The 278,337-nt window shown below is 34.0% G+C and overlaps 37 protein-coding genes and 4 long non-coding RNA genes across 68 annotated transcripts in view; 16 read left to right on the forward strand and 25 right to left on the reverse strand.

Moving 5' to 3' along the window:
- Nucleotides 1-21,169, forward strand: part of LOC658133 (sperm-associated antigen 6) — a 21,675-nt gene extending 506 nt beyond the window's left edge. The window contains exons 3-6 of the mRNA XM_964543.4: nt 1-347; nt 4,432-5,045; nt 20,775-20,981; nt 21,033-21,169. The exon at nt 1-347 is cut by the window's left edge and continues 65 nt beyond it. Coding sequence (XP_969636.1) covers nt 1-347; nt 4,432-5,045; nt 20,775-20,981; nt 21,033-21,134 — 1,270 coding nt within the window. The 3' untranslated portion in view covers nt 21,135-21,169. The remainder of the gene's footprint in view (nt 348-4,431; nt 5,046-20,774; nt 20,982-21,032) is intronic.
- Nucleotides 21,170-24,035: 2,866 nt separating this feature from the next.
- LOC103313468 (uncharacterized) lies at nt 24,036-27,408 on the reverse strand. The gene is made up of 2 exons (XM_008196799.3): nt 25,315-27,408; nt 24,036-24,339 (listed from the first exon to the last, which is right to left on the reverse strand). Exons 1-2 carry the CDS (start codon nt 26,908-26,910, stop codon nt 24,337-24,339), a joined length of 1,599 nt encoding a protein of 532 aa, XP_008195021.2. The 5' UTR covers nt 26,911-27,408; the 3' UTR covers nt 24,036-24,336.
- Nucleotides 27,409-31,314: 3,906 nt separating this feature from the next.
- Nucleotides 31,315-36,266, forward strand: Tango5 (Transport and Golgi organization 5). 2 transcript variants are annotated; one of them, XM_064358313.1, is made up of 7 exons: nt 31,511-31,527; nt 31,581-31,795; nt 31,932-32,158; nt 32,206-32,351; nt 35,053-35,338; nt 35,386-35,545; nt 35,596-36,266. In XM_064358313.1, exons 2-7 carry the CDS (start codon nt 31,592-31,594, stop codon nt 36,019-36,021), a joined length of 1,449 nt encoding a protein of 482 aa, XP_064214383.1. In that variant the 5' UTR covers nt 31,511-31,527; nt 31,581-31,591; the 3' UTR covers nt 36,022-36,266. The 2 variants fall into 2 exon arrangements, with proteins under 2 accessions (XP_008195020.1, XP_064214383.1); XM_008196798.3 differs by lacking the exons at nt 31,511-31,527; nt 31,581-31,795 and adding an exon at nt 31,315-31,450.
- On the reverse strand, nt 36,023-40,054 carry FAM21 (Family with sequence similarity 21). Of its 2 annotated transcripts, XM_064358312.1 has the most exons (9): nt 39,842-40,054; nt 39,471-39,790; nt 39,231-39,423; nt 38,892-39,087; nt 37,896-38,846; nt 37,772-37,856; nt 37,545-37,722; nt 36,433-37,492; nt 36,023-36,380 (listed from the first exon to the last, which is right to left on the reverse strand). In XM_064358312.1, exons 1-9 carry the CDS (start codon nt 39,959-39,961, stop codon nt 36,271-36,273), a joined length of 3,213 nt encoding a protein of 1,070 aa, XP_064214382.1. In that variant the 5' UTR covers nt 39,962-40,054; the 3' UTR covers nt 36,023-36,270. The 2 variants fall into 2 exon arrangements, with proteins under 2 accessions (XP_064214382.1, XP_969485.1); XM_964392.4 differs by having other exon boundaries at nt 37,772-38,846.
- A 167-nt stretch (nt 40,055-40,221) lies between these two features.
- MED21 (Mediator complex subunit 21) lies at nt 40,222-41,048 on the forward strand. The gene is made up of 3 exons (XM_964320.4): nt 40,222-40,451; nt 40,500-40,715; nt 40,766-41,048. Exons 1-3 carry the CDS (start codon nt 40,410-40,412, stop codon nt 40,937-40,939), a joined length of 432 nt encoding a protein of 143 aa, XP_969413.1. The 5' UTR covers nt 40,222-40,409; the 3' UTR covers nt 40,940-41,048.
- Nucleotides 40,941-55,717, reverse strand: Set1 (SET domain containing 1). Its single transcript, XM_964246.5, has 6 exons — nt 55,496-55,717; nt 55,215-55,445; nt 52,197-53,200; nt 51,984-52,147; nt 45,003-47,249; nt 40,941-41,262 (listed from the first exon to the last, which is right to left on the reverse strand). Exons 2-6 carry the CDS (start codon nt 55,442-55,444, stop codon nt 41,089-41,091), a joined length of 3,819 nt encoding a protein of 1,272 aa, XP_969339.3. The 5' UTR covers nt 55,445; nt 55,496-55,717; the 3' UTR covers nt 40,941-41,088.
- Nucleotides 55,718-55,776: 59 nt separating this feature from the next.
- Nucleotides 55,777-56,251, forward strand: LOC657657 (cytochrome b-c1 complex subunit 6, mitochondrial). The gene is made up of 2 exons (XM_964104.5): nt 55,777-55,967; nt 56,016-56,251. The coding sequence occupies exons 1-2, from the start codon at nt 55,875-55,877 to the stop codon at nt 56,187-56,189; spliced, it is 267 nt and encodes an 88-aa protein (XP_969197.1). The 5' UTR covers nt 55,777-55,874; the 3' UTR covers nt 56,190-56,251.
- Nucleotides 56,252-57,629: 1,378 nt separating this feature from the next.
- On the reverse strand, nt 57,630-88,007 carry LOC657578 (uncharacterized protein). The gene is made up of 10 exons (XM_008196796.3): nt 87,877-88,007; nt 87,124-87,830; nt 76,347-76,696; nt 69,651-70,361; nt 69,196-69,435; nt 68,977-69,145; nt 65,305-65,541; nt 65,034-65,251; nt 58,142-58,454; nt 57,630-58,090 (listed from the first exon to the last, which is right to left on the reverse strand). The coding sequence occupies exons 1-10, from the start codon at nt 87,878-87,880 to the stop codon at nt 57,716-57,718; spliced, it is 3,324 nt and encodes a 1,107-aa protein (XP_008195018.3). The 5' UTR covers nt 87,881-88,007; the 3' UTR covers nt 57,630-57,715.
- On the forward strand, nt 61,369-61,885 carry LOC107398107 (uncharacterized). Its single transcript, XR_001575055.2, has 2 exons — nt 61,369-61,625; nt 61,679-61,885. It is a non-coding gene; the product is annotated as an uncharacterized LOC107398107 (long non-coding RNA).
- Nucleotides 74,006-76,340, reverse strand: LOC135266884 (uncharacterized). The gene is made up of 2 exons (XR_010335097.1): nt 74,353-76,340; nt 74,006-74,249 (listed from the first exon to the last, which is right to left on the reverse strand). It is a non-coding gene; the product is annotated as an uncharacterized LOC135266884 (long non-coding RNA).
- A 28-nt stretch (nt 88,008-88,035) lies between the features above and the next one.
- Nucleotides 88,036-96,527, reverse strand: Wee1 (Wee1 kinase). The gene is made up of 2 exons (XM_963957.5): nt 96,061-96,527; nt 88,036-89,629 (listed from the first exon to the last, which is right to left on the reverse strand). Exons 1-2 carry the CDS (start codon nt 96,401-96,403, stop codon nt 88,443-88,445), a joined length of 1,530 nt encoding a protein of 509 aa, XP_969050.1. The 5' UTR covers nt 96,404-96,527; the 3' UTR covers nt 88,036-88,442.
- A 36-nt stretch (nt 96,528-96,563) lies between these two features.
- On the forward strand, nt 96,564-97,493 carry LOC657422 (uncharacterized protein). Of its 2 annotated transcripts, none has more exons than XM_064358315.1 (4): nt 96,564-96,719; nt 96,766-96,856; nt 96,903-97,112; nt 97,161-97,493. In XM_064358315.1, the coding sequence occupies exons 2-4, from the start codon at nt 96,783-96,785 to the stop codon at nt 97,459-97,461; spliced, it is 585 nt and encodes a 194-aa protein (XP_064214385.1). In that variant the 5' UTR covers nt 96,564-96,719; nt 96,766-96,782; the 3' UTR covers nt 97,462-97,493. The 2 variants fall into 2 exon arrangements, with proteins under 2 accessions (XP_064214385.1, XP_968976.1); XM_963883.5 differs by having other exon boundaries at nt 96,773-96,856.
- Nucleotides 97,494-98,015: 522 nt separating this feature from the next.
- MED26 (Mediator complex subunit 26) lies at nt 98,016-100,594 on the reverse strand. Its single transcript, XM_008196794.3, has 3 exons — nt 100,195-100,594; nt 99,850-99,924; nt 98,016-99,805 (listed from the first exon to the last, which is right to left on the reverse strand). Exons 1-3 carry the CDS (start codon nt 100,255-100,257, stop codon nt 98,498-98,500), a joined length of 1,446 nt encoding a protein of 481 aa, XP_008195016.1. The 5' UTR covers nt 100,258-100,594; the 3' UTR covers nt 98,016-98,497.
- A 108-nt stretch (nt 100,595-100,702) lies between these two features.
- LOC657273 (protein zyg-11 homolog) lies at nt 100,703-110,334 on the reverse strand. 2 transcript variants are annotated; one of them, XM_015981058.2, is made up of 4 exons: nt 110,170-110,334; nt 109,457-110,121; nt 104,252-105,684; nt 100,703-101,061 (listed from the first exon to the last, which is right to left on the reverse strand). In XM_015981058.2, the coding sequence occupies exons 2-4, from the start codon at nt 110,087-110,089 to the stop codon at nt 100,971-100,973; spliced, it is 2,157 nt and encodes a 718-aa protein (XP_015836544.1). In that variant the 5' UTR covers nt 110,090-110,121; nt 110,170-110,334; the 3' UTR covers nt 100,703-100,970. The 2 variants fall into 2 exon arrangements, with proteins under 2 accessions (XP_015836544.1, XP_968834.1); XM_963741.4 differs by having other exon boundaries at nt 104,280-105,684; nt 110,170-110,331.
- Nucleotides 110,335-110,468: 134 nt separating this feature from the next.
- Nucleotides 110,469-116,497, reverse strand: ImpL2 (Ecdysone-inducible gene L2). Of its 3 annotated transcripts, none has more exons than XM_008196751.3 (5): nt 116,338-116,497; nt 112,172-112,432; nt 111,560-111,740; nt 110,752-111,083; nt 110,469-110,696 (listed from the first exon to the last, which is right to left on the reverse strand). In XM_008196751.3, exons 1-5 carry the CDS (start codon nt 116,338-116,340, stop codon nt 110,685-110,687), a joined length of 789 nt encoding a protein of 262 aa, XP_008194973.1. In that variant the 5' UTR covers nt 116,341-116,497; the 3' UTR covers nt 110,469-110,684. The 3 variants fall into 3 exon arrangements, with proteins under 3 accessions (XP_008194973.1, XP_008194972.1, NP_001164129.1); XM_008196750.3 differs by having other exon boundaries at nt 110,469-110,705; NM_001170658.1 differs by lacking the exon at nt 116,338-116,497 and having other exon boundaries at nt 110,480-110,696; nt 112,172-113,238.
- Nucleotides 116,498-120,638: 4,141 nt separating this feature from the next.
- Nucleotides 120,639-130,119, reverse strand: LOC103313464 (BRD4-interacting chromatin-remodeling complex-associated protein). Of its 3 annotated transcripts, none has more exons than XM_008196790.3 (6): nt 129,963-130,119; nt 128,344-129,166; nt 126,208-128,299; nt 122,237-122,478; nt 121,941-122,184; nt 120,639-121,884 (listed from the first exon to the last, which is right to left on the reverse strand). In XM_008196790.3, the coding sequence occupies exons 2-6, from the start codon at nt 128,781-128,783 to the stop codon at nt 121,285-121,287; spliced, it is 3,618 nt and encodes a 1,205-aa protein (XP_008195012.2). In that variant the 5' UTR covers nt 128,784-129,166; nt 129,963-130,119; the 3' UTR covers nt 120,639-121,284. The 3 variants fall into 3 exon arrangements, with proteins under 3 accessions (XP_008195012.2, XP_008195011.2, XP_008195013.2); XM_008196789.3 differs by lacking the exon at nt 129,963-130,119 and adding an exon at nt 129,264-129,952; XM_008196791.3 differs by lacking the exon at nt 129,963-130,119 and adding an exon at nt 129,264-129,952 and having other exon boundaries at nt 128,344-129,186.
- Nucleotides 130,120-130,267: 148 nt separating this feature from the next.
- Nucleotides 130,268-131,224, reverse strand: asf1 (anti-silencing factor 1). The gene is made up of 2 exons (XM_963442.4): nt 130,881-131,224; nt 130,268-130,833 (listed from the first exon to the last, which is right to left on the reverse strand). The coding sequence occupies exons 1-2, from the start codon at nt 130,987-130,989 to the stop codon at nt 130,349-130,351; spliced, it is 594 nt and encodes a 197-aa protein (XP_968535.1). The 5' UTR covers nt 130,990-131,224; the 3' UTR covers nt 130,268-130,348.
- Nucleotides 131,225-131,554: 330 nt separating this feature from the next.
- On the reverse strand, nt 131,555-146,265 carry ATP7. 7 transcript variants are annotated; one of them, XM_064358532.1, is made up of 7 exons: nt 146,125-146,265; nt 145,934-146,072; nt 135,474-137,190; nt 132,933-134,019; nt 132,180-132,882; nt 132,002-132,058; nt 131,555-131,829 (listed from the first exon to the last, which is right to left on the reverse strand). In XM_064358532.1, the coding sequence occupies exons 1-6, from the start codon at nt 146,156-146,158 to the stop codon at nt 132,043-132,045; spliced, it is 3,696 nt and encodes a 1,231-aa protein (XP_064214602.1). In that variant the 5' UTR covers nt 146,159-146,265; the 3' UTR covers nt 131,555-131,829; nt 132,002-132,042. The 7 variants fall into 7 exon arrangements, with proteins under 7 accessions (XP_064214602.1, XP_008195005.1, XP_968455.2 ...); XM_008196783.3 differs by lacking the exon at nt 132,002-132,058; XM_963362.5 differs by lacking the exons at nt 132,002-132,058; nt 145,934-146,072; nt 146,125-146,265 and adding an exon at nt 145,812-145,933.
- Nucleotides 146,266-146,382: 117 nt separating this feature from the next.
- Dpm3 (Dolichyl-phosphate mannosyltransferase subunit 3) lies at nt 146,383-146,838 on the forward strand. Its single transcript, XM_008196782.3, has 3 exons — nt 146,383-146,532; nt 146,578-146,655; nt 146,704-146,838. The coding sequence occupies exons 1-3, from the start codon at nt 146,383-146,385 to the stop codon at nt 146,755-146,757; spliced, it is 282 nt and encodes a 93-aa protein (XP_008195004.1). The 3' UTR covers nt 146,758-146,838.
- On the reverse strand, nt 146,742-151,014 carry LOC656609 (uncharacterized). The gene is made up of 6 exons (XM_971110.5): nt 150,743-151,014; nt 150,432-150,696; nt 150,093-150,387; nt 149,693-150,043; nt 149,369-149,645; nt 146,742-147,318 (listed from the first exon to the last, which is right to left on the reverse strand). Exons 1-6 carry the CDS (start codon nt 150,835-150,837, stop codon nt 146,814-146,816), a joined length of 1,788 nt encoding a protein of 595 aa, XP_976203.1. The 5' UTR covers nt 150,838-151,014; the 3' UTR covers nt 146,742-146,813.
- Nucleotides 151,015-151,043: 29 nt separating this feature from the next.
- LOC656525 (zinc finger protein OZF) lies at nt 151,044-152,637 on the forward strand. Its single transcript, XM_963051.4, has 2 exons — nt 151,044-151,348; nt 151,394-152,637. Exons 1-2 carry the CDS (start codon nt 151,226-151,228, stop codon nt 152,606-152,608), a joined length of 1,338 nt encoding a protein of 445 aa, XP_968144.1. The 5' UTR covers nt 151,044-151,225; the 3' UTR covers nt 152,609-152,637.
- Nucleotides 152,638-152,706: 69 nt separating this feature from the next.
- On the forward strand, nt 152,707-154,580 carry LOC103313463 (gastrula zinc finger protein XlCGF52.1). Its single transcript, XM_008196779.3, has 2 exons — nt 152,707-153,158; nt 153,208-154,580. Exons 1-2 carry the CDS (start codon nt 153,045-153,047, stop codon nt 154,354-154,356), a joined length of 1,263 nt encoding a protein of 420 aa, XP_008195001.1. The 5' UTR covers nt 152,707-153,044; the 3' UTR covers nt 154,357-154,580.
- Nucleotides 154,581-156,187: 1,607 nt separating this feature from the next.
- On the reverse strand, nt 156,188-157,276 carry LOC103313461 (DNA polymerase beta-like). The gene is given in 3 exon segments (NM_001293579.1): nt 156,188-156,913; nt 156,967-157,166; nt 157,210-157,276. Coding segments are annotated over 3 exon segments (993 nt in total).
- A 2,341-nt stretch (nt 157,277-159,617) lies between these two features.
- On the reverse strand, nt 159,618-160,733 carry LOC103313460 (antigen 5 like allergen Cul n 1). The gene is made up of 2 exons (XM_008196777.3): nt 160,177-160,733; nt 159,618-160,121 (listed from the first exon to the last, which is right to left on the reverse strand). Exons 1-2 carry the CDS (start codon nt 160,647-160,649, stop codon nt 159,683-159,685), a joined length of 912 nt encoding a protein of 303 aa, XP_008194999.3. The 5' UTR covers nt 160,650-160,733; the 3' UTR covers nt 159,618-159,682.
- A 1,386-nt stretch (nt 160,734-162,119) lies between these two features.
- LOC135266942 (uncharacterized) lies at nt 162,120-162,485 on the reverse strand. Its single transcript, XR_010335163.1, has 2 exons — nt 162,344-162,485; nt 162,120-162,267 (listed from the first exon to the last, which is right to left on the reverse strand). It is a non-coding gene; the product is annotated as an uncharacterized LOC135266942 (long non-coding RNA).
- Nucleotides 162,486-171,757: 9,272 nt separating this feature from the next.
- Nucleotides 171,758-175,904, reverse strand: LOC656359 (scoloptoxin SSD552). Its single transcript, XM_008196775.3, has 2 exons — nt 175,363-175,904; nt 171,758-172,273 (listed from the first exon to the last, which is right to left on the reverse strand). Exons 1-2 carry the CDS (start codon nt 175,821-175,823, stop codon nt 171,793-171,795), a joined length of 942 nt encoding a protein of 313 aa, XP_008194997.1. The 5' UTR covers nt 175,824-175,904; the 3' UTR covers nt 171,758-171,792.
- Nucleotides 175,905-180,815: 4,911 nt separating this feature from the next.
- LOC656277 (venom allergen 5) lies at nt 180,816-183,869 on the reverse strand. Its single transcript, XM_962818.4, has 2 exons — nt 183,304-183,869; nt 180,816-181,297 (listed from the first exon to the last, which is right to left on the reverse strand). Exons 1-2 carry the CDS (start codon nt 183,789-183,791, stop codon nt 180,835-180,837), a joined length of 951 nt encoding a protein of 316 aa, XP_967911.1. The 5' UTR covers nt 183,792-183,869; the 3' UTR covers nt 180,816-180,834.
- A 1,185-nt stretch (nt 183,870-185,054) lies between these two features.
- On the reverse strand, nt 185,055-185,935 carry LOC135266969 (uncharacterized). The gene is made up of 2 exons (XR_010335187.1): nt 185,468-185,935; nt 185,055-185,414 (listed from the first exon to the last, which is right to left on the reverse strand). It is a non-coding gene; the product is annotated as an uncharacterized LOC135266969 (long non-coding RNA).
- Nucleotides 185,936-191,961: 6,026 nt separating this feature from the next.
- On the reverse strand, nt 191,962-193,208 carry LOC100141823 (cysteine-rich venom protein). Its single transcript, XM_001808613.4, has one exon. The coding sequence runs from the start codon at nt 192,914-192,916 to the stop codon at nt 192,020-192,022; it is 897 nt and encodes a 298-aa protein (XP_001808665.1). The 5' UTR covers nt 192,917-193,208; the 3' UTR covers nt 191,962-192,019.
- Nucleotides 193,209-195,177: 1,969 nt separating this feature from the next.
- On the forward strand, nt 195,178-201,534 carry LOC103313453 (venom allergen 5). Of its 3 annotated transcripts, XM_015981127.2 has the most exons (3): nt 197,180-197,293; nt 197,338-197,460; nt 201,051-201,534. In XM_015981127.2, exons 2-3 carry the CDS (start codon nt 197,348-197,350, stop codon nt 201,505-201,507), a joined length of 570 nt encoding a protein of 189 aa, XP_015836613.1. In that variant the 5' UTR covers nt 197,180-197,293; nt 197,338-197,347; the 3' UTR covers nt 201,508-201,534. The 3 variants fall into 3 exon arrangements, with proteins under 3 accessions (XP_015836612.1, XP_008194974.1, XP_015836613.1); XM_015981126.2 differs by having other exon boundaries at nt 195,178-197,460; XM_008196752.3 differs by having other exon boundaries at nt 195,666-197,439.
- Nucleotides 201,535-201,536: 2 nt separating this feature from the next.
- Chpf (Chondroitin polymerizing factor) lies at nt 201,537-208,743 on the forward strand. The gene is made up of 6 exons (XM_008196772.3): nt 201,537-202,332; nt 202,377-202,681; nt 202,733-202,939; nt 207,532-208,085; nt 208,135-208,367; nt 208,423-208,743. Exons 1-6 carry the CDS (start codon nt 201,714-201,716, stop codon nt 208,671-208,673), a joined length of 2,169 nt encoding a protein of 722 aa, XP_008194994.1. The 5' UTR covers nt 201,537-201,713; the 3' UTR covers nt 208,674-208,743.
- Eaf (ELL-associated factor) lies at nt 208,685-210,188 on the reverse strand. Of its 4 annotated transcripts, none has more exons than XM_008196774.3 (5): nt 210,009-210,188; nt 209,698-209,841; nt 209,559-209,651; nt 209,144-209,501; nt 208,685-209,095 (listed from the first exon to the last, which is right to left on the reverse strand). In XM_008196774.3, the coding sequence occupies exons 2-5, from the start codon at nt 209,792-209,794 to the stop codon at nt 208,774-208,776; spliced, it is 870 nt and encodes a 289-aa protein (XP_008194996.1). In that variant the 5' UTR covers nt 209,795-209,841; nt 210,009-210,188; the 3' UTR covers nt 208,685-208,773. The 4 variants fall into 4 exon arrangements, with proteins under 4 accessions (XP_008194996.1, XP_064214533.1, XP_015836614.1 ...); XM_064358463.1 differs by having other exon boundaries at nt 209,698-209,919; XM_015981128.2 differs by having other exon boundaries at nt 209,698-209,854; nt 209,924-210,188.
- A 1,546-nt stretch (nt 210,189-211,734) lies between these two features.
- On the forward strand, nt 211,735-221,401 carry dsh (dishevelled). Of its 3 annotated transcripts, XM_008196771.3 has the most exons (11): nt 211,735-212,129; nt 212,188-212,257; nt 212,306-212,496; nt 212,549-212,881; nt 212,936-213,064; nt 213,112-213,206; nt 215,948-216,058; nt 216,111-216,599; nt 220,108-220,299; nt 220,689-220,754; nt 220,937-221,401. In XM_008196771.3, the coding sequence occupies exons 1-10, from the start codon at nt 211,969-211,971 to the stop codon at nt 220,703-220,705; spliced, it is 1,788 nt and encodes a 595-aa protein (XP_008194993.1). In that variant the 5' UTR covers nt 211,735-211,968; the 3' UTR covers nt 220,706-220,754; nt 220,937-221,401. The 3 variants fall into 3 exon arrangements, with proteins under 3 accessions (XP_008194993.1, XP_008194992.1, XP_967594.1); XM_008196770.3 differs by lacking the exon at nt 220,689-220,754; XM_962501.5 differs by lacking the exons at nt 220,689-220,754; nt 220,937-221,401 and having other exon boundaries at nt 211,736-212,129; nt 220,108-220,670.
- A 39-nt stretch (nt 221,402-221,440) lies between these two features.
- LOC655866 (protein Malvolio) lies at nt 221,441-226,912 on the forward strand. 5 transcript variants are annotated; one of them, XR_001575060.2, is made up of 8 exons: nt 221,441-221,698; nt 221,744-222,093; nt 222,144-222,388; nt 222,439-222,966; nt 226,092-226,479; nt 226,550-226,595; nt 226,666-226,711; nt 226,768-226,912. XR_001575060.2 is itself a non-coding variant. In XM_008196769.3 (7 exons), the coding sequence occupies exons 1-6, from the start codon at nt 221,570-221,572 to the stop codon at nt 226,572-226,574; spliced, it is 1,665 nt and encodes a 554-aa protein (XP_008194991.1). In that variant the 5' UTR covers nt 221,441-221,569; the 3' UTR covers nt 226,575-226,591; nt 226,768-226,912. The 5 variants fall into 5 exon arrangements, 3 of the variants coding, with proteins under 3 accessions (XP_008194991.1, XP_008194990.1, XP_967521.1); XR_511511.3 differs by having other exon boundaries at nt 226,550-226,591; XM_008196769.3 differs by lacking the exon at nt 226,666-226,711 and having other exon boundaries at nt 226,550-226,591.
- Nucleotides 226,913-226,977: 65 nt separating this feature from the next.
- Nucleotides 226,978-229,373, reverse strand: LOC655779 (prostatic acid phosphatase). Its single transcript, XM_962341.4, has 3 exons — nt 229,233-229,373; nt 229,095-229,193; nt 226,978-229,053 (listed from the first exon to the last, which is right to left on the reverse strand). The coding sequence occupies exons 1-3, from the start codon at nt 229,302-229,304 to the stop codon at nt 228,004-228,006; spliced, it is 1,221 nt and encodes a 406-aa protein (XP_967434.1). The 5' UTR covers nt 229,305-229,373; the 3' UTR covers nt 226,978-228,003.
- Nucleotides 229,374-229,558: 185 nt separating this feature from the next.
- On the forward strand, nt 229,559-230,775 carry Pex12 (Peroxin 12). The gene is made up of 5 exons (XM_962251.4): nt 229,559-229,693; nt 229,734-229,842; nt 229,885-230,066; nt 230,107-230,466; nt 230,514-230,775. The coding sequence occupies exons 1-5, from the start codon at nt 229,574-229,576 to the stop codon at nt 230,712-230,714; spliced, it is 972 nt and encodes a 323-aa protein (XP_967344.1). The 5' UTR covers nt 229,559-229,573; the 3' UTR covers nt 230,715-230,775.
- On the reverse strand, nt 230,721-236,298 carry SF2 (Splicing factor 2). Of its 2 annotated transcripts, XR_010335188.1 has the most exons (5): nt 236,043-236,298; nt 235,815-235,996; nt 231,910-232,082; nt 231,177-231,860; nt 230,721-231,062 (listed from the first exon to the last, which is right to left on the reverse strand). XR_010335188.1 is itself a non-coding variant. In XM_962170.5 (4 exons), the coding sequence occupies exons 1-4, from the start codon at nt 236,207-236,209 to the stop codon at nt 231,702-231,704; spliced, it is 681 nt and encodes a 226-aa protein (XP_967263.1). In that variant the 5' UTR covers nt 236,210-236,298; the 3' UTR covers nt 230,721-231,701. The 2 variants fall into 2 exon arrangements, 1 of the variants encoding a protein (XP_967263.1); XM_962170.5 differs by having other exon boundaries at nt 230,721-231,860.
- A 3,573-nt stretch (nt 236,299-239,871) lies between these two features.
- Nucleotides 239,872-245,248, forward strand: LOC655533 (prophenoloxidase 3). Its single transcript, XM_008196766.3, has 3 exons — nt 239,872-240,910; nt 244,082-244,703; nt 244,757-245,248. Exons 1-3 carry the CDS (start codon nt 239,933-239,935, stop codon nt 245,206-245,208), a joined length of 2,052 nt encoding a protein of 683 aa, XP_008194988.1. The 5' UTR covers nt 239,872-239,932; the 3' UTR covers nt 245,209-245,248.
- Nucleotides 245,249-245,681: 433 nt separating this feature from the next.
- LOC103313457 (uncharacterized) lies at nt 245,682-246,489 on the forward strand. Its single transcript, XM_008196765.3, has 3 exons — nt 245,682-246,057; nt 246,104-246,188; nt 246,237-246,489. The coding sequence occupies exons 1-3, from the start codon at nt 245,757-245,759 to the stop codon at nt 246,412-246,414; spliced, it is 564 nt and encodes a 187-aa protein (XP_008194987.1). The 5' UTR covers nt 245,682-245,756; the 3' UTR covers nt 246,415-246,489.
- Nucleotides 246,402-260,030, reverse strand: LOC655373 (facilitated trehalose transporter Tret1). 2 transcript variants are annotated; one of them, XM_008196763.3, is made up of 10 exons: nt 259,870-260,030; nt 253,776-253,818; nt 253,701-253,721; nt 249,518-249,644; nt 248,527-248,656; nt 248,292-248,477; nt 248,141-248,239; nt 247,890-248,092; nt 247,621-247,839; nt 246,402-247,166 (listed from the first exon to the last, which is right to left on the reverse strand). In XM_008196763.3, the coding sequence occupies exons 2-10, from the start codon at nt 253,787-253,789 to the stop codon at nt 246,552-246,554; spliced, it is 1,614 nt and encodes a 537-aa protein (XP_008194985.1). In that variant the 5' UTR covers nt 253,790-253,818; nt 259,870-260,030; the 3' UTR covers nt 246,402-246,551. The 2 variants fall into 2 exon arrangements, with proteins under 2 accessions (XP_008194985.1, XP_008194986.1); XM_008196764.3 differs by having other exon boundaries at nt 259,896-259,945.
- Nucleotides 260,031-273,456: 13,426 nt separating this feature from the next.
- Nucleotides 273,457-278,337, reverse strand: part of Actbeta (Activin-beta) — a 59,767-nt gene continuing 54,886 nt past the window's right edge. The window contains exon 3 of the mRNA XM_008196762.3: nt 273,457-278,337. This exon is cut by the window's right edge and continues 888 nt beyond it. The gene's annotated coding sequence lies outside the window, so the exon portion shown is untranslated.

Consider the following 278,337-nt stretch of genomic DNA (forward strand, 5'->3'; position numbering starts at 1 on the left):
GAATTTCATCGTTGAAACGGGAGCCCTCAACGCGGTTATAACCTGTATGGAGGATTTTGAACCGTCGGTTCAGGAGTCGGCTGCGTGGGTTATCGGTTACATCGCACGTCATAATCAAAATTTGGCCAAGAAATGCATAGAAGCCGGCGCTGTGCCTTTGCTGATTATGTGTCTTCAAGGGCCACACTTGACTCTGAAGCAGATTTCGGCAAGTGCCTTGTGTGATATTGCGAAACATTCGATAGAACAGGCGCAGAATATTGTGGATGCTGGCGCAATTCCGTACTTGGCCAAGAATTTGAGTAATTTAGACGAGAAATTGAAACGGCAAGTTTTGGCCGCTTTGAGTAAGTTATCGGGCGTCCAGTCGAATAAATTTTTAATTCAAAATGCTGGGAATAAGCAAGCTTACATTTTTTTAACTATACAGGATGGTCCAGCCCGTCTTCTGTAGCTCAGTTATTATTAAAGTTGGAGTTTTTATATTTTGTAGATGTTATTTATACTCTAGGACACATCATCAGGAAAATATTTTTGATTATACTGACTGCCTCAAAAAGGTATAACGTCATAATAAGCAAGTTTTTGAATGGCATGCTATTATTTTCTTGTGCTTATTATAATACCTTCTTACGTGTCCCTATTTTTTTAATTCGGTTTAGGGATTACTGTTAAAAAAATTAAAAAATCGGTTTTACACCTTTAGTTAAAAAATTATAAAAAACAGAAACTGTGCTTTTTTGACGACGTTATTACTACGTAATTGTTAAACAAGGTTTAACAGATTTATTAAGTAAGTTTGATTGATTTGAATTACTACAGGGAGTTTACAGCTTATTTCCAAACTTTTAAACTTTATAGAGCTTTTTATTTTGCTTATTTTAAATGGTAACCCCTGTGTATTTTTATCTCAATCGATGCAAAACTGAAAAACGAACATTTTTTCTTATTACAACTCTAACGTAAATTCTAACACATTCGGAGTTATTTACAAAAAAAAACTTGTTTTGTCTGCAATTTTATTAACAAATTTAATTTTAATAAAAGTCGAAGATGGCTCCCACCCTGTTTATTTTTATATCATTCGATGTGGAATTAAAAAAGGAACATTTTTTGTTATGACAACCATATTGCAAATCCTAACACTTTCGGAGTTATTTCCCAAAGACATTAACCATGTTCGACTTTTTATCATTAAAGTCATTTGTCATTGACAGAATGGTTTTTAGCAAATAAGTCCGAATGTGTTAGGATTTACATGGTTGTAATAACAAAAAAAATGTTTTTAATTCTGCATCGATTGACATAAAAAATAACGGTGTTAAAACCATATTCGAACTTCGATACGTATTCATTAAAATTGTCATTAAAATACTTGAAAAAACAAGTTTTTATCAAATAACTTCGAATCTATTAGGATTTTGGGTTGTAATATAAAAAGTTGATCGTTTTTTAATTTTGCATCGAACGATATAAAAATAAATAGGGGTTGCCGTTTAAAATAAGCAAATTAAAGAGCTCTAAAATTTTAAAAGTTTGGAAATAAAATGTAAGCACCCTGTAATAATTCAAATCAATCAAACGTAATTAATAAGTTTGTTAGACCTTGTTCAATACGTACCTAGTAATAATATCATCAAAAAATTACCGTTTCTAATTTTTAGTAATTTTTAAAATTAATAATGTTTGGTTTTTATTTTCTTTTAACAGTTATTCCTGAAAAGACATGTAAGAAGACATGTAAGAAGGTAAAAACAGAACATAATGAGCACACGTCGTGCTTTTTTTGGGACACTCTGTATAGTCAAAAATATTCTTGAAATGTGTCTTAAAGAAACTTTAATAGTAACTGAGCTGCAGAAGACAGGAGCTAGGGTGGACCATCCTGTATAAAAACGTATAGTTGAAGAATTATTTGTTTGAAACCCCGAGAAGTGTTTTTTAAAAATTATTCAGAATCGGTAAGAGTTAGAAAAATGTTTAAAAGAAAAATTATAAAGCATCAAAGTTTTCGTAGGTAGATATGTACAGAAAAATTATAAAGCATCAAAGTTTTCGTAGATATGTTCTATGTGGTTAATAAAATAAAGGGAAATAATTTTCGAGGTTTTTTTATTTACTAAGAAATGAATTAACTTTCATTTTTTGCAATAACAAAGTTATGGACAATCTTGACTGTTGTAGAAGAGAAAAAAAGTTTACTTCCTGTAAATTTGACTTTTTAGAAATAAGGCCGATTTCATAATTAAATTTAATTATCCATTGTATCTCAATGTCAACTTTAAAATGTGTAAAAATGTGTAAAATAACCTGTGTATTGTAAGGACTACTCGCCCATTTATTATATTGTCCACTACAGACTAATTAGAAGCCTGTTGAAAATTTTATTATTATTATTATTATTATTATTATTATTAATTATTATTATTTACTTTCAATACTATAAAAATGTCGACGTTGCATTTTTTCTCAAAATTACTTGTTACAAATTATTCATAAATTAATACTCGTAAAGTTTGCGCAAAACGTTTTTTATGTTTATACCGTACGTTATAACCTTTTTTTCTTAGCAACGTGTTAATCTAGCCAATACAAAATCAAGTTTTGAAAACTTTCACTCTGACAGATGTATAGATACAAAAACATATCCAGAGATGATTTAATTTTATCAGTCGTCTTACGTTTGATAAAATTTTTCTTTAAGCAATAAAAGCTCTTTTTCTTAAAAAAAAATGTTATCGTTTCCTTATTTTTAACCGCCCTAACTCTCTTTTAATTTTAATGATATCAAAAAAGTCAAAACACCATTTCTAGGTAAAATTTTGTTTTTCAATTTTTCTTTACAATTTTTTTCTAGCTCATATCAATTTTGAATAATCTTAAAAAAAACCACTTTATTTTCATTTTTTCAACCCCTCTTTACGGATCTGAACAAACAATTTTTTGACTAATAAAATAAATGATTTTAAATACAGCCTGTTCCCACATTAGAAGTATTGAAAGTTCTAATAAAGATATTTGCAAGTTGGTACTCAGCCATAATCCGTTGAGTTTTGCTCAATGAAAATTTTTTGAAGATGGCGGCACTTCCGGTTATACCGGAAGTTGCTATCAACTTTCTTATTTTAAATAGAAATCTGAGTTTTTCACTGCGTTTTTGAATTAGTTGAGTTATTTTAAGGACGTTTTCATCTGCATTCCCTATTCCTAAGTTTAACCGTTTTCGAGATATTTTAAGATTTTTTTTAATTTTTGGATTTGCACCTGCACTTAAAAAATCGGTCACTTTCTCAGTTTTAGAGATTTCGAATTCATATTTGGAAAATTAAAAGAGAAAGCTTATATCTGTTCTCCAGTGTGTTTAAAACTGGAAAAGAAGTAAATAAACGTAAAAATTTTAAGGTTCAAGTTCCCATAACTTAATTTTTTCAAATTAGATGTCCCAATTTTAATTTTTTAAGATGGAAAATTGTTTTCTGCATCGATCTGTGTTAGCATTCCCTTTACCTATCTGTAATAATATTCAAGTTATTTTGTTTTTTTTTAGGTTGGCAAGAAGCAAATTCCGGACCGTATTTTTGCTAATTTCACAAATTTCAAGAGGCGTTCTTGCTTGATTACCTTCATTATCATCAATACTCGTGTTTTTTGCCAAAATTTGGATAAAACAAAAATTTTAAATTAATATTTCGCTTAAAAAGTTGAGACATTACCAACCGTCACAAAAATCCCTAAATCGACTAAAATAACAGTTTTTGTTTAAAAACAGCAAAAAGGGTGCAAATTACAAAAAATAGTATAAAAACTGGTTTCATAAGACGTTGAAGCCTGATCTTGTGAAACTTATTTTTTGGTATACTATTTTATAATTTGCGTTTAGTTTATAATATCAGTAGGAGTTGAATGAGTCTATGAATTTAGGGATATTTAATTAGTTTACAAGAGTTTCATCAATAATGCGTGAAATACACCGTACGATCAATTTAATCATCATTTCTTCTTTATTTATTATTTATTACCGTTACCAACTGACACCAAATTCCCTAGACGACAAAAAAAGTTTTTTTAATAATAATAAGAAAAAAAAAGGGCGCAATGTATAAAAAATACCATAAAATACTCGTTTTCTGAAGGTTTTTAAAACTTGTAAAACTTATAAAACTTGTTTTTTAATATTAATATACTATTCTAATTAAACAGATGACAACTCTGTTCAAAATTGTGTTGTCCGTCCTGTGAAAACAAAATAAATTCATTGGTTTAAAAAACCCTCTTAAACAAATTTTCAGATGACTATCATTATTAGAACTACCAATACTTTTAAAGTCGGGTTTAGACGGAAAACCTGTAGATATATTGCACAGTTATAATAAAAATACAAGCTTTCCCCAAAATTTAAAGGCACATTTGAGTGAACTAAACTGGTTGCAGGCGCCTGTGCCAAACATTCAGCTGAACTGGCCGAAGTCGTAATCGAAGCTGAAGTCTTCCCTTGTGTTTTCCTCCACATGGCACACGCGTGCCCCCACGTCCGGAAAAACGCAGCCGGTTTAACCCGCGACGTTGTCAAACACACTCTCGAGCTCACACAACTTATCGTCAACACTGGCGGAATCGGCGCTTTGATGGAGCTCCTCACCGAAGACCCGGGGGAAGCCCGTATCCCCTGCATCACCGCCTTGGGATACATTGCAGGTCATTCCGATCAATTGGCAATGTCTGTGCTCGGTTGTAAGGCGATAGTTTTACTCGGAGCGATTTTGAACGAATCGAAAGACGAAAATGTGTTAGCGGTGACGGCGTGGACTATTGGCCAAATCGGCAAACATAGTCCAGAGCATGCCAAAGCTGTGGCAGCGGCGAACTTGTTCCCTAGGTTGGTACAACTGTATGCAAGCGAAGAGACGTCGGAAGATCTCAAATTTAAGTGTAAATTGGCGTTGAAGTTGTGTTTGCAGAAGTGTCTCCTGGTGGCGGCGCTTGAACCGCTGTTGTATGATGCGCCCCCAAATATACTCAAGTATGTGCTGGGGCAGTATAGTAAGGTAAGTGCCAAAGTAATGGCAAGATGTTTTTAAATTTTTTATATTCTCACTGGTAAAACTATTTGAAAGAATGGCTTCACACGCATGTCCACAACTATTTTGAAACGCAGAAAAATAAAGCAAAACTTTAGTAACAACTAAAAGTAGGGTAGGAACACATAATTTTATTGTGAACTTTAAAACCGTGGCTCAATACAAACCCAAGTTACTTTTGGTTGTTTTTGTAATTGCAAACAAACTTCTATTTCCTATTATACAAGGTGTTTCAGCTAAGACTTTCGAGCTTAATGTCTCAGTTATTTATCAACGGATTGTTATGAAATCTAGTATGCACATATTTTAGGAGGTGGTCTTTCAATTAGGGGCAAAAAATTACCTCAAGTTAAAAAATGAAATTTTAAAACACATTTCTTTTATTTAAAATTAAGCCAAATTACCGTTGGATCATTAAACCCCAAAAATAAATGGCCACACAAAAAATTAACCAAATCGTTCGGCTGATTCAAGAAAAAAATTAAATTTCGTTGTTAAAAACTTAATCCAAATTTTGATGGTAATTTGGGCAGAAACCTTTTGAAACAATTGATGAAGAATTTCTATGCGGCATTTTCTGTACCACTGAAAAAAACTGTCAAAAGTGTGCGCGCTGTCAGAAAAGTAAAATTGTGTTAATTTGGTGAAATTACTTTAAAAACCAACAACAGTGGCTGAAATTTCCGTGTTGTTGAAAAAGGAATCAATATTCGCCTATGGAAAGTGTCGTTGGACTTTTTGTGAAATGTTATTTATAAAATTTAAAGTTCAAAGAATCGGCAATAATTTGAAGACACAGGAAGAGTACCTGAACTAAATCGAGTGAGGACAAAACACGTCACTGGAAACAAAGCAATAGTTGGGGCTGTAATTCATGCTTTTGAAGAGAATCCAATCAGCAGTGTACGAAACATTTCCAAAGTTCTGAATGTTCAAGTGTTTAAAATTTTTCAGTTGTTGTTCAGTCTTTTAGTCCTTTTTGAAAGAATTAAAGCATCCAGTACCAAAAGTAAGTCAAAAATATTGTTTTTTAACTTTGTATGGGTGAGAGCAGGGTTAGTCAAGCGGCATAGGAGAAACGGTTTATTAAATCATACTATCAACATGCGGCGCCACGTGCGTTATCTATGCAGATTTCTGTAAATTTGGGGTACGTGGCACGGTCGTTAATAGAAACTACTTATGCCATCTTTTGGTAGTGTGATTTTAAATTAAATGCACGAATTTATCCAAAAATCCAAAATATTAAGCAACCTTTGGCGCGCAATGTCACACTACATTCAACAGTGTCAAAAAGTTTTTTCAATTTTAAATGTTTCAATTTCCAATTTGAATTATTCTGCTAAGTGTTATGTTCGTGGTTTTCTCTTTTTATTCTTATTTGAATTCGTTTGTTGGTGTTATCTACTCCTAAAGTAATCTCAAAAACATTTAAGTTTTGAACTTTCGAAGGCTAAAATTTGGTAAGTCGGGATTTTTTTGCCACCAAAAATACTATGTAATACATATCTCCAGCTCTGGTGTGGACCTATTATACACTTAAAAGACTACCTACAACGTTGATTAAACAACTTCTGGCTGGCTGGAACACATGATTCTGGAAATAGTGCATCTCTTTACTTGTGAGAGCTGTCCAGAAACAAATCGACTTGGGCACCAAAAATAACTTCGAGAATTTAAACCAAATTGCATTTTTTGAGTGGACATCTATGATGGACACCGTTTAAGACTTCTACCTTGCACATAGTGTTTTTTATTTAATACACGCGTTCATTCATCCATTTGTTCAAAAGCCACAAAAACGTATCTTAAACTCCCTCCTTTTTACCGTTAAGTTTCAAGACTGGTGAATCCAACAAAGAGGAGTCCTTACATTAAAATCAGAAAAACCTCTTACTCATAATAAGTTCATATAAGTAAATTTGTTGTAAAGTCATCTACGTGAGTCTACAACCAACACGAAAACATACAAGAAATGTTTGCACAAACTATTAAAAGCACTATTTTTCTGTGAAAATTGAATTGGGCACATGTCTAAAACTCCAATGGTACCTTATTAGAGTCCGTATTTACTTATTTAGTTCTTTAATTTTTTTCCAAGTTTCAAAATAATGTTAAATAACCGGTTTTTGAGGGTGAGGAAGTCGCCAAATTAATATGTGGAATTATAATTGATGTTTTCATAATTTGTGAAACGTTAATTCATTAATAAATTATTTTCATTCGTTGTATTTATTTTTTCTTTATATTTATAATACTAACAAAATTTTGCAATTAAACACATTTAACCGTTTTCAATAAAATCGGTTATGTGTGTTTAAATTGTAAAAAAATAAAAAAAATAAATTGTATAAATAATAAAATATTTAAATTTGTAGCTAATTTTAGTTCCTCATACTACCAAGATATGGCGCTATTATCGAAATTTTGACGACCAGTGAATTACGTGTTACTTGATTTTCTATAACTACTATATTCTATGGGTGAGAGATAATTGTGAAATGTCCGTTGCGTGACAGTTACGTTTCTGCGAGTAGGAATGACCAAAATTCAATGGTAGTGCTCATTTGTCTCATAGAGACCTACGCTTTTGCATCTGTACCCACGTTTAACAGTTTGTTTCTCATTTTTTTCGCGAAACAGACGTCTTCCACGAAGGAGTTTTTTCTGACAGCATTTTTCACTGACGATAATTTTTTAATATAAGTCTTAAAAGGCCTAACATTTAAAAAAGGCATGTAAAAATTACGTTTTTAAGACTTGAGTTGTCGCATTAATTGGATTTTAATCTTTATCTTCTAAAATATCTGCATTTTAAATTTAACAAAAATCCGTTGACAAATATCTATGATATCAGGCTCGAAAGTCTTAGCTGAAACACCCTGTACGTACACATATTTTATATTATTCAAATTTTTTGTAGGTATTTTTTTTTTGTTTTTCGTTGTAGCAATTTTTAACTATGCACCTTTCAGGGCCCCTGGCGGCCGCCAGGTTTGCCAGGCGCTTAATCCGCCTCTGACTGGTTTAATAATTTGGCGCAAAAATCAAAACCCATTTCCTGATCAAATTTTATTATACATGTCAGCAATAAGGTTTACAACTACGTTCGGCATTTTTTTAATATTTAAAGCCTTTTACTTTGTTTATTTTAAATGGCAACCCCTGTTTATTTTTATACTATTCGATGGGGAATTAAAAAGTGAACATTTTTTCTTATTACAACTCTAAACTAAACAAGTTTTTATCAAATAACTCCGAATGTGTTAGGATTTACGTTATGGTTGTATTATAATAAGTTGATCGTTTTTTATTTCTGCATTGAATGATATAAAAATAAATGGAGGTTGCCATTTAAAATAAGCAAAATAAAAGGCTCCAAAGATTAAAAAGTCTGAAAATAAATTGTGAACAGTAGTAATTCAAATCAATCAAATTCACTTAATAAGTGTTTTAGACCTTGTTTAACACTTACGCAGTAAAAATGTCTTCAAACAAACACTATTTCAGTTTTTTATTAATTATTAAAACTAAAGAAGTAAAACCGATTTTTTTTGGTTTTTATTTTTTTAACAATAATCCCCGAACCGATTTGAATAAGTTTTTAGGAACATGTGAGAAGCTAAAAAGGTATCATAATGACCACAAAAAAATAATAGCTTGCTATTAAAAAAATTGATGACTATGACGTCATGCTTTTTTAGGGCCACTCTGTATAGTCAAAAATATTTTACTAAAATGTGTCCTACAGTATAAATACCATCTACAAAATATCAAAACTCCAACTTCAATAATAACTGAGCAATAAAAGACGGGAGCTAAGCTGGATCACCTTGTATAATTTAAAAAATGACGTATTTTTGTATCTAACTCCTTTAGAGGTGGAATTTCCTAAAATCCTAAATTACACCTTTACTCTTTTTTAACCAAATGTTCAAATATCAATTTTCATGGTTAGAACTTGAAGAATTACGTTTTGATAATTAACCTTATTGGGGGGTGAAACTTCCGAAAATCCAGAAATACGTGTTTCTTCATTTTTAACGGAAAGCTCAAGTATTAATTTATTTAATTTAAATATCAGCAATGTTTTTTAACCTTTCCTTTAGCTGTAATAACATAAAGTTGTATTTTTTTAAATAGGCACCAAAGGCGGCTGTTATATATTTAGAAAGCTTATTTTTTCTGATATGTCTATTTGTGTAATATATTCTTTTAAAATATTTAAAAAAATATATAACATTTCGCGTTTTCTTTATAGTAGGCCATGAAAATAATAATAAGCTTAATAGATAATTTCACATTTTTTACTTTAATAACCGTTCACAAAATTTCTAGATTATTCACACCTTTTATGTGAAATAATTTTTCCATGGCCAACTACTTTCAAATATTTTAAATATACATAATTTTATCAAAAGTATATAAAAATATCAAACTGTATTTATATTGTTTTCAGTTCAGAAAAAAATAAGCTTTTCGAAAATGTCATAGCCACCTATGATTCCTGTTTTAAAAATTACAACTTTATGTTATTACAGCTAAAAGAATGGTTAAAAAAATCGCTGAAAACATTATTAAATTATCTGTAAAAAAGTGCTTGTATAATGTCTTTGTTTTAAATGTATGTCTTTTATAATTAGAAAGATATGAATTTTTAAGATTTTGCAAAAACGTCATCTTTTTATTATAAGTCGAAAACAAAAGATGTTTGTTATATTTTTTTACAAATATAATTAAAATATAATATAATTAAAAATATATTTTTTTTGTAAAGGCCTATTAGTAGAGCTTACAATCATAAAAGAGTAGAATCGTTCCATTTAAAAAATTGTATGATGACGTAATGACGCCGTCATGACTGATCCAGTTAGGTTAAATTTGGACTCAATTAAAATGCCAAGTTATTTGTTTTTACATTTTTACGAATTTTATGCGTTACTTTAAACTCACTCTGTATTAGATGATATAGGGCGTCAATTGGCGTCGAAAAATCGCCAAATTCACAATAGTTTTCAAGTTGGTTTTTTATTTTATCTATTTTTGCTTCTGTTTGCTAAAATTGTTAGTCGGAGAACAAAGATCTTTCTTTTTTAAAAAAGATAGATAATTAAAAGAGCTTTGCAATGGTAGTAAATTTTATGGGATTATGTCCAATAGTTCCGGAGTTATTACCCGATAAATGTTCCAGGTATCGACAATCGACAAAAATTAAGAAAAATCAAACATTTGAAAATGCTATAAATGGTAGTAACAGTGATACGTGGAATGAACCGTTGAATTCACTGGAATAAACCATCTTGCTCTACAATTTTTAGTTCTTGAGTTATAAGTTTTAAAAATAATTTTATAATTTTTAATTTTAAAAAACTATTATTTTTAAAATAAATTTTCGAGTAAGCTGGTGTTTTACAAAAACTGATGTGATACTCAAAATCAACCGCAAAACTCACTGGAACAAACCCTTTTTGCTCTATAACTGTTAGTTTATAGTTTATGAACATTTAATGAAATAACCCGGCGCATCCACCATTTTTCAAACAAACATTATATTTTTTTAACTAGTCCTCGAATAAGCTGGTATTGTAACAAGGCTGGTATGTTACGCAAAATAAAGCGCAGAATTCAATGGTACAAACCGTTTTTTTTTTAACGACTTTTAGTTTTTAAGTTACGATTTTTAACTATTTTTAAATGTAAGACTTTGAATTATTCTATAGCCGTAACCGTTTTATAGTTTTATAGTTTTCGAGAAAAACGCAAAAATAATTACTTTGATAAATCTTTCATTTTTCTTATTTTTTCAATTATGACAAAACTATGTGAAAAAGTGAAATTCTTGTGATGCAGACCTATGTGAAATGATCCGGGAAATCGATTGGTGTCGAGAAAATTGATAAATTTACAACGCTGTTTAAGTTATGATTTTTTTATTCTTTATACCTATTTTTGTTTTAACGAGGAATTTTCTTGAAAGGTATTAATCGGAAAACAATTGTCTTTTCTTAAAGAGATGGATAATTAAAAGAGCTATTGCTTGATAAATGTTCCGGGTATAAAAAATCAACAAAAACCTGCACGAAAAGTGGATAAACTAAAATTAAATACATCGAACCTATTGATTTTTTTTTATAATTTTGACAACTTGAAGGCGTTATAAAAGCATAGAAAAATTGCCTTGACTATTAAAATTTTAGGCAAAAAAATTCAAAATTTTAAATCGAGTGAAACGCTGCTATAATACAGAAAATGAGCCGCCAAATTCACTGGAACAAATCGTTTTACTCATCGGCTTTTAGTTTTCGAATTATGATTTTTTTGTTGAAGAATTAAGTCATTTTCTTTGAAATGGTTATTCTAATTTTACGTAAATAAATTCAAAATTTTAATTCTTGTAAAAAGCTAACGTAAAACAAGCTGCAAAATCCACTGGAATAAACCGCTTTGCTCTAGGACTTTTAATTTTTGAGATATGTATTTTTAATGAATTGTCCGGCGCATCCACCATTTTTCAATTTAAAATAAAAAATAAGGTTTCGAGTAGGCTAATGTCGTAAAAAAATCGGCATGATACACAAAATGAGTCGTAGAATTCAATGAAACAAACCGTTTTGTTCCACGACTTTTAGTTTTTCAGTTATGATTTTTGTTAATATAAAACTTTGAATGCTTCTGTAGCTGGAACCGTTGTCCTGATACCTGATATTGTTTCGATTTTTGCTCTTAGTTTTATAGTTTCATAATTCTTATTTTCTTAATTCTTAATTTTAAGTTATATATGCATTTTGTTTTCATTTTACCAGTTTTTATTTACTTTCTCAAAAACTATAAGTTGGAGAACAATTATCTTTTTTTTTCTAGATGTATAATTTTTATTTCTAGATATATAATTAAAAGAGCTTTCCAACGCTAATAAACTTCAATGAGTTATCTTTAATAGTTCCGGAGTTATTGCTTGATAAATGTTCCGGGTATCGAAAATCAACAAAAACCTGAACGAAAAGTGGATAAACTAAAATTCAATAAATCAAACCTATTGATTTTTTTTTATACTTTTGACAACTTGAGAGCGTTGTAAAAAAATTTAGAAAAATTGACTTGACTATTAAAATTTTAGGCAAAAAAATCAATATTTTAAATCGAATGAAGAGCTGGTATAATACGTAGAATCAGCCGTAGGATCCACTAAAACAAAACGTTTTGCTCTACGACTTTAACTTTTCGAGATATAATTTTTTTTGTTTATATATTAAATAATTTTCTATTAGGCATTTAGGCAATCGTAATTTTAGGCAAAAAAATTCAATATTTTAAATCGTGTGAAACGCTAATAATACAGAAAATGAGTCATTTTCTTTGAAATGGTTATTCTAATTTTACGTAAATAAATTCAAAATTTTAAATCTTTTAAAAATCTGACACAATACGTAAAACGAGCTGCAAAATTCACTGGAACAAACCGTTTTGATCTAGGACTTTTAATTTTTGAGATATATATTGTAATAAATTGCCCGGCGCATCCACCATATTTCAATTTAAATTTAAAAAATAAGGTTTCGAGTACGCAATGTTGTAAAAAAAAATCGGCATAATACACAAAATGAGCCGCAGAACTGAATGAACCAAACCGTTTTGTTCCACGACTTTTAGTTTTTCAGTTATGATTTTTATTAATGTAAAACTTTGAATGCTTCTGTAGCTGAAACCGTTGCCCGACGGCTCCAGGTTTTGACAACAAAATAGACAATTTAAGGCGCTACCTGACATTGTTTCGATGTTTGCTCTTAGTTTTGTAGTTTCATATTTCTTATTTTCTTAATTACGGCAAAATTATTTAAAATAGCGAAATTATTATGATGTAAGCCTATGGAAATAATCCGAGGAATCGACTGGCGTCAAGAAAATCCCCAAATTCCCAATAGTTATACATATATGCATTTTTCTTTATTTTACCAATTATTATTTGCTTTCTCAAAAACTATAAATTGGAGAACAATTATCTTTTTTTAGAAAGATATATAATTAAAAGAGCTTTTTAACGATAATAACCTTCATATAGTTACCTCTAACAGTTCTTGAGTTATTGCACGATAATTGGTATGGGTACCAGAAATCAACAAAAATTTGGCAAAAAATAGCAAAAAAATCGAAGCAATTGACTTTGTTTGCACAGAGATGTCAAGGATTTTAATAGTTTATACAAATTGTGCAAAAATATATAGGGTGTTCCATTTAAAAAAAATCTAACTTTGGTTCACCACCCTATATAATACTCTGTGTGCATTAAAAATATTTTTAGTTTGTGGACTTTACTTTGGTCTATCGGATAATAAAAATCAAGTGGCAAAAAAGTTATAGACCGATTACGCAACCTTGGGTCACCCTGTATGTTCCGTTATGTTATTAGTTATATTACCCCCTATTTGCTAATATGATAAAGAAAAATGAATAATTTAATTTAAATAATTTAAATGAAGTTAAAAAAAAAATTATGTTTTTTTAGAAAAAAGGTTTTATTTAAAAGATGCACTAAAAAGTAAAAAATAATGTTTTTCTATCAGAGGGGAATATTTTTGCTTACAAATTAGGATTTTAAAATGCTTTGAGAACATTGCTTAATTTAAGAAAGTAATTCTGTAATGCGTTTTGTTGTGATTTATGACTTATGACCGTTCGAAAAGCAAATATTTTCCTCTGATAAAAAGACATTATTTTTTACATTTTAGTGCATCTTTTTTTCTAAAAAAAACTTTTTTTTTATTTTTTGCTTTTTAGTCTTTACTAAAAATGCTTAGGTATTAATATATTTCCCAATGAGCAACATACCATTAAGGTTGATCGAAAACCCATTTTTAAACATAACCTAAAACTTCAAAACCCCATTTAACCACTTTATGGGATATCCACTGTAACGAATTTATGTGAATTTACTCAATTTGTGTCCACAGCGTTAGATAATCGTTTACACGTAGATGCGATTTATACAGATCTGACGAATGCGTTTGATAGAGTGAACCATTGTATATTATTGAGGAAATTGAAGCATACTGGCTTTTGTGATCAAATGCTAATGTTAATGCAGTCAATGATTATCGGTAGGGAACAATTTGTTGAGTATGAAAGTTTCAAATCGGAGTTATTTTGTGCTAAAAGTAGAGTTGCGCAAGGTTCTAATCTAAGTCCGCTTTAATTTATTATTTTTTATAATGATGTTATCAGGGATATGAAGAATTGTAAAATATTTATATATGCAGATGATCTAAAAATTACACACACTATTCAATCTTATGAAAATTGTCTAGAATTACAAAATAATATTGATGTCTTAAACTCGATTAGAGTTGAACATTAAAAAATGTAAAAAGATCACATTTCCTAGAAAATCTAATTTGATTAACTTTAATTATAATATAAATGGTACCGTACTTGAAACGTGCAATAAAATTACGGACGTCGGTATAGTTATGGATAGTGGTTTGACCTTTACACCTCATATTATTCAGCTAACTAGTAGTGCATTAAAGACCCTGGGCTTTATATGTAGAAATACGAACGAATTTACTAATCGGAAGTAAAGTTACCGTTGGGGGCGCCACTGAGCTAGGTCGAAAACAGTTACCATAAATGGCGGGAAAATGTTTATTCGGATATTTTGAGCCTTGTACGAATTTTGGAGCTTCACAATTATTACATTGCCTATGCGGAATGATTATTTCATCTTTGATTCAAGAAACTTATGTTGACAAATTAGAGATGACGAGGAAAACAGGAATAACGAATGACTGTTTGGTTCACTTTCTTTATTGGAAAATTATTACAAAGACATTGAAAAGCCTACCTTTTGGCATAATTTACGTTTAAGTGTATTACCAGTTGTTAATCTTAATTGTAGTTTTGTTGATTTATCGAAGTATTTCATGATCTTATCAGTGGAAAAATTCTAACCTAAAATTCACAAACTTCACAAATATATTGGTTTCTTGAGCCAAACTTTGTGTTCGCTGTGATCCATTACTTATAATCTTTAATTAGACAACTGTTTGATAACACTTTGTAATGAAAATTCAAATCTTTTTCACTTTTAATCCACTTTCAAATTCCAACAATAAACACTTTATACCACGAAAAACCGCAGAACCAAAGTGAACGCTAGTATTTACCACCACGTACTTTTAAAGTGATTCTCTCTAATGTAAGCAATTAACACTATACACGCAAAATTGTTAAAGAATTCATTAAATGTCAATTAAATGTGGAATTACGAAAATTTCGTTACTGTTTTCGACACAGTTCAAAAGTCATCACCAGAGGGCGTCTAGTTAATTTTATTTCCGAAATGTATCTTGCATTAAAACTTTATTTTATGCTCTTGTTAAGTCTAAGCTTGAATATTGTTGTGTTGTTTGGTGTGCGTTCTACCAGTTTAATGTAAATGTTTTGGAAAATATTTTAAGAAAATTTTGTAAACACTTATATTTTAAAATTTATAATAGATATCCTGTAAGGCACTGTGATCAAAGTGATCTTTTAAGAAATGTAAATGAAAGCACTGTATTAAGTAGGAGAAATGTTCTATGTATTATTTTTCTTCAAAAACTTTTATGTGGTGAATTTATCAGCTCTGATCTTCTGGATCAAGTGAACATTGTAGTACCTAGAGTTAACAACCGAAATCCTCTTAAATTTTTTCCACTCCTAATACCATTCATCATCTGAATTCTCCACTTTTTAAATGTTTTAAATTATATAATAATATTACAATAGATTTAAATATTTTCTTCAATAATTTCAAAACTAAAACTGTAAAGGTCAAGCTTCTAGAATTTTTTCTTCGTAGTTTATAATATTTTGTATAACTTAACTGTTTCAATTTTGTCCTTTTTTTTGGTACATTGTATTGTTACTTGTCCACTTTAGACTAATAAGTCTGTTGGAAATAAATAAATTATATTATTATTTAACCAAATAGGATTGCATTGTCACGCAGATTAAGTAAGATGCAAAATTTCAATTCATTGGGACAACGGGAACACTTTCAAATTTGGCTCCAAAAATATGAAACAGACATACAGACAACAAAGCAAGTTAAATAAAAGCTTTTAAAAAGACGAACATTAGGTAAATTAGGTAGACTCTGGGGTCATAAAAAAGTGCAAAAAATTCCTTGGGTTAGGAGGTAGAAGAGTGAGAAAATTTTTAAATCAGCCAAAAGGCAATTCTTTGTGTTATTTTTTTCTTTAGTTTTATTTGAAATAAATGCTCAAAAGAGAGCCAAAGTAGTCGCAAAATCACCTTTGGAATCTTTATTTAGCGTAAATAATAAATATCGACGCGTGTGAAGTGAATCCGAAAGAGCGCCTCGTGTCGTCGTCGTTCGGTATCGATTGTTTCCAGTTGCGCGACGCCACTTTGAAAATGTCGCGACGATGTTGCGAAAACCAGCCTCTGAAAAGCTCTACTTAAACACCAGCAACCTCTCCGTCGTCGGCATCCAAGTCCACCGTCCTCGCCGTCTCCGCACCCATCACCACCAGCAGCGCATTCTCCTGGACACCAGTCCGGTGAGTTCAGCCAGCGTTGTCCCACCTCCACGTCCCAGTGTCGTCCTCGGCGAGGACGTCGTCAGTCGCCAGGTGCGCAAAATTCGCGAAACCGTTCAAGTGGAGGACTTTGAAAGGCTTCTGATCGGCTTAGGCGGACGTAGAGACGTCGCGACGGAGACGGCGTTCGGTGACGTCTACCACGACTTCTTCGAGGTGTATTACGACGTGCTGAAGGCCAGGATGGCGGCGGCCTCCATCACTTAAGCCTTTACAACACGTGGAAACTTCTGTGATATATACAGGGTGGCGAAATGGATTGCAAAGTGCCAGTCAATGTCAATAAAACGCGCGAGCTGGACAGGAAGGTTTTAAGGGACACGCTGTATTCGGAGATTTTCCAAAGACACAGACGGTCGATTTTCGCGCTCGGCTCGTTTTTACGAATGTTAAAGACGAAAAAGTCGAACTATAATGTTATCAAACAAGACGGTGAAAGTGAGTGATGATTTGTAGTGCTTTAAACCGTCCCTTTTCGTTTTCTTGCACTTTCGGCTTAAATGTGAATGTGTGTGTCAAAAAAGTGCCTTCACCGATCACCAGTTAGAGCCTCTAGTGTTGTTATTAACGCCTTCAATTATGTACTTAATCACCGGATATGTCTGAATTTTATACGAGTGATAACTGATACTATACACCAAATTCGTTTAGTTGACAATTTTATACTGCCGAACGTAGTTGTAAACCTTATTGCTGACATGTATAATAAAATTTGATCAGGAAATGGGTTTTGATTTTTGCGCCAAATTATTGAACCAGTTAGAGGCGGATTAAGCAAACCTGGCGGCTGCCAGGGGCCCCAAAAGGTGCATAGTTAAAAATTGCTACAACGAAAAACAAAATAAAAATACCTACAAAAAATTTGAATAATATAAAATATGTGCACGTACAGATATTTGTCAACGGATTTTTATGAAATTTAAAATGCAGGTATTTTAGAAGATAAAGATTAAAATCCAATTAAGGCAACAAATCAAGTCTTAAAAACGTAATTTTTACATGCCTTTTTAAAATGTTAAGCCTTTTGAGACTTATATTAAAAAAATTATCGTCAGTGGAAAATGCTGTCAGACAAAAATCGTTCGTGGAAGACGTCTGTTTCGCGAGAAAAATGAGAAACAAACTGTTAAACGTGGGTAGAGATGCAAAAGCGTAGATCTCTATGAGACAAATGAACACTACCATTGAATTTTGGTCACTCCTACTCGCAGAAACGTAACTGTCACGCAAGGGACATTTCACAATTATCTCTCACCCATACAAAGTTAAAAAACAATATTTTTGACTTACTTTTGGTACTGGATGCTTTAATTCTTTCAAAAAGGACTAAAATACTGAACAACAACTGAAATATTCTAGACACTTGAACATTCAGGACTTTGTAAATGGTTCGTACAATGCTGATTGGATTCTCTTCAAAAGCTTGAATTACAGACCCAACTATTGCTTTGTTTTGTGTCTTCAAGTTATTGACGATTCTTTAAACTTTAAATTTCATAAATAACATTTCACAAAAAGTCCAACGACACTTTCCATAACGAATATTGATTCCTTTTTCAACGACACAGAAATTTCAGCTACTGTTGTTGGTTTTTAAAGTAATTTCACCAAATTAAAACAATTTTAATTTTCTGACAGCGCGCACACTTTTGACAGTTTTTTTCAGTGGTACACAAAATGCCGCATAGAAATGCTTTATCAATTGTTTCAAAAGGTGACTGCCCAAATTACTATCAAAATTTGGATAAAGTTTTTAACAACAAAATTTAATTTTTTTCTTGGATCAGCCGAGCGATTTGGTTAATTTTTTGTGTGGCCATTTATTTTTCGGAGTTTAATGATCCAACGGTAATTTGGCTTAATTTTAAATAAAAGAAATGTATTTCAAAATTTCATTTTTTAACTTGAGGTCATTTTTTTGTCTCTAATTGAAAGACCACGTCCTAAAATATGTGCATTCTAAATTTTATAACAATCCGTTGACAAGTAACTGAGATATTAAGCTCGAAAGTCTTAGCTGAGACACCCTGTATAACGAAAAGCACTAATTTTCAAATATTGTGAGAAGTTGCACCGGAATTAGTATTTTAAACAAATAAATTGTGACAAAAATTTGAAAAAGTACCAAATGAATTACAAGACTATCGTTTGATGCAGAAGAGAAGTCAGGCATGCATTTACCAGAAGAGAAAATTTTATTATCAGTTCATTTTATGTTATATTATGCAATAACATCAAGGCAGAACGAAGTTGAAGATCCCAAACATCAACCAAACATATGAAACAGCAATAAAACTTTTCAGAATATTTTTTGATTTAAAATTACCAAAAGATACAACAAAGAATGCTTTAACCAAAATAAAAGAGACAATAATGTTAGTAATTTTGAGGATGAGAAATGTGTCAAGTTGTCAGTGAAATGTCGTCAACGTTTCCAAACGTCGAAATCATTTTAAAAATCTTTTGACAATTCCGATGTCAAATGTTTGAAACATTTTTTTTCAAGCTTTTTTGTGTTAAGACGAGTCAAAAACTATTTGAGAAGAATGATGGGGGAAGAAAGACTAAACAGTTAGGCAACTTTACACATAAAATAAGAAAACTTTAGATGAATTAAATACTAGAAAAGCTTTGTATAAAAACTTTTTTTGAAAGATATTCTCATTTTTATGATTTATTTTAACTTTCATTTTGTTTTCAAATAAGTGTTTTTGAACATGTCAATATTTTAATATTTGTTAATTTTTTTAATGTAAATTTTTTTGAAACATTAAGGACCGACTCCCAAAACATTTTACACTCGGTTTCATAACTATAAAAACGCCAACGTCGCATTTTACCGAATTATTTTTTTAAATAAGATTGCTAAAATTGTGAAATGATTAGATCTCTCATTGAATTACATTAGCTATCATATTTTTAAAGTGCATGAAGAATTTATAACAGCTAATTTTGAGAGAAAATGCGACGTTGGCGTTTTTATAGTTTAGAAACAGCTAATAATCACAATTTAAATTTAATTCGTGATTAACTTGACGTTTGTCAATACAAAATAAATGGAAACTTAATTCGAATTGTTTAATCTTGAATTAAATTTTAATTTTGCTTTCTATGAACCGACTCTTAATTTAATTCGCAATTAAATGCGTGATTAACTGATCACATGACCAAATTGAACAAGTGTGAAAGGTTCATTCGCGTTGTTAACTTTTAACAACGAATTAAATTTCAACAAAGCTTTCTATAAACCGGCCCTTATTAGTTTTATTATTAATTATATAAAATCAGAACCTTTTTGGAACAGTCTTTTTCTTTTTTAAGAGGGGCCCCAAAACTTTTTACCGCCAGGAACCCCCGATCTGTTTAATCCGCCTCTGGAACCAATAGCCGGCCAGTTAATAGTTTAGGTATTATAAACGGGTTCTATAGAACGTTTTGTTGTGGTGCGAATTGTTTTGAAGCACGACGAAGGAGTGCTCCAATAGAATTAAGTATTTTAAAACGAGTGTAATATACTATTTTTTCTACTTTCTGTTTTTATTATTTGTTTTTGTTTAGTTTAACTTATCAAAATTCGTTTAAGGGGGAGAATACCCACGCTAAAAAGCGTCGAATTTCAGCAATTTTTCTCGGTGTTTTACGGTCGTTTTGAGTAACGTTGTTGAAAGTTATTTAAAGGATACATTCTTCTGCTAGTACAAAAGTACAAAAGTGTTTTAAAATGCTGTAAGTGCTTTATTTAATTCAGAAAAAAATCATGAAAACTGAAAAAAATTGGTGTACTTTGAACAGTATTTCCCATCAACATTGTGTGTTAAAGAGAAAATAAATTACTTTTGCACCTATAGTGGACTCTTGGAAATAAAGCTGCTTTTGTTTTAACTTGAAATTGCCTATCGTTAACTGGTAAAAATCTTAAAACGAACTTGCGGTAGTGGCCTATGATATCAGCGATCCTTCTACTGCGCGTTCGCTTCAATTCAGTGTCGTAATTACTAAAAAGAGTTGCATAAAAATTCTCTTTGTGATACTACTTTCAGTTTCACAATGAACAGGTGTTAGAAAGTTTATTAAAAGAAATTGATTTGTACGATAGATTTTGCCTCACGACCCCAAAGCTCGGCGCCTTTTTGTCACAACTGGCGGTTTGAAGAGAATGCAGCACATTGAAGCCCAGCCGGGAACTACGCTCATGGAATACATATCAATTATTAATTCCTGTTTCCCGGAAGAAATCGTTCGATACTACTCGCCCGGATATCCGGAAACATTGCTAGATAAAGTGGAGCAATACTCCCCACAAGTGATAGACCTAATTGATTGTTTTATTACATTATTAATTTTTGGATTTTAGATGATGACGGTGCTGCAAGAAGTGTCGAGTAAAAACGAAGAAGCGCAAGTTATGCTACCGCATGCTTCCCCAAGTGAAGAATTGGAGAATCTGTTGATTTGATAAATTATGGTGCGAAAATAAATTAATAAATAAAATGATTGATTTTTATTGTTACGCCACTGTACGGACTACGGAGGACTATAAACTAGGAGACGAAACGAGATACAAAATCGCAGGATTTTCTGAACCCAAAAAAATCGTACGGCGGAGAAATTATGAGGGCGCTTCGAGCGATATACTGTCTAGGCGACAAGTCATTTTAAATTCGAATTAGACTCCACAAGGCTTAAAATTGCTTTAAATCTGTTACAAAACTGTCTTAAACAGGAGAAAAATCGGGGAATCTGGCAGTGTCGAAGAATAAAATAATTTAAGTCCCACCAATTCACTAATTACTTGGAAAAAATGCAGAAATGTTGAGCTTTGCACTCTTAACAAAATGAGAACAACTGACGACTAAAATTTATAGGAAGAAATTTGTAGAGAATTAAATATGCTTTAAAAAAGCATGGCTAACTTACATCAAATGTCGCTGCGCTGTAACAAAACTTCCATTTCGCTTGTTGGATATTCTCCTAACCTAAAAAAATCTCCTTACGTGACACCATCTGTTTATACATTGACGGACCAATCACGAAATTGATTTTCATAAATCATTCTGCTATTTTTTTTAAACAAACAATTTTTCGCATGGTTCTAATTAAGGTACTGGATGCTGTCATGACTGAATCACTGAATGGGTTAAATTCATTGTAAATCCATAAAACATTTCTTCCAAAAAGTGTTCACAGTTGAATTTAAGTTGTACTTCTAATGTCAAGTGACAAATAAAATTGTCAAAATTTCAAATCCAGATTTAAAACTTGCCATGAAAACACGTTTGAAATTGGATACCAAAACAGTTTTCAAATCAAATGAGAAACCTTCATGAGAAGACAGGCTGCAGGAATAGTTTTAACTCAGAAGAAAAATCAAATGCGATCTTTCACTAATATAAACTGGTTTTTATTACAAAATACAAAAACAAATCAAAAATAGGCTAAACCATAGTTAAACTTTGTTGTAGATGACTTTCTTGTAAATACAGTTGTCTTTAAATTAAAAAATGCAAATCAACATTTCACCACATGCAGTACTTCGATTTGTATCAACAGGACGGCCGAAAGAAAAACGTTAGTAAGTTTTCTGGTCGCTTCAAATTATGTCAGATTTCTGCAAAGGCCTAAAGTTTGGTCTAAAATTAAAAAACTCTCTTTCTTATTATTTATATATTTTTTGTAAGCCTTGTAACTCCTTCAAAGTTGTAATTTATAGACTTTTGCCTTAATGTAAGAAAACATGAACATTCAACCAATGATATTTACTTTTGTTCAAATTTAGGGTTTGGAAATTGTTGTTTTCAATAGTGTTTCATCACATCCCTGGTTTCATTACTAAAAGCCACGTTCCAAGTTTCAAGTGAAGTGCTCAATTAATTCGAAAATTATATTAAAATAACGTTCCACATAAGTGCAAATCTTCACAATTCATTTTTGAGAAGATGAAAATTAGGCCAAAACAATTTTCATTCTGGTAATTAACGGTCAAGTGAATCAAAATCCATTTAAGAAAAATATTTTCCAACAAGGTATTATCTCAAAGCAATGTGCATCTTAAAACACGGAATAATTATTTGCCCTCTCCATGTTTTTTCGATTTTTGTGTTCCTACCTTAAACACTTCTTGTTTTTTCATATTCAGATAGGTATTCACTCTAATAAATTGTGAAATTGTACTGCCTATTCACTTCTGTTTGTAATTTTCTGACAAAATTTGATTGTCATTGTAAAATGTCACTTAAAAATTAAATTTTTTGTGGATTGTAATTGGTCACATATTTTCTGGGTTTTGTCTTAGTTTGCATTTTCCTCAACAGATAAAGTTGGCTAAGGAAAAAAAAATTTTTTTTGTAGTGCATAAATAATTTATAACAGCTAAGTTTGAGAGAAAATGCGAGTTAGCGTTTTTACAGTTTTGAAACAGCTAATATCTGCATGTATATCCCATTTCTTTTAATAGTAGAAATTTTTGACAGCACGTTTGAATTTTGTGGAGTGAAATAAAGCACACATTGAGGGTTTTTGTATAAGCAAAGAAATGCTAAAAAACCCTCCAGAAACTCCAAAAAATGCAAATGCGTTGTTGCAAAATTCTACATTGAACTGAAATGTAATATATCTTGTTGATTGCTGTGTGGTATTCGTTATACAAATACAGAAATTTTTTTAAATTCATTACTTTAAAAACTCAGACGGCAATGAAACAAGGGCGACATCTAGGGCCGACGTTAACGGAACTATCAACTATGGGAACATTTTATTTCCTAACCTTTTGACATCCGTTGTCTATCGTTCGAAATGCTGTATATTTGGTTGCCTATACCACAATCTTATTATTATTGGAGTTCAAGGGGTTAGTTTCATTATTAGTATATGATTTTAATTAAATATATTGATAACCGGTCAACGGAAAAATAAGTAATTTAAATTAAGACTATTGTTTTATTTTTTATGTGTTGTACACACCAAAGTCCAGAAATCACGCTATAAGCCGATAAGAAATCTCAAATCCTATAATTGTTCCACGTGCACACGTTCCACGTAAACGGTTGTTTGCACAAACCCGATAATTAAATTTACACAACACAGAATACAGGTTTTACAATGGGCTTGCAAATCAACTAAATTAGATTTACGACTACTAAATAGTTTAGCGTTTTACACATTTTGCCCAAATTTTACGATTAGAATAGTTTTTCTTCTTAATAAAAGTTTTAAAAAGAAGTGAAATTTCTCTAAAGACCCTGCACCCCAAAATTAGGTTTTGAAAAAAACAATACCAAACATGATTAGACCGTCAGAAACGTCACGTTTTTGGTACCTATATTTTCCAAAATATTAGTAAAACAAATAAAAAAAAATCTTCCATCAAAGTTATATATTCATCATTAATAAAAACATTTCTGAAATACAGGAAAAAAATTACCCTAACAAAGTTTTAAAAAAACAAAACTAGGGAATTAATGTTATATCATCAAAGTTCTCGCTATTCTGTAAGTAACCAATTGACACCTGTCCATTTTCATCCATGTTAGTCCCCATTAGAACCCAACGTGTTGCGGGACTTCTGATTATATTTTTATTTTTAAGTACTTTTAAGTTCCCTCTGTCCTTTATGCTAAGCACGGCTTTTTTGTTGCTTTCCTTATACTTAATTTCCCAAATCACTACAAAATCATCTTTAATAAAAACAAAATCCAACATTACGAGGATAAATTGAAAAGTCTCCGGCCTAGCCTAGATAGGATGCAAATTTGGCAGATTTTATTATGGCATTATATTCTTTCATATTTTATTAGTCGTGCCTTGGAATATCAAAAACATCGGTCAAATAATAATTATTTGCCAGTTGTTTGAATTCGATGTAGTTTGGTGTTTGTGCGCAATGGAGCAAACTGAGATTCGTGCAGTGATCAAATATTTTTTTATTAAAGGGCTATCCTCAAAGGATATAAAATCTGAACTGGACAATACATTGGGCGACTCTTCTCCTTCTTACACGACAATTAAAACTTGGGTCGCGGACTTTAAACGTGGTCGTAAAAGCACGGAAGATGCACCACGTTCAGGACGACCAAAAACCGCTACGTGCAAAGAAATTGTAGAAAAAGTCCATAAAATTGTCTTGAATGATCGCCGGTCAAAATTGGTAGAGATAGCAGAAGCTGTGGGCATTTCAACGGAGCGGGTACATTACATCCTAACTGAAGTGTTGGATATGAGAAAGTTATCTGCGCGATGGGTGCCGCGACTGCTCACACCAGAGCAAAAATTGATTAGAAAAATGATTTCTGAGGAGTGTTTGGCCCGCTTACAACACAATCCGGTGGATTTTTTACGAAGATTTATAACTGTAGATGAGACGTGGATTCACCATTATTCACCCGAAACCAAACAGCAGTCTAAACAATGGACTGCAAAGGGGGAACCCGTTCCGAAGAAAGCGAAAACACTTCGGTCGGCCGGAAAAGTCAGTATTGGGATGCTAAGGGTATTCTTTTCATAGATTATTTGGAAAAAGGAAAAACAATCAACGGCCCATATTATGCTTCCCTGCTGGACCAGCTAAAACAAAAAATCCAAGAAAAACGCCCTAGCTAGGCCGGAGACTTTTCAATTTATCCTCGTATTTTAACTTCTACCCTAAGACTTTCGAAATCAAACAAAAGTTCAGCACAGTCTTTAAATCTCAAATTATCGACCAGAATTTTTATTATGCAACGTATGTTCGCTTCGTTTTTTTTACTCCATCCTGCTGCATATTTTTGGTGAACAACTTCAAGATTCACATGAAATTCTTTGAAATCGTCATAATCACAGTTCATCTTAAAGATTTTCAGAAGGAATTCTTTGCACTTGTCAATATATGTAGTATCACCATCAAATATTTGAATGGTAAAGTCTGTTAACTTATCCTTGATTTGCTTTTTGATTTGGTCGTTGGGTATTACCAGCAGTCCAGGCTTCTTCTTTACAAATGACAAATAGCCTTGCTCGAGAATAAATGAGAACAAGAGTTCAGGACGTGCATAATCGACATTCTGAGGATCAGTTCCTCCTATTATGTTTACCAAATCCAGAACATCTTCTAGTGTTAAGCACTTGACTGTTTTAATTTCTATGGGACAATCCAACAGTAATTTTGTTTGAAATATCTTCATAATTTCAGGGAATCTAAAAGCCTCTTTGAGACCTACTATATATCCGGTGTCTTGCCATTCATAAGTGAAATCATCGCTATTAGTTTTGCTAGCATATTCCAGCACAGACCATATGTTGTATATCTTTACTCCACGAACTGTACAATAACCGTTGAATTTTTTTTCTGCTTCAGCAATTCGCTGATCATCAAATTGATATGTCCTCCTTAACAAGTTCCGAATTTCCCTAGTTGTCAGGCCATAGTAAGGAACAAAGGAGTGATTTTCCAGAAATCTGAAAGGCTTTACGTTCGAACCCGAAAGGCCTATTCCGGCGATGTGGGAAATTCCGGTGATAAATGCGTACTCTACCCAATTTTCCCCAATATTCTCTTTAACAGTAGCTTGGATTATACCTAAACAAAACTGTATGACCGTCGCTAGTTCATCTTTTGCCTTTATATTCAATATTGCTTGCATGATAACCGAATCGTACTCGTCGATAAGTAGTACTACTTTTTTGTTAAAGTTCTCAAAGACATAACGGACTAAAGTTTTCAAACCGTCAGATATCGACTTTCCATCCTTTGCTCTCCTTTCATCCCAGTCGTCGTTCAACCATTTGGCATATATATTTTTGTCCCATTGACTTAATGCTTCTTCCGATATTAAATAGTTATGGCTCTTGAAGGCTTCACTTAAAATCCCACTACAGAATGCAACTGCGTTAGAAAAACTTTCGATTGGCAGGTCACATTTGAATGAAATGTGTAATGTGGGATATTTTTCAAAATGTTTGTTCATCAAATCTGGATTCCTGGTTATTTCTAACTGATGCTCTTCAAACCGCTTATAATTAGCTGTTTCTTTTACTTTTATTTGGAATGTTTCCTCTGATGGCGTCTTATAGTCTTCTGTTAGCACTTGCAACTCAAAAAAAGCCTTCATCATTACAGTTTTTCCGAAACGGCGTGGAGCTGTCAGCAGCACTCGGCTGCGACCACATTTAAAGAAAACTTCTAACAGAGTGGTTTTATCGATGTAATACGACTCATCCCTTGTCCCCAGAAGACTACAGAAGTCCGATGTACCGAGCATCTTGTCTGGTTTTCCAGACGGTGGCTGTGAATTGAAAAAGGTTAATGAACAATAGTAACAAGTGATTAATAATTGTTCTGGTCAGATCGTCTATGTGTGGCAATTGTCACAAAAAATATATCTCTCAAATAACATTACAAAACAATGACAGATGACAGCTGTCAGTGTTAGGGCCAAAAATTCACACGTTAAACTGAGCTTGCAAAGTAAATTAATTCTTGAACGTTTGCATACAATTATCATGATTTGCAATGTCATTTTTATCAAAAACTCTTAAATGCAAAAATAAGACAACATTTAGACAGTTGACAGCAAACCATATGAACTTATCACGCAACCTACGTTCATGCTAGAAAGAGAAAACCACAGCATACCACGACCAGAACAATTATTGAACACTTGATATTTGTGAAAGAATAAATAGAATATTTCACTTATGTCGCTATCGGTAGATATACTGAGAAGATCTCCATCGTAGTCAGAATCTGCTAGTGCTGGATCCATTGATTCTGCACAGATAAAATAAATTTCATTATCCCAGAAACTCATAAACTGATCCATTCTTATTATATTCTTAGTTATGTAAATCAAGAGCAAATAAATATATCTCTTACATTTTTCTCGCAAACGATTGATACTGAAGAATTTATTATTGTAATGTTATTGATATACAGGGTTGTCTCAGTTAAGACTTTCGAGCCTGATATTTGTCCACGGATTTTTATGAAATTTAAAATGCACACATTTTAGAAGATAAAGATTAAAATCCAATTCATGCAACAACAACTCAAATCTTGAAAACGTAATTTTTACTTGCCTTTTGAAAATGTTAAGCCTTTTAAGACTTATATTAAAAAAATTATCGTCAGTGAAAAATGCTGTCAGAAAAAACTCGTTCGTGGAAGACGTTTGTTTTGCGAGAAAAATGAGAAATAAACTGTTAAAAACGTGGGTACAGATGCAAAAGCGTAGATCTCTATGAGACAAATGAGTACTACCATTGAATTTTGGTCAATCCTACTCGCAGAAACGTAACTGTCACGCAAGGGACATTTCACAATTATCTCTCACCCATACAAAGTTAAAAAACAATATTTTTGACTTACTTTTGGTACCGGATGCTTTAATTCTTTCAAAAAGAACTAAAAGACTGAACAACAACTGAAAAATTCTAGACACTTGAACATTCAGGACTTTGGAAATGTTTCGTACACTTCTGATTGGATTCTCTTCAAAAGCTTGAATTACAGCTCCAACCATTGCTTCGTTTCCAGTGACGTGTTTTGTCCTCACTTGATTTAGTTCAGGTACGCTTCCTGTATCTTCAAATTATTGACGATTCTTTGAACTTTAAATTTCATAAATAACATTTCACAAAAAGTCCAACGACACTATCCATAGGCGAATATTGATCCCTTTTTCAACAACACAGAAATTTCAGCCACTGTTGCTGGCTTTTAAGGTAATTTCGCAAAATTAAAACAATTTTACTTTTCTAACATTTTCAACAGTTTTTTCAGTGGTACACAAAATGCCGCATAGAAATGCTTCATCAATTGTTTCAAAAGGTGACTGCCCAAATTACTCTCAAAATTTGGATTAAGTTTTTAACAACAAAATTTAATTTTTTTTCTTGGATCAGCCGAGCGATTTGGTTAATTTATTGTGTAGCCATTTATTTTTCGAGGTTTAATTATCCAACGGTAATTTGGTTTAATTTTAAATAAAAGAAATGTATTAAAATTTCATTTTTAAACTTAAGGTAATTTTTTGCTCCTAATTGAAATACCATCTCCTGAAATATGTGCATTCTAAATTTCATAACAATCCGTTGACAAATAACTGAGATATTAAGCTCGAAAGTCTTAGCTGAGACACCCTGTATGTAAAAATAGAAAACATTTTTTGCCTTTTTGAAATTCATTTTCTAGATTTCAGTTTCAATAAATAGTAGATTATTGTTTTTTTTTACTTTTATAACTAAGCAGAAAGCATTTTCTTTAATGCATTTATCTTTTTAACTATTTTCCAAGGATAGGTACACCAGCAACATTCTAGCAACCAAATTGTCCATTAAATCACCCTTACATTTAAGAATTCTGTAAAATTTTTGTTATAAATAATAAACATGACCAATATCAAAGACAATAAAATTGTCGCAGAATATTACACACCATTAAGAACAAGACAACAATCTGACCTCCAGCAATTTAAAAATAGTTACAAATCTTTTACTTAAGATAAAAAACTAAATATTCCAAGAAATATCAATGAAGTAATGCAAATGAGAAATCGTAATTTTGCCACTGAATATCTCAGTTCTACCGTAAATAAAAAAGTAACAAAGACAGATTTTTGAAATCTAAAAGTATTTCCAGAAATTCCCTAAATATGGGACTAAATTCAGTTGGAATTAAGAGAAAAAGTAAAATAAAAAATAAGACAATATTCGATAATGTAGAACATAAAGCAGGTAGTAGTAAAAATATAAGTTTAGATAAAGTAGCAAACGAATTAATTAGTGAATCTTTAGAAACATTTAAGTCATAAGAAAAATGGAAAAAAGATTTAAAACCTATTATTACTGAAATAGACAAATTAGAAGATGGAACAAAAATAGTTGGTTTCAAACAAGAAGTTGTAGATAAATATATTGCAAGAAAAGCAGCAAATTTATTCCTTGAACAATTAATTATGACAGACTGTGAACTAGAATCCGCTAATAATAAAATAGATGAATTGGAACTACAATAATTATGATCCCAAGAAACTAGCAGAATTAAGAAACAAAACAGTAGTAATACCATCAAACATCGATGATGTAAAGAAAAGAACTCTGAAAATATTTGAAAGATATGCTAAAAATATGAGAGCAATAAATGAAAAAACTCAAAAATTGTAAAGTACTGTATTCAAAAATTTAAATAGATATATTCAATGAAGAATATCCAAATTTCCGAAAAAAGTCTCATTCAGCAAGTTAATAAATTAAAAATTATAATTTTCGTTCATATGTTTATTACCGTAATTGTAATTATTGTTTTCTTAATTTATTACTTCAACACTAATAAAAAAAGCGATTTATTTAACAATGTCCATGAATGTACCTATGATGATACTACTAATACGTGTCCATAAGATAATGTATCTGTAGAATTAGGTAAAAGGTATCTTTTATCATCTTTCCAACTTAGAGACTTTTTCGTTACTTCTTCAGTAAACATATCATACTTATGACTCCTGATCACTTTCTGTCTATGGAAGTATTCTTTTTAATTAAATAAGCAATTTTTGTAATCTTCAAAACTTATTTATATTTCCTTTCTTCCGATAAATGAGATTATTCACTTATTTCCTTCCAAGTATAAAAAAATAGCTACAGTCAAATACCTATTGTGTCGTTTGGACAACCTTTCTGGATTACATTATAAAACAACTTACATTACGAGTCAGCTTTAAGCAGATATTTTCTCGGCGATATTTAAAAACCTTTACAAAAACACAAATTCAGATAAGCAATTGCCTACCTGTGCCTAATTTTAGGTTAAGTACAAGTAATACAACACGTTTTACAACTTCCCAGTGATAACAGTATAATAAATATAATTATTCTAGTTATTAATTACTACCATGTTTTGGACGCGAACACAATGTTTTCCGTTTATGACATTGAAAAACGATACCAAATTTAAAAAAAACACGTTCGTGGGTCAGTATTCAGTTATTTGATTTACTTTAATTTTAGGCACAACCGTTGAAAATGGACAGAATGTCAGACAAATTACACTTTGCTTATAATATTTGGGACCGGTATATAGAAGTGTCATTAATTTAATACGCAATGAAATGCCTGATTAACTGATCACGTGACCAAATTGAAACAGTTTGGTTGGTTAATTTGCGTTGTTAACTTTTAACTACGGAATTAGCTTTAATCGAATTAACTTTGTTAGAATTTAATTCGTTGTTAAAAGTTAACAACGCAAATAGACCAATCACATTTGTTCAATTTGGTCACGTGATCAGTTAATCACGCATTTAATTACGAATTAAATTAATGACGCTTCTGTAAACCGGTTCTTAATCAGGCAATTAAATGCGTGATTAACTGGTCACGTGACCAAATTGAGACGATTTGATTGGTCTATTCGCATTGTTAACTTTTAACACCGAATTAAAATTTGATGTAGCTTTCTATAAACCGACCTTAAGGGCCGGTGTATAGAAAGCTTTGTTAAAATCTAATTCGTTGTTAAAAGTTAACAACAGGAATGGATCAATCAAATTGTTCAGTTTGGTCACGTGATCAGATAATCACGAATTTAATTGCGAATTAAATTAATAAGGCTTCTATAAACCGGTCATTAATAAATATCAAGACATTGACTTACCTGTTAAAAACAAATTTGAACTGTCAACTGTCTACCACAGAATACACACTCACTCCAGCGCCCCCCTGTCATACGTCACTCATCAACTTTTACTCTTGAGTTTGTGTGATGTGTGCTTTTCTTTCCAATTTTCTTCACAACTAACACAAGTAAGTGCCTTTCAGCCTCGATTCACTTTTAATTTGCTTCTCGCTTCTCATCACGATCCGTTTCGATGTAATTTGAGGTTAGGTCCACGTTCCTTCTGGGCTAATAATACGTTTGGGGGGCTTTTTTTAGCCGGGAGCTGCATGGCAGGGAAAAAAATCCGCTCGAGAACGTCACAAAATTCGATTTCTGTCAGTTCTCTCAGTAATCGAACACTGAATGTGGCCACGAGCAGCAACCCCGTGAGGGGCAAACCCGCCGATGAACTCCTTGCTATGACCAAGGAACAGCTCAAGAACGAGTGCAGGAAAAAGGGACAAAAGACTACCGGCAATAAGATAGAGCTGGTAGGGCCTGAGTGTGAGTCTGTAGGCGGGGGGGCCCCCGAGAGACGCTTTTTTCGTTTTGTTTTTGCTCGTTTTTTCGTTGCGTTTTTGGTTTCTTTCCGTCGAAGAGTGATCGTAATTTATTTTATTGTTTTAGCTCCAAAGACTCGGCTACAAAATGACGAAACGTCGCGAAAACTCCACCAATGGGGCGGCGGTGACCCCAGACGAGACCCCAACCGGGGGCGGCGACTTAACCGAACGAACAAGGAAAGAGAAAGAACGAAAAGAGAGGGAAAGTCTAGTGTTATGGAAACGACCACTAACTACGCTCGAATATTCGACAAAAGAAGTCATAGTTTTACTAACAACGTATGGTAGAAAGTAAGTAGGCCACGACTTTTTGCCTTGTGTTGGCACACCTGTTTCAGAATACTAGAACATAAGAAAATCGTCCTATTTGTCACACTAACGCTACTCTCATCGTATCTATTGGTGAAAACGGCCGGTCCTCACCAATCATACATCCAAATCGTTTATAAGCAACTCCTCTGGTGTTCGTATTGGATAGGTTTAGGTAGGCCCGCCCCCAGCCACACCTCTTGGCGATACACCGTGTGTTTCACTCTGGTATTTGGTATAAATATAACACATATATTTTTAAATAAATTGACAAAATCTTTTGACATAATTATTAATTTGCTTTTACTATGACATATGTCAAAACGGTGATGTCAACTTTTTTTTCAAATGGCACCCTGTATATTTTTTGCATAAAAATGCATAAATGTATCACACCTCATAGTTACGATGGCGTAACAATAATTAATCATCAAAAATTGGGTGTTGTAGATAGTTAATTTCAAGAAAAATTGTTACATATGAAAAAATTAAAGTGTGAAAAAACATCCCGACTTGTCATTCATTTGAAATTTGATTTAAAAATGGCTAGTTATTCGAATCAAGAGTACTTAGAAATGTTGATAAGATAAGTTTATAATAATTGGTTTCGTTGTTGTTTTTAGATAAAATGATCGGTTTTTAATTTTTTTTCTGATTGTTTACTACATATTATTTTGTCATATTGTGACATGTTTAAAATTAGAAGTAAAATTATCTATCAAATGGTACAAAAAATTATACAGGGTGTTGATAATCTTATCCAATAGATTTTGTCATTTCATTAAAAAATATAGGTATATGGTTTGTGTTTCTTGTTTGCAAAAATAAAAAAGTTACAAGGGTGCGAATACCAATTTGACACACCCGGTGCAATAGAGGATGATTCTTTTAGGACAACATTAGAAGTATTTTAATTTTAAATGGTAACTACCCATTTTGATGCATTTTTGAAATCACATTTTCAAATTGAGTAAAACGTAACCTAGTTGTTAATACTTATCTATCAGTTTTTGACAAAGTCAATTTTTTTTATGCAAATTTGCATATGCAAGGGTTAAAGTGAACTGTCAATTGGCAAGGCTACTAAGATTTTTTAAAAGTGATGATCAAAAAATGATAAGTTTTTTCAAATGGAATGATCCTGTTTTTTCAGTGGCAATCAAAAAGCATGAATTTTTATGGAGACTTATCAGTATTTTCTATATCTATCTCTTACAGTTTTTTAAATAATCGTAAAAACGTATTTTAGTTCATTATTTTCATTTTTAATCGATAAAAATACGATAAAGTTGTGCAATTAAATACAAGAAATTTTCGATTTGTCCCCCATTTTCATTGAAGAAGTGCAGAATTTGATGGCAGACTGAGTTACTTTACATACAGGGTGACCCAGGAGTCTATAACTTTTTTGATATTTATAATGTTGCCATGCCCTTTTCATTATACGACTTAAAGTATACAAACTAAAAATATTTTTATTATACACAAGCTGTTCTATACAGGCTGGTAAACCAAAGTTATATTTTTTTATATGGAAGACCCTATATATTTTTGCATAATTGGATTCTACACAAAAAATAATGTAACTTTATATAAATTATTTTAGATCTATTTTTTTTCGTTTTGGAATTATTCAACTTTGCGTTAGCAAATAGTCGACTTTTACTTGAGACACGCAAATAGTATACCGGGTGTATCAGAAATACGTTCTTAATTTTAACAGGTAACAGAGCTCAACAAATAAAACTTCTTTTTTATTTGTAACTTTTCAATAAAAAATCCGTTAAGATAATGCAAAAAAGCTTCGAATCTATAAACAAAAGGATACACAAGAAAAATCTTGGAAATATAAAAACAAAGAATTAATAATAAAATAAATAAAAAAGATTTTCTTTAAAGAATCGTTTCTAATTTGCTATACAAATCGCATATCGTTAGAAACCTTATAAAATGCTAACATGGTGTTCCATTAAAAAAATTAGTTTTTCTGTACATTACCTCATATTTCAAGTAAAAGTCGACTGTTGCTAAAACTATAGGTTATTTTGAGTTTTTCTGATGGAAATTTATCGGAAAATATTCAATTCATAGGCGGCTACGCAGTGAATTTTCAAAAATTGGTCTTTTTATAACGAAAAGTTGAATAACTCGGAAACGAAAAATTATAGACCCATAACAGTTTATATGAAATTACATTATTTTTTTACGTAAAATCTAATAATGCAAAAATATATAGGGTGTTTCTTTTAAAAAATATAGCTTTAGTTCACCACCTAGTGTACAACACCCTGTGTATAATAAAAATATTTTTAGTTTGTGGACTTTTAAGTCAATCTATCGGATAATTAAAACGACATGGCAATATTTCAAGTAACAAAAAAGTTATAGACCGATTACGCAGCCCTGGGTCACCTTGTGTTTCACTAAGAGATAGGTATAGGACGTGCTTATAAAAGTTACTATAAATCTTGATGTTCTTCTATCGATTGCCGTTAAGAAAATACGGTCATTCTACTTGAAAAAACTGAGTTACAGCAGTTTTTTGATAATTATTTTGAAAAAATCTTACCAGCCTTGAAATTTGACAGTTGATAATTTTGAAAATTCTGGTCGGCTTTTCGAACATTTGATTATTGAATGCAAAAAGAATTATTCACTTATGGCAAAAGGTTCGAGAGCTGTGATATTTTAAATAAAGCCTTGCAAAAAATTTTTGAAAAAAAATTGATATGAAAGATAAGGCTAAGAACTTGTGTAAAGTTTACTCAATTTGAGAAGGCGTGTGTTGGTAACGGAAATTCAAACATTTTGAGAATAATTTAATTCAAAGTTAAAATGTTTCTAATGGCAGTCGCCAAATGATTGTTTTTTCTTAGGTATTTTGTCATCGGTGGGCTTGGGGACAGGTTTACACACTTTCCTACTTTACTTGGGCCCCCATATAGCGGCCGTGACGCTCGCTGCGTACGAATGCGAGTCGTTAAATTTTCCAGAGCCGCCTTATCCCGATGAAATAATATGTCCAGATGAACGAAATCCATTGGCTGTGTCTATTTTAAGTATCATGTCGAAAGTACGATTGGAGGCGATGTGCTGGGGGGCGGGGACTGCCTTGGGAGAGTTGCCCCCTTATTTCATGGCCCGCGCGGCGCGACTCTCCGGGTAAGTGTACATTATTAATTTAAGTTGGCAACACTGATTTGTATTAGTATCGATCCCGATGACGAAGACGACGATTTGAAAGAGTTTGAAGAGTTGAAACGGAAACAAAACAACAAAACCGAGCTCACTTTGATCGAAAAGGGAAAACTGTTTGTCGAGGAGCTGGTCCAGAGGGTTGGGTTTTTAGGGATTTTGGCGTGTGCAAGTGTTGGTATCCCCTCATGTTTAATTGTTTTTATTAATTTTTTTGTGTACAGATACCGAATCCATTGTTTGACTTGGCCGGGATCACGTGTGGTCATTTTTTGGTCCCGTTTTGGACATTTTTTGGGGCTACTCTTATCGGTAAAGCCATCATCAAGATGCACATCCAGAAATTGTTTGTTATAATTGCATTCAATGAAACACTTATTGTTACGGCCCTGCAATGGCTCAAGTACATACCTGTCGTGGGCGAGAAGCTACAAGTACCTTTCAAAGCCTTCTTAGATGGCCAAAAATCGAAGTTGCATCAAAGTGGCGGGGGAGCAAAGGTCGAAAGTGGGAATGTTTTAAGTTCGATTTTTGAGAAATTCGTTGTTGCCATGATTTTGTATTTTATCGTGTCGATAGTCAATTCGTTTGCTCAGAGTTACTATAAGCGGATACACAAGAAGAAAACTACTAAGGTAGCAAAAGACTAGGTCAGGGTTATCACTTTAGTTTGTTGTTGTTTTTATTGGAGGTTATTTTTTTGTTGAACCCGCAGCTTCCTTGGTTAATGGAGGGAGTTTCCCGACTTGCTTCATTAGTCAAGGAAGGCTGTGGTTGAACCATTCCGATTTGTATACAAGTATTATTTACGGTTTATTCACTTTTTAGTCAATTTTTAGCGTGATTATGACCTTCATGTGTGATTTCATTACAAAAAATAAATGTTTGAGATGAACCCATTATTGTAAAAGTGCTGATAAGGGGTCATCGTCTGGCTTCGTATTCTCTAATTTTTTTATGGTACTCACTTTAGGAACTTTTTTCTCCGTCGCAACTTTAGTCTCCGGTTCTGAAACAAGGGTAAATTAAAACAACTGTTTGGAAATAACACAAGTACCTACTTTTAACACTCGCACTAGAAAAACTTTTGAAAATATCATCATCATCCTCGTCGTCAAATAGCGACTTTTTAGCTTTATTTGATTGAATTGGCATTTTTTTCACGTTAAATAAATCATCATCGTCGTCTTCATCACCGAAAATGTCGCTTTTGACTTGACTTGACTGTATTTTTGGAATGTCACGTGACTCAACAGGCTTAACCTCACTTTCGACTTTAGTACCGAACAAATCATCGTCTGAAACTTCATCAAACAATCCTAAGTCCGCTTTGGGTTCACTTTTAACACCCTTTTCGGTCGTAGACTCAAATAAATCTGGAGGTTCCTCAAAAATATCATGTGACGATGTCTCACTTTTAGCTTCAAAAATATCACGTGACTGTTTAGTTTCACTCTTGACCTCAAAAATGTCGTCACGTGACGGTTTAGTCTCACTTTTAACCTCAAAAATGTCGTCACGTGACAGTTTAGTATCACTTTTGTCCTCAAAAATTTCACGTGACGATGTAGTCTCACTTTTGAACCCAAAAATGTCGTCACGTGTCCGTTTACTCTCACTTTTAACCTCAAAAATGTCATCACGTGATGGTTTAGTCTCACTTTTGACCTTAAAAATGTCGTCACGTGACTCAAATAAGTCGTCGGGGGGCTCCTCAAACAAGCCAAGACTTCGATTTAAGTCTTTTTCGGGTGAGTTACGCTTTATATCAAATAGATCGTCGCTTGTCTCATCAAAAAGACCAGGATTTTCTTTGGTGTCATTTTTTTCGAAAAAATCATCGTCGGGAGGTTCGTCAAACAAAGCCAAATTCGGTTGGGTTTTAACCGCGAAAGTGTCACGTGACTCATCAAAAATACCGGTTTTTTGTGACCCAGTTTCGAATAAATCATCAGGGGGCTCTTCAAGCCGATTTTGAGCCGAATTTGAGTCATTTTTGTCCGACTTGACCTCAAGTATGGGGTCACGTGACGTGCTATTTGCTTGCTCAAATTTTTTTAAGGCTTCTTTTCGACCTTTTCGTGTTGACGGGCGCCTATTTAGGGGTCGTCTGGCCCTATCCTAGTTAAAAAAAAAGATAAATTGCCAAAAAAACAAGTGATGTCTTAGTTACTTTAGTGACACTTGGTAACACTGTAACGTTGTCAGCCTCATCAAATGACGTGTGATGGTCACGTGGTGGCGCTTCAGTGGCGTTCGCTGCGCCATCTGTCTGTTTTGGCGGAAATGAGCCCGGCCTTAAGGCCCCAACGTTGATATTCAAATTGTGTTTGAGTTTTCCTGGTTTGTTACTAGAAAGCGAAAAAAAAATAAAAAGATGGTTAAATTTGTTGTACTAACGTCTTGTTTGCGTCAAGCGGGGGCGGTTTCTCCACGCTTTCCTCCTCTTGAACCTGATTGGGGGTTTCGTGGTCAGGGGGCGGGCCTTCACCCTGATTGGTTGTTTCGTGGTCAGGGGGCGGGCCTTCACCCTGATTGGTTGTTTCGTGGTCAGGGGGTGGGCTAGGATCAAAAAGTGCTTTAGCCGACGTTGACGCGAACAAATCATCAGGTTCAAATAGCGAAAGGCGTGGTTTAGGTTTTGGAGACTCCGCCTCTTTTTGCGTTTCACGCCTATCGACATTAATGGAATTTTTATCGTCTGGAATTGCCATTAAATCGGCGAATAAATCGGTGGAATTTTTCGTTTCTGGTTTTGTTGGTGCAAATAAATCGTCATCGAAAAGACCAGAAGTGAACTTTCTTGTCGCATTTGACGAGAAAAGATCGTCTTTAAATAAGTCATCGTCGTCATCAAACAATGTCACTTTTTTCGGTTTGACACTTGGCTCCTCCTCAAATAAATTGACGCTCCGCCCTTTTTGTGGTGATTTTTCGTTTTGCTCATCGTCACTGGAGCTTGGCTGTCGCCTCAACAATTTTTTATCGAACAAGTTGCCACCGCCGAAAATTGAAACTCCGCCCACTGGTTTAACAAACTTATGGTCGTCGGGAACTAGAGGCTCATCACTTGGCTCCTCCTCAAACAAATTGACGCCCCGCCCCTTGGGTGACGATTTTTCGTTTTCCTCCTCGTCGGAGCTTGGCTGCCGCCTTAATAATTTTTTATCGAACAAGTCGCCGCCCCCAAAAATTGAAACCCCGCCCACTGGTTTAGCCACCTTCTTGTCGTCTAGGGCCGGCGGCTCGTCGCTAAACAAGGGCATTTTGACAGGATTTTGTAAATAAGAGGTGGTTTTTTTCGTAAAAATATCATCATCATCGCTATCGAACAAGTCCTGTTTTGGGGGTTGTCTCAATTCGGGTTTGGGGGTTGGGGGCGTGGCTTCATCATCGTCATCAAACAAGCCCTTACCCCCTGAAAACAACCCCTTAGGTTCGTCCAAAGGCGGCGGTTCATCGAAAAATAGGTTATCTGGAATTAGCGTTTAGTCTGCGGTCCGCTTCCAAAAACAATTACCGTATTGTGGCGTTTTCTGGATTGGCCGTCGATTGACGTACTCTTGATCAATCACGTTCCCCAATTTCGCCGCCAACTCTTCGGCAAAGTTGGTAGTTGGTTGCACCGGAACTGAGTTTTCACTATCACTCGAATTGACGAAATTTTTCGGTTCAGTTCGCAAGTCCTCAGAACTGGTATCAGAGGTGCCCTTGATCTGGAAAAAGAACCAGATATTGCCCATGGCGACTGGATCGCGACTAAACAAAAAATTCGGTTGGCCGGTTAATAGACCAATAAAATTATGATAATGAATGGATCAAGTGCAACTCAACCAGTGGAAAAACATGTGTAAAGTACCTGTGTTCTGTCGGGAATAATTGGCAACTCTGATTCTGAGTCGCTTTCACTGAAATTATCTGAGACTTTCTCAGTTTCGCTATCGCTGGACGAGTCCTCCAGGCCCACGTGCCACGTCTTTTGCCACTCTTCTGAGCCGATTACGTACGGAAGGGGGCGCTCCAGGTACAAGTCTTTGGGTCTGAGGACAAAACTGGAAAAGACAAACTAGTTTTTGTAAATTATTTAGAAAAAAATTACTTGGGCAAGTCGATATCGTCGTCTTCACTGTCACTGACCGACACCTCAACCTTCTCAAAATACGTCTCCAAGACCTCCAAACCCTTCAAAGCCGCCAACCTGATTTCCTCAGTCTTATCAACCTCTTTCTCCTCGGCTTTCGCCTCAACCGGCTCCTCCAAAGTCTCATCGTCCTCATAAACCCGACTTTCAATAAACTGGCTGTTTCGCAAACTTTGAAACTCGTTTTGGGCTATATTCAACTGGAGACTTGTCTCAGACAGGGAGCTTGTCAAATTTTGCAAGTTATTGTTGATTTCGGTTGTTCGAGTCAGGAGATTCTAAAAATTGAACGCTGAAACGGTTCAATGTGGGCCAAAAATGCGAAATACGTCTGCAAAAGCCTTGAGAGTGTTCAAAAGGGCCACATCTCCGGCTAAATTCCAATTGTCCGAATTTTGGATTATTTCGTCCATGGACCATGGTCGCTCCCACGGCTTGGCCCCGGACATTTCTAAAGCGCTGAACAGGCCTGTAATTGCTATTTTTCATTAATAATAATAATAATTTGACATCTGTCAAAAACTGACTTGGGGACTTTCAACTCGTGGGTTGGCTATTACTCCCCGGTTTTGCGTTATTATTTGATTAAATAAAACCAATTAATTTGTAAATAAAACCGTTCTACTATATTTGAAATCAGGCGTGATAACTAAAATGTAACTTCGGCCCGGTGGGATTAATTTACGCAGACTTTACCCAACCAGATTTGGGTTGGCAATCATGTGTGTTTGTTTTTGCAAGATGTCATTCACCTTCTAGTATTATTCTAGTTATTTCGTACGAATTAATATATTTTGTCGCATATTAAACCTCGGGAGATAACAAATTATCATCAGTGTTGGTTTTTATGTGATTTCGGGTCTTATCACTTGTCGGTGATTGGGTAACATAACCTCAATGGCCGATCGTTTGACCCAGCTCCAGGATTGCATAAATCAGGTAATTCCCCCTAAGACTGTACCACTAATTGCATTCGTGTTGTCGCAGCAAGCCGAGCATTTCTGCAACAGCATTGGGATTTTGCAACAGTTCGCCCCTCCTAGCAAATTCCCAAACTTCGACAGGAGTGGCTCCCAAACCCCCCAGCAACAGAACCAAGAAGACTACGTCCAGTTATTCACAACGTTGATTGCGCGCTGTGCCAAAGACATAGATACTTTGATTGAATCGCTCCCGAGCGAGGAAAATTCAACCGAATTACAGGTACCTATCTACAATGACTTGGTCCGACCGCGGACTAAACACTGTTTCAGTTGCAAAGCTTGCGAATTTTGGAATCAGACAATCAAGAGTCTGCTGAGCGTCTCGAGGCTATAGTTCGTAAAGGTCAGGATCTCTTGGAGCAAATCCAGGCGGCGTTGAGCGACATCGCCCAATCACAGCTGGACATGCAGCATTTGACAAAAGCGGGGAGTAAGGATAGTTAAGTGAGCTGTTAATGAATTTTATTTGCGGTTGTGATGAAAAACAAACACAAATAACCATGTACTATTTACAGAAACATATATACAAATAAAAAAGATAATTTAAATTTTATATAGTAACTAACTCGGTTTAAAGTCTGTCTTGTTTCCCTTTAATTAAGTGTTCCTCGACACGTGGCCGCGCCACACAGACACGGGATTTTCTCGTCCTCGATCGGGAATTTGTAATCGTAAGTAATTTCCTCGTTCACACCTATGCTCTGTTTCGAGTAGATCACTATTTTCTTTTGCGACTCGATTGTGATGACTTTGGCGTAGCAATTCGGCTGTAAAAATCATTTTTTCGGGTTATGGAAGACTGTCGCTTAGGAAACGAAACGAGATACAAAATCGTACCCAAAATGTAAAAATGAGGGCGCTTTGAGCATTATACTGTCTCGGCGCCAAGTCGTTTTAAATTAATTTAAAAACAAATGGACAAATCAAGAACACAAGAAAAATCCTACGAAGAAATTTATGGAGAATAAAATTTTCTATTACACGTACACCAAGAATCATTTAAAAACACATTGTACCTACACCGTTGAAAATGGAAATATGTTGTCGCAAACTGTTTTATAGGAAATTTAATTCTCTACAACTTTGTTCCTTACACTTTTTTCAACAAGCGATTTATTCTTTAAAATATTAAAACATTATTAAATTGTTCTATGTTGTGTATAATATTTTGTGGTTCCAAGATATTAACACGAAACTAGACTCACCACAAAATTATCGCATCACTTAAATTGCAAGATTTTGAGTGTTAAGAGATTGAAAATAGAACTGAAATTGATGATATAAGATAATAGAATTCTCAAGTAACTTTCACTTTTTTTAAAACATTTGGTTAAAAACATGGCTAGCTAATTAAATGTCAAATTATTAAAATTACAGCAGGTCGCGTAAAACGGAGGCAGTTATCAAAGCTCGAGGAGGTAATATCTCCGAATGCTAAACTTGCCTCAGTGCCCTTAGTAGACCTTATGCAAGCCAAAAAAAAAAAACCACTGATCCGAATGAAATTGACTTTTTGACTTTTTTATAATCATGTTGTTGACGTTTAGTTAATTTATCGTTAAGTAGTTAATTAATTTATTTTTTAAATTTGATTAGTAAAAAAGAGACTTTCTCAAGTGATGCGATAATTTTGCCGGTGAGTGTATAATTAATATACAGGGTTAGGCTGCAAAAATATCTTTTACTATGGACAGGTTTATACATAGAAGCGATTAACTGATCACGTGACCAAATTGAAACAATTTGGATCATCCGAATGCATTGTTAAGTTTTAACTTGTTCAATTTTAATGGATCTTTCTATAAATAGGTCTTATACCTCAAAAACTAACTAATAGCGTCGCTCTGAAATCAGCGTTTTGTTTTAAATAAGTATTACTTTCTTTTTTTGTCTATTCATATATTTTTTTATATTTTTTTACATTATATTAATTGTAGCTATTAAAATGTACATAGCGATAGTATGATATATAGTAATTTGGAAGAGATACATATTATTATATACAGGGTGTCTCAAAATTGACGCCCATGCTTTGGGAATTTGATTCAGGGGGCTAATACAAATCGAAAGTTAAGAGTAAAAAAATTTCCAATTATTCTTTGTTATCGAGTTATTGATAAAAATGGAAATAATAAGCTTTATGTTGTCTTTCCAATTATTTATGCAACATAATTCATTAGTTGATGTTAGCGATGTTAAAATTTTTTGAATCGCTTTCTCTAGTGACAAGTATTATTAATTTCCTTCGGTTTTGTATGTTTAAAATGATACAATATTCCTGCATTAGTGCATTCGAAATTTTGTCGTTATGTTAAAAGCTTGGCTATAAGTTAGGTGTGTGTATGATGGCAGTGCCACTGCTGAGGCTAGTGCATATGTGGAAAAGTTTCCAAATCGCATTGTAGCATATTTTGGGACTACAATTATGGTAAATTCGCTTTAAATAAAATTTAATATTTACATTTTAAATTTTAGTTTTTTACCAATAGCTCGATAACGAAGTTCAATCGGACAATTTTTCACTCTTTACTTTCGATTTGTTTTAATCTCCTGAAACTCCTAAAAGCACGGGCGTCAATTTTGAAACACTCTGTACGATAATATATAATATAATATAAAATATTATAATATAATAACTCTTACGACGGGCTGTTACCTCTGAAATTAGATGTACAAATTGTTTTTGGAAGTATCTGAGACTATTTAGAAACCTACCGTATTGCTGACGCAATTATTTTCGAATAAGGAAGTTTCCCATAATAACATAGTAGTACTCAAATCAAGAAATTAAATGAAAAAAAAATAATAATTCGATATCTTTAAAAATAACAAAAATATAAGTGTTATTGTCTGTTTAACAGCGGTCCCGCTTTAAGCCTGATGACGTCACGCGGCATAAACTGTTCACAAGATAGCGACAAATTTACACACTACTGTTCCTTTCGGCATTGAGTTGAGATCTCTGGAGGATAATTTTATTGACTTAAAAAAATAAATATTGAAAGAAAGTGTTGTTTGTGATGATTGAAGTAATTTTTTTAAATAGATACTGTAGTAAGTCACTAAAAATTAATAATAATCCATTTTAATAATCACACAAAGATTAGTGTTTGCTATTAAATACTTTATTTCTTTCTGTATGCCTTGGAATTTTTTCAGAATTTTTCTACAGTTTCTTAGAAGTAATAAATATTAATTAATAAGAATTATTTATATTAATAAAATATGATTTCATAAAAAAAAATAAAATATTAGTTAATGGAAATTTTTATTATTTCTAGAACAAGCGATGCTTGCAAAATGTTTTGTGCAAAAAATATGTAGAAAAATAAGTGTTCTACAAATGACTTTTAATAAAAGATATCGACATTTGCATAAACAGAAATAGAATTTCTTTATTTGTCGATAAGTAGTTGTGGTTTATAAATTATAAACCTAGAGTTTACAAAGATATGAAATTACGATTTTCTAAGTTTTTTAAAGTTGTAATGTTCTCGTTTTTTCGATACAAACGGTTTTATAGTGTGAGATTTCAAAATTTTATTTATTTCATTTAGGGTTAATAGTTCATTAAACATTCATTAAAGACCTAGGAGTGCAACAGATAAATGGAAAAAATTGAAGAACAGCGACGGAATTTTAGAAACCTGTTAATTTTAACCAGATACAGCCTCTCAAAGAATCCAGTGGGCAGCTGAGATAATTGTACCGCGTGACGTCACACCTAGCGAGACCAGTAAAGCGCGCGATCTGTCAAATTTGAAACATTGAGGTCATAACTTTTTTATTTTTGCGAATATAAAAAAATTAAAAGTTCCACTAGTTTTACAATTATGAAGACTATCAATGGTATTACGTTACGAAGTTGGAATTATAAGAATTAATTTGCATCTCTGGAATTAATGCAATTATTACCTACAAGAATTTCGGTGGTTTTTTGTAGTTGATTGTAACGTTTAAGTTTAATTTTCTTGTTTTTAAAATACTGAAATTTTTGAAATAAAGTTTACGATAAAATTTTTCCATAATGTTTATATCTTACTATTGGAAATTTAATGCTCTATTTGTTAATTGTTATGTTTTAACCGTTATACAAATATAACCATTTACTCAAATTCATTGCTCTAAAAACTTAAACGGTAATAGAACTGCAAACGCGGTAACGTTTTTTGGTTGTTCACTGTGAAAGTAGTTTCACAAAGAGAACTTTTAGTAAATTTTTAAAAGTTGTATTGGATGTGCTGGGCTGAGTGTCATCAGTCATCACTGTAATTTAGTATGTTATCACTGATCTGTCAACAGCGTTGATAGAGCCCGAATAATTCACAAAATTAAAAGGAAATAGTTTGAACAGATTTTGCTAAGTTAAACTAAACAACTGTTACAGTCCTTTTATAAGACTTAATTGTGGCACTCTTTCGTCGTGCTCCAAAACCATAAAACTCGTATAATAATATACAATTTTGTACGTCGTTTCGTTTGGGTTTTTACAACAATTATTACTTACATTACAACTGTGATTGATGAACCTGGCCAAGTTGCCACACTTGGTCGCATCAATGATATTCTCAAGATCGATTCGAAACAAATACGAACTTCCAATCCCTGTAGCTTCATACTTCCTCTCCCTTAAATCAGCCACACTATGTCTCACCATCTGCCCCACATACTCAATCACCATCTCATCGGCTGCGATCGGCTCCATTGCAAACAAACCCCAATCGTGAATCGCCGATTTGGCAAACTTCAAATGTTTCTTCCTGAACTTGAGTTGATTAAACTTAAGTAGATCCGAATCAGTATCACCACCAAACGCCGCCAAAAGCCGCCTCTGATTCGACCTCGCCTCCCGCGACAACCCCTGCATTTTACTAACGGGGGCGTTTTGCGAAACAATCGCATGCGACTTGGCATGATGGTACTTATATTTGGCTTTTTCGTGCGCTGCGATTTTGTAGTAGCCCTCAGTTCGGGCACAACCAGTCGAATGCACCCTCACATCGTCACGTTTTCGCCGCTTCGGCGGACTTGAGTACAGATCGGTGACGCAATGGTCCACCCAATGGGTGTCGTTCAACCAATAACCCATCGAATCGTCGGCCAACATAAACTCGTAACTCTGCTTCATGTACTGGATGTCCTCAAAGTCGATCCCTTTGGTCAAAAACTCGTAAAGTATCGACATTTGACTCATGACATCGCGCTCTTTATGCTTGACGTTGTGGATAGTGTAGGGCGAGACGCGAACTTCGCTCTCATAGTTTTGGATCTTCTTGTGTTCGGGGCGTTTGCGTGGCCTTGGAGGTTTCTCCTTCACTGGTTTTTTCTCCTTGGTTGTGTAACCGTGGTCATGTACCAGATTTTCTTGCGTCGCTTCGGCCGAAATCTCAATCGGTTGCATGCAGTACGAGTGCTCCAGTGTGACCTGCGACGAGGGGCTGCTATCTGATGACTCGCACACTTTCGGGGGCTCCACCAAGGCCCCATTGTGCTCCTCCACTTCCTCTTTCTTCCTGACGCGTGCTTCCAGATTCTCGTCGTCGCTACTACTGACCGGAGCCTCCGGGGGCGGAGGCTCCGGGTTACGCACCTGTCGCAACAACTCCTCACGTTCACTCTCCAGTTTCTCCAAACTTTTCTCCTCCATTTCCACGTCCTCTATCACTTTTTTAGGCGGTGGAGGAACGGTTGTTGTTTCCTCCTTGGCTTGTTTCTCCCGTTCGATTTGCTCCATCCATTCGGTGTTTTTCCGCCTACGTTCCATAAACTCCAATTCGCCCTCGTCACTGTCACTAACGTAGATTTTCGAGTAGCGATTTGTTGCAACTTTTGGGGGTTTTACCGGTTCGGGGGTTTTTTCCTTGGGTTCGGAACTTTCGTCCGAACTGTCGTCGCTTTCCGAACTCAAGCTCGAACTTTCCGAACTACTTGACGAACTTATACGAACGCGACGCAACGGTCTAGTGACTTCGGGGTCCGAATCGTGGACGATTTCCTCGTTATCGCTTAGTTTTCGTTCAGGTGAGGGGATTTTTTTGCGCCGGAAACTGGGCATTTTCGGGAGCGATGCTTTAAGACCTAGACTTACATTTGAATACAAATTTTCACGGTTTGCTTCCAGTAAAACATTGATGTTGTCACGACTTTGGATAGGTTTTTCGACAACTTCCTCCCGGTTTTTGTTCTCTTTACTGCTCTCCTCCTCCCACCAGGCTTCGAATTTTTTAAACGCCGTGTTTTCGACCATTTTCTTGTTAAAATCTTTCTTGAGAATCGCTTTTAGTTCTTGCGTGATTTGTTCAATCACCGCGTTTATGGTAGGGGAGTGCGGGTCATCTTTGGAGTTTTCGCAACGTTTCGGAGCTATTTGATAATTCATGTATGATTGTACGGAAGGATGCATTGAGGCGTAAGACGATGTTAAATACATTGGATGTGTGTAAGGGTACGATTGTCTCCAATCGTATTGGTTGTAGGGATACGAGTAGGGGAGACCCGGGTAACCGGGATATTGTTGGTAAGGGTAAGTCGGCATGACCAACTTTGATTCTTCGATTTTCTGTTCGTTATCACTCAATGGTGATAAACTCATTCGGTCGTCGTCCTTATCACATTTACGCTCAAGTGGGCTGTAATTGTCACCTGTTAAAAGTTCGTCCTCACTTGACGAGATGTCGCTGCCGATTTTCGTCACATCGATTTGTTTCAAGAGGGCGCTGGTCTCAAGGGCTTCTTTCTGGCGCGCGACCACTTCCTATTCGGGAATAAAATCAAGGCAAAAAATTAAACGGTAACTACAATTCCTAAGTATAATACGTGTACAGGGTGTCTCAGCTAAGACTTTCGAGCCTGATATCTCAGATATTTGTCAACGGATTTTTATAAAATTTAAAATGTAGATATTTTAGAAGATAAAGATTAAAATCCAATTAATGCAACAACTCAAGTCTTGAAAACGTAATTTTTACATGCTTTTTTAAAATGTTAAGCTTTTTAAGACTTATATTAAAAAAATTATCGTCGGTGAAAAATGCTGTCAGAAAAAACTTGTTCGTGGAAGACGTGTGTTTCGTGAGAAAAATGAGAAACAAACTGTTAAACGTGGGTACAGATGCAAAAGCATCTCTATGAAACAAATGAGCACTACCATTGAATTTTGGTCACTCCTACTCGCAGAAACGTAACTGTCACGCAAGGGACATTTCACAATTATCTCTCACCCATACAAAGTTGAAAACAATATTTTTGACGTACTTTTAGTACCGGATGCTTTAATTCTTTAAAAAAGGACTAAAAGACTGAACAACAACTGAAAAATTCTAGACACTTGAACATTAAAGACTTTGGAAATGTTTCGTACACTGCTGATTGGATTCTTTTCAAAAGCTTGAATTACAGCCCCAACTATTGCTTCGTTTCCAGTGACGTGTTTTGTCCTCACTCGATTTAGTTCACGTACGCTTCCTGTGTCTTCAAAGTATTGACGATTCTTTGAACTTTAAATTTCATAAATAACATTTCACAAAAAGTCCAACGACACTTTCGATAGTCAAATATTGATTCCTTTTTCAACAACACAGAAATTTCAGCCACTGTTGTTGGTTTTTAAAGTAATTTCACAATTAAAACAATTTTACTTTCCTGACAGAGCGCACACTTTTGACAGTTTATTTCAGTGGTACACAAAATGCCGCATAGAAATGCTTCATCAATTGTTTCAAAAGGTGACTGCCAAAATTACTATCAAAATTTGGATTAAGTTTTTAACAACAAAATTTAATTTTTTTTGGATCAGCCGAGCGATTTGGTTAACTTTTTGTATGGCTATTTATTTTTCGGGGTTTAGTGATCCAACGGTAATTTGACTTAATTTTAAATAAAAGAAATGTGTTAAAATTTCATTTTTTAACTTAAGGTCATTTTTTTGTCCCTTATTGAAAGACCACCTTCTAAAATATGTGCATTCTAAATTTCATAACAATCCGTTGACAAATAAGTGAGAATATTAAGCTCGAAAGTCTTAGCGGAGACAACTTGTATAATAAACTCTAAATGAAAATAATAATTGTTTGGTAAAAATTATAACCGCCATCTGAAAACAATAAGTACTACTAAAGAGTTGTTTATATAGGGTGATTCTTTTAGGGCCTACATAAGAAACTCTTTAACTTCGAATAAAACTAGAGCTTTAAAATTTTGTATACAATCTAACTCGATCATTCTGAGTTTAACTAAGGTAGGTGAATAAAATATCGCCAAGCTGGCAATTACGCCAAGGGCCAAAATCTAGGAACTTTTGGCTTTTAAAAGACATGACGCTTTGGGTATTTTTCCAATCGTAAAACACTGTATTTCAAAAACCATTAGGTTCGCGGAAAATTTGTCGAATAGCGAATAATTTGTAAAAAAACAGTTGCTTTTAGTAAAGAATATGTTATCACCTAGTGATAGAAATTTTAAAATTTGGTGTTTTTTTGCAAAGCAAACAAACAAAAGGTTTGAAAGTACGAGTGTCTGTAATACCGGCATAACAATTGCGTAGCAATACCGCCAATGACGATATTGCCAACTACGTGTATTTTTCTTGATATTTTGCATTACTACTAAAAGTTCATAGATTTTTTTTTACATAATCCTCATGAATAAAGTCAGGAACCGCAACCGAGGTATCAGAGGAACATGGTCTGAAGAAAATATACAGCATGCTCTAGCAGCTGTTAGAAACGGTATGCCCGATAATACAGCAAGTTCTTTCTTACTTTTATGTTTAGTTGTTTGTTTATTTAGAGTTTTATTTATGTTTCCTTTTTTTCAAAAAGCATTACTTTTGAAAAGTTGAGTTTCTTTGAAAATTTTTGGATAAAAATAATGTTTTGTAGGAATAGTATTATGTGGCGTTATTGAGACAATAACGCCAATGTGCAATGTTTTAAAAAAAATATTCATAGAATGTACAAATATGCCAGGAACATCTTTTAACTGTTTGAACTTTTTTTTTTAATTTGACTATTTAAGAGAAAATATCCATCGAAGCTTAGCATGACGATATTGTATTCACTTACCTTAAATTATTTTCAAAATTGCTGATTTTCTGGAACTACGAGAAATTGGTACCAACTTTGAAATTTTTAATAGTAACCACCTATTTTTATTGCATTTTTGAATTCGCCTCTTGAAATTGAGTAAAATGTACTCTAGTTGTTAGTACTTATCTGCCATAGTTTTTGACGTATGTCAATTTTTTATACAAATTTTCACTTACAGGGGTTCATTTAAAATATTACAGCTCCTGAACCCTTTACAATAAGTAAATATTTCTCTTTGCCAAATGTTTAGAGGGTCTTCTCAAGCCTTTAGGATTGTCAACTGTCAAATTGCAAGGCTACTATGATTTTTTTAAAATGATGATTAAAAAATGATAACAAAACAGTTTTTTCAAATGGAATAACTGTTTTTTTCAATGACAATCAAAAGAACGTCAATTTTTATGCAGACTTTTGTTAACATCTTCTATATTTATCCATTACAGTATTTGAAATAATCGCAAAAAACAGAATTTTGGCTCATTATTTTCATTTTTAAAAACGTAAACTTTTGAAAACTACGATAAAATTATGCTATTAATTAAAAGAAATGTCCTATTTGTTAACCATTTTCATTTGAGAAGTTCAAAATTCGAAAGCAGACTGAGTTACTTTACATAATTCACTAAGTTGTAATAAATAAATTATTATAATTAAATTCGCTTATTCGATAATGAACCAGCTAAAAGCTAAATAAAATATTGAAGTTTGACAATTGTTGAATTTTACAAGGTCTACTAAAAGCCGTTTTTTGTGATTTTTTTCAAAAACTGTAAGAGATAGGTATAAAACGTATTGATAAAAGTCACCACAAGTATATATATTCTTTCGATTACTGTTAAGAAAATCGGGTCGTTCCATTTGAAAAAATTGAGTTACAGCAGTTTTTTGAAAACCATTTTGAAAAAATCACCCTAGCCATAAATTTTGATAGTTGACAATTTCGGAAATTCTAAAAAACTCTTCAAACCTTGGGTTATCCAATTCAAAAAAATTATTCGCTTATTGCAAAGGGTTCAAGGGCTGTGATATCTTAGATAAACCCTTGTAAATGAAAATTTTAACAAAAAAATTGACATAATTATGTTAAAAACTAACAGACAAGTACCAACAACTTAGGTAAATTTTACTCAGTTTGAGAAGGTAAATTCAAAAATGCAATAAAAATGTTCGGTTACTATTTAAAATTTCAAACTTGGCGTCATTTTTTTATAGTTCCGTAAGCTGAGCCATTTTAAATATAATTTAGTTGAATTTAGAATGGTCGATTTGGATCATATATACAAAATTTTAAAGCTTTAGTTCTATTAAAATTTCAACAGTATCTATTGTAGGCCTTAAAAGAATCACCCTGTATATTTCAGAAAAAATCTATCATTGTAAATTCCTTTGTTTAATAAGAAGGGCAACTGGGTTATGTCATTCTTTAATCTCTTTAAGAAAAAACAATTTTTTTAAACATGTGTAAATGAATCGAATTTTCACGTAAAAAACTGTTTTTGGTCAATGGGTAGTATTTATAAAGTGGAAGTAAACCAGCGTGTACCAAAAGTAAAGTGCGACGTAGGCGTTTTTATAGTTTTGAAACAGCTAATATTTGTAATAATTAAGGATAGTCGATTATATTTCATTAGAAAGAAAGAGATAGAATTATAGTAAAAGCTTTTGCTACATTTTATAAATACTACCTATAATCTAGCATATTATCAAACATTTAGCTTAGCAAGTAAGTGTTAAATACCTACGTACAATACAATATTATTTTTTCTTAGCAAATCTTATTTAAAAATACTATAGTACCAAGTAGCAATTAAATTATTTACCAAGTTTTGCCTATCAAATTTTATTTAGGACCTAGCATTTAGAGTATTTTACTTTGCATTTACAATATTTTACTTAGAAAATGACTATTATTTACTTAGAAGTTCATTAGTATCCTAAAATTAACTAGATGCCCCCTGGTGATGATAATTTGTACTATGTCGAAAACAGTAATTGTTTAGCAATTTTGCGTGTTTAATAACCATTTCTTGCATAGAGAGTCAGTTTAAAAGTATGTGGTGGTAAATACTAGCTTTGACTTTGTTTATGCAGTTTTTTGTGTTTATAGTGTTTTGTGTTGGAATTTAAAAGTGAATAAAAAGTGAAAAAAAATCATTTTTCATTACAAAGTATTATGAAAACAATTACACCATCAAAAAATATAAGCAATGATCATCGGGAACAGAAATTGGGCTCAAAAAAAAAATAATAAGCGAAGTGTGTGAATTTTAGGTTAGAATTTTTCAACTGAAAAAACCGCAATTAGGATTAACAACTGCTGATAATACATTTAAACATATTTTTTAAATATTTCCGCCATTTACGGTTACTGTTTATTAAAAAAATAGAAAATGGCTACTCACTTGTTCCAGCGCCACCTTGTGACACTCCAGGTAAACTTCTTTGGACAAAAACGGCGACGGTGGCGTTGACAAGGGGGCTGTATCGTCACACTTGACCGAATTTGAGTCAAACTCGGGGGCCGGGGGGTTGATGGGCATGTCACTTAGTGAGATACTTGACCGGTCTGCAATACCAACTTTACAAAATTGAAACACTAACACACCACCAAATACCATCATCACTGTCAATAGATGTTGGGATTGGGACCGATTTGGGCATTCTGTCAAAGGAAGACTTTGATTCGTCGTCCGAATCCCCGCCTAGTAGTAAAAAAGGCGGGGCTTTATCACCCGTGCCACGCCCCTTTAACAGAAGGGCAATTCTCGTGTCTAAGTCCAGTGTTTTGCTCTCTTCTTCCTCCTTTTCTTTCTTGTTTTTAGTGGGGGGTGCAATGTTATTACGTTTTTTCTCCTCTTTGTATTCCTTAACTGTGTGTTCTTTTTCGGGCCATTTGGGGGGAATGGGGGTGCGGTCCCACATGTCTGAAGGCCATTGGGGCGTGGCCATTGGCCACACTGTGGGTGGGCAGTGATAAGTGGGCGTGGCGTACGGGTATTGATGCGCCATGTGTGAATAATCGTAAGCCAATGGCGTGGTACCTGCCGATCCGTAACTGGCCGAAAATTCACTAGAGGCGGTGCCATAACCCATATCCGAACTACTGGGCGTGGCAAATTCACGATACCTATACCTATCTCTCTCCCGGTCTCTGTCTCTATCCCTATCTCTGTCTTTCTTCTTCACATCATCGGCGCTCTCCTTCAGGTCTTTTTCTTCCTTCTTTTTGATTTCTTCATCGATTTTGTGTTTTTCAGGTTCGACTTTCGGCGTGTTTTCGATGACTGGTGGCGGACGTTTTTCGACTGTACAATCTTCGAATTTCTTTTTGCATTTTTCGCCGAATGGATCGAGGAAGACTTCGAGAATTTGACCCATGACACTGGTGTCGTTCAGTTTTTCGACGCATGTTTTTGCACCGGCCACCGTTTCGAAAACGACGCGTCCGATACCGAGGTGTTTGTTGGTTTGAGGGTGGTAGTAAATGAACAGCTCCTCAATTACGCCAAATTTTTGTACCATGTCTTTGAGGAACTGCTTGTCGATGTTGTCGTTCAAGTGGAAAATTGTTACTTCGATCGACGGGGGCTCCCCCACGTAGTTTGTGTCGATCTTAAACCTGGAAATTTTTTTATTACTGTGTAAATCAAGCTTTCAATATCAGTTTCCGCTATTTTAGTTGTACGTTATTTGTGCAATAACCTAAATAAAACAAAAGTTTAACATTTTTGGATGACTTTATTTCGATTTTTAACACTTTAAAGAAGATTATTCGAGAAGAAAATTAATTAGACGCCCTCTGGTGACGACATATCGTACTTGCCGAAAACAGTAACGAAATTTTTGTAATTGAATTATTTAGCTATTCTGCGTGTAGGTATACTGTTAATTTTTTACATTAGAAAAAGTCAGTCTAAAAGTAAACATTAGCGTTGCCTTTGGTTTTTCGTGGTTATAAAGTGTTTTTTGTTGGAATTTTAAAGTGAATAAAAAGCGAAAAAGACATAATTGTAAAGCCCCAAAATTCATACAACGTTCTAAACATCCGAATAAAAATTTTCCCGCCATTTATGGCTACTGTTTTCAGCCTTGCTCAGTGGCGCCCCCAACGGTAATTTTACTTCCGAATAAAAAATTGTCTTATTCTACGGTGTAAGTCACTCACGGGCTGAAACACTACAAATTGCTCAAATCAGTTGTGACGTCCTTATAACGTTTTATTTTGAGCTTATCGTTATCAAAAGGCGTTTTTTATGAACAGAAAAAAAGTGAGGTTATGTCACAATACTTTTTTTCTTCACAAGCTAGAGGACGTAGTTATTCTCAATAAAATTTAAACCCGAAGTAACTCAATCAGAGGCAACAAGTGTAAAAATGAGCATTTTTAGGAAAAATTTCAACTTCAAAGTCCCACATTATTACTTTATTCCTTTTCACTTGCTACTCAGTGTTTATTTTTACAATGGTATCTGCCTCTAATTTAATACTTTGAATTTTTAAATAATTTAATCGAAGTTTCCTGAAAAATATTAAATTACCTGGAGGAAAAAAGTGAGGTTATGCCAACTTTTATTTGTCCACTCTATAAGAAACAAGCAATGTTAGTGTTATTTTTATTTACACTAACGACACAAGTGACTCAATAACCGAGATATAACAAGCCCGAGAACCTTTTTGGACAAAAAATAGTTTTTCAGAGGTTCGACTTTTTTTACAAATTTTTGCCCTTTGCGTAAAATTATGAGTGAAATTTGAGAGAATGTCTAATTACTCTAATTTCCATTCTAGCGATTTGCCCCTAGACCACAGTTTTGCCCAATATTAGTTTCCCAAAATTTAATTCAGACAAACAAACCTCAAAAATAATCCAAAAAATTAGACAAAAAACGTGTAAACGAGTGGCCTTAAGCCCTTATTATCTAATTGAGACGCATTTTTAAGTGCAGTCTTTCCCGTTTGCCCCAAAAATCCCAACAAAGAATCGTTAAAAAAGTGAGGTTATGTAGCCAAAACTTGAAATGCGCCAAAAGGCCTTAATCCGGCCCTGGGCGCAAACCTAATAATAAATGAACACTTTTTTAGTTGCAAAATTAAAAGTCTTGCCCATTATTCGGTTGATGTAAAAATGAAAAATACAAACAAAAAAGTTAGGTTATGTAGGAAAACCTAGTTTCTCTTATGATTCTAATAACAAGCTCATAACACCACTACTGCCTGAATATTGGATAATTTTCAAAATGCAACAATTAAGCCAATTGTAGTAATCCGTTATATCGAAACTTTTTTAGTGAGAAAAGTGAGGTTATGTCATTTGCAATTTACGCAAATAATTTGTTCAAAATCGAGTAATAAGCCTTCAAACTGTCAAAAACTGTGTAATTTGACAATGCTCAACTTTGCAGAATCAATTTTTACGCAAATAATGGAAAAATTCGCTTCACAAATTCCAAACATATTGTGTTGGGTTATTGTGTAAATAAACAAACAAATAGCCAAACTGAGAGAAACTTTCCGTCTGAAAATGCGCTTTGTGCCACACAACTCGCACTTGGCTGGTTTTAAACATAAATAAAAAAGTGAGGTTATGTCGGAATTATGGCAGCGAGGGGGCTAAAAGTTTGGGGCTTTCAGACCTTGGTACTGGCAGGTCGAGCGTCTCCAGCCTCGTCCAGATCCTGGTGAGATGCGACCTGGGGTCCCTCGGAACCGGCGGCCGGTACGAGGCGTCATTGGGGACAACCCCGTCGTACCGATACAATTTCGCAGCCCCTTTAACCAAGAAAGGGTCGACGAGTAATTTGTAATTTTTAGGTCCCTTAGCGCCGTGAGAGTCGCTCTTTCGTGGTTCCATTGTGCCATTCATTCTTTCGTACAAACGAGTTAGTTTTGGGCGACCTAAGGGGGCCTCACTCACCTTAGTTACAAAATTCAATAATAAACAATCACAAATCAGCTTGGATCAAATATAAAAAATGCGTGCATGGTAAATTGGGGATGTAATGGTGGAAGTGCGTCGAGGTTTCCCCTAATTAACGAGTTGTCATTCACCAATTTATTATTTTCCAGTAAAAGGCGCGATTTAACGTAAATAACACACAACGAAAGACACTCAACCTTCTAACCTACCCTCACGTCAAATACTAGTTCCCACTGCCGCCAACCCAAACCCAGTAACTCGCTAATTACTCCAATTAATTTAGTGCCGTGATTCGATTGGCATCACTGCAAGGGCAATCGGCCAGTTGTTACGCAAGTCGAAGCGAATTTTCACGAAAAATCTGCAATTTTCAATAATGTGGTTCGAAAAATTCATCCCAAAACTCCCGAAAGTCAAGGCTCAAGACGAGGAAGATGAGGAATTAGTCGATCCGCAGCAGGTTCTACGGGTAAGTTGACATAACCTCAAAAAAGTCGATCGAAAATCTGGCCGATAGGATAAATGCAACGAGACGGAACATTGCCAAAAACTGCACGAAAAATACCAAGCTTGCAACGACAGGGTCAATTCACGCTCCAAAACCACCGAAAACTGCTCCGAGGAGTTGTTCGACTGGCTCCACGCTGTCGACCACTGCGTCACCAAAGATTTGTTCAGCAAATTGAAGTGAAAAGGCCCGAATTGTAGAAAGTTTGTTATTTAATGTTACCTTAATAAATTCTAGTGGGATTATGGCAGGTTCTTGACACACAACCCTTGACATTTAATCGTTTATTCTTAGCTCCCTTGAAAAATACAAGTCCGTCTTACGGATATGTAAAGGAGGAAAATAGTGAAAATTCGTATTTTCAAGTTTAAGTTTAATGGGTATTATGGTCTTTACAACGCGCGCGATTTTTGGAGCATGACGGCGTAGCCGGAGTGCTCGAAATAGAGCAAGTGTTTTAAAGACCAGTTATCCACGAATACTTTACTTATTTTTTTTTTTATTGGTACACTGATCATAAATACTGATATCTGTGCTGATATTAATATTACAAACGTTGGAAGTAATATAATGCAAGATCAGTATACCTTTCGTTGTCATGAGATTGATTACCATTATAATAAAAAATCATTAAAAAGTTGCCATTTATCTTCTTGGGTTATTGATGTTCCCATGGGTCCTTTAAAAAACGTGCGTTTTTAAAAGTTGTATTTAGACACGCTGCTGCGTAATAGATTATCAGTAAAAAAAATAAATAAGAATTGTAGAAAATGTTTTTACAGTAAAGTTGTACTGTACAAGTTTTATTACGTGGTAAACTAACACACGTATTTTTCATACAACCTGTATAACGCACTTTTTTATCAAAATGTTTGTCACGGAAAGTTCATTTTTGCCCCTATCTTCATTTCTATACATAGCACTTAAGTACAGTTTATGTCGGTTTTGTCTCGACTTAGATTTATCTACCCTTAGCTGTTTCAAAACTATAAAACCGCCAACGTCGCATTTTTTCTCAAAATTAGCTGTTATAAATTATCCATGCACTTTTAAAAAATAATACCTAATTTAATTTATACTTTCAATGAGAGAGTAATAACTATTTTACCAATCTTATTTTCTGAAAGGGCAGAAACGGACTCAAAATCCATAAAAGTGAAAATTTTGACATCCAGATGATAATAGATATAATCCTACTTTTAAAACCGAATTTTATGAGACAAAACAAATACAATTTGTGGCGATATGCATTGCACTACCATTAATTTTCGCACCAAAATTTCACATTGCTAGTTTCTGTTTAAATAAAAACATGCGTTTTTATTCATGCACTCAAACAGTGGGGCCGATTTTAAATTATTTATTTTTGAGAAAACCATTCATGTAAGGAAAAAATGGTATAAAGGTTTTCGTTCCCATTTTGCCTCATAGACTCACCCTAAAATTCTTGCGAGACCATTCCCTAACACCCTGTATTGCGGAGAGCATACGAAATGTAGATTTGTCGAAGGTGTAACAATTTATTTGATATTTAAAAGTCATAGCGTTTCGTCTCTGTTTATTAATTAAACCAAATTTGTTTTAAAAATCTGTCAACTGAAGGGTAACTTCAAGAAAGCTGTGTTCGATAATACAAGCCTTTTAATAAAATTTGATAACATAAACAACTATAATATATAAAAATAAAGCGGAATGTGTAAATTATTGCGTTATCCTCCGGTTTTCAAAACATCGAAGCAAACATTACAAACTCTGACTGGTTTATTCTCCCCAAATTTAATAATCGGAACCTCCTGATCGGAACATTTGTTACACAGCGCCCTTCCACAATGCCTACAATGATGCGTCCTGACCGTAATCGAAAAATTTTTCCCACACTCCTGACACAGATCCGTACTAGTCCAACCGGCAGGTTGGGCCAACTGATCCAACAACCGATTCAGAAGTTGCTTACTAGGCACCTGATAATTGAAAATGGTGACTCTCTCGTTATTTTCCGTAGCGAGGCAGGCCTTAGCCTTGACCAGCACCCGGCAAAGGGGGCCATTCCCCTTCATGTACGCCAGTAAAAGAGGCGAGTTGCCCTAAACCACCCAAAAATAGTCACCCCCTTGCTACAAGCCCCCCATACTCACCATAATATCAGTCTTATTGATTGGATACTCCGGCATGCACTCCAGAAACAGCTCGCAAATAGCCGCCGCATTGTCCTTGCCATACTTACAAAGCTCATGCAACGGGTTTCGACCTTTTAGGTTGACAGCTTCAGCGTCGATACTTGACTCGGTTAACAAAACACGGACCACATTCAAATGCCCTTCTCTCACAGCCACATGCAGGGCGTTATTATTCTCAATATCAAGGGCGTCGTAATCGGAGTTGTTTTGCAGGAGGGCGGAGACAGCGGGGGCGTTGCCAGCCTCTGCGGCCACGTGTAGGGCGGTACGTCTGAAACACGCCCATTTTATTTATTTATTTATTTATTTATTATTATTATTATTATTATAATTATAATTATTATTATTATTATTATTGGATTAAGTTGGCTAACAAGGGAGTTCAATGACAAGCCAACTAAAACACCAAAGATTGATTGCAAATAGAGGAGCTGAATGTTACTCCCTTCTCACTAGAGAAAAGTCCATAAATTAACATTAAATACAAAGTGTCTCAGCTAAGACTTTCGAGCCTGATATCTCAGACATTTGTCAAGGGAATTTTATCAAATTTAAAATGCAGATATTTTAGAAGATATAGATTAAAATCCAATTAATGCAACAACTCAAATCTTAAAAACGTAATTTTTACATGCTTTTTTTAAATGTTAAGCCTTTTGAGACTTATATTAAAAAAATTATCGTCAGTGAAAAATGCTCTCAGAAAAAACTCGTTCGTGGAAGACGTTTGTTTCGCGAGAAAAATGAGAAACAAACTGTTAAAAACGTGGGTACAGATGCAAAAGCGTAGATCTCTATGAGACAAATGAGCACTACCATTGAATTTTGGTCACTCCTACTCGCAGAAACGTAACTGTCACGCAAGGGACATTTCACAATTATCTCTCACCCATACAAAGTTAAAAAACAATATTTTTGTGTTACTTTTGGTACTGGATGCTTTAATTCTTTCAAAAAAGACTAAAAGACTGAACAACAACTGACAAATTCTAGACACTTGAACATTCAGGACTTTGGAAATGTTTCGTACACTGCTGATTAGATTCTCTTCAAAAGCTTGAATTACAGCCCCAACTATTGCTTCGTTTCCAGTGACGTGTTTTGTCCTCACTAGATTTAGTTCAGATACGCTTCCTGTGTCTTCAAATTATTGACAATTCTTTGAACTTTTCACAAATAACATTTCACAAAAAGTCCAACGACACTTTCCATAGGCGAATATTGATTCCTTTTTCAACAATACAGAAATTTCAGCCACTGTTGTTGGTTTTTAAAGTTATTTCATCAAATGAAAACAATTTTACTTTTCTGACAGCGCACACACTTTTCACAGTTTTTTTCAGTGGTACACAAAATGCCGCATAGAAATGCTTCATCCATTGTTTCAAAAGGCGACTGCCCAAATTACTATCACAATTTGGATTAAGTTTTTAACAACAAAATTTAATTTTTTTTTGGATCAGCCGAGCGATTTGTGTAATTTTTTGTGTGGTCATTTATTTTTCGGGGTTTAATGATCCAACGGTAATTTGGCTTTATTTTAAATAAAAGAAATGTTTTAAAATTTCATTTTATAACTTGAGGTCATTTTTTTTGCCCCTAATTGAAAGACCACCTCCTAAAATATGTGCATTCTAAATTTCATAACAATCCGTTGACAAATAACAAAGATATTAAACTCGAAAGTCTTAGCTGAGACACGTTGTATATCAACCTGGTCCACTATGTTATTAAACAAACTGCACATTTTAATAACGGGACTACACTGTAAGATGTTCGTGCTAGCTATAGGGACATGAAAAATCTGTAATTTCTTAAGTTGGATTGTGGAACGTTAAAGTTGATTTGAGCAAGCAAATAGATAGAATCCACCATCTCATGGAGAATTTTAAACAAAAACGTAAAAATGTTCTCATTTTTTGATATCAAACGGTTTTAAAACGTAAGATTTCTAAATTTTATTTATTTTATTTAGGGCTAATAGTCCATTAAACATTCATAAAAGATATAGGAGTGCAATAGCTAAATGGAAAAAATTGAGGAACAGCGAAGTAATTTTGGAAACATGTTAATTTTAACCAGATACGGCCCCTCAAAAAATCGAATTTTCCACACGGGGCAGTGGGCAGCTGAGTCAATTGTGCCGCGTGACGTCACACCTAGGTCTCATAACTTTTTTATTTTTGCGAATATAAAAAACGAAAAGTACCATTAGTTCTACAATTATGAAGACTATTAATGGTATTAATTTCAAAAAAATGGAAACTTCCTCATTGGAAAGACAGCATAATGGTTATTATTTACATTTTTACTAATAACTCGATAACGAAGGCCAATTAGAATTTTTTTTACTCTTAACTTTCGATTTATATTAGCCCCCTGAATCAAATTCTTCAAGCACGGGCATCAATTTTGAGACACCTGTATTTGACATTTCCAATTCGGAAGTAAAATTACCGTTGGGGGCGCCACTGAGCTAGGTCGAAAACAGTAACCATAAATGGCGGGAAAATGTTTATTCAGATATTTTGAGCGTCGTATGAATTTTGGGGCTTCACAATTATTACATTGCCTATGCAGAATGATTATTGCATCTTTGATGCAAGAAACTTATGTTGACAAATGAGAGATGACGAGGAAAACACGAATAACGAATGACTGTTTGGTTCACTTTCTTTATTGGAAAATTATTACAAAGACATTGAAAAGCCTACCTTTTGGCATAATTTACGTTTAAATGTATCAGCAGTTGTTAATCTTTATTGTAGTTTTGTAGATTTACCGCAGCATTTCATGATTTTTTCAGTGGAAAATTCTAACCTAAAATTCATAACACTTCACTAATTTATTGGTTTCTTGAGTCAAACTTTGTGTTCGCTGTGATCCATTACTTATAATCTTTAATTAGACAACTGTTTGATAACACTTTGTAATCAAAATTTAAATATTTTTCACTTTTTATCCACTTTCAAGTTCCAACAATAAACACTTTATACCACGAAAAACTACAGAACCAAAGTCAACGCTAGTATTTACCACCACGTACTTTTAAAGTAATTCTTTCTATTGTAAGTAATTAACACTATACACACAAAATTGTTAAACAATTTATTAAATGTCAGTTAAATGTGGCATTACGAAAATTTCTTTACTGTTTTCGACATAGTTCAAAAGTCATTACCAGAGGGCGTCTAGGTAATTTTATTTCCGAATTGCACGGCAGATCACGACCTCTACCGTCGTTTGAGTTTAAAATTTTAGCTGCCAAGCGTTGTCATTTCGCCGTCACACCAAATGTTATCAGTTAAAAAAATAATAATTTGCTCATATATGCGTTAAGACCAAGATGGTGAGTTAAAATAGCTTCCAAAGAAGTTTTTCAGCGATGGAAGTTAAATTTGTTCTTTTGGAAATGTCTAATTAAATCCCAATACGATTAAAAGTACGGAGAATCACACCCTGAGACGCTATAATAATAATAATGAGCTTTTCCAGTGACTGATGTGATGGCCTAAGATTTGGAAGAGTAAATACTAAGTATGTACAACACTTACTGCAATGAGTAAAGCAGAAAAAGGACAAGTAGTCAATAAATTTGCTGTGAAAATGGTTTACGCAAAGTTTAGTATTATACGTTATTTTTTAACCCTTTGATAAAAAGAAAAAATACATTGAAAAATACCAAAGGAGTTCAAATATAAACTGGAATTTTAATTTCAAACAACTTTTTCACGTATTCTTCCTCTACCTCCATGCACATACGCCATTCCTTTGGTAGTTTTATACCTTTTTTATAGAAGTTTTTTGGCTTCGTGCGTTGCCAGTTATGTAGAAGAAGTTCTACCGAGGTTCTTAGGTTCTCAGTAGATTTAAAGGGAACTTTTTCAATTCAATATTACGTACGATAAAACTAAATTCGTTATTTTACTTCATAATTCAAATAAATCTAATCCGATTCAAAAAGGTGACAAGCAATATTTTTCTAAAGCCGATAAATCAAAGTTATGGTTTCAGATGGAAAAAACATGGTTTCTTAATTTTGGAAGACCTATGGCGTTAAATACACGGATTTTTTGGAAACCAAACGTCCAAATGAATGTTCCTTATTACTTTTAATCGATAAATTACGCGCTGTAACGAACCATTTCATCGATAAATATGAACATCGCGAGAGCGCTACGACGAGTCAGCTGATCGGTTGTGGCCTCATGGCCACCCCATCGAATTTCCTTACATTGGTACTTATCCACATGATTTCTATCACTAGACTTAAATATAGGACAGATTTTACCAACTTTCTATAAACATGGGAACTCCGAAGTAGTTAATATTAGAGTTCCTTTATTGGAATATAGGAACTCTAGTTAATATTAAGTTAAACAAAACTTGTAAAGAATTAGAAAACGCCTGAGCACAATCCTTTAACAAAAAGCCTCTTAACTTATTAATTGCTTCTATGACGTCAGATAAAACGAATATGAACATAAGATGAATTTACTCTGCTGCTTGAGAGATGACCAGTGTGAGGAAATTTTATGGGCGAAGGTTAGTGCATGGGCGCGCGTTTGCAGTCAGATAAACCTTTAAATCGAAATGTTGTGGAACAGCTTGCATTGTTGATATAAGTTAGGAAAGAGTATTAAAAAATGTTTAGACAAAGAATTTTTTGTTTCAACCCTCGCGAAGGGAATGAAAAGACGTTTTAGCTAAAAATTTGCAAACACCTAAAATTGGACACATTTTGCGTTTACATACTCATATCGTCCTTCTGGATAAAGCTAGAAACTCCGTTTTTTTGCAAACAAATTTTTCAATAAATGCAGATTTATACGTAGTTTAACAAGGTTGAGTTTTGATAAAGGGAAACCAAAAAAAAATACATTTTCTTGTAACGTTGCATAATTGTGTAGTGAAATTTTCGAGATACGAGAAAGTTTTTTAATTTAAAAGATAGACTCCCACATAATCGAGACGAAATAAAGCTAATACTTGAAATAAATTTTTGGAGCAAGAATCATTTCGTTATCTGTAAGACTCACCAAGTTATTGCAATTTAAAATTACTGCAAAATGCGCCTGAGGTGAAACCGAACCGTATTTCCCTCTGAAGCGTGTTCATCGCCTTTGATAACATTTCGAGAGCTAAAAATCGTAATTCGTAAATAATTAAAAAATAATTAATGTCACTTATCTATTAATATTATACCTTTACTTTTAACCGCCCTAGCTCTCTGTTAATTTTAATAATATCCAAAAAGTCAAAAAAACATTTTTATCTCATGTACTTATTTAAAAAGCATAAAAGTGACCCAGTAGAACTAAATTACGAAATTGTAATTCATTTCAAAGTATTCTTTGGTGTGACATTAATATTTTTTTAATTAATTACCATTTTTAGCCCTTGAAATGTTTTCAACCACACCACGTTTCAAAGGGAAATACGCTGCGATTTCACCCCGAACACATTTTGTAGGTAACTAAATAATCGTTCTCTAAAGTCCTTTTTAAAAAAATATACAAATCGTAACGTTTCTGACGAATCAACAATTGTAGTTACACGCTGGGGTACTTGGTTAGAAGCAAATGTCTAAAAATTTTAATCAATTAAAATCATTTGTTCATTGCTTTAAACGACGATGCACAAAGCATTAAATAATGTAAAACTTTAGTTTTAACCACAAATTTAGTTTCTCAACTTAACTTTATTGAAAACAATTTTTCAAATATTCCAACTACGATCAAATTTCTAGAAACGTAAAATTTAAAATTATCCATTACAGTTGAGAAATTTGAGTCTACGTTGATAGAGTTAAATTCTGTAGAATGGTCATTACAAAATAAGTTAAATGCAAAAATTGACGCAGTTACTAGAAATCCCGATTTTCTAGTTTTAAAACAAATAGCGAATAATGTACCACCTTCGACATATTTTGCATTAGCACCAAACTTTTTATTTACTCCTGTAACCAGCTGTGATGTAGAAAGATCTTTTTCGAAATTCAAAGATATTTTAACCGCAAAACGGAATCAGTTTTCGAGAATTTAGAAAGAATCACAGTTATTCAAGCGTATTTCTCAGAGAAAATGATTAAAATATTTTTATTTAGTTTTTAATTTTAATTTCCACTGAATTAAAACGCAACATTTTCAAAATGTAATAGTGACTTACGCTCCCCTGTATTAAACATCTTTATTGGTGTCCATGTAAGATTGAGGAAATGATGAAGTTATTTTTTAACGATTATGTCAAACTAGGTGCCTTGTCAGGGTTTGAACTAGCCAATCAGAAGCTGATATTAGCGACTATTTTAAAATTGGTTCAGAAAATAATCTCAACAAATATACCGCAGCCTTAATAAATTAGCGACTATTTTATTGCCACAATTTTTCTTGGGTACTCCGTAATTATAATAAAACAATAATATTTATGTTTTGTATAAATTGTATAAATCCCAAGTAAACTACGCCAATGCACGCGCTGTAACGGACCATTTCATCGATAAATATGAACATCGCGAGAGCGCTACGACGAGTCAACTGATCGGTTGTAAAATCCCATAAAATTTCCTCACACTGGAGATGACTGGTAATAGTCTGAGATGTGTTGTTAATAGTAAAAGACTTTTTAAAATGTGCTAAAAAACCATTAGCAATGCATTGTAGCGACGGTAATTCTTCATTCTCAAAAAACATTACAGAGGGAACGGCACCAGTTTTACGTTTATTATTTATTTATTTTATTTAGGACCAAAATAGCTTGGGGTCATGCGTTAGAGAGTGTTGGATTTCATTCATGTAAATATTATAAACAATTTGTATGTTTCTTTGTGCCACGATTGGTCGAAACTTACTTTTGGGCGTCACGATCGTCCACTCGCGCCCCCGCAAGGATTAAACTACGGACAAGTGTCTCATTGCCGTGGCGGGCCGCCAGGTGAAGGGGCGGAGTCAACATGGGGTCCTGCACACGTGAGTTCACATCCACGCGCACGGTTAGTAGGAAAAGGGCGCTTTCAATGTCGCCCTTTTTGATCGCAATGTGGAGGAAATTCTGGCCCTTGGCGTCAAACTGTAATTCATTTCAAAATAAATGAATTGACACTGATACTAAACTAAACTTACTTGTTCAGCAGCCGATGGTAACTTGTCCAAAATCGCTTGCGCGGCTTTGTTGTTTCGAAACGTTAAAGCCGTGGCAAAAGGGCTCAAACCTGACTTGTCTCGGAGGCTTAAATCGATTTCAGGTACGCTCAAAAGTAACGAAATTATTTCCGGGTGTTGGTTTTCGATTGCAATGTGAAGGGGGGTCTTGTTGTCAGCGTCTCGGCTGTTTACGTTTGCGCGATGTTCGATAAGAGTCTAAAAAAATTCAGTATGCTTCTCAAACTTCGAAATAAATTCGGTTCGGTTAAATGAGCAGAAATCACGTTCGTCCCTTCAATAATAAACGCAGTGATATGTGAACACCCAGTATAGTTTTTTTTAATTAAACACAGTTGATTGAAAATAAAATAAATGTTTAAGCAAAGCCACATTAAGAAGTTTTCCAAAATTTTGTATTCAATAAATACAGGGTGACCCACGGGGTGTAATCGGTCTATAACTCTTTTGATAATTGAAATATTGCTATGCTATTTTTATTATCCGATAGATCGACTTAAAATCCACAAACTAAAGATATTTTTATTATGCACAGGGTGGTGAGCCAAAGTTATATATTTTTTTAAATGGAACACCCTATATATTTTTGCATAATTAAATTCTACGCGAAAACAATTATGTTACGTTATACAAACTATTATGGGTCTTTTTTTTTCTTTTTTCGTTTTGGAATTATTTAACTTTTCGTTATAAAAAAGACCAATTTTTGAAAAATCACTGCAAAGTCGCCTATGAATATTTTCCGGTAAATTTGCAACAGAAAAATTCAGAATACCTTGTAGTTTTAGCAAATGGACGACTTTTAGTTAAAGCACGCAGATAATATACAGAGTGCGCCAAAACGGAAAAGGAACAGCCTGTATTTCTTTTGATGTATCGATAGCATTTTTGATAAGCTTTCTAACAGTATGGGGTTTGTACAACAAATTTAAAATATTTTTCAGGATTTTTCAAAATAAAAAATTATGACAAGAAAATGTGTTATCCTAGAAATTGTAATTTATTTTTTGATATGTACTAATGTGACTAATTAAATTAGTAATCTAAATATTACTTAATACATAAATGAATTTTGCTCATCAAGAATTAATAATAAAATAAATAAAAAGTAAATGTCGACCATTTGCCAAAACTACAAGGCATTCTGAGTTTTTCTGTTGCACATTTTTCGAAAAATATTCAGACGACTTCGCAGTGATTTTTAAAAAACTGGTGTTTTTTATAACGAAAAGTTGAATAATTCCTAAACAAAAAAAATAGACCCATAATAGTTTATACAAAATTACATTATTTTTTGCATATAATCCAACTATGCAAAAATATATAGGGTGTTCCATTTAAAAACATGTAACTTTAGTTCACCACCCTGTATACAACACCCTGTGTACAATAAAAATATTTTTAGGTCGTGGACATGGCAATACTTCAAATAATAAAAAAGTTATAGACCGATTACATACCCCTGGGTCACCCTGTATGAAACTATTTTTAGAAAAAAAAAATTGTGGCACTCTGTATACAAAGTGAGTCAATAAAAGTATTTTCTGATGTATTTCAAAAGTTAATAATTCCACAAAAGTCACCGTAGGCTATGAAATACAATATATTTTCTTCTTGTAAACATGTGATTTTTTTCAGATTTTTGTCTTTTACAATACAAGTAATTTGTTCATGGAATAAATGTAACATTTGACTCAAATGAGAATTATTGTGACAGTTACTTTTTAACTAAAAAATGCAAGAAGTTAACGTATTTGAACCAGACGGCGATGGCAAATGATTGATTATCTGGATAAGTTAAGAGTACCTATCTAAACAATGTTGCCCAAGAAAAATGCCCATACAGTTTCTCAAAAAGCAAACAACCAATAAGAGCAGAGTATAAATTTATCCACGTCCTTTCAGTTATCAGTTATCCTATCGAGAGTTAATCGGACAATTGTAGAACTGATTTTTTTAATTTATCCTGGGAATAAAGTTATCAAGAGTTTATCTGACGATTGTAAAAGCGGCCCTTAATAACAATACGAGTATCTAGTGACTCATCAAAAAGCTGTATCTCGTGAATGCAGGCTCGAACAATTTTTTGTCATAGGAACTATTAATTCAGTTTGATGTCCTTTATTAGCTCCCGAGAGACAGTACAATATTTTTGATCCACCCTGTATTTTTTATAATTATTATTTCTAGTTTCTTAATTATATAATTTTTAATTGGTAATCAATTTGGTTATTTAAAGATTTTTATTATAATGACCATCAATTCCATGGCAAGGACAGGAATCGTGCGTGTTTTAAGATCTCAATATCCACTTACAAGTATACTTTAATACAGAGATGTTTTATTTATTAGTATACTATTATTCTATTAATTTTTCTTTAAAGTTAAGTTCAAGCTAGACTTCGTCTCCTTATCTGTCTATTATTGTGTAATTTAATTTAATAAAAATCCTTTATTATAATTATTAAATAATGTTAAAATACGTAAAACACTTGTTGCTAGCCCCAAAATTATGTTTGTTTTTTTTTATTTTATGTTTATTTTATGAGAATTAGCGACATTTAATTTACACACTTTTTTGCACTAAACAATATTAAAGCATTGTCTGTTTTAGAATAACCAAAGAATTAATTAATTAGAAGTTTTCTAAAAAAGTTCTCATACATAGTGACAAATATAAAGTATTTAACAACAAACAGTAAATACAAAAAAAATATACAAAGTGTGTTAAAATAATTACTCTTTAGTTAACTTTGAGACTGATTTACTAGTAAAAAATTTGTGCCGCTCTACTCAAATGAATCTGCTATCAATAAATGTCAAAACTGCCAATTGTGAAATAAAAAAATTGTCAACTAATTACATTTATGTTTCTTTAAAAAGTAACTATATCTCTTTTCTTGTTTGAAGGTTCTTTGTAAGTAGTGCAAATGGCGTGTTTTTAGCATTAACTTGTACATAATAATAATAATAAGTTGTCATGGTAACAGGATAATTATTGCACCACAATGGAATTTTAAATGGAAAAACAACTATAAAATGTTTTACTGGGAAAGAAAAGACTTTTATTGGAGAGTTAATAAATGGACAATCGCAATATTCGATGTCTGAAGGCCTGCCATTTTCTCAAGCGGCATTTCTGATTTTACATGAGAAATTCATAGACTATTAGATGAAAATGATTATAACACACCTTGTACAATGTGTGAAAAAATGTGGCGCGTTGATCAAATGACTATGTAGTTTTTCTCTTTTTTTTATTGAATTGTTTTATATTTTCGTGATTTTTTGTGTTTATTGTTTCGTTTTTGGATTCAAAGCCTTTTTTCCATTGTCTGACGGATCTGTCACTTTGACGGCATTCACAATTTAAATTGAGCGGCAACTTACGTTCACATTTCGTAGGTGACTTGATGAACAATCATTTTTGAACATATTGTATTTTTAGTACTCACCTTGTATACATAGTACTAGGAGTAATAATCATTAATAATTATTAAAAAAATTCATTAAAACGTGCTAGATTTTTGGCAAGGCTTAAAACATGATTCTAAACAAAAAAATGGTAATTAATAATTTTTAAAACATTTAAAATTTCTCTTTATGAGATAAATAAATAAAAGGGGGCCTCACCCTGACCACCGTTTCGAGCCCCCACTGACAGCACAGATGCAAAGGCGCCGCCCTATCCCTGGCCTCTTCCCCGCCCTCTCCATTGGGACCAGGCATTCTCGGCGAGTCCAAATCGCAGCCTGATTGGATCAAAAAGATCGCAGCCGCCTCCTTATTCTCATCAATGGCCCTAAACCACGCCTTTACCACACTATAACCAATCAAAACCAATCCACCTACCTGTGTAACAACGTCTGGCGACACCCATCCGGTCCCGCCCCCCAACAATCCGTATCTGCCCCATGTCGCACCAAAATACTGGCAATATCATCCTGACCAGAATCAAGCGCCGCCCACAATGGACAATTACCCAATCGGTCAGGCGCCGACATATCCACGCCCCTTATACATAAAGCGTCGACGACTTCGCCCAATCGGCAATGAATGGCGAGCTGGAGGGGCGTCTCCGAGTCGGCCGTCCTTGAACAAGCCAACCAATAGTAGGGTCACTACCAACTATTAAAAACTATAAAAAGGCCAACGTCGCATTTTCTCTCAAAATTAGCAAAATAATAGCTAATGTAATTTATACTTTAAATGAGAAATTAAATCATTTATAACTACTTTACAATTTTATCAACCTTATTTAAAAAAAATAATACCCGGTAGTTGGCTGTGGAAATTTCATGACTTACTTTGCGTTGATATCAGCGCCGTTATCAAGGAGGAAAAGGGCCGTTTTTGCATCTTCTTTCAAGATGGCTTGGTGCAAAAGCGTGAAGTCCTTCCCGTTCCGCACATTGACATCAGCATTGCCCTTTATCAGGACCGGCACTAGCCCATTAAACCCTTCATTAAGGGCCAAACTAATCGGCGTTTCGCCATTGATATCACGTGCGTTAAAATTCGCCCCACAATCCCTCACAATAAACACTTCAATACAATCAAGTGCGTTGTTTTTGACAGCATAATGCAACGCCGACTGTCTCAATTCATTCGTTAGCAAATTCGGATTCGCACCCATCTCTAATAACTTATCCACAACAAGTGTCAAATTCTTCAAACAGGCGATATGTAACGCTGATTCGCCCTCGCTATTCACGTGATTTAAATTCGACACGTGATTGGTGAGAAATATAGCTGCATTTGCAGCGCCCTCTTCGATCAATTTTTGAAGGAGACTATCACAATTTGAGGAGTAGAGTACACCAGTTTGGGCGTTTTTCGCGATGAGACTTGAGGCGTACGAATCGGAGGAATCGTCACCCGATTCGTGTTTGAGGAGGGCGTAGTAGAGGGGGACGTGCTCGTCGATTGTTTTGAGGTTAAGATCGAGCGTCGGTTGAGACAAGAGAAGTTCGAAAAGGGGCCGATTGTCGGCCTGGATTGCGATATGCAACGCCGTACTGTAAATGTAATTTTAAATGTCAACGTCCTTTATACAGGGTGAGCCATTGATACGGGCGTGTTCGATTGCACCTACACAGTCAAAGATATCGAAATGAATCAAATGGCACTGCAAGTGGGAAGTCAAAGTGCACGTTCCAAAATTATTTTGCCCTACACAGGGTGATTCATTTCTACAGTGCAGCCTTTAACATAGTATTTTTAAATGGCACCCCCTGTATATTTGTACTTAATTAAATGTGCACTTTTTTAGGCTTTATAAATCAGTTTAGTTTTTGCAAATTGCTTTAACCATTCAGAAGATATTTAATTGTTTCTACAATTTTGTGCGTCTGCAGGCACATTTTGTGCGTGTGTAAACAACTGTCGAGGATATCTTTCGGCGACAAAACTATCCATTTGCATTGCAGCATTACCATGCTGTGACACATTCATTTTGGTAAACTCTGAAGGATCATAACTTAATTTTTTCAAATAGCACCCTCTGTATTTTATTAAGAGTATTATTCAGCATCTCATTTTACATCTTTTTCACCTTTTAAATTCGTTTCCAAAAGTTGATAGTTTCGGTGATAACTCGGTTTTTCTGAAAAACGTAAATAAAATCCCTTGGATACCAACGTAGTGTGCCATGTAAAACAATACATTCTGACATAACAACATCAGACTGGCGTTTTTTGTACGTGACGTTATGATTTTGTTGTGAAAAAGAATTTTTCATGTAAATTGTATACACATCTCATCGAGATATAAACTTTAATTTTGATAAGAAATCAATAAATAAAAATTAAAAAAAAAGGACGACACTACTAGAGAAAATATGCAAGAAAGAATTAAAAAAGCTTTTCGTAGAATTGATCATGCCACATTAGAAACGGTGAATTTTTAAAAAGAATTGGCCAATATATTATTTTATTGCTTAAAAATGCCGTTATTTCTCCATTGTAAATTTCTGTCATTTTTATTTAATAATTTCTTGTCAAAATTTTATTAAAATTTATGTTTTTACACGAAAAATTCATTTTCACAATAAAATCAAAACATGACTTACCATAAATGCCATTTTGACATTCGTTTGTCAAAATGTATTGTCTTTCATAGCACGCTATATTAGTATCCAAGAGATTTTGTGTGAATTTTTCAGAAAAAACAAATTATCTCCTTAACTATCAACTTTTGGAAAAAAACTAAAGAGGTAAAAAAGAAAGAAATAAGACGCTGAATAATTAGTAATAAAATACAGGGGTGCTATTTGAAAACTTTGACAGTGCAGGAGCAATCGAGCACGCCCATATCAATGATTCACCCTGATACAGAGTCGTCCAGCTCAGTTCCCGTCTTCTAGGGCTCATTTATTAGTAAAGTTGGATTTTGATATTTTCTAGACGCTATTTGTACTCTAGAACGTATTATAAGAAAATATTTTTGATTAAAAAAAAGTATGTCATAATAATATATTTTTTAATGGTAATCTATTATTTTTTTGTTGTAAACACCCTGTAGTATCTCAGATCAATCAAACGTAATTAATAAGTCTGTTAGACCTTGTTCAAGACAACACTGTTCCTATTTTTTATTAAATTTTAAAACTGAAGGTGGAAAAACGATTTTTTTTGGTTTTTGTTCTTCTTAACTGTAATTCCTAAAGCGATTAAAAAAACTTTAGAAACATGTAAAAAGCTAGAAAGACATCCAAATAACACAAAAAAATAATAGCATGACGTTAAAAACATTATTATGTTTTGGGACACTGTATAAGCAAAAAAATTTTCGTAAATTGTGTCCTACAATATAAATAACGTCTACAAAATATCAAAACTACAACTTAAATAATAACTGAGCTTCAGAAGATAGGAGCTGGGCTAGACCACCCTGTACTGCATTCTGGATGTCCGAATCTCCGAAACTAAGAGATTTAGAGAAAAACGAGTGACACATTCTGGAGTCCGCTTTTTGAGAAAATAATTTTGGTCAAAACCGCATCTCGCTGTCGTCTTTTGTTTTCGACTTATAAACAAAAGTTGACATGTTAGCGAAATCTTAAAAAATTCATATCTTCCTTATTATAAAAGATACACATTTGAAACAAAGACATTGTACAGACTCTTTTGTACATAGAATTTAATAATATTATCACGTATCAATAGTTTTTTTAATCATTCGCTTAGCTGTAATAACATAAAGTTGTATTTTATTAAATAGGAATCATAGTTGACTATGACATTTTCGAAAAGCTTATTTTTTTCTGAACTGAAAACAATATAAATACAGTTTGATATTTTTATATGCTTTTTAAAAAATATATTTCAAATATTTGAATGTAGTTGGTCATGGAAAAATTGTTTCACATTAAAGGTGTGAATAATCTAGAAATTTTGTGAACGGTTATTAAAGTAAAAAATGTTAAATTATCAAAATAAGCTGTGTTAAAGTTATTTTCAATTGAGCAAAAATACGATCGTCGTAGATTTTAATTGATAAAAAATGTGCAGAAAATTGAAAATGATGTGTCACTACTATTTGATGCCACTTTCTTATGATTTAGTGAAGTGCAATGGAGGTGACGTTGATAATGTTATGTATTTTTTTACAACAGATGAGATTTGATCTTGTTTGGATTGACATTTTTTGGTAAATAAAATTTTATTGACATACAGTCATACAATTAATAAGATTTTTCTTTTTCCGACATTTCATGTTTAATTAGAAAATAGAATGACAATGTAAACTAGTCATTTTAAATCTAAAAACAAATAATTGTTATTAATCGCAAAAATTTTATCCAATAATAATTTTTATGCTGTTTTTGAATTAATTAGTGAATAAAAAAAATCATAAAATTATGATTACTTGTAGGATAATACATTTTTCATGGTTTTAATTGAAAATCTAAAATTTTTCATGGCCTACTATAAAAAAGCGAAATGTTGTTTTTTTAATATTTAAAAATAATGTATTACACAAAGAGACATATCAAATCAGAAAAAATAAGCTTTTCAAAAATATCACAGCCGCCTATGATTCCAATTAAATATGTCATAAATATGTTATAAATATGTATGTTATTACAGCTATGTATGGTTAAAAAAATCGCTGATAACATTATTAAATACTCTGTAAAATGTGCGTATATAACGTCTTCGTTTCAAATGTGTATGTTTTGTGCCAAGGAAAATATGATTTTTTTAAGATTTTGCTAAAATGTCAACTTTTGTTTATAAGTGGAAAACAAATGACGATATCTCAAAAAACGGACCCGAGAATGTGTTACTCGTTTTTCTCTAAACCTCTTAGCTTCGGAGATCCCTTCTTCATGCCCCAAAAGGGCGAAACCGGATGCAGCTGTTCGATAAATGATGTTGTGCTTCTATTATATACAGGGTGAGTTAATAATGGATTATTTCTGAATTTTTGTTAATATGCAACCAATAATACTGATTCTAGCAGACCAGAACCTTAATCATTAAAACCATGGCCTCCTTGATGTATGGAGACAACTTCGTTGTTCAGGCCTGGCGCATCGATAAGCTTCAGCGGTTTTTTCGAAACCGCAGATGGCGCCCTATTTAGCGCACTGACGTTTATGTGAGGTTAAATCCGAAAAAAATTTGAATTTAACAAGTACAATCAGCATAAGAAAAGGTGAAAAAGAGCCCACAATGTAATTGATAATTTCTAAATACAAAAACTCAAAAAAATTTATAAAGTAGTAGATTTTTTTCGGGAGTTTGGTGATCCACGAGCGGTGCTTGAGAGTGAGCAGAGGTCCAGACAGGGACTTTGGAACGGACGGTTCAGAGACACTCTAGCAGAAGAACGTTGGATCGAGCTTTTTTAAACCATTTCATTTGAAAAAAAAACGACTTTCTTTGTACATTTTACTAAAACTAAATTAACAATAGCAGGTTTTGAAAATACGTGTGTGCAAAATAGTTTCATTTGCCTACACAATGTATTGCAAATATCTGCTGGTTAAAAGGTTGCAAATACCTTTCAGAAAACTTAAGCCATGTCTTAAAAATCACAGATTTGTAACGCATTCAACCTTAACCATTGGTAAAACCATAGAGTATGCATAATAAATGGAAGGTTCTTTGAAACATCGTTTTCTCTGCATCTGTGTCTGCGTACTAGTGCCGTAGGTTATGCTTAAAATACTTATAAACGATGAACAATCAATTCACCTTAAAATAATTTGTATATCTTCTGAAGCTGAAAATAAAAAATCCTAATGATCGTAAAATGATTTCCTGCAAAAGTTACACTATCCAAACGTTCATTCAGGGCATAACTTTAGAATTATCCTCACATTTTCAACGTATTTCACAATGCACACTTACATCTTTCAAATTTATTAGTCTTTAACCTCAAAAATGGTATTTGTCAAATAAACGTCAGTCCGCTAAATGCAGCGCCAGTGGAGAATCAGCCGAACTTAACGATGCGCCAGGCCTGAACAACGAAGTTGTCTCCATACATCAAGGAGGCCATGATGAAAACATTTCAAAATTAATCCACGATTACATTGTTCTGGGTATTGTCAAGATTGTTTGTTTTAACAGTCTTACTAAAAGTTTATTACGAAATATTACTGTTTAACAGATAAACAACCAATGCTGTTGCATCTTAGACACGTCACAAATAACCCACTATTGACTATTAATATATTAATTGATATGTATAAATTCAACAATAAAGAATTTTTTATACAGAGTGTCTCAGCTAAAACTTTCGAGCTTAATGTCTCAGTTATTTGTCAACGGATTGTTATGAAATTTAAAATGCACATATTTTAGGAGGTGGTCTTTCAAAAAAATAACCTGAAGTTAAAAAATGAAATTTTAAAACACATTTCTTTTATTTAAAATTAAGCCAAATTACCGGTGGATTATTAAACTCCGAAAAATAAATGGCCACACAAAAAATTAACCAAATCGCTCGGCTGATCCAAGAAAAAAAATTAAATTTTGTTGTTAAAAACTTAATCCAAATTTTGATAGTAATTTGGACAGTCACGTTTTGAAACAATTGATGAAGCATTTCTGTGCGGCATTTTGTGTACCACTGAAAAAAACTGTCGAAGTCTGCGCGCTGTCAGAAAAGTAAAATTGTTTTAAGTTGGTGAAATTACTTTAAAAACCAACAACAGTGGCTGAAATTTTTGTATTGTTGAAAAAGGAATCAATATTCGCCTATGGAAAGTGTCGTGTGACTTTTTGTGAAATGTTATTTATGAAATTTAAAGTTCAAAGAATCGTCAATAATTTGAAGACGCAGGAAGCGTACATGAACTAAATCTAGTGAGGACAAAACACGTCACTGGAAACGATGCAATAGTTGGGGCTGTAATTCAAGCTTTTGAAAAGAATCCAATCAGCAGTGTACGAAACATTTCCAAAGTCCTGAATATTCAAGTGTCTAGAATTTTTCAGTTGTTGTTCAGTCTTTTAGTCCTTTTTGAAAGAATTAAAGCATCCAGTACCAAAAGTAAGTCAAAAATATTTGTTTTTAACTTTGTATGGGTGAGAGATAATTGTGAAATGTCCCTTACGTGACAGTTACGTTTCTGCGAGTAGGAGTGACCAAAATTCAATGGTAGTGCTCATTTGTCTCATAGAGATCTACGCTTTTGCATCTGTACCCACGTTTAACAGTTTGTTTCTCATTGTTCTCGCGAAACAGACGTCTTCCACGAAGGAGTTTTTTCTGACAGCATTTTTCACTGACGATAATTTTTTTAATATGTCTTAAAAAGCTTAACATTTTAAAAAGGCATGTAAAAATTACGTTTTTAAGACTTTAGTTGTTGCATTAATTGGATTTTAATCTATATTTTCTAAAATATATGCATTTTAAATTTCATAAAAATCCGTTGACAAATATCTGAGATATCAGGCTCGAAAGTTTTAGCTGAGACACCCTGTATAAAAACACGTATTAAAATACACACGGCGTTCGGAGTATAGAGGTTCGATTGTACTTACTATCCGAGCCTGTTTTGCGCGTTGACGTTGACATTTTTGTTGATCAATTTCTCGGCTATCTTCGATCCGTCTGCGATATTGGGGGCACCGGCGACTAGATGCAACGCCGAGTCATTTTCTGTCCTTGTTGACAGCGAAACGTTGCAATTATTCTCGAGTAGAAAAATAGCCGAAAAGGAATCCTCCTGTTTGATCGCCCTATGTAGTAAAGTGTCGCCTTGGACATCCCTTATATTAATATCAGCGTTGTGTTGAACCAGTGTTGCCGCAATGCTGCCATTATGACTCCGCAATGCCAAATCGAGCGGTAATTCCCCGTTAGGACTCCAAACATTGACGATATCTGACAACTGTGGACGAAATGAAAAAATTTGCAAAATGTCAAAGACCTTGCCGAAACAAAATCGAATCGCGCCGCTGTGACTCAATCCCCTCTCCCATCTCTCTCCAATTTACGAATTCGAGAGAGAGAAGGGACGCGAGTTTGGATCGTCGACTGTCATTTGTTGAAAAACAGTCGACGTGCGCGTGGTGTTTTGTTTCCGTGGCCAACACGATGTTGGCCATTTTATGAATTAAAACGTGCCATTTTTGGGTCGCTATGGCTCGCAAGGATTTGCTAGTTTTCCTATTAACATGTAAGAATTTTCAACGTCCTTGAAAATTATAATCAAGCGATTTTTTTACACGACCTTGCTATTGTCGCCCCTTATTGCATCAATTCCGTTTTAATTAATTAAAAATACTGAAAGTTAAATGGGAGCGCCTCTTGACACGCGCAAAAATCATTTCACAATATTGCTGAAAGACGAAAAAATTAATTGGTGCGAAATGAAAAATATTGGAACCAATCATGTGCATCCACTTCTTCCAACAATTTTATTTTTATAATAAGTCGTTATTGTGACAGAAAATGACTCAAATGAGCTTCCGGACTTGACGATAACCCGTATCAGTCTTCAGAATTACTTAGAAATCTAAATGATGACCTTTAATTAAATCATTTTACAAACTATGTGAAAAAAAATTGGATGGAAATTAAAATTGGCGTGCGTGACTTTAAATTTTCACACAGAGTGAGTCACGCTCCTTTCCCATATAATTATGGTCGTTAAAAGCCAAAAATTGCCCGTTCGGTCAAGTCTTTTAGCTGTATCTTTTTTTCGTCGTTTTACTTTTACTTTTGCTAATTACTTAATTAGAAATTATGAAACTAGATTTTTGCAGTGTGATTATGTGTATTATGCTCAGTCTCAAGGTCCTCGCCGAGATATTATTAGATCAATTTATTTTTTTAGTTAATTTTTCTGTTTTCATTATAAACCGATAACTGATCAAAGTGGCCTGTGGCCGAAATTACACAGGCCACTTTGATCACATTAGTAATACGTTAAGTATTTAAGTATTTATTAATTGGTTCATTTGCAAAAATGTAAAACTTGTAAAATTTGTTTTCTTTGAATCTGCGACATTCCAGTCCAACAGGTTTTATTGTATAAGAGGAAAAAGTTGCGTCAATCAAAAGTGAGTCGGGCATAAAAAACCATTACAAGGCAAGTGCAGTTATATACCAACACTAAAAATGTGAAACAATGGGCCATTTTACGATTATGAGCTACTCAAAATAATTATCGCATCATTAACCATTTTTAAAACAAATAATAATTAAGCGACCCACTTTTCTGTTTTCTTTATCTGACCACAACACAATATACGTAGGTTTCTTCGACACGTGTTAGTGAAGAAAAAATTGATGAATCTATTCGTAGTGTATAATAAACAACATTTAAACGAATTAATTGGAAAATTATGTTTTGAATGGGTCACATGACTTGTATATTTTAACCGAGTTGAACTTTTATGACCCGTCTTATCACAACATGAAAAATCGCCGAAAATAATTTTTTCAACCTTGCGGACTGTTACAATAATATCGGTCAAAGCCACGATTATTGCATTATACCGGCGATTGCAACTGTTTTATTTATTATTAATTATGCGCAATTATCGACTCGGTTTAATCACGTTCTCGGGAATCTCGCTCCGACTCATAAATAATTTATTAAAATGCTGTAAATAAAATAATTAGTTCGTTTAAAATGGCATAAAGTCGGTAAAAATATTTCAAAGTGGCGATTTTTGGCTGTGACCTATTTTGGTATCTTTAGAATTCCATTGCGATGATAAATAAAGCGTTTCCGCTCAAATTCGCCGAAAGTTGAACACATGTCTTGAGTTTTCGATTGAATGGATACAGACGCGATTGTTTGTTTCCCTCTCAATTTTTTAAACAATTATTTTGTCAAAATAGATTGGCCCAATGCCAAATTGCTGTAACAAAAATACATTCAAGTTTTTTTTGTTTTTGAGCGAAATTAATTTATTAATTTGGCTTTTGTCACAAACTACGGAGGACTATAAGTTAGGACACGAACCCAAAAAATAGTACAGCAGAGTAAAAATGAGGGCGCCTAACTAATTCACTAATTATTTGGGAAAAAATGCAAAAAGATTGAGCATTCCACTCAGTGGACAGTTTGAGAAAAACTGACGAATCAAATTTTCGTAAGAAACATAAGAAAAAAAATTGCGCTTCCGTCCTATATTTTTCAAAACGCTGCGAATACGGTTAAAGGTACAAGAAAAATGTTGGGAAGAAATTTGTAGAGAATTAAATTTTCTTTAAAAAAGTCATCGAGATCATATTTATATTGCCAACGGTTTAGGCCCCAAAAACGTTCAAAAACGCAGAAGCGACGATTCGTTTCATTTTACCGGTGGTCAAGTTAATTTATATCTAAATTGTAGAAGATAGAAATGTGGTGTCGCGGACTTTTTTATAGAAAATTAAATTCTCTACAACTTTGTTCCTTACACTTTTTTTGTATCTTCAACCGTATTCTCAGCGTTTTGATAAATATGCGACGGTGCGCAAAGAATTGTAATTTGTGTTCCACCTTATATTTTTGCGAACGCTGCGATTACGGTTGAAGATACAAAAAAAGTGTAAGGAACAAAGTTGTAGAGAATTAAATTTTCTATCAAAAAGGTCGGAGACACCATATTTCTATCTTCAACGGTTTGGGTATAAATTCACTTTCCCATACTTGACCACCGGAAAATGAAGCAAATCCGACGCTTGAGCGCCTTTGAATGACTTTAGGGCCGAAATGGTCGAAGACAGGGATATGGTCTCGCTGACTTTTTTGTAGGAAATTTAATTCTCTATAACTTTCTTCCCGACATTTTTCTTGCATCTGTAACCGTATTGGCAGCGTTTTTAAAAATATGGGACAGACTGCAAATTGGTAAAGGTTTAATGTTTTTTTAACACAGGGTGTCTATAACTTTTTTGGGAATTGAATATTGCTATGCTGTTTTTATTATCCAATAGATCGACTTCCACAAACTAAAAACTAAAAATACTTATTATTATGCACAGGGTGTATACAGGGTGGTAAACCAAAGTTATATACTTTTTAATGGAACACCCGATATATATCTCCATAATTGGAATCTACGTAAAAAATAATGTAACTTTATATAAACTATTATGGGTCTATCTTTTTTCGTTTTGGAATTTTTTAACTTTTCGTTGTAAAAAAGACCAATTTTTGAAAAATCACTGCAAAGTCGCCTATGAATATTTTCCAGCAAATTTGCAACAGAAAAATTCAGAATACCTTGCAATTTTGTCAAATAAACGACTTTTAGTTAAAGAGCGCAGATAATATACAGAGTGTGCAAAAACGCAAAAAGTTGAATAACTCATTTTGCAAATGGAACAGCCTGTATTTTTTTCATGTATCGATAGCATTTTTGATAAGCTTTCTAACAATATGGGGTTTGCATAGCAAATTTAAAATATTTTCGAAATTTTAAAAAAAAAAAGATTTTATTACAAGAAAATTTGATACCCTAGAATATGATAAGTCAAATGGTAATTTATTTTTTGATATGTACTACTGTGACTAATTACGTTAGTAATCTAATTATTACTTGATACATAAATGAATTTTGCTCATCAAGAATTAATAATAAAATAAATAAAAAAATTTTTTTGGACACTAAGAAATACTTCAAATTTGCTATACAAACCGCTTATCATTAGAAACAAAGCTTATGAAAAATGCTATCGATGTGTCAAGAAATACATGGTGTTCCATTAAAAAAAAAACGATTTATTCAACTTTATGCGTTTTGGCACACCTGTACATTATCTGCGTGTTTCAAGTAAAAATCGACCATTTGCTAAAACTGCCAGGCATTCTGAGTTTCTCTCGGAACATATTCATAGACGACTTCGCAGTGATTTTTCAAAAATTGGTCTTTTTTATAACGAAAAGTTGAATAATTCCGAAGCGAAAAGAAATAAACTTATAATAGTTTATATAAAGTTACATTATTTTTTTGCGTATAATCCAATTATACAAAAATATAGGATGTTCCATTTAAAAAAATGTAACTTTAGTTCAACACCCTGTGTACAAGAAAAATATTTTTAGTTTGTGGTTCTAACAGATAAAGAAAACGGTATAGCAATATTTCAAATAACAAAAAAGTTATGCACTCCTGGGTCACCCTGTATAGTTTACGATAAAATTTCCACATTATGTTCATGTTTTACTATTGAGAACTATTGAGAAATACAATCATTTTTTCTGAAAACTTAAAGGGTAATGGAACAAGTGCGCCCTCTGGCGACATTACCGGAACGTTTTATCTTTGCACGCGGTTTCGTATCCTAACCTTTAGATATCCGTTGTTCAGACTTTACTGTTTAATTTAATTTGTCATAATTGAATTTGATTCCGTATCACGCCGACCGGAAACGTCAAGTGGGCGCCCCTGATGTCCCTCAAAAAAATAGTACAATGACCCTAACAATTTTTTAATTTCTGACTTAGTGATTTCCTGCACGGACGCCGCCATCCAATGCTACAAATGCACAACAACCCGACCGCCCCTTTACACCAACGAAACAGTCCGTCTCTGTTCGGAATTCGACTATTCGGACAAATTCATCGTGGATTGTCCTTATTCCACCTTTTGCATGAAGCGATATTTTTCGGCGAAAATTCCATCACCGATTAATGCAACAGAACGTGATTGTGCCCACCAGAAGTTGATGACACAAAATTTCAAAAACGGTTTCTGGCAACCGGAAGTGGTGGTGGAAGAACCCTACACAGAGGGATGTTCAGTGGTTGATGATAAGGGTGTGAGGACGTCCACTACCGTGGATTGTTACTGTAAAAGTTACTTGTGCAACGGTGCTGACATTTACGGATTCAAGGCTCTACCGGCTGTGATAATATCAGTTATGACCTATTTTTTATGACGCTTTTTATTTTATTTAAATTGTACGAAATGTTACCTCACGTGATTCCAATAAACATTTAAAAATTATTAAGAAGTTGGCATAGCAACGCCTCTGTCATTGGTCATTTTCCCACAGAGCACTCTAACTTAAGAGTGTAATGGGACTATTCTCCAAAAATCTGCTACAGTCTATGACTCCTTACATTCTGTAGCTTATAGAGCTCTGTAAATACCTTAAAGTCCTTCTAAAGTCGTAACAAAATTCATATTCTGTAAGCACTCGCTTTATAATTTCACATAGCTGATGACGCTCTATACTATACAGGCTGTTCCGTCTAAACCCCAAATTAGAAATATTTGGAGTTCTAATAATTATAATCAATAATCATTTAAAAATTTAAAAATATATCCATAATCTTTTAGGTCCTGCTCAATGAAAATATTTTCAAGATGGCAGCACTTCCGGTTACACCGGAAGTCGCTATCAACTTTCTTATTTTAAATGGAAAGCTATATTTTTACTAGAGTTATTTTAAGGTAGTTTTTATAAGCTTTCCCTATACCAAAATTTAGTCGTTTACAAAATATTTATGATTTTAACTTTTTTTTGGATTTGCACCTTCCAGTTCAAAAATCGATAACTCTACCATTTTTAAAAATGTGGAAATATTATTCAGCTCATTTGAAAGAGGAAGTCTAGATCTTTCCACTGGTGTTTTCACATTTCTAAAAAAGAATAACAAACTTCAAATTTTTAAAGTTAAGTTTACAGAACTTTAAGCACCCATAAAGCATTTTTTTCAAATGAAATGCCAAAAGTTTTATTTCACTAAATAGTAGAGAATTTAATTCTGCGTCGATCTGTATTAACATTCCCTATACTTATGTTTAATAGTTTTTAGGTTATAATAACATTTTGTTGAAACCGAGAAATTCATTAGCCATAAGTCTATTCTTATACTTTGCCATGGAGACGAATGAAAAAATGTGAGACATTAAAGTTTTTTAAGCCAACATTCAATGAATTTATTCTGTTTTTAGGAGATGGATAACACAATTTTAAACAGAGTTTATCGTTTAAGTCTAATCAGAAACATGTTTATGACAAACTATGCAAAAATAGCTGTGATTAGTAAAAAATTTCCTACAATGACAAAAAAAAAACAATATTACTTGAAAATTATCACAGATAGGTATAGGGAATACTAATACAAATCGATGCAGAACAAAATTCTCCTCCATCTAGTAAAATAAAAATTGAGATATCACATTTGAAAAAATCAAGTTATGGGTACTTGAAGTTGTCCAAACGTAACCTTAAAATTTTTGGGTTTATTAACTTCATTTTCAATTTTGAACACACTGAAGAACAGATGTAGACCTTCTTTTTTAATTCTCCAAATATGATTTCGAAATCTCTAAAACTAAGCGAGTTTCCGATTTTTTAAGTGACAGGTGCAAATCCAAAAATTTTCAAAAATCCTAAATATCTCAGGTATAGGGAAAGCTGATAAAAAAGTCCCTTAAAATAACTCAACTAATCCAAAAACGCAGTGAAAAACATAGCTTTCCATTTAAAATAAGAAAGTTAATAGCGACTTCTGGTATAACCGGAAGTGCCGCCATTATAAAAAATATTTTCATTATGTAGAACTCACCGGATTATGACTGAGTACCAACTTTCAGATAAATATATTTATTTGAACTTTTAATACTTCTAATGTGGGGTTTAGACGAGACAGTCTGTATAAAAACGAGTGTTTTCAGTGTAGTTTTTTTATTTAATAAATTTAAAATAAGTAAAGAACGGTAAAGATGAATTATTTTACGACATTTCGCTAAAAACAAGCCAAGGAACTATTAAGCTTGGCCAAAAATTGTGCTGCAATATTTTTGCTTTTTTTCAAACGTTCTAAAACTAAAAAAAACTTCCTCATAGGGTGTTACTAAACCTGACCAAAAATCTTAAAATTGGGTTAAAGCCGACATACATTCATTTTTAACCGATTTTTATAAAAAATATTTTTTCGAAAATAAGGCTAAAATCAATTTTTTAAAACACTTCAGTTTTTTTTTGCAAAAATCTTATCAATTTTCTTCTTAACTCTAAAACTAAGCGAATTTCCGATTTTTTAAGTGACAGGTGCAAATCCAAAAATTTTCAAAAAATCCTTAATATCTCGAAAACGGTTAAACTTAGGTATAGGGAAAGCTGATAAAAACTCCCTTAAAATAACTCAACTAATCCAAAAACGCAGTAAAAAACATAGCTTCACATTTAAAATAAGAAAGTTAATTCAATATAGCCGGAAGTGCTGCCATCTTGAAAATATTTTCATTAAGCAGAACTCAATGGATTATGACTGAGCACCAACTTTCAGAAAAATGTCTTTATTACAATTTTCAATACTTCTAATGTGGGGTTTAGACTGAACACTCTGTAGATGCTCCGCTATTAATATCTTATGGCTCTGAACCAGTTTTGTCCACAAAGGAATGGTCGCAAGTATGGATGAACAATGTATTTTCTATGAACTTTCGTAATAAATAATTTGTAAACTCAACAAATACATCAAATTTTCTGTATAACATTTTGCAAAATTCTTAATAATTATTTTCACTGTTTTCCTCCCTTTTTTGTGCAAACGAGCCGGTCATTGTTTAATAATTAGCTTGTATTTATAGCAACAATTTTCATTGTTGTTTTAAATTATCTTATCTTTTTCTAAATTTTAAGTAAATTTACGAATTTTTTTATTGAAAAATTACAAATAGAAAATGTTTTATTTGTTGAGCTCTGTTATCTGTTAAAATTAAGATTTTCCGACACACCCTGTATTTGGACAATTTATATTTGCAAATAAAGAGAGACCTATCTCAAAAGCACTAAAAACAGCATAACTGCTGTATTTTGGTTTTTCCTTAACTAATTATCATCAGATGGGCGTAAATATGTATCAAAAAATACATTTTCTTTATTCTCATTTAGCTTTCTTTCCGAAAAACCTAGGTAACATGAGTGATGAACAGACCGAACGTTTTCATCAAGATGTGAAAGTTTTCAAAGATTGGCACAAATGTTTCTAAGATTAAAACATGGTAGTAGATTAAAAAATGTACAAAAGACAGACTAAAGGAATTAATTTTTAATTTTTTGTTTGGCTATTTAAGAATTAGTCGTGCTTCTTAATTAATTATATAAATCTGACGTGGATAAAAACGTTATAATCTCTATCGTCAACTGTTTAGACCCCAAAGACATTTAAAGACGCTGAAGCGACGGATTCGTTTCATTTTATCGGTAGTCAAGTAACGTTAATTTATACTTCAACTGTAGGAAATTTAATTCTCTACAACTTTGTTCCTTACAATCTTCAACCGTATTCCCAGCGTTTTGATAAATATGCGACTGTGCGCAAAGAATTATAATTTGTGTGCCACCTTATATTTTTGCAAACGCTGCGATTACGGTTGAAGATACAAAAAAAGTGTAAGGAACAAAGTTGTAGAGAATTAAATTTTCTATAAAAAGGTCCGAGACACCATATTTCTATCTTCAACGGTTTGGGTATAAATTCACTTTCCCATACTTGACCACCGGAAAATGAATCAAATCCGACGCTTGAGCGCCTTTGAACGACTTTAGGGCCGAAATGGTCGAAGATAGGGATATGGTCTCGCTGACTTTTTTGTAGGAAATTTAATTCTCTATAACTTTCTCCCTAACATTTTTCTTGCATCTGTAACCGTATTGGCAGCGTTTTTAAAAATATGGGACAGACTGCAAATTGGTAACGGTTTAATGTTTTTTTAACACAGGGTGTCTATAAATTTTTTGGGAATTGAAAATTGCTATGCTGTTTTTATTATCCAGTAGATCGACTTAAAGTCCACAAACTAAAAATAGTTTCATTATGCACAGGGTGTATACAGGATGGTAAACCAAAGTTATATTTATTTAAATGGAACACCCGATATATGTCTCCATAATTGGAATCTACGTAAAAAATAATGTAACTTTATATAAACTATTATGGGTCTTTCTTTTTTCGTTTTGGAATTATTCAGTTTCTCGTTATAAAAAAAGCCAGTTTTTGAAAAATTACTGCAAAGTCGCCTATGAATATTTTCCAGCAAATTTACATCAGAAAAATTCAGAATACCTTGTAGTTTTGTCAAATAGACGACTTCTAATTAAAAGACGCAGATAATATACAGAGTGTGCGAAAACGCAAAAAGTTGAATAACTCATTTTTTCAAATGGAACAGCCTGTATTTTTTTCATGTATCGATAGCATTTTTGATAAGCTTTCTAAAGGTAAGGGGTTTGGATAGCAAATTAAAAAAAAAATTTCGAGATTCAAAAAAAAAATTTAATTACAAGCAAATTTGATATCCTAGAATATAAGTCAAATGGTTATTTTTTTTGATATGTACTAATGTGACTAATTACATTAGTAATCTAATTATTACTTGATACATAAATGAATTTTGCTCATCAAGAATTAATAATAAAATAAATAAATAAAAAAATTTGAACACTAAGAAATATTTCAAATTTGCTATACAAACCGCACATCATTAGAAAGCTTATGAAAAATGCCATCGATACGTGCATAGAAATACATGCTGTTCCATTTGAAAAAAATGAGTTATTCAACTTTTTGGGTTTTGGCACACCCTGTACATTATCTGCGTGTTTCAAGTAGAAATCGACCATTTGCTAAAACTGCCAGGCATTCTGAGTTTTTCTCGGAACATATTCATAGACGACTTCGCAGTGATTTTTAAAAAATTGGTCTTTTTTATAACGAAAAGTTGAATAATTCCGAAGCGAAAAGAGATAATCTTATAATAGATTATATAAAGTTACATTATTTTTTTGCGTATAATCCAATTATACAAAAATATAGGGTGTCCCATTTAAAAAATGTAACTTTAGTTCACCACCTCTACAACACCCTGTGTACAAGAAAAATATTTTAATTTGTGGTTCTAGCAGATAAAGAAAACGGTATAGCAATATTTCAAATAACAAAAAAGTTATAGACCGATGACGCACCCCTGGGTCACCCTGTATAGTTTACGATAAAATTTCCACATTATGTTCATGTTTTACTATTGAGAACCGTTTTGTACAATCATGGCTTAGAATTTTTAATTGGCGTTCCACCTTTTAACGACTTTAGGACCTAAAAGGTTAAAGATAAGGATATGATCTCGCAGACTCTTTTGTAGGAAATTTAATTCTCTACAACTTTGCTCCCAACATTTTTCTTGCATCTGTAACCGTATTCGCAGTATTCGAGTCAAAATTAGTAAAAGTTTGAATTTTTTTTTAATTATAATTTACGATAAAATTTTTGCGAATGTTTATCTCTTACTATTAATAATTTAATGCTCCATCTGCCTGTATTTTGTTGACCATTATACAAATACAAACATTTCCCCCTACCTTTGAGGAGTTCTCCACCAGACACAAGAACACCACATCCTCCCTCTGGAGCCTCACAGCTGAATGCAGCGGCAGTTGCGTCTTGCTCTTCAACATTTGGTACAGCAGAGGCCCTGACATGTGCTCAAAATCGCTCGAATTCAAGTCATCCCAATGCGTTGAAATCAACCCCGAGCAATACTCCCTCAAATTCTGGGCCTCGATTTCCTCCGCCACCGAATACAGCTTCACACAGGTCCTGATTGTCACCGCAGAGATTAGGAATTGTTCGCAACTCTGCACCAAATTATCCAACTTGAACTCATGCGCTTTCCGAATCACTTTCAAAGTGAAATCCTCATCCTTAAACTCAATTTTATTTGTATACATCCAGACCAGAATAGCCTCAGCCACATCCGCGTCCAGTTCGCTCCAATCCAGCTCGCTTTGGAGACTCGTCTCCGTCCAGAGGTCCGACCTTGCCGCCAAAACCAACTTATGCGCGTTTATAACACGGTCGCAAAGCCTGATTTTCAAGTCGCTGTAACTCTTCGAATTGTACAAAGTGGCAATTGTGTGAAGCAGCCGTGAGGCGAACGTGGCTTCGGTGGTGTCAGCGGTGGCTGAAATCGCGTCGTATTTCTCCTCAATTTCGTGGTACTTGCTCTGGAGCTTCGAGTACTCCTCCTTGAGGAGGGCCAAGTGTTGCTGCAGTTTCTTCACCTCGGCTGCAATATCTATAGAGAAAAGGGGCCAAAACGAGGGGAGCCTCACCCATGGTTGGTTGCTTGCATCCAAATGGGGCTAAATCATCGCAGGGAAAGTAAAACTGCAACCACTACACCTCCCGTAATTTGACACATAACCTCAACTTTACAGCGACCTGCCGTACCGGCATGGGAAAATATTGGGGGAAAAGTCGAGAAAAAAGTGTTGGAAGCGACCAATCGTTTATTTGGTATAATTTCTTACAAATCAAGAGAATGCACTAACAAATCGCTGCAATAAATTGATGCGACAAAGGCACAAGTTAAAGGAATGTAGAGTTACACTGTTCATCTATACCTACTCTATCATTTAAAAATAATTATCACATAAATATAACAAATACCTTTAATAAATCTAAGCTATAAGTATAAAATATGTAAAATAAAAAAGTATGAAACCTAGTACCTGGAGGAATTTTGATTAGTGTACAAACGACAAACAAGCTCGAAAAATTAACAATTTAATTAAAACGGTTACAGCCTTGCTATCAATATCAGTCTACACGTCTAACGCCTAAATTCCATTTCGTGCGAAACGAAACTAGATCACTAGTGTTGGTAATAAATAAATCCCTAGAACGTAGTAGTGCTGCTGCTCCTATTCACCTTCTTCCCGATCAACCTATTACTAATCCTCGTCACGCTCTTCAACTGTTTGCTATCGGGGGCTATCGACTTGATACAAATCGCTGCTTCCTTCAACTGCTTCGCCAAAATCTCATTCTTCAATTTTTCAGCATTCAATTCCCTGTGTAACTGAGCCCTTGTTTTCTTCCCAACGGGGCAAAGGGCCGGGTGGTGCAAAACCTGGGAAGCCCCGGGCCTCATAGTCGGGTCGGGATGTATCATCAAACCAATCAAATTGATCATATCCCTACTCAAATTCTGAGACAGCTTTGGCACCTCCCCTTCGCGTAGTTTATGCCAATCGGGGCCGTTTTTCGGCAGTGGCCCCGCCCCCGCACTCTCAATCACCGTCAAACCCAGCGCGAAAATATCAGCTTTGGTCAAATGACTGTAATCTTCATGAAGTATTTCATTCGGGAGATAACGACAGTCGCCTTCTTCCACCTGGGGGTTACTCAAGCTGGTCACGTGTCCCAAATCGCCGATTTTGTACGTCAGCTCCTCCTCGTAGTGGCTCTCCTCCAAGTCTTCGAAACCATCATCGGCGGAGTCGTAATTCGTGAATTGGATTTTCTTCTCTCTTGATATGAAAATGTTCCCGGGTTTGATGTCAAGGTGGACGAGGCCTTCGGAATGGATGTAGCGGAGCCCCTCAGCCACGTGCATCAGCATCTGGCGCAGCTCCACCGGGCTGAGGGGGCCCTCTTGTAGTCGGTCGGCCAACGAGCCCCCATTGCAGTACTCGTTCTGGATCACCATGTGGTTGTCTTCGGCCCAGGCCGAGTAGTAGCGCACCACGTGCTGGTGTTTGCCCAAGACAGCGTGGGCGTAGACCTCGTTCAAAGCCGTTTTCTCAAAGACACTTCCAGCTACGGGTTTCGTTGATTTTTTTATCGCATAAATGCAACCATCCAAACGGTTTACACACTTGTAAACCGAACCGAACTGACCCGAACCGATCAGTTCGAGCTCGAGGAACTCCTGGTGATAACGTGAGATATTGTTCTCTTGGAGCGGCACTCGTTTAGCTGGGGGCTCGTTCTCGATGTCTGACACGTCTGAATCGTTTAAATCAAACTTGGGGATTTGTAACGAACTCGTCGACCTCAAGCGCTTCTTATTCTGATAAAAGCCTAAAAATGAGAGACAAAAAATTAACCAACTTGATAAAAAAACGGGGAGGTGTTAAGGTTGGCCTTCCCTGTAGCATTATGGCAAATACAGGCGTTTAGACAAACATATTTTACATTGCTAAAAAGGTTTTCCAAATGCAAAATAAACCGAATTAAAAAAGACCGAAAAATTCACTTTGTAAAGATGAAATTTTGATTTTTTTTTAATTCTTGTATACAATCAATTTTAAATTTATGTCAACCCGGGGTCCAAAGATTAAACAAGTTACAAATAAAATTTGAAGTCGGTCAACACACGCGTTTTCTCTTCTCATTGGATTTTTTGAAGACATGTCGTTTCATTGATTACCATAATTAAAATAAAAAAGGTTCGAAAATTTTTCGGATTATATCATTAATTACCGAATGTCACAATACCTCCAATGTGGGGTTTAGACCAAACAGCTTTTAATTTATTTGAAAACAGTACTAACTCTTAGAGCCGGTTTACAGAAAATTTTAATTGCAATTAAATTTTAATCGCGATTAACTTGACATTTGTCAATGCATTTTAAATGGCAACTTAATTCGAATTAGTTTAATTTCGAATTAAATCTTAATTTCGCTTTCTGTAAACCGATCCTTAAAGTTATAATTTTTTTCCACTTCCATATCTTAACTGATTCATTTAAAATGTTTGTGACCTGTACTTTAATGGCATTCATTAAAATATAGGCTCGTGACCAATGAGAACGCATCGTAGCGACCACGAGGCCAACTTGTGACCAATGAGAATGTAACATAGCTGAAACTACTAGATTGCCTTAAACCTAACATTTTAAAATAAATTTGATATTTTGAAAATAGTTCATTATATAAGTGAGTGATGTGTTTCAGAAAGGAATCGCGAACATATAATGCCACTTTTTCTTTACGTGTATAATGCCACTTTTTCCCTTATAAGTACATTGAGAATTTTTTTAAATTTTTCACCCATAGGATAAAGAAATCATCAAATAGAAAAAAATATATCAAATGGCCACTTTATTCTATTGACTAAGATAAAAAAATAACTAAATCAAGTAACCGCTTGTAGAATATCTATGGAATAAGCAACAACATTATTAATACCTATAAGCAGTGGCGGAACTAGCTCCCAATTTTTGGGTGGGCACATAGGTGGGCCAACAAAATTTTTGTTGGGCACATAACACTTAATACCAGTAATAAATAATCTAATATTTTTCCCTTAACGACACTGTCCAGATTTCAGTTAATTTTGCATGTTGCCAGACTAATAAACTGAAAAAAAACATACTAAATTAAAAAAAAAATCTGCAGCCGCATGAAAAATAATATCAAATGCGTTTTCTATGAAACTTTTTATTTTATTGTTTAGAGTTGTACCAGTTTTGTATCTTCCAGCAAAAATTTTCTCGCTTAGACACGATTAATCTCACAATGCGCACTTACATGTCCAACTTTTTTTGAGCAGTTTAGTTTTTGACTCAATATTTTAATATATCGGGTGATTCAAAAATATGTGGCATAATTTTAACTACGAATACCCCTCTAAAAATGAAAATAGATAGGATAGTATTTACTGACCCACCTCAAAAAATTGAAAAATTACAATTTTTCAGAAATTGGTATGGAAAAATGGTTTTTTGAAAATATTTTTGTTACCGTTCATGCGATTATTATGAAATTTTGCATGCCAAGAGACACAAAGACGCTCTTTGATATGGTGTAAATGGAAATCTTGTAAAAGCTATACATTTCCGGTGACAAGGGGGCCCTTCCAGTTTTTAGGTGATAACTCAATTTTTCGGCCTATAAACACGTATTTTTGATACCAAAAATCAAAAGCCCAATTATTTTTTAATAAAAAAGGTACTCTTGCTTCATGTCGTCAAACTGTACCGTTCTCTAGTTATTTGGGATTAAACTAAACTCTACACTGCTCTGCAGAATAGAAAAGTATAAATTTTGAGCGTACCATTACCTTGGAAACAGTTCACTACGAATGACACAGATGTCATTGCTGTCACATTTGATGTCAATTTCATTTAATCCAAAGTAAATTTTGATTATTTCTTGATGATAATAGTAAAAGACATGATTATGTGTTGGAAGAAATAATGCATGAGCTAGCGATAGCCATCCCGGCATCACAACTTGGTCTGAGACTACACCACAAGGTTTTCACACCGTAAAACGATTTTCCCTCCAAATTGCTGGTTTTATCAATACTTCACTACTTGCATTATAAAACTATAATCCAAATGAAGAATTAAAACGATCAGAGACCAAGAACACAATCTCAACTGTAACAAATCACAAAATAAAATCTTATCAACTATTTGTAATGCCAATGTTGCAATTTTTCTTTAATAGGAAGTTGATTTGATCCACAAAAGAATAACGCACGGCTTAATGTTAATTTACATTTTTGAAAATTACAAGAGCTTCGACAACAATGAGCACAAAAGCAACAAATGCCGCCAGCGTGCTAATTGGCGCCAGTGCTATTTTTCATAAGCGCGAATATCAAAAAAAATATGAATGATGAAGTCAATGTTTTTTTATTAAACAACAATAATAACCTGGATCATTTTTTTTTCTTGACTTACCAGTATGGGGTGATCAGGGCATCATTTCCAAATACTAAAATAATTTTTTAATCGTTATGACTGTATGATTTTTTTTTCGCGCTTACGAAAAATAGCACTGGCGCCAATTAGCACGCTGGCGGCATTTGTTGCTTTTGTGCTCATTGTTGTCGAAGTTCTTGTAATTTTAAAAAATGTAAATAAACATTAAACCGTGCGTTATTCTTTGCAGGTTTCAACTACCTGTGGATTAAATTAACTTCCTATTAAAGAAAAATTGCAATAATGGTACTATAAATGGTTGATAAGATTTTATTTTGTGATTTGTTACAGTTGAGGTTGTGTTCTTGGTTTCTGATCGTTTTAATTCTTCATTTGGATTATAGTTTTATAATGCAAGTATTGAAATATCGATAAAAATAGCGATTTGGAGGGAAAATCGTTTTCTGGTGGTGTGCCATCAGATCAAGTTGTGATGCCGGGGTGGCTATCGCTAGCTCATGCATTATTTCTTCCAACACATAATCGTGTCTTTAACTATTATCATCAAGAAATAATCAAATTTTACTTTAGATTAAATGAAATTGACATCAAATGTGACAGCAATGACAGCTGTGTCATTCTTAGTCGACAGTTTCCAAGGTAATGGTATGCTCAAAATTTATACTTTTTTATTCTGCACTGCGGTGTAGAGTTTAGTTTAATCCCAAATAACTCGAGAACGGTACATTTTGGCGATATGAAGCAAGAGTTCCTTTTTTATTAAAAAATAATTGAGCTTTTGATTTTTGGTATCAAAAATACGTGTTTATAGGCCGAAAAATTGAGTTATCACCTAAAAACTAGAAGGGCCCCCTTGTCACCGGAAATGTATAGCTTTTACAAAATTTCCATTTACACCATATCAAAGAGCGTGTTTGTGTCTCTTGACATGCAAAATTTCATAATAATCGCATGAACGGTAAGAAAAATATTTTCAAAAAACCATTTTTCCATACCAATTTTTGAAAAATTGTAATTTTCCAATTTTTTGTGGTAGGTCAGTAAACACTATCCTATCTATTCTTAATTGTAGAGGGGTATTCGTGGTTAAAATTATGCCACATATTTTTGAATCACCCGATATTTGTACCCATAGATTCAATATAGATGTGAATCAGTTTGTAGTAGATGTATTTAAAACTAGTAAATTGTTAATAAATATCAAATAATAAGTTAAATTAGATTATAATTGCTCACAATGTAACAAAATTCCTCTATTTTGATTAGAAGAATTAAATTAAAACTTCTCAGAGTTTATAAAGTCTTTCGTTTCTCAGTGAGTTACAAAAAAAATGTGGATGATCTTCGTAATTTAATTCGAATCTAAATCTGATTCAAAATCCTTTTTATTGGTTTCTATAGAAACCAATCAGTTTTCTAAATCAGAGGGCTTTATTTCAAAAATCAAAGAAAACGAAACTTACGTTTTTTTAACTTAATTTTTTTAACCTTTTTTACAAAAAAATCATGAACCAATCTTTTAACGGTTACTAATTTTTACGTAATTTATGTTTCTGCAAAGTTGTAAAAATTCAAAATATCGTAAGTTTTTTTAGGTGGGCAAATTTTGTTCTAATTAATAATTGTTCTGAAATTGATCCCAAATCTATTTGCCTAATTTGCTTTTTAAATTTTAGTTTTTAGCAAGTAAACATTTCAGTATCAGTGAGTACTTTGTGAAAGCAAAAACTGGTTTAAACAGAAGCATCTCGAAATAAAAAAAAAATAAAAACAACGGCATTGCCTATTTTTCTTAACGACAGTACACTGCATACAGTCGGCTGTCCCAAGCAAAAACACAGCAACCAACAATTTTTTAACACTTTTTGCTTTATTTTCACGCTTAAATTCATTTTTTTTTTTAAACAGTAACTGCAATAGAACATTCCTTTTCCAAAGTAAATTCCACAAAATATCTTAGAGACGATCGATTGTACTCCATATGTTTAAGTAAAAATAACTCATATACACGGTGAGTTAATAGTGGGTTATTTCTGACATGTGCTAAAATGCAACCAAAAATACTATGGTAGCGCTCAGCTCCATTTGCGTGTGCGTCATCTGACATTTCTGTCACTACGTTTACATAGCAGGGCCATAGCGGTGACAAACTATCAAATATTTTTTGAGGTTACGAAGTGTTTAAATTAAAAAAATACAAAAAATACAGATTCACAAAACAAGAACTAATAAACGCAGAATCAAAAACCTAACGAAACGCAAATCCCAAAACACAATAAACGAACGAAAAATACTTGCGATTAACACCGATAACACTTTCGACAACCATGCGACGACGTCTATGATTTACTGTCAATGTCAGGTTGACAAATTCGTGACACTTAACGGTGTTGTCGAAGTGCACATGTATATTAATGTTCAAGGATACCACCCTTAGATACCCCTTAGTTGTTTAAATTTGCATTGTTTTTGACAATTTTTTTACAGCTTTGTGTTGGTAATGAAAAAATGAAATTGATGACGCACACGCAAATCGAGCTGACCGCCACTATAATTGCACTTACCACTTGGAACTTTGAGTTTTAAAAACATTAATTGAATCATCATTGGATTTTTATCTTTTAAATAATAATATTCCATAATGAAATTTTAACAAAACTGTCAAGACAATCTTGACAATATCCAGAACAATGTAATCTTGGATTATTTTTTTTAACGATTACCGATCTCGTTAGCTGGAATCGGTATTATCGGTTGCATATTTATGAAAATTCAGACACAACCCACTATTGACTCACCCTGTAGATGTAAAAAAGCTATATTTTATAATTTAATTATCAGGAAATACAATTTACATAATAATATCACTTTTAATTGAACTTTTAGTTAGTTAGATTGGCCACATCTCTCTATCTTGGGTTATTACATAAATTTATCTCGTAAATGTTAATATTTGTAATATTATTATTAATTACTTACTGTTGTACTAAAAACTGCTTGAAATTGTAACAAGTGTTCATTAAAAAAACACTCTAGAGTGAATTGAAATTAAAAATCAATTATTTTGTATGTCTATGATATTTCGTTCTCTCATAACCTTACTTTATGACAATTAAAAAGACAACGGATTTTCATAAAAATATTTATTATTTATCAAAACTGTTGGGAATGTATTTCTTGTTGTTCAATACACATAACAGATCGACTATTTATCAATTTTGGTTACAAATTCTAATGAGCTGGTTTCGTAGGCAACCAACAATACAATGATAAAAATTGCTCCAAGACATCCGTAAAAATATCAGGCAATGCTGGGAGTTTTTTTTAATAATGAACATCTGATATTTGCTTTAAGTAGTAGCATTGAGTATTGAAGTAGTAGTATTAAGTAGTATTTGTAAAAAGTGAGCCAATGAAAACACAGTATATGGCAATATAAATTTTTTACGTTATTTTAGATAGTATAGTACTCACGTCATAAATTGCCCTTAAAAAACGATATTTTTAAGTTAAACAATTTGGGTAAAGAGACATTCTAAAAGACTGGTTAAATAAACTACTTTTTGAAAAGTTGTAAACATAAAAAATATGTATAAATGCGGCTAAACATTGAATTAACAACCACATAACTTTCTCTAAAAGTTATTTTTTTTTAATTTGCCACTATTATAGCAGGACGGCAGATGATTTATCAAACTTTACATTATTGCCCTTAAAATAGGAGCAAGTTTTTGCCATAATTTCTTTGGTGAAATAAATTCATTGAAGTTCCTGTTACGACTTGCCATGGTGCTAAAAAACAGGAGGCGCCCCTCAATGAAATAATGAAATCGTTACCGTTTGGTGTGAAGGGGTTGACGTTGGCCACCGGCTTCTGCTTGGTGTTGGTGACACTGCGCGGCTTCTCCGTGAAGAGCCGACACCTGGGGGCCGGCGTCGTGGCCGACTTCTGTATGATAGTCTTGGGGGTGAGAGGGCTGTCGAACAGTCGCAGCGCTCGCACCCGCTTGTACGGGGGGCTGTATGTCGGGTTGGACGAAGCTGAACGCCTCGGTGAGGGGCTGCGTACATAGTCACTCGAAAGTTCGAAAGACAGCTCACAACCTGACGACGAGTCCAGATCGTTGGGGGGCTCCGAGTCAAACGTGATCTCGGGAGTCTTCCGGCGCACTTCAGACATTTCTCACGCACAAAAAACGCCCAAAATTCGCAAAAAAACAAACACACGCTCTATTTTCGACACGGAAACGGTTACGAAAATCGACGCATCTGGGGTTTGAGTCGACCAATCACAACGCGCGAAGCTACGCGCTGATTGGCCGCGGGCGGACGCCATTTTAGTGTCAATTTGACGACGGCGCGAGGTTTGAAAAGTGACACGTCGGTGGTGTTTGAATCACCACAACTGGGGCTCATTTACTTATCCACTGTGTCAAAGACGCTCAGAGGGGTGACTGATTTGTTATTGCAAGGGTGGGCGACAAATTTGGTGATAGGTAAGCCACAAGTGGGCAAGTGACAGGACTGGTGACCTAATTACAGAAAACAGCCCCCTTGTCATGGCAGACGTGTCCGTGGATGTGTCGGGGGTGATGTCGCCCCCTGAAAATTCACCACGGACCCCGTTTTCAAGGTATGAGATTTTTAAGCGACCTAACCTCAATTCTAGAATTTTCTAGTTTTCTGCAAGTTCCGACCCAAATACCGGACCCGAAAGAATGGTTTAGTAAACAAAGACAAAACGTGCGTCCCTGGCTATTATTCATACAAACTTCCAACTTCAAGACGCCCCCTTCAGTCCCAAGACTCAGCAAACGAATTATGAGAAACATCGAGTACTTCCAGAGCAATTATTTATTTGTTTTCCTCGGTTTGGTTGTTTATTGCTTGTAAGGAGCCCCTCAGTGTGAGCACCAACCCCAAAATTCTACTTTCAGAATAACCTCGCCTTTGATTCTATTCGCCCTTGCTGGGACTTTTTACGCAGGCTACAAGCTTAACAAAAGGCACCAAGAGAAGAAAATCGTGCTTTTTAAAAAAGAATTGACTTTGGCACAAGTTTATGGAGTGGTAGCACTATGTTCCATGCCAGTTTATTACATGGTGGGGGCCCACGGGGCCATGTTTTGGGTCCTAGGAGCCTCATTTTTCCTTATTACTTTACATGCCTCGTTCTACAACATCGACGCTGTGATCGCGCAAGGAGAAGACGGTTTTCCGCTCTTAGAACAAGTCTAATTTTGTACAATTTTATTAAATGTTTTACCCGCCCTGTGTCAATTCAGTCACGTGACCCGACTCACACTGCTCATTGGCGGAGGCCATGGCAACGCCACCACGTGATGAGTGTGTCAAAAAAGCCGTGTAAAATTTATAGAAAATACGTTTATTTTTCGTAAAAGCCAAATTATATTATGTACTGATATTCTTGAAGAAGAAGAAATTTATCTCTTAAGATTTGAACTACTTTTATACCCGATAAAACGGATAATATACAATAATTATATATAACAAACTCGTAACTAACTAATTAATTAATGCGAATTGAAACAACATCCGAATTAATTAGAGCCAGTGTGTGAATCGATGTTTTTTTTAATATATAACTATAGCTTGTTATTTTATGAAATATTTTCCCCGCCTTGTGTCAAATTCAGTCACGTGACCCGACTTATGCCGCCCTATTGGCGGAGGCCATGGCAACGCGACCACGTGACGAGTGTCAAGGACGCGATTGGCGGTGTGCATGGCAACGCGACCACGTGGATGGGTGTGTCAAATCCAAAGCCGTGTCAAATTTATAGAAAATATGTTTATTTTTCGTAAAAGGCAATTAATATCATGTACTGATATTTTCCAACTAGAGAAATTAACTGTTTGTACAATAACTATTTTGATAAAGGGGTGGAACAACCTAAATTTATGTACAATAAACTGAAAAATTAATTAATTACCTGACAACAAAACGGAAGAAATGCGCCCCGTTTGGCAAACTCATAACTAATTAATGCGAATTGAAACAACAAATTAATAAATTAACAATAGCCAATGTGTGAATTGACATTTTTTTAAATATATAACCATAGCTCGTAACACTTTGAAAACATTGCCTAGCTAATAAAATATACACAATTATAAAAGCGGTGTGCAATAATAATTAAAAAAAGCGACCCCGACGTTCAGTTTCTAGGTCTCAAATAAAATAATATGACACCTCGTCTTTCAGTGGAAAAAAAACTTAATTCTTAGGTGTAATTAATACAAGACTAGTATTTTAATCTATAATAACGTAAGGCAAAATTTTGAAAATTTCGCCGTTGTAGGAAGGTGTCTCGACGACCTCGTGCCACTCCCGAAACACTCTATCACCTGTCCTGTCACTCTCTGAAATGCTATATTTCTTATAATTCTCACAATCAAAGTCCGCTTTGACATCCTTCGGTATACTCTCCGTATTTACATTAGGCACTACGTTCACAAAGAGACCTCTATCGTCAACTTCAGGCCCCATTTTGGCCACTCCAACCCCCCAATTCCCATTCACATTATCAATAAACTTGCTATGTAGCTCCTCTGGAGTAACCTCTTCAGTTTTTTTCCTACCCTCAAAGTGTAACCTGGCTGCGCACTCCTCATCCTCAACAAACTCAAACGGTTGCCCCAACTCTTCCGTATCATCAACGGAAAAATCCTTGTGCTCCTTCAGAATACAGGTGCACACAGGCTGGGGCTCCTCCTCCTCGTCGACGACAAGCGGTGGCAGCTGCGCTAGCGCCTCCTCGACACTCAACGACGTGATTTTGGCCTCTTCGGGGGGCTCAGGGGGCGGCGTCTCCGGCGGCTTGTCTTCAACCGTCGGCTCGACATCGTCCACAACAATAACCTCCTCTTCAGGCGGTATCAGCGACTTGTCATTAATCACCGACCCCGACTCGATCACATTCTTGCCCCCCAAGTTAATTTTCCTCGAATTCTTGAACCGGTTAGCATTTGTATTAAGCTTCTGGTCAATTATTGACACCCTCTCCGTTAACTTAGCTGCACGCAAACTCAGATCTTCCTTCGGTTTAACAGGCGACGCCCCCAAGACCGTGTTATTCTTATTCTGGAGCCCCGCAATCAACTCTTGCGTGGTCTTCACCTTGGAGTTGCCCCTCGACACGGCCAACTTATTCGTGAACGACGTCTCAGCCTCATCGAGAAGATTCTTGTGGTTTTTGGAGCCTTTTTTGCGTCCGCGCTTCTTGGGTTGTTGTTGCTCGAGTTGTGGTTCTTGCTGACTCGAATTCGAGTCGGAATTAATGAGGATCACATCACGCTTCAATTTCGTACTTATCACATCTTTGAAACTCGAATTCGAGTTATCGGACAGTTCGAGTTCGGCCGTTTGGCCGTTCAGCTTGGGCCGCTTGGGGGAGGGGGACCGGTTGAGGGGGCGCTTCTCGAGGGGCTTCAGCTGGCCGTTGGAGTCGGGCAGCACCATATTGCGCCATTTCTTCACCAGCTCCTTGGCGCGCTTCGACAGCGAGTCGTTGTCGGTCTTGCGGCGCAGCTCGTTCACGTGCTTGCCCAGTCGGGTGGTCTGAAACGCACGATGAGGGGGCGCAACACTCGGGAGACACTTACCTCGAGCAGTTCTTTGGTAATTGTGACTTTTTCGAGGAGCGAGACGATTTCGATGACTGCAGGCATGTCAATGACCTGGAAAAAACGGGGTTAGTTGAGACAGTTGGGGCGCAAAGCGCCCCAACTGTCAAATTATTCGACTGTTTGGGTCAAGTGGCCAACCACGATTGGGCCGATTTGACAAAAGGCGATCGCGTTTTTGGCGTTATTTCGCCCGATTTCGGTGGGTTTTCGCGGTATTTGGCGGTCTCGGGCATGCAGCCGTGTGCTGGATGGTCGGGATAATGGTGTACGCTTTTCGGGCGAGTGTCGGTGTGATTTGGTAAAAAACAGGCAAATTCTTACATTGTAATTAGTGTCGAGGGCTCGTAGTAATCTGTGCGTCAATTCCGTTACGTTATTCTGCATTTAAAGTCGTCCTAAAGCGAGAAAAACGGGTATACTTTGACAGAACTGTTCGTAGTTCCTCTCCACAGTAATGGCGCAGGTACATTGCGCTTTGTGCAGTCCTCAGTCCGCACTGTGAAACACGGAACATGGTGCACCCGAACATACTGAGAGGGGATCGGTTCGGCGAACTCTAACGATCATTGCGCGTGTCCGCCAACCGCAAACCTCACCGCAGCAAAATCCCCCAGAAACGGGGCCACAAAAGCGACCGCGGAACGGCGCCCCCAGCCACGCCGCGACACTCGCGCGTCCCCCGACTCGCCTCTGGCGCGGTGCGGCGCCATCGGGGCCAAATGGGGCCCCGGAACCGCGCCAGGCCCCACGAGCGTCCGACGCCGTCACGTGACAGGTCGCTGGCAGGTTGGCACCACCGCCCGCGAAATTCAAACCAGAAACAGGGGTGTTGTCTTAACGCGTGATATATTTGACTAGGTAAACATTTATACATCTTTTGTACAGGACATTATACATATTGGCACGTCTTAAAACACAACCAATCGACAACGTAATAAAAATATACAACGGGGGGAGTTGGGCGCAACTTAATTATCTCACAGTGGTAACAATCCTAAGTAAAAAGTAACTGAGAATTATGGGTAAATCACAATAATGCTGCTGGAGATCTTCAAACGTGGCCAGCCACCGTTTCGAGGATCTGAGACGAGATTGATTTAATATCGGGATGGGAGTCGGTGTAATTGATCAAGTCGCTGAGGAGGAGATGGCCGTTTTCGTCTTGTAACATGACGCAGTACCGTTTTGCTGGAAATAAATTCTATTAGAAAGCGCCATCTAGCTAAACCAGATCATTTCGTAACACACTATTGTTGTACAAGCGTCACTAAAAATTTACAATTTAAAGTTGAAAAAAATTATCATACGGCAAGGTCAAAGTGAGATTTATTTTTATTACCATTTAACTTAACGCTAAATGTAATTTTTGGTCACTGTAATAACAAGCGCACAATATTCGCCAAACACTTGGTTTTAAATTGAAATAAAAACTCGCAATTGAACTGTTATATCAAGTATTGATTTTACGTCAGTTACATAATATTTTGCAATATTTCGCCCCGACTGACGGTTTTGTACACATTTCAACTGATTCACTCGAATATATTAATTTGCGATTATTTCGACAAATTATAGAAATAAAAAAATTACAATAAATAGTTAAAGAGGGCCATGTCTACGGATATCTAAATACTAGGATACGAAACGACCTACAAATAAAACGTTCCCGGTTCCCGTCTTTGATAGTTCTGTTAAGGTCGCCAGAGAGCGCAGTTGTTCCATTACATTACTGTCTGAGTTTTCAGAAATAGAAGTTTATTATACAGACTGATTCAGAAATACTGAGTCTGTTGGCAACACTGGACTTAAATTTTTAAGGATACCAATGAAGTAGGCTTCCAGTTAAGAATAATCGGTTCACTTTCATAAAACCATTGTGGTGGAAATTGGGTACTCTTGGCATTAACTTTTATATGAGTTGTTATGGTAACAGGTTAATCAATTCCACCACAATGGTTTTTATGAAAGTAAACCGAAAGTATATTGAGAAAATTTTGTCAAATTTTTTCACCGGTTGACTAAAAAAAATCACCAAATGGCCACTTCATTCTATTGAGTAAGATAAAAAAATGACCAAATCAAATAATGTGGCGTAACAACTTGTAGAATAAAGGTGTACCACTTTTTATTATGTCGTACTATTTTCTTGGGCTCAGAATTTCCTGCAATTTTTTATCTCGTTTCGTCTCCTAAGTTATAGTCCTCCGTAGTCTGTGGCCATGCCTTTTCGTCAAAATTTGATATACAATCAGAACAGTTTTGGGAAAAAAGTGCTATCCCCTGGAAAATAAAAACATAATAAAACAACAACAAGGCAAACAAAGTAAAATAAAGCCATTTGTATAATGGACGATAACTTTCTTATTTTCTATATTATTTATTGTATATCCTTTATTTCAATTTATTTATGCAAGGTTTGTGTGCAAAGTCATTTATATTTATACTTTATCGCAAAAACTATCAATTACACCAAACGCAGCCTTTACTTTATTTATATTATCAAATATTTTTCTTTATGGCTATGAATTTTTTCAGTCATTTTCTAGTTTTTTTAAAATAACCTAATATTAAGTTGCTTCAAAAATTATTTATTATTTGTTGTTTTGTGGAAAAATCCGTAAAAAAATGTCACTAGCCATTCAGAAAATAGTTCATTAGGAAAAAACTAAAACTTCAATCTCGAAATTGTGAACACAAAAAATTCACGGCTGTTCATATTATCGAGAACATATACACATACTTATCGAATCTGCTTTGAAATACTGTTTAATAAAATAACAAGATTCTTAAATTTTGTAATTACTACACAATAACTTTTGTTTTTCATTTGCAGAGAAATATTAAAGTAATTCTTGTCTGAATTAGTTTTACAGAAGCATTTATGGTAATATGTCTTTTTCATACATATTTTCTAAAGCACAAATAGTATATATGTACAAGATGTGTTAAAATGATTTTCATCCTGACGCCTAAGGCGACTTGACTTACTTAGAAAACAAGTCGACGCGAGTTTCCACTAATACAAAAGAAAAAAGAAAGTGTTTCCTAGAATCATTTAAAGAAGGTACCTGCTAAATTGTTCACACTATACAGCCTGTTCCTCTAAACCCCAGATTAGAATATTGAAGGTTCTAATAAAGATACTTATCTCAAAGTTGGTACTCAGCCATAATCCGTTGAGTTCTACTCAACGAAAATATTTTCAAGATGGCGGTACTTCCGCTTACACCGGAAGTCGCTATCAACTTTCTTATCTTAAAGAGAAATCTATGTTATTATTGCGTTTTTTGGATTAGTTATTTTTATCAGCTTTCCCTATACCTAAGTTTAACCGTTTTTAAGAAAATTTGGATTTTTCGAAAATTTTTGGATTTGTGCAGAATTAAATACTCTACTATTTAGTGGAATAAAAGTTGGGCATGTGAAAAAAAATGAGTTATGGGTGCTTGAAGATCTACAAACATAACTTTAGAAATTAGAGGTTTGTTATTCTTTTTTTAGAGACCTGAATGCACCAAGGGAAAGATCTAGGCTTCCTCTTTTAAATGAGCTGAAAAATATTTTCAAATTTTTAAAAATGGTAGAGTAATAGATCTTTGAACTGGAAGGTGCAAACCCAAAAAAAAAAAATATTAAAAACCTTCAATAACAAGTGTTCAATAATTGTTCTGGTCGTGGTTTGCTGTGGTTTTTTCTTTCTAGCATAAACGTAGGTTGCGTGATAAGTTCATATGGTGTGCTGTCAACTGTTTAAATGTTGTTTGATTTTTGCATTTAGGAGTTTTTGATAAAAATCACATTGCAAATCATGATAACTGTATGCAGACGTTCAAGAATTTACTCTGCAAGCTCAGTTGAACCTGTGAATTTTTGGCTGCTGTCATCTGTCATTGTTTTGTAATGTTAACCGAGACATACGAGACAATTGCCACGCTAGGCGATCTGACCAGAACAATTATTGAACACTTGTTATTTTATAAACGGCTAAATTTAGGTATAGGGAAAACTTATGCAAACTTTCTTAAAATAACTCCAGTAATCCAAAAAAATATATAGAAAATAGCTTTATAGCTTTCCATTTAAACCAAGGAAGTTGATAGCGACTTTTCCGTGTAACCGAAAATGCCATGTTGAAAATCTTTTCATTGAGCAAAACCTAAAAAATTATGGTGCAATAAAAACTTTCAGATAACTATCATTACTAGAACTCCCAATACTTCTAATGTGGGGTTTAGACGGAACATCCTGTAGAGTACACAATGTTAAAAAATTGTTTCACATAAACGCATGTTCACTGCATGTAAATGTAATTTTGGTGCAAGCAACAATTTTATTATTATGTTATACAAATATAATTATAGAAAAAAAATAATATTACCCCATGTGCCAGGAGTAGGTGCACTTACGATTTTTGGTACAGACGTGATGTATGGCCCACACCGCCCACAGCTGCACCTGATAGTCCATCTCGATCCTCAACAGTGAAAAAAACGGCCTAAAGCTGCGATAGGCCACCATTTCACTATCTGGCACTTTCCATTGCGAGACCGCATTTTTCAACTCCCCCAACATCTCCTCCCTTGTATGACTCCCCACCGTCCATTGCTCAGCCCCATCTGAAGCTAAATGTGCCACAATCCCGGCCGCAAAATAACTAACATCAATATTTTCCGATTTTAACAAAACAAACAACTCATTCATCAACGGATCCATCATCAAACTATGCCTCAGCTTCACAACTTCGGCTATATTATTCAACAAACCTAAAACTTTCGTCTCAATTGCACTATCGTCTTTAAACGTTTTCAAAACTTTCAAAAACAAGTAGGCGCCACCTTGCTCCAGAAAAACCGTACAGGTGGCGGCACTTTCATCGGTAAGGTTCCAGAGGGCGCTGAGTGTGAACTTAAGAGTGATGTCGGAAACGCCCGACTCGACCCGATTCTGAACCATTGCGAGTAGTTTACGCATGTAAACGGGGCGTGCCCCCAATTCGGACGTTTCTTCGGTGCTAACTTTCGCCGCCAAAATACTACAAATTGCAACCGCCATCCGATTCATATTCACGTCTTCGAACGTACAAAGGGCGTCCAAAACTAACTTTGCGCACCGAAAACGATCAAAATTTATCTCCTGCAATATGGTGTCGCTGCAAAGCGTCAAAAGTGAATTTTTCTGCAACTGAAACTCATCGGGGAAACACTCCATCGCATACAGGGTGAGATTCACCCCTCGACTCAACGACTTTGGATGGATTTTCTTACTCAAATCACCCCGTGTTAGATTATACAGACACGCAGTGGCGGCCATTTGCACGCCAAACTTATTCGAATGTGCCGCCATGACCGGAAGTACCAAATTAAACATGTCGGGACGCGCATCCGGCGATAAATTCGTCAATTGAAACAGGTGATAGAGCGCTTTTTGTACATAATTCGACCGTTCTCTATACTTCTTTAACGTGACTTTAATCTGATTTTCGTTTCCCAAACCGGCGATTGTCAAATTTGGCCACTGGTTGGTAGAACTGAACAGCGAATCGAACGTACAGTCGGTAAGGACGATACCTAGAAATTCTAACTTGGGGTGAGTTTCAACGTATTTAAGGAGGGTTTCAGTCGGGATAAAGTCACGCCAGCCGCTTACATCGAGCGAGACTAAATGGGGGAGCGTTGTGACGTCGTCGAGGAGTTTGACGACGTTGGAGGTGGTCAAGTGGTCGAGTTTTTCGTTGAAAACGCTCACGTCGAGGTGCCGTAAGGTGGACAGGTGGGTGAGCGTCGAGACGTAGTTAGCTGACTGCGACAAGTCCTGGAAAATTATTAAAATTTTAAATTAATGAATGCGTCCTGCAATTAGGCGATGTTAGTGTGGTCAGGTTGGTATTTAATAAATTACTAACGTAAAAATCCGGGAGGTTACTATAAAGGTAATGAATAATTTAATCGTACTTTAAGCGTAAAATTGTTACCAAACTTGCCGGTAAAATATTTTTTTTAACTTCGCATAAGGGAATTTTATGCGTAATCTGTGGCAGCTCTGCTGTCAACCACCTCGATTTCAGTTTGCAATTTGTGAATGTGTGATGTGTTTTCGTAGTGAAATTTGTTGAAAAATGGCATAATTAGAAGCAATTAAAAGGTAATTTATACTGTGGTGATTTTTACAAAGTTTTGTACAATCTTGGCGACTCTGTCGACTGTCACTAACAATTTTTAAATTTTTGCACGGAAATCGTTTAAAATTACAAATTTACGGCAAATTAGACTTCGAGACACTGCTATAGAAATAATTGGCACAACTATTCATTTAAATACTTTAAAAATTTGTGATTAAGTAATATAGTGGCAGTCCTGTTGCTGGCCATCTCGATTTTAGTTTACAAATTATAAATTACACTGAATTTGTGTTTGAATTTTCATTGGGAAATTTGTTGAAAGATGGCAAAATTAGGACTAATTAACGGCCGGAAAAACCACTTCAATGGTAATTAATATTTTTCTGGTAGTTTTACTACAAGAAACTAGTGGTTTGTCAATCCCATCTTTATGCCATTTTTGTGCAATCTCGGTGGCTCTGTCTACTGTAACTATTTGCTGTTTCAAAACTATAAAAACGCCAACATCGCATTTTTGCAACTTATTTTTTTAAATAAGATTGATAATATTGTAAAATAGTTATTAATGCTTAGATCTATCATTGAAAGTATAAATTACATTAGCTATTATTATTTTTTGAAGTGTATGAAAAATTTATAACATCTAATTTTATCGAACGAATAAAATTTTGAAAAATGTAAAATTTTGTTAGCCTTGGGAATGTTGTCTGTATCTAGCGTTAGCTCTTTGCCGCTTAAACTTTGATCAAAAAATAAGTAAAAGTTAATAATGATTATTAAAATAACACTTATTTTAACTGAAAAAAAAAAACGCATTCTAATAAGAAAAAGCTTAAACACGAAATACACAAGTTTTATGCTAAAAAGGAAATCCAAAATGTTATCCATTGACTTCCTGGCTTTCTGTCGCCATAGCTAACGATCATAAGAATTTTTATACAGTTAATTTTTTGCTAAAATATACAAGTGACAGATAGATAATGACAGTATTTTCAAAGCCAACTTAGTTTTACTTTCCCAGAAATCCAGAATTACATTTTTGAATTTTATTTTTTACCTTTTAATAAATACTAAAGGTGGGTTTATCTTACAACACTGAATTCAGAAAAAATGTTTCTTTTAAAAAGTCATTAAATTTGACCCCATGTTTCATAAAAAAATTAAGTCATTCTTGTTTTTTCAAAATAAATGATGATAGAAAATTAAAAAAGATCTCAGGTGATAGAATTTAAACATTTTTAACTGTTTCCCAAATTCTAAGGTGTTGTGTTAAAACGTTCTGAAAATATTCAGCTGTATCCATATTTTTAGCGACCCCTGTATACAGGGTGACTCAATAGTGGATTACTTCTGATATATTCTAAAATGCAACCAAAAATACTAACTGCACTTATCACTTGGATACTGATTTTTAAAAACATTAATTGAATAAACTCTGTTTTTTACCTTTTAAATAATAATAATCCATAATGAAATTTTAGCAGAACTATCTCAACTACCTCAAAATACTATTCTAGTTCCTTTTTTATTTATTTAATCAAAATCGTCTTTTTACATTGTATTAGCTGTTTCAAAACTACATATAAAAACGCCAACGTCGCATTTTACCATATTATTTTTTTTAATAAGATTAATAAAATTGTAAAATAGTTATTAATGATTGAGAATGCAAATTATCTTAGCTATTATTTTATTGAATAGCATAAACAATGTATAACAGCTAATTTTGAGAGAAAATAGGATGTTGGCGTTTTTACATAATTTATTATAATTGACTAATTAATCTTTTTTGATATTTTTAACAAATTAACAACTTTTAATAAAGTGCTATCACTGACAATTTCTAAATTTTATTAAAAGTTCGGGAAACTATTTCAAAGGTATTCAGTTATTCATTCTGTTACATTACAAAGTACAAACTTGCGAATTTTGGAATTTATCACAAGAGAATTTTATGCGTAATGTGTGAAGCAGCCTTGTTGTGTGTCCCCTACTATTTTTTGAGTTTTTGTTTTCAGCGTAATAATTGTTGAAAAATTCCAACTGTTGCGGAACGTTGATACATTTGTCTAGACATTGTCATCACTCATCATTATCTTATTCAGTGTTTTTTGTTAATACGTTACCTACTTTATATAATTTCCTTTGTCTGCGTCTTCACACCCATTATTATTAGTCATAAAAGCTGATAATTTTTTGTTAATGATTTATCGATGTTCTAACGCAATTTATTCAGTTGCTCACTAAAACGGACGTGTATTAAAACTGTGTCTGATTTAACAATTTTTTTTTGGAACCCTTAACACTTAATAACATCTGGAAAAGCAACTAAAAAGGTAATTAGGTAATCCTTTAATACACTAGAAACCTCTACTGATTCACCACAGTTTTGCATAATAAATAATAATAATAACATAAAAAATTTACTAATTTTTTTGAATATGTTTCAAAATTGAAAAATTATTACAAAGAACTTACGATTTTTAAAAATTTTAAATACTAATTATACGTAAGGCGTGGCAGGCTTGTTGTCTGTCCTCTGTTTTATTATTTTTCAAATTGTGATTTCGTCACGATGTTTTTTTAAAGCAAAATAATTATTTTCAACTTTGGTCTACGGAGTATAAGGGAGGACTTTAAACTATAACTTAGGAGACGAAACGAGATACAAAATCGCAGAATTTCCTGAACCTACAAAAGTAGTACGGCAGAGTAAAAATGAGGGCGCTTCGAGGGTCTCAGCGCCAAATCGTTTTAAATTAATTTAAACTCAACCCATGCACTAATTACTTGGACAAAAATGCAGAAATGTTGAGCTTTGTACTCTTAACAGACTGGGAAAAACTGACGACTAACTTTTTCATAAGCAACATAAGAAAAAAATCATTTAAAATAAAAAATTTGCGCTTCGTCACATATTTTTCAAGACGCTGCGAATACGGTTGAAGATACGAACAAAGTTGTCGAGAATTAAATTTTCTACAAAAAATTTTTAAGTATAAATTAACTTTGCAATACTTGACCATCGGCAAAAAGAAGCAAATTCGTCGCTTGAGCGTCTTTGAACCACTTTGTGGCCTAAATGGTTGAAGATGGGCATATGGCCTGGCAGACTTTTTTGTAGGAAATTTTATTCTCTGCAACTTTGTTTCTAACATTTTTCTTGCATCTGTAACCGTATTCGCAGCGTTATGAAAGATATGGGGCAGAGTGCAACTTGGTAAATGTTTGAATTTCTTTAAATAAAGCGTACGATTCATTTTTTGCATTATGTTTGTGTCTTACTATTGTATTTGTCTGTATTTTTTTGTTTCCTGTATGTTAACTAATGGAACAACTGCGCTCTCTGGCGATATTAACGGAATTATCGAGGGCGGTAACGTTTTATTTGTACGTCGTTTCATATCCTAAGCTTTAGATTTCCGTACTTTGGACTTTAAATTACCCAATTTTCAAATTACTTACGCTGATTGCGAGACTCGTCAAGTTGAGGAGTTGCCTCAGAGGGCTAAGGTCCTTGATCCCCGTGCCAGTTCCCGAAATGTCGAGTTTTTCCAGTAGTTTCAGGTCCTCACAAATCATATTTAAGCAGTGTTGGTTGAGTTCAGTGTACGCCAAATTGAGAGAGCGTAGATTTTTGAATTGTGTAATTTTCACCATCAAACTGTGCCTCTGCACGTCGATAAACGAGCATTTAGCGAAATTCACATTCGTCATGTTTCTAATTGAGTGTTCATTGAGACAATCAATAATATTTCCTATACACACATTTTTCAAATTGACACATTCTAAATCTAAAATCTTGTGCTGTTTAAGTATCTCAAGTCCGTTCTGTGTCACTTTGCAATTTTTTAATTTAACAGTGCTCAGTTTCGTGTTCTTCTCACTAAATATAAACATTAAGGCGTCACAAAGGATATTCTTCTCGAGGAATTTCCCTAAAAGTTTCTCTGACAGTTCCTTGAAGAGGAACAAATCAGGATCGGCGAATTTATAACGTTTTCCCGCATTTGTATGATCGAGTTTCACGTAAATGAGAATATTGTCACAAATCGTGTCCAAACACAAATCTTCCAAAGAATTCGGACTTTCGTACATTTTCACCTAACCTCACTTTTTCTTCGATTGGGCTGCAAACCTCAAAGGTTATTGCGACGCGAAAAATGCTAATTACCTACCTTTTATTTTCTTTATGAGGTGATCATTGCCGCAATCGAACCGTTACACGGAATATCAAGAATTTATCGTCAAACTCATTTTCATTTCGAACTGTCAAAGTTGTGACACCTGACATTTCAAAACTATCACAATTTAAAGACGGCCATGCACGAAAGGCATATGGTAAAGGCGAACATACGCGGCGTATTGCTGGTTGCCTACAACAATATGACGTCCAATGACGTCTGCCGACTTGATTAAGATTTCAGGAAATTTTATTGAGTTTATACAGTTAGGAAACAATAAATAAACGCTCGGGTGGGTTTAATGCTTGATATTTTCTTTATTTACTTACAAACCTTACAATAATATAAATAAGTACAGCGGTCTTGTAATTATTACACATATAAATACCTAACTCATAAATACTAGATGGAATTTCCATAAATAACGGCCACACTATCCTAGGAGTATTTTCAAATTGAACATTGACTAGATTGACATAAAGTGCGTTCGTTGCGCCCCCTGTGTTTCGTTATTTGGACTCCTGCAATCCCTAGTCAAATAATCACCAAAACCAAAAAAAAAAATCAAAATTGTACCTTCATGGGGTAAAGGAAGGTCTCAACGGAGTCTTGCCCAACCATGTTACGTGCCACACAAGTATAGACCCCCATATCAGCCCAACTGAGCGACCGAATGCTCAACGAGCCGTCAGGAAGGGCGCTCACACGAAGGTCATTTTCGCCAATTATCTGCCCTTGAGGGTCAATCCACATTTGGCTCGGCTTAGGATTGCCTAAAGTGCGACAAGGCAAAATCACATTCGTTCCAATCACGTCCATGTAGGTGGGGGCCCAAAGGGATATCCGGGGCACGTGGTGCGCCCCCAGGATTTTCGTAGTGAGCACTTGAGTAAAGTTGTGCTCGAAACCTAAAGCAGGCAACCAACGTTACACCATTTCCAGACTAAACTACGATTTAAACTTAGTTTAAATTTAAACCGAGTTTACGTAAGCTAAAGCTTAAGCTCGAACTAAGCAATTGCAAGTGTTGGGACCAAATTCCATGTCAACTGGCTGACTAAATTCTAGTAAAAAATATTTTAGAAAAATTGAAGCAGGCAACCAACATTGCACCTGATATTTTTTTAAATTTTTTTTCCAAAAAATGGATTCATAACTAACTAAAAAATTTATAAATGAGGCAAAGATGTGACTAAAGCCCCAGGATTAAATTTCATGACAATTCCACGATTATTTTTAATAATAAAAAATTAAATTACAAAAAAACGAAAAATTTATTTTCTCGCAAACTATCCGTCCGAGTATATTGAAATTTGCACACGGTAATGGCGAAGGCGTCCATAAGCTTATCTATTTTTTTTATAATTTTTTTATCTGTTTTTACCTTCTTTTTTGATCACGTAGATGGTGCTGTCTGCAGTTACTATTTTGGAGCCGCTTTCAGCGACACAAGTGAATCGGCCACTGTGGACGGGTAGGAGGTAGTTGATGACGAGACGAGCTTTGATTTTGCCGAGTCCTTCAGAAGGGGTTTCCGAAATCATGTTGCTTTCAAAGCTCTGGTGCTAGAAGGTAGGCAACCAATTATACACGTGCGAGGGTGGTTTTCAGTTAATTATTGATAGAGAGTAAACAATTATAATCCGGTTAATTCGCCCACGACATAATGTTTCGTGTTTGCGCTTTTGAATAATGAGGACTTTAAGTCAATAATAATACGCTGAATGTTTGGTTTTATCAATAAATAAATTAATGACGTTTATTTGAAGGTGACGCTTTGAAATTGTGTTTAATTTTAATTATCGTTTTAATAAAAAATGTCTGATAAGAGTTTAAACACAAACACTGAGATCAGAATTAAAGTGAGAAAAAAACAGTGGTGCCAACCGTAACATTAATTTTTCTCCGAAAAAATAATATTTACATTAAAAAATTTTTTCGCGTTTTTGGATTTTTTGTACAGTGTGCGTCAAAAGCAGCGCGATTTTTTGCATACCTCTGTAAGGGGGGTTTTTCCTCTTAGCCATTGTAGGGTGGGGGGCGGCGAGCCCATCGCCTCGCACTCGAGCTCGACGTAGGAGCCCACCGTTTTGCTGATAACGGGTTTAGGTGGAGCGCTTATCTTAATCCACTCGTCTTGGTCCCGATAAGCCATAGATCCGGACGCCACCGAAATCTCATTATCCATATCATCCGTCAGTCTTCTACAATTGGCCACTTGGAAAGCGACCAATAATACTGATAACAACACCTGGAACTGTCGGTCAAGTCAGAATCGAGCGTTCTGATTGGCTGGCAATGCGTCACGTGCGATTCCGGGAATGATCTATATGTATATACGTGCGCGGTTCTGGGAAGTACACGATTAATTAAACGCGTTGGCACGTGTGTAGACGCGGCATTTGTGAAAGAAGCTTTCCGAGAAAACGCCAGTTTTGATTAAAATAGGGGACGGAAAAACCGTCAAATCATCAAATTTTTACAATCGAAGGTGGCACTGGTGATTGATGACAACGCGGCCAAAAGTTATCACGTTTCACAACCTCAAAATGATAAAAAATTGTGAAAATTGTACAATGACACAAAAAACAACCACTGATACACTTTGACCCTCCTAATATTTATGCTATAAAAAAAAATCTAAACCAAACCATGCATTTTGGCATTTTTTTAAGATAATTGACGAAAATTTCCCAAGTCACATGCCACGATTAATTACTAATTAAGTAATTACGCTGCTTAGATTTCCAGAATTATGTGATGAATTGATGATTAATCACAACACGTGTTTCGCTTTATAATATGGAGGAGAAATTTCTGTGAAAAATTGCTACAAATATTTATTTTTACTACATAGTAAGAGATATCATTCGTTGACCTTACTTGTAGCAGTTGGCCATGAAAGTACTTTGATTACTCAAATTTTATGAGAATTATAGTAATGCTTGTTAATGAAAAAATCTTTGTGTTCCACACAGAAGGTCATGAAAATGTAAAGAGGTGAATAGTTTGTAGAGATTTTATCTAATCACCTAAACAAACATTTTCAAATTTTGATAAAACTATTACGGGGAAAAATTTGGACGAATATTTGTAGATTTCATTCATTTTTTCTCGTTCATTCAATATAATTTATAGATAATAGTTGGCCATGAAAACGTAAATCTTTAGATAAGAACAATTTTGTGAATGGGTTCTAGTTCCAACATTTATGTAATTTCACACATTTGTTTGCGCTTTTTTTCTCATTTTTGTGTGTTGGTAACTTACCAACTGCACAGCAGATGAAATAATATTTATTATTAATGAGTGCGCTTTATTACTGTGCCAAAAATTAAATGTTTCATATTTTGGGCATGAAAAAATTAAACGGTCTGTCTGTTTTTAAATAGGCGACAAGAGTAATTACGCCTTAATTTTGTTTCTCAAAAAATCTAATTTCTTAATTAAAAACATTTTAAAACAGAACTTTAGAGAAAATGGCAACAGCGTATTAGCGTTTTTGAAGTGAAATAGGGCACTGATTTGGACTTTATGACTTTATGACATTGACAAATTTCCTACGAAAAAATTCCAACAATTAAAAGAGAAAATGAATTGACTCAAATGAAGGTACAATGTGTTGTTAAATGATTGTCATCTAGTTAACTTTGAAATTGGTTTACATGTAAAAAAATTGTGCCGCTCTGTCAACAAATGTCAAATCTGTAAGTTGTGAGATTCAATTAATTTCCTTCAACAATTCTGTTAAAATACAACTAAATTGTTACACTGTCCAAGAAAACACTTTCAATATCGAAGCTTATTTCCGAATTCGAGATTTAATAAATGAAGAATGGTAATATTCAATGTCTAAATGATTTTACATGAGAAATTCACAGACGACTAGATGGGAATCATTTAAAAACACATTGTACTTTAAAATGGGAATCTGGCAACACTGCTTTTAGCCAAATGGAAAATAAGAAATATGAGTGTTTCCATAAAAACCAAAACACCAACCGACGGTTGGTATAATAAATATAATTTCATAATGCACTACTTTTAATCAAAAAACTAGAGTACACCTTGTATATTTTTTTTGAAATCTTGATTGAACTTAATGACATACTCTGTAGAAAAATTCGAGCTAAATGAAGTAATAATAATTAGAAATTACCTCCTTCAAGTGATATAAAGTTAAATAAATATCGAAAGTACGTAAGTATACCTGAAAAAGTTGAAAATGTCATTAATCGAGCTTTCTTCTCCTACTTAGCAATAAAAATACATTTGCCTTCAGTTCCAACATTTCTTTTAGATAAATCTTATCTTGAGATTTTACTTTATCATATTTCAATATTTAATATATAATTCAATCATATTTCAAAAAAACAAATGCATTTTTGCGTGGGCTCGTTGGTTTGTCGACACATTTTCAAAATTTTCAAATGTACTCAGTAAAAAGAAAATGGAAAATGTTGAAAATTGAGGAAAACTAGCCACATACATGTTTTTACTAAACTTTTTACAATAATTCATTTTTGTGTGGGCTTGAAATTATTGACACGACATTTTCAAATTTTTCAAGTGTACATAAGTAAAAAGAAAATGGAAATGTTGGAAATAGGGGAAAACTAGCCACATATCGTAGATTTACTAGACTTTATAAACAATAATGGATTTTAATCTTCCACAATGTGAAAATTTACGATTTTTCTCCTGTGTACTGAAGTTTTGACAAGTGTTTGGCATTTCTCAATACAAAACTTCAGATTATTTTATTGTTGAAATGTTGTTAACTGAAAGAGTATTCTAGTGGTATCCTTTAAAATTTAAATTTAGTATTCAGTATTTCAGGATCAGTCTGTACATTTCCAAAATTTTCATTAAAAAAAAATTTAGATATTAAAAATTGGGTAAATTAGCCACAATCTTATGGATTTTTCTGTGAGCACATCGGTTTGTTGGCACGACATTTTCAACTTATTCAAGTGTAGATGAGTAAAAAAATTGAAAGTGTTGAAAATTGGGGAAAAATAGCCACATATCTTAGATCAACTAGATTTTATACAATAATGCAATTTTGTGTGGGCTCATCGGTTTATCGATACATTTTCAAATTTTTCAAGTATACATCAGTAAAAAGAAAATTGGAAATTTTGGAAATTGGGGTAAACTAGCCACAATCTTAGATTTACTAGACTTTATACAATCAAGGATTTTTGTGTGGGCGCATCGGTTTGTCGACACGACATTTTCAAAATTTTCAAGTGTACATGAGTAAAAAAATTGAAAATGTTGAAAATTGAGGATTAATATCCACATATCTTATATTTACTAGACTATATAACAATAATGCATTTTTGTGTGGGCTCGTCGGTTTATCGATACATTTTCAAAGTTTTCAAGTGTACATCAGTAAACAGAAAATTGGAAATTTTGGAAATTGCGTTAAACTAGCCACAATCTTAGATTTACTAGACTTTATACAATCAAGGATTTTTGTGTGAGCACATCGGTTTGTTGGCACGACATTTTCAAATTATTCAAGTGTACATGAGTAAAAAAATGAAAATTTTAAAAATTAGGGAAAAATATCTTACATTTACTAGACTATATAATAATAATGCATTTTTGTGTGTGATCGTCGGCTTATTGATACATTTTCAAATTTTTCAAGTGTACATCAGAAAATTGTAAATATTGAAAATTGTGAAAAACTATCCACATATCTTAGATTTACTAGACTTTAATGATTCACGAGTTGAATTTATTAAAATACTTGCAATAAAAAATGTATAATGTGCGAGAGTACCAAAAGCCGCATTTTTCCGCGCAATAAAAAAGAAAAACGTAATAAATCTTCACGTCTCGTATTTGGGCCACCTTTCTATCAAATCAATCATCGAAACGCTGCGGTTTCCGTCGAATTAGCCCGGAATTCGTGCTCAAAGTACCGTTTCGCGTTGCTTTTTCGTCCCGCGGCTGCAAATTAGCGATAATTCAGCGTCCGTTCAATCGAAAAATTTCCAAATTACCCGTCCGGAAAACTGTGATGAGTCAAGCCGGAGTTATGCAGGTCAGTCCTACAGGGCAACCGTGCTCAAGATTGCATCAGCCTTCTTGGCGCCAAAGACCTGTTGCACCCAAAACCCAAAAAAAAAATTTTTTTTGACTTACCATTTTCGCAGTCGGCGTGGACACGAATGCAGGGCTTTTGCCACCCCGGGCCTTATATAGAGAGACCCTATCGCCGACTCGCTCCCCCCCTAGGCCGGGCCCCGATTGGCTCGAGCGCGCTCAAAGCGTGTGTTCATTCACGTAGAGTATTTATACCAAGAAATTGAGGGAATTAAGATGTTAACTCATTAGACGTAATCAAGCGGTATTGTGCGGGGTGGCCAATTGGGCGCCCGGGGCGGCCCAGGGCCGGACTCGAAAAACTATTTTTAACGAGTTTGACGTCAACACGCTTATCACTTTTATCACCATTTTTCACGCAATTGACCCATTTTTTTACTACTTCATACAGGGTGGTCTCGAAGGGTTGAACGTGATCATTTGCACGTAGCTAGGCAACCAGATAAACAAAGGGTTGCCCACCTGTTGCGTCGTGGTGCCATGTGGTTCGGAAAAATTCACAAAAATGTGACGCAGTTGGCATAGATGAGTCACGTTGTATATTTTGGACAACACAATTGCATTCTTCTTACAATAAAAGTGATTCAATTAAAGGTATCCGACAATTTATTATTTCCAGTCCAGGCGGTAGTTAGCAGTTCAAACGGGAAATTTTAGGCATGTGCAAGATGGTTTTGGCGGCAATGGTAATTTGATTAATTCCGTAGTCAAAATTTTTAAGTTGTAGTGTTGGGAAATTAACATAAAAGTGCAAAAAAGTGTAAAAATGTTACATCATGTCAGCGCATGCACAATTTGAATACAAAACCTATTATTTTTAAATTTGAAAATTCATTGTTGTTTAAACAATTCTAATTAGTTATAATAAATGTCAATTAATTGAAAATTCTTGTCTAGCGAAAAGAAACAAAATATGTACAGTGGGTCAAAAATATAGTGAGTTATTGACGTGTGTTTCAATTTTTAAGCTTAGAAAAATATGATATAGGGATTTGAGAGTTTATATCTACCTGCTTACATATTTAAAACTCTGTATTTTGGGTTGCGGTCTTTATTCCGAGAAACGTGACATTAAATTTTTGATCAACTGTACATTTTTTTTAATAATCAACTGTCAGTGTCAACATTTTGATAAAGACCAGATTGTATTACCTTAAAAGTTTATGTCCAACTACTTTTGAAACTGGCTATATTCTGTATTTGACATTTTGAACACCAGATTTGACATTTTTGAAAATTGGACATTAGTGTTAATCGTTAATTTGTTAGACTAAAGGTGGTCTAAAAAACTAGATGTGTTGTTATACGTGTTTTAAACTGGGACAACTTGAAAAATTTGGAAATAGAATTTTCTAGGTAAAAAATTACACCAACCTTAATTCAAAAAATTACTATTTATGATAATGCCAACCTGAGGGCTCTTAGACAGTTGATTATAAAAAAAATCGACTATAAATGAAAAAATTAACTCATTTATTTTCCTGAATTTTTTATTCATGTATTACCGGTTTCAATAGTATAAAAACGCCAACGTCGCATTTTCTCTCAAAATTAGATATTGTAAATTATTCATGCTATTCAATAAAATAATAGCTAATATAATTTGCACTCCCAATCATTAATAACTATTTTACAATTTTATTAATCTTATTTAAAAAAATTGTTTGGTAAAATGCGACGTTGGCGTTTTATATGCAGTTTTGAAACAGCTAATACAATACAAAAAGACGATTTTGATTAAATAAATAAAAACAAGAATTAGAATAGTATTCTGAGATATACCGGGTGAGTCAATACTGGGTTATTTCTCAATTTGTATAAATATGCAACCAATAATACTAAAATAATACTGATTTCAGCTGACTAGATTGGTATTAAAAAAAATTAAATTTAATTCACAATTACATTGTTTTGGGTAGTGTCAAGTTTGTCGTGACAGTTTTGCTAAAATTTCATTATGGATTACTATTTAAAAAGTAAGAAAACAGTGTTGATTCAATTAAGTACAATTAGTATTTTTGGTTGCATCTTAGGATGTGTCAGAAAAAAACTACTATTGACTCACTCTATACACAAGGGTCGCTAAAAAGTATGGATACAGCTGAATATTCTCAGAACGTTTTAACACACCTTGAAATTTGGGAAACAGTTAACAATGTTTAAATTCTATCATCTAAGATTTTTTTAAATTTTCTATCATCATTCATTTTGAAAATACAAGGCTAACTTGATTTTTTTATAGAACATGGAGTCAAATTTATTAATTTTTAAAAAGAATATTTTTTCTGGCTTCAGTGTTGTAACATAAACCCACCTTTGATATTTATTAAAAAGTAAAAAAAAATAAAATTCAAAAATGTAGTTTTGGATTTCTGGGAAAGTAAGACTAAGCTGGCTTTGAAAATACTGTTATTATCTATCTGTCACTTGTATATTTTAGCAGAAAATTAAACTTGTGTGCAATAATTAGTTTAACAGTTGTACATTTATGGGAAATTAAGCATATAATATGATGGTTAGTTATGGCGACAGAAAGCCAAGAAGTCAATGGATATCATTTTGAACTTCTTTTTTTAGAATAAAACTCATGTATTTCGTGTTTAAGTTTTTTTTTGAATGCGTTTTTTTTTTCATTTAAAATAAGTATTATTTTAATAATAATTATTAATTTTTATTTATTTTTTGGTCAAAAATCAAACGGCAAAGAGCTAACGCTAGATCCAGACAACATTTCCAAGGCTAACAAAATTTTACAATTTTAAAAATTTTATTCGTTCCATAATTTTTTTATTAAAATAAGGTATTTAATGCTTTCAACGAGAAATCTAATCATTATTAACTATTTCACAATTTTATCAATATTCATTAAAAAAATAATAAGATAAAATGCGACATTGGCGCTTTTATAGTTTTGAAACAGCTAATGTGCATGTGTTATACCAAAGAATTCAAAAAAAAATTCTCTTCTTAAAAATATTAAATTTTACCCTTCTTGCCATTAAATGAAAATCAAGTTAGCCTTGTATTCTGAGAACAAATGGAGAGAGAAATTTGATAAACATCTGAAACGATAACATTTAAACACTCTTAATGTTAATAAATTTTGACAAATAGTTTTTATAATATTTAACTGTATACACACTGTTTAGCGACCCTGTATAATTGTTTCAAAAGGGAATTTATTCTGGCACTGTTTTTTCTGTTGCCGCCTTTTTATATCTACTATTGAATTTTGTATTTTTAAAAATAATTCTAAATTTTTCAAAGGAACCACATATTTTCTAATTAAATAAATAATTTTTTCTACTTTGCTTTTACAAACTTTTTTCTCTTTTTCGGAGTTCTATTGGCAGTGCTGGGCTGTTTGTCATCAGCATCACTAGTCTGCAATTTGTCAACAGTGTCAAATCATTTATTGATAAAATCCGAATAATTAACAAAATTAAGAGGAAATACTTTGAACTGTTTTTGATAAGATAAACTAGACAAAAATAGAAAGTAGAAAAAATAGTATATTAGACTCGTTTTATAAGACTTAATTGTGGCACTCCTTCGTCGTGCTCCAAAACCATTTGTGTAATACTAGAACGTCTTATAAAACTCGAACAATAATATAGTATTTTGACTGTGAAAATTAACTGTGTCAGAAGGAATTTTTCAGTTTTAATTTATTATTTAATGGCAACATATCTCAAAAAGTGACCGAAATTAAAGCAGAAAGAAAAACTGAAAAACCGTCACTTGCTCCACACCAATATTTCAGTTTTTTTGCATTTTTTCGTCGATTTAAAAAATCCTTTTGACCTTGTTTGGCGCAATCCGTTTTCGGGTAAATGTATCACCGGAACAAAGCCTGATCCCGATTTAATCAAACTTGGACGTGTGTTATAAAAGAAAACGTTCGGAAGCTCAATCCTGTTGCATATCGAAATGCAGCGATCGCATCCAATTTATTTGATGGTGGCTTATCTCAACTTCCAAATTATAAAATCCGGCGAAAAACGACAAACATTCGTGGTGTTTATCGTAACGTTGGGTACTTTATTGGCTTTCATTTGTTGATAATTGGCACAATAGAAAAATAAAATGAGCTGCTCTCCCGTCGACGGCCGGATCGATCCCAGCCCCCGCTCTTTGTTTTCCTCAAGGCATGGACCGTGTGAACCGGCCTTTACCAGCACACCAACGATTTTTTGTGCAACAATACGTATGCAAATCGGGTTTTTATCAACGGAGCCCCCAGATGGAATTACAATTAGCCGCAAAAACGCCACGAAAACAGGGGATTTCCGGGTTTTCGCCGAAATTTCTCGACGTTATTAAATAAAACGTCCAAGGCGTATGAAACAATTCAATTTTATTTGAAATACTTCTTCCGTTTAGGAACCAAAATTTCTTAAAGTCAGTCTTAATAATAATAAAACCTTAGAAAATAAAAAATAAACTAAGTACACATAAATTAAATTATTTACAATATAATAAAAAATATCCAAGTTTTTACAGTGTGCTACAATCATGTGGAAACATTTGAGGAATAATTAAAATCAAAGTTAAAACGTTTATTGCTCGACATCTAATCTGGGTTCCATAGCTGCCTCAATTAAAACAAAACAATATTATTGCAACAGTGATATGACACAATTGTGGTACACTGTGAAAAATCGCACCGTCACAACGATCGGGCCCAGGGACGTCACATGACCCTCGCTAATCAACCAAAAAATGGGAAAAATGTCATACAGGGTGTTTGCACAAATTTTGTAATTTAGCCTATGTTTTGTTTCTTTTTTCAGTGGTAACCATGGTAACCAATAATGCGCCACGTGACGTCCGCGGGCTCTAGATGCCGTATTGAGCTGTGTATATAATTTATCGCTTCGTTTTAAAATCTGTAAAAATAAATGACTTTTAAAAAGTAATGATCACAATGGAGAGAAAACGTGTGTGTATTACAGTGCAGCCTGGCCATATCCACTAGACATACCGTCATGAAAGAATACTATCAAGGTCCAGGGCCGTATTCTGTTGTAGATTCAAAATCGAATCGATGGCACTCTGGACCTGTTCATCGATACTATTATTTTCGACTTCGTTTTCGTACGAGTCGTTCTGGCCTTGCTGTTCGTAACCGTGATGAGTATTTATCCCACTACTGACACTTTGTACACTACTATTGTTATTATTTAAAACACTATTGTTATGTACACTTTCTGTACTGGTTTTCTTGTTGTGTTTGTCGACGCGAAACCTTTTCAAAGTCTCGAGGCGCGAATCGCTGCTCGCCGTGCGTTTGGGTGGCTGGAGGTGCGCATGCGCGTTGGCGACGACCGGCGCCGCCGTCGAATGTGGGGGCCGTGGGGCGGCCGGCGGCGGCTCTTCGTGCGGGAGGCAACCGAGCTCGCGTTGAATGCACGCCCATTCGTCGTAGTCCTCGGGGGGCTGCGGGGGCGAAGGCTCGGGCAGAACGGGCAAGTCGATTATTTGCGCCGCCTCTTCGGCCTCCTGCCGCAGACGCAGCAACGACTGCCGCTCCTCGCTGAGGAACATTCGGTCGAGCATCATTAGTTCGGATGTTTGCACCGGTCGCTGCAAAAAAAAAACAATATAGTTTGAGGCACTCGCGACGTTCGTTCGTGTGCTACCATGCTCTCCTTCATTAGTAAATATTTGTACTTGTCGACCATTTTCGCATACTTGGCGATGAAATGTTCGGCGGTTAGTTCGAAAATCTCATCGGCCTTGTCCAGATCCTTCTGCGATAAGACGGGCTGATCCATACAGTGATACCTTATCAGGCGAATACATGCGTCCTTCTTATCGCGAAATGGCGTATGGATGTCCGGTTTGACGGCACCTGATTGGTCCAGATTTAACTGTGCTTCAATTCTACGAAAATTTTTTTGATAATAATGATAATTGAAAATTGATGATCACTTACAAGTGTGCTTTTTTCGTAATTGAATGACTGTGCTGTTGTAGCGTTGGAGGTGGCGCCACCACTTGTTGTTGTGGTTGTTGTTGTTGTTGAGGTGGTTGCGGTTGTTGTTGTTGTTGTGGTTGAGGTTGTTTGTGTTGCTGTTGTTGTACTTGAGGTACAGCGAGACGTGGACCTACGGCCATTTGACTAGTCGTGTTCGGTTGTACCGAGTGTTCTGACCGATGCGGTTGCGATGTTATCACCTAATCACAAAACAATCGATTTTTTATTAAATTGGCAACATTGCTTCTGATATTTAATTTAAAAATTAATTCCATTTACAACTTTTAAAAAAGTTAGGTGTTCTGTTAAAAAAAAGATTAAAAAAAAGCAAACTTGCCAAATACAGGCTGGTTCCAAATTGTTGGACCAACTCTTAGGTAGTGATTAAAGACATCCAGATGAGTTAAAAGTCTCTATGATAAAAACATTGTCTTTTTGTCATTGTATCAAAGATTATTCACATACAGGGTGATTTTTATAAACAAGCCACCCTGAATATCTCCGAAAATAAGCAAAAAATAAAAAAATAACGAGACAGGTCAATTTTTATTTAAAACGGGACCAATTATTAATAGTGGATTATCAAGTAATTTAGAACCATGTAACATTATGAAATATGATTGAAACTCAAAAAAAATCACACAGCCGAATTTTTAACATTTAAAAAATAGTTTTTTTTAGAAAAAAGCTTTTATTTAAAAGATGCACTAAAAGTAAAAAATAATGTTTTTCTATCACAGGAGAATATTTTTGCTTACAAATTAGGATTAAAATTTATAAAAGCTTTGGAAACAGTGCTCAATTTAAGAAAGTAATTCTGTAATGCCATATTGTTATGGCTATGGCTTATGATATGACCGTTCCCAAAGCTTTTATGAATAAGTTGTAAGCAAAAATATTCTCCTCTGATAGAAAAACATTATTTTTTACTTTTTAGTGCATCTCTTAAATAAAAGCTTTTTTCTAAAAAAACATTTTTTAATTTTTTTTAATTATTGCTTTTTAGTCTTTACTTATTCTAAACGTCTTTTTCTCTGAGATTTATTTTCGCCGTATTATTGTAACACCATTATTTTGCTGATTTGTGCAACTTGTTTAGTGGTATGTGATAGAAAACAGCTGTTAGCATTGAAAGCACATCCTAACCTTTGTTCAGTGTCTATACTATATCGTCCAAGATAAATGAATTAAAAAAAAAGCAAAATTTGTTTGTAATGAAACGTTATAAAAATGATTAGGTATTAATATATTTCCCAATAACTAACATATTTTTATATTTTTGTTGTTTTTAAAGATATCGAATTAATCTTTTTGTATCTAATTTCTTGAGTTAAGTACTATTATGTTGATAATAAATAATAACTTTTTGAAATATTGGAAACTCCCTCATAAGTTGGATTTAAATTAATTTAACATGATTTGGTACCGAGACGGTATAACGCTCAAAGCGCCCTTTTTTTACTCTGTCGTACTGTTTTTAGTTTTATGTTTATTTTCTGAGATACTTAGAGTAGCATTTTTTTAAGAAATCACCCTGTATAACATTATTAAAACATGCAGAGTGTCTCAAAATTGGCGAATTCCGAGTTCAGAGCATTGAAAAGAATCACTTCAGTAGTCCAAATATGGAAACAAAATAAAGAATCGGGGCTTCCCCACAAAGATACTGTCACCAACGGGAACAACGTGACAATACATTGCACTTAAGAGCTGCGTTTTATTGTTATTTATGGTGAAGATGAGTGGAAAATAATAATGTAAAACAATTTCTCCAAAAAATATCTTTATTTTCGAGTAAAAAATCGTAAACTTTTGCAATTTTTCTTTGAAATTACAAAAATTCAATATTTATTTTACTCCCAAAAATGAATTTTTGGGAAAGTGTTTTACATTATTATTCTTCACAATAAAAACACTGAAACTTTTAGCCTGAATTTGAAGAAAACGCAATTCAAAAAATGTACTTCAAACCAGTGTAACTTTGTGAGGAAGTCCCGAATTTTTTTTTCTATATTTGGACTATTGAAGTGATTCTCTACAATGCTCTGAACTCGGATCTGGCCAATTTTGAGACACCCTGTAGAAACAAATTAAAGATTCTGGACTTCCCCACAAAGATTCATTGGTTTGAAGGAGCACTTGGGATTTAAAATCCAGGCTAAAAATTTCAGGGTTTATGGTTATTCATGGTGTAGATGATTGTGGAAAATACAAAACTTTTTGTATTTTTTGTAATTCTCCAAATTTTTTTATTTGAAAATAAAGCTAATTTTCTTTATATTACTATTCTCCATAAACCATAAACAATAAACACTGTAGTGTATCTTTGTAGGAAAGCCCGGAATCATACTTCTCTTATTTACTTCTCTAGTTGTTTTATTTGCGCATTTTTGGCTCGGCTACCACGAAATTTTGTTCAGTAACAGATGGTGAACTACTTAAAAGCGCTACGAGTCGTTTTAGATCAATTTCTGTTTATTTTAGATTTTTTAAATTTTTTTGTTGATTGCAAAAATTAAAATCAACTATATTTCCTTGATTATCTTCAAAACTACTAATCGTACAGTATAAATGAAAACAGATTTGGAATCCTCAGACAATTTTACGCCCAAAAACCATACTATTAACATACATTTTTGGTTATTGTAATTTTGACGAATTTTTTATTGTTGGTAGGTAAGTAAGAATTTTGACCAAATTGTTTTATTTGTATATTATTTGCACATTTTTCGCTCGATTATCACAAAATTTTGTTCAGTAACAGATAATGAACTGCTTAAAAGCGCTACGAGTCGTTTTAGACCAATTTCTGTTTATTTAATTTTTTTGTTGATTTTAAAAATTAAAACCATATTTCGTTGATTATCTTCAAAACTACGATCCGTACAGCAAAAATAAAAACAGATTTAGAATCCTCAGACAATTTTACGTCCAAAAACCATACTATTAACATACATTTTTGGTTATCGTAATTTTGACGAATTTTTTATTGTTGGTAGGTAAGTAAGAATTTTGACCAAGTTGTTTTATTCGACTATTATTTGCACAATTTTGGCTCAAATATCACAAAATTTTGTTCAAAAACAGATAATGTACTGCTTAAAAGCGCTGCGAAGTGATTCTGTACAAAGCTCTGAACTCGGAATTCGCCAATTTTGAGACACCCTGTATTTAAGAAATACATTGAAATTTTTTATTCTGGCAATTCAGTGTTTACATTCAAGAATAACGAAGAGTAAGAGAAATTTGCTCTTCAATAATTAACTTTCAATTTTTCAATAATAAATGCAAAAGAATTTTTTCTGTCCAATTTTTTCTTTTTTTCTTGAAGAATTCTTTATTGTTTCTTGAAAGAGTGGCACTGGTTTTTCTCTTTAGTTTCTAGTTACATAATTTTAAATTTATTTTTATTTCTATATTGTTTATAATTTCATTTTTAGTTTTATTGAATAGCTTCAAGCTAGACTTCGCCTCCATATCTGTTTATTATTGTTTAATTGTATCAGTGAAGGCCCTTTATTATTATTATTACTTCACTTTTTCATGAGAAATAGCTCAATGGTTAGATATTTGGGTTAAAATTTTGGCATTTCAGATCATGTTTGAAAATACCAATTTGTGTCTTATCTTATATGTTACACAAACATTTAACAAACTAATATCTGCTTTAAAGCTATAAAAACAACTGTCACTTTTCACAATTCATTGTTGCCATTTTTTTGACAATAAATTAAATCCCACATTGAAAACAAAAGAACAATAAGACAGTTAAAGAAATTTTTTTTTAATGATATCACCGTTCGAAAGTTGGCCCAGTAGCTTAAACATAATCATAAATTTAAGCATTTTTTAACGTTCAGTAAAATGTCTGAACAATAATAAACTCTTCTATTTCGGTTCTATTAATAAATAAAGAAAAAAAATCATACCTGATTAACCGCTGTCGCTTCACAGCGCGTGCCCACCGGTTGCGGTTGTGGCTCCTTTTGTTGTTGCTGTTGTTGTTGTCCCAAATTCAAACTGGACGGATTAATAATCGTCAAATGATTATTATGATAATAGACTTTATCAGGTGGTAGTAATTTCCCAGTCGCTAGAATTTTTTGCTGTTCGGCAAATAACATTTTCAAAGCGGCCTGTATCTCGGAATTACCGGGTGTTAAACTAGCCGATAAAGTCTGAATCTGTAATTGGATATTTTTCAAATGTTCCTGTTTCTGTGGTGTGAGTTGAATCGTATGTATCCTTTGGTTTTTCGATGTGACATTTGGCGCCCCCGATGTTATTATATTAATATTTCCCGACTCTTCCAACAACTGACCGAGCAATTTCTCGACGTCTTGATTCGTTCCATTCGAATCGGTGGGTTTAGGCGATGGCTGTGGTGGCAATTTTGGGGGACTTTTCTCCTTAATTGAAGGCTGTACGATTGCTTGTTTTTGTGGCGGGGCTACAAGTTTCGATGGCGTTTGCAAAGCGTTAATCAGACTAGGTTTTGCCTCTTTTTCCTTGACCGGTTCTTCGAAATTTTTTACGATTTGTTGTTTCGGTGTTTGTTGTGGCGGTTGTTGCACTACTTTCTTGACCGGCTTGATTTTCGGTGATAGTTTTTTACATTCGTCTTGTTTTGAGTTGTTTGGCCTTTGCATAAAGATCGTCTGACCGTTGACCGTCAACTGTCCGTTGCGTTTCAATTGTTCGAGTTGTTCCGGTGTTAGGTTGACAACGTACGAAGTTGGAGGTGGTTGTTGTTGTTGTTGTTGTTGATTTTCTTGTTGTGGTTGCGGTTGTGGATGAACGGTTTGAACCGGTGGTTGGGTTTTTTGAAACGGTTGGACTTTAAGTACCGGTTGGTGTTGTTGTTGTTGCTGTTGGAAGGTTGGTGATGGTGGCGGTACTTGGTGCGTCTGTACGGCTTGGTTTTGTTGTTGTTGTTGTTGCTGTTGTTGTTGTAGGAGATTTTGCAACTGTCCTTGAATTTGTGACTGTAAACTGTGCAACGAATGCGGTTGTACAATTTGCATCGGTTGTTGCATCAACGGTTGCGATTGCACCGTTTGATGTTGTATGGTTTGTTGTACTGTTTGTTGTTGTATTTGAGGTTGTAGGGTGTGTTGTTGTTGTTGCACCGTTTGTATGGTTTGTGACTGCACGGTTTGTTGTTGTATCGTTTGCACACTTTGTTGTTGGATGGTTTGAACGGTTTGTTGCACCGTTTGTTGATCGATGGACGGTTGTAGAACCAGACCGCCGTTCAAACCGAAAATACTTTGTAAAATCAACTGTGACTGGAGATCTTGGTTGAGTGTTGGGTCGTGTTGGAGCACCAACCGCCCATCTTCACCCATTGTTAATTTAAAACCACCGCTCCGTTGTACCATTAAACCATTATTAATGGTAAAATTCGGAGTGAGAAACGGATTGAATGGAATGCTAGCTTGTGGTTGCGTGTTACTATTCGAAATCATTCCGCTTTGAAAATTCTGATTCAAGACTTGAACGACAGGTGTCGTTGGTTGAGGCATCGCACTTAATTGTATATTTCCGATTTTTTTCGTCTCTTGCGGCGTGTTTGGTACCGAATTCGGTTCACTTTCACTCTGCGAAGCGTCACTTTCAAACTGTATATCATCCTCGTCACCAATGCCCGATATTTTCATTAAATTCGCCAAATCTAGCTTTTTCTTGACTTTATTTTTGGGTTTTTTCTTCACTTGATTGTTTGGCGGCTGCGGATTGGTCATTTGCGTCGTGACGTAGGCTGTGGTGGTGGTAGAGGGGGCAAGTTGTACGCCATTGGTTAAAACACGAACCATGGGCTGAGATCTGGGTATTTGTAGGAGGGGCTGTCCGCTCGGTTGCAGGATCAGTCCTTGGGGGGCCGCCGCCGGGATTTTGGCCGTCTGGGGGCGCAATATGAACTGGACCCCTGGTGTGGTCAGTAGAGGCATTTGGTTGAGAAGCACCGGTTGAGCAGTTGGCATTATCGTTGGCTGATTGGTCGGAATGACGATCTGTGGGCTGTACTAGTGTTAGTCAAGGGGCGTGGTTAGTGTATGACTTACCTGACGCTCGGTTTAGGGCTTGGTTGCGGGCTGGCGCTGGGTTTGGGTAGGATATTAAGGTGTGGCTTGAGTTTAATAATGTTCTGTGATTGGTTGGTTTGGATTGGGCGTGCCAGAAGGGAGTGGCTGTTGATGATTTGCATTACTGGGAAGTTTGGTTGAGGAGTTGGAGGTTTGAGGTTGGGTGAAGGTGATTTGAGACTAGCTGGGGACGAGTATGGTGAGGGTGGGTAGCCTGGACTGGGGTTCGAGTAGGCTGGAGACATGTTGGTTACGATTTGGGGTTTTTTCACCAAGTTGAGATTGTTGGAGCCGACGACAGTGCAGTTGGTACTGAGGTTCTCATAGTCGATCTTTTCCGGCTTGATTTGGTAGCTGTTTGTTGAATTTTTCGGTGATTTGCACATTTTTTGACCGAGTTTTTGGGGCGTTTGAGACATTTTTCTACACGTTGCGAAAAACGAGAACACTAAACCCCCGGTACGATTCACAGTATCTTTAAGTACGACATTTTTGATTGGATTTTTTTCGAATTATTTTACACCGGAATGTCGCGGAACTTAAACTAACTCATTTTGTTGCAATGTTTATGCGAGTCCGAGTTGCGAGTCTTAATAGAAGCACTTATCACTTTTAGCCAAACTCGAATAGGGCCATTTTATCGTTGTAGACAACAAGAGGGAACTCCGCAAGCCAAGGCATTATTTCGAGGGGGTTTCTTCCATGGAGCCAGGTTTTGGGTCAATTTCGGCCGAATTTTCGTTGAGGACAATGTTGATTTTACCGATTCTTGCCTGATTTTAGTCAGAAATCGCCGCAAAACCTGAAACAGCAAAACAAAAACTTCAATCCAAACATAACCTCTACATTTACGTCAAATTTCACGGAAACAATGGCACCGCAGCCTACTAGACACTCACGTTTTTTACGTTTAGGGTTTTGTTTCGATTTTGGCGGTGTTTTCGCGCGTTTTACGCGCAAATTCGATTTGTTTATAAACAAATTTGCAAATTTGCAACCACAAATAACTAATCACTCTACCGCCATCTTTTACGATGATGCCCCTTTTTTCGTCTTCTTCTTGTCGCATTCCCCCCACCCCAGCGGCGAAAAATGGACCAGTCCGTCAACATTTCAAGGTTGTTCCACGTGGAAAAATCGACGGATTTTTCGCTTTTCCATCGTCGATTTTTCCATCTGAGCCACGAAACGGCCCCCTTTACCCCACGCTGCTTAATTCCGGCGTTAATGCAATAAAAAAATCATTTATCACCCGTTTATAGTTGGTGGTGGTGGGGGTGGAACTAGGAACAAACGAAAGTCGCAGTAGTGGGGGATGTCAAAAACTGGAAAAGGAGGCGAAAACAACAACAAAAGGCCGTAAACACTTGCAAAAATCCAAGAAAGAAACAATCACCCAAAAAAATCGATAAGAAAGTTAGGTTAGATGAGGTAGCGCCTGCAAAAAGCATGTGTGGCACCACGACACGTCCGCGGCCTTTTTTCCGACGTTTCCGGAAAAAATCCGGCTTTTTTCCGGGCCGTTTCACGTCGGGTTAAGGCCGCGCTAGTGCTGCTCGCACGATTTCCGTGATAAAATGAATAAAATTTCTACGTACCTCAAACAATTTTCACTTCATTGGCAAAAACGGGGTCCACTACTACGCTAGCAGGGAATACTCGCTCGTGATTGGTCGACGAGTCGCGTCATTTGATACACAAAAAAAAACAACATCCACAAGCCAGCACACGTGTGACAAGCGACTGTCGACCTTAACACCTCCCCTACAACGGCCATTATCCCCAGCTTTTGTTCCCATAGCCCGCTGCGTCGAAAATGCTCTTCCCCTCCATCGGCCATGCCCGCGGCCCAAAATCCCTAATTATCCCATCCCCACCCCAAATAATCGATTAAAAAACCATCTCACAAATGCCAAATACAAAATTTATTCGCAGAATAATAAATACAAAAATACCCTAGACTTAATATTTACACGAAAAATAACTAGGAGCACTCCATGGCGGCCCACGAGTTGGAATTCTCATTGAAAGCGGGCATTTCGACGCGGGGCTCCGCCTCGGCGGGGGCTGTCTGGGGCTCGGGTGCCTGAGCCCCATTCTCCTGGGTGTTTGGCTCCTCCCAGTTGATTTTAAATCGGGTCACTCGGGGCTCCGATGCTAGGATATTTCGGACGACTTTATCGAATTGTGGGGGGCTCGGGGGGTTCTCTCTTAATTCCTGATCCGTGTATTCGTTATTTATGAAATAACCGACACGGATGAACTCCTGAGAGCGGTAAGAGCAAGTAAGGAGGACCACAGTGACCCCAATAGCATCGTTTTCGGGGATTCGGGCAACGTTAGGGGGGTCCGCTTGGAACACGAACATGTGTTTACCCTCAGGAATGGGGCCGACCATCACCGAATCGAGGATTTGATCGTATTCCTCGCTTTCGGCAGAGCCGACGTAGATCATCTTCCATTCTAGATCTGGGAACAAGGGGGTTATCACACGAGACTCAATTCGCGGATTTTACCTTCTTTGAGCTCCTCGATGCACTCGAAAGTGATTTCAAATTGAAAAGGGTTCGAAAAGGGGCTGGGGTTGTCCATTACTGTGATATTACAGAGTTGTACTTTTGCCATTTTTTCAAGCAACGAATTTAAGGTTAGGGCGGATTTTCACACAAAAATTTATCGCGACTGGCAGTGCTACCAAAATTGAGCTATTTCAGTATTATCACGGGCGCTTAAAGTTAAAATAATATCGAAAAAAATCACATTTAGTGCAAACAATCGAGAATTTACCCGCGACAAATTGACAGCCACATAGCCAACGTTGAAACGCAAAAAGTGAAAGTTACTAACACGTTACCAATTTTGTCAATAAAAAATTTATTTGGGACGTTATTACCAGTTAATTCGGCCAAAGTGATCAGAAAATTATTAAACCTTTTTTTAATTAAAAAAACACGTTTTACGCACACGATTTGAAATTTATTATCGCGTCAATTGCCAACCTTGAAACGTCAGAAATGAAAGTGCTGAAAGTTACTAAAAACTCTTATCAATAAAAAATTCGCCTTACATTATCAAAAATTTATTCGGCTCAAGAAAGTGTTTACCTCCTTTTACCTGTACCCAAATTACGTCTCGGTGCTGTGAGGGTGAAATATACAGGGTGTGCCCAAATGGTATAGTATACAAGGTGTGTCATAAAAGTTTTATTTACACATTTGAGATTACAAGTCGGTTAGCACCGTAAAAACTGTATAATAAAAAAATATTAAATGCTCGACTAAAAACATACGTCATTTTGGTTCAATTACAGTAAAATGATGCTTTATATCACATTGGTAAGTAAGTTATTAAGTCATAAGTGGCTCACGTACGCCCCCTTTTCTTCTGTCAAACGTGACTGACGTTTCATCGTCTAAATCACTGGAAAGTAACAACTGACGTCCATTTTTATTACGTCCAAGGAACCTATAACGTCACTTTGATAAGAATTCTGACATTACTCATGCATGAGGATTAGTAATTGTGAAAATGTGGGGAGAAACAAACACAAACAAAATAAAAAAAGACCAAAAATACTTGTTATAATTAGTAATAATAAGTATAAAAAATCACAGAATCATGCATTAAATAAACTTACATTTAATCAGTTTGAATAATTTGAGCTATGCGCAAATTCCGCTACGCTCCTTTCCAACTGCAACAAAAATTAACATGGTCAATTTTTGAGGTTGGTTGAGCGTCACGAAATGAGACATAGCCGCCCCTATATGGCACATGTGTTTTATAAAATGTATTCGTTACATTGCCTCATATACCTTGATATAGATGGCGCTCCATTCTGTTCGATATCATCCAACCCCCGATGAATCGAAATCGAATCGAGTTCTCCCGAATTTCGTTCGGCTAAATACTCCTCAGTTTGCAAATCCCTAACTGTCGGTTTTTTCCACAATTTCAATAAAAGACTCGATCCAACCACCGAGACACTACTCAAAGCCATCGCGGCACTCGCCATCCACGGTGCCAACGTAAACCCTATAAAACTAAAAGCACCAGCCGCCAGGGGAATCCCCAACAAATTATAAACGGACGCGAAGAGGAAATTCAATCGGATGCGATTGACAGTCTTTCGGGACAGTTCGAGACAGGCGACCACGTCCAAGAGATCGTTCCTCATAAGTACGACATGAGCGGCTTCAACGGCAACATCCGTGCCAGCGGCGATCGCCATCCCTACGTCAGCTTGCGCCAAGGCGGGGCTATCATTAACCCCATCGCCCACCATTGCCACTTTAATACCGCGAGACTGGAGTCTTTGGACACGTGCGACTTTATGTGACGGAAGCACTTCAGCGTAGACTTTCTTGATACCGACTTGTCTTGCGATACTGGCGGCGGTTTGGCGGTTATCACCGGTCAAAAGTATAACCTCGAGACCCATTTTTTTGAGCGAGTAAACGGCCAAGTGGGCTTCGGGCTTCACCATGTCGGCCACGCTAACCATGGCAACGATTTCGCCTGAAAAATGTTTCGTAAATTGTTGCCCACCCAACAATATCAAAACTTACCATCAATGACGCAGAGCACCGCCGACCTGCCTTGCTCCTCCTCCCCGATCATTTTCTTATCAACTTCCTCCGTCACGACCAGCCCATTCCGATTCATCCACTCCCGGTTGCCTATAACAACCTCGTAGCGCCCCTCCCCTTCGCCAGACCCCGCCTCCATGCCAATCAACTGTCCCAGTTTCATACTCTGACTGTTGCTAACCTCGACTTCGACCCCATTCAACGTAAACACGCCCGAACTCCCCGCCCCCACCAACGTCATAAAATTACTCATCTCTTGGCAATTTTTCGCATTTTTGACCACTTGACCCAACGACGAGACCGTACATTTCAAGCCACACCCTGGCACCGCCTGGAACGCACTACTAGTCCCCGTTAGCTCCGCCCCAATCGCCTCCCTCACGTATTTGATAATCGCAGAAGCGATCGGATGTTCGGAATTTGTTTCGGCACAACCGACCGCTGCCAAAATCAAGGCGGGGCTTAAAGAGTCACCTTTGAGCCAAACACGTGTTACTTCCGGTACGCCTTTTGTAATAGTTCCGGTTTTATCAAACATGATTGCTTTAACTTTGTGGGCGTTTTCTAACGGTTCCGCCCCTTTGATTAAAATACCATTCACAGCACCGATGCCAGTCCCCACCATGACGGCAGTGGGCGTGGCCAAACCTAACGCACACGGACACGCAATCGCGAGCACACTTAACGCGCACCGGAAAACGAATTGGAGAATAATCCCAGTTTTGGTAAAATCGTGTTTTTCACTTTCGGTCACCGGAAGTGCGTTTATATCGATTGAGCCGATAATAGACCAGACAATAAGTGTCAAAAGTGACAGGAAGACGACAGTTGGGACGAAATAACCAGCGATTTTATCGGCCAATTGTTGGATGGGTGCTTTTGACGTTTGTGCTTCTTCGACCAATTTGACAATTTGTGATAGGGTTGTTGCCTCTCCTGTATGTGTGGCTTCGATTATAAGTAGGCCGTGCTGATTGATTGATCCACCAATCACACTACTTGTGATTTTCTTCGGTACCGGCATGCTTTCCCCAGTTATGAGGCTCTCGTCGCACATTGATTGGCCCTGTGGGTGGAGTTTGATTAGACACTCCCTTAACCACGCCCACTAACTACAGAGAATATTGAAAGTTCTAATAAAGATATTTATTTGAATGTTGGTACTTAACCATAATCCGTTAAGTTCTTTTCAATGAAAATATTTTCAAGATGGCAACTCGGTTATACCGGAAGTCGCTATCAACTTTTTTATTTTAAATGGAAAGCTATGTTTTTCACTGCGTTTTTGATTTAGTTGAGTTATTTTAAGGACGTTTTTATCAGCTTTTCCTATACCTAAGTTAAATCGTTTTCGAGATATTTAACATTTTTTGAAAATTTTTGGATTTACACTTGTCACTTAAAAAATCAGTAACTCGCTTAATTTTAGAGATTTCGAAATCATATTTAGGGAATGAAACAAGAAGGCCTATATCTGTTCTTCAGTGGGTTGAAAACTGAAAATAAAGTTAATAAACCCAAAAATTTTAAGGTAATTTTGGACAATTTTAAGTACCAATAACTTAATTTTTTCAAATTTGATATCCCAATTTTTATTTTACTAGATGGAAGTGAATTTTTTTCTGCATCGATCTGTATTAGTATTCCCTATACCTATCTGTGATAATTCAAGTTATGTTGGTTTTTTTGACATTGTAAAAAAATTTTTACTAACCACAGCTATTTTTGCATAGTTTGCCATAAAACATTTCTGATTAAACAAAAGACAAAGTTTTTTCAAAATTGTGTTGTTTGTGCTATGAAAACAAAACAAATTTATTTAAAAAACTTTAATTTCTCACATTTTTTCTTTCGTTTCCATGGCAACCTATGAAAAAAGGCCTATGGCTAATGAATTTCTCAATCTCAACAAAAAGTTATTGTAACTTGAAAATTATTAAATATAAGTATAGGGAATGCTTATACAGATCGATGCAGAAAAAATTTTTCTACAATTTAATGAAATAAAACTTGTGGCATTTCATTTGAAAAAAATTGAGTTATGGGTGCTTAAAGTTCTGAAAACTTAACTTTACACAGTTGGGGTTTGTTATACTTTTTTAGAAATTTGAAAACACCAAAGGAAAAATTTAAGCTTCCTTTATCAAATCAGCTAAATAATATTTTCAAATTTTTAAAAATGGCAGAGTTACCGATTTTTGAACTGGAAGGTGCAAGTCCAAAAAAAAAATTAAAAACTCTAAATATTATGTAAACGGCTAAATTTTGGTATAAGGAAAACTTATGAAAACTACTTTAAAATAACTCTCGTAATCCAAAAACGCATTAAAAATATAGCTTCCCATTTAAAATAAGTAAGTTAATAGCAACTTCCGGTATAACCGGAAATGTCACCATCTTGAAAATATTTCATTGAGCAGGACCTACGAGATTATGGTTGTATGCAAATTTTCAAATGACTATAATTATTAGAACTCCCAATACTTCTAATGTGGGGTTTAGACGGAACACCCTGTATACCTGTAAAACTTTGCCGTCGACTGGTACTTTGGCCCCCGGTACCACTTTTAAAACATCCCCACGTTGCACCAAATCGACGTGAACAAGTGTCTCATTTGAAATTTCGCCCTTGGGCCCCAATTTTACTAAAACCGCATCTGTGGCTTTGAGTGATAATAATTTCGATAAAGCTTCGGATGTTTTGCCTTTAGCGACATGTTCCAACCATCGGCCTAAACTAATAAAGACCAGTAGCATAGGAGGCGTGTCAAAAAAAGTCTGAGGTGAAGTTTTTTGTCTCATAATCATGGCGGCTATGACCACGATGACACTATAAGTGTACGAAATCGAAGTAGCCATTGCGATCAAAACGTCCATGTTGGTCGTCCGATGTTTTAGTGCTTTGTAAGCTTGGACGAAAAAATGCCGCCCCCCGAGTAATAAAACAGGAGTTGATAATACCCACATTATCAAATTCTCGAGCGAAAGTCCGGGAATCACACAACACATATCCTCGTGCGACATATGCCCACTTGACATCAGCGTCATGAAATACATCATTGCGATCATAGAGGGCCCACCGAACGCCAACGAAAACAAAAACGCATGTTTCCACCTCCTAATCTCCTCCTTCTGTTCCAAATAATCATTACCATGATCACGATCGAAAAGTCGAGCCTCGAACCCCAATTTAGCGATCGCTTCGATTATATCACGCGCTCCTGTCACCTCAGGATCATATTTGAATTTGCCGCGCTTCGTCGTGAGAGCAACTTTCGCACTCAAAACGCCCTGTAATCGAGCGATATTTGTCTCGATTTTGTGCACACAACTCGCACACGTCATCCCCGTTATCTCCAAATCAACTTCCGAAGCTCCAGCACCCGATTCTTGAACAACACTAGCCGGAAACCCCAGGTCGGTAATACAGGTCGCTAATTCAAACGGCGACACTAGCGACGGATCATAATGGATTTCTGCCCTAGCGGCGAGTAACGAAACTAGAATTTTGTGGCACCCGGCGATCTTTTTCACGTGTTTTTCAATCGCTGCCACACAACTACCACAAGTCATGCCTTTGACTTGCAACTGACATTTTTCAAGGTTGAGGTCGCTTGGGATTGGCTGGGTTTGACGGTGGTCAGGGGCGGCTTTAGCTACTGGTTTCCCATCAACTGATTTAAGGGAAGCCTCAAAGCCCATATCATCGATCTGTTCGGCAATTTCCTCGGCTTTGACTAATCCAGGGTCGTACTCAAACCGCCCTTCTTTTGTTTCCAAGTCAACGCTTGCTGTTTTAATGCCTGGTTTGGCCGATATCATGCCTTCAATGCTTTGCACGCATGATTTGCACGTCATGCCGTCGATATGGACGAGGCATTGACGCATTTTCGCACCTGGAAGTGTTGCTTCGAAACCCATATCGTCGATAAAATCGCATATTTGTTGCGGTGTCAGTTGGCGTGTGTCATAATGGACTAGAGCGGCTTTTTCCTGAAGGCTGACTTTGATGTTGTAAATGCCGGGTTTACGACTCAGGGTCTCTTCGATGTTTTTGACACAGCTTTGGCACGTCATGCCCAAGACGGTGATTTTAATCGTGTCATCTTCTGACACTGTGATTATTGTTGGTTGGTCGGAGGTGTAGTCGCCTGTGGGGGCCAGCAGTGAGACCGATTCACTTTCGGTCGATTTTTCGTTGATAAGGGGCTCGAAACCGAGGGATTCGGTGGCGTCCCTGCAACAATTAAGTCGCATGACTTAAGTACTAGGTGTCTTAAAATGATTCTCATCTAGTTAAGGTTGAACTATACTCAGAACACAAAAGTTGAAATTGGATTTTTAAGAAAAGTAATAAACAAAATGCTTTCTTTACAATTGTATGTTGTTCCTAAAGTCAGTCACTACCTCACAGATCAGTTTGTATTTCATTTAGGTATTTGTAACCGAGTTTAAACGGGTTAAAAAGCCGATTTAATTTGTTGTTCTATTAAAAAACTGCAAGTTCAAATTATTTGAAAAAAATATGGTAATTTTCTTGAGACCTTAGCAACAATATACATAAATTTGAAAAAAAATTAGTGTCATTTAAAAATAAAATGAAAAAAACCTCAATTTTTAGCCATTTTATTTTTCTATTAAAAAATGGTACTATGTTTTTTGATAATTTTTTGTATATGACTTACTTGTAATACTATATTTTTTTCATGCCATTTGAACTCTAGGTTTTTCCATAAAAACATTAAGATTATTACGGTGTTTACCTCATTATAACTTGGTTACAAATATTTAAATCAAGACAAGAACTGATCTGTGAGGTAATAAGTGAACCTAGGATCACCCAATTGTAAAAAAACGGTTTTGTGTATTATTTATATTAAAAATTGAGTTTCAAATTAGTGCATTCGCACGCCTGTCTGGTGAGCCTAGTATAGTTCAACCTTAACATTGAAACTGAACCGTGCCGCTCTACTCTATTTATTTCCAAAATTGAATGGCTGTCAGTAGTTCTGTAAAGAATAGAAAAATTCACAGGCAACTAGGCAGATGAAAATCATTTCAACACACCTTGTATTTGTTTTGGCTAAATGCTCGAAACAAGTGACAATAAATACGTGTCTTAATTTTGACAGGTAACAGAGCTCAACAAATAAAACATCTTTTCTATTTGTAATTTTTCAATAAAAAATTCGCAACTTTACTTAAAATTTGGATAAAGATAACATACTAAAATGTGTACCCGCCTATGGGTACAAAAATAAAAGAGCCGAACTATTTTCGTTGTGATAGAAACACACAATTTAAACAATTTGAAACAACAATGAAAATTGTTGCTATGTTTGCACAAACGAAAGGAGGAAAACAGTGAAAATTATAAATAATAATTTTGCAAAACGTTATATAGAAAAGTTGTTGTATTTGATGAGTTTTATTACGTGGTAAAATTAACACACGTATTTCTGATACACCCGGTATACTCATTGTCATAAAAATTGCAACACCAAGGAGGAATTAGAATTTTTTGACGAAACTTGGCATAAATGGTTGACTATTAGCGACTAATAAATGATTAAAATTTGAAGAATTTTAATCAAGTGTTAAGGGAGTTTTTAACATCTAAATTCTTTTACCAGCAAGTGTTATTCTTCCAATTTTTTCTTTTCTGACTATCTTTTTGTGTGTTTTTTTTAAAATTCGTTTAGGTTTCAGTGTTCTTAAAGCGCAGTTAGATTTGAAGACGTCAAAACCAAAATTACTAACAATTTAAGCAGTTTTGAAAGAGGCATGATTTTTGGACTACAAATAGGGGTTTTTCATTTAGAGAAATTGATAGTCGTTTGGATAGAAATCGAAGTATTATTAAGCAATGTTTTCAGTCATAGACTAAAGAAGGCCCAGGACAGCGCGAAAGACAAAGCATACCTTAAAAAAACAAATGAAGTCCAAAATGGTCGTCTTCGGAGTATGGCTATAATTTAATTACAAGACAAATTTTTGCCCAATGGGTGGGTTTAAAGGTCGTCTTTTATCACTTCGGCCAGTTTACCATCAAAATTGGTCATTTGGACTGTTTCCTGTTGGATTTACTTGGTATGGGAGGAATGGGCAAAAACGCATATCTAAGACTGACCCATCAAACCTTTATTTCGAAACATAACGCGTTTCGACCATAATGTGGACAATGTATACAGTGTATATTCTCACCTGAGGATGACCACTTTGTGGCTAAAACACGTTGTCTGTCTAAATAAAAGTTTTGGTGTGTCAGGTTTAAGCTGTGTTTTTGCTCATATCTCCCATACTTAGGAAACCAAGAAGAAGCAGTCCAAATGACCTAATTCGATGGTAAACAGTCAGAAGTGAAGTACGACGACCTTCAAACTCAACCATTGGTCAGAAATTTTTCTTGTACTTGAATTATTGCCATAATCCGAAGATTATGAATGCTATTAAACATACTAAGTCGTCATTTGTATCCGGTGTTGATGAAATTCCGTCTTTCTTGATTAAGGACTGTCGACATATTTTGGTTAAATCTCTTAAAATCATGTTTAATTTATCTTTACAATGTTGTAGGAAATTTTCTAAAATTCAACCAATTCACACACTAATCTGGGAATAAGGCAGAAATATCAATTTATCGACCAATTTCAATTTTAAATAATTTTGTCTAAATATTTGGAGCAACAATTTACAATATAATTTACCCGAAAATAAAACATTTATTAACAGAAAGTCAACATGGTTTTATGAGTGGTCGTTGTACAACTACAAATTTAATTGCTTAACTGAAGTTATCTCAGAAACTCTTGAGGAAAATGGACAGTTAGATGTGATATACACAAATCTTACCAAAGCATTTGACATCATAATATTTTACTGCACAAATTAGGAAAACTTGGTTTCTCTAATAATTTAGTCGAATGGTTTGGTAACTATCTGAGCGATCGCAAACAACTCATTACACTTAATGGGTTCACTTCTTCCACTTTAACTCCAACTTCGGGAGTCCCACAAGGTTCGAACCTTGGGCCACTGTTATTTCTAATATTTATTAATGATGTAACATGTGTATTTAATAATTCTAATGTTCTCTTATACGCCGACGACTTAAAATTATACAGAAAAATTATATGTCAGAACGATACACTTTTGCTTCAAGAAGACCTTGCAAATTTCTCAAATTGGTGTGAACTAAATCAACTTGAATTAAATGTCACTAAGTGTAAAATAGTAAGTTATACTAAACGTGTAAATTATTACCAGTTTGATTATTCTATACATGATTGTACACTTGAGAGAACTAATACAATAAAAGATTTAGGAATCGTTTTTGACTCAGTTTTTAGTTTTAGTGAACACACATTACAGATTGTTAATAGCGCCTTTAAGGTTCTAGGATTTGTTGTAAGAACAACTAAAGATTTTAAAGATATTGAAGCAGTTAAAAAATATATTTTAGTTTGGTCAGAATATGCGGTAATAGCATGGTCGCCATACTACACATTTTACACTATCAAACTGGAAAGAGTTCAACGTAGGTTCTTAAGGTTTCTTTGCTTTAAAACAGATAATTCCTATCCTAAAGGATATGTAGATTTTAATACAATTCAAATTAAATATAAAATAGATTCTTTAAAAAACCGTAGGATGATTTCTTTTATGATATTCCTGTACAAACTAACGCACAATGCAATTGACTGTTCATTTCTACTAAGTAAATTAAATATACACATCCCAGGCTGTATGACACGAAATCAACAATATTTTGTTATAAAAAAATGTCGAACAAATAGTGCAAAAAAGTCTCCAATACATGTAATGTCAAGTTATTTTAATTTAATTTCAACGGCAGTTGATGAAAATAACTGTACTTGTAAAGAGTTAGTAGAGAAAATAAGAAATGTTTTGTAAAATTATCACACATATTTTTATTTATTAAAATAACATTGTCCTCTAATTGGATTGTACATCTGTTGGACAATAAACATTATTATTATTATTATTATGACCATTTTTTTTTAAGTCTGCTTCCTCTTCTGCTTTGTCCTGAACCTTCTCTAATCAATGGCATAATGGTACTTGGATTACAATTTCTCTAAATAAAAAAACACCTATTCGTTTCCCAAAAATTGTGCTTCTTTAAAGTTTGTTTAATTTTTAGTAATTTCTTTTTTTTGTCCAATTCTAGGTATATTTTTGATTTCATAACACTTAAAACTAAACGAATTAAAAAAAAAATCACTTTAAAAACTGTCAGGAACGCAAAAAATTGAAAGAACAAACAACACTTACTGGTAAAGGAGTTTAAGTGTTAAAAACTCCTTTCCCACTTGATTAAAAACGTTCAAATTTTAATCATTTAATACCTGCTCATAGTCTAACATTTGTGCCAAGTTTCATCAAAAAATTCCAATTCCTTCTTGGTGTTGCAATTTTTCTGACACTGAGTATATTTACTGCACCACAGTATGTAAACTCAATGAATCTTATCTGTGGTATTTGAAAAAATCTACACCTTTGGGTCAAGTTACGCGTTCGAGCACCTTTACCACTTTAGCAAACACACTGTATAGGTAAGAAAATGTATTTTTTCGCACCAGGAGCGTCTGCGAGCGATCCGTTCGAACAGCACCCGGAACGACATCGTAAAATAGACGAAAAACTTTCCGAAGAAGGCAAAACCGACAACGAAACGTCGCATTCGGCCGCTTGAATACATCTAGACTTGCACCACGACAATTATTTAACTCACCATTCGTTATTGTCGGCCGATAAAAGTAACACCTTATCGTCCATAATTGCACTTTTGTTCCACGACAACGGGAAACAATTAAAATTTTACGCGAGAAGAGAAGAAAAACAACGATTTTTTAATTATTATTCACATTGAATGCGGACAATGGCGAGCATGACGATGGACATGTAGGTAAGGACAGGATGAATCAACTCAGAAATGAAGCGTTGTGATAATACGGTGATAAGGCTTCGACGTATTGAAAATCGAGTTCCAGACTGATATCTCTGGATGGAATGATAACGCGACGACACCGTTCTGTATTATGGACGATTGTACTTGAAATGAGGACGGGGATTTTATTAAAATCGGAAAACGCGTTACGGGAATTCCTAATTGTTTTCGAATCGGCGGAAAATTAATTGAAATCAGTCAATCAATCAAATGCATTATTTCCGGCGTCCAGATATGCGTTAAAGCTTAAAATGATCAGCCCTAAGTTACTTTGTTTTCGAGAAAATTTAATAATCGCATAAAGAATTTTCATTAGAGTCATCCTCTACAATAATAATTATTAATTATATTACGTATTTCAATAAGTAACTTTTTTGATTTTGCTCGAAATTTTAGAAGACCATGACTTTTGTCGTCCCTTTATTTAAATTTTTAATCAATAATTCACTTTCAATAATAATTATGTAAAAATATCCGATATTTCGAAACAATGGACGAGTGATGCAAGAAAATAACAATTTTTTGCGTTTTAGAAAAGTTCGTCCAAATGAGAAATATTGCGTAGATTAAATCATTCAATTCGTAAATTACTTAAAAATAATATTTAATTCTTTCACATGAATATACAGGCTGTTCCGTCTAAACCCCACAGGGAGTTCTAGTAATGATAGTTATCTGAAAATTTGTATGCAAACATAATTTTTTAGATTCTGCTCAATGAAAAAATTTTCAAGTTGGCAGCACTTCCGGTTATACCGGAAGTCCCTATCAACTTCCTTATTTTAAATGGAAAGCTATATTTTTTAATGCGTTTTTGAATTACTAGAGTTATTTAAGGTAGTTTTCATAAGCTGTCCCGGTACCTAAATTTAACCGTTTACGAAATATTTGTTTTTTTTTGTATTTGCACCTTCAAGTTCAAAAATCGATAACTCCGCCGTTTTTTAAAATTTGGAAATATTTTTAAGCTCATTTGAAAGATGAAGCCTAGATTTTTCCTTTGGCGTTTTTAAATTTCTAAAAAAGAATAACAAACTCAGAATTTTTAAAGTTAAGTTTGCAGAACTTTAAGCAGCCATAACTAATTTTTTTCAAATGAAATGCCAAAAGTTTTATTTCACTAAATGGTAGAGAATTTAATTCTGTATTAGCATGCCCTATACTTATGTTTAATAGTTTTAAAGTTACAATAACTTTTTGTTAGGATTGAGAAATTCACTAGCCATAGATCTATTCTCATACGTTGCCATGGAAACGAATGAAAAAATGTGAGAAACTAAAGTTTTTTAAACCAACATTCAATGAATTTATTTTATTTTTACAGGGCGGACAACACAATTTTGAACAAAAAAAATGTTTTTGTAGCAAATTATGAAAAAATAGCTGTGGTTAGTAAGAAATTTTCCATAATGTCAAAAAACCAACATAACTTGAAAATTATCACATACAGGTATAGGGAATGCTAATACAGATCGATGCAGAAAAAAATTCTCCTCCATCTAGTAAAATAAAAATTGGGGCATCCCATTTGAAAAAATTAAGTTATTGGTACTTAAAATTGTCCAAAATTAACCTTAAAATTTTTGGGTTTATTAACTTCATTTTCAATTTTGAACACACTGAAGAACAGATATAGGCCTTCTTTTTTAATTCTCCAAATATGATTTCGAAATCTCTGCAATTAAGCGAGTTATCGATTTTTTAAGCGAGATGTGCAAATCCATAAATTTTCAAAAAATCCTAAATATCTTAAAAACGGTTAAACTTAGGTATAGGGAAAGCTTATAAAAACTCCCTTAAAATAACCCAACTAATCTAAAAACGCAGTGAAAAACATAGCTTTCCATTTAAAATAAGAAAGTTAATAGTGACTTCCGGTATAACCGGAAGTGCCGTCATCCTAAAAATATTTTCATTGAGGGGAATTCAACGAATTATGACTGAGTGCCTAGTTTCAGATAAATATCCTTATTAGAGCATTCAATACTTGTAATGTGGGGTTTAGACGGAACATTCTGTATAAAAACGAGTCTTTTCAGTGTATTTATTTTTTTTATTTAATAAATTTAAAATATGTAAAGAACAGTAAAAAAGAATTATTATTTGACATTTTGCTAAAAATAAGCCAAAGAACTATTAAGTTTGGCCAAATATTTTTGCTTTTTTTTTCAAACGTTCTAAAGCTAAAAATTAACTTTCTCAAAAGGTTTTACTAAACTTGACCAAAAATCCTAAAATTGGGTTAAAGTCGACATACATTCATTTTTAACCGATTTTATAAAAAATATTATTTCGAAACTAAGGTTAAAATCAATTTTTAAAAACACATCAGTTTTTTTGCAAAAATCTCATTAATTTTCTTCTTAACTCACCAAGATTGGTCGATAATTAAATTATTCTTTTCCTTTTAGAAGGTTCTTGAATATTTTTCAGTAGGAAATGTGTTTTTTTTTACAAAATTTCATAAAAAAATGAATCAAAATTTTGTTGTTGTTGATATAATAGTGTTAAGATTGCCTTTTCCAAACTATTAAGCTTGCTTTTGTGTTAAAAATTTAACAAAACTCGCCAAAAATGATATTTTTTGCATTTTTTGAATGTTTTAAAACGTTTTGCGTGTTAAAGCCTCAGATGTTTTTTGGAGATTTTGGTAAAGTAAGCAAAATAAAGCACCAAATTAATTCTTAAATTATCTTTATTTTTTCACCAAAAAAAAACAAGGAGTTATTAAGGTTTATTTCATAAAAAAGTGCAACTTTTTTTTTCAGGAAAAGCTAAAAAGAGGCAAGTATTCCTTAAATTTTGATCTTAATCAACTTAAATTATAAAACGAAATAATAAGTTTTTCACTCTATTTTTAATAATTTCGTGTAAAATTTAAGTGTCCTTCTTAACATTTTTTGATTTCAATCAATACATAAAAAGAAACTTCCACACTATTTTTTATGTAATTTTTTCGTACTTTGTTAATTCAAAATCAAAATCAGTTTACATTTAAACTTATATTTGAACTTCATCACCAATATTGATTCTGGTTGATATTTTATCATTTCTTATCAAAAATAGCCGCTTTATTATTACATTAAGGATCATTGTAGACTTTGATTTTATCTGATTGAAAAAACAGAGTGATATTTATAATAAAACGGAAAAGAAAAAACAACAAGAATTTAAAGCATCAGACAACCAAAAATTTATTCACATTGTCACCAACTGTCTTATTGTTAGAACAGAATTTATTTGCAAATTTCTCCAAGTCATATAATTTAGTTTTAGAGAGATTGAGGCCACGTGATTATAATCACGTTTTGTTGCACATTTATTTGCATAATATTGACATTGAATAGAAAGTAAATTTTACCAAGCATTAAATTTAGAGTTGGATTGGAACCAAAGAAAGAAAAAATAATTTTCACTTTTGTTTAAAAACACGAGCCTGAGAATAAAGGAAATAATTTGGTAAATAAATCACCAATGGCGCAACAAGAATTTTAACAGTGAAATGTTTTTTGTATTCAAAAGAACGATTAGATAAGCAGCTAATACTTGCGTCGCTTACCTACAATTATTTATAACTTATCAGTTATATTAGCTAACGCACAATTCAAGGCTTTACTCTATTATTCGCAACAAAAAACTCATTGAATCACGTGCACGACTTGAGTGAAAATGGGCAAAAATCAAACTTGTTGACTGAAAAATGAAACAAACAGATAAAAATCGAACCACATACTTCCGGTTGTACCCAAACATGGCACAAAATCACAACAACCACCGACCCAACATTGTGAAAAATCGCACTGAAGTGTCGGTGAAAGTAAATCCGCTCTTTGCTCTCATTATTTGAGTGAAAAGCGACCTCGAATTGATTCAAGGTTCGGACTTACGCTTCAAGCCTGACGTACTGGGGCTTCGCCCCTCTGAGCGCCTTGAACATGTTGCCACCACTTGCCAACACTTATTGAACCACTGCATATCTAATCTTAAAAAACGTAATCTTGTCACTTACCGGATCAAGTAATAATTCCCTTCGGGTATTGTAACGTCTACAAATGACTGGTCTGGAGGGATTTTCACCGTGGTCCCGTCAATCCTCTGGATCTGCGCCCTGAGCGTGTCCAAATCCCTGGCGCTGCGCTTGCCCCCATCTGGAACCCCAAACTGTCTCAAAACCGCCAAATCGCGCCCCTGGAAGCTCACCTTTGGGCACAAAGCGCACTGTACTCAGTTCCATTGTAATTATTTCAAAATTTCTATTGTTTACTCAAGTCTTTGTTGTCAGAGGCATTGTTTATCGAGTCGTGCGAATTCGAGTCGTCCCGTGCTCTTATCATCAACGAGTGATTTTTTTTAATTATCGACAATTTTGGGAAATTCTTTCAAATTTTGACAAAAATAGCCAAACTTTTGGCAGATGTTTCCTGGGGACTTTTCATTTTTGCACCAACATAACCTAACATGACGAAATTACTTGAGTGGGTGGCCGTTTTGGGGGCTTTGGGGGCCGTGTGGCTGTCTCTAGTGACGAACACGGTCGAGTTTGGTTTCGTGAGGCAATACCCCACTGCCGTGTTTTATTCCCCGGTTATTTTTGTCGGTTTATTTGGGGTGAGTCAAAGTGAGGTTATGTGAAACATTTTCACTTTTTTGTAGATTTACGCAATAATTGTTGTTTTGTATCGTGTTTTTACGTTCAATGATTGTGAGAAAGCCGCCGCGGAGTTGCAAGAGGTAAATGTGTGGCCTTACTTTGTGTGTTTACCAAATTTTGTCTTTTAGGAGATAGTGGAGGCACGGGCGGATTTGGCCAAGTTAGGTTTCCGATTTAAATAAATTTATTACAAAAAACGGTAGTTATTCCATTCCCTATCACAATATTTACACGAAAACTAAAAATGCAAATTCGGGGGGCACGTACAAAACTGTTCATGGAGCACCCGACACGAAGGGTGCTCCACTAAATAATTTTCGATTGCGTCCTTTGTAATACTCGTATAGGTCACGTCTAACAATTCGAGTTCCAAATCCTTGATGTAATGTAGCGCCGTATTGGTAATCTTCTTGTACCCCCTTAAAGACAGTCGTTTCAACGGTACGGAAAAGTCCTTCTTGACTTCATCAAGATTCTCGATTTGTATGACGGGACAACCGCGGAAAAAAACCCTACGATAGTAGGGGGGCTCTTGCGGCGGTGAGGGGGCCCTCTCATTATCAGACTCATTTACCTCTTCTGGAATCGGCTGGAGGCCGCTAGGTCCGGGCAAAGCCTCATCAGCCTTTGGCTTCTTTTGCTGGGGCCCCTCCGATGTCTCCGTAAAACGTTTACGAATTTCGCGGGGCACCTCCTGGACGCGAAACTGTCTCACATTGACTTGTCGAGGATTGAGCCGAATACTACAAACCCAAATTATATTTTAATATAATATACAGGGTGACCCAGGGACGTGTAATCGGTCTATAACTTTTTTGGTAATTGAAATATTGTTATGCTGTTTTTATTACCCTACAGATCGACTTAAAATCCACAAACTAAAAATATTTTTATTATGCACAGGGTGGTGAACCAAAGTTATATTTTTAAAATAGAACATCCTATATATTTTTGCATAATTAGATTCTACGCAAAAAATTTTTTAACTTTGTATAAATTATTACAGGTCTATCTTTTTCGTTTTGGAATTATTCTACTTTTCGTTATAAAAAAGACCAATTTTTGAAAAATCACTACAAAGTCGCCTATGAAAATTTTAGGCATATTTGCACAGAAAAATTTAGAATACCTTGTAGTTTTAGCAAATAGACGACTTTTAGTTACAGCACGCACATAATATACAGAGTGTACCAAAACGCAAAAAGTTGAATAACTCATTTTTTTCAAATAGAACAGCCTGTATTTTTTTAATGTGATAAGCTTTCTAACGGTATGGTGTTTGCATAGCAAATTTAAAATATTTGAGATTTTTCAAAAAAAAATATTTTATTACAAAAAATATGTACTAATGTGACTAATTACATTAATAATTTAATTATTACTTGATACATAAATGAATTTTGCTCATCAAAAATTAATAATAAAATAAATAAAGAAAGAAAAAAAATTTGAACACTAAGAAATATTTCAAATTTGCTATACAAGCCGCATATCATTAGAAAGCTTATGAAAAATGATATCGATACGTGTAAAGAAATACATGGTGTTCCATTTGAAAAAAAATAGTTATTCAACTTTTTGCGTTTTGGCACAGCCTGTACAGTAGGATGATTTGAAAATGTCATGCCAATAAACCCCGATTTGGTATCGGTAGGTACTCGAACCGCAGACATCTGTGGCAATAAACTAAACTTGGGTACACGAAATAATTTTACTTTTTAATTTGAATCCAACTGCTTAAAATAAGATTTTGTTTTATAATGTTCTTAGTAATTTTAAAAATCACTATGTTAATAAACCCGTTAATCCAATAATTCTATTCCCTTTTCCGATTCTAATGAAGGTGTCGTTTAATTCTCAATGTGAAATAAAATTGATTTCGAAATAAAAAAAAATAATGAAATAAAAAAAAATATTGCCTCTAAAGGCCTCTTTGTGAATTATGCGTTTTAAGAATTTTACCTATTTTGATACTTGTTCAATGATTACTACTATTTCTTTAACAAGAAATAGAATATATTAAAAGAAAAGATGGCTCCAGTTAAAAACAAAACTATGTTTTTTTATTTGCAAATTTTTTCAGAAATTTGTTTACAGTTTGTCACTTTGGTAATCGTGTTTGGATTTTTGTTACAAAAAGGGATGCAATTAGTTTTCGCTGAATATCATAGGGAGAACAAATTTATTTAGCAACGCGAATTAAACATCTTTATTGAAATTAGTTTCATTGGCCAAAGGTTTCGACGGTTAAATTTACTAGAAACATAAAATTTTTTAAGGCAATTGTATTCGAGTCAACTGTTGGAATCAACAAATAATAAAATTTCCATTTTTGATTAATTTGATTTTCAATACGAATTTAATGACAATTGTAATTGGAATCAGCTTTATTATTAGTTGCATTGATTACGAATTTCGTCAACATAATGACTTTGAAATTTACTAAAAACATCACATGAAATCTTATTTTAAGTAATTCAAGTATTCAAGTTGAAAACTAAAATTATTTCGTGTCCTCAAGTTTACGACTAAATATAGTTTATTGCCACCGATGGTTGCGGTTGGAGTACCTACCGATCCCAAGTGCTGGGGTTTATTGGCATGACATTTTCAAATCACCCGGCCGTACATTATCTGCATGTTTCAAGTAAAAGTCGACTATTGCTAAAACTGCAGGGTATTCTGAGTTGTTCCGTTGCAACTGTTGCAATCGGCATGGCGATATTTCAAATAATAATAAAGTTATAGACTGATTACGCACCCCTGGGTCACCCTGTACAGTTTCTGTATTACTCAATAATGGGTTGGAGGTCTTCTCTGCCCTCACTGTTGGGGTACCCCAACACCAGACACCGTTGTCTCAACACATCGTCAATGTAGGGGCCAATGAAGGGCCAAGGGGGGTCGTGATTGACCCTCTGACCGTAGGAAACATTATTTCGATTGCGACGAATCAAGCGTGCCAAGCGTGCGATTTTAGCCGAAATCTCCCGAATGGAGAGATCGGGATCATCGCTGTCTTGATCGTCGTCATCATCATCATCACCTGAATCTGAGTCACTGGTGACTTCTACGAGAAACAAATGAACGATTGGAGGTATAAACGACTTGATTTACTTTTTTGTGTTTTTTTGTCGTCTTGCTGACAAGTACAGTCGTTGTATGGGTCCAAATAGAGGAGGGAAACAGGGAATTGAATTGAGGTTTGCCCACTGATTGTTGTTAAGTAGTCCAGGAGCCCCCTGTCATCAAGTGTTGCCGATTGTTCGTAATTTAAACCATTTTCTTCGGTTAAATAATCGGCTAAGTCAACCGTTTTGGGGGCGTCTGTTCGGGTGGGGGCCCCTTTTTTGATCGCCAGTTCCCTCTTGTAGTGATCTAGAGCGTACGAGATGTCGTCATTTTGTAAATAAATGGCGAGCAAACACGGCGATTTGTAGATTGAACGGATTAATGTGTTACCCAAGGCTGCAAATTATTTTTAATGTGTGAATGTTTTTTTTAATAAACTATTTACGTGATAAACGGGCATCAAAAATTCTCAATTGCTTAAAACCGTGCCCCGAGAGACTCAGATAGGGGATGGAATTGTCTATATTTTTACACTTATAGAGTGATAATATTTCCAATGCCGGGTATTTTGAAATCGACATCAGGGCAATACTTGTGACCCAAGCGCATTCATCAAGGATCAAAACTCGCAATTTTTGGAAATGGTCTCCTGACGCTTTGAAAAATTCCAACGACTTTGCAACCACAGTCCCCCTCAAACTCAGCTCCTCCAATCGAGGTGGAAACTCCAAAATTGAGTACTGAAAACCCCAATCATTATACAAAGACGGCCAGGTCCCCTTACTTGTCTCTCGTGAATCGTCTGATTTTCTAGCGCTAGCACAACGATGTTTTTCATTTTGGGCACCATATTAAGTCCCGAGTAGAACAAATCAGGGACTAGAGTCTCACCTTGATTATCACCCCGTACCAGGAAAGTGTGCGTCTCTCTGTTGCATCGTTCGAGACAATACACCACCTTGGCACGGTCATTAGGCGAACGCCGAGCATCAATTCGCTTCCATAAAAACCTCGAATTGCGGATTATTTCGTCCAAACGGACGCAAGTCCTGGAAAAAACACTTACGTTCAAATTTAAACCATCAAAATAATCACCTTCCCAGCAAATACAACGTGGTAGCGTCCAAGTATTGCAAAAGTTGCAAAATAACACAATTAGGCAAATCGAGGAGGCTCGGGGCGAAAGACATTGTGACATAACCTCAAAAGACAGGGCACAGGGGCGGGTCAGGAGGATTACATTTTAACAGTTGGGCGCTTTTAGAGGGGCAAATGTGTGTTTATAAGGGCTATCGGCGATTTTTTAGCGAAAAAATACAAAATTGACAAGTTGGGTAGTACACGGCTTGTGAGGGCGCCACTGGTGTTTTTGTCAATTTTTGAAATTTAATCGAATTCAGGGGGCCCAAGAGCTTGATAAAACGCCCAGTTTGAAATAGTTGTGTCTTTAAACCAGTCGGTGTTGCTTTTTTTGTACATTATTACAAGAAAATCGAAATTGGGGAATAATTTTGTGCGCTAGGTGGCGCGGCGGTTTGACATGAGTAAGTGAGGTTATGTCGTTACAGGAGCCCCAAAATGAGTCTCACTTTCACCTGCAACATTTGCGTAAAATTCGTTGCCAGCGTAGCCCCTGTCTGCGGTGTTGGCTGCAACGGTACAACCTATCTCACGAAACTGCAGGCTGTGGTCCCCGAAGTGGTAATGCGCCCCTTGCCCCCATTTCCGCTTGAAATGTAATTGCAGGAGTGGTCGCCGAACTACCGTATATGTCGGTCGTGTGAGTCCGAATTGGACGCAGCTTACGAGTTCCGGGAACGTAGCATTCGGCTTGATTTCGAGCGCCAGGTTATGGGCCCCCCTGAGACAACACGTCCAATTTACCCGTGTTACACTTGCGGTGAATTATTCGTGGATGGCCAACAGTTGTCCGAACACGTTGATGGCCACCATCCTGCAGTCGAAGATGTTGAAATTATTTCAAATCAAGCTCAGATTTGGTCCGAGCATATGTACGCCAAACAGCGCATTGGAGGCGAAGATATCGCTTGCGAGAATTGCCCTCAGAAATTCATGACTCGGAAAGAACTGGAAAAACATGTTCCAATTTGTGCCGAATTGAAGCTTAAAGTGGGGTCCTGTCAAGTGTGTGGTGCAACTGGCGAGACGACGAACGATGTTGTCGAGCATTGTATTAACGTGCACAACCTCGATAAGCAGGAAATCAAACCGTTCCTGTGCGATAAATGCCCCAAACGTTTCGCGCGCTGGTATCTTTTACAAGGACACCAAAGACAGCATTCGGAAAAAAGAGACTTCGTTTGTATGCATTGTGGGCGCGCTTTTAAAACGAAAATCGCGGTCGTACACCACGAAGAAGGTCACGTGAGTGTACGAAACTACAAATGCGAGTTGTGTAATAAAACCTTTAAAACAAAATTGAGTCTCTGCGCTCACGTGAGAGTGGTCCATTTCGGCCGTGAGAAGGATTTCGCGTGTCATTTGTGCAAGAAGCGACTTTTAACGAAACATTCTCTTGGCAGACACATCAGGAGACACAAGGGCGAAAAAACTTTCAACTGTCACCTGTGCAGCAGCTCGTTTTTTTCACAACCCGAGCTCACAAATCATGTCAAACGGCACGCTTTCCTCAAGGAAATTAATCCGTTTAAGTGCCAACACTGTGATAAATCTTACAAATTAAACGTTTCGTATAAATTGCATCTAAGGCGCAATCATGGCATAGGCGACGCCAAATTACCGGAAAAAAAGCACGGATGTGGAGTTTGTGCCAAAAAATTCCACACTAAAACCCACCTTAAAGAGCACGTCCGTAGACATGTGGGGACTAATCGGCACCAGTGCGAAGTCTGCGGCAACAAATACTCCGACAAGGGGGCACTTACTTCCCATAGGAGGAACAAGCATGAAACGGAACCGCCCGGCATTAATCTGTTATAATACCGAAGAAAATATACTGTTGTTTTGAATTACCCGCCTTTTTTTGCTTGCATGATTGGTACCTGTCCCAAGTTTAAATCGCAAGTTTCGTACATTTTTCGGCACAGAAATGCACAAAATGAAGCGTAAAGGTGTATTAACTAAATATTCGTACGTCTTGTCTGATTTTGTGTATTTAAACGGCCGATTTTAATCGTTGGTACCGTCAGGTTGGCCCCGCTTGCGACTGGTCTAGTGGCCAAATTGTCAAGCGCGAATTTCAAACGTTGTGATAGTAATTGTGTTAATGTTGTTCCCGAGGTGAAACGACGGCACAGTGACTGCGTTTGTCCAAGGTAGGTGCCTGACACGTTTGAATCGTTTTTGTCGGCTTGTAAGGTTTGAGGTTACGTCCCTTGTTTGGGTCCACATAACCTCACATTTTTTAAGTTGAATAATGGATAATTTGTTCGTGAAATGCAGTGTGTGTTTGAATTTCGTTGCAAAAGTGGTGACTTTACACAACGACGAGTCTTTCGTGACTAAATTGCGCAGCGTGGTCCCCGAAGTGGTAATTTTTACCCATCGAAGCCCTAACGGGGTTAAAACTTGTGTTCCAGGAATGGTTGGACTACTACCACATTTGTGGGGGTTGTAAGTCCGATTTGGACACAGCGTACGAATTTCGGAGTCGTTGTATTCGGCTTAATTTGGAGCAAAAACGCGAACAATACTTTGAGTGTTATCACTGTAATAGTAGGTATGGTGATAAGGGGGTTTTGGTCGAACATATGAAATGCCACTCTGTTGAGTCACTTGAGTCGCCCCCGAAACAATTCAAATGCGACGATTGCAACAAAAGCTACACGACTCAAAAAATCCTAAAAGTGCATTTGAAGAAATGCAAAGTCCGGGATCCCCCCACTCGCAAAAACCGTTTCTCGTGTGAAGTGTGCGACTTAGTGTTGAATTACGCCAAAGATGTGGTGGAACATTGTGTTGAGGAGCACTCCATGGAGAGGAAATTGGTGAAGCCCTACACTTGTACCGAGTGTCCCATGCGTTTCTCCTCGTCGGCCAACCTGATCCAGCACAGAAAGTACCACGAAGGGAGTCGGAACCACATTTGTAGCTTCTGTGGCAAGGGTTATATAACCAAAAGTGACTTAACCGTCCATGAGTACATTCACTTCAATCGCCGAAACTACAAGTGTGAATTTTGCGATAAAGCTTTCAACACGAATAAAAACCTCCGCTCGCACATGCTTGTTGTCCACACTGACCCCACTTTGTGGAAGTATGAGTGCGATGTGTGCACTCGCAGATTTCCACTTAAATCAGGCTTTGAACAACATATGAAGAGACACACCGGTGATAAAAAGTTCGGATGTCACATCTGTGATAAGACTTTTGTCAGTAGAAGTGAGTTGCAAAAGCACGTGGGGTCACACTCGATGGTGAACCCCTTCAAATGTACACACTGTGAGAAGGCTTATAAGGAAAAACGATTTTTCGAAATACATTTAGCCAAACATCACGGAATCGGAAATGCAAAAATACCGATCAGGGTGAAGAAATTCGCATGTCATGTGTGTCCCAATACGTTTTTCGACAAACACAAGTTGCACCGACATCTAAGGGTGCATTCGGGGGATAAGCCTTTTGGGTGTCAAGACTGCGGGAAGAAGTTCTCAGATAAGTATTACTTGAAGCAACACGCCAAAAATATGCACAATAGCGGACAAAATGAGGAAATTGTGTCCAAGTGAAAGTGAGGTTATGTCATTTTTGTGTTTATAAATCACAGGTTTGGTACTTATTATTATTGAAGTTGTGGGGGAGGATTCGAATTTACATGACTCTACAGTATTAGTGCCCCAAGTGTTGTTTTTCATCAAGTGTAAAAGCACTGGCAAAAGTGAGGTTATGTCAATTTATTTATTTAGGTCGATTTTTAAGTAAGATAAGAATAAACGAGATTGTTTTTCCACGACTTTGATTTTGTTAATGCCCTTTGCGACCAATTTTTTTGATTAAAACGAACTTATTATTAGAACAAAATAGGGTTAGGTCAGAATTTGTTCGACCATGTACAGGGTGACCCAGGGGTGCATAATCGGTCTATAACTTTTTTATTATTTGAAATATTGCAATGCTGTTTTTTACTGTCTAATGGATCGACTTAAAGTCCACAAAATAAAAATATTTTTATTATATACAGGGTGGTAAACCAAAGTTACATTTTTTTAAATGGATCACCCTATAATATATTTTTGCATAATTGAATTCTTCGCAAAAAAATAATGTAACTTTATAAAAAAATTTATGGGTCTATTTATTTCTTTTCATTTCGAAATTATTCAACTTTTCGTTATAAAAAAAGACCAATTGTTGAAAAATTACTGCGAAGTTGCCTATGAATATTTTCTGAAAAATTTTCAACAGAAAAACTCAGAATACCCTGTAGTTTTAGCAATTGTCGACTTTTACTTAAAATATGCAGATAATGTACAGGGTGTGCAAAAACTCAAAAAGTTGAATAACTCATTTTTTTCGAATGGAACACCATGTCTTTCTTTACACGTATCGATAGTATTTTGCATAAGCTTTCTAATAGTATGGGTTTGTATAGCAAATTTGAAATATTTCTTAGTGTTAAAAAAAGTTTTTTTTCTTTTTTTATTTATTTTATTATTAATTCTTGATGAGCAAAATTCATTTATGTATCAAGTAATAATTAGATTATAATGTAATTAGTCACATTAATACATATCAAAAAATAAATTACCATTTGACTTATCACATTCTAAGGTAACACATCTTTTTGTATTAAAATAATTTTTTGACAAATGTCAACATTTTAAGTTTGCTATGCAAACCCCATACCGTTAGAAAGCTTATCAAAAATGCTATCGACACATGAAAAAACATACTAGGTGTTCCATTTGAAAAAAAAATGGTTATTCAACTTTTTGCGTTTTGGCACACTCTGTATATTATCTGCGTGCTTTAAGTAAAAGTCGTCTATTTGCTAAAACTAGAAGATATTCTGAGTTTTTCTGTGGCAAATTTGTCGGAAAATAATCATTGGCGACTTTGTAGTGATTTTTTAAAAATTGGTCTTTCTTGTAACGAAAAGTTAAATAATTCCAAAACGAAAAAAGATAGACCTGTAATAATTTATCAAAGTTTATATTATTTTCTGCGTTGAATCTAATTATGCAAAAATATATAGGTGTTCCATTAAAAAAAATATAACTTTGGTTCACCACTTGTATAGAACATTCTGTGCATAATAAAAATATTTTTAGTTTGTGGATTTTAAGTCGATCCATTGGATAATAAAAACAGCGTAGCAATATTTCAATTCCCAAAAAAGTTATAGACCGATTATACACCCCTGAGTCACCCTGTATATGGTAATTTGTTCCTGAAGACTTTCAACCAATCACAATACGGCGCGAATTTGAAATTATTGAATGCACCAATCAGGAACAGCGCTAGTCACGTGACCCGCACGTTATAATTGGGTTCAGGAAACAAACACTCAAAAAAATTAATAGTGTAATATAATAAATAAACAAGTAAGGATGCAGGAAATTATTGGTTTCTGTCTTGCGGCTCCTTATAGGGGAACCCAATGCAGTCGAAAATGTCCCTCTCTGAGTGAATTTCGAGGGGTTCCCCTGGCACCCCAGTGCTGCCAACCGGCCGTAAAGTGTACTCGTTCAGGGTGAACCCCGCGTCCAGGGCGTGTGCCCTCATTTGCTTATTGAACATGTCAGATCCGGTGAAGTACAGAACGGCGCAAAAGTATTGATCAAAGGGGGTTAAGCGTATATCTAATCGCCTTGTAATCGAGTTTTTGTCCAATTTGCAAGCCCCCATGAATTTTGTGTCTCCCAATGAAATAATTTCGGTGATTAAGCCGCAATTTTGTAACGCCGTAACAACGTTTTTCAGTAGGTTTTGTTTTTTCTTAGGTTGGCTGCTCGTGTAATTTGGATGGGTGATTAACGCATCGATATCGCCGCTTTGTTGCTTGCCTCTGCGATAGCTGCCGCATATTGTTAGGTGTATTTGGGGCTCGAGGTGCCCCCGAATGAGATTCTCGATTTGTTTGATTTCGTTTCTTGGGATTTTCTGTTGGAAGTCGTGGTAGTACTTTAAACCGATGAGCTGGTGGTGGTTTAACTTGTCTTTGTGTTTCTCTAAGTCTTCCAAAGATGTGATTCCTTCACTCACGAGGGTTTGGGCCTTTGCAGGCCCTATTCCTGTCACTTGGGTCAATAAGTTAATTGCAGTGGTTTTAGAGTCGTTGTGAATCTGTAAATTTGGAAAATTGTGCACGAGTTTGCGAATTTTGAGTTACTTGATACATTATCGAGTTTTTGTAGTTTTCCAGTTTGGAGAAACTCGTCGATTTTTTTCGCGATTTTTTCACCGATTCCGTTTAGTTTTTTCGCTTCTTGTCCTGATGTTATTCGGGTCGGATGCGATGATAAAACACTGGCGGCTTTTCGATAAGCATTGTATTTGTGGATGTTACGACTGACGTTTTTTTCGTATTCGGCCAATTCTGAAATTTGGGATTGATTCTTGGTTTCGGTAGTTTGTAATACCTGTGAGAAATTCGCAAAAGTCGCTGTTTGGGGTGTTTTCCCCTGAAGGTGCTTTTCTTTTACCCATTTTTAATTTTGAAAATGTTTGACATAACCTCAACTGTCTTGTTGACAGCATAATATACTGAGCGCCACGGAAATGAGAACAGTTATTGGTCTTTTTTTTAAATTAGAATGGTGATAGCAGTTTTTTTGATGAGCTGAACTGAAGCAGTTATCTTACAAACAAAAAATAACTGTCGATCAAAAATTATGAAAAAGGTTTGTGGTTTTTTGGTTTATTTTTTACGAAATTTTGCTCAAAAACGACCTAAATCGAGAGGAAAAAATGCAACAACAACACTGTTCTTGAAAAAGTTTCATAATTCTTTAAAGCTATATTGCAATATAGGTAATTATGTTTTTTACTGACAGTCACCTAATTTGGTGCTTTTTTTTAATGTCTTAACTTATTTTAGAGGAAATTTTGTTCAGTCATTGAGTTGCTGACTGAAAAACGTCCAAAAATAATGTCATTTTCGATCTTATCTGTTCTTTTGCTGTTTTGTTTCTCATTTTATTATTATTATTATTATTATTATTATTATTATTATTATTATTATTATTATTACAAAATGCTACCTGACGTACAGTAAACCGATCTGAAAATGTCGTCTCCATAAAACGAACCCCTGGATGTCTTTCAGTATCGACGGTGCATAATACTTTAAGCAAAAAATTCTTAATAATTTTTTTTACGAACTTTTTGCACAAAACGTTTAAGCATTTTAGGTGTTATAAAATGACATAAGAAATAATAATTTTTGCAGCGATTTTATGCAATTAATGAATTATTAATTGTTAAAAAAACAATCAATAAACTGTCATGGAAGTTTTATGATGTTATGAAAATGTTTAATAACGTGTTCAAAAAAATGTTTTAATTCTTCTAATAAAATATTACTTTTTTAACATTAATAAAATAAAAAAACTATGGGTCGGTTTTCAGAAAGCGAAATTAAAATTTAATTCCGAATTAAACTAATTCGACATTAAGTTGCCATTTAAAAATGCATTGACAAATGTCAAGTTAATCACGAATTAAAATTTGATTGTAATTAATAAAATATTCTGTAAACTTCTTTGTTTATCGTTTTCTAAAAATAGGAAACGCAGTAGGCAATTAAGGTATAATCCTGCTTTTTCCGAAAATTTATGCTAATGCGAGAAGGGTTAGCTGGTTTGATCTCCCAGTGATTTCTAGGGCAAATTATTTCCCCATTTACAGAATTTGTGATCTTACCACTCATAAGTAATGCAACAAAAATTAATATAAACCCAAAAACAATTCAAGAATGTTGGCATATTAATTTAACCATAGAGTTTGCTAAAAGTGTATTTAACCATTTCTCATAAACTAATTAAATAGTCATACAGAAATCAGCGTTTTCTATTAAATACTTAATTTTTTACTTACTTAGTTTTTTTATTTTTTTTTTACATTTCCTTAAATAAACATGAATTACTAAAAAATTATATTAATAAAATTTAAAATATTATTACATGTAATTAACTAATTATTAATTTTATAATTTCAATTGTGTCTTTCTAAATAGTGCTTAAATGCTTAAATGATATTTTAAACAAAAAATTCTTAATAAAATTGTTGCTAGCCTCAAAATTTCGATTAATTAAATTTTAATATTTCTTATTATTTATTAATATTTATTATTTTTTTAATTAATTGAGGACTAGTTTTATAATCGAATTTAAAGGAGCATTAAATTAAATGTTGTTTAGAAGAGAAGTGTTTGTCAACAAATCCGAAGTAACCAGCACATTACGAACAACTTTTAATTTAATGATCCTTCAATTTGATTATGAAATTGGTCCCTTGATATTATTACAAAAATTAAACTTATTTAAAAGATGCACTAAAACGTAAAAAATAATGTTTTCCTATTAGAGGAAAATCTTTTTGATTACAAATTAGGATTTTGAGATTTATAAAAGCTTTGAAAACTTTGTTACACAGGAAAAAAACCATAAATTTTGACAGTGCATTTTTTAAATAAAAGATTTTTTCTAAAGAAACATTAGTTTTTTTTCATAACAAAAACAAATTCCGTTTTTTGCGATTATTGCAAAAACTGTAACAGATACATATAGAAGATATTGACAGCGGTAAATAAAAATAAAAATAGGTGGTTACTATTTAAATTTTCAAAGTTGCCGCTAATTTCTCATAGTTTCGTAGGCTCAGCTATTTTGAAAATAATTAAGTTGATCTCAGAATGGTCGATTTAGATTGTATACAAATTCTTAAACCTCTTTCTGTATTAGAAGTTAAAAAGTTTCTAATGTAGGACCTAAAAGAACTTAAAAAAATAACTTAAAAATCTATTCTTGTTTGGAAGAAAAGAACAGGGAACATATTACGGTCGCGACTTTATTTTACAAAAATTCGGACATGGAATAGAAGAAAACGTGTTCGTTATAATACCATCAACACAGCAAAAGCCAAAACCAAAATATATACTTTTCCGCAAATTTTGCTGCTTGCGTTTCCAAAATCATACGGCCTTTCTTTTGGAATCGGTTGTAGTTCTCCACACAAAGAGGTGTACTTTGTGCTACAGTTTTTGAATTTCTCATCGCTGGGACATTTTGAACAAGGCGGCCCAAATGTAAGCATCTTACCCTGACTTACATTAATATTTGTTTTTAGCTTCCTTGCAGCATAATCGCAAATCAGATGAGTATGGAAATTAGCGCCCTTAAATTTATCTTTTTTCGGATCTTTAGAATAAATTTGGGCACATCCGACTGAATCAACAGCCCCCCAACACATTGCTGTAAAGTGTCCTATTGGTGTCTTTAATTTATGAAAACGTTCATATACACTCTTCTCCATATACGCAACTTCTTTATACCTACGAAATGGGAATAAACAGTCGAAGTGGTCGACACAAGTATTTCCAAACTCACCAAGCCCGTATCGCGTTTTGTGCTTGACCATACCCCTTCTTGGGGAGTACACTAGTTCCACCCAAATTCTGTCCTGCTTTTTTTTCATTTTGCAGCACTCTACACTCATCATGGTCTCCGTTAAAAAAAGATCTGCCATAACATCTCGCAAGGTATTCAAGTTCCAAGTCATAATTTACAACCAACATGTCAGCTACTGCTTGGGCAAAGCCTCGTGACTCGTTACCAGAAGCCATCAAATTTCTGTAATAATTGTGTTCATCCACAATAAATTGACGGAATGCCATGAACTGGTCTAAGTCGATATCTGTACGAGTTCCTCTTTGTCTACAACGGCAACCAGTTGCTGCATATGTTTTGCCTTCTTTTTTACATGATTTCTTGCAATAATCCCAGCCCCCCTTTTTCGGATCAAATTGTTCACCATGTACGCAGAGGAGAACTAGTGCGGAGAATAAAACCGACTGAAACATGATTTAAAATTTTGAACTAATATGAGACAGGATCTAATTTTGAAAGCTTTGTAACAGTTACTATAGTCCGGGACATTTCAATATGAGATACGTCATACCGCATACCTTGACGCGAGACTATATAGAGCACAAAAACTAGATAAGAGCTCAAATTTAGGGAACTTGTGTTTGATAGATGACAAATGTAAACAATAATAAAAATTTAAATATTTCTTTATTGTAGTAAAGTACAGCAAAATGTACCAACTAGAACACTTAAAAACAAATGGAGAAACTTTCAAATGCTTTGAAGTACCGTTGCTGGAGTACTGTTGAGGTTATGTTTGACCTTGGTATGACTGTCAGGTTTAAAGTTGAAATTTGTATTAAAAAGGCCATAAAAGCCTCGAAGTGCCTTTTAGGGTAGTCATCGTCATGTTCCAATTGCATGCCCCCTCTCTGCCACATCAGTAAAATTTGCCACAAAAGTTTTAAAAAACAACTTTAAACAACAAAAAAGGCCCTATTTTCATTAACAATGAGACATATCTCGCTGCATGCGGCACGACATAGGCCTCATAGACCAATCTCATTGTGAATGGTTTTCGCTGAGATCACTTTGAGAGGGTTTCACTGAGACTGACGTTGGCGGAAGGCTGAAACCTGCCTCGCAACAAGTCTGCACCAACATTCGAAAACGCTGTCAATGGCTTAAAATGATGAAACTGTGTCAGTTTTTTTGTGTCTTTTGGGATTAGTCTTTGAGTCCTGTCGCACCGCATGTATCGAAGCAGATCTCATTGTGAATGGGTTCTTTAAGAAACAGTTTCAGTGTACACCACAAGACATACACTGAGACGGCCTCATGCCTCATATCATGGCTTGTAATTGACAGCATTTTATAAAATAATTTGGAATCATAATGCAGAGATTGTTGCGAGACAGGCAGGCAGATCTCAAGCCTACTGCAGAAGTCGCTCTCAGTGAGTCCATGTCTTAGAGATGCAAGACCAATTTAGACCATTTACAGTGAGATTGGTGCCCGAGACCTATGTCATGCAGGAAGCCAAACTTCATCGTGAATGGACCCTTTTCAATGGGGGTGTGCTTTTTGAATAAATTTGAAATGGCCTTTTTGAAAAAAGCAGTTGTCTCTCTTTTTTATTCATCTATTCAACACGTTTGTATTTGATGCACTTACACCAATTTCATTATCAGTGTCTTGATTATCAGGCAAGGGCAAAGTGGAATTGGAGGCAACCCAGAAATAAAAACACTTTAATTTCCTTTATTAGTAGGCTATATTTTTTATAAAAGACGACTACTCTCAGATAGAGACGTACAAAAATGTAAACAAGAGTAAAAGTTGGTTTTTCGCAATATTTCACACTATTCTTCCACACGTCCACAGTAAAATCAGAAAGCGCTTGTCGTTATAAAGCCCTTATTATGTTTTTCAACGATGGATGAGACTTTGTGACGTATTTGTTAAACGTAAGTTTTCAAATACCCCATGCCAGTGCAACGGAGTTATATTAACAATTTTATGGGATTATTTTTAACTTTACACCCATTCTGCTTGAAACAATAGTCGCTACCAGGAAATAACAACGAAAAAAGTGGACCCAAAAGGCTTCAGCTGCAAATTATAAACACTATCTGTGATTTTTTTTATATTTTTTTTAATAATTATTTAATAAATGTCGTGAACTTACTTTGAAGTAAACAGTGAGCTCCATCTATAACTCATAATTACTTGAACCGCAATTCCCATCATCAAAATGTGCAAAACTGCGATAAGTGAGGTTATGCAGGTATGCACTTTGTTTTCCAGTTTTTCACACAAAATATATCACAAAGTGCACAAATCGTACAACCAGCGATAGTCAGTACTGTCAGTACGTCACAGCAGCTTTCTCCAGCACAATCACTGACTGCAATTCTGTGTTGTGCCATTCCCGTCTCATCATATAATCTATAATTGTTATATGACAAGTAATGTTTCTACCTTCAAAAATACTTGCGTAAATATTTTATTATCCCGTTAGTACACACTTTTAAAGCAGCCACTGGTTATATAGATTAAAATTATTACATTTCCTTTGTTATTGTTTACATCAGTCAGCTGTTTACTGTCATTTTCTAATCCTACCAATTTCAAAAATGTCCCTGTTATTAAAGCTCAAGGACCATAGAATGAGAGAGAGAAAATTTTTTGTTCACATAGACGCTGAATATACGTATAAATGTCAGAAAATTCAAATTTTTTATGTCCAAATAGAAATGTCCCGGACTGTATGTTTAATGTATGCCTAGTTACTCTAGTTACTATGACTTTTTTAGTATTTGTCGCCTTGATTCTTTTCGGTTGAAAATTTTTTCGGTTCGGCAAAATATTTTTAAGGATGGACGAGGTGAACACTGTCATTACACTAGTATATTATCATAAGGGTTTTAAAAGAGGCATTTTGTCGCACGCATGGATTTAGATAATAGAGTGAGTACGACAAAATGCCTTACAAACGAGATATCATACAGTATTTTTTCTACTTCGCACTTTTTGTACCAAAAAATTAATTTCGAAATTTAGGGAATTTTGTGGCAGTTGACAGTGAAATGAAATTAATAATTTGGACCGTCATTAGTATTCGGAAGTAAAATTACCGTTGGGGGCGCCACCGAGGTAGGTCGGAAACAGTAACCATAAATGGCGGGAAAATGTTTATTCGGATATTTTGAACGTTGTACGAATTTTGGGGCTTCACAATTATTGCATTGCCTATGCGGAATGATTATTGTATCTTTGATGCAAGATACTTATGTTGACAAATGAGAGATGACGAGGAAAACACGAATAACGAATGACTGTTTGGTTCACTTTCTTTATTGGAAAATTATTACAAAGACATTGAAAAGCCTACCTTTTGGCATAATTTACGTTTAAATGTATCAGCAGTTGTTAATCTTTATTGTAGTTTTGTAGATTTACCGCAGCATTTCATGATTTTTTCAGTGGAAAATTCTAACCTAAAATTCATAACACTTCACTAATTTATTGGTTTCTTGAGCCCAACTTTGTGTTCGCTGTGTTCCATTACTTATAATCTTTAATTAGACAACTGTTTGATAACACTTTGTAATCAAAATTTAAACATTTTTCACTTTTTATCCACTTTCAAGTTCCAACAATAAACACTTTATACCACGAAAAACTACAGAACCAAAGTCAACGCTAGTATTTACCACCACGTACTTTTAAAGTAATTCTTTCTATTGTAAGTAATTAACACTATACACGCAAAATTGTTAAACAATTCATTAAATGTCAGTTAAATGTGGCATTACGAAAATTTCTTTACTGTTTTCGACATAGTTCAAAAGTCATCACCTGAGGGCGTCTAGTTAATTTTATTTCTGAATATTCGTATTATGAATGTGTCCAAGATGTTTTGCAATGTATCTCTTAACAAATACGGGCTTTTGTGGCAAATGCGTGGAATTTGAAAATTGGCCGAAGGATAATGAGATCTCAAATTACTTACTTGCACTGGCTTTTGAAGTTATGTTTGTACATTAATCGAAAGGTGTCCGAAAGGGCCGCATATCAGGGATGGAACAAAAGTACCTAAAGGTTCGTATTTGATTAATTTGATTAAATTATGCTCGTGAAGCAGGTGCCCATTGACACTGACGGTTCTCTCAGATAATTGTCAAAAAACTAGGTTGACAACATTATCCAACTAAATTACCCTGGTTTTTAGTGTAATTATTATAGCACTCCTTTGGATATTACGATATGCAAATCGTGTGTCGTAATGACCCCAATACGAAACCGAAATAATATTTTTGGCTTACTTTTGGTACTGGATTCTTTAATTCTTTCAAAAAGGACTAAAAGACTGAACAACAACTGAAAAATCTAGACACTTGAATATTCAGGACTTTAGAAATGTTTCGTACACTGCTGATTGGATTTTCTTCAAAAAATTGAATTACAGCCCCAATTATTTCTTCGTTTCTAGTGACATGTTTTGTTCTCACTAGATTTAGTTCACGACGTTTTCTGAGTGTTTAAATTACTGACGATTCTTTGAATTTAAATTCATTTAAATAACATTTCACAAGAAGTTCAACGATACTTTCCATAGATGAATATTGTTTCCTTTTTCAACAACACAGAAATTTCTGCCACTGTTGTTTGTTTTTAAAGTAATTTCACCAAATTAATACAATTTTGCTTTTCTAGTAGCGCGCACACTTTTGACAGTTTTTTCAGTGGTGTACAAAATGCTGCTTAGCAAATAGCAATACTTCATCACTTGTTTCAAAATGTGACTGCTCAAATACTTTCAAAATTTGGATCAAGTTTTTAACAACAAAATCTAATTTTTTCCTTGGATCTGCCGAGCGATTTGGTTAATTTTTGTGTGGCTATCTATTTTTCGGTACTTAGTGATCCAATGGTAATTTGTCTTCATTTTAAATAAAAGAAATGTGTTTTAAAATTACATTTTTTATCTTGAGGTCATTTTTATGAATAATTGAAAGACCACCTCCTAAAATATGTGCATTTTAAATCTCATAACAATCGGTTGACAAATAACTGAGATATTAAGATCGAAAGACACTCTATATAAAGTAGAAAAACTCTCGATTTGTTAGCTGTTTCAAAACTATAAAAATGCCAACGTCGCATTTTACCGAATTATTTTTTTTTAAATAAGATTGATTCAATTGTAAATTAGTTATTAATGATTAGATCTCTCATTAAAAGTATAAATTACATTAGCTATTATTTTTTTGAATTCCATGAATAATTTATTACAGCTAATTTAGAGAGAAAATGCGACGTTGGCGTTTTCATAATTTTGAAACAGCTAATTAGGTTCATTCCATTTGAAAAAATTGTGTTATAATCATTTTTTGATCATCATTTTGTGACCCTTGGAGCCTTTGGCTATCAAATGCAAAAAGAATTATTCACTTATTGTAAAGGGTTTAAGTAAGATACTGCTGTCACGAACAAGAGGTACTGCCATCATATGAGTTTGACAATGATAGCGGCTTTTTGACCTTAAAAAAGTGTTAAGATTTAGTGTCAGTCTCACATATTGTCACAAATTATTGACACAAAAATTAACCTAAAATATCCATTTAAAATTTTAAAATATTCGGTGAAAAAATTTCTCAATGTACCTATAAATTATAAATTGGCATTATCTGCTCGTGATTCCTTTCTGAATCTCGTGATCCCCACTCGTTACAAAAACACATCACTCACGGATAATGAACAACTTTTCTAACTTGTACATATTATTAGTAGAAAATTTTCAAGGTCAAAAAGCCGCTGTTATTGTCAAAATCATATGACGACAGTACCCATGGTTAGTAGAGATATGGTTTCGCCATAACTTTTATTTAGCCAACCAGCAGACGGCGCGCGAATACGTCACAAGATTACAATTTTGAATTTCACATGTTTTTATATGCATGTTTGTGTGACTTGGAAGAGATTATAATTACGGGCCAATGAAAATTGTAATATACAAGGCTATTCCAAAGATATGGTGCCACATTTTTGGAAGGTTTGTGCGTGAGAAAGCATTTGTATACCAACCCTTAGTCGAAAATATGCCGTTTCTCCCCTGAAACCAGTTTGATTCAAATACGTATTGCTATTTTGTTCATATTAAAAGATTTCGATATTTATTAGCTAAAACATAGCTTATGGAGAGTTTTTGAGTTAGGGGTAATTTTATTTTTGGTCGTAGTACCTAGTAGCCTTTGATTTTAAGCCAATTTAATTTAAATAAGCAACATATAGATTCGTCTAAAACTAGCATAATTTTCGTTTTAGGTTACATCATCCCCTTAATTAGAACTTTAAATTGTACCCCCCACTTTTTAAAACCCCCCCTTAATTCAAAAAAAAAATCTACAATTATGTATGTTTTCTCTACAATTAGATTAGTTTTTCACTTCTTTCTAAAAATGTTTTTCTTTCTAATAATTCAAAATGTAGGAGGCACTATTTAAAATGTTAAAGGAGTGGCTAGCGACTAGGGGATGAAGCCTAAACATAAACATATTTAATGTTGGTTTCATTTAAAATTTTAAAATAGAGGTGACTAGCGTCTAGGAAATTGGGGGATGTTTTTAAGGATTGAATCAAAGGGGTTAAAAGTAATACCAAATGATAGCCATTATTAAGTTGTTTATGTGTGTAGAATTTCAAATCGGTCGGATCATTTTAAAGCCCTGGTATGCAAGTAATTATTGGTTCTGCAAAATTGAAATTCTCCTCCTAGTGGTGTTCCTGTTTTTTTTCACTGCACTGTTATCAAGATAAACAACACTATTAACTAAAAAAGTCATCACCACTGGGTTACAGTCGTTATCTTTTATTAAAAACCATAAAAACCACGATGTAAACAATGCATTTACATGGATCAACAACACGTTTGTAATCTTGTGACGTATTTCGGAAACAACCTTGGGTTTGTACTTTAATTAAGTAAGACAACAATGTCTTTATTTTACAAAAATTTTGTTACAAACCACAAATAATGTTCGTTATATCTTATAGTACCATCAAAACAGCAAAAGCCAAAGCCAAAATAGTAATATTTCCGTAAATTTTGACTTGTCCTTCTCCTAAATAATACGGTCTTTCTATTGGAATCGGTTCTAGCTCTCCACATAAAGAGGTGTAGTTTGTGTTACAATTTTTTAGTTCCTCATGGTCGGGGCATTTTGAACAAGGCGGCCCTGGTAAATAAACCGATTCATTGTTTACATTACTATTTAATTTCAGCTTCTTCCCAGCGTAGTTGCAGATCAAAAACGTTTTGAAACTTGAATCTTCAAATTTATCTAATTTCGGATCTGCGACATGAACTCGACCACAGCCAACTGAATCAACAGACCACCAAACCATTCCAGTAAACTGTTCTGTTCCCGCTTCCTTGAAGCGTAAATACATCCATTCCTTCATTTTGTCAATTTCTTTGTACCTGCGAAGGGAACAAAGTACCGAACTGCTCGATCTAAATAAATATTTCCAAATTTACCAACTATCTATGATTGCTTTTGGTTGCTTAAATCCCTTGACTGGGAGTTCAGCAGTTCCACCTATATTCTGTCCTGCAAATTGTCCATTTTGGAGGTTTCTACATTTGTCATGTTCTCCATTAAAAAGACACCTGGCGTAACATCTTGCGAGGTATTCAAGTTCCAAGTCGTAATTTATAACCAACATGTTGGCCGCTGGTTTGGCAAAGCCTCTTGTCTCGTTACCGGAAGCCAGAAAATTTCTGAGGCGATTGTGTTCACTCACTATAAATTCGCGGAAATGTATAAAGTGTACTAAAAAAATTTCTTTACGAGTTCCTCTTGCAGTGCAATAGCAACCGGACGCTCGATATTTTACCTTATCAATTGTACATGTCTGTGTGCAATAGTTCCAACCCCCCTTGTGCAGTTCGAATGGTTCACCTTGTACGCAGAGCAGAAATAGAGCGAAGAATAAAAGCGATCGAAACATGATGGAAAATTTTCGGCGAATTTTGAAAAGTTTGTTTACAAAAGTTACCATGACATCGAAAAAAAGTATTTTTTCGCAATGTTTTTTCTCAATAAAATAGTTATTGGAGCCTTTAAATGAATATTTGTAATTAATTGTAATTAAGTTGTACCTAACCTTCTTGTACCTTCTTAAATATTTTAATCCTTTTAGGGTCAGGGGGCACCAAGCCAGCAACAAATTTAAACAAAAACGTATTGAATAGCTCTTGCAAAAAAAACAAATAAAAATGAAACATTATTATCAGAAAAAAATATTTATTATTTTTTATAATGATATCAGGGATATGAAGAATTGTAAAATATTTATATATGCATATGATCTAAAAATTGCACACACTATTAAATTTTATGAAAATTGTCTAGAATTACAAAATAATATTGATGTCTTAAACTCGATTAGAGTTGAACATTTTATTATAATATAAATGGTACCGTACTTGAAACATACAATAAAATTACGGACTTAGGCATAGTTGTGGGTAGTGGTTTGACCTTTACACCTCATATTATTCAGCTAACTAGTAGTGCATTAAAGACTCTGGGCTTTATATGAAGAAATACGAAAGAATTTACTAATGTATCTTGCATTAAAACTTTATTGTTAGGTCTAAGCTTGAATATTGTTGTGTTGTTTGTATTTTAAGAAAATTTTGTAAATACTTATATTTTAAAATTTATAATAGATATCCTGTAAGGCACTGTGATCAAAGTGATCTTTTAAGAAATGTAAATGAAAGCACTTTATTAAGTAGGAGAAATGTCCTATGTTTTATTTTTCTGCAAAAACTTTTATGTGGAGATATTATCTGCTCTGATCTTCTGGATCAAGTGAACATTGTAGTGCCTAGAGCTAACAACCGAAATCCTCTTACATTTTATTTTTCCACCCCTAATACCTTTCATCATCTGAATTCTCTACTTTTTAAATGTTTTAAATTATATAATAATATTACAATAGATTTAGATATTTTCTTCAATAATTTCTAAACTAAAACTGTAAAGGTCAAGCTTCTAGAATATTTTTCTTCGTAATTTATAATTTTTTGTATAATTTAATACACTCAGTTTTGTTCTTTTTAGGTATATTGTATTGTTACTTGTCCACTTTAGACTAATAAGTCTGTTGGAAATAAATTATATTATTATTGTTATTATTATTATTATTAAAAAACTGTATTATACAGGATGTTCGATTAGGGGATTTCCAAAACTAAGAGGTTTAGAGAAAAACGAGTGACACATTCTCGGGTCCGTTTTTTTAAAAAATAATTTTGATCTTTTGTTTTCCACTTTTAAATAAAAGTTTTCATTTTAGGGAAATCTGAAAAAAATCATATCTTTCTTTTTTATTATAAAAGATATACATTTGAAACAAAGACTTTATACAAGCACTTTTTTACAGACAATTTAATAATGTTATCAACGATTTTTTTAACCATTCGTTTAGCAGTAACCATGAGGAGTGATAACATAAAGTTTTATTGTTTTAAATAGCAATCATAGGTTGCTGCGATATTTTTAGAAAGCTTATTTTTTCCGATTTGATGTCTATTTATGTAATACATTCTTTTTTAAATATTTAAAAAAATAACATTTTGCTTTTTCTTTATAGTAGGCCATAAAAAAATTTGTATTTTCAATTAGAACTATGAAAAATATATTATTACCCACCAAGTATTTATAATTTAATAATTTTTTAAACTAATTAATTTAAAAACAGCATAATAAATTTTATTAGATCAAATTTATGCGACTAATAAAAAATATTTATTTTTAGATTTAAAATGAGAACCTTACATTGTCATTCTATTTTCTAATTAAACATGAAATGTCGGAAAAAAAATCTTATTAATTGTATGATTGCCTGTCAATAAAATTTTATTTTACAAAAAATTGTCAATCTAAACACTAAAATTAAATCCCATTTGCGCTAAAAAATACATAACATTATCAACGTCACCTCCATTGCACTTCACTAAATCATAAAAAAGTGGCATCAAATGGTAGTGACATATCGTTTGCAATTTTCTACACATTTTTTATGTAATTAAAATCTGCGATGCTCGTACATTTGTTCAATTGAAAATAACTTTAACATAGCTTATTTTTATAATTTTACATTTTTACCTTTTAATAAATAATTAATAATTAATAATTTCTATATTATTCACACCTTTTATGTGAAATAATTTTTCCATGGCCAACTACTCGTACTTTCAGATATTTTACATATATTTTTTATCAAAAGTATATAAAAATATCAAACTGTATTTATATTGTTCTCAGTTCAGAAAAAAATAAACTTTTTGAAAATGTCATAGCCAACTATGATTCCTATTTAAAAAAATACAACTTTATGTATTGTAGCTAAACGAAGTATTAAAAAAAACAATGATACAATGATAACATTATTAAATTCCCTGTAAAAACGAACTTTTTTTGAAAATTTATGGATTTGCACTTGCAAACTCTCTTAGTTTTAGAGATTTCGAAACCATATTTAGAGAATTAAAAGAGAAAGCCTATATCTTTTCCTAATTTGCATCGATCTGTATTAGCATTCCCTATTCCTATCTGTGATAATTTATGTTATGTTGTTTTTTGACATTGCACAAAATTTCTTACTAACCACAGCTATTTTTACATAATTTGCGGTAAAAACATTTCTAATGAAATGAACAATGAACTCTGTTCAAAATTGTGTGGTCCGTCATGTGAAAATAAAATAAATTCATTGGATGTTGATCTAAAAAAAATACATTTCTCACATTTTTTTCTCTCGTTTCCATGGCTACCTATGAAAAAAGGCCTATGGCTATTGAATTTCTTAATCCCAACAAACAGTTATTGAACATAAGTATAGGAAATGGTAATACAGGTCGATGCAGAACTAAATTTTTTACCATTTAGTGAAATAAAATTCGTAACGTTTCATTTGAAAAAATGGAGTTATAGGTGCTTAAAGTTCTGGAAACTTAAGTTTAAAAATTTGAGGTTTGTTATTCTTTTTTTAGAAATTTGAAAACACCAAAGGAAACATCAAGGCTTCCTCTTTCATATGAGCTAAAAAATATTTTTAAATTTGGAAAAATGGCAGAGTTATCGACTTTTGAACTGGAAGGTACAAATTAAAAAAAAATAAAAACCCCAAAATATTTCGTAAACGGCTAAGTTTAGGTATACGGAAAGCTTATGAAAATTACCTTAAAATAACTCTAGTAATTCAATAACGCATTAAAAAGTATAGCTAAGTTGATCGCGACTTCCGGTATAACCGGAAGTGTCACCATCTTGAAAATATTTTCATTGAGCAGGACGTAAGAGATTATGGTTGTGTATAAATTTTCAGATGACTATCATTATTAGAATTACTAATGGGGCTTAGACCGAATATATCCTGTATTTTAGTTATTAGTGAGTAGGCAGAAAACAAAATCAGTATAAATTTTCTCTTGGTATTTTTTTTTGTAATCTAGTATTATTGTTTACAGAGTGTTTCAAGTTTTAAATGTAAGCTTCACACTATTACGAGGAGAAAGAAAATGGGAAGTTGCACATTTTATTTTATACATTATTTTCATTAAAAAAACATTGATAGAACAGAAGCCAAAATCAAAATGGTACTTTTTCCGCAAATTTTGCTTGAATTGGATGGTTTGCCTCTTGGTTTGTCTCTCGGTTTGCCATTTGGGTTGTCAAAATCATACGGTTCGTCTGTTGGGATCGGTTCTAGTTCCCCACACAAAGAAGTGTACTTTGAGTTACATTTGCTAAATGCTGGAGGACATTTCGAACAAGGCGGTCCTTGTATAAACATCCGCTCATCGGCACCTTCAACTATTCCTTTCACACCCTTCGCAGAGTAGTTGCAAATTAAAGCTTGCACCATAGTCGGCTTAGTAAATTTGTCTTTTATTGTATCCGATGTATAAATTCGAGCACATCCTACTGTATTTGCAGATCCCCAACACATTGCTGCAAAGTGTCCTGTCATTATTTTATCGTTTCTGAGACGAAATTTTTCATACATATCCGGCTCCATATCTTTTACTTCACTGTACCTGTTACATGCAAAAATATACTCGGTGTCATAAAAATTGAAACACCGAGAAGGAACAGGAATTTTTTGATGAAACTTGGCACAAATGTTAGCAGGTATTAAATGATTAAAATTTGAACGTTTTTAATCAAGTGGTAAAGAAGTTCTTAACACTTAAACTCTTTTACCAGCAAGTGTTGTTCTTCCAAGTTTTTGTGTTCCTGACAATTTATGAGGAGTTTTTTTAAATTCGTTTAGTTTTAAGTGTTTTGAAAACTAAAATATGCGTATAGTACAACAAAAAAAAATTATCAACAATTAAACAAACTTTAAAAAGTACAATTTTTGGAAAACGAATAGGTGTTTTTTTATTTAGAGAAATTGTAATCCAAGTACCATTATGCGATGTTGTCAGTCATTGATTACAGAAGGTTCAGGACAAAGCAGAAGAGGAAGCAGACTTAAAAAAGTCCAAAGTGGTCATAATAATAATAATAATAATAATAATAATAATAATAATAATAATAATAATAATAATAATAATAATAATAATAATAATGTTTATTGTCCAACAGATGTACAATCCAATTAGAGGACAATGCTATTTTAATAAATACATAATATGTGTGATAATTTTACAAAACATTTCTTATTTTCTCTACTAACTCTTTACAAGTACAGTTATTTACATCAATTGCCGTTGAAATTAAATTAAAATAACTTGACATTACATGTATTGGAGACTTTTCTGCACGATTTGTTCGACATTTTTTAATAACAAAATATTGTTGATTTCTTGTAATACAGCCTGGGACGTGTATATTTAATTTACTTAGTAGAAATGAACCGTCAATTGCATTGTGCGTTAGTTTGTACAGGAATATCATAAAAGAAATCATCCTACGGTTTTCTAAAGAATCTACTTTACATTTAATTTGAACTGTATTAAAATCTACATATCCTTTAGGGTAGGAATTGTCTGTTTTAAAGCAAAGAAACATCAAGAATCTACGTTGAACTCTTTCCAGTTTGATGGTGTAAAATGTGTAGTATGGCGACCATGCTATTACCGCATATTCTGACCAAACTAAAATATATTTTTTTAATTGCTTCAATATCTCTAAAATGTTTAGTTGTTCTTACAATAAATCCTAGAACCTTAAAGGCGCTATTAACAATCTGTAATGTGTGTTCACTAAAACTTAAAACTGAGTCAAAAACGATTCCTAAACCTTTTATTGTATTAGTTCTCTCAAGTGTAAAATCATATATAGAATAATCAAACTGCTAATAATTTACACGTTTAGTATAACTTAGTATTTTACACTTAGTGACATTTAATTCAAGTTGATTTAGTTCACACCAATTTGAGAAATTTGCAAGGTCTTCTTGAAGCAAAAGTGTATCGTTTTGACATATAATGTTTCTGTATAATTTTAAGTCGTCGGCGTATAAGAGAACATTAGAATTATTAAACACACATGTTACATCAATAATAAATATTAGAAATAACAGTGGCCCAAGGTTCGAACCTTGTGGGACTCCCGAAGTTGGAGTTAAAATGGAAGAAGTGAACCAATTAAGTGTAATGAGTTGTTTGCGATCGCTCAGATAGTTACCAAGCCATTCGACTAAATTATTAGAGAAACCAAGTTTTCCTAATTTCTGCAGTAAAATATTATGATGCCAAATGCTTTGGTAAGATTTGTGTATATCACATCTAACTGTCCATTTTCCTCAAGAGTTTCTGAGATAACTTCAGTTAAGCAATTAAATTTGTTGTTGTAGAACGACCACTCATAAAACCATGTTGACTTTCTGTTAATAAATGTTTTATTTTCGGGTAAATTATATTGTAAATTGTTGCTCCAAATATTTAGGCAAAATTATTTAAAATTGAAATTGGTCGATAATTTGATATTTCTGCCTTATTCCCAGATTTGTGTGTGAATTGGTTGAATTTTAGAAAATTTCGAAGCATTGGAAAAACTACAACATTGCAAAGATAAATTAAATATGATTTTAAGGGGTTTAACCAAAATATGTCGACAGTCCTTAATCAAGAAAGACGGAATTTCATCAACACCGGATACAAATGACGACTTAGTATGTTTAATAGCATTCATAGTCTTCGGATTATGGCAATAATTCAAGTACAAGAAAAATTTCTGAGCAATAGTTGAGTTCAAAGGTCGTCGTACTTCGCTTCTGACTGATTACCATCGAATTAGGACATTTGGACTGCTCTTTGTTGGATTTCCTAGGTATGGGAGGAATGAGCAAAAACACAGCTTAAACCTGACACACCAAAACTTTTATTTGGAAAGACAACGTGTTTCAACCACAAAGTGGTCATCCTCAGGTGAGAATATACACTGTATAAATTGACCACATTATGGTCGAAACGCGTTGTCTCGAAATAAAGGTTTGATGGGTCTGGCTTAAAGATGCGTTTTTGCCCATTCCTCCCATACCAAGTAAATCCAACAGGAAACAGTCCAAATGACCAATTTCGATGGTAAACAGTTCAAAGTGATAAAAAAAGACCTTTAAACACACCCATTGGGCAAAAGTTTATCATGTAATTAAATTATAGTCATACTCCGAAGACGACCATTTTGGACTTCATTTATTTTTTAGGTATGCTTTCTCTTTTGCACTGTCTTGGGCCTTCTTCAGTCCATGAATGATAACATTGCTTAATTGCACTTTGATTTCTATCCAAACGATTAGCAATTTCTCTAAATGAAAAAACCCCATTTGTAGTCCAAAAATCATGCCTCTTTCAAAACTGCTTAAATTGTTAGTAGCCTTGGTTTTGTTGTCTCCAAGCCCAATTGCGCTTTTAGAACACTTATACCTAAACGAATTAAAAAAAAAACACATAAAAAGATAGTCAGAAAAGCAAAAAATTGGAAGAACAACACTTGCTAGTAAAAGAACTTAAATGTTAAAAACTCCCTTACCACATGATTAAAATCGTTCTAATTTTAATCATTCATTACTCGCTAATAGTGGACCATTTGTGCCAAGTTTTGACAAAAAATTCTAATTTTTTCTTGGTGTTGCAATTTTTATTACATGGATCCTGATCAATATTTCCAAACTTACCAGTCTTCTACATGGATTTTGATTAAACTTAAGCTGTTGTTCTTAAATCTTAATCCACCTAGATTCTGTGCTGTCAGTCTGTCATCGTGTAACATTCTGCAATCATCGTGGTATCCGTCAAAGGTACTTCTTCCATAACATCTTGCCAAGTATTCAAGTTCCACGTCGTAATTCATGACCAACATGTCGGCTACCGCTTTGGATGAGCCTTTTGTCTCCTTACCAGAAGCATAAAAATTTCTCAAATAATTGTGTTCATCTATAACCACTTTCCGAAATTCCATATATTTGTCTAAATCGGTCTCTGAACGAGTTCCTCTCAGCTCACAGTTGCAACCGGATGACATAATGGGTGTCTCAAATGGGCATTTTTTCTTACAATAATCCACCTTTTTCGGATCGAATTTTTCGCCAGGTACGCAGACGAGAAACAGTGCGTAGAATAGAATCGATTGAAACATGATTTAAAACCATTTAAACATGAATTTCAAAAATATAGTTTGACACCTTTGTTACAAAAATTACCATGACTTTTTATAATTTAAATATTTGGCACCTTGATGTATGATTCTTCAGGTCAAAATAAAGCGATTTGCTCCATGTGGCATCGTTAAAAATCCAATTAATTTTTCTCTTCTTCATACTGTTGCTTATTCCATGGACACTTAAGGTTAAAGGGGAACACGTTTTAGTGTGTTTCTAAGCCATCAGATGGCGGGGAATTTATTTTTCGGTATCTTTTTATTCATTATTTACTTTTTTCGGAAACGGAAAGAAGTTCTGGTCGTCGAATCGTAACAAAATTTGCGCCAATGTAACACTTTTTTATTTTTTGACTTATTTTTGAGAAAAAAATATAAATTTTTAAAATAAAAAAATATTTTGAAAAACTAACGTGGGAGACGAATCTCCATTTCTCGCTGATCACAAATGTCATAGGCTACACAATAATTGGTTTCCACTGTGCTGTAGCAGAGAACAATATTAATAAAAATAATAATAAGAATAAACGCGAATTTTGTAATAATTATTGATCTAACGAGTTTGGAAATTGCTTAAACAAGTAAGGTACAATATTTTTTGTAACGAATATCTCAAAGAAAATATTTTTTTTGGTATTTTAGTTTTTTTGGCTGATGGGTTGGTAACAGGTCAAACAATCATTAAAATTGACATGAACTGTCACTTATAATATATTTCAACGGTAGCGATACCAACCTCTTAAATGTCCCTAGCCATTGTTGCAAAGTAAAAAAACACGCATTGTGGAAAAATCTGTTTCCCGGAAATGGCTATGAGTACAAAAATGTTTTTTTTGTGTTCCATTTAAAAAATTTAATTTTGGTTCACCAGCCTGTATTCAACCTGTGCGTAATAAAAATATTTTTAGTTTGTATACTTTTAAGTCGATCTATCGTATAATGAAAACGGTATGACCATATTTTAAATAGCAATAAAGTTATAGACCGATTACACACTTTGGGTCACCCTGTATGAAGAACAATCGACTAGTTTTTCGAATCCATAAAATAAGCCCACACGAAAAATGAGTACAGAAAAAAACCCACAGAAAAAAGCTCACAGATAAATGCTCACACGGAAATAAGCCCACATAGAAATAAACACACTTAATTGTAAAAAACACCTCACATGGAAACAACCCTACATAGAAAAAAAAGCCCATACAAAATAAAACCCACATAGACAAAAACGCACCTATATAGAAAAAACCCACAATGATAAAATCCCAACCAGAAAAATCCCACAAGAAAAAAGCTCACGGAAAAATCTGTATAGTCGTGGATAAATTTATAAATTTATAATTATTTGGATAACAATAAAAATATTTTCATATTTTAGAGTCAGTTTTTGCTACAATCCTATTCAAGAAAAGAGTAAATTAAGATAATCAAAAGCGTAACCATTCAATTTTTTTTAGACAAAGACAACTCACTTTCATTTGTACTTTTTTTGTTTTACTTACAAATTTAAAATTTTGGAAAATCGATTAGGTACAGGATTTCGACGTGATTTCTTCGCATCTGTCATTCTTTTTGCCAAAGTTTGTTACCAAAAAATTGTTTTGGTAACAAACTTGAAGAACCGCTGAACCGGAATGATAAAAATTAGCTTGTTATTTCGCTCAAAAAAAAATAGTTATTTATGTCTGAAAAATTAGGACGAGGCGACGAAGGAGCCGAGTTCTTAATGAGATAAGTTCTCTAAATCTATCTTGCGGAAGTGTTGCATACAAACTTTTTTTGTACTAGCTCTCTAAAACAGCAAAATTTTAATAGTTATTTACCGAACGAGTTTGGAAATTGTTTTCCAAGCAAGTTAAGTACAACATTTTTTGTAACGAATCTTTAAAAAAAATTATAAATTAATATTTTTTATAATTTAGTTTTTTTGTAATAGGTTGGTAACAGGTCAAAGAATCCAAAAGTAACATGAACTGTCATGTATCGTAAAAAACTAATAGTTTCCATCTCAACGGTAGCGATACCAACTCATTAACTGTCCCTAGCCACTATTGCAAAGTAAAAAACACCGCAGACGGTAAAGTCTGTTTCCCACACGCTGGAGCGTTAAACAACTATTTAAAAGCTATGAGTACAAAAAATTCTTTACATTTCCAATCCACCCTCAACATAAGTGCAGTCGATCGATAGTCATTGCAGCGACTATGTATTTATGATTTTGTCAAATAATAAATAAATTAGAGTCCGAAATAGTTAATTATGATAGAACGCATGTTGTCGAACGCACGAATTTAGGGGAGGTCGAGCGCAGCGAGGAGTGCCATAATAGAGTAAGTGCGACAAAATGCCTTATATACGAAATAACATACAGTATTTTTTCTATTTTACACTTTTTGTACTAAAAAAAATTATTTAGAAATTCAGGGAATTTTATGGCAGTTGACAAGATTTGCGTGCAGATAGTGAAATGAAATAATAATTTGGAGCGTCATTAATTTATTCGTATTCGTTCTGAAAGTGTCTAAGACGTTTTGCAATGTATCTCTTAGCAAATACGGGCTTTTGTGGCAAATACTTGTAATTTGAAAATTGGTCGAAGGATAATGAGTTCTCAGATTACTTACTTGCATTGACTCTTGAAGTTATGCTTGTACATTACCCGAAGGTGTTCGAAAGGGCCACATATCAGGGCTGGTACAAAAGTCTCTAAAGGTTCGTATTTGATTAAACTATGTACTTAAAACAGGTGCCGGTTGACACTGACAGTTCTCTCAGATAGTTGTCAAAAAACTAGGTTGTCAACATTATCCAACTAAATTACCCTGGTTTTTAGTGTAATTATTATAGCACTCCATTGGATAATACGCAACTAGCGTATCGTAATGACCTCAGTACAAAACCGAAGTCATGGTTAGAACCGAAGTAGAAAAAATGAATTATAGTCCGCAAAGTGTTGCTATGATGACTGTAAGTTCTTGCCCTTTAAAATGATACTTTTCGGACTCAAAGCAGTTCCCAAAGTAATTATTTTAGACAGCGTGTACCAAAAAAAAAAAAACTAGGATGGAGGCACATCTAAAGCGTTAAATAATAAAACGTTTACAACTGCAATATCCCACAAATATTACAATCTAAGTTTTCGAGAAAATTGCTGCGATATGCGAATTGCTATATTCGGCTATAGCAAACACATATACTCTTGTAACCATGATCATTTTAACGGAATTTAGATAATTCATGTAATTTCTATACGAAAGCGGAAACAAAAAAAAAGAGTTGCCAACAAAACAATTACCATTCTGCAGGTCTTGGAATTTTGAAAGGTAATCACCACAAACTATGTTATCAAAAGGGCACAACGTAACTTTTAGGATAAAAGTAAGATTTTTGTGTTACCTAATGCAAAATATTTATAGTGTATTTTTTTAGTATCCCTAAACAATAAAATATCGGTATGCTTTTACAATAGCCCAGTCAAATTATACAAATTGGTGGAAAATCTTCCTAGAGACTTGGATTTTTTTTAAAAGCTTCTTTTGCACTTGGGTAGAAAAATATATCAAAAGTCCCCAAGATTGGGACTCGGAGAGGGAGGGGATTTAATCAGTCTTTTTTTGGTTATTTGTTTATATCTCGGAAACTGTTACTCCATCAATTTTTCTCTTATTACCAAAATTAAAGCCGATAAAATTTCCTACAAAGTGGTTATATGCATTTTTCTCGTAGGACTATAAGTGAGTTATAGGGCTGGAAAGAAATAATCATTAAAAAAATGTGCTTCAAAAGAGAAGTCTTGTGATCTGAAAAATTGACAAACAACTAAATTTATTGGGTCTAACACTTCATTAGAGGAGAAAGGGGGAGACATGTGGGGTCACAGAAGTCTTCAGAGTCGTCTTGAGATGCTGCATTTTTGTCTTCATCTTAAGCATTGAAAACTGAATTAGAGTCTTGTTCTGTAAAATATTAATAAATAGATGATTTAATATAGATTTTTTAAATAAATCTTGTAATGAACTGTATGCATTGAGTGCAACAGTTCATTCTATCACATCTTCTGGGTCATCCTCACATGCTGAAGTGTGGTCCTCAACCGAAGAGCTTGAGGGAAAAAAGTATTTTTCTCCCTTATTTCCCACTTTTAACTTAGCTGGGAGACGCTTTACACACACTATTTCCATATAAATACTTATGATATACTAATGTTTAGTTATACAGTGTCATGTAGACATCAAACTTCAAAAGCTCTTAGCTCGGTTACGGTTAGTCCTACAATAATAACGCTAAGACCATTTTGTAGGAAATTTTAACAACTTTAATTTTAGCAAGAAGATAAAAATTGATAAGAGTGACCGTTTCCGAGATATAAGCAAAAAAACAAACTCGCCCCCCACTTCTGGGACTTATGATATATGTCTAACCAAGTGTAAAGGAAGCTTTTAAAAAAATCCAACTCTCTAAGAATTTTTTCCACCGATCGTCTTATTTTTGCCTAATTTGACTGGGCTACAACTTATAAAATTGGGTTTTATTTTTTTTATCACGTAGGCTTTGAAAAGATTCAAAAAACAAATAGTGCGTTATATTGTTTCATACAAGGTGTCACTTGACATATTATTACATTTGAAAAAAAAATTAGAGGTGGCTATGCATTTCTAACAACAGATTAACAAAAACCATATGCACCAAATAGTAGGCGACGAAAAATAAAAATTGACCTGTTTCAGGAATTTTCAACAAAATCGCCTTAATCAAAGTTATGAATTAAAATTAAATTCCAGTTAAAAATTCCACGCTGTATAATAAACAGCATGTCAATATTTTAAATAGCAAAAAAGTTATAGACCGATTATACACCCTGGGTCACCCTGTATGAAGAAGAATCGACTATAATTTGTCATCTTCGAACTGGGCAACATTTTTTTAGAATTTTTTGGCCTGATACACCATTATGGAAGAAAAGAACATGAACCATATTATGGTCACGGTTTTATTTTACAAGAATTTGAATACAAAAAGCCAATGCCAAAGTATAAACTTTTCCGGCAACTTGAGTTTCTGCAGAAGTCCTATTTCCGAAAAAATCGAAGGGTTGTTCTTTGGGAATCGGTTGTATTATTCCACACAAAGAGGTGAATTTGTCGTTGCAATCCTTCCACTCCGTATAGTCCGGACATTTCGAGCAAGGCGGCCCTTGTGCATACAACCGCACCCCTCCTACATTAATAATAGCCCTTAGCTTCCTCGAAGCGTAGTTGCAAATCAGATACGTATGTTTCTCTGTAAAGCCAGGCGCAAATTTGTCTTTTTTCGGATCTTTAACATAAATTCGAGCACATCCGACTGAATCAGCCGGCCCCCAACACATCGTTGTAAACTCTTTAATTTGCTTGCCTTTTATGAAATGGAAACGTTTATGTATTTCCTCGTCCAAATTTTGAACTTGCTCGTACCTTCGAAATGGAAAAAATAGTCGAAGTGCTCGATACAGATACAGGATTATTCATAATTATGAGACAATAAATGAACCTTAAAAAGGACCTATGAAATGATGCCAATTGAGATTATGACTCGTGTCTTATCGAAACTGATAAGAATTTTACAGCCCTGGGAAGTAGGGGTATGGAAAGACGTTTTTGTACCATAACTTTGGAACCATTTGACCAAATATTACAAAACTTGGTAGACTTACTAAAGAGAATATGCCTTTTAATCTGGTAATTACGAAAACCGGATACATCTACCCAGTTTCCGGTTGCATCATTTCCGGGTCACATTTTTTGTGTTTTTCTAATTTTTTGCCCTCTTAACACTACTTTTTTATTGCTTAAATCAATAGAGTAATCAATTGCGAATAAAAAAAGTATAACCTTCTACACCGCTAAAATGCACCATTTAATAGTTATTTTAATTTAAACAGAGGCATGCACTTGATCAAAATCAAAAAAGTATAAATTTTGAGCAGACGAGATCCGTAGCAACGAAAGTGCATCTGCACTCAAAGCGCTGTCAAGACCTGTGAGACACTTGTCAACTTTAACTTTGGACAATTTGGGGCTCTAAATTGAAAATATTTAATAAAAGGGTTTAGTTCCGTCTTTTAATCTAACCTACAAAAAATTTAAACCAATCTGGTAGCATTTTTCATTGATTAATTCACCGAAAATTCACAAAAAAGTCATAGTCGGTACCTGATTATTTGTTCCATTCCGTACGTTTAATACACCAAATTCCGAATAAAGACATTAAAACTCTTAAAAGCGTACCCCTACTAAGTGGGTGCATCTACTCGCTTGTCTTCCAGACACTAAATGAACAACACTCAGTTCACTACTAATTTGCATTATTTTGTAATAAAATCAGCGGTATTTTTGACTGAATTTGTATTGTTTTCTTCTAGAAATTCGGCTAACGATGTCTACGGACGCCTGCGCCGGTCTTACGTACGACATAACCTGTAAAAACTCAAGCTTGATCTTGATCATTTTTACAGGTTATTTTGTACGTACGACCAGCGCAGGTGTTTGAAGACATCGCCGAAATTTTAGAAAAAAACAATACAAAATGCAAACAATCCAGTCAAAAATAACGGTGCTTTTTTACAAAATAATGCGAACTAAGTGGTCCATCTATCGACATTGTAGTGTCTGGAAGACAAGCACCCACGTAGTAGGGGTGCACTTTTAAGAATCTTTATGGCTTTATTCGGAATTTGGTGTAATAAACGTACCGAATAGAACAAATAATCAGTTAACGACAATGACTTTTGTGAATTTTCGATGAATTAATCAATCAGAAATGCTACCAGAATAGTTTAAATTTATTGTAGGTTAGGTTAAAAGACTGAACTAAACCCTTTTGTTAAATATTTTCAATTTAGAGCCCCAAATTGTTCAAAGTTAAAGTTGACAAGTGTCTGACAGGATTTGACAGCGCTTTGAGTGCAGATGCACTTTCGTTGCTACGGATATCGTCTGCTCAAAATTTATACTTTTTTGATTTTGGTCAAGTGCATGCCTCTGTTTAAATTAAAATAACTATTAAATGGTGCATTTTAGCGGTGTAAAAGGTTATACCTTTTGTATTCGCAATTGATTACTCTATCGATTTAGGCAATAAAAAAGTAGTGTTAAGAGGGCAAAAAATTAGAAAAACACAAAAAATGTGACCCGGAAATGCTGCAACCGCAAACTGGGTGGATGTATCCGTTTTTCGTAACCACCAGATTAAAAGGTATATCCTCTTTAGTAAGCCTACAAAGTTTCGTAATATTTGGTCAAATGGTTCCAAAGTTATGGTACAAAAACGTTTTTCCATACCTCTGCTTCCCAGGGCTGTAAAATTCTTATCAGTTTCGATAGGACACGAGTCCGATCTCAATTGGCATCATTTCATAGGTCCTTTTTGAGGTTCATTTATTGTCTCATAAATACGAATAACCCTGTATTTCTAAACTCACCAGCCTGATATCATCTCTTTTAATTGGTCGAACCCTTTCTTGGGGGGGTCACGAAGCGAACCTAAATTCTGCCCTGCTCTCAATTCGCTGACTTGCTGATCTAGCAAGTTTCTACAGCCGTCGTGTTTTCCTATAAAAAGTCCTCTGCCGAAGCATCTCGCGAGATATTCCAGTTCCAAGTCATAATTTAGAACCTGCATGTTAGCTACTGATTTGGCGAAGCCTCGTGTCTCGTTACCAGAAGCCAACAGATTTCTGTAATGATTGTGTTCATTCACAATGAATTGCCGGAATGCCATGAACTGGTCCAAGTCGATTTCTGTACGAGTTCCTGCTAGCTTACAATTGCAACCAGTCGCTGGAACTGTGTTGTTACCCTGTTTTTTACAAGGCGTCTTGCAATAGAAATTAACGCCATCCTTTTTCGGACTGAAATCGCAGCGTATGTAGAGGAGAAATTGTGCGAAGAATAAAACCAATTGAAACATGATTCAATTCTTGAACTTAATTTAGACAGAAACAGTTTTCGAAAATTTGTTTACAAAAGTTGCCATGCCTTTTGTGATTTCAAAATTGGCGCCTTGATTGCTTTTTTGAGGTTTCTAAGGTTCCTCAGGTCGAAGAGCTCATTTTGTACAATATTCGATTTTATTAAGGGTAGTAATAAAGCGATCAGTAATAAATTCAATTTTAATCAGTAAAAAATAATAAGTGACAAGTAAACCACGCAAAATTAAAATTTGCCCAGTAAAAAAATCGTATATGCACAGTATCTATTTTCAGTTTGCACACCTAAAAGGGAACATACCCGTCGAGCGAATATATTTTTACAGTGCATTTATTATTTTTACTGTGCAATTATTATTTTACTGTGCTTTTATCATTTTTACTGTACATTTATTATTTTTACTGTGCAATTATTATTTTTATTGTGCATTTACTATTTTTACTGTGCATTTATCATTTTTACTGTGCATTTATTATTTTTACTGTGCAATTATTATTTTTACTGTACAATTATTATTTTTACTGTGCATTTATTATTTTACTGTGCATTTATAATTTTTACAGCGCATTTATTATTTTTACTGTGCATTTATTATTTTTACAGTGCATTTGTTATTTTTACTGTGCAATTATTATTTTTATTGTGCATTTATTATTTTTACTGTGCAATTATTATTTTTACTGTGCATTTATTATTTTTATCGTGCATTTATTATTTTTACTGTACAATTATTATTTTTACTGTGCATTTAATATATTTATCTACGATCATCAAATAATATAACCATTACTGTTGTGAAAGTTCCACTGTAAATTTTCATTTTATCCATCGACAAATTAAAAGAAGTCTCTGATTGGTTTTCACTCATGGGTAAAATTGACAGAATTTTTTATCCATTGGGATTGGGACCAATCAAAATTGAAAATATTGGAATTTTATCTTTTCCACCACTTTTATGTTGGCAATTGTGTGCCGTAACCGCAGGGGTGAAAGTGGGATACGCGCATTGGCAACACGAGAGTATAGGCGAGGGGGGTTTTGCACTCCCGGGGAGATGAAAAGGGACGACCAATGACGACTGCTTATTTTAAAACAAGCGCGTATTTATTAGGGATTTCATTAAATTATATTTTTTGACGTAACAATGACATCTACGCTTGCGCGCAGATCGCACCGAAAATATCGCGCCAAAAGTGTTGTTTTGTCACTCATCGTTCAACGTGTTACCGGAAGTATGTAGCAATTATTTGTTTAATCGTTTAATCAAAGCAAAAATTCTGATTACAGTTCGTTAGTGAGTCAATTCCTGGTGTTGAGCGCCGACCAAAAAGATAAGTATCTCTTATTTTATTAATATAACCTCATCTTTTTGATTGGTGTTTCTTTCTATTTTAAAGGCATTGGTCTGGAGTGACGGATTTTTGATTTCTACTACTCAACTGAACTTTAGTCATGGCTGGTTATCGCAAATATTCCTGCAAATACCCCGGATGCACCAGTGATTATGTTCCCAACAAAGGACAGTCCAATAAGCATTTCTTCACCTTCCCTAAGAATCCAAAGCTTCAAGAATTGTGGAGGAATGCCTGCAAAATTGAGGATCCTGTAAGTTCAAAATTTTGGCGTTTTCGCTATTTAGGGTATTTCAGAATTTACTTTTAAGTTTCTTATTTGCGCTCGAGTGTGTCAGTGCACTGCATGTACCTCCTCGTGGTCGTAGCGTGGGCAACTGTTTGCTGACAGACAAGGTAAAAGTCATTGCAAAGCAGACCTTATTTTGTTTTAAGTCTCGAGCAGACAGGCAAAACATGCCAACACTGACTGATTTAATTTTTTTATAATTTTTGTATAATTAAGAAATAATACAATACTTTAATTTTTTGAAAAATTTAATTTGTTATGTTACTCAAGTGTACAATAAAAATGTTAACAAAATCTGTGTTTTATTACCCCAAAACAACTTTTTTTGTAAGTTTCATTTCAAATTTTGTTTAAAATAAATATAAAACGTTTTCATTTTGTTTAAAATGAAAATATATTTTTTTATTTTAAACAATTTGCAATGAAACTTGTAAGATAAAAATAATAAAAAACAATATAAAAGGAATTTATTCAAACGTGGCACTTTACCGTGGTAGTAACGCACTTCAGCACCAGAGGCGCTGGATTCTCGTGTTGCCAGTGATTTACTAGGGAATTATCACTTCTTAACCCTTTCTGTTCTGTGACCGCAGCAATATAACCAAACAAGCCAAATCAGCTGACAACAAAAACAAACAGCTAATTATTTAGTCGGAACTAGTAGTGAAATCTGTGATTGTTCAAGCAGTTTTTTGTGACAGAAAGTTATTTAAAATGTTGGAAGAAGAGAATGAAATGACCTGCACGTCACCTGACATTCGCAATATCGCAACGAGTGCAATAGAAAATCTTCTACCACAAAAATCGCGGCACAAATATGAGTGTGTTTATGAAAGGTTTTTAAATTTTTTTTTTTGTTATTTGATCGTAGATAAAGTATAGTATTATACTCGCAAGTAAAGGTTTTTATCCACTCAAATGATTACATGCACTCGCCTTCGGCTCGTGCAGCAAACTTCATTTTTGTGGATAAAAACCTTCTTTACTTGCTCGTGTAATAATATACTATTACTGTACAATTAATATTTTTACTGTGCATTTAATTTTACTGAAAAAATAGTTTCATCAGTAGGGTTTCACTTTAGTTGAAGCAAAACAATCGTTCATGTGGATTTATTTTGCTACTTTAAACTTTCATTCTTGGAACATGGGCCTTAGGATGAATAAAATGAAACAAAAAAGAATGAATAAAATGTTTATAGTAAAACTTTACTTACACTGATATTGACGACACGAATAAATAAGTTTGCTTAAACTATTGTTTAATAAAATATGGATAATTGAAATAACAACTAATTCAGCTCCGAACTGAATGCTAATAATGATTACCTACAGGGTGATACTGCTCAGCTCCTGTCTTCTGTAACTCAGTTGTTACTAGTTATTAGTAAAGTTGGACATTTAATCTTTTGTAGACGTTATTTATACTCCAGGACGTATTTTAGGAAAATATTTTTGATTATATCTACACAGTGTCTCAAAAAGTATGATGTTAAAATAGTAATTTTCTTTTGGCAAGGTATTATTTTTTGTGCTCATTAGAATACTTTTTTAACTTCTTACAAGTGTAAAACCGATTTTTTCTACAGCCGTCAAAAAATCGTGACATTTATGCATGGTTACCTATGCGCGAAGTTTGACGTTTTTTCACTGTGAAAAAATATTATTTTTTCACGGTTTCACAGTGAAAAAATAATATTTTTTAACTGTGCAGGCAACTCGATTTTTCAGATCATTTTGTTCCAACTTATTTCTGTTACAATTTTAGTAACACGAAAAGACATCAACAGCAACCGAAATGAAGAGACGGATCGATAATGAGAGGTAGTTTTAAAGGTTTTATAATTATACAGAACAATATTACAAAACAATAATAATAGATATTTACTTTGACATATGAAAATTAAATGTGCATGACGAAAACGTGCCCCCGTTTATCCTTTCAACATCGCATAAAGGGCCCAGAGTGTTGGTGGCTTTAAGGTGGTAGACTTTTCTTCCAAATACGCCAACAAAACATTTTCCGTTACTTGATCAATCTTTTTCATAGAACACCACTGCCGAAACTGAAGATACGTTTTTTCGTACTGCGGTCTTGATTTAGCAGGCAAAAGATTCGACACTGCCGCGCTTGCAATTGCATCTATTTCGTTTTCGCTGCTAAAATCCATCACACTTCTTCAACAAAAATACCTATTGTGACAAATTTTTCGCAACTATCACTTTTATTTATCATCGTAACCATGCAAGCAACTCGATTTATCAGACCATTTTGTTCCAACTAATTTCTGTTACTTTTTTCTTCATCTGGAGGCTGTAGAAAAAACGTTGTTTGTATTTCGTGGCGAAATTCATGTTTTAATGGCGCCTTCGAATGTCTTTTAGGTCTCGACCTGGCGGTCTCGACTAAAATAACATTCTCAGGCGCCATTAAAAAAACACTCATTTCGCGCACTTAATACAAAAATTACTATTTTTTTTGGTTTTTATTTTTCAACAGTAATTCGATTAAACCAATTAAGAGTAGGTATATTAAACAACAAGTTTCATAAGACCAGTCTTAAAGCACGAATTCAATTTTACAAACTGAGTGCTTTAAGGTCTTATGAAACGATTTTTATATACTATTTTTTGTAATTTGCCTTCTTTTTGCCGTTTTTTTGTCTATTTAGGGGTTTTTGTGACAATTGACAATGAAGCCTCCTGAAATTTGTGAAATTCGCAAAAATACGGTCCCGAATTTGCTTCTGGCTAACCTAAAAATGTTCGTAAAATGTTCCGTCAAATAATGACTCTTATGACATCGCACTTGATGACTTTGCGTGCTTTAAGATGCCTATTAAAGCATCAAAATGACAGCAAATTACAAATGAGTTATTCAACTTTTTGCGTTTTGGTTTTTTTCAAGTAAAAATCGACTACATCCTAAAACTGCAAGGTATTCAAAGTTTTTTTGTTGCAAATTTGTCGAAAAATATTGATAGGCGACTACGCAGAGATTTTTCAAAAATTGGTCTTTTTTATAACGAAAGGTTGAATAATTTCGAAACGAAAAGAGATGATACCCATAACAGTTACATTATTTTTTACGTGGAATCTAATTTTGCAAAAGTATATAGATTGTTCCATTTAAAAAAATATTACTTTGGTCCACCACCCTGTATACAACACCCTGTGTATAATAAAAATATTTTTAGTTTGTGTACTTTTAGTCGACGATCTATCGGATAATAAAAACGGCATGGCAATATTTCAATTTCCAAAAAAAGTTATAAACCGATTACGCACAGCCTAAACGACTGGGTATAGAAAGTTAAAATTTTTATTGTAGATAGATTTTATAACGTAGAGGCACCCACTAAGAAAAGATTTTTAGAAAATTACCCTGTAATAAGGGAGTTAAATATAAAAATTCGTCGTGTTTGAACTTTTATGTAGAGAATTTGTATCTGGGCATTCAATGAAAACGTGTTTTAAGATATTTTAGAAATTCTATCCCTACGGGGTTAAATATAAAACTCCGTAATTTTTTAACTTATACTGGGTGTTCCGTCTAAACCCCACATTAGAAACATTGAAAGCTCTATTAAAATATTTATCTGAAAGTTGGTAGTGAGTCATATTCCGTTGAGTTCTCCACAACAAAAATATTTTCAAGATGGCGGCACTTCAAGTTATACCGGAAGTCGCTATTAACTTTCTCATTTTAAATGGAAAGCTATGTTTTTTATTGCGTTTTTGGACTAGTTGAGTTATTATAAGGGAGTTTTTATAACCTTTCCCTATACCTAACTTTAACCGTTTTTAAGATATTTAGAATTTTTTGAAAATTTTTGGATTTGCCCCTTTCACTTAAAAAGTCGGTAACTCTCTTAGTTTTAGAGATTTCGAAATAATATCTGGAGAATTAAAAGAGAAAGCCTACATCTGTTCTTCAGTGTGTTCAAAATTGAAAAAAAAGTTAATAAACCTAAAAATTGTAAGGTTAAGTTTGAACAATTTCAAGTACCAATAACATAATTTTTTCAAATGGGATGTCCCAATTTTTATTTTACTAGATGGAGGAGAATTTTGTTCTGCATCGATTTGTGTTAGTATTCTTTATACCTATCTGTGATAATTTTCAAGTTATGTTTTTTTTTGTCATTGTAGGAAATTTCATACTAACCACAGCTATTTTTGCATAGTTTGTCATAAAAATATTTCTAATTAAACTTAAACGATAACTTATCTTTGTAAATTTGTAGTTTGTTATTCTTTTTTAGAAATTTGAACACCAAAGTAGTTGAACACCAAATGAGTTGAAAAAAAATTCCAAATTTTTAAACATGACAGAGTTCTCGATTTTTGAACTGGAAGGTGCAAATCCAAAAGAAATTTAAAAACCATAAATATTTCGTAAACGGCTAAATTTAGGTACAGGGAAAGCTTATAAAAATTACCTCACAATAATTATAGTAATTCAAAAACGCATTAAAAAATATAGCTTTCGATTTAAAATAAAGAAGTTGATAGCGACTTCCGGTATAACCGGAAGTATCACTATCTTGAAACTATTTTCATTGAGCAGGACTTAAAAGATTATGGTTGTACACAAATTTTCAGATGACTATCATTATTAGAACTCTCAATACTTCTAATGTGGGGTTTAGACGGAACAGCCTTTTATTCTATCAGAATTGGTATTTGGGCTTTCGGTTAAAAAGAAGAAGCATATGTTTCATGATTTTTAGAAATGCCGCCCCAAAGGACGTTAAATATAAAAACCCGTCATTTTTGAAGTTATACAGGGTGTCTTAGCTAAGACTTTCGAGCCTGATATCTCAGATATTTGTCAATTTTATGAAATTTAAAATGCAGAAATTTTAGAAGATAAAGATTAAAATCCAATTAATGCACCAACTCAAGTCTAAAGAACGTAATTTTTACATGCCTTTTTAAAATGTTGAGCCTTTTAAGACATATTAAAAAAATAATCATCAGTGAAAAATGCTGTCAGAAAAAACTCGTTCGTGGAAGACGTCTGTTTCGCGAGAAAAATGAGAAACAAACTGTTAAACGTGGGTACAGATGCAAAAGCGTAGATCTCTATGAGACAAATGAGCACTACCATTGAATTTTGGTCACTCCTACTCGCAGAAACGTAACTGTCACGCAAGAGACATTTCACAATTATCTTTAACCCATACAAAGTTAAAAAACAATATTTTTGACTTACTTTTGGTACCGGATGCTTTAATTCTTTCAAAAAGGACTAAAAGACTAAACAACAACTGAAAAATTCTAGACACTTGAACATTCAGGACTTTGGAAATGTTTCGTACACTGCTGATTGGATTCTCTTCAAAAGCTTGAATTACAGCCCCAACTATTGCTTCGTTTCCAGTGACGTGTTTTGTCCTCACTCGATTTAGTTCAAGTACGCTTCCTGTGTCTTCAAATTATTGACGATTCTTTGAACTTTATATTTCATAAATAACATTTCACAAAAAGTCCAACGACACTTTCCATAGGCGAATATTGATTCCTTTTTCAACAACACAGAAATTTCAGCCACTGTTGTTGGTTTTTATAGTAATTTCACCAAATTAAAACAATTTTACTTTTCTGACAGCGCGCACACTTTTGACAGTTTTTTTCAGTGGTACACAAAATGCCGCATAGAAATGCTTCATCAATTGTTTCAAAAGGTGACTGCCCAAATTACTATCAAAATTTGGATTAAGTTTTTAACAACAAAATTTAGTTTTTTTCTTGGATCAACCGAGCGATTTGGTTAATTTTTTGTGTGGCCATTTATTTTTCGGGGTTTAATGATCCAACGGTAATTTGGCTTAATTTTAAATAAAAGAAATGTGTTTTAAAATTTCATTTTTATAACTTGAGGTCATTTTTTTCCCCTAATTGAAAGACCACCTCCTAAAATATGTGCATTCTAAATTTCATAACAATCCGTTGACAAATAACGTAGATATTAAGCTCGATAGTCTTAGCTGAGACACGTTATATTTGATACTTTAGCTTTCTGTTAAAAATGAAGAAAGGCGTATTTCTGGATTTTTGAGTTAAATATCAAAATTCGTAATCTTTGAAGTTCTGACCATGAAAACTGGTACTTTAGCTATCAGCTAAAAATAAAAAAGCGTGTTTCAGATTTCTCGGAAGTTCCACCCCCAAGAGAGTTAAATGTAAAAAATCATTTATTACTGAAGCTATAATCATGAAAATTGATATTTGGACATTAAAAAAGAGGAAACGTATAATTCAGAATTTTCAAAAATTCCACCTCCAAAAGAGTTAAATACAAAAGTACGTCATTTTTGAAGTTATATTCAGAAGAACATGTATTTCCGGATTTTTGGAAATTACACCCACAAGGGGGTTAAATAAAGATAACAGGAAATAATAATTGCAACGTCACGGTTTTAAAGTTCATAATAAAATGATATGTTCCTACTTTTAATTGTTACTAAAGTTTTGCGTTTTAAAATAGTTGTGGACTGCTAGTTTTAAAGTAAAACAACGATTTTCTGGCTCTTTTTTGCCATTTTAAAATACATTTCATTTTTAAGTTTGTTGATTCGTTAATAAGCCGAAATAAAGAAGTACACTATAAATTTTCCACCTCCTTGCCGTGTTAAATTGATAGGGTGGCTCTTGAGGAACGGGTTCAATTTCACCACACAGTGCTGTATACACCCGATTACACTTCAAATTATCCGGACACTTGGAACACGGCTTCCCTTTCGTGTAAATAGGCCTCCCTAGCCAATTGGGCGCAACTTTCGTGCCCATTTTCCCCAAAATGGTACTTCCATAGTCACAGATCAAGGCTTGCACATAGACTGGATGCTTGAAGTTGTCTTTTTTCGTATCAGCTGTGTAAATCCTCGCACATCCGACTTGGTTCACTTGCCCCCAAACCATCGTGGCGAAGTGCTCGATCTTGTGCCCTCTTCGGAACTTGCCGAACATATCCGGCGCTAAATTCTCGATCTCGTTATACCAGTCCCAGATTTGGACTTTAACCAACGAAAGCGAAAAGTTCTTGCGGTTCAAACCGGCGAGGTTCTGGCCAGCTTGCCGGTTGTTCGACATCATCCGACAGTCTTCGTGGTAGCCGTTGAAGGTGCTCCGGCCGTAACACCTTGCCAGAAACTCCAGCTCCAGGCTGTAACTTAGCGCCATCATGTCGGAGGCCGAAGTGGCTTTCTTGCGCCTTTCCGACCCCGAAGCCAGATAGTTTCGCCAGTAGTTGTGTTCGTCAAGGCACAGTTTTCGAAACTCGAACACATTTTGCAAATCGACTTCGGTTCGTGTTCCTTGGGCTTGGCACTCGCAACCGGTGCTTTTGGTCTTGTCGGGGCAAAATTTCTCGCAGTAGTTCACTTTGGTTGGATCGAATTTGTCACAGTTTGACGATAGTGCTAACAGGGTGTAGAAAACTGTCCGAAGTATTGTCATTTTGACATGTTCAGGGCAGTTTTGTTCATCTTGGTGTGTTTCTTTGCACGAGTTGGGAAAAATTCAGCCCGAAGAAAGCGTGATTTTTTTAAATTTATTTAACTCGCTTTGTTGTCTGTCTGTCTGTTTCATATTTTTGGAGCCAAATTTGAAAGGGTTCCCCTTGACCCAATGAATTGAAATTTTGCATACTTACGTAATCTGCGTGACAATGCAATCCTATGTGGTTACAAAACCCATAAAGGGGTTAAAATGGGGTTTTGAAGTTTTAGGTTATGTTTACAAATGTGTACATACAGGATCTCCGAAATTAAGAGGTTTAGAGAAAAACGAGTGACACATTCTCGGCTCCGTTTTTCGAGAAAATAATTTTGTTCAAAACCGCATCTCGCTATCGTCTTTTGTTTTTGACTTATAAACAGAAATTGACATTTTAGCGAAATCCAGGGTTAGTCAAGCGGCATAGGAGAAACGGTTTATTAAATCATACTATCAACATGCGGCGCCACGTGCGTTATCTATGCAGATTTCTGTAAATTTGGGGTACGTGGCACGGTCGTTAATAGAAACTACTTATGCCATCTTTTGGTAGTGTGATTTCAAATTAAATCCACGAATTTATCCAAAAATCCAAAATATTAAGCAACCTTTTAAACCAAATTTCATTTTTTGAGTGGACTTCTATGATGGACACCGTTTAAGACTTCTACCTTGCACATAGTGTCTTTTATTTAATACACGCGTTCATTCTTTCATTTGTACAAAAACCACAAAAACGAATCTTGAACTCCCTCCTTTTTACCGTTACGTTTCAAGACTGGTGAATCCACCAAAGTGGAGTCCTTACATTAAAATCAGAAAAACCTCTTACTCATAATAAGTTCATATAAGTAAATTTGTTGTAAAGTCATCTATGTGAGTCTACAACCAACACGAAAACATACAAGAAATGTTTGCACAAACTATTAAAAGCACTACTTTTCTGTGAAAATTGAATTGGGCACATGCCTAAAACTCCAATGGTACCTTATTAGAGTCCGTATTTACTTATTTAGTTCTTTAATTTTTTTCCAAGTTTCAAAATAATGTTAAATAACCGGTTTTTGAGGGTGAGGAAGTCGCCAAATTAATATGTGGAAGCCAAACACGACATTTATTTCTTATAATTGATGTTTTCATAATTTGTGAAACGGTTATTCATTAATAAATTATTTTCATTCAATGTATTTATTTTTTCTTTATATTTATAATACTAACAAAATTTTGCAATTAAACACATTTAACCGATTTTCAATAAAATCGGTTATGTGTGTTTGAATTGTAAAAAAAATAAAAAAATTAAATTAATTGTATAAATATTAAAATATTTAAATTTGCCGCCAATTTTAGTTCCTCATACTACCAAGATATGGCGCTATTATCGAAATTTTGACCACCAGTGAATTACGTGTTACTTGATTTTCTATAACTACTATATTCTATGGCGAAATCTTAAAAAAATTATATCTTTTTTAATATAAAAGTAACACATTTGAAACAAAGACATGAAAAAAATTTGGATTTTTAATTAAAACTATGAAAATTGTATTACCCAACAAGTATTTATAATTTAATGATTATTTATACCCTAATTAATTCAAACACAGCATAATAAATTTTTATTAGATTAAATTTTTGCAATTAATACAAATTATTTGTTTTTATATTGAAAATGGCAAGCTTACGTTTTCATTCTATTTTCCATTTTTAAACATGGAATGTCGGAAGAAGAAAAATCTTCTTAATTGTATGATTGCGTATCAGTAAAATTTTATTTTACAAAAAATGTCAATCTAAACACCAAAATCAAATTCCATCTGCGGTAAAAAAATACACAACATTATCAACGTCACCTCCGTTGCACTTCACTAAATTATAAGAAAGTGGCATCAAATGGTAGTGACACATCGTTTGCAATTTTCTGCATATTTTTTTATGTAATTAAAATCTGCGACGCTCGTATATTTGTTCAATTGAAAATAACTATAACATAGCTTATTTTGATAATTTAACATTTTTTATTTTAATAACCGTTCACAAAATTTCTAGATTATTCACACCTTTTATGTGAAATAATTTTTCCATGGCCAACTACTTTCATATATTTTAAATATATTTGTTATTAAAAATATGTAAAAATATCAAACTATTTTTATATTGTTTTGAGTTCAGAAAAAAATAAGCTTTTCGAAAATGTCATAGCCAACAATGATTTTCATTAAAAAAATATAACTATATGTTATTATATCTGAACGAATGTTTAAAAAAACCGCTGATACTAGGTATACTACTAGTATACTAGGTTCATATAATTTATATAAATGACTTATTAAACATTTTAACAGCCTCAGACAACAATAGTGCAGTTAACTTTGCTGATGACACAAACATATTAATTTGGGGTGAAAATATGACAGATACAATGAAAGAAGAAAGATATGCATGAATAAGGTAATAAACTGGACTGAAGAAAATAAATTAGTGTTAAATTTTGAAAAAACCTACGGCATTCATTTTGCAATATGTAATCACAAGAATACAGAAAAACAGAATAAAGTTGTTATATCATCTAAAGAAATTGAATTAATAGAGAAAACTAATTTTCTGGGAATATGCATTGACCATAAGTTAAGCTGGTCTAATCATATAGATAATTTATTAAAAAAATTAAATTCACTACATTTTACAATACGTGTTTTAAAAAAATACATTAACATTGAACAACTAAGAATAGTATACTTCGCAAACTTTCAATCATTACTAAGCTACGGTATAATATTTTGGTGGCAAAGTGGAAAGATGTCAAAAGTATTTGTTGCTCAAAAACACGTCATGAGAACTATGTTTAACTTAAAATATAATTAAACTTGTAGGAACACCTTTAAAAGCAATAACTTCTTGACAGTAACTGGTTTATAGATACATACAGTTGCTAAAAAGTATGGATACAGTTAAATATTTTCAGAACGGTTCAACAGAAAACCATGAAATTTGGGGAACAGTTAAAAGTGTTTAAATTCTATCATCTGAGAGCTTTTTCAAATTTTTATCGTCATTTATTTTGAAAATTCAAGGCTAACTTGATTTTTTTAAATGGGACGAAGGGTCAAGTTTAATCATTTTTAAAAGAGCATTTTTTTCTGAATTCAGTGATGTAACATGATAACCACCTTTACTTTTATTAAAATGTAAAAAAATAAAAATTCAAAAATTTTCTGGAATAGTAAAACTAAGTTAGCTTTGAAAATACTGTTATTAGCGATGTCCGTCACTTGTATATTAGCCAAAAATGAAACTTAAAATTCTCATATTGGTTTATCATGGAGACAGAAAGCCAAGAACTTAATAGAAATCAGTTTGAACATCATTTGTAGCATAAAAATCAAGTATTCCGTGTTTATTAATTAACACGTGTTTTTTTTTCAGTTAAAAGTGTTATTTTATCAATTATTTTTAACTTTTACTTATTTTTTGGTTAATGAACTAACGATAGATAAAGACAACATTTCCAAGGCTAATAAAATTTTACATTTTTCAAAATTTTCGATTTTTTTTTAAGTTTCGGTTAAATTAAGGTATGCATATGTTATACCATAGAACTCAGAAAAAAATGCTTTCCTCAAAAATATTACATTTGACCCTTGTTGCTATTTAAAAAAAATCAAGTTAGCCTTGTATCCGAAGAACAAATGGAGATCGAAATTTAATAAACATCTGAAACGATACAATTTTTATACTCTTAAGCATACATCAAATTTCAATAAGTTTTGATGAATAGTTTTTATAATATTTAACTGTATCCAAAAAGCAAAAAATACAAAAATAAAAAAAGTTTTTTCAGAAAAAAAATTTTGGTTAAAAGATGCACTAAAAAGTAAAATATAATGTTTTTCTATCAGAAGAGAATCTTTTGCAATTGGTCTTGTCGGGTCAAAATTTCTGGCAGTAATTCACTTTAGTTGTATCGAATTTGTAACAGTTTGACGATAGTGCTAACAAGGTGTAGAAAACTGTCCGAAGCTTTGTCATTTTGACATGTTCAGGTCAGTTTTGTTCGTCTTGTGTTTCTTCTACACGAGTGGGGAAAAATTCAGCCCGAAGAAAGCGCGATTTTGTAAAATTTACTGCGGAGAGGTCAAACACAGCGCCTGCGAGTGTTCGTCACGAGACGGGCGGAAGGAAGTCGGATTGCTGGAAGTTGTGCAGTTTCGGAAGTTGGTCGTTGGGGTACATAATAAATATCGGAATCTTGTGGCATCTGGGAAGGAGACGAGAGGCGGTGTTGGCGCAGCTGCTGATATGATGGCACTTAGTTATAGTCTTGAGTTGGAGTTTATGGTCAGGTGTTGGGGGCGAAGTCGCTTTCATGGATATTACGACAGTTGTAGGACGATGTTGAATGGGAGAGAGGCGGGGCAAAATATCGCAGGGGATGCATGGCAGGATTTTACGCTTGAATTGGTGGAGGAACAGATTCGGAAATGGTCGGTTTGGAGGTGTACAGAGTGAGTCGGTGCAGCGAGCGGAAAAAGCATTTTCCACGTGTTTTATTTTTCGAAATTTTCGGTATTTGTGTTATGTGCTAAGGGGGATACGACTACGAAGGACTATAACCCAAAAAATAGTACAGCATAGTAAAAAGTAGGGTGCTTTGAGCGTTATACGGTTTCAGCACCAAATTAATTTAAATTCTACCAATTCACTACTGGACAAAATGCAGCAATGTTGGGCTTTGGACTCTTAGCAGACCGAGAAAAATTGACGACTTAAATTTTTATGAAAAACGTAAGAAAAAAATTATCCCGTATTTTTCAGAACGCTGCGATTTTGATTAAAAATACAAAAAATGTTTTAGAGAAATTTGCGGAGAATTAAACTTTCTTTAAAAAACCCTGCGAGACCATGGGTCGTATGAATAAAATTGAGTAAATGCTTTTACTCTAAATTTTGCAAGTGCTCTAAAATGTATGAGTAAAAATAGAAGTGCCTATAAGTTTTTACTAAAAGTAAAAGCATTTTAGCGAGGATTTGGTTTAAGATTGAATTATGCTCAGAAGGTCCAAAGAGGAGCTGTACAAGCAAGCGCGTGATCGCAAAATTTGAAATTGGATTTTTAAGAATAATAATAAACAAAATGCTTTCTTTACAACTACAATTTGTTCCTAAATTCAGTCACTACCTCACAGGTCAGTTTGTATCTCATTTTAAGTATTCGTAACCGAGTTTAAACGGGTTAAAAAGCCGATTTAATTTGTTGTTCTATTAAAAAAACTGCAAGTTCAAATTGTTTGAAAAAAATATGGTGACTTTCTTGGGACCTTAGCAACAATATACATACATTTGAAAAAAATTGTTAGTTTCATTTAAAAATAAAATGGAAAAAACCTCAATTTTTAGCCATGTATATGACTTACTTGTAATACTATATTTTTTTTCATGCCATTTGAACTCTAGGTTTTTCCATAAAAACATTAAGATTATTACGGTGTTTACCTCGTTATAACTTGGTTACAAATATTTAAATCGAGATAAGAACTGAGTTGTGAGGTAATAAGTGAACCTAAGAACATCACTCAATTGTAAAAAAAACGTTTTTGTGTATTATTTTTCTTAAAAATTGAGTTTCAAATTAGTGCATTTGCACGGCCGCCTGGACGGTGAGCTTAGTGTAGTATAGTATAGTCGAGATTATTGTGAAAACAAAATGAATGAAATAACGCAACTGCTTTTTTTATTAAGCACTTACTTCAAAATTGATGATGCCATTAGTATTAGCACCAAGCATTTAGGTAAACTTATTTTCTCTTCTATTAGCTATTTCAAAATTATAAAAACGCCAATGTCACATTTTCTCTTAAAATCAGTTGTTATAAATTATTTTCGTATTCATAGCTTTTAGACAGCTATTCCCCAGACGCTCGGACATTTCCCGCATTGCGGTGTTTTTACTTTGCAACAATGGCTAGGGACATTTAATAGGTTGGTATCACTACCGTTGAGATTTTATGCTAAATTACAGTTCATGTTACCAACCCAACAGGAAAAAGAACTAAATTATCAAAAATAGTTTATTAAGTGATAAAGTGATATATTATAAGAAATGCATCATTATATGCGAGTGGGAGATTTTTGACGAGCTTTATAATGGCATTTCGATTACGTGTGATATACGATGTTTTATCTTACAGATGCATTGTAAAAAAAAACTCCAAGAAATTCAAGTAAATATCCGCCTGTAACATTAGCATAGTTATATGTATCAGTTTTCGTAGTGACCTGTGTTGCTACTGATTAGTAGTAAAATTACCGCTGGGGGCGCCACTGAGCTAGGACGAAAACAGTAACCATAAATGGCGGGAGAATGTTAATTCGAATATTTTGAGCGTTGTACGAATTTTGAGGTTTCACAATTATTTCATTGTCTATGCGGAATGACTATTGTATCTTTGGTGCAAGATAAATTAGGAATGAGAAAAGAGGGCGTCTAGTTAATTTTATTTCCGAATAGTTATGAAATCAACAGTCTCATTGTTGTTCCCAATTTTCCCCAAATTTACTCACTTGTGAGTAGAACTGACAGCTTTCTCACCGAAAACAATGGTATAATGTACCTAAAAAACTGCACCTGTAAGAAAAAAATTTTTTTTTGAGATATTCCTTACAAAAAATATTGTAACTAACTTGTTTGTAAAGGAATTTCCAAACTCGTTAAGAAAAAAAGTATTATGCACTTCAAAAAATTGATATCTAATGTAATTTATAGTTTCAATGAGAGATCTTATTATTAATAACTATTTTACATTTTTATCAACTTTATTTAAAAAAATAATTCGGTAAATAAAATAAATCGGTAAAATACAACGTTGGCGATTTTATAGTTTTGAAACAGCTAATAGGTATTAATAAAGTTGTTGCAGAGATATTGCTTATTCCATAGATATGAGTAGAGATAGTACACCTTTATTCTACAAGTGGTTACCATGGTACATAAATTATTTGATTTAGTTATTTTTTATCTTACTTAATAGAATAAAGCGCTGTATGCGGTGATTGACAGTAATAGAAAGGTTGTCCACCGTCAAAAAATGACCGTTTGGGGGAGCTACGAATCTGCATTCCAATGGAATCTATCTATTTTGGTTTGAACCTTTGCAAATTTTGTTCCAAAAAAAATGTTTTCGTGTTTTCTGGGTTGTTTACTTTTTATTGTATTTTTTTAACTAAGAAATACATCAAAAACAATGAATTCACAGTTTATTAGTGCATCTAAGCAGTTTATGTGTTTGAATTGCTGTGGTAGCACCTACTTTTAAATCGATTTGTACACCAAAACTAAAACGAAATGGTATCGGAATTATATACGTAGATTTTAACAAATCACTCTGAAGATCCCAAGCTTTCCTAACGGTTTACTTTCCCAATTAATTAATCGAAAAAAAAGCAAATACGAAACTGAATTTCAAAATGAAATGTGCGTAGTTCGTATCAAATGACGAGACTTGGTGCAGGCGTTTCTAGTGGCTTACTTTTCGAATAAATCAAAGCGACAAAAATGATCTGAAACGAGTATTTCAGGGAATCCCTTATACAAATCGTGGGAATCCCTTCCTGAAGTCATGATTCAAAAATAACCATGACATCATAATACAAAGATAGGCACTGATATTCACATAATTAGGATTTCCCAAAATAACGCATGCGCATACAAAGACAAGCCATGACATCATAATTCAAAAATGGTTTCCACATCAGAGAATTTCCACGTTTTGCATCGGGGAATCCCTGAAATGGCGCATGCGCAGGCCAAGTGAATCAGAATCGGCACAGCTTATCTACGCTGTCATTATTAGAATTCCCAATATTTCTAATGTGGGGTTTACACGGGACACCTGTATACATATGATTGTTTTATTCGACGACTTGAAAAAAGTGAGGGGGAAAAGTACGTTATTTCCTCTTGATGGAGAAGTTATTTCTTAAATTGCTTCTCAAACGTTAGTATCCCCCTATATAGGTTGCACAAACGATTTTCGCCCCCCAAGCTGCATTGCGACTCACTCTATACACCCTGGATCATTATTTATTGCCACTTCAGGTACGAACAAGTCAAAGACATGAAACCCGACATCATCGACTCTTACAGACCCCTTAAAGCTGAAGGAATCCAAATTAACCATTTCACAGCAATGGTCTGGGGCCAAGCTGACGTAATCGGTTGTGCCCGAATTTATACCGAAGATACGGTCAAAGCTAGTTTTATCAATCCTACTTTTCACCAGTCTTTGATTTGTGATTATGGAATTACGATCCTTAGAAACGACACGAAAATAAAAGGGGTCAATATTAAGGGGCGGCCGGTTTATACCAAAGGCAAACCGTGTTCAATGTGCCCTGCAGAGTATAAATGTAACTTGAACTGGACCTCACTGTGTGGAGAAAGCAAGGTCCCGGAGGACCCTGCGTACGTTTTTGACAGTCCAAGCTCGGCAAAATGTGCAGAAAATGCCAGAATTCTGGTCTTAATTGTTGTAGTTTTGCATTCATTATTTTAAATTTTTAAATAAATTATTTGACGCGTCCGCTTTTACCGGCCGAGTGCCTTTACAGTTTGACGTTTGAGGTTATGTCGCTATTTTCAAATGTGATTTTTGACGAATTTTCCCAATTAAGTGCAATTATAAACGTGCCATAAAGTAACCCAAATCTGAGTTTGATGATTACGTGACTTGTCTTTGATTTTCCGACCCCTAACCTCAAAATGTTCAAAAGTGTCTCTCGATTGATTTCGAACAACTTTTACGTATTTCTGGGACTTATCATCGGTTTGTACATATCGTCATTCCTGTCCGACTCTTTGGAACCACTATGTGCCTCAAAGAACAACCTCAAAGTGCCTCAAGACGTAGTTAGCAATAAAGTGACACCAGTGGCCCCCTCAACCAAATCAAGTGCCTCAAAAAAGGCGAAGTTAGTAAGACCTCGGTATTATTCGACTGAATTGGGGATCAGGGAGAAGCTCTTCGTTGGGATTTTCAGTTCGGAGGAGAAAGTCAACTCACAAGTGGTTCATTTGAATAAGACAATAAGTCACTTGGTTGACCAGATCAAATTTTTTATTACGGCTCAATACAAGTTGAAAAGCCGGTTTAACTTGAGCGGTTTGGTCGGTTTCACCGACACTAGAGCCAGGTACAGGCCGTTCCAAGTCCTCAAATACATTGGAGACAATTTTCCACAAGACTACGATTATTATTTCCTTGCTAACGACTATACGTTCATTAATGCGCACCGACTGACCGACCTGGTGAAAAAAATCAGCGTTAGCATGGACGTGTACTTGGGAGACCCCGCCCCTGACTCCTCCTACTGCAACTTAGGTAAGCCTCTGATTCGTCGAACCGGCCCTCAGATAGTTTTGCAGCCTCTGGCATCGTCCTAAGCAACTCTGTGATAAAAGCAATGAGAGAACACTTAGACTGGTGTGTGATTAACGCAATTTCGGACGATCACAGCGAAAACCTCGGCCGTTGTGTCCACCACAGCATCGGTCTGACGTGTCAAAAAACGCTCCAAGGCCAAAGTTTCCACACTTTTAAACTGCGACACTTTGAGCTCGAGAGACACTTGCTTCAGCTAGCGGAAAAGCCCGAATTTAATCAAGCAATAACCGTGCACCCCATTCTACAGGGTGACAGCTTTTATCTGCTCAATGCCTATTTCCTTAAAGTAGATTTTCTTGTTTTTGGTATTGTTTGTTTTGATTTGGCATTTTTTTAGCAACGTTTGGTGCAAATTAAGCACGAAATTGATGTTTTGAGCGAGGATTTGGACGAGGTTTGGCCCCCGGGACAAAGGCCGGGGGCGAAGCCCGCCACAAGGTTTGACCTCCCGAGACAGTTGTATTTCAATATGAGTCATGTGTTCTTTCCGGATGATTTTACCAACGTGAGGGCGCACACCATGGCCGAGTTGGGCGATATTGAGGTAATTACGCTAAAGCTACGGATGTCTAATGGTTAGGATATGAAACGACGTACAAATAAAACGTCCCCGTTAATGTCGCCAGAGAGCGCACTGGTTCCATTACCGTCTAAGTTTTCAGGAAAAATGATTGGATTTGTGTAAAGGTTAACACATAGCAAACAAAAGATACAGGCAGATTGAGCATTACCTTCTCAATATAAAATTCTATCGTAAACCATATTAAAAAAATTACAGACTTTAACTTATTTGCACTCTGCCCCATATTTTTCAAAACGCTACGAATACAGTTACAGTTGCAAAAAAATGTTAGCAACAAAGTTGTGGATAATTACATTTCCTACAAAAACGACCGCGAGACCACGTCCGTATCATCAACCGTTTAGGCCCCAAAGTTGTTCAAAGATGCTCAAGTGACGGACTTGCTTCATTTTGCCGGTGATCAACTATTGGAATGTTAATTTATACAGGGTGCTCAAAAACTAGCACACCAACTCAGTGCTACGTTGTTGAGAAGCATGTGTAGATTATGGGAAAAATCCTGAAAAAATTCCTAAAGTCATATTTTAAAAAATTTTGAGCTACAAACTTATTGTGTTAACTTCTTTAGTTTTCATTATTTTTTTATGTTTTTATGTTTCATACCAGATAATCGTTCCGTAACAAAACGATGAACAATTATTTTTAATTTTACTTTTAGACTTTAACAGTTTTTTTAATTTAAAAAATTAAAATTCATCCAAAAAAACACAATGTGTAGATGTGCCAACACTGGGAATTATTTCCTAGGAAACCGTTTCGAAAATAATTTATTTTTATTCGGAAGTAAAATTACCGTTGGGGGCGCCACTGAGCTAGGTCGAAAACAGTAACCATAAATGGCGGGACAATGTTTATTCGGATATTTTGAGCCTTGTACGAATTTTGGGGCTTCACAATTATTACATTGTCTATGCGGAATGATTATTGCATCTTTGATGCAAGAAACTTATGTTGACAAATGAGAGATGCCGAGGAAAACACGAATAACGAATGACTGTTTGGTTCACTTTCTTTATTGGAAAATTATTACAAAGACATTGAAAAGCCTACCTTTTGGCATAATTTACGTTTAAGTGTATTAGCAGTTGTTAATCTTTATTGTAGTTTTGTTGATTTACCGCAGCATTTCATGATTTTTTCAGTGGAAAATTTTAACCTAAAATTCATAACACTTCACTAATTTATTGGTTTCTTGAGCCAAACTTTGTGTTCGCTGTGATCCATTACTTATAATCTTTAATTAGACAACTGTTTGATAACACTTTGTAATCAAAATTTAAATATTTTTCACTTTTTATCCACTTTCAAGTTCCAACAATAAACACTTTATACCACGAAAAACTGCAGAACCAAAGTCAGCGCTAGTATTTACCACCACGTACTTTTAAAGTAATTCTTTCTATTGTAAGTAATTAACACTATACACGCAAAATTGTTGAACAATTCATTAAATGTCAGTTAAATGTGGCATTACGAAAATTTCTTTACTGTTTTCGACATAGTTCAAAAGTCATCACCAGAGGGCGTCTAGTTAATTTTATTTCCGAATTGTTGATCAAATCTTATTGCGATCATGACTGTTAGACAACGTTGCCACATATCATTTATCTAAAATCCGTTATTTATCAATAACTTTAATAACAAGGATTTTTTTTACTATTTTTACCTTTATATGTAACCAGTTCTCTACCACACACCATTGAGTTGGTGCGCCAGTTTTTGAGCACGCTGTACATAAACCATTGAAGATAAAAATATGGGTTCGCAGACTTTTTTGTAGTAAATTTCTGTACAACTTTGTTCCTTACACTTTTTTTGTATCTTCAATCGTATTTGCAGCGTTCGCAAAAATATAAGGTGGAACGCAAATTGATAATTCTTTGCGCACCGTCGCATATTTATCAAAACGCTGGGAATACGGTTGAAGATAGAAAAAAAGTGTAAGGAACAAAGTTGCAGAGAATTAAATGTTCTACAAACCAGTTCGCGACACCTTCTACAGTTAAAGGGGAACTCTCACTCGCACGAGAAGGTCAAAATTAAGCATTTTTGGGAACAAGTTATGAACAAACGGTTGATTTAGCAAATATAAAAAAATACTAACTCGTAGTTGAAGTTAGTTTGTACTTTCCTCTTCGTTTTATTTTGATAAAATGTTTTTTATTTTCCCCAAAAAAATAATAAAAAGCCTCAAAATTGCACGTTTTCAATCATGACTACAGTCGTTATAAGTTATTATGAAAATAACAACACCAGGAAAGTATATTGCTCCTTTATCTAGTACAATTTTTATACAGGGTGTCTCAGCTAAGACTTTCGAGCTTAATATCTCCTTTATTTGTCAACGGATTGTTATGAAATTTGGAATGTACATATTTTAGGTGGTCTTTTTATTAGGAACAAAAAATGACCTCAAGTTAAAAAATGAAATCTTAAAACACATTTCTTTTATTTAAAAATAAGACAAATTACCGTTGGATCATTAAAACCCCAAAAATAGATGGCCACACAAAAAAATAACCAAATCGCTCGGCTGATCCAAGAAAAAAATTAAATTTTGTTGTTAAAAACTTAATTCAAATTTTAATAGTAATTTGGGGAAGTCAACTTTTGAAACAAGTGATGAAGCATTTCTATGCGGCATTTTTTGTACCACTGAAAAAAATTGTCAAAAGTGTGCGCGCTGTCAGGAAAGTAAAATTGTTTTAATTTTTTTGACAGCATTTTTCACTGACGATAAATTTTTTAATGTCTTAAAAAGCTTAACATTTTAAAAAAGGCATGTAAAAATTACGTTTTTAAGGCCTCAGTTGTTGCATTAATTGGAATTTAATCTTTATCTTCTAAAATATCTGCATTTAAAATTTCATAAAAATCCGTTGACAAATATCTGAGATATCAGCCATTTTATGGCTTAATTTCAGCCAGTTTACTCGATGTTTTACAGCCGTTTTGAGTAACGTTTTTGAAAGTTATTTACAGGATACATTCTTCTACTCGGGCTGTAAGTACAAAAGTGTTTTAAAATGCTGTAAGTGCTTTATTTAATTATGAAAAAAAATCTGAAAACTGAAAAAAAATTGCGTACTTTGAGCATTATTTCCCATCAGTATTATGCGTTAAAGAGAAAATAAATTACTTTTGCACTTGTAGTGGACTCTTGGGGATAAAGCTGCTTTTGTTTTAACTTGAAATTGTCAATCGTTAACTGGTACAAATCTTAAAATGAACTTGCGGTACTGGCCTATGATTTTCGCATTCGCTTCAATTACCTTAAAAACGAACTCGTTTACTAAACACTTATTCTTATGCAAAATTTTCTGCTGAATTCGAATCCGATTTTAGTTTCTCGATTTGGAGTTGCCTTCATCATGAAAAAGACGTTTTTTGTAGAAATTCTTGAAAAACTTAAAATTGCTCAAATATTTCATTTTTACGTCATATCCTTCTTGTGGATAAATCTAGAAACTTCGTTTTTGCAAAAGATTGCTCAATGAATGTGGTTTTTAACGTAAATACACAACTCTTAGTGTTGAGAAAACAAAACTGAGAAAATTGGGCAACAGTACGAGTACAAAGAGAAATACGCAGCATTGTCACTTCAAGTGCAAATGGTAGTAATTTTAAATTGCAATAACTTGCTAAGTGTTAAAGATATCGAAATGATTTTTGCACCAAAAATTTATTTAAGCTATTAGCTTCTTTCATTTCGATTAGGTGTGGGTCTATCTTTTAAGATAAAAAAATCTCGCATCTCGACAATTTCACTACATAAATATGAAAGTTTACAAGAAAAATGCAATTTTCTCAGTTTTCTTTTGTCAAAACTAAAACTTGTATTCGTAAGAATCCACATTTATCGAGTAATCTTTTGCAAAAAAACAAATTTTTTAGCTTTATCCAGAAGGAAATATGACGATGTAAATACAAAATTTTACCAATTTTCAGTTTTTTAGAATTTTTCACAGAAACGTCTTTTTCATAATGAAGGCAAATCCACTCAAAAATCAAACTTCGGATTCGAAATCAGCAGAAATTTTACATGAGAATCAGTTTTAAAAAACGTGTGTCCTCCAACCTAGACGGATAAATAAATTATTAATTATTGTGCGCTACTGACTTTCTCTTGGCCTGTTGACGTAAAGTACATAAAATATGTGACAGCAAATGACTATGGACAGGAATTCTCCCCCTTAAGTATAAATTAACTTTCTGTGACTTGACCACCGGTAAAATGAAAAGAATCTGTCCCTTCAGCGTTTTTGAAAATTTTTAACGCTTAAACCGTTCCGGACTTTTTACTTAATTTTTTTTTATTTAATATTTTAATTTTTTTCTCATGTTTCTTATAAAAATTTTGGTCAGTTTTTCTCAGTCTGTTAAGAGAGCAAAGCTACACATTGCTGCATTTTTCTCCAAGCAATTAGTTTGCCATCATTTTCCGCCCCCATTTTTACTCTACCGCACTATTTTTTGCGATTTCTTGTATCTCGTTTCATCTTCTAAGTTACAGTCCTCGGTAAACTGATGTTAATTATTAAAACTTCCCCTAGAATGTGATCGAAGAAGTTACGGTGAAAGTCCACTCCGAGTCGCCCAAACGGTTCCAATTCCGGCGCCTAATCAACGGTTACCGGAGTTTCGATTTAAGTCGCGGCATGGACTACGCCCTCGACCTCGGTTTCCGGGATTTAACAACAGGAAGAGAGGTCGTGAAGCGGTTTGAAGTGTGCAAACCGCTCGGAAAAGTCGAATTACTTCCGGTGCCTTACGTAACGGAAAACTCCCGAGTTACCATAATACTTCCGGTTCAAGAAACGGAACTTGAGGCCATCATGGACTTCCTCCACGGTTACACCAATACGATAATGGACCGCAAGGAGAAAACGTTCCTAATGTTGGTACTACTGTACCAGCCCAACTCGAGTAATAAAGGCACAAGTGATGTTTTCTACGATGTTAAAACGTACGCTACCAAAGTAACAAGCAAATACAAAAATGAGGACGTTAAGATTGCCTGGGTGTCGGTCAGGCTTCCATGGCCCACTGCGACCGACTCCAAAGTGATGGGTTTTGCGGTTGTGGACCTGGCTTTGCGCAAAATTGGGTTAGTTTGGGTCATTTGTTCAAACTGTTTCCGAAATTGTGTTTTTTAGTCCAGAGAGTTTAGTTTTGGTCCTCGACCCTTACACGAACATATCTAGCGATTTTCTAAATCGCGTCCGCATGAACACTATTGCGAATTTCCAAATTTTTAGCCCGATTCCCTTCAAGCAATACGACCCGAAGGTGTCACAAGTGCCAACTTTGGAAATAAATAAAAACAACGGTCACTTTGACCGCGATGATTATACGTATGTGTCGTTTTATGGCAAGGATTACATCGCGGGTAATTTTTTTTTGTTACTTTTGTCTTGTTTTGTAATGATTTGAGTGTCTTCCAGCTCGTAAGCAACACCAGAAAAAACTACCTCTCATACGAATTGATAACGACTTGAGTCAAGTGCTCCGTGACGAATTTAAGGATTTTACAGACAGCATTTTCGGTATGTTTGTCGAGTTTGGGGGCGAGTTACACGCACTCCGAGCCACCGAAATGGGTTTGAAGGTGAAGTACAGGAGTGGGCGGGGTTTCAGTGGCAGCTCCGCCCAGTTGGGGCGTTTGATTCTGTCTCGCATTGACGAGATTTTGTGAACGAAATAATATTGCATTGCAGTATGTGTATTTATCAATATCATACATAATATATATTCTGTAACAAATATTTTAATTATCGATTACCTTAACTCGCCGGTTAGTCCGAGTCTGAGCCCGACTCTGACAAGCACAAGTCTTCGTTTAAGAGATGTGTGGATATTTTGGTGGCTGCTGAGGTCCCATTGCTGTGCCCATTGGTTTTGGATAATTTGTTAACGGCGGTAAGGTCTGGATTATCCGAATCCGAGTCGCTGTCGCTGCTCGACGACGACGAGTCGCTCATTTCCCCCACTCCAGCGGTCTCGTGGTCGGAGAGGGGGAACATCGACGGCGATTTGTCGGTGGAGCTGGGGGGCGGGGGCGCGTCGAAGTCGTCGATGCCGATCATTGGCAGACTCGCGAGCGTGCTCTGGTGCGTCCTGCAATCACGAGTCGTTATTTGGGCAAGGGCGTGGTTATGGGCGTACTCGTTGGCGTGGCTCTTGGGCGAGGGGTAACTGGGGCTCGCGTGCAGGGGCGAGTGCTTTGGCACCAGATGGGTGATGGGGCGGTCCGGTCGGCGGCTCCCGCTGGTCACTTTCGTCTTGTGCGAGATGCGCTGGCCGATGGGGGGCGTCTGCGAGCGCATGGACGTCGTGCCCGAGCGGTCGGTGGCCTGGGGCAGCGGCTGCTTGGCCGACTCACTTCGCGTCTTTTTCACTTGAATATTACACGTTAGTTTCTCTAGGGTTATTTCGCCGGTGGCGCGGTCGATTATCAGCACGCATTCTTTTTGGTAAGGCCGCTGCGAGCCTTTGAATACTGTTTGGGGCACCCCTGCACCATCTGCAACACAAGGGGTGAGTCGGGCGGGCGCTCGGGCCCCCGAAAGGCGCCCCTTACCCAAGTGAGGTACGGTAACTGTGACTTGGTTGTTGTTGCCGACATCTACGGTGGCTATTTTGTTGGTGTCGACCGAGGCTGGCTTGAAATCGTCTGCAAAAGACAGTCACGATTTTGGTTCATTTCACGCGAAACTCACATTTAATCGAATGGAACGCCGATGATTTCGGATTTGTGAAACTCTGGCCTATCTTCAGCTGCCGAACTTCGCTACCTAAACCCAGTTTTTCTGCCATTTTTGCGATTTTAATCCATTGCAAGTTTGGTTAGAATGGTGGAACGTCTGAAAAATACGACTTTTTCACTTGGATGCAGCGTGGAAACAACCAAGGGGAATCGGTCACGGTTGGAGGAACGATGCCTACCAGAAACACGGACGGATTTACCAAATTTGACCAATTATTCCCTAACATATGAGCATACGTATTGAAAAGTAAAATATTGACCTACTTTTTGACGGATTTGACATTTTTGACAGGTGGTTTGCGGACGAGCTAAAAACCCACAAAGTGCACCTTTTAAACGCCACAATTATGAAAAACACATAATTTTGCGCGTTTCACACAATGCACTGTTTGTTGAAGCGGTTATTTCATTAATTCCAGGCAATAAACCATCCTTCAACGACCTTGACAGAAAATGGGCCCATCGGGACTTGTCACTTGCGCTGTAACTTTTAGCCAATCAGTAGACGGCACGCAAATACGTCACGAGATTACACTTTTGAAATTCATATGAATTTATATGCATGTTTGTATGACTTGGAGAAGATTATAATTACCGGACAATGGAAATTGTAATATACAAGGGTATTCCAAAGATATGGTGCCACACTTTAGGGAGGTTCTTGCGTGAGAAAACGTTTGTATACAACCCTTAGTCGAAAATATGCCGTTTCTCCCCTGGAGCCAGTTTGGTCCAAATACGAATTACTATTTTGTTCATATTAAAAGACTTCGATATTTATTAGCTAAAACATAGCTTATGGAAAGTTTTTGAGTTAGGTGTAATTTTATTTTTGATCGTAATACCTAGTAGCCTTTGATTTTAAGCCAATTTAATTTAAATAAAGAACATATAGATTCGTCATGGAAGGCGAGAGTCTAAAACTAGCATATTCTTCGTTTTAGGTTACATCATCCCGTTAATTTGAACTTTAAATTGTACCCCCCACTTTTTAAAACCACCCCTAACTCAAAAACAAATCTACAATTATGTGTTTTCTCTACAATTAGATTAGTTTTCCCTTCTTTCTAATATATTTTTTTTTCTAATAATGATTCAAAATGTAGAAGGCGGTATTTAAAATGTCAAAGGAGTGGCTAGCGACTAGGGAATGAAGCCTAAACATAAACATCTTTAATGTTGGTTTTGACCTCTACCTTTGCAAGTCAAATTGAATTGTTTGTTTGTTTAAATCAAATGGGCTTAAAATCAAAGGCTCCCAATGACTAAAAATTTCAAAATGCAAATCAACATTTTTTTACGGTTAGACAAGCTTTTTCTTTCTATTCCAAAAATTGAGTGTCATTTAAAATTTAAAAAAAGGGGTGACTAGCGTCTAGGGAATTGGGGGATGTTTTTAAGGGTTATTTTAAAGCCCTGATCTGCAAATTATTATTGGTTCTGCAAAATTGAAATTCCCCTCCTAGTGGTGTATCTGATTTTTTCACTGCACTGTTATCAAGCTAAACAACACTATTAACTAATAGTCATCACCACTGGGTTACAATCGTTACTTTTTATTAAAAACCACAAAAAACACGATGTAAACAACACGTTTGTAATCTTGTGACATATCAACGTGGCGGTTCTCCCACTCCTCCAAAGAGTTACGGCGCAACCATGTCTCTACTAATCATGAGATGAACTTGGTCGAAATTTTGATTAAACGGTTGATTATTTTAAATAATCTATATGTAAAATGAACATAGTAAAATACTGCTCTAAAATATTGTGATTATGCAACCGCCTTTACAGCTCTAGAGTGACAATATCGGATGAACAACTTTTCAAAAGACATCGATTGATAATTTTTAAACGCAAATGTGTTTTTCATCAATTTATTAATCTTTTTCGCAATCATGCGCCTAAATTGGTTACATTTTCGCCAATTTACAACAATTCTATCAAGAAAAAATCGGCCGGTAATAAAGAACTCTACCCTTTCACAACAAACCAATTTTCGCAAAATATACGGGCCCTTTGCACCACGTAGCCAAAACTTGTAACTAGCGGTAGGGGGCTGTTCGCGGGGCCGCGTCTTTGCGGGTTTAATGCCCCCTTATCCGTTGTCTTGATCTCTTTAATCCCCTTGGGTGGGGATGACTTTAATGATGTCGGCCATGTTGTGTTGAAGTGTTTTTCTCCTGTCAAATTGTGTAGTTTTTCGCGAAAATCGAGTGAAATAATGGATGAAACGAAAGTTATTTATCACATAGACGACGAGGAGACCCCCTATTTAGTAAAGATACCGATTTCGCCGGAAAAAGTGACCTTATCTGACTTTAAAAATGTGTTAAATCGCCCCAATTACAAATTCTTTTTCAAGTCGATGGACGATGATTTCGGGTAATTCTCTCGTGTGTTTCACCCTTCGGGTGATTAAAACGTAACAATTCGTTTGCAGAGTCGTTAAAGAGGAAATCATCGACGACAGCGCACATTTGCCGTGTTTTAACGGACGTGTTGTTAGTTGGGTACGTTTCTAGCTCGCTAGAGAAGGGGGCGCATTAATTGCCCTACAGTTAGTTTCAGCCGATGGCTCAAATCAATCGGATGGGGGCTCACAGTGCACTGACAGTGTCACACACCAGTCGGAACGTGTGCCCCCCCAAGCCCCCGAATCAATCTGCACCGACACTGAAAGTATCATTAGTTCGAGACAGGGAAGGCGCCACCACAAATACTCATCACGAATTAACGGACACCTTCCACGGTACTGTTTTCACTTATATTTATAAGTCTGTGGTAAATAATCCCAATTTTAGAGTTTACGAAACCGCTTCAATTGTCAGTTCCGATTTAGAGACCACAAGTTTTCAGTCTGAGACAACCGGAAGACACACGGCCCTCTCAGAATGCTCCAGTGTGAGTCGGTTACATGTCGCGGGGCGCAAAAGACCGCAAAGACGACGAAAACAACGAATGCAAGCAATGTCACGAACATCCTCATATTCCAGCATCACAGATTCGACAATGTCCTTGAATATTATAACAGTGACCTTGAATATGGACACGGTTAATTTTCTAGGAATTTCAATTGTGGGGCAAAGCAATAAAGGGGGCGACGGTGGCATTTACGTCGGATCCATTATGAAAGGGTACATCACAATTTTATTTTGTGTGTCTCATTAATTTGATGTAAATTTTTATAGGGGGGCTGTCGCCCTTGATGGTAGAATAGAACCAGGCGACATGATTTTGCAAGTCAATGACGTTAATTTTGAAAATATGTCAAATGATGAGGCGGTTAGGGTTTTGCGAGAAGTGGTCCAAAAACCAGGGTTGGTATCAGAAAAATATAAGCCCAATTTTTTTATTCAATTTTCAGACCGATCAAGCTGGTTGTGGCGAAGTGCTGGGATCCCAACCCCAAAGGCTACTTCACTATACCTAGAACTGAACCAGTGAGGCCTATCGACCCAGGTAATTAAATCACTATACAGTGGAGTCTGCTTATAACGAACTTCCGGCTATAATGTACTATTTTTCAAGCACCAAAAAAAATCATTCCATGAAGGCATTGGCAACTTATTTTTCGTATTTTATGTTTCAACGGAAATTGAAAATATCTTTAGGTTCTATTTAAATTTTTTCGCGATGAGAAATAAGCGAGATAATCGCTTTGAAAGGAAGAAATCATGACGTCACAACGTAACACTGAACCCTCCAATCACCAAAAACTTTTTTGAGAAATTGAGATTTGAGAAATCTTTATAAACTCTGACAGTGTCACCTAAAAGTCAAAAACCATTTGATCTTTATATCGGACCAAATGCTGGAGACGGTTACGACATCATGATTTCTAATTTAAATCGAAATAACTTGAGTTAAAGAGCAGTTACAGAGAAACGGTTTTCACTATTGTAATAAGTGTTTAGTCTTCACTTAAGACAAAGTTGTTTTTTAAGTTGCCAATGCCTTAAAGCTCAATGTATTTTTTACCGCTTATAACGAACTAAATTTGACTTAAAATCTGACGCAATTTTCTGTTTATAACGAACTTTTGAGGAATATGTTGGGGTTGATAATGACAAAGCCGCAAGAGAAGTGTTAACTGATAAACAGATTATTGACTTACTAACTAAAAACATTTTAATAATTAAAAACATGTGTTTGTAAACATAACTACGGTGCGAATTTGCTAGTTGTGCAAATATTTCTTGATAAAGCTCAAGGAAGTCAAAATAAATTAACTTATTTTATCCAAACTTTTATTACTTCTACTAGTTTTTGAGATATAGAGAGTACAACCTCCACTTCAGCGTCTAAAATTAAGGACGCTTTTTCCAAAGTTGACTTTACTAATTGGTGGTGACATATGAGCAAATGAAATTCTGTAATATCTTCGCCACAAAAAAAATTGGTACAAAATTTTTACATTTTTATAATTATTTACGAGATGACTTGTTTTTCTGTAGCTGTTTTTGCTAATTTAAACTTAGTGTACTAGATATTGAAGAACTAAACTCTTAACTAAGGAACACTCAGAATTCATAATTTTTGGTTTTATAAAGTTTACTTTAAACGCAAATAACTCGAGAACGGTACATTTTAGCGATATGCAACAAGTGTCCCTTTTCTAAAGAAAAATGAATGGGCTTTCAATTTTTGGTATAAAAGAAGTGGGTGAAAAATCAAGTTATGGTCAAAAAACTGGAAGGGACGCATTGCAATCGGAAATGTACAACTTCCGTGTACATCACATTAAAGAGCGTCTTTTACATCACATTAAAGAGCGTCTTTTCGTCTCTTACATTGTCAAGTTTAATAATTGGATAATCAATAAGGAAGATATTCTCCAAAAATTATTTTTCATACCGACTTTTTGGAAAGCTGTAATTTTTCTATTAAGTGAGACAGGCCAACAAAAACCATTAGATTTATTATCATTTGTAGAGGAATTTTTGTGATTCAAATTATGCAACAACATTTTGAATCAACCTCTATTACTGTTTCCCAAAGGATTCATGTTTTTTTTACAATAAGTACTTATTTATTTCGTTTTATTTCATATGTAAAATAAAAATAACTACTAATAAACACTTTTCAATTTACCGCTTATAGTGCAATTTGTTATATCCGGACCCCACTGTATTTAAAATTAGTATACAGGGTACGTAATCGATTTATAACTTTTCGTTATAAAAAAGACCAATTTTTGAAAAATTGCTGCGAAGTCGCTTATGAATATTTACCGAAAAATTTGCAACAGAAAAACTCAGAATACCCTGTAGTTTTAGCAATAGTCGACTTTTACTTGAAACATGTAGATAATGTACAGGGTGTGCCGAAACGCAGAACGTTGAATAACTAATTTTTTTAATGGAACACCATGTATTTCATTACACGTATCGATAGCATTTTTCATAAGCTTTCTAATGATATGCGGCTTGAATAGCAAATTTGAAATATTTCTTAAAGTGTTTTTTTCTCTTTTTTTATTTATTTTATTATTAATTCTTGATGAGTAAAATTCATTTATTTATCAAGTACTAATTAGGTTACTAATATAATTGGTTACATTTATACATATCAAAAAATAAATTATCATTTGACTTAGATTCTAGGATAACAAATTTTCTTGTAATAAAATCTTTTTTTTTAAATCTCGAGAAATATTTTAAATTTGCTATGCAAACCTTATACTGTTAGAAAGCTTATCAAAAATGCTATCAATACATGAAAAAAATACAGGAAGTTCCATTTGAAAAAAAGATTTATTCAACTTTTTGCGTTTGGCACACTCTGTATATTATCTGCATGTTTTAACTAAAAGTCGTCTCTTTGCTAAAACTACAAGGTATTCTGAATTTTTCTGTTGCAAATTTGCCGGAAAATATTCATAAGCGACTTTGCATTGATTTTTGAGAAATTGGTCTTTTTTATAACGAAAAGTTAAATAATTCCAGAACGAAAAAATAGACTCATAATAGTTTATATAAAGTTACAGTATTTTTTTGCGTAGATTTCAATTATAAAAATTATATAGAGTGTTCCATTTAAAAAAAATATAACTTTGGTTCACTACCCTGTATACAACAGCCTGTGCATAATAAAAATATTTTTAGTTTGTGGATTTTAACCAGTGATAGACGTTAATAAACGTATTATAAACGCAAAGTAAATATAAAAACTAATAAAAAACATTTTTCATATTTTTTTAGGGGCGTGGGTGGCGCACACGGCGGCTGTGCGCGGCGACCCGGTGGCGCGGCCCCCGAGTAGTTCGACCGTTTCGAGTACTTCTATCACGAGTACAATTCCGGCAAACGAACGTATGTTTTACAGGTGTCTGTAATTTTTTTTTAATTTTTTTTGTAATTGAAGGTTTCCCCGATTTGGAAGAGCCCCTGACGGTGAATACGCCCATGGCGACGGTGGTTCAAGCCATGCAACGGCCCGATAGCGGTTTAGAAATCCGCGATCGTATGTGGTTGAAAATAACAATACCGAATGCGTTTATCGGTACAGATATGATCGATTGGTTGTTGACGCATGTTGACGGCTTTCAGGAGCGTCGCGACGCTCGTAAATACGCGTCACATTTACTCAAAGCCGGATTTATAAGACATACAGTGAATAAAATAACGTTTTCGGAACAATGTTATTATATTTTCGGAGATTTGTGTTCGGCGATGAATAATTTGAAAATACAAGGGGATACGGATTCGGTTGGACCTTTGCCAAATGTACCGAATTATATGCCGTATAGTGGGACGTATAATCCGTTGGAATACATGCCAATGCCGTTTTATACGGCTAGCGAAAATACGGTCTATGGGTATAATCGGGAGGAGTCTGTACTCAGCGGAAGCGGTAAGTCATTATTTTTAAAACAGGAATCTACTTCATTTACTTACGAACAGATTGTAAAAAAATACAAAATATTTATCAATTTGCTAACGCTAACGGAATACTTCGAATTTAGATGACCTTAATTACAGGAAACTGTAATTTACGTAATTTTTTTCAAAAACTTTACCTACAATTAGTTAAAAAAATAAACACTAAAAATTCATAAAATAAAATGGTTTTGGCAGGTTTGTCATATAGTAATGCAAGAATTTCGGTAAAAACAAACTGAGAAACCGTCAAATTGAATAGATTTCTTTTTCCAATGTTTAGGCGTTTACGCATATTTTTACCAGATTTCAGTTAAACTGTCCCAAAAACCACCAAGTTAGCTTTTTCTTCTTCTAGTATTTTATACCTGTTTTAAGTTTTAAAAACAACTGATAATTATTTTTATCTTTTGGGTTTAATCAGAACAAATATGAATTTTAATAAAATTGCAACGATTAAATCCAAACATTTAATTACTAATAAGGAAAGTAAGAAGCAAACAAAAGATAGCAAAAAAAATTGCAAATCTGATATTTTTTCCTCAAGATTCTATATTTGTTTATTTCTGAATCACGTTCAATAGTTACGCTCACTAAATAAACAAAATACCCAAAAAAACATTTGAACTTGTTACAGATGTAACTACCGACCGAAGAATCACCAAATTTTGTCAAAAGTATTGTCGTTTTTACATTTTTGAATTGTTTAAGTATATTTTCAGGAAAAACAAGGCGAAAAACTGCCAAATTGTTTTAAAAATACAGATGGTTCTTACTTTTTCAGCTTTTGTATAAGTCTTAAGAAAACAAGGTTTTGTTGTTTGTCTTTATTTGTTCTCGTATAATAGGCGGAGTACTTTGCGACAGATTTATTTTGAATTCAGACAAATTTTAGTGAAAGAAAACTGTAATTTTCTCTAACTTCTTGTCCAAACTTAATTATTTATTATTTAACGTAATTTGGAGGCATGTCAGAGATTGTCGACTAAGCTCTTTTAGCCTATTTTACTTTAAATTAATAAAAATATAAAACATTAAAAAAGCCGAGAATTAAGAAATTTGTTAAAAATATAGTTCTTTTTTTTTTCGAATATTTTGACAGTCCAAACACAATGTATTTTCCGAAATTTGGTTAAGGACAAACTGCTTAGTCCAGCATTTAAGCACATTTTTGAGCTAAAAGAACTCATCAAAAGGTCGGAAATGAGAAAAAGCCTTTTTGGAGTACTTTAGATCCGTTTTTCAGCATAATTTCGTCAAAATTGAGCCAAAAAGGTGTATTTTGGTGCGATAACTATTTTAGTCTCGGAAGTGCAAAAAATAGCGTATATACCTTGGGACCAAAGTGCCTAATTCCCTTCTGCTAGCGGAATTAAATGCTGCACTTTAGACCCTTCAGTATAGTATAGAGGTGTCCCAGCGAGTTGGTAAAGTCCATTATTCACTTCTAAATATTGGAAAAGTAAATTTTTTTTTCTTAAACCGTAGATACTAATCCTCTGCCACATCTAAAATTATTTTCAAATATACAGGATGTTTCTGAAATGAGCTATAATACAAACTTAGGTTTTTTTAAATGGAAGACCCTATATTTTTTCATTTTTAATTGTAGCTTTTAAAGCTAATGATTGTGATTTTTTTGTAAGGTTGGTTACAAATTTTAAAAATTTGGCAATTTTGACTATTACATTTATTTGTCAATGTTACCATTAGATTTTTTTGCTTCACTCATTAAAAGTCACCCGGTTTTTAAATATTTTCTGAAAATTTATTACTCAACAACTAAGACGTTTAGAAAAGTGGGACTCTCACCACTTTAGACTAGAATGTTCAAACATTAAGAATGTATTTTTTCTTAGCTCACTTCGATCAAGAAAATAAAAAATAAGAGATATGTTAAAAGTTAAATAACTTAAGAATTTTAAATGGAACACCCTATTTTTTATTTTTGTATCTAAAAGACCTTTAAATTGTTTATCTAAAAACACTAACAGTTAAGTGTCTCTTATTCACTACTTAAAAGATATTTAACTTTAAACATTAAAAAAATCATTAAAAATTATTAAGTATTGTTTCAATAGTCCGTAAGTAAAAATTTCAGCTAGTAATGGCTTTAATATTACCCTTAAACCGTTATTCATCACTTTTTACAGTGAAATAATTACAATTTTAATATTTATGACGAATTTTTAAATTCCCGTAAAAACTCCATCAAATAATTCGCGGTGGAGTTGCTATGGTTATAGTATGGTTTACTATGGTAACGACAATGCTTATGAATAATCTCCATTGTTGCTGAAATCAAATTTTAAACTCAAATATCTTTTTAATTATTCACATTAGGCATTTGAAACTTTATGTTTTTAAATAGACAATTTAATAAACTTTGATACGCAAAAACAAAAATGAGGCGTTCCATTTAACTTTTTCAAGTTATTCAACTTTTAACAAACTTCTGAAATTATTTACGTTCCTCATTACAAGGCGCCAATCAATTGATGCAGGATGTAAGTTGGAACCCTCCTCTTTAAAGTGGTAAAAGTCCGACTTTTCTAGAAGTTTTAGTTCCTGAGTTACACATTTTTAAAAAGAGATTGTTTTGGTTAAAAAAATTAAATATTTCAGAAACTAAGCAAAATCAAGCAATAACAGTTTAAGCCAAAATCATTGGTTTTAAAAGTTTAATCTAAAAATGCACAAAATATAGGGTGTTGTATTAAGAAAAAAACGTAAGTTTGTATTGTAGCTCGTTTCCGAAACATCCTGTATATTTAAAAATAATTTTAGTTGAGGCAGGGGATTAGTATCTAAGGCTTAGGAAGAAAAAGTTATTACTTTTCTAACATTTACAGGTGACTAATCGACTAACAACTCGCTGGGACACTTGTATAATATACTATTTAAAGTAGATTGCAATTATGTGTTATTTAAAAATAATTATTTCAAATGTAAATAGCAAAAATAGCGTTGACATTGTAAAGGAACTACCGATTATTTTTTTCCTTTCAAGTCATTAATATTGTGTTTAATACACTATCTTATCAGTAGTTACGAAAGTGATCCTTTGTTGATTTTTGTGTTCTATAGTAACATAAACAAGAACAAGAAAATGTCAAGGTGATCACACAAGTGATTAAACAATTGCTTTATTTCAATTCGAAACTCTTTTTGGGACAAGAAAATGGCTTACTTATAAATAACTGAGCCTCAAATCCAATTTTATGATTTACTTAGCACTCTTAGCGAGTCAAATTTCCTAGATACAATGACCTTTTAGATACTCGTACTGATATCAAAAATAGTTTCCTAATATTTGTTTTTGTTTTTCTTATCTCGTGATGAATCTAGACAAAAAATGAACGTCGTCGTGTACGTGACAAACATTGAATTATTTCATAAACAATTGCATTATGTCATTTTGTGGAAATCATAAACGTGCAGGTGGAAATCCCCGCAATTGCACAACTGCATTATCCTTTCAGGTGGCTCATCGAACGGTTCGGACCATTTGAAGGACGCAGCGGCAGGTCATAGCAGCGCCTCTGACAGCGATTTGACTTCGTTAGGTCCCCGTTCGGCTTTACCGATGGCCACCGGAAACGGAAACGGTTCATCAAACGGCTCGGATCAGAGCAGCGGGACGCAGGTCGCAGCCCAATCCAAAGACATTGCCGGTAGTAGACAATCATTTAAGATAGCTATGGGAAATCCGTGTGAGATGTTTGTTGATGTTATGTAGGTTATTGGTGGATGACGGCGATTTTTCATTTGATTGCCTAAAGTAGACTCGCTTCTAATACACTCGTTACGTTTTCAGCACCTTCTCACCACTGCTGCTTGACAGTTTTATTGTACATAATAACCGTGGAGTTTTATATTTTATTATAAATTATTTTGTGTAGTAGGTTCTAGTAGCGCTTATTGTATTAATAGTTAAGTTAAATTGGATGTAAATTCGAGTTGTTAGATTGTGTACACGCGCATGTGGCATGTATCATTTTTGTGGTTTTTCATGATCATTAAACAGTTTTGATTTTTTCACTAATTCATTATTTAATTTCAGTTTTAAGTTACCTCTAAGTGCAATATTAATAGCCACACACATTTTGCAATCAATAATTTTACAAAGGTAAGTCGTTATTTGCATGTTGGTTTTCCGCTCAGATCGTTATTTAAATTGTATTTTTTCTAAAGCACATCAGAGTTTAACTGGAATTTCTTAGTGAACTGCTATGGAAAAAATAGAATTTAGGCACAACGTTAAAATAGCGCAGTTAATTATTGCAATAACTATTTTCATATTTTTTTTAGATCAAACGGGGGTCGTCAGTTATCAATTTACCCAAACCTAGAACCCTTCCACGTGTATACTGAACGTAATTTTATATCAGCTAAATGTATTATTCATTGTACAGTTTATTTCAACAGTAGGTTAGCACTGATTCGGACAAAAATCGTATTTATTTCGTTGTAACACTGCCATATTTAGGTGCTTCTTCAATTTTTGATATATTACTATTTAAAAAACTTATTTATGATTGTTACATTTAGGTATTTTTTATTTTGTGATATATTATTTTTATTTCTAATAAAGATTTTATTATACTAAAACGATGCTATTACAGGGTAATTGTTTTGGCATTTAGTACGACTCTAGGCTAAGTTACTCGTTACATTTGTGTTACTTTGTGGAGCATACAGGGACATTGTAACCGGAAAAATCTTTTGTGTGACTGAAATGTTATAATGTAACCGAATAAATTTATGTGACATTGATTTATGAGCGCAATAAACATTATCTCTACGTGCGAGATTATCCACAAATCCCCGCCACACAAACAATCTGACTCAGTCCGGCTCTGTCTGCCGTCGTGTCGATTCGTCCGAATTCGAACGGTTGCACTTTGAGGTTATCGCAATGATGTGAACTTGATTTTGCCACAAATGTCGTCAAATAACCGCCCAGAGGCCGGGGGCGAAGCCCCCAACACCACGGCCAGCGAATCTACGCTCCTGAGCCCCTCATCAACGTACTTCGCCGATGAAAAAATCCAAATCCCGGAGACGGACACGGTGAGCCCCTTTACAGCCCCCAGACCTCACTCACAGTGAATCCAGTCACGTTTCAGTTTCCGAAAACTGTGGGCTTTCACAGGCCCTGGCTTCCTCATGTCTATCGCTTACCTTGACCCTGGAAACATCGAGAGTGACCTCCAGAGTGGCACAGTGGCCCAATATAAACTTCTATGGGTGTTGTTAAGTGCCACGATGTTGGGGCTCCTGATGCAAAGACTCTCCGCCCGCTTGGGGGTTGTCACAGGGCTACATCTCGCCGAGATGTGTTTCAGGCAATATCGGCGAATCCCCCGTTTAATTTTATGGATTATGATCGAGATTGCAATCATTGGATCCGACATGCAAGAAGTAATCGGGACAGCAATCGCTATTTATTTATTATCGAACAAAACGTAATTCTAACGACATAACCTCACTTTGGGTGACTTAACCTCACTTTCAGGATTCCGCTCTGGGGCGGTGTTTTAATCACGATTGTGGACACTTTCACGTTCCTTTTCCTGGACAAGTACGGGCTGAGGAAACTGGAGATGTTTTTCGGGCTCTTGATTACAGTAATGGGGCTCACGTTCGGTTTCGAGTACATAACCTCAAAACCGGACCAATTGCAAGTGCTAGAAGGGATGTTCGTGCCCTGGTGTGAGGGTTGCGACTCCAGGGCGCTGCTCCAAGCTGTGGGGATCGTAGGTGGGGCTCTTTGCAAGTTTTGGTCCAAAATTACAATTTTATTATTACAGGTGCTGTAATTATGCCTCACAATTTGTATTTGCACTCAGCGTTGGTTAAGTCGCGCGATATCGATCGAACAAAACCGGAAAAGGTCCGTGACGCAAATTTGTACTTTTTCGTCGAGGCGGCAATTGCCCTTTTTGTCAGTTTCGTAATAAACGTGTTCGTGGTTGCCGTTTTTGCGCATGGACTTTTCCACAAAACGAACAAAGAAGTGCACACTTTGTGTACGAAATATCCGTCTGTGAACGCGTCAATTTTTCCCATTAATGACGATTACGTCGAGGCTGATTTGTACAAAGGGGGGATTTTTTTGGGGTGCACTTATGGGCTCCTTGCGATGTACATTTGGGCGGTTGGTATTCTGGCCGCTGGTCAAAGTTCGACCATGACGGGGACCTATGCTGGGCAATTTACCATGGAAGGGTTTTTAAACCTGCAATGGGCGCGATGGAAGAGAGTTTTGTTCACTCGTACCATCGCAATCGTGCCGACGTTTTGTCTTGCCTTCTTCAGTCACATCGAGGATTTGACAGGTGAGGAATGTTTGAGACTTTTTTTCAGATTCCACTAGTACTAAATGGGAGCGACAAAGCACGTCGTTCGGCCAGAAACATTATAAAAACAAATTTTGTCGGAATTTTTCATCCATTTCGAGCGTTAGTACACATTTGTACTAAATTTCCCCAAATTTTATTGAAATTGACGGTTTGTTGGCTTGTTTTGCTCTTAGGTAAATTTTAATTACAGGAAACTATGTGTACAGGATGTAAGAGGTTTAGAGAAAAACAAGTGATACATTCTTGGATCCGTTTTTTGGGAAAATAATATTTGTGACAAACACATTCCACCATCGTGTTTTGTTTTCGAGTTATAAACAAAACTTGACATTTTAGAGTAATCTAAAAAAATTATATCTTCCATATTATAAAAGATTTTTTTACAGAGGATCTAATAATGTTATCAGCGATTTTTTTAATCATTCTTTTAGCTGTAATAACATAAAGTTGTATTTTTTCTAACAGGAATCATTGTTGGCTATGACATTATCTAAAAGCTCTTTTTTTTCTAAATTGAAAACAACATAAATACAGTTTGATATTTTTATATACTTTTGATAAAAGATGTATTTAGAATGTTTAGAAGAAGTTGGCCATGCAAAAATTATGTCACATAAAAGTTGTAAATAATCTAGAAATTTTGTGAACTGTTATTAAAATGTGAAAATTGTAAAAATAAGCTATGTTAAAGTTTTTTTCGATTGAACAAATAAACGATCGTCGTAGATTTTAATTACATAAAAAATGTGCAGAAAATTGCAAACGATGTGTCACTACCATTTGATGACACTTTTTATGATTTAGTGAAGTGCAGTGGAGGTAAAGTGGATAATGTTGTGTATTTTTTTACCGCAGACGGAATTTGATTTTGGTGTTTGGATTGACATTTTTTTGTAAAATAAAATTTTATTTACAGGCAATCATACTTTCCTTTTCCGACATGTTTAATTACAAAATAGAATGACAATGTAAGCTTTCTATTTTAAATCTGAAAACAAATAATCTTTATTAATCGCAAAAATTTTATCCAATAATAATTTATTATGCTGTTTTTGAATTAATTAGTGTTTAAAAAATTACTAAATTATAAATACTTGTTGGGTACTATATTTTTCATAGTTTTAATTCAAAATAAAAAATTCTTTCATGGTCTACTATAAAGAAAAAGCGAAATGTTTTTTTTAATATTTAAAAATAATGTATTATACAAGTAGACATATCAAAGCAGAAAAAATTAAGCTTTTCAACTTTGTTATTACAGCTAAACAAATGATCAAAAAAAATCGCTGATAACACTATTAGATTCTCTGTAAAAAAGTATATAAAATATCAAACTGTATTTATATTGTTTTCAGTTCAGAAAAAAAAAGCTTTTCGAAAATACCATAACCAACTATGATTCGTATTTAAAAAAATAAAACTTTATGTTATTATAGCTAAACGAATAATTTAAAAAACCGCTGGTAACAGTGATACTGATAACATTATTAAATTCTCTGTAAAAAACTGCCTGTATAACGTCTTTGTTTAAAAATTTTTAAGATTTTGCTAAAATGTTAACTTTTATTTATAAAATTTATTTTTTTTAAAAACGGACCCGGGAATGTGTCACTCGTTTTTCTAAACTAAACCTCTTAGTTTCGGAGATCCCTTATTCGGACATCCAAAATGCAGCACCCTGTAGTTTGGTGAATTGTGTCTAAAGCCTTAAATTTTTTAAAAAACAGCAATCAAAAAATGATTTTGAATGTTTAAACACAGTTTTATCAACTTAGTTTGATTTGCTTTAAATCAGGAAATTAGACCGAAAGTAACATTCTGAACGCCTTTATAGGGAGTTTTCACTAAAACAAACCGAAAAATTGCAAAATTGTATTCACTAGATTTTCTTGGGACCTGTTTCGCTCTATTTTTTAACGAAATTATGAGAAGACAGGGCTTTGAAGAACGAACAAATCACTAAATTATTCAACTAATTGTTGAATTATGTTTAAAAATTTATGAAAACACAAAATAAGCCAAAAAAATCACCAAAATCCCCTAAAAATACCTTTCCATACTTCTTTATGAATTAAAAAAACTAATTTTTTTCGTATTGTTTTTGTTATTCTCGTTCTGCTATTGTGCTACACTTACCGTTTTAATTTGTATTTCTTTTAATGTTTGACGTTTTATCTTTGTTGCTTACTCTGTGTATGTTATTACTTATTACCGTTGTTTTATATTATTTTTTCCACTACTAGCTTATGGAGTTGACAATTATTGCGTCTCCTAGCCAGCTGAGAAGTTGAGTTTCTCTGTTAGTGTTATTTCTATGTTAATAATGAACAATTTCAAATGTTTTGAGAATCCAGAGATAAATGTTTAACAAAAGTTGTGCAACATAATGTTTTATACCCAGAAGATTGTCTTTAACGTATTTGCTGCTTGAAATTTCAATCAATCAAACAATCAATCAATCGTGTTAGGTAATTTAACACGATAAAATTATTTGAATAAAAAATGTCATTAGTTATGACTCTTGTGAGTTACGATGTCAATTAGCAATCATTTTATAGGTCTTTTTGGGATTCATTTATTGCTGCATATTTATGAATAATCCTGTAGGATTACTGACAACACATCTCTTTAACTCCTGATCCCCTGAAGTAAGCGTCGTTCACAAGAAAATTAGAAAAATCACTTCTAATGACGAAATATAATTAAATAAAAATAGAGCAAAAAATAGCACAAATAGCTGCGACAGCAAAAATGGCACAAAAATTGATTTCGGGAACGAAAACAAGTTTCCTTAAAAGTTTAAAATTTGCAATTTATTTTTTGTCTAATAGTATTTTGTAGAAATTATTATTTCACAAAAAAAGGACACAAAAAATAGCTGAAAGAGCAAAAAATGGCACAAAAAAATAGCTTGAGTGGGCAAAAAAAAGTGAACAAAAAATTGCTTTGGGAGCAAGAAATGGCACAAAAAATACGGGGACTTGACATTTTCTAACCGTAATATTAAAATTTTTTGAAGTTTAACTTTTTTCGAAAGCCTTCTCATTCAGTGCTATTTCAAAATTTGCTATTGTTCTCAATAAAATCTCAACATTTTGCAGGAATGAACGACGTCCTCAACGCCATCATGAGCCTCCAATTACCCTTCGCCACCATCCCAACCATCGCCTTCACCAGCAATCCACAAATCATGGGCGAATTCGTCAATGGATGGTTCAACAAAATCGCATCGATCCTACTCAGCATTTTGGTGATCGGAATCAACACATATTTTGTCGTTGAAACAATGAACGAGCTACACCTCCACTGGTACGCTCTCGTTTTCGTCGTCATAATCGGAATTTTCTACTTGATCTTTTGCGCATATCTCGTAATCCACATGGCCATAAGTATGGGAAATACAAATCTTTTGCGCTACCATCTAGTCAAGAAATACATTATGGCCCCCATCGAGTCACAATTATCCGTCAATCCTGTCAGCTATTCGAGGTGAGTTGGCTTAGACCATGGCTTGTTTGTTTGTCCGGGGCGAGCTTCACTTGTCTGTTATTTTTTACAGAGAGCGCTTGATTGAAACAACTTAAGGAATTGCAGGGGATGTGTATGTATGCGTTTGTGGCTTTTTGCTTGCCTTTCTTTCTGTTTTCTAATCACTAATTTTCCTCTTATTAACAGCTTAAAGAAACGTGATAATGTACTAATCAATGACGTAAAATTCTGAGTGAGTATTGACTTGTCAGCGAATTGCTATCAAGTGATGATTTATGGTGGTTTCAGGTCGCAATCAGACTGGACCTTGGACGGTAATGCGACGGAAATTGCGAGGTTTTGACGTCAATTTTAGTAAATTTGTAGTTTTTTTCATGATATTTGTGTGATATTTGCGTTATGTAATGAAATATATTTTATTAGAATTTTTCAAGTTCGGAATTTTATTTCACCTGATTCACCAAGGATTGGGGTTTGGGTGGTATTAATACGCCGATCGGCTGTTTTAGTTTTGTATTTTCGAGTGCCACAATTTTGTTCGAAAACGACAATTAACAATAAGTATATTTGGCCTTGACAGTAGATACTGTTATCACGAAACGCAAATTAAGCTAGAAATCAGTCGTTGCTTTTAAATACAAAATAAAAGGTTGGTGGCACTTATGGAGAACTATAACTTAGGAAAGGAAACGAGATACAAATTTAAATTCAGTAATTACTTGGAAAAAATGTCCTTTATACTCTTAACAGACAGAAAATCATTTTTAATTTATACCTAAATTGTTGAAGATTGTGCCGCGGACTTTTTTATAGCAAATTTAATTCTCTAGAACTTCGTTCCTTACACTTTCTTGTACCTTCAACCGTATTTCCAGCGTTTTGATAAATATACGACGGTGCACAAAGAATAATCGCTAAGAATTATCAATTTGAGTTCCACCTTATATTTTTGCGAATGGTGCAAATACGGTTGAAGATACAAAAAAAGTGTAAGGAACAAAGTTGTAGAGCATTAAATTTTCTACAAAAACGTCCGCGACACCGTATTTCTATCTTCAACGGCTTAGGAATGAATTACCTTTCCAATACTTGACCACCGGCAAAATGAAGCAAATCCGTCACTTGAGAGTGTTTGAATGACTTTGGAGCCTAAATGGTTGAAAATAGAACTTTTTTGTAGGAAATTTAATTCTCTAAACTTTGTTTCTAACAATTTTCTTGCATCTGTAACCGTATTTGCAGCGTTTTGAAAAATATGGGGCAGAGTGCAAATTGGTAAAAGTTTGAAATTTTTTTTGAACATAGTTTAGGAGAGTTTGATTATTTTGTTTATGTGTTAACCGTTATACAAATACAACTTAGACGCCCTCTCGCGACATTAACGGAACTATCGGAACGGGAACGTTTTATTTGTACGTCGTTTCACATCCTAACCTTTAGCTCTCCGTAGTGGCACTATTACAAAGTGACACCAACTGGTAACAGCAAGTTTTTGGCCCCTGAGAATAAATACTTGACAAAAAACTAAGCGACTTCATCGATTGCCAACCTCGTATAATCATTACCACTGTTTTTCAAATGTTTAAACCATGCAATAATGACCCACAAAACTAGAGTAAAAACAAGAAAACCAATCGCAATGCTTGAATACACAAAAATGTGATTATAACGCTCAAAATTAGACAGTTGACATTCTAAATCCCACTGTTTTCGTGTAATAACGATGGGTTTTAAAAGCGCAATAAACTCGTCAAAATCACAGTTGAAATCACACCCTTTTGGCGTAATTTTCTGCACTTGACTGGAATTTTTGTAAAAAACGTTGAGATAAAAACTTGAATTTCGCCTCAATTCGAACATTATGGTGCTAGCGTAGGGGGGACAATGGTACTCGAAGGCCCCCATTGTGTTAAGTACGTTCGCTATCGTGACATCATGCGCCGAAAAAACGAGAAATTTCCGGAAATTTTCAATTTTTTTGGTAGCGTTGCGAAAATGTTCAATAATTTCGTTAAAAAGGGGGCCCGTTTTAAGCCTCGCCAAGTCCCTGTTATAACACTGGGTGGCGAAGCTTAGGTGGGCCCACGGGGCCATTTTTTCGGGATAAACCCCCGAGGTCCACTGGGGCAAAACAAACTTATTTAAACTTTCGATGTACAAGGTGTTGTATAGATACTCGAGAGTCTCGAGGGACGTTATATTGGCCCCTGAATTTTTGCTCAAATACGCGTACAAGTCCCGATTTTGTCGACTAATGTTGGCGAAAAACTCGGTTTTGAAAAGTTGGGTTAGAAGCGAGTTGTATTTGGGGCAGTTTTTTTTCATTGAGAGGAGGTTGTCCTCCAGTTCGGGGGTCGTGTGAATTGGGATGGGCTGCCAGGGGAGGGCGGGGTCCCACACTTGGTCGGCTTTGGGGGGGTACAAGCCGGCCAAGTTGGCTTCGGCGGACATGAGCGTCCTATCGACGTCCGTTGAACGGATGGAGAAGTCTTTCTCGGAATAGTGCGGCGATAGGAAGCCCCCATAGCGCTGGCGCAGCCACTGACCCAAGCGGAAATGCTGCTGTTTGCCCAACTAATCAAACGAGTGACACTGCGCAAAAGGGGGCTACTCACGTTCGTCAGCTGACCGAAGCCCACTGGCCAGAACGACGCGTTGCGGTAGGGGTCCCTCGGGTAGGGCTGAATGGGGGTGCGGTCACCATGCCTGTAAATCTGCAAAGGGGTTAAAGACTCGGCAGCCCCCCAACTCACCACAACCACCGAAATCAAATCATCACAGAGCGAGACACTAATAAGTACACAAACTAACACTAGTCTAACCATTGTACTTTGTAATCACAGCATTTTGTTTATCAACATATGGTCAAAATTTTTGACAATTGACAATCAACAAGTGCTGCCATCACACGTTCAACGCACCCGTGATTTGTGCAATTTTACACTCCCGGCCCACCTAACACAAAAAAAAACACACAAACTGATTAAAACACAATTGTCGCGTTCATAACGAATAACCACGAATAAAAGCAACAATGTGAGCAGCCCCACAGAGACATAACCTGTCGCCAGGCCCGCCAACCGTAATTCAAAAAATGGCGGAAAACGCAGCCAATTTCACCCTCACTTCGCAAAACAAACCCTCGATTTTCGAAATAATCGCGTCAAAGTCACTCAACGACACCCTCCACCCGGCACTGCAGAAAATCGCGCTGGTAAGGCTACAATTTTCAGGCGTAAACTAACAATCCGTAGTTTTTGGCCACTAATTGCCCCCAGAAATTCAACTGGTTGGGCAAATACTACGACGAAGTTTTTCTTTTATTGAATTGTGGCCTCCAGTACGGCTACCTGCGCAATTACGGTGAGTAAACCCCCCAAAAACTGTAATAATTGTATATTTCAGACGCCACGTTTTCGGAGAATTTCTACGGCTTGAAGCGTGTCCTCGACTCTGGTAATCAATTGACGAGTCACCACCGTCGCATTTCCTTGTTATTTTGCGTGTTTTTGCCGTATTTCAAACGGAAATTGGACGAAAAGGTGGCTCTGTATCGCTTGGAAAACGCCGACGGTTGTTTGCGTAATGTATGCCAACGTAACTGACCCGACTACTAAAAATCCCTAGAATTTCGAGGGCCGGTTCAAAAAACTGTTAATTTTGTCCCACTCCACGTTTGAGATAACATGGGGGCTGCTCACAGTTTACAATTATATTAAATACATGTCGCAACAAACCGAAGCTCAATTGCCGATTCTTCAATTGATTGATGTCAAGTTGGCGTATTCGGAGCCACTTCCACCTGAGCCAAGTTTCTGGTCGCTTTTATTCAAAGGGCATTTGGCGGATTTGTGGCAATTGAATATTTTGAAAAACGCGGTTACAAGTACCTTCGAGTTTGGGGCGTTTTTCTTGCAGTTTTTGCAAGCCTGGAGCGCTCACCAGAATTATAGTGTGACGGCGCTGCCAACTGTTAAACCACCAATGGTGAGTCTAGTGATAGTGTTGGTAGTAGTGCTAATTTGATTGTTTAGCTCGATGGGAAAGCCCGAAATTATCACAATAAATGTCCGATTTGTTTACAATTTTGGAAAATACCGACTGTTCTTCCTGTTTCCGGATACGTGTTTTGCTTTCCTTGCATTTTGCGGTATTTGAGGGACAACCAGAAGTGTCCGGTTACGAATCTTCCCGCCAAACCGCTGGATATCGTTAGGATATATGATAATGAATAAAAGACGTTGTAGTTGAGAATTTTTTATTGAAATAAACATGCAATTGTGAAAACAACAAAAAGCCACACTTTTTGTCAAGCAAAATGATAAAAAAATATTAATAAAAAACGAAAAAGAAGTCTCAAATACCTGGGAACAAATCCACGAGGTCCTTCCGGTACACTCATCCTAATCCTAGTAATCCTATCCTAATCCTCAAACAGTTTTAAATCCACTTCATCGCCAAAATCCTAGGAAAAGTATTAAAATCCCCCGAAAATTACTACAATTTATTTAAAAAATCCTAATCCTAGGAGTTTGTCCTTTCCTTCCGGTGAAGTGGAGATCAAAATCCCGTGTTTGTGAGACCTATCGCATTGCAAAACATCTCGTTTAAACACTGTTTTTTCAATGAGAAACGTGTCAGTTAATTTTTTGAAATGATTGTGTTTCATTGTTAGAAAAATTGAATAACTTATTTACCGAGCCATTTAATTGTGTGGTGTCCTCTCAACACTCCGAAAAATGCAATGCTTAGTGTGTTAAAAGTTTAAATATCCTCCTCCACGATCTTTGAGACTCCCTCCTAACAACATTCATCCACTCCTCTTGCATCCGGGTGTGTCAAAGATAACATTTTATTGTCTATTATTTTACTATCGACTTTATTATTTTTTCCAAAAACCAGTCCAACGCTGATTGACTCAGCAAATTGTACGGTAACAGAAAAAAGAAACAATACATATTAGTGCCTTATCCGTACTCTAACCTAATTGAAAATTTTTATAAAATTTAAGTCTAAAAAATTACAAGAATGGAGGAGAGAAAAAAACGATTCTTCCAGGAATGTCAGAAGAATTAAAATACCCACATTTACAAATACAAATTCCAGGGTTACCAACCGCTTTTTTTCTCTTGCATTTTTTTTAAATCAATCAAATTAAAAAAATCCCCGGTTTTTTTGATACGTACATTATACAAAAAGGCCAGTCCGTAGAGTAGATTAAATTAGGAGCGAGAACGGCTTCTGGAGTAACTCCTTTTGACCGGACTGTATGTTGGGGAACCCCTCCGACGGGGCGAATATGAACGACTGCGTGACCTTCCCCCTGACCGTCTATCACTCCCCCCACGATCTTCCTTCACCCTTATGTACGAAACCTCCCCCTGACGCCAAATTAAAACACAAATCCCTCAACAACCAAACAACTCTTACCTCATGTGACCTAAACCTCGAATCGTCCAATTTCTTTATAGCATATTTCATGTCTTCGTATCGGAGAAACTCCACAACGCCTGAACCGTCCTTGAACGCGTCCGCGAAGCACACGTCTCCAGCCTCCCGCATGTGGTCCTTCAAGTCCTGCCACGAGCCCGACGGTGGCAACCCTGCAAAAATTCAATTGTAAATATTTTGATGTAAGCCTATGTAAAAAGATCCGGGGAATCGATTGGTGTCGATAAAATCACCACATTCCCAATAGTTTTTAAGTTACGATTTTTTTCATCTTAAAAGACTTCGTTTTTTTTTAATTCAAATATATGCATTTATTTTGTAGTATAATCTCTATTTAGTTCAACGCACTTAGTGCAATGTGTTTCTAGTTTTTTAATCCCATCCCTGAAGTGACTTTCTGGTAGTTCTGCAAAATACTTATTTATAGTCGCTATTACCTCCTCATTCGAGTGATAATTTCTCCTAATCACATTTTTTTTTTAATTGTGGAAGTCTGGGGAAGTCAAATCAGGCGAATATAAAGAATGTTCTAATAATTCATGTTTTTAATTCGTCAATTTTTCCATTGCCAGAGCGCCTTTGCGACACCCTTTCACACACTATTTTTTCGTATCTAATTCTTGGTGCAAAATAAACTACACCCTTTTCTCAGATATCCCTATCACCTTAGCTACCTCATACACTTTCATTCGCTGATTATCCAATATCGAAATTTGCATTTTTTTGAGGTTTTTATCCGTGGTTACTGTTTTGGTCATCCTTCACAAAACTCATCATTGAGAGATGTGCGACCAAGTTTGAATTCAGCTGGCCATTTTTATAGTAGAATATGAAGAGGTTGACTTGAATAAACTTAATAAGATTACGTCTAATACTTCCGGAGTTATTGCCCGATATGCAGGCTGTTCTGTTTTTATTGTTACAAATTTGTATAATAGGTAATAGAACATTTATTTTTAATCATAAATTTCCTATAAACATGTAGGTTTTCCTCAATATTTCAGAAACCGTTTCAGATAAAAATACAAAATTTGGTACAATTGATAACCTTCATACGCCTAATCGAATTTAAGGATCAAATGTAGGAATTTTTAATGAGAGGTGTCCCAAACTAGGGGCACCGTGTGGTCAGATACGAAATATCGACTAAGCTAAAGCTTAGTATTGGTTTAACTAACCGGTCGATGTTGGCCGCTTAAGCATTGGCTTATCGCTTAACATTTTTAATATTAACGTTATTAATATACATAACTTTATAATTTTATTGAAATCGTTAACAGATAAATTAAAGAAACCGAAGTAGCAATTTTAAACGCAAAAAAAATATGGTCAATTTTGTTCAAAATTATAAAAAAGATACTTGATTACGTTCGGTGAAAAAAATGGAACATGGGCCCAAATTGCTCGAAGATTTAATACAACAAAAGACACCCGTAGAGAGGCTGCTAATTACGAAAAATATATGACAATTAAAAAAATCATAAAATACGCAGACCAACAATGTTAGAAAAAACAGACTCATGAAGCGCCATATAGCCCATATACTACTTACTTTCACAAATGTGGAAAAAAATTGCTTTTAACAATAATGATGAAGAACTATTAAATTTCCGGATTCAAAAATGATGCACAGAAACAGTTTTTTTAAATAAATTTCGGTTCAGTTTGAATTAAACAAATAAACTTGAACAATGACAGTAATGAATAGACAACATGTAAGTTAATATATTATTATTATATTTAAAAAAAAACTAAAAAAAAAGTATAATGATAATAATTTACTTATTCTTATTTCAGTAACTTTTTTAATTGCTGCAGCAAAATCCGACAGTCAGGGGAATAATGTTGTTAGAATTATTGATACTAAGTAAATATTATGTGATTTTAATTACAGCATAGTTTTAAAAAGTGAGGACGCCCAAGTCTTCAAATGCACAAAAGCAACAAATAAACTGTGCAAATCAGTTTATTGCTGTGTTTTGAAAGAAAAGACAGAAAACGATAAATTGCTCTTTTTCAGAAGGAAGCATAAATATCATTATAACAATATTATTCCTACAATGTACCAAAATATTAACTTAACTTTTCAAAATCAGAACTGTTAAAATTTCGTCAAGCAACCTCATACTTGAAGTGCGCAAGCGTTCAGAACTACCAACCCCGTAAGTGACAAGTTCAGCGCGGTTTAGCTAAACTTTCCACTCAACAACACAACTACGGTTTAAACTTAGTTTAAATATAAACCGACCTCATGTAAGCGAAAGCTTCAGCTTGAACTGAGCAATCAGGCCTAACTATTTTGGTTTTAGTTTTCTGACAATTTAATAACAAAATAGTAAATTCCATAGTTTTTTCCATAAAAATGGTCTCTTGTGTTATTTCTATACAACTAACCGTTTCTTAATAAACAGTATGTTACAGACCATAAATAACATGAAAATCAGGGATGAACAGAAGGTTTCGCGACCAGAACCTGTCCCGAGGAAGAACGGACAAAACGTCGACATTTTCTTACAAATGCGGCCTAAGCCAAAAAGACGTAGATTTCAATTTGGTTCTAGTGGTCCGTTTTTTCTTAATTTCTGCCTCTGTTGTTTTACATACGACTTCAGATGTGCTGCAGGAGCAGTCATTTTACCAAAACACAAACTCCTGCAAAATATTAGCACACAACAGTCACAATCAACAACGCACGGTTTTGACATTTATATTTAACGTTTACCAACCCAAACGTAGGTCGTAGCGTTAATTGTATGCAGCAAAAGACTGACGAATCATTAGTCGAGACATTGCTTACGTCACAGCGCGAATTTTCTATTATTACTAAAAAAGTACCGATTTAAAAAAACTCAGACCGATATTACTAGACATCATTTTGTGTCTACTTTCAGAATCTACAATTTCCAAAAACTTTTATTTTCGAGTATAACACTTCATTGTTGGAGATATAACTTGTCAGCTTAAATCCCTATTTCCATAAAAGTGTCTGTTCCCTATACCTGACCCCCAATCTGGATTACAAGCTCTCACCGAAAAGCCGCCCCAATGCTTTTATTATGGGACAAATCTTCAATTCGATTGCAATTTCCGGCATTCCTAATTAAGTTACACGTTTGACGCAATGATATGATTTGTTCAGCTTTTTAAGACGCATCGATTGATATTATAAAAATTACTCAATCTGAGTGGTCCTTAAATTCCCATAAGAAATGTGCCTTCGTTTCTAAAATTGTCAAAAAACGAAAGCCAAAATAGTTGGGGTATTTTTTATCCTCCACCCCCCAATTTGGGACGTCCCTGATTACAAATATGTACATTTGGTGTTCGAATTCAATTAGACGTACAGAGATTATTATCTGTACCAAATTTTGTGTTTTTATATGCCATGGTTTCTGAAATATTGGGGAAATTAAATTACACTAAAAGGAACACCCCTTATGAAATATTCTTCGATACATGTTTGTAGGAAACTTTTCTCCTAAAATTGAGTGTGCTATCACCTGTTTAAAAGTTGTAACAATAAAAACGAACAGCCCATATGTTTTTACGAAAAGATAAGACAATTTTAAATGTATTTTCATGCTTTTTTTATTTTCGCTCTAATCTTATAGTTTACAAAAAAAAAACAAAAATGTAATAATAATAATAAATTATTGACGATTCAAGAAACGATGCAATGAAAACACAACCTCACAATTTAAAAAATCAAATCGTAGGTGGCAGCCACACATGCTAAAATACCCTTGTGTGTAATTTCGAAAAATTCTGTAAATAAAAACTAAATGACTTTCCTTTTAATCGCTTTTCCGACCTTTATTTCCTATTATATTTCGAATGATTTTCGCGATAAAAAACGAAAACACAAATCAAATTAACAAACCCACCTGTCACAAGCACTCTAAATTGCGACCTGCGAGCTGGTGGCCCCCTGGAGCTGCGTCCCCTGTCGCCGCCGCCGCGGCCACCCCTGAAGCTGCCATGGCCGCCGCCCCTCGGGAATTCCACCCGGAGGCGGTAGCCGTCGTAGTCGTAACCGTCCCGTGCATGTACGGCGTCGTCCGCGTCCCTAAATCAGCACACTGAGAGGGTTTCGAGGCCACATGGGGGCTTACCTGGGGTCCTCGAACTCGACGAAGGCGAAAGGAGGTCCCCGTCGGTTTTTCAAGTCGACGAATGTAACTTTGCCGAATTTGTAAAACAGGTCTTGGATGTCTTTGGTGCGGATGTCCGGGGGCAGATTCCCGACGTAGATTCGGCAGTCGTTGCGGCTGTTGGACATCGTTTCGTGTTGGAAAGTGGACGAAATCGGCGATAAACAAGAAGGAAAGATGGCGACGTGAGGGCGTTTGTGATGGCAGAGCCATCTGGACGGGGTGTGGCGCCAAATTCGAATGGAGGGTTGCAGTACAATACAGTGTGTTTACAGAAGAGTGTAGAAATGAGATAACTGCCAACACACTCAGGGAATTTTTATTTTTAAGAATTTTATTCAACTCCGAAGTATTGGTACGGGGTTTGAGGGTCACCGGAATAATTTCTCTGTTAAAATAAAATTTAATTGTACATTAATTTCATTTGCCTCTATTAGCTGTTTCAAAACTATAAAAACGCCAACGTCGCATTTTATCGAATTATTTTTTTAAATACTATTGATAAAATTGTAAAATAGTTATTAATGATTAGATCTCTCATTGAAAGTATAAATTACACTAGTTATTATTTTTTTGAAGTGCATGAATAATTTATAGAGGTTGTTCCATATCTGGTGGCGAACTGACAGTGACATAAAAATACATGGGCGTGCATTTTTTTTCTGTAAAGTTTACTTAGTTCTCATTTTAACATTAATAAATTTTGAGAACGGAGAAAGGTAGAAATATCACTATTAATTATTATTAATAATTTGTTTATTATTTTTCACAGTACTTAATTACCACAATTTTTTAAATACTAACAGTGGATTTGACAGACATTGTATAACGACGCCTATGGTCATTTTTTTTTCAATAGTAAATGTTTACCTATGTATGTTTAATGCCAAAATTCACTCATTTTTGGAATAAACTCTAACAGCTAATTTTGAGAGAAAATGCGACGTTGGCGTTTTTATTGTTCTGAAACAGCAATACTTTAGTTTGATCAAAATTTGAATTTGAATTTAACCCGAAATCGTTTTGAGCAAGTTCAATTTGTGTTTTGTGGAGGCGTTCAAAACTAGATGAAGAGCTAAAAGTTTTACATTTTTTTGTGAAGTTATGATAGTTCTAACGTTTAATTTAACCCTAAGAATAGGTAAAGAGATCATTTACCGAATCATATCGTAAATTTTTAGTGGAAGTACTTATTAAAACAAAAAACTGTACCAACACTAAGTAGTAATTACATAACAAACGCATAAATAAACTGTTTTTACCAAACTGCACACACTAAGACCTATTCTGTAATTTTATTAAAGGACTGTTAAAATTTGACACATTTCAAAAAATAGCAAACCTAGCAATTTTGTTGATTATCGTTGTACCAACAACTAAAGCTCCTTAAATTAAAAACAATTAAAACAGTTTTAAAGCCGGTTTACAGAAAGTGAAATTAAGATCTAATTTAGAATTAAACTAATTCGAATTAAGTTGCCATTTAAATGTAAAATGCATTGACAAATGTCAAGTTAATCGTGATTAAAATGTAATTGCAATTAAAATGTTCTGTAAACCGGCTCCTAGTTTTTCGTACAGAATAAGGCTCAGTGTTGTTTATAGGATTTATTTTAAAAGTGAAGTTTCTAGAAATTAAAATATAGTCATATCATAATAGAGACGTTCAACGCGAACACGAAAACTGGGTGAAATTGAGCTCTATACAATACTCCGATACTGGATACGCCCGAACATACGCTTATAGTCAAGTCGGCGTCGTCGGCGTTGTCATGGCAACGAAACAAAATACGCATGCGAAAGTATGGAATATTTTAATTTGGAAAAAAATTGAATGTGTTATGACGTGTTTAATGTACTTTTTACTGTAAATTTAGTTTATTAGAATTTATTAAATATTTCTGTGTGTAAGTATAGATTTTAGGTGAAATGCCACTTCACGTATTTCCCCAGGCGAGCCGCCACTGCCCTGGACTACAATTACTGAAATAATTAATTCATTGTCATGATTAGAACTTACAACGAAGCACAAGGTAATAATTGCAATTGTTGTAGTCGAAGCAACAATTCACAAACAATGCAAATTGAATGATTTTCTGTTACAATGTGAATTATAACTTATATCATCCCCTTTAAGTTTCAATCCCAAGACCGTAAACACCCTGAATAATCAAACCTTTATTATTTTAATATTTCGCGACCTGAGAACAATCAAGTTCTAACTGCATTTCCATTGCAAACGCAATCAACAGTACAAGGAAAATAGACCAGTGGCATATTTTTAGTAATACATGACCCAATGGTTCGTAATCAATCTATAACTTTTTTGCTATTTGAAATAATGTCATACCGATTTCATTATCCGATAGATCGACTTAAGTCCACAAATTAATAATATTGTTATTATACTTAGGGTGTTGTTTACAGGGTGGTGAACCAGAGTTTATTTTTCTAAATGGAACATCCTATAAATTTTTGCATAATTGGATTCTACACAAAAAAAATATTGTAACTTTATACAGCGTGTTAGGGAATGGTTTAGCAAAAATTTAAAGGTAGATCGAGAATGACAAGGCAAATTGATTAAGCAAAATTTATGTAAATCAAAAATGCATAGTTTTCCCAAAAATTGTTCTGCAATTACAGATCCAAATTTTGAGAACAACTGAAATTGTATTATAAAAATTGGCGCAAAATTAATACCATTGACAAAACAGCAAAGGTAAATTAACTTTTTGGTCCACTACGTTATTCTTCTGTTTCAATTTGTGTTTTGTTATTAAGTACCACGAAAAAAAAAACTTTTTTTGCCAAGATCGGGATTCGAACTTTCAACACAAAGGAACATGTTAGTCACAATTTTGAAAAATTCTCAAAACGCCTTGCGCCACCACTACACAGTGGCTTTCAACAGGTGGGTTAATAAAAATTTCTGAAGAAAGTACGCACTTTTTGGAAAAATGATATAAGAGTTTTTAACTCGTCTGATCATGACAAATTCACATTCGAAATATTGCTAAACCATTCCCTAATACCCTGTATAAACTATTATGGGACTACAAATATCTCTTATCGTTTCGGAATTATTGAACTTGGTAATTTAGTTTTTTATTTTACTCAATAGAATGAAGTGACCATTTGGTGATTTTTTTATTCTATCGGTGAAAACATTTAACAAAAATTTCTCAATGTAGCTATAAGAGAAAACGTTGTATTATACACGTAAAGAAAAGTTGGCATTATCTATCTGCTCGTAAAACTAGTGCTCTGCACTCATTTTAGGAACACATCACTCAACTTTTCTTTATTTGTATAAGAAACCATTATTTGAAGTGTTTCAATGCTCGAAAAAGGCACACCATTTTTTTGGACCCAACTTAACGATTTTTAAGCTATTTTGACGCAAAGTGAAAAAAGTTCTTTACATTCATTGCTTTCTAGGCGATAACATAAAATACCGACGTACTACAACTGTTGAATATTTTCTTAGGAATATTTTTCTAGTTTCTGGTCGTTTAGAAAATGCAAATCAGTTAGTAAATGGATTAGTAATATTACTTTTTTATCTTTATAACTTTTGCTGTCCCGTCCGTTATCACAACTTATTTCTTACGTTGTTAAACAAATTCAAAAATTTTAAATTTCCACTGTTTAAGTTTAATATTGTTATTTCAAGCAACAGAAAAACCAAAATATGATATTCTGTACAATTGTAAAAAGACAGGTCCCGGTTTATTATTGTCTTATTCGTTATCACAAACCTCAACCGCATCCTTCCCTTGTTTGTTATTCATTTTCCAAATCGGGATATAAACGCGCCACCCCGTCGACGGCTCGCAAACACCTCCACCATGTCCAAGAAGAACCTCCTCCTGCTGTTCGACCGCCCCCAGGAGCCCGTCTTCATCGGCAAAGGCTCGAAAAAAACCGTCTTCGACATCCCCAACGACTACCTCAACGACAAATACAAGCCGTTGGGCGTCTCCCTCAGCAACCGCTTCAAGCAGGACGCCGAGGAGACCGTCCCTGTGAAGAAGATCTCCATTCCGCCACTTGGTGAAATCCTCGAATTGGAACGCGATGCCAACTTCTCGCTGTTTATTCCCAAACACCGGCGCATCGCCGGCCGCCTCATCGACATCTTCCTGGGGATGCGCAACGTGGACGACCTCCTCTCCGTGGCGGTGTATGCGCGCGACCGCGTCAACCCCTACCTCTTCAGCTACGCCCTCTCCGTGGCCATCCTCCACCGGCAGGACACCCAGGACATCGACCTGCCCTCCTTCATCGAATCGTTTCCTGATAAGTACGTCGACTCCAAGGTGTTTGCCAAAGCGCGTGAAGAAGCCACGGTGGTGCCCGAAGGTTCGCGTACTCCCATCGAAATCCCGAGGGATTACACAGCGTCGGATTTGGAGGAGGAGCACCGACTGGCCTACTTCCGGGAAGATCTGGGGATCAACCTCCACCACTGGCACTGGCACCTGGTGTACCCTTTCGAAGCGGCGAGGGAAGTCGTGGCGAAGAACCGAAGAGGGGAGTTGTTTTATTACATGCACCAGCAGATCATCGCCAGGTACAACTTTGAACGCTTGTGTAATAAACTGAAGAGGGCAACGAGGTTTAATGATTTCAATGAGGCGATTAAAGAGGCGTATTTTCCCAAACTGGACAGTTTGGTGTCAAGTCGGGCTTGGCCTTCGCGTGTCGCAAACCAAAAACTGAGGGATTTGAACCGGGAGGTTGACCAGATTAAGCAAGACGTGGAAGACTTGAAGAGGTGGAGTGACCGGATTTATGCAGCAATTCATCAAGGGAGTGTCACTGATGTGAGTAAATACTATTATTAGTTAATTTTATTATCGTGAATCAAAACAAAAATGTTTTAAGGATAAGTAAAAAATGTTATTTTTAGTTTTTATGAACAGTATCAGTGAAGTGAATTTTTTTAATAGAATCTTTGTACCAGTAAAACTATTTGCAACCTACAATTAGAGCCACATATTTGTAAAATTGAAATACGAGCAGCAAAAAAAACCGGACGGGACACAAAAGAGACTTCACATTTTTATCGTTAAACAATCGCTGTAAAATTCTGCTAATTTAAAAGTCACTAATTCCATTAATTATTTTTGTAGAATAAAGTAAAATGTAGAACTTGCTGAAACTTTTGAAACCACCAAACTAAAAAACAAAGCAATTTGTAACGACTTCTGATTAATTAACTATTTGTTTACACATGACGGACGGGACAAAAAATCTTGTGTTTAAAAATAGTTTTAAAAAATATATTCAGACAGGTTTTACTTGTTAAAGACTTTAACAATATTAAAATTAAACAGTCGAAATCAAAAACTGTTTGTCTTGTTTAACAGCGTTTACAGCGTTAGGCAAAAGTATGAAACCAAGCGTTTTGTACCTAAACTGTGTTCCTTACCGAAAAAACTAATTAGTACATCATCAACTACTAAAGATGTGATCATTCTTCAAGAATAATTATTTTCGAAATTCTTATTAGTTTTCGAGTTATTAGCAATTTACTACAGATAGTTGACTACTTTTAAAGTGAATAAAAATTAATGCTTTTTGAAGGGTTTTTGGCCTTTTTCGATTGTTCACTTTTGAGAAAACAGCTAAATTTATAAGATTCAACCTTGATTTTTAAGACGCCACATGCTCTGGTCTGGAAGCAAGATTTTATATCCTACTCAGATTTCATTTATAATTTTTCATGTTACGTACTTTAAATTTAATATAAAATTGTAGACTTGTAGAGAAAAAACGATCGGTGGACTTATTTCATTATTGCACTGCATAAATGTTTATAAATTACCGGTGCTATAACAAAATTATAAATCAATTGTTTGTGGACCAGAGTTATTCAAAATGCACCGAAATCGACGAATAACATGCTAGCATTGTTAGCTACTTAGCTAGCACTGATAGTTTTCGAGTTATTGACCTAATTAAAAAGTTCGTTTAGTGTTCGTTGGCAGAATTTTGAAAATAATTAAACGACTTTTATAAGCCTAGAATTAGTCGCCCGAAGTACTTCGAACTTGATAAAATTCTAAGAATCGTTTGTGGAATCCGAACATTTAAAGAATTTTTATTCAAGACCGATATGTTTCGAGTATTTTCTTTTTAACAGAAAAATTTCGTATCTGCTGTCTGGTAGACAATAAACCTTAGGTTCGTTTTGGATTATTAAATTGTCTATATGAAAACATACCTCATGTTTCAAATGTAATATGTAATGTTTTGGATTATTAAATTGTCTATATGAAAACATACCTCATGTTTCAAATGTAATAAAACTAAATTACTAAAAAACAATATTTAAAAGATTTTTGACCTAATTTAGAATATTTTCACGTTTTGTGAGGGAATCTTGCGAAACAGCTAAGTATTTGATGAAAAACTTGCAAAATGTTTGAATTTGAATAGGAACTAATTGCGAGAATCAATGTTTATCAAAAACAAATCGATTCACAATGTATCAACGATTTTTAAACTCAAGTGAAATAGAAAACTTGAAAATTACAAAATAATCCAACAACAATTTTTTGCTTAGTTGCGAGTGCAGTATCCCTCCGATATCCAATGACAAACGCTTCAATCATCTTTCAATTTTTTGTGCACCAGATAAACCAGAAGGAGGTGATTTTTATATTTTTTTGGTCAATTTGCTCGTTCCTGGGATAAATGAGACCAGTGAACCGGTTCTAGGGCAGGTCTTTCTGGCAGAACGAGATTTCACTTAGATCCGAATAAAATGGTCGATTCTGCTTAGTTTTTGTTTTTTTTTGACGAAAACACTTTTTTTATATTTATTTCACAAAAACTTAGAATCCCAGAAAAATAGAACTTTCACACAACTAATTAAATCTACACTGTCGGATTGGAAAAATTAATAATTACAATTATGATAATTAAAATAAATTTTTAAAATCTAAATTAAAGATTGGCGAACATTGCAATCTTCACACTTCTACGTAAATGATTTTTTATTCCAAAATGAAGGCTAATCCAAAAATTTTGCGAGATACAAAAATTGTTTAAAATCCAAAATAGTTTAATATTTTTTTATTCTATTTAACGCTGAGAAACTGAAATTCTGAAAAACTTAGCGACTGAAAAACTGAAAAACCCATACAACGGGAAAAGAAAAACACTAATAAAATGACTAAAAATCTAAAAAACTTAAAAACTGGAATACAAAAAAAACTAAAAAACAGTAAGATTAAAATTCTGTAGATCTTTAAGTGACTGAAAGAGTGATAATTAAAATTTATGAAACTGTAAAGTCAGAACATTAATAAGATAAGATAGTAAAATCACCAAAAACTGAAAAATTGAGGAAATGAATAATATGAAATACTATGGTGTAGAAATTAAGAAAGTAAAAAGCTGGAATACAGGAAGCCTGAGAAACAAAAAATCATTAGATGTAAAATAAAGTAACTATGAAATTGAAAAACTTGATGTAATGATTTAATACTACTAAATACTAGTAAAAAAAATTAAAAAATATTTTAAATTAGGAAGGTTAAACACAACTGAAGGATATTTAAAACTCCTTTAAGATACAAGAATTCAACTTAAGAATTTAGGAAAAATAAAAAGGGTGTCAAATATTCCAATTTATAACAACATATTTTTTTCGAGTTTTAAGAAAAGTCCTTAAAAATTGCATGTTAGGAAAGTTTCCTAAAATTCCGGTCTCTAGCAAGCATGATTGTTGTATAAGCACCCACCATCACCCACCATCTAGTCTTAGCAAAAAATCAGTTTTTGCATAAAACGCGAATCATTGCATAATAAAATTATGATAAACAAAGGTCGGGGAACTGTTTCAAGTTTCAAGAGTAATCAAACAATTACTTGACAAATTTCAAACAAGGGAATTTTACTGGTAGAGCTTGGTAGTCCTGTTGGACAATACACTGTCGCCATTTTGATTGAAAAATGGCGCAATTTTCAAAATGAAAAACCGGCAGGAACGCGGCCGCAGCATCACCCTCACCGAAAACGAAGGCATCGACATCCTCGGCAACATGATCGAGTCCAGCATCCTCTCCCCCAACCGCACGTACTACGGCGACTTGCACAACATGGGCCACGTCTTCATCTCGTACATCCACGACCCCGACCATCGCCACTTGGAGTCCTTCGGGGTCATGGGCGACTCCGCCACGGCCATGCGGGACCCCATCTTCTACCGTTGGCACTCCTACATCGACGACATCTTCCAGGAGTACAAAGCCACCTTGCCTCGCTACACCGAAAACCAGCTCAATTACCCCGGAATTACCGTCAGTAACATCGAAGTCCCGTCACAGGGAAGCTCCAAAAATACGTTCAACACCTTCTGGCAACAGTCCGACGTTGATTTATCGCGCGGGATGGACTTCCAACCCCGCGGTTCCGTCTTTGTCCGCTTCACACATTTGCAACACCAACCCTTCACTTACAAAATCACTGTTAATAACCAGAGTAACGGAAATAGGAAAGGCACGTGTCGGATTTTCCTGGCACCCAAGACTGATGAAAGGGGGAATCCCTGGCTGTTCCGTGACCAGAAAATCATGTTCATTGAGTTGGATAAATTTACAGTTAACTGTAATACCGACACGGTCATGGCGTTTATTTTGAATTAATTTTTGTTGTTTTAGTGAAACAAGGCCAAAACACTATCACCAGGGCCTCAAGTCAGTCCTCAGTGACGATTCCGTTTGAGCGTACGTTCCGTAACTTGGATTTGAATCGTCCACAAGGCGGGGAAGAACTGGCGCAGTTTAATTTCTGTGGTTGCGGGTGGCCGCAACATATGCTTATTCCTAAGGGAACCCCCGAAGGAATGAAGTCGCAACTTTTCGTAATGATTTCGAATTATGACGACGATAAGATCGACCAAAGCACGGAAGGGGTTTGTAACGACGCTGGGAGTTATTGCGGGATTAAGGATAAGTTGTATCCGGATCGGAGGTCCATGGGTTATCCCTTTGACAGGATGCCCAGGAATGGAGTTGACACCCTTCAACAGTTCCTTACTCCGAATATGCGTGTCCAGGATGTCACTATCAAGTTTAGTGATAGGACCGTGAGGCCGAAACAACGCAATTAATTTACTGGATTACTGGACTTGAATAAAAATTTTAAGCATTTTTATTTGTTTTTTATTATCAGTTATCACACCCAAGTAACAATTTAAGTTTTATGATGGTTGGGAAGAAGACAACAGTTCTGCTAAACTATTTAATAATATTTTTGTCATAACAACACCTACAAGAGGGTCTTAAAAGCAAAAAACGCTGCTAAGTTTTTTTAATAGTATATTATTATACAAGTTTTATAAGACGTACTATTGTGAATGAGTTCCACATTTAAGTCTTATAAAACGAGTGTTATAAAACGATTTAAATTTAATGCAAATAGCTTAATTATTTACTGCTGGCGCTTCAAAAAATTGTTGATTGGTAGAATTTACATTAGAGGGTTTATCACGGGTACTAGATTGAGGTATTCAATCACTTAAAGCATTGAAGATTTCAAGATTGTGTTATTAATTTGATTGTGATCAATTCGAATTCGAAATTGCCGCGCGAATGTAGGCAGCACATTATACACGCCAATGATATAACCTCACTATTTTCCTACAATTTTTAATTTTTTATGGATTCTAAGTCGATTAAAAAGGAAGTTCCCGCTGAGGATTACATCCTGATTGAGGATGAGGTCAAAGTTGAGGAAACGTGTGTCCAAGAGCCCCCGACAAGTGTCATAATTGAGGAGAGACTCCCAGTGTGTTCAATGTGTAAATGTGGTTTTCAGAGGGGCACAAGTGTTAAGTTTTGGCACGAGTCTGATTTGTACAAGTGTAATAAATGTATTCTCCACTCGAGACTAAGTCAGGTTTTCAAATCGAAATTTTTCGCACCGAAGCGAAAACGGGGGAACTACCCGGGCACCAAACGTATTTCCAAAACGAATTATGACATTCGATTGATGTTAATTTTCAGGTAAAAAACAACCCATGTTAGAGGACGACAGTAGTAGGGACAGTGATGTTGTAATTGTTGAATCAGAGGAAGAAACAATTAACAGGTTTTTTCAGTTTGAGTCATTTTGTCTTTTTTTATTGCTTTTTTTCAGTATTTTTGTCACCAAAGTTTTGTATGTTTGTTCAGTTTGTAAGGTTAAATTTGAAAGGAGTGGCAAAGTGGGCTTGAAGGAGGCGTCTGATTGGTCCAAGTGTAACAAATGCATATTACATTGCCGCCTCAATTCGATTATCACACCCGCAAGAAAACGAAAAAATCAAGTTAAATAATTTTATTGTAATATTTGTTATACAAAATCACAAAGTTTGTCTCTAAATAAATCAAACAACACTAATTGTCTTAAAGCACAGTTCGTAAATCCTTACAAAAATATCAGCTTTGCCTTACAACTAATAATACTCGAGATTCAAACTTTCATCAACTTCTCTGTTTGTTCCTTGTCCCTACTCTTGTCCTTCTTCCCCCCTTTCTGGGGCTTCTGCCCTAAATAGATCATATTGTGGTTGAAATACTCCTCAATTTCCGTCAACTTCTTCCGGTGCGTTTCGGGAACGAACACAAACGTATAAACCATTGCAATAATGCAAATCACAGCGAAGAAAAACTGCACTCCAGCAGCCCCCTTAAGCGAGGTCATTAGCACTTCGTAGCATTGGACGGCCCCAAACATGAGTATGTTGGCACTACTGTATGCGATACTGTGAGCCACGCCCCTTATCTCAATCGGGAACAGTTCGGCTGTCATCGTCCACGGAATGGGTAAAAGCCCCAACATTGACGCTATGACGTAAAGTAAAAGAAAGGCCACGGGGACCCACGTGGCGTCAGTGGTCCCCTCGGTGATCCACTTGGTGAAAAGCCCCGAAAAAAACATGCACGTGGCCATGGTGAAGCCACTCAACATGATAAGGGGGCGCCGGCTGAACGTGCGCAGGAGGTAAGTGTCAAGCACTGACATAAAAAGACGCACGGTGCTGATGAGGACAGAGGCCAAGTACGCGTTCACAGGACTACCAACCGCCTAAAAATCACAAATTTTTTATTATTATTTTAACAATTATCTATGTAGCATATGCTACTGAATGTATTAGATGTTTCAAAACTATAAAAACTTGAAAATTTCACACTCGTTACTTATTTTTGTGGAAAAAGTCTTCATCACGGTGAAGTAAGTATTTATGTATACATTGTTTTGGATTTCTTTTTTTTCTTCATATTGTAATATAAATAAGTAAGCTCATTCAAATATGCACATTATTTTCATTTTGGGTGACTGTACCTAACAAAATTTTCGAATGCTATGAAACTCTAAATTTATCTAAATTTTCTGTAGAAAGCCACAGCAAATTTACCGGCAATAAATTTAATAACATTTTAATAAGAACTATTGTACATTTATATCAACCCTACTTAAAAAAATAAAGAAGACAGCAGACGCAATTATCGTTATAATATCCAGTCGGTAAAACAGTTACCTGGAAAAACTCGACCGAGTGGAACAGGGTGATGTAAATCCCCGAAAACTGTTGACATAAGAATAAACCAATCAGGATCAGCAACGGCTTGTAGCCCGTGGGTTTGAGGAACGCGCGGGCCTTGTAGGCCGCCCCCCGGCCATGCAGGGCTGCCTCGTCTAGTTTCTTTTGGTGTTCTTTTTGCAGTTGTGCCAACTGCATTTCGGCTAAAGTTTGTGGCTGAAATAACATTTGTGATTTGTTTGTTGTTTGTAGTTTCGGGATTTTACTTTATTTTCGGGTTGTGGTTGGTACTTGTTGATCCAAGCCAGTGATTTACTCGCTTGTTCGATTTTTCCTTTCGATACCAACCAAGCGGGACTTTCAGGTATGAACATTAGTAGAACACAAGGAATTACAGTGTAGCCGAGACAAGTCCATGCAACGACGCGCCAACTGAAGAACCAACCTTTCAAAAATGTAAGTACCATACCTGTAATTTAAATAAGTTAGGTTAAATTCGTAAGAAAGGGGTGCCAACCTAAGGAGGCATATGCGGGGGCGAAGGAAATCAACGAGCCTCTCATGTCAGCCCTTGCAATTTCCGTCAGGTAGACGATGGCAGGACTGGTCCCCAAAGCTACAATTTTGCCAATTGTTAGTAAATTAAACAAGTGGGGTTTTTATTGTACCTGACGCCAGTCCTGTTAAAAGCCGCCCGATTATCAGCATGTGGAAGTTGGTAGCCATGGCGATTAACGTCCATCCGAAAACCCCAGGTATTGCTGCCAACTTAACAGTATTCAGTCTTCCTATAGCGTCCATTATAAAGCCACCAGCGACGGCGCCAAGTGGCACAGCCAAAACTATCACACTTGCTGTAAGAACAAATTAGTTTCATTTTTTTTTCTACAAAAATGGTTTTACCAATCCATGGCCTTTGTTGTGGCGTAATCGGGAATTTTTCGTCGTCAAGTTGGGGTAAAAGTATGCCGGAAAAAGCCAAAGATATTCCGACCACTATGTGAAATGAAGCGGACAATACTGTTGCAAAAATCTAAAAAATAACACTAGTTTACATTTTTTTTCTTTTACCAAGAGACAATTTATTTTGATTTTGTTTTCTGCTTACTGATAACTAAAATATATGTCACATTTGTCTATCACGCCTAGTTTTTTTATACAGGGTGTTCCGTCTAAACTCCACATTAGAGGTATTGAAAGTTCTAATAAAAATATTTATCTGAAAGTTGGTAATACGTTGAGTTCTGCTCAACGAAAATAATTTCAAAATGGCAGCACTTCCGGTTATACCGGAAGTCGCTATCAGCATTCTTATTTTAAATAGAAAGCTATGTTTTTCACTGCGTTTTTGAATTAACTGAGTTATTTTAAGGCCGTTCTTATCAGTTTTCCCTATACCTAAGTTTAACTGTTTTCGAGATATTTAAGATTTTTTGAAAATTTTTGGATTTGCACCTGTCACATAAAAAATCGGTAACTTTCTTAGTTTTACAGAATTCGAAATCATATTTAGAGAATTAAAAGAGAAAGCCTATACCTGTGTGTCAAAATTGAAAATAAATATACCCAAAAATTTTAAGGTTAGGACATATAATTTATTTTACTAGGTGGAGATGTTTACTATTTTATTTGCTTTAAAATATCGTTAGATGAATGCAAATTAAGCCCAAACAACTTTTTTTTTATTTTTGCTTTAGACAAAAGAAGAAGCAGCCTGTAATATTTTTGGTGTTTGAAAAATTGTCAAATACTGGTATACTTTACAGTGAATCTTTAAAAGACTTGACGTCCAATTTTTTTTTGATTTCGGTATTAGACGTAGGGTTAATTATTCTGTCGATACACGTTAAAACAAGTGTAATTTGAATTTTGAAATTGTTTAAAACTGACTTACTTGAGGTAGCAATGTTTTAATTGTTCGCCCATCGTAGTGGCTGAGAGATCGACAACTGACGATGATTTCGTGAAATTTTTCATCTTGTTTTTTCTCCTCTATTATTGCTCGAGCGTTTTCTTCAGCACTGAAAAATAGAAATTAATGTTTCTGTGTGATTCAATTATTCTTTAGGGCCTTTTAGAAACTCTTTAATTTCTAATGTAGCTATTAGCTGTTTCAAAACTATAAAAACGCTGACGTGGCATTTTACCGAATTACTTTTTTAAATAAGGTTGATAAATACTTCACAACAGCTAATTTTGGCGTATTTATAATTTTGAAACAGCTAATAGAGCTTTAAAATTTTGTATAATATCCAAATCGACCCTCTTTCTCTAAAGGTATCTATGTATTCCAGAAAATATGTATTAAATAAATGAAGAAAAAAACAAAAAAGTTAAATGCATGACAATATGACAATATGTGAATCATTTAAAACAAGTCATTACAGAAAAAAGTTTTTTTAAAGAAAAATCGACACGGATCTTAAAAATTCTTTCATATCCTAAGGTCTGCTTATATTTATTAGTTGTTGGAGAAAATCTACGTTATTTCATGGAAAAAGTAAATCTAGAAGCTCATCCGAAAATTGTTTCAAATGGGTTTTTGGAAAAATCGCTTGTTGAATCAGAACATTCATTGGGTGAGTGTTGTATTCATACGGTGGTTGATAAAATGTGTAATAAATAAAATGGGAAATCTTTAATTGTCCGTTGTGAGAGGTGTCCACTAATGGGAGATGAAAATTTTAATATAGGTTTTGTTACGTTCCTACAAAAACATCCCTTTTCTTCAGTAGCGCAACATGGGGGAATTTTTTCAACCTAGTGCCATTTTTGACACTTTTGATACAAATCTCCAACAATTTAATTTTAATTTTACAAATATAAAAAAATTAAACAGTTACAATTTCTGGCTTGCGAAATAATAATACTGGATAACCGAAAATGCTGGTTTTATAAACCCTTATTAATCAATATTATCAATATTTCCCCGGAGTTTTATTTATAATATCCACTTATTCTACAATGAACTTCCTCTAACATTAAAAAATTCTAAAATCAGCAATTTTAAACACTTTTTTTTCTTATTTTCCCATTTTTCCTTTCTATAATTTTGTTAAATAGAATTAGATATTTTTTTATTATATATTTTTTATTTTTCTTCAATCACATTGTTTGTTTTTATTTTTTATTATTTCTCATTTATTGTCTGGATCAAAACCTTATGATTAGCTTTGCTGCCTTTTGGTCCAATTTGTGGTGGGAACAACTTGGAAATTTTAATTTTGTTATCGTATTTTTTTCGTACTGTAACTAATTATATTGTAACTATTTTACTGCCACAAATAATAATATACCAGGGATTTTGTATATGACGAAATAAATAATCAAAATAAAAATATCTATAACCCCATTTTAAAGCTTTAAAAGTGGGGTTATAGATATTTAAAGCTTAAAGCTTTTATAAATTTTAAAATCCTAATTTGTAAGCAAAAATATTTTCCTCTGATAGTAAAACATATTTTTTTACTTTTTAGAACATCTTTTAAATAAAATTTTTCTCCTAAAAAAACATTTTTTTAATTTTTTTTATGAATAACATAATAATACCTTGTTAAATTAGAGTAAATTGTAAATTATCAACTCCATTTTTTTTATCGTAGACCGACATTAGAATTGAATTGCGACCAAAAATTTATTCAGAACGACCTATGCTTTCAATAAACACTAACACTTTAAAATAAACACAAAGTTTTTCACTTTTTGTTACACAGTGATTACTGATTATGGTAAAGTAAACTCAGTCAGTGTGCCATGGAATTTTGAACTTCCTTGAATGAATGTGGTGGACATATCGAACTTTTATTTCATTAAAAATGAAAATAATTAGCTAAAATTCCATTTTTAATGCTATTATTTCAAAACTGTAAGAGATAGACATATTAGCGGTTTCAAAACTATAAAAACGCCAACGTCACATTTTCTCTAAAAATTAGCTGTTACAAATTATTCATGCATTTAAAAAAATTGTTAATGTAATTTATACTTTTAATTAGAGATCAATCGTATTTAAAAAAATAATTTGCTAGAATGCACGTTGGTATTTTTATAGTTTTGAAACAGTTTATAGAAATATTGATAAAAGTCGCCATAAAAATTATTGTTATTTTGATTGCCACTGAAAAAACTGAGTCACTCCATTTCAAAAAAACATGTTTTAGTCATTTTTTTTGTTATTAAAATCAAAATCATAGTAGTCTTGCATTTGACAGTTGACAATCCTTAAGATATTAGAAGACCTTTCGAACCTTTGGTTATTAAATGCAAAAAGGAATTATTTACTTATTGTGAAAAGTTCAAGAGCTGTGATAATGACCTCCTAAAAATAAAATTGACATACGTCAAAAACTTGAGATATTTAACTCAGTTTCAACTCAACCACTTTGAAAATGATTTTTTGTACTCATAACTTGTAGACTTTTCCGCATTTAATAGATTGGTATCGTTACCTATGTTTTTTTTTTATGATAAGTGACAGTTTGATGATTGTTTGACCTGTTACCAACCCATCAGCAAAAAGAACTAAATTATAAAAAAAATATTTTTAATTTGTTTTGAGATTTTCGTAACAAAAATAACCTAACTTGTTTAGAAAGCAGTTTCCCACATTCGCACTACATGCAGCACTCGCTACGCTCGTTCAACAAAGTGCACATGTGGGAAATTGCACTTCCTAAACTCCTCAGGTAAATAACTATAGTTGCACTCAGAATGGCCGACTTGGATGGTATACAAAATTTTAAAGCTCTGGATGTACTAGAAGTTAAAAGGTTTCTAACAGAATCAGCCTGTATTAATTGATAAATAAAAACAAGGAAACGTTTTGATTGCTTGTGATTCCGCGAGTCCAAGGATCGCCTTCATTACAATTTACTAAATATTATTAACAAATTATCCAGCAACATATATATCAATAAAGCCTAATTACTTGCAATTAACACAACAGTAAGAACCAGCTGGCAATCATGCACGAGGCAAGGGCAAGGTCGATGATAGAAAATTTCAAATAATTTGGCTGCTCCTTGCTGACGTTATCCTAGGCTTGGTTGTTATTTTTATCGTTTTTTGTCATGTTCTATGTACAGGTGAAAGCTAAAAACTGAAGCCAAAAGTTAAAAAAGTTCACTTGTAATGCCCTTTTATTTGCTAAAGGTCAAAGTCCGAAAAAAATTAACTAATTTAATCAAATTCGTTTATTATTCAATAAAAAAATTCTCAACAGGATTGATGGATTTGTGTTACTGAAATGTGGGTTTCCACTTATTATCTGTTATTCTACATTCTATTACGTCCAAAACAAGACACGTTTGTAAATTATTAATTTATCTTCGATCGATATCTAGTTCAAAAGCACAATTATTTCAAATTTCGATTTGTTTTTTAGCACAAATCGGTCGCGTGGTAAATATTTACAAGCGTTTATTTCGAGATAATGGTGTTTAAAATTCCTTCTCAAATTGCAATTAATTAAAAATCAATAAATGTGCGATAGCAATTTCGCGTGTTAAAAGTATGTCAACGTAGGGGAGACCGGGCCACGATGGTTAGAGGGACCTACGAAAATCTTTACACTCACCACATACTTCAGAAACTGGAGTGTGGATATTTTTTTCGAATTAGTTTCCATTTATTTAATTGTTAATCTTAGTTAATTCTTAGTTAAGTAGTTAATTCTTAAAAATAATTTTCAAAGGCGATAAGAGAACAATAGGCATACTGTTGATGTTAAATATGAACAAGGCTTAACACGACTAAAGTTACCAGTTAAACCAAGTTTTTCGATTTAATTTTTTATTTTTATGCAGTAATCTGACTGTTTTTTAGTTAAAATTACTGATAACAATTTTTATCGCCAAACCATATAGAACAGAAAAAATAAATTAGGGAAATTGTTTCATCCACATAATACACTTGTAATTTATCAACTGATAGGTAACTGTAAATAAAAATGAAATTTTTCCACTCTCGCTTTGAGCTCTTCAATCGTGCAAATACTTATTTTCCTCACGTTTGCATGTTTGCTTACAATCGCGTTATCTAATCGCAGCTGATACAGGGTGTTTAAAAATGATACTCACTGTAAACTGAAGCAACTGGCACTGCAAAAGACAAAAAATTAAAATAGGTTCAAATCTCACTTCGGCTGATTTTACCTGATTGGATCCATGATTTTTCAGGTACAGTTAGACGGACAAACTGGAATTAAAAAATACATATTAATGCTCTATGACTAGACACATTTTGTTGCTAAGTTGCTTTTTCCGAAAGATGAACGGTCGAAAAAAAAATCCTTGAACTATTAATACGATTCGCGTGCTCGTCTAATGGGAAAATTATAGTTGATGTAAAGTTTTGTGAAATTTCACGGTCAGGGATTGAGTGCATTTGGAAAAATTCTTGCAAATTTATACTTAAATGAGAAATCAGATTTGCATGGACATTGTCTTGGTGGAGATAAAATTTACATAATCGTGCGATTATTTAAATTTTATGTTGATGGTCGTTAAATAATCGATACGAGTAAATTATAGTTAAGTCGGATCGATGAACAACAGTGGAATAGTTTTGTTGCGGTTGGAGCAATAAATTTCTTGCGGTTTATTTGTGGCCAACGCATGCTTAAAAAGTTAAACAAGAAACTAATTCATTTAAATTATGGGATAGTACAATTTTGTGAACTTGCTCCTCATTTTTTTAAATTAATTAATTGATTTTTTAACTGTCCAAATACAGGGTGGCCCAGGGATGTATAATCTATAAATTTTTTGGTAATTGAAATATTGCTATGTTGTTTTTATTATCGGATAGATCGACTTAAAAAGCTAAAAATATTTTTATTATGAACAGGGTGTTGTATACAGGGTGGTGATCCAAAGTTATATTTTTTAAATGGAACACTCTATATATTTTTGCACAATTAGAATCTACGCAAAAAATAATGTAACTTCATAAAAACTATTATGGGTCTATCTCTTGTCGTTTTGGAATTATTCAACTTTTCGTTGTGAAAAAGACCAATTTTTGAAAAATTTTGCAAAGTTGCCTATGATTATTTTTCGGCAAATTTGCAACAAAAAAATTCAAAATACCTTGTAGTTTTAGCAAATAAACAACTTTTAGTTAACGCACGCAGATAATATACAGAGTGTGTCAAAATGCAAAAAGTTAAATAACTCATTTTTTTCAAATGGAACACCCTGTATTTTTTGTGTATCGATAGCATTTTTGATAAACGTTCTAACGTTATAACGTTTGCATAGCAAATTTTAAATATTTTTCGAGATTTTTCAAAAAATGATTTTATTACAAGAAAATTTGTTATCCTAGAATCTGATAAGTCTTGTAATTTATTTTTTGATATGTACTAATGTGACTAATTACATTAGGAATCTAATTATTATTTGATACATTAATAAATTTTGCTCATCAACAATTAATAATAAAATAAATAAATAAAGGAAAAATTTTTTTGAACACTTTAAGAAATACTTCAAATTTGTTATGCAAACCGCATATCATTAGAAAGCTTATGGAAAATGTTATCGACACGTCTAAAGAAATACATGGTGTTCCATTAAAAAAAATGAGTTATTCAACTTTTTGTGTTTTGGCACACCCTGTACATTATCTGCATGTTTCAAGTAACAGTTGCTAAAACTACAGGGTATTGTGAGTTTTTCTGTTGCAATTTTTTCGAAAAATATTCATTGGCGATTTTGTAGTGATTTTTCAAAAATTGATCAGTTTATAATGAAAAGTTGAATAACTCCGAAACAAAAAGAGATAGGCCCATAATAGTTTATTTTAAATTACATTTTTGCGTAGAATCCAAGTATGCAAAAATATATAGGGTGTTCCATTAAAAAAATGTAACATTGGTTCACCACCCAGTATACAAGACCCTGTATACAATTGTCACAAGATTGAATAAAATAGAGATAAGATACGAAATTGTACATTTTTCACCAAATAAGCAATAAATTACGTCTTGAATACCTGAATAATTTTATTTAAAGGAATATATTGTTTGGCAAATTTGAGCTATTTACTTACAATACGTTTTAAATGGGACATTCTATATATTTCCATTCATGTTTTTCATTCAGTTTAAGTAAGAATAGCTTTCATTCATTTTATGACATTCAGTATATCTCTTACGTGACTTCTAAGATTATTTCGATAAATTATGATTTATTTTTCTCAAGGTCAACTAAATTTTTGGGTGATATGGTTAATAATTTTAAAATTAAATGTCTGTTGTTCAATATATTGCCAATTTAATTTTAGTTAGTTGCAGTTAAAACGTAGTTAAAATGAACATTCTAGAACCTAAAATTATGGATACTCGTTTGGAAATTTAATCAATAACACATGTACAAGCATAAAGAGTGTAATGTAGTGTGTGTCTTCCTTTGTCTATTATATTAAGGAAAGTAATGAAATTTTGTTGAAGAAATAATAGATGATTAAATAATTATTATTATTAGAAAAAAATTATTAACTCAAATAAAACCGCAAAACGTCGTCCAACCGCAGAATTCTACAAGTGATTCTATTGAGTTATGGTTTTATTTATCTTCTTTAAAATTAGTTTTTTATTAGTCACAGTGATTTCTTCACTAAATTTATTTATATTTCATTTTACACAGTAGCGGAACTAACTTGTAACTTTTGGGAGAGCATACTTTAGGAACCAATAATCTAATAACTGTCTAGATTTTACTTCATTTTCTCGGTTATTAGATTAATAATAATTAGTCATCATTTGAATAATACCAGTCTAAAATTCGCTCACTATTTCGTTTTTGTTTCAATGTTAATTCAGTATTAATGTAAGTCAAATAATTAATAAGTTTGATAATTAAATTAAATTAACATTTAGCAATTAATCGTTAGAAGTTCTGCAACTTCGTTTTCCAAAATTTTATTTTTATTTCTAATATAGCTTTTCTGATACCTCTTCAAAATCGGAAGAGAATCTTTTAAGTAGCGTTTAGTTATTTTAATACAAATAACTTAACAAAGATTCAAAATATCGTGTGTATAGCACTCCATGCCCGAAACAAAACTAAGAAAAAATATACAGGGTCGCCAATAAGTAGCAATTATTTGGTTAATCTAGTTTTTTCAATAATGATCATTATTTTCCAGTTATAGTTTTCGAGAAAGTTGCAAACAAATGCAAAATTAATGAAAAAATATAACTCAAAAATTATCGTTGAGTATTTGGCAATTTTATTATCGTTCAAAACTTTTTTTGACAGTCTACTTTTAAAAAAAATCGGTTTTCCAATTTATAGTTTGCAAATTGCAAACTAAAGCAAATATTGAAAAAAATATATAAGTTAAAAACTATGGCCAATTTTACACTTTTCTTGACGGCTATCGATTTTTTGGATTATTTTATATTAGCCTGCATTAAAATAGTCGTACTTTTTCAACTAGTTTTGACGTAATCGACGTTTGAAAAGTGAGTGTGTCAATATTTTTTTATTAAACTATGATCTTTTTTACTTAAAAGTGTTAGTTAACCAATTATTGTTTGTTTTTACAGTAATGTTTGGAACACCCTGTATCTAGATATTTGCATGATTAATTGCCTAATTGTTCATGTAAAGTGTCTAGAAACCGAACATGTTCGGGTTACTGATATTGATATCATTTTTTTTGTTTATAGATTTTTTATTATTTATTTAAATCATGTTGTGCTTTCTATCATTTGCTTTTCTGTGCGTGCAATTAGATTTTTGTGTATTATTGTTTTTCACCTTTTTATCTTATGTTAGTTTTTTTCTTTATTTGAGATCTGTTTAATTTAAAATATCTTTTGTGCGTTTCCAGTTTTTTTAGATATATTTTTATCTTCTTTGTCATCATTTTTCTATTTTTATTCTTGCAAACTTAAAAAAAAAGAAAAAAAACGTGTTACAAGCTCGAAAATAACGTCGTTTTTTACCTTTACCTGTAGTATTTACTAGTTTAGTTTGTTTGAGCAAAATTCGTAATCTAAAAACCATTGTAAACAGGTAATAAAAAGAAGAAATTATTATTTTGTAATGACATGATATTTCGTTTTCAATCCTTCCTTTGTGATTTTTTTATTTTGCCATAGTGAATTTATTTGAAATAAAGATAACAGATAGATATAACTAAGTTTTGGGCTAAACTATTTGCTAACTTGTTTGAAAATTTTTTTAGAGATTACTGATTTATTAATTTACAAATGTGCTTAAATATTGGAAAAAAGTAAAAATAATGACTTTAAATTAATTACGCTCAAGACATTCTAAGAAAAAATTTCCTAAAAATATGCTAAGAAGGAAAGAAAATGGCAAAATTTACGTAAATTACGACTTATACAGGGTGACCCAGGGGCGCGTAATCGGTCTATAATTTTTTTGTTACTTGAAATATTGCCATGCCGTTTTCACTATCCGATAGATCAGTCCACAAACTAAAAATATCTTTATTATACATAGGGCGTTGTATACAGGGTGGTAAACCAAATTTTTTTTTAATGGAACACCCTATATATTTTTGCATAATAGGTTTCAGCGCAGAAAAATAATGTTACATTATACAAACTATTATGGGTCTATGTCTTTTCGTTTCGGAATTATTTAACATTTCGTAAAAAAAAGACCAATAAAATTTTTCAAAAATTGGTCTTTTTATAACAAAAAGTTGAATAATTCCAAAACAAAAAAAATAAACCCATAATAGTTTACATAAAGTTACATTATTTCTTGCGTAGATTCCAATTATGCAAAAATATATAAGGTGTTCCATTTAAAAAAATATAACTTTGGTTCACCACACTGTATACAGCACCCTGTGAGTAATAAAAACATTTTTACTTTGTGGATTTTAAGTCGATCTACGGGATCATTAAAACAGCATAATAATATTTCAATTACCAAAAGAGTTATAGACCGATTACATACCCCTGGATCACCCTGTATAAATTTGACTCTTCTTGCCGTTAAAAAAACAAGTTAGCCTTGTATCTCCAGAACAAATGGTGATAGAAATTTGATAAACATTTGAGACGATAGAATTTAAATACTTTTAAGCATATACCAAATTTCAATAAGTTTTGGTGAAAATATTTAATTGTATCCACACCTTTTAGCGTCCCTGTATACTTATTCTTGAATAAGTGAATGGATATTTATTTTTAAACATGCCCCTGTAGCCTGTATGAACACCGCCAGAATTATAATAATAGTCTAGACGATATTTTTTTAAATTTTTTAAGCCTTTTAAACGTGTTTTTATTTGCAACAAAACAACTTTAAAGCAATTGTTTATGTACTAGCACTTTAAAATGGATTATAATGATATTATGTATCGAGTTTAATAAATTTCATAGTCACGAGTTTTTAATAAATTGAGCAACAAATGTGTATTATATATTTTTTTTATTTGAAAAGTTAGGAACAATAATGGCAGTTAAAGAGTATTTTATTTTTATAACCACAAAAAATTAAACACGCTTTAACTAATTTTTACAGCCTGCAAATGAATTCTATATATCTAACATTTTTATCGTTGTTGTTTTGCAAATTGTTTAAATTACCTACAATTTTTGTGTTATGTATTAATGTGTGTTCAGACTCAGCATTAATACGTAACATTGCGTCAGAAATTTTGCACTTCCTTGCATTTATTTTAGGTTGCCGGTTACCACATTTTTTATTTATAGAAAGGAAATAATTAATCTTTGATCAGTTTGTGATAGAGATCAATCAAAGGTATTGCAAATAATGCAGTCTCACCTCGAAAAAAAACAGAAAAATGTGCGAATTAATTATTACACAATCATGACCGTGCATTAGTTAACGATTTAATCAGAAAACAAAAAAATGAATTTGAAAAATTTTGGGCTTGAATATAACATTAGGAGCCAAAGTCCAAGTCCACCAACACGGTTTCTATTCATCCCACCTCTAAACCCATCAAATATCATTTCCGAGTACTAGTTATTAGTTCCATAACACACCAGTTGCAAAAAACCGCATTACATCATCGCAAAGCGAGTGAGAGAATGTACAATTTTCAAATATAAACAGAGAGAACTAGTAAAACAAAGGAGCAAAATCCAGGCCTACTGAATGTGAAAGGTTAAAAACCCTCGCTGTGTTGAAATAACGTATTATTACAGTTGGCCTCGGATCAATTTTGCAAAATTAGCAACTTAAATCTAAATTTAAAAAAATGAAAATTTTTCGGAAAATTCTGACTTACGTCACACCGCTGCTTTAACCACTCACATGAAAACCCTTCCACTCTGTATCGCGATCACGCCGCTAATAATCGAGTTTTCCGCTATTTCATACCATCAGCTGGTAGCCCACATGCGTCGAGATGGGAGCTTGCGGTCGATAGCACCCCACCACCCCAAAAATGGGCGACTTAGCCAATCAGAAGCGAGATAAACGGCTTAAGCCGGGTCTAGACCGGAACGCGCACAACTCTAACCGTGTTATTGATTAGGTTGTGATAGACTTCGGGACGCCTCAATATTTTGGTCACCTGCCAAGTTTGGATCTAAAAGTTTTGACCTTGAAAAGGCAGTGGCGGCGAAACGAAAATCTCGAAAATCCCGGAAATGTTATCACTTATCAAGTTATCACCGACACGGTGCATGGTTGGGCGTTGCGTCATTGTTTTGATAACATTTGATTCTGAATCATGAATATTTTCGCTGAAAATTAAAGCATCTTGTTAAATTTGTTTGCAAATTAAATTATAGTACGACCGAAGAGAGAATGGTTCCAGTGTGACGTCAGAGTGGTGGGGGGTCTCTGTTTGTTTAATATAAAATTTTGGCACTTTAAGGATTGGATTCGATTAGAAAATTTGCTCAGAATTTCTCCATTTGTCCTTGGACAAACTGGCTATAATTTCTTTTATGACGTCTATAAAATACTTATTTATTGTTCTTTCAGTCGGCTACTTGGATCTCATGGTGAAACAATAAACAAATACCAATCTAAGTGCTGGGTTTATTTTTACTTTGAAAATTAGAAGAAATTAACTCTATAGTCAAGTCAAGACTTTTGTTGACTACTTTTTACAAATTGGTTATTGATTTGCTTTTAAGAAAATTAAATTGTCAAGTTATATTTTATCCTATTAAATAAACAGTTAGTTCTTCCGTTACTCGATAAGAGATTACCACTTTATTATTTTTTTATAATTTAAATTTTATACTTATTTTTGAAAATTGTTGCTCACACTTTACACTTCTAATAATCCCAAGTATCGTAACGATTTTTTAAAAGATCACCTGATCTAAAGTGCAAATTTTATCAAATCCAGTTTTCAGCAGATATGACTTAAAAATTTACTATCAAGTGGTCGAGGTACAAAATGTACACTAAAATTGCATTTAAAAGTGACGTAATAACGAGTGAGAGGAATGAATAAAATTGATGATATACACGCATTGTCTCGTGGACTGATATTCTTATCAGTAGTTCATCAGTATTGTATCTAAATGCCTAACATGGGGCATAATAGAAAATACAATTTTCCACATGAGTAATTTGTTTACAGCACGAGCGCAGAGAGTGCTGCATGAATTGTAAATTTGGGAAATACGAAAAAGAGAAATTAATTCAAAATAATTTAGCTATTTCAGCATTTTCTTAATTGTGTTTGAAATATTGCTATGCTGTTTTTATTATATGATAGATTGACTTAAAATCCACAAACTAAAAATATTTTCATTATGCACAGGGTGTTGTATACAGGGTGGTGGACCAAAGTTATATTTTTTAAATGGAACACCCTATATATTTTTGCATATTCCAAATTTACGCCAAAAATAATGTAAATTTGTATGAACTGTTATGGGTGTATCTCTTTTCCTTTCGGTATTATTCAATTTTTTGTTACAAAAAGAGCAATTTTTGAAAAATCACTGCAAAGTCGCCTATGAATATTTTCCGGCACTAAAAAAATTCAGAATACCTTGTGCTTTTAGCAAAAAAATGACTTAAAGAATGCAGGATAGAGAGCGTGCCAAAACACAAAAAGTTGAATAACTCATTTTTTTCAAATAGAACACCCTGTATTTTTCATGTATTTTTTATTTATTTTACTTATCGATTGTATTTTTGATAAGTTTTCTAACGGTGTGGGGTTTGCATAGTAAATTTAAAATATTTTTCTAAATGTTTCAAAAAAATGATTTCATTACAAGAAAATTTGTTATCCGAGATTCTGATAAGTCAAATGGTAATTTATTTTTGGATATGTACCAATGTGACTAATTACATTAGTAATTTAATTATTACTTGATACATAAAGGAATTATGCTCATCATGAATTAATAAATAAATAAATAATTAAAGAAAAAAAATTGAACATTTTAAGACATATTTCAAATTTGCTTTACAAACCGCCTACAATTAGAAAGCTTATGAAAAATGCTATCGATACCTGTAAAAAAATACATGGTTTCCATTAAAAAAAATGTGTTATTCAGCTTTCTGCGTTTTGGCACACCCTGTACATTATCTGCATGTTTCAGGTAAAAGTCAACTATTGCCAAAACTACAGAGCATTCTGAGTTTTTCTGTTGCAAATTTTTCGAAAAATATTCAAAGACGACTTCGCAGTGATTTTTTAAAAATTGGTGTTTTTTATAACGAAAAGTTCTATATTCTAATTTTCTAAATTTAGAATTTAGAATTTTCTAATTCTAAAACTAAAAGAGATAAAGTTACATTATTTTTTTGAGTATAAAAAAACATTGTAAAAATATGTAGGGTGTTCCATTTAAAAAAATGTAACTTTGGTTACATACAACACCCTGTGTACAATAGAAATACTTTTAGTTTGTGGACTTTAAGTCGATCTATTGGCATGGCAATATTTCAAACAATAAAAAAAGTTATATATTCGGTTCACTTTCATAAAAACCATTGTGCTGCAAATAGCGTACTCTTGGCAATAACTTTTACATGAGTTGTCATGGCAACAGATTAGTCATTTGCACCACAATGGTTTTTATCAAACTGAACCGAAAGTAGACGGATTTCGCATCCCTGGGTCACCCTGTATGAGTCGTAATTTACGTAAATTTTGCTTTTTTTTTCCTTCTCAGCGTATATTTTTAAAAAAATTAATATATTAATTTAATATTAATTTAAAGTCATTATTTCTAAATTAATAAATCAGTAATCTAGAAAAATCTTTTTCAAGCGAGTTAGCGAATGGTTGGACCCAAAACTTAGTTATATCTATCTGTGATCTCGCATAAATTCACTTGAGCAAAATAAAAAAAATCACAAAGGAAAGATTGAAAATGAAATATCATGTTTTATTAGTTGAGCTCTGTTACTTGTTAAGTTTAATACCAGTATTTGAGAAAAATGTACAAAAAGCATGGATGACATAAAGGCACAAATTAACAGATAAGACAGAAAAAAATAAACGATTAAGAAAAAAAATATTAAAAGAAAAATCGAAGGTCCAAATGATATTATTCTAGCTTATTTGTTCAGTTTCTCATATTTTTATTGTTAATTGTTTACTTTATTTGTCATTTTTTTATTTTTTATGTTATTATTATTTAGGCGATGCTAATTTTAGTCAAAAAAATCAGTAATTAGTTTTACAAGAGAATACTAATTCTGTGAAACACTGCGATAAAAAATCAGCTATCATTAAGTTAAAATTACGTTATTTCTATTATTTTGCGAATTTTTTTTCGATGGTAACAGAGTCAAAAATAGGGCTGAAAGAACACAGTATTTTGCTATTTTTTCATGGCAATAAATTTAAAGATATGTTTCTTTTAATGTTAACTTAATTAAGTTTTTTACAGAGAATTTAATAATGTTATTACTTATCAGAGGTTTTTTATCATTCGTTTAGCTGTAATAACTAATAACATAAAGTTTTATTTTTGTAAATAGGAATCATAGTTGGCTATGACATTTTCGAAAAGCTTATTTTTTTCTGAACTGAGAACAATGTAAATACAGTTTGATGTTTTTATATACTTTTGATAAAAAATATGCTTAAAATATTTAAAAGTAGTGGGCCATGGAAAAATAAAATTTTTGTGAACGGTTATTAAAGTAAAAAGTGTGAAATTATACAAATAAGCTATGTTAAAGTTATTTTCGATTGAACAAATATACGATCGTCGCAGATTCTAATTACCTAAAAAATGTGCAGAAAATTAAAAACGATGTCATTTGATACACTTTTTTATAATTTAGTGAAGTGAAATAGAAATGCCATGATATTGTTTTTTTTTCTCTAAACGTCTTAGTTTCTGAGATTCCCTATTTGGACATTTAAAATGCAGCACCCTGTACATACAAATACATACTGTTTATAAAAGAGTGTAGGATTCAGGTAGTTCTGGAATTAGAATTTGCCGCTTTTAATTGTTTTATTTGTATGAAATGTCTGTAAAATAACAATTTTTACTTTTTTCCAATATTTCAGCTCATTTCTAAATTAACATATCAATAATCTCGAAATTTTTTTTCAAGCACGTTAGCAAATAGTTGGCCCAAAACTTAGTTATATCTATCTGTTATCTTTATCTCACATAAATTCATAGGGCAAAATAAAAAAATCACAAAGGAAGGATTGAGAATGTCATCATGTCGTTACAAAATAATGATTTCTTCTTTTTATTACCTGTTTACAATGGTTTTTAGATTACGAATTTTGCTCAAACAAACTAAACTAGTAAATATTACCAATAAAGTTCAAAAACGACGTTATTTTCGGGGGTTTTACAGGTTTTTTTTCCTCAAGATCGCAAGAATAAAAATAGAAAACAGATGACAAAGAAGATAAAAATATATCTAAAAAAGTAGGAAAAGCACAAAAATAGATCTAAAATAAAGAAAAAAACTAACATTACATAAAAAGGTGCGAACAATAGAAAAGTAAGCGAAAATCTAATTGCACGCACAGAAAAACAAGTGATAGAAACCACAACATAATTTAAATAAATAGTAAAAAATTTGTATACAAAAGAATCAAACGAAAAACAAAGAATGACAACAAGAATACGCGACTAAAAGTAAAAGATAGAAAAAGTAAACAAACGTGTGTTAATTTTACCGCGTAATAAAACTCATCAAGTTCAACAACTTTTCTGTATATCGTTTTGCAAAATTCTTATTGTTATTTTTACTGTTTTCGTTCTTTTTTGTAAAAATGAGCCGCTCAATGTTTAACAATTTTTATTGTTGTTTTAAATGTTCAAATTGTTTGTTTCTATCACGAAAATAATTTTGATTTATTGAGCTCTGTTGTTAAAATTAAGACACGTATTTCTGATACACCCTGTATTTGAGAAAAATGTACAAAAAGCATGGATGACGGAAAGGCACAAAATAACAGATAAGAGAACATACAAAAATAAAGGACTGAAAAAAAAACTATTAACAGAAAAATCGAAGGTCGAAATGATTTTATTCTAGCTTATTTGTTCAGTTTCTTATATTTTTATTGTTTATGATTTACTTTATTTGTCATATTTTTATTTTTTATGTTATTATTATTTAGGCGATGCTAATTTTAGTCAAAAAATCAGTAAATTATATAGAAATAAACGAACTTTTGATAGGTTTAAATTTGTTTAGAGTGACTTATCTAGTTTACAAGAGAATGCTAATACTGTAAAACACTGCGATAAAAAATCACCTATCATTAAGTTAAAATTACGTCATTTCTGTAATTTTGCGAATTTTTTTTTCTATAGTAACAGAGTCAAAAATAGGGCTGAAAGAACACAGTATTTTGCTATTTTTTCATGGAAATAAATTTAAAGATATGTTTCTTTTAATGTTAACTTAATTAAGTTTTTTACAGAAAATTTAAAAATGTTATTCGCGGTTTTTTTATCATTCGTGTAGCGGTAATAACTGATAACATAAAGTTTTATTTTTCTAAATAGGAATCATAGTTGGCTATGATATTTTCGAGAAGTTTATTTCTGAACTGAGAACTATACAGGGTGCTCAAAAACTGGCGCACCAACTCAGTGGTACGTAGTTGAGAAGTAAGTACAGATTACGGGAAAAATGTTAAAAAAATTCCTAAAGTCATATTTTAAAAAATCTGGAGCTACAAACTTATTGTGTTAACTTCTTTAGTTTTCATTATTTTTTAATGTCTTTATGTTTCACACTAGGTAATCGTTCCCTAACAAAACGACGAATAATTATTTTTAAATTTTCTATCAGACTTAAGCAGTTTTTTTAATTTGAAAAAAAAATAAAATTTATCAAAAGAATCACAATGTGTAGATGTGCCAACACTGGGAATTATTTCCTAGGAAACCCTTTCAAAAATAATTAATTTTTATTGTTGATCAAATTCTGTTGCGATCACGGCTGTTAGACATTTTTCTAAAATCCGGTATTTATCAATGACTTTAATACAAAGAATTTTTTTACTATTTTTACCGTTATATGTAACCAGTTCTCTATCACACACCATTGAGTTGGTGCGCCAGTTTTTGAGCACGCTGTATAAATACAGTTTGATATTTTTATACCGCGTGCTCAAAAACTGGCGCACCAACTCAATGGTGTGTGGTAAAGAAGTGGTTACATATAAAGGTAAAAATAGTAAAAAAATTCTTTGTATTAAAGTTATTGATAAATAACGGATTTTAGATAAATGATATGTGGCAACGTTGTCTAACAGTCATGATCGCAATGGAATTTGAGCAACAATAAAAATAAATGATTTTTGAAACGGTTTCCTAGGAAATAATTCCCAGTGTTGGCACATCTACACATTGGGATTTTTTGGATAAATTTTAATTTCTTTAAATTAACTTTAATTTAATTAATAATTAACTTTAATTAATTTAAATTAACTCCTAAAATATGATAGTAAATTTAAAAATAATTATTCATCGTTTTGTTACGGAACGATTACCTGGTATGAAACATAAAAACATAAAAAAATAATGAAAACTAAAGAAGTTAACACAATAAGTTTGTAGCTCCAGATTTTTTAAAATATGACTTCAGGAATTTTCTCAACATTTTTCCCGTAATCTGCACTTGCTTCTCAATAACGTACCACTGAGTTGGTGCGCCAGTTTTTGAGCAGCCTGTATACTTTTGATAAAAAATATACTCAAAATATTTGAAAGTAGTGGGCCATGGAAAAATAGAAATTTTGTGAACGGTTATTAAAGTAAAAAGTGTGAAACTGTAAAAATAAACTATGCTAAAGTTATTTTCGATTAAACAAAAATACGATCGTCGCAGATTCTAATTACATAAAAAATCTGCAGAAAATTAAAAACGATGTCATTTGATACACTTTCTTATAGAAATGCCATGATAATGTTTTTTTTCTCTAAACGTCTTAGTTTCTGAGATTCCCTCTTTGAACATCAAAAATGCAACACCCTGTACATACAAATACAGACTATTTCTAAAAGAGTGCAGGATCTCAGGTGATTCTGTAATTTGAATTTGCTGCTTTTAATTCTTTTATTTCTATAAAATTTTGGCAAAATACCAATTTTTCTACTCAGGCAACTGGTAAAATCAAATTTTTCAGATATTAACATTGTCTGTTTTTTCTGAAAAGAAGCGGCAAATTTTTAATACCTACTACGATCTTACATTCATTTATAGACAGTTTCAAATGATAATGTAATTTTTTACCCAAGTAAAGATTTTGGGGTCTGATTTAGTTAAATTATATTTCTTATACGAAAAAAAACAACAATTTTTTTAAGTGTTTTACTTAGCTCCCCAGTGATTTTGGATCTGGACCTCATAGATATAATAAAAAATTTATTGGCAACACAGAGTGGATGGACACACAAGTTTTGGAATTAATTTTTTTAATTCTATTTTTTTGATTAGAAAGCAAACAGAAATGACGCTCGTATTTTTCGTATTAAAAATTTACTTAATCCCAGAATCGATAGTTAGTTGTTCCCCAGTTATTAACTATTTATCTGTGTTTACTACGATAGCATCGAGTGAACATTTAGATTTGTTTATTTTTAATTAGAAGAAGCTCACAAAAAATGATTTTTCAGTCAAACTTGTAACAAATATTTTGTTAAACTTTTTTCGAGCATTCTGTGCTCGTTCTAGAACCAGCCAATTGTGCTACTTGTCGAAGCGATAAAAATTGCAATAAGAGCTTCCATAGAGGACGGTCTCAATTGACAAACCAGTTCAATCAAGTTCTTCAACGTCTTATCGCCAATATCTAAATTAAAATTGATTGGAGATTTATTTTTAGTAGAAATGTTCAATTAAGCCCAGCTGTAATCGCGGAAAAATTCCAGTAGGTCAGAGATGGCGCTCCATTGCTTCCAGGGCGCTTTCCCCCGTTTCCTCAATCCTCAACCCCCTCACAGAGCGCGCCACTCTCTGGCTTTTATCAATCGGGAAACCGAGATTTATCAAATTTGACAGGCACTTAAAGGAGGAAGAAGAGTACAAGTTTTGGCTAGACGGTGGAGTTTTTGTCTTGGAGTGATTTAGTGCAATTGACCTAAAAAATCCAGAGATGTACAAATTTGCATTCGTGGCTCAGCCGATCCATCATTTTGACGGAATCGGAGCAAAAAAACTTTTGGAAACTAACTGATGGCTAATTAGATTAGCTGGGGAGAAAATTGTTGCACTGTTTTGCGACAATAAACGGAGTAATGAGTCGTGGACAATGCATTACAAAGGTCTATGCGAGTGAGTGATGTGGCTGGTAGACGCCACTGTGACGTCACGAGACGCCGGCGTCACCGGGTCGGGGTCTCGTCCCAGACGCAGTCGGCGCTTCATCAACCAACCGCTCCAAGAGATGGAACAAAAAATTCGACTCTTTCCTCCACCTGATCACTTCGGAGCGATTTAATCAGGGCTTGAAGCACTCCAGAAAGTTTTGCATTTTATGAAAATTTGAGCAAAATGTGCAGCAAAACTAATACATTTCTAAGAATAGACGATGATAAGATGAAAATTTCTTAGTTTCTGAACGCTTTATTAACGAATTTTTTTTCCAATAAATTAAGAACATCTCATTCTCACATGGTGGTCTTAAGAGAAAAGTTGAGGAAATTTAAAGGAGTTTAAGAAATACTGAAAAAAAATATGCAGTAGAGCAAAAAGGATTTTTAAACTCAGCTCTCATCTTCTGTAGCTCAATTCGTCAGTTATTAGTTCGACTTTTGATATTTTGTAGACGTTGTTTGGACTTTTATACTTTAGAGCGTATTTCAGGAAAATATTTTTTGATTATACAGAGTGTCTCAAAATAGTATGACGTCATAATAATATTTTTTTTAATGGCAGGCTATTATTTTCTTGTGCTTATTAGGATGCCTTTTTAGCTTCTTACGTGTTCGTATAGTTTTTTAATCGGTTCAGGGATTACTCTTAAAATAAAACAAAAAAAGTTTTACACCTTTAGTTTTAAAAATTAACAAAAAATAGAAACGGTGCTTTCTTGGTGACATTGATAGTCTTGAACAAGATCTAAAAGATTTACTAATTAAATTTGATTGATCTGAATTACTACAGGGTGTTTACAATTTATTTTCAAAGTTATTAAACTTTAGAGCCTTTTATTTTACTTATTTCAAACAGCAACCCTTATTTATTTTTATATCATTCGATCCAGAATTGAAAAAGGAATATTTTTTCTTATTACAACCCTAACACATTCGAAAGTTCACAAACTTTTTTATTGTATACAGGGTGGTGAACCAAAGTTACTTTTTTTATGGAACCACCTGTATATTTTTGCATAATTGGATTCAGCGCATAAAAATAGTGTAACTTAATGGGTCTATGTCTTTTCGTTTTGGAATTATTCAACTTTTCGTTATAAAAAAGATGAATTTTTGAAAAATTACTGCAAAGTCCCTATGAATATTTTCCAAAAAATTTGCAAGTATCCTGTAGTTTTGGCAGTAGTGGACTTTTACTTGAAACATGCAGATAATGTACAGGCTGTACCAAAACGCAAAAAGTTGAATAACTATTTTTTTCAAATGAAATATCCTGTATTTTTTTTCATGTATCGGTAGTTTTTTTTCATAAGCTTTCTAATAATATGCTGTTTGTACAGCAAAATTAAAATATTTTTTGAAGTGCTAATTTTTTTTTTTTTTATTTATTTTATTATTAATTCTTGATGAGCAAAATTCATTTATGTATCAAGTAATAATTAGATCACTAATGTAATTAGTCACATTAGTACATATCAAAAAATAAATGACTATTTGACTTATCAGATTCTAGGATAACAAATTTTCTTGTAATGAAATAATTTTTTTGAAAAATCTTGAAAAATATTTCAAATTTGCTATGCAAACCCCATTCCGTTAGAAAGCTTATCAAAATTGCTGTCGATACATGAAAAAAATACAGGATGTTCCTTTAGAAAAAATTGAATTATTTAACTTTTTGTGTTTTGGCACACTCTGTATATTATCTGCATGTTTTAACTAAAAGTCGTCTAGTTGCTAAGACTACAAGGTATTCTGAATTTTTCTGTTGCAAATTTCCTGGAAAATATTCATTGGCGACTTTGCAGTAATTTTTCAAAAATTGGTCTTTTTTATTACGAAAAATTGGATTTCTAAAACGAAGGAAGAAAGGCCTATAATAATTTATATAAAATTACATTATTTTTTTGAGTAGATTCCAATTATGCAAATATATATATAAGGTGTTTATTTTAAAAAATATATCTTTGGTTCACGACCCAGTATACCCTTTGCATAATGAAAATATTTTTAGTTTATGGATTTTAAGTCGATCTTTCGGAAAATAAAAACAGTATAGCAATATTTCAATTACCAAAAAAGTTATAAACCTATTACACACACCTGAATCACCCTGTATAAGAAATTAAAAAACGGATTCTAAAAGATAAAATAATAGCATGTCACTAAAAAAATATTATGTTGACATCATATTTTTTTTGGAACACTATGTACAATCAAAAATATTTTCTTGAAATACCATCTACAAAATATCAAAAGTCCGCCATTACTAATTACTGAACTACAGAAGGCGGGATCTGAGCTGGACCACCCTGTAGGTTTTTTAGGGTCAGGGTGGCTGAATTTAAAAAAATAAAAAATTTTAGTTGGTAGGTACAAGTTATTTTTAGAAAAATGTGGAGAATCATGAAGTTTTAGAATTTTGTGCACCAAATTTCCTTAACATTTTTTCCTTTCCTTGAACTTTTAGGATTTCTATGAAAACTTTCGTAGGATCTCTCCTAAATTTTTAAAATCCATTCGATTTTCTCTGATTTCCTTAATTTTGTACACCGATTTCACCGCGGTTCACCCTTCGGATTTTCTTTGAGATTTTTGGGTTTTGGTTTTGGTTTCGGGAGAGAATGGATAATGTTTTATTAGGAGTAGTAAATAAAATAGACTAACCAAGTAAAGTTTAAAAAAATGTTTAAATCATAAAGAAAAAGCAAGTGAACAATTGAAAAAATTTAGAAAGTGTAAGAAATTTTGAAAAAAGTAGAATCATGAAATTTTGGAATTCTAGAAATTTTTTTGAGCCCAGAGGGGGTTTTTTGGTTTTAAGACAAAATGAATGGATGGCTCGACCGCAGGATTTTTTAAACCCAAAGTGCAAATTGGTAAAAGTTTAATTTTTTTTTAAATATAGTTTACAATAAATTTTTCTCATTATGTTTATGTCTTACTAGTGAGAATTTAGTGCTCTATCTGCCAGTGTTTATTTTGTGTGGTGTGTGTTAACCGTATCACAAATACAACCATTTTTTAAATTCATTGCTCTGAAGACTTGGACGGTAACGGAACAACTGCCCTCTCTGGTGACATTAAAAGAACTATCGAGAACGTGAACATTATATTTGTACGTCGTTTTATATCCTAACCTTTACATGTCCGTAGGCTTTGTTACAATGCTAATAAAATGATCTAAGGAAATTTTAGGAAATTTTCTTAAACAATAAAAAACAGAAATATGTTTTACATTTGTTGGTTTTAAGAACTAAAGAGGGTTATAAAGGCATAGAAAAATCCATAAAACTTTTCTACAGCAAGTACTTACCATTAAGACCGACTTAAAAAAATTCCACAAAATGGCATAGGTTCCAACTTTTCATGGCCATATCTGTTTTCAAACGCAGATTACGGCGAAGCTAAAATAACTAGGAAAAAAGGTCTTATTCCATTGTAAAGAGTACATACAAATCTATCAGACATGATAAGACCGGATTTTAATCAATTTTGAGACACTTTCAAAATGGGCTATTTTTATGCCCATGAGTGTTTGTAAATTTTTCTATTTTCTTATTTTCTCAATAACGGCAAAAATTTGTGAAAAAATGGAACTAGTATTTTGATGCAAATCCATGTTGCTTTTGTGTGCAATTTTCTCAGAAACTATAAATCAGAAAACCATGATCTTATAGTTATAGTCCAATAAATGCTGTATTGAGGTTTGCCGAAGAAATTTAGTTTAGAAATTTAGGTAAGGTTTCCTTACCTGAAAGTAAAAAAAAACTAAGTATACATAATTATGTAAATTATTTTTGAATTCAAGTTTATTGGCGAAGCCTAGAAGACATTACTTTCAAAATTCGCATCTAGCAACTTTTGTACCTTAAAATTTTTTTTGATTCTAAACTAAGTTTTTTGGTTTTGGAAATAAATGTTTATCAAAGGACAAAACAGAACAGACCAAATCAACAACATTAATTATTACTTTACACTTGTTGGTCTTAAGAGATTTAAAGAAATTTCAAGGAAGTTTAAGAACTTTACAAAAAATGAGTTTTTGGAAATATTGTTTTAGAATGGTGGTTTTATACAGGGTGGGTCTGTTAAATATTTTTTAAGATATCTCAAAAAATTACCCTTGCACAGAAATCAGCGTTTCTTGTAAAATACTTTCATTTATCTCTGTGCCTGTGCATTTTTTCAGATATTTTTTTCTCTTCATTATAATTAAAATTAATTAAGTTTAATTTAAAATTGAAATTATGAAAATATTAATTAATTATAGTGACACTTCTGTATCTTTTTTTTTTTTTGGACAAAACAAGATTTACACATTGCTTGTTCTAAAATAACAACATAAAATAATAATTTTTGAGAGCGATTTAATACAATTTAATTAATTTTAGTTGTAAGAAACTGTAGAAAAATTCTGAAAAACATCGCATGCACTGAGAAAGATGAATAGTATTTAACAGTGATTATTAGTTTTTGAGATATAGAAATATTTGTATATTTACTTTGTGTGTGCCTGTATTTGCCAGAGTTATTTTTTGTATTTAATTAATATTTGTGTGCGTGGTGTAAATAAAGCAGCAAAGGCAATTAATGTATCGTTATAAATCCATCTAGTATCGATGATTTTATTAGTGAGCTATTTATAGCCGAAATTAAATAATCCGTTGATTGATTTTCGCCTGTTTGCAAGTTGCGCCATTGATGCACTCGTAAAAAGCTTGGCAATGCGAGCTTTTGGCAACTCGCCTTTTATTTATCATAGTTTTAAAGCGTCCCGACGCTGCATATTTCCGTCTTTCTCTTGACCACTTAATATTTTTCGAGGCCGTCTCTAAGTTCCCTCGTCGAGCGAGGCAAGAGGAGCGACAAACTTCTTTATATGAATGATTTGTACATAGAGCGCTACAATAATTTATTCTCTATCCAGTCGCTGGAACTTTGGCAGAGATTCAAAGTCTGGAATAGGAGGAAAAAGGGGGAAAACGGGCCGTGAAAATGTACAGACAACGCCGAATAAAAGTTGACAAACTTTTGCCCCAAACCTGCTGGACGAACCAGAAAAAAGAAACGACAAGTTTTTCAAATTTTTTATTCGAGTAATTACACTTTAAATTCAGGAACATTTGTCGATTTTTCTCTTTAGTAAAATTGCGTTGTTTCTATCACTAAATGAGCTAATTATTATCAAATTATGTAGGTTGCAAAAGCTAATAACGACCAACTATTCGTAAAATATCCTGGTCGTTGAATTTAGTACCTCCCTTATTACTTGGTGATTAGAATAGGTATTTAACGTTCTTTTTATAGTAAGGCAAAATTTGGGTACATTTGCGTAGATATAGGAGTGCAGGGGTGCCAACCACGTGCCGAAAATTTCGCAATTTCGGTGCCCAGGTCAGACCAAAAAGACCGAAAACACAACTACAATGATATGTGTCGACCTGGGGCAGCTGCCTTTGACCCAGTCTAGCCTACTAATGGAAGAACATCCGAGTTTAAACCGCTGGAAGATGAACAACATGGCGACGTGTTTGGCACCAGAGTTGTCATGAAGCTGTGATTCCCCCAACGGGAACAACCGAAAGTGCCTATGAGTATTATAAGTGGACTAGCATTTTATATACTTTACTATGAGAGTTATACTGCATATATTTAGTAGGTTTAGAGTACCTTATTGTCATTCAATGCTTACAATTTACATTCGAAACGAGGCAGTGAATTAATCTAATGCCTTAATAAATAATAAAACAAATCACAGGTTATAATGGTAAAAAAATCACAAACATTAAGTACAATCACAAGCCCTTCTCGCGCTAATGTACAAGGTTCAGCTGTGATATTTCAATTTTTACAATCACGAAATTGAGTTAGTCAGCTTAATTTACAAGAGTGTATTGCTGGTTGCCGGGCATGTAGGCAACCGGTAATACGAGTTGGTGTAAATGAGATTACGAGGGGTGTGCTGTTTTCTCCGGGGGCTGGTGATGGGGGCGGGGAGCGGGCCAGGAGGGCTAAAACATTACCTACGCAAGGCACTTAAGACATAATCGTTTACAGGTGAAGGGCGGCCGGTCCGCAAAATTCAATTTTTTTTTTGTTTTTTTTGATTTAATTCCAAAATTCCTTAAAGGTCGGTTTCACCAGTTGCACAGTACAATACTTTGTCATTTTTCGGACTTTTTGTGCTCTATTGTAAATTATTTCCGGGAATAAATAAAGGGGAAAAGTTTAAATTAACCAATGTAATTAATTAACTTACTAATGGAAAATTAGAAAAGCTTTTTGGAATAACGAAAATGATGAAGAGCTAAAGCGTTTTTTTCCAATAAAAATCACCTTTTTTTAATATCATGATGATTGAATATTTTCCAAAATTGCAAGGTTCAAAATAAGCAAAAAGTAAAAAACACTATAAAAAATCTCTAGGCAAAAAATTATTATTATTCAAAATTATTTAACTATGTGTCTACAAATGATCGGTGAGATGTCTGAAAATATGGTTCCATTTTTAACATTTTATAATTTTTTTCCTTTTCCGATTTTTGAAAATTTTGCTTCAGGCAGTTTTGACGATTATGTTCAAAGAATGCTTTTAATTTTGATAATACAAGGTAAATCTGCTAAAGGAATTTTTACTGCATCCCAAAAATCACTTATCAGTTAATGACACAGAATTCGGCGAATGGAAGAATTGAAGTTTAAACAGAATTTTTTAAGAAAACTAATAAATAAAATGTTTTTTTTAATGGATGTTATTCCTAAATTATTAAATAAAATAATAAAAAATTCATGTAACCGAGTTTAAAATTAATATTCAAATTGCATAAGAATATCGTAATTGTGTGATCAGTAACAATACGCATTAGTGTAAAGAAAAAGTTGTGATATAAAAATAAAGTGAAAAAAATTCTCTATTTTCTGACAGTAAAAAAACTTGATTCAGTTACTTTTTTACAAGAAAATTAAGTTAAAATCGCATGAAAAAAATATCGCAAGTGATTAAAGCCCTTAGCAACAACTTTATAAAGATAGAACAAAAAACATGTAATTTATTGAAAACCAAATGAAAGAAACCTCATTTTTGGTGATTTTATTTTTTTAAATGGTACATAATTTTTTAATAAATTTTATTAGGAGTCTTGTGTTTGACTTATTTATGATACTGTATTTTTTCAAGCCACTTGAACCTTAGGTTTTTTCTTAAAAATATTAATCCGTTAAGAAACTATTATTTTTCTTAAAAACTGAATTTCCAATTTGTGCATTCTCACGCACGCTTGGGCAATGTGCCCAGTATAGTCTTATCTTAACCGTATTTTTTTGAAACGTTGGAAATTTTGAGTTTTTTTAACTTGTTAGAACTTGGTTATAGACATAAATATCAAAAAAGAACTTACAAATTTAGTTTCGTTTGAGCAGTTTCCTTTTAAGTATTGTCGGTATAGTATCCTCTAAAAAAGCATAGAGAAAGTACTTAATAACTTTTTTCTATTCGTGTGATTTTTAAGAATTTTTCTGCAATTACTTATGTATTAATTAATTAATTATGTAATAAGTTTAATAAAAATCGGTCCAAAAATGTTATTACTTGTGTCATTTTAAAACAAACGTTAGTCCCAAAAAATAAAAATAAAATGAAAAAATAGATTAAAAAATAGTTATTGAGATACTTTTAGCAGATTCACCTTGTATGTTATTAACTATACTGCATGCTTTTATAATAAAGTATGCAGATAGATTTTTATTTTATTTATTCGGTTAAAAAATTCCAGAAAACTGTCAAACACAGTAACCTTCCAACGAAAATTAAGAAATCTTGTAAGCAACCTACAAAAAAACTACTAAACTGGGTTGTGCCCAAATTTAGCTTTTGAATAAAAAAAGAACGAAAACGTTTGTATTAGTAACGTAATGCTGATTAAAAATAACACATTAATTTTCAAAAAAACCCGTTTATAACATCGTAGCACTTTTTAATTTATAAAAAAGAAAATGCTTTCTGTTACCATTTTTAAACCAATTCGTGATTCATTGATTTTGGACGAAATTGCATTACAAAATAATGTCATTGTTGACTTAAGCTGCTAATATAACACTATTGTCATATCGGCTTTTGTAAAATAGTTGGAAATTTGGATTAAAAACGTATATAAACTGTCAAAAAACGCAAACTACCATAACTTTCGACTCAATTCGGCGACTTTTCACTTTATTTTTGAGAATGTTTTGCAAAATAACTGTGTTTCTGGATAAAAAATGTTTCAGAAATCGCAAAATCGAAAAAATATTTTCATTTGCTACTTAACTGCTCAGTGTAGCCAAATTTCATGATAATAGCTCGTCTCCTTATTGTCTAAACTGTTGCATTTTTCATGAAAAACAATACAGAGGGAGTTTAAAGTAACTCACAAAATTCATTATTTTGTAATAGATCAGATTTCAAAAAAATTTTCGGACCGATCGATTTTATTTTTGTAAAGTATGCTATATTCTGACTTCATAGTAACATTTCTGATGTCATTTTTATTTTTTTAAATGGCTGATAGTTTACTCTTTTATCTTTCTGATAGGTAAACATAAAAATCAAAAAGAAAACAAAAAATACAAAAATAAATTAAAACAGTTAAAACAGAGGAAATCAGGGGAAATTATAGGAAATTTTCAAATAATGCGCATGAGCAAGTTAAGATTTTGTGATCCCTGTCGATAAAGTTATAATCTATATACTGTTTATTGCATGCAAAAGCTAAAGAAAAGATTTTTTTAATTAATAAAATCTTTATGTCATAAGACATCTTAAGGTTATTGAAAATAATGTTCACGCGCTTTTTGATGTAAAAATGCTTTTAATCTTTAACAACAACTGGCAATTTTCAATAATATTTTTTTAGTGGGTTTTATTGGCGCCATTTTCTATTTTAAGAGTTGGAATGGGACAGAAAAATTAATAATTTTAGACTAATTAGCAAATTTACAATGTTTTATTCACAATGAATTTAGAAAATCTGGTAAATGTTTGGTTGTTAATTTTCTGAAATATGTTGGTGGCTCGTTTTAAAAAATCGCTCTGTATAATAAACCTAAAACAAAATAGATCGTAAAGTATTTTCAGAACTGTATAATTTGTATGTTTAAGTTATATGAACCAATATTTTCACTAATGTTTTTGCCGTTTTTAAATTTTCAATAATTATTTCTTGCTTTATTTGTTTATTTTGCAAAACAGAAGAAGTAGTTTATCATACAAGTAAAGAAAAATTTCTTATTATCTGCGAATTTTAGAAAAAAATCACGAGCAGATAGTGCCAACTTTTCTTTACGTGTATAATTCAACATTTTCTCATATAGATATATTCATAAATTTTTGGGATGAACTTTTCACCAGTACAATAAAAAATCACCAAGTGACCATTTTATTACATCGAGAAATATAAGAAACAATAAATCAAATAATCATATTAAAATTTCTGAATTTGACTTGTCTTTTGATTTCGATAAGATGAACATCTCCAATGATTTAATATTCATTACAAATTAAAAAATACATTATTATGAAAATTAGATTGTGAAAGAATGAAGTAAAATCTGCGGTAATAGGTATTTAATTTACGGGAAATAATTTTGAAAAATTTCGGTAAATCTTGAGGAAATTAGAGGAAATCCGGGGAAATCTAGTATACAAAAATTGGGTTGCGGTTTACCCCTCTTTATTTTTTTATTTTTGCCTTATTTATAAAAGGCGATTGTTTTTTTTTGCTTTTTTTAAAAAATTTCAACAACAAAAATATGAATATTTTGCGTTACTTTAAACTCACTCTGGATATTTTTGGCTAAGAAATCATTCTTTGGGCTTTCGCTTATAAATCTTTGATCAAGTACTGACTTATTATTCATCAGTTAATCCAACTTTTCATTTTTTGTGAGTTTGTGATTAAATTGGTGGCAAAATTAAGTTA

This window comes from Tribolium castaneum, chromosome 8, assembly GCF_031307605.1.
Source record: "Tribolium castaneum strain GA2 chromosome 8, icTriCast1.1, whole genome shotgun sequence".
NCBI lineage: Eukaryota > Metazoa > Arthropoda > Insecta > Coleoptera > Tenebrionidae > Tribolium > Tribolium castaneum.

Bases quoted from the DNA above. Each gene is read 5' to 3' on its own strand.
- LOC103313468 (XM_008196799.3), bottom strand. From the start codon at position 26,910: ATGCTCGGTACATCGGACTTCTGTAGTCTTCTGGGGACAAGGGATGAG.
- Tango5 (XM_064358313.1), top strand. From the start codon at position 31,592: ATGGCAGGGAAAAAAATCCGCTCGAGAACGTCACAAAATTCGATTTCT. The intron at 31,796-31,931 runs GTAGGGCCTGAG...TTATTGTTTTAG, and splicing joins CCGGCAATAAGATAGAGCTG to CTCCAAAGACTCGGCTACAA. The intron at 35,546-35,595 runs GTTGGTATCCCC...TTTTGTGTACAG, and splicing joins GGATTTTGGCGTGTGCAAGT to ATACCGAATCCATTGTTTGA.
- FAM21 (XM_964392.4), bottom strand. From the start codon at position 39,961: ATGTCCGGGGCCAAGCCGTGGGAGCGACCATGGTCCATGGACGAAATA. The intron at 39,088-39,230 runs GTACTTTACACA...TTCTTTTTCCAG, and splicing joins TTATTCCCGACAGAACACAG to ATCAAGGGCACCTCTGATAC. The intron at 37,493-37,544 runs GTAACTAAGACA...TTTTTTAACTAG, and splicing joins TGTTACCAAGTGTCACTAAA to GATAGGGCCAGACGACCCCT.
- MED21 (XM_964320.4), top strand. From the start codon at position 40,410: ATGGCCGATCGTTTGACCCAGCTCCAGGATTGCATAAATCAG. The intron at 40,452-40,499 runs GTAATTCCCCCT...GTGTTGTCGCAG, and splicing joins TCCAGGATTGCATAAATCAG to CAAGCCGAGCATTTCTGCAA. The intron at 40,716-40,765 runs GTACCTATCTAC...ACACTGTTTCAG, and splicing joins AAAATTCAACCGAATTACAG to TTGCAAAGCTTGCGAATTTT.
- Set1 (XM_964246.5), bottom strand. From the start codon at position 55,444: ATGAATGGCACAATGGAACCACGAAAGAGCGACTCTCACGGCGCTAAG. The intron at 53,201-55,214 runs GTCTGAAAGCCC...AAAAATTTCCAG, and splicing joins CTCGACCTGCCAGTACCAAG to GTTTAAGATCGACACAAACT. The intron at 41,263-45,002 runs GTAAGTAATAAT...TGATTTTTACAG, and splicing joins TCATCAATCACAGTTGTAAT to CCGAATTGCTACGCCAAAGT.
- LOC657657 (XM_964104.5), top strand. From the start codon at position 55,875: ATGTGGTTCGAAAAATTCATCCCAAAACTCCCGAAAGTCAAGGCTCAA. The intron at 55,968-56,015 runs GTAAGTTGACAT...TCTGGCCGATAG, and splicing joins ATCCGCAGCAGGTTCTACGG to GATAAATGCAACGAGACGGA.
- LOC657578 (XM_008196796.3), bottom strand. The intron at 76,697-87,123 runs GTAGGGGGAAAT...TTTCGTCCACAG, and splicing joins TGGTGGAGAACTCCTCAAAG to TTGTCAGATATCGTCAATGT. The intron at 69,436-69,650 runs GTAAGTCATGAA...GGCTTGTTCAAG, and splicing joins GGCGCTGATATCAACGCAAA to GACGGCCGACTCGGAGACGC.
- Wee1 (XM_963957.5), bottom strand. From the start codon at position 96,403: ATGTCTGAAGTGCGCCGGAAGACTCCCGAGATCACGTTTGACTCGGAG. The intron at 89,630-96,060 runs GTAACGATTTCA...TCTCATTTTTAG, and splicing joins CAACCCCTTCACACCAAACG to GCTTTTATCAGAATAAGAAG.
- LOC657422 (XM_064358315.1), top strand. From the start codon at position 96,783: ATGGCAGACGTGTCCGTGGATGTGTCGGGGGTGATGTCGCCCCCTGAA. The intron at 96,857-96,902 runs GTATGAGATTTT...AGAATTTTCTAG, and splicing joins CCACGGACCCCGTTTTCAAG to TTTTCTGCAAGTTCCGACCC. The intron at 97,113-97,160 runs GTAAGGAGCCCC...TTCTACTTTCAG, and splicing joins GGTTTGGTTGTTTATTGCTT to AATAACCTCGCCTTTGATTC.
- MED26 (XM_008196794.3), bottom strand. From the start codon at position 100,257: ATGCAGAATAACGTAACGGAATTGACGCACAGATTACTACGAGCCCTC. The intron at 99,925-100,194 runs GTAAGAATTTGC...CGTTTTTTCCAG, and splicing joins CCCTCGACACTAATTACAAT to GTCATTGACATGCCTGCAGT. The intron at 99,806-99,849 runs GTAAGTGTCTCC...CGTGCGTTTCAG, and splicing joins TTACCAAAGAACTGCTCGAG to ACCACCCGACTGGGCAAGCA.
- LOC657273 (XM_963741.4), bottom strand. From the start codon at position 110,089: ATGTACGAAAGTCCGAATTCTTTGGAAGATTTGTGTTTGGACACGATT. The intron at 105,685-109,456 runs GTAAGTAATTTG...ATAATTTTCCAG, and splicing joins TGACGAGTCTCGCAATCAGC to GACTTGTCGCAGTCAGCTAA. The intron at 101,062-104,279 runs GTAAGTGCACCT...ATTTATTTCCAG, and splicing joins TCACGTCTGTACCAAAAATC to CAAAACGGTACTGCGTCATG.
- ImpL2 (XM_008196750.3), bottom strand. The intron at 111,741-112,171 runs GTATGCAAAAAA...CCTACCTTCTAG, and splicing joins GAAAAACCCCCCTTACAGAG to CACCAGAGCTTTGAAAGCAA. The intron at 110,706-110,751 runs GTACAATTTTGA...TTATTTGACTAG, and splicing joins CCTTCCTTTACCCCATGAAG to GGATTGCAGGAGTCCAAATA.
- LOC103313464 (XM_008196790.3), bottom strand. From the start codon at position 128,783: ATGTCTCAAACGCCCCAAAAACTCGGTCAAAAAATGTGCAAATCACCG. The intron at 128,300-128,343 runs GTAAGTCATACA...ACACTAGTACAG, and splicing joins AGCCCTAAACCGAGCGTCAG to CCCACAGATCGTCATTCCGA. The intron at 122,479-126,207 runs GTATGATTTTTT...TTTTGTGATTAG, and splicing joins AAGCGACAGCGGTTAATCAG to GTGATAACATCGCAACCGCA.
- asf1 (XM_963442.4), bottom strand. From the start codon at position 130,989: ATGGCAAAAGTACAACTCTGTAATATCACAGTAATGGACAACCCCAGC. The intron at 130,834-130,880 runs GTAAAATCCGCG...CCTTGTTCCCAG, and splicing joins CATCGAGGAGCTCAAAGAAG to ATCTAGAATGGAAGATGATC.
- ATP7 (XM_008196783.3), bottom strand. From the start codon at position 146,158: ATGGAACTGAGTACAGTGCGCTTTGTGCCCAAAG. The intron at 146,073-146,124 runs GTGAGCTTCCAG...TTGGGGTTCCAG, and splicing joins AGTGCGCTTTGTGCCCAAAG to ATGGGGGCAAGCGCAGCGCC. The intron at 134,020-135,473 runs GTATACAGGGTG...CTCCACCCACAG, and splicing joins TCGACGGCAAAGTTTTACAG to GGCCAATCAATGTGCGACGA.
- Dpm3 (XM_008196782.3), top strand. From the start codon at position 146,383: ATGACGAAATTACTTGAGTGGGTGGCCGTTTTGGGGGCTTTGGGGGCC. The intron at 146,533-146,577 runs GTGAGTCAAAGT...ACTTTTTTGTAG, and splicing joins TTTTTGTCGGTTTATTTGGG to ATTTACGCAATAATTGTTGT. The intron at 146,656-146,703 runs GTAAATGTGTGG...TTTGTCTTTTAG, and splicing joins CCGCCGCGGAGTTGCAAGAG to GAGATAGTGGAGGCACGGGC.
- LOC656609 (XM_971110.5), bottom strand. From the start codon at position 150,837: ATGTCTTTCGCCCCGAGCCTCCTCGATTTGCCTAATTGTGTTATTTTG. The intron at 150,388-150,431 runs GTAAGGGGACCT...TGGGGTTTTCAG, and splicing joins AGACGATTCACGAGAGACAA to TACTCAATTTTGGAGTTTCC. The intron at 149,646-149,692 runs GTAAATCAAGTC...TGTTTCTCGTAG, and splicing joins CGACAAAAAAACACAAAAAA to AAGTCACCAGTGACTCAGAT.
- LOC656525 (XM_963051.4), top strand. From the start codon at position 151,226: ATGAGTCTCACTTTCACCTGCAACATTTGCGTAAAATTCGTTGCCAGC. The intron at 151,349-151,393 runs GTAATGCGCCCC...ATGTAATTGCAG, and splicing joins AGGCTGTGGTCCCCGAAGTG to GAGTGGTCGCCGAACTACCG.
- LOC103313463 (XM_008196779.3), top strand. From the start codon at position 153,045: ATGGATAATTTGTTCGTGAAATGCAGTGTGTGTTTGAATTTCGTTGCA. The intron at 153,159-153,207 runs GTAATTTTTACC...CTTGTGTTCCAG, and splicing joins GCAGCGTGGTCCCCGAAGTG to GAATGGTTGGACTACTACCA.
- LOC103313460 (XM_008196777.3), bottom strand. From the start codon at position 160,649: ATGTTTCAGTCGGTTTTATTCTCCGCACTAGTTCTCCTCTGCGTACAT. The intron at 160,122-160,176 runs GTGAGTTTGGAA...CCCATTTCGTAG, and splicing joins CAAAACGCGATACGGGCTTG to GTATAAAGAAGTTGCGTATA.
- LOC656359 (XM_008196775.3), bottom strand. From the start codon at position 175,823: ATGTTTCAATCGATTCTATTCTACGCACTGTTTCTCGTCTGCGTACCT. The intron at 172,274-175,362 runs GTAAGTTTGGAA...TGCATGTAACAG, and splicing joins AAAATCCATGTAGAAGACTG to GTACAGTGAAGTAAAAGATA.
- LOC656277 (XM_962818.4), bottom strand. From the start codon at position 183,791: ATGTTTCAATTGGTTTTATTCTTCGCACAATTTCTCCTCTACATACGC. The intron at 181,298-183,303 runs GTGAGTTTAGAA...TCCATTTCGAAG, and splicing joins AAAGAGATGATATCAGGCTG to GTACGAGCAAGTTCAAAATT.
- LOC100141823 (XM_001808613.4), bottom strand. From the start codon at position 192,916: ATGACAATACTTCGGACAGTTTTCTACACCCTGTTAGCACTATCGTCA.
- LOC103313453 (XM_015981126.2), top strand. From the start codon at position 196,991: ATGTTCAGGTCAGTTTTGTTCGTCTTGTGTTTCTTCTACACGAGTGGG. The intron at 197,461-201,050 runs GTGAGTCGGTGC...TTGCCACTTCAG, and splicing joins TCGGTTTGGAGGTGTACAGA to GTACGAACAAGTCAAAGACA.
- Chpf (XM_008196772.3), top strand. From the start codon at position 201,714: ATGTTCAAAAGTGTCTCTCGATTGATTTCGAACAACTTTTACGTATTT. The intron at 202,682-202,732 runs GTAGATTTTCTT...GCATTTTTTTAG, and splicing joins TCAATGCCTATTTCCTTAAA to CAACGTTTGGTGCAAATTAA. The intron at 202,940-207,531 runs GTAATTACGCTA...AACTTCCCCTAG, and splicing joins CCGAGTTGGGCGATATTGAG to AATGTGATCGAAGAAGTTAC.
- Eaf (XM_008196774.3), bottom strand. From the start codon at position 209,794: ATGGCAGAAAAACTGGGTTTAGGTAGCGAAGTTCGGCAGCTGAAGATA. The intron at 209,652-209,697 runs GTGAGTTTCGCG...TGTCTTTTGCAG, and splicing joins GGCGTTCCATTCGATTAAAT to ACGATTTCAAGCCAGCCTCG. The intron at 209,502-209,558 runs GTAAGGGGCGCC...CTTGTGTTGCAG, and splicing joins AGTTACCGTACCTCACTTGG to ATGGTGCAGGGGTGCCCCAA.
- dsh (XM_962501.5), top strand. From the start codon at position 211,969: ATGGATGAAACGAAAGTTATTTATCACATAGACGACGAGGAGACCCCC. The intron at 213,207-215,947 runs GTAATTAAATCA...ATATTTTTTTAG, and splicing joins AGTGAGGCCTATCGACCCAG to GGGCGTGGGTGGCGCACACG. The intron at 216,059-216,110 runs GTATGTTTTACA...TTGTAATTGAAG, and splicing joins TACAATTCCGGCAAACGAAC to GTTTCCCCGATTTGGAAGAG.
- LOC655866 (XM_962428.5), top strand. From the start codon at position 221,570: ATGTCGTCAAATAACCGCCCAGAGGCCGGGGGCGAAGCCCCCAACACC. The intron at 222,389-222,438 runs GTGGGGCTCTTT...TTATTATTACAG, and splicing joins CCAAGCTGTGGGGATCGTAG to GTGCTGTAATTATGCCTCAC. The intron at 226,480-226,767 runs GTGAGTTGGCTT...TGGTGGTTTCAG, and splicing joins AATCCTGTCAGCTATTCGAG to GTCGCAATCAGACTGGACCT.
- LOC655779 (XM_962341.4), bottom strand. From the start codon at position 229,304: ATGGTTAGACTAGTGTTAGTTTGTGTACTTATTAGTGTCTCGCTCTGT. The intron at 229,194-229,232 runs GTGAGTTGGGGG...ACCCCTTTGCAG, and splicing joins ATTTGATTTCGGTGGTTGTG to ATTTACAGGCATGGTGACCG. The intron at 229,054-229,094 runs GTGAGTAGCCCC...TCGTTTGATTAG, and splicing joins GCTTCGGTCAGCTGACGAAC to TTGGGCAAACAGCAGCATTT.
- Pex12 (XM_962251.4), top strand. From the start codon at position 229,574: ATGGCGGAAAACGCAGCCAATTTCACCCTCACTTCGCAAAACAAACCC. The intron at 229,843-229,884 runs GTGAGTAAACCC...TGTATATTTCAG, and splicing joins CGGCTACCTGCGCAATTACG to ACGCCACGTTTTCGGAGAAT. The intron at 230,467-230,513 runs GTGAGTCTAGTG...TTGATTGTTTAG, and splicing joins CAACTGTTAAACCACCAATG to CTCGATGGGAAAGCCCGAAA.
- SF2 (XM_962170.5), bottom strand. From the start codon at position 236,209: ATGTCCAACAGCCGCAACGACTGCCGAATCTACGTCGGGAATCTGCCC. The intron at 235,997-236,042 runs GTAAGCCCCCAT...GTGCTGATTTAG, and splicing joins GTCGAGTTCGAGGACCCCAG to GGACGCGGACGACGCCGTAC. The intron at 232,083-235,814 runs GTGGGTTTGTTA...GAATTTTTGCAG, and splicing joins ATTTAGAGTGCTTGTGACAG to GGTTGCCACCGTCGGGCTCG.
- LOC655533 (XM_008196766.3), top strand. From the start codon at position 239,933: ATGTCCAAGAAGAACCTCCTCCTGCTGTTCGACCGCCCCCAGGAGCCC. The intron at 240,911-244,081 runs GTGAGTAAATAC...AAAAACCGGCAG, and splicing joins ATCAAGGGAGTGTCACTGAT to GAACGCGGCCGCAGCATCAC. The intron at 244,704-244,756 runs GTAATACCGACA...TTGTTGTTTTAG, and splicing joins GGATAAATTTACAGTTAACT to TGAAACAAGGCCAAAACACT.
- LOC103313457 (XM_008196765.3), top strand. From the start codon at position 245,757: ATGGATTCTAAGTCGATTAAAAAGGAAGTTCCCGCTGAGGATTACATC. The intron at 246,058-246,103 runs GTATTTCCAAAA...GTTAATTTTCAG, and splicing joins GAACTACCCGGGCACCAAAC to GTAAAAAACAACCCATGTTA. The intron at 246,189-246,236 runs GTTTTTTCAGTT...GCTTTTTTTCAG, and splicing joins GAGGAAGAAACAATTAACAG to TATTTTTGTCACCAAAGTTT.
- LOC655373 (XM_008196763.3), bottom strand. The intron at 249,645-253,700 runs GTGAGTATCATT...TCTATTTTTCAG, and splicing joins GCCAGTTGCTTCAGTTTACA to TGCTGAAGAAAACGCTCGAG. The intron at 248,240-248,291 runs GTACAATAAAAA...GCAAAATTGTAG, and splicing joins TTTAACAGGACTGGCGTCAG to CTTTGGGGACCAGTCCTGCC.